The sequence below is a fragment of the Uloborus diversus genome, chromosome 9, assembly GCF_026930045.1.
Source record: "Uloborus diversus isolate 005 chromosome 9, Udiv.v.3.1, whole genome shotgun sequence".
In the NCBI taxonomy this organism is placed as follows: Eukaryota; Metazoa; Arthropoda; class Arachnida; order Araneae; family Uloboridae; genus Uloborus; species Uloborus diversus.
This window is the reverse complement of record NC_072739.1, coordinates 129,724,693-129,986,970: the sequence shown is the minus strand read 5'-3', so window position 1 is coordinate 129,986,970 and position 262,278 is coordinate 129,724,693. Positions and strand designations below refer to the sequence as shown.

Here is a 262,278-nt window from a genome sequence, read left to right as displayed (position 1 = left end):
GTGAATAAAATTGCATTTCTTTCTTTCTTTCTTTCTTTTTTTTTTTGAATTACATTCATCTTAAAATTTTTAAATCTTAATTTCTCTTAATATTTTCCTTTTTCTCAGTGCAGTACAGTGTATTCGTTTCGATCCTTTTTACTTTCTGCTTTATTCATCATTTTCTAACCATTGCAGTTCATTTGCAATTTTCTAATGTGTCTATTAGTAATGTTTTGTGTCGCTTGTTTGGGTTACTAACAAAATGTTTGGGCTTTACGATTTCTGTTCACTCACCTGCTAAAATCCTTCTCACGCTTTCTGTCCCAAAAATTACTTCTAAAAATTCCTAGCGATCCTTTTCTCTTCTATAATATCCCTCCTATCAGCTATCATCTATATTGATTTGGCTTTATTTTTAACTTGGCGACTTCCAAGTCGCTTATTTTACATTCAATACTCAGAGATTTTTGATAAGGATTATACAAGGTGCGGGAAAAAAGAAATAAAAATAAAAATATTAATTTGAATTTTTGGCATCCTGAATTCAAATTATGTTTTTCGCAATCACGAGCGTGTGTGTGTATGTATGTGCGTGTGTGTTTGTGTAGGCGCATGTGTGTGGGTGCGTGCGTGTGTGTGTATGCATGTGTGTGCATGTTGTGTATGCAGTGGTGTGTGTGTAGGCGTTCGTGTGTATGTGTGTAGGTGTGTGTGTGTAGGATATGGATGCAACCTGTAGACGGTTTTCGCTATAGGAGCAGCATCGTGAGGAACCGGTCGACGGTGGTGCTGGCAGAGGATGCTGGTGGGAAAATAAAACGATAGCACGTCAAAACAGCCAAATGAGAACAATAAGCAATCGTGATTACTCAAAAAACCTTCAAAATGCTTCTGACATTTCGTCGAATGAGTCTTATGTAAAATGATCCCCTGTATCCGAATATAACCTCCGTTTTCCCCATATACATACCAAATTTTTTTAATGCCCCCCAAGTTTTTTTTTCAATCAATTTTCCTTAGTTTCAGAGCATTTTTTTTTTGGAGGTGAAAGGAGCTTTATATTAACTGCTAACATAGTTTTGGCGGGAAGAGAGGTTCAAAGTTCAAGATTATGGACACCGATAGCAAAAGGAAACACTTGGGGAGGTGGCATACCCCCCCCCCCCCGAAATGTTAGAAAAGTCACGAAAAACGATCTTTTTATTCTGTTTTTTTAAAAAAAGATGTTTGTAAAAAATTTCGGTGCCGAATGAGAGTAAACGATTCGCTTTTATGTCCCATGTCCAAAAAAATCTTCGCGATGTAAAAAAATTTAAAATAATAATAATAAAAAAACTATCAAATGAATGTCGCACGTTGCATACGAGTTGAATCGCAGGTCTTCATTCAAAAAGACATTCTTCTGGCTGATTCTTATGTAAAATGGCCCCTTGTTTCCAAATACGACCACTTTTCTCCCTATCACGCCCTTTTTTTACTTCTCCCCCCTCCTCTTATTCAGAATCATTTGTTTTTGAATTTAGAGGGGAAAAAGAGCATTGTAATAACAGTAAACATTATTCTGGAATGATTAGAGATGTGCAAAGCTCAAAATCTTATGCATATGTAGCAAAAAGGAAAACATGGGGGGGGGCACCCCCCCCCCAACACACTGTGCAGCAAAAAAACTCTCAAATGCTTCTGAAGCTATTCCGGCTGATTCTGCTGCAAATTGACCCCCTGAATCCGAATATGATCTCCGTTTTCTATTATAAGATCTAGATCCATTATAATAGATCTAAAATTAAAGAAAATTTAAAAAAAGGGGGGGGGGGGGACTTTTTTACAAAAATCAGTACGTGTTGTAAGGGAAAACGGAGATCATATTGCTATAAGCTGGAAAAAAATATTTAAATATTTTAAGAAACGCATCTGTTTTTTTTTTTTTTTTTTTTATATGTCATGATTGACAGATGTTTGTTTTGGGGTCGAAAAAAGGTCAGTTTTCACAATTTACGCCAGTTTTTATTAAAAGAGCAGACGTTTTATGATAATGATATTTTTGTTAAGTTTATGTGTATTTAATGGACGTAGATTTAATAAACATTTCTTTATTCTCGTGTTTTATATTATAGCCTGTTTCATATTCTTTTTTTTCTTTCTTTCTTTTTGTAGTTCTTATTTATTTCGTGATTTACATTTTCAAAATTGTAATCTAAAGTACACATTGAAATTATTTTTGGTTCATTTTCACCTGTGGCCACACTACACTTGGAGATTGATATGATATTTCTATCTTGAATTAGTGCACTATTTCCCCCAAATTCAATTTTGCAAATTTTCTGACGTCACAAACAGTTTATTTATTTTTTGTATAGTAAAATTTAATAACTTAATTTTGCGACATTCTGAAATGAAACTTGTAATTTTTGGAGTGGAACACGTATATTACCATTCGGCAACTGAGAAATATCTTACAAAAGGAACTATAATTACTTTTTCATATAAACCTGAATTAAGTTTTGTGGATTCATTTTTCATAGGCACATTTTCTCACTTTTAGATCATTTTAGTTCTTTTTCCTTCAAAGAATATTACTGATCTAATGAAACATTACATCAGTATGTCGTGCATAGAGAACACTTTCAACTTTTTAAAATGAACTAAGTCGTTCAAATGAACGAATCAAAAGAATAAACGATCTTCCGATGAAAGGATCATTAAAAAGAACGACATTACCCACCACTAGTCAAAGCTGAATTTAGGGGGAAAAAAAGAAAAAATTGGCGCAAAGTTATCCGAACTGGTTCAAAGATATCTTAAATGACTGCAGTAGCGTAACTATGGTGTCTAGCGGCTCTGGCGAACTAAAGAAATCCCCCCCCCATGGGAAGTTAAATTTTTTTTTTTTGGAACATTTTGATTAGTTGATTCGACAAATAGGAGGCAGCATTGTATTTTTTTAAACTTTATTTTTTAGAATTGTTTGCAATGATGCCCAATGTTCCTTCTCAGTAGATGTTATGTATGTGTCTCTAGCTCTTTTTCTTGCGAGTTTTTTTCTTTTTCATTCTTTTAAAGCATTTCTCAAATTCTATGATAAAAAAACCCTCTTAAATTGCTTTTTTTTAATCGGTTGAAATACCGCCCCCCCCCCCCCCCCCGGCTGCTGCGCCCCTGGCGAGAGCTGCTCCTGCCAATCCCTAGTTACGCTACTGAATAGCTGTACACGAAACTTAAGCAACAACCAATCACCATATAAAGCAATTATTTCAATGTATGAACCTTTTCCATTATCACCAAAATACACATTAAATCACTTTTAGTTTGTTTTCTCAAGAGCAGACATGTATTTTTTTCTTATGTTTATAATAAATATATGTTTTTGAAGTTTTGCTTCGTTAAGAAAAGAAGCTTTTCAGTTTTCTGCACATCAAAATTATTGATTTTTTTCTGTGTTCTAAGTCTAACATTTTATACACAAGTTTCCTTAGTGATAAAGGTTTATGATGACACGTGCAAAAGGTCACTGTACGTAATTGGAAAATGGGCTAGTAAAATATGATTAGCGATTCGTTTTCCTGATTTCGCCGACATGGTAACTATTTTGTTATTATTATTATTATTTTTTTTTTTTTTTGAAAGAACAATGCAACTTAAAAATACATGAAATGCAATTGATATGGAAATATGCACTGAGCATCAGCTAATTAAGCATGCTAACGACGAAAACTAAAAAATATTTAAATTGCATTGACTTTCATGAACACAAAGCAGAAATATGTGAAATTCTGTAGTGTCCCCTGTTTTCGGCCGACACAAAATTTTCTCTTTCCCCTTGTTTTTTCGTTTAATCTTACCTTTTGAGATATTTAGGGATTTCATGTCAGCGAAACGAAGCAAGGGAAAAATGGAGAAATGAAATGTTGCGGCCAAAGCATTTTCTCTTATTTTAAGTCATGTGTCTTTCACTTTATAATTTTTTTCTTTTTTTTAACAGTTAAAAATATCATATTTCCAGACAGACAAGTAACCATTACGAAAGATTTAACTACTATATGTATTTTTAGTTGCGTTTTTTAGTATTACGGGAGCGTTAATAACTAATCGGTTGCAGGGTTTCCAGATTTTAAAACAGAAAAATGCCAAACTTCATCTAAAAAAAGTCTATAATATACTACATTGCCCAGGGCCAAGGCTCACAATGCTTTGGATGCCCCTCTTTGTTCTATCAGTTTTTAAGTCAACTTTGCTTAAAGATACTTTAAGTGAACACAAAATAATATTCAGTGTGGATGCTAGCCTGGGCCCTTGTATATGCTAGTCCGAGTCCATGTATATAGCGCCCGGGGCCCTATGCAATTGAAATTTACTCATTCCTAGCACCTCCACTGCTGTTTTATACTTTTTTTAAAAATTTTGTAACGCTCTCATAGCTCAACTAAATAGCGAAGAGCATTTTTCCTCCTCCCACATACAAATGTTCAAAAGAAAAAAGTAGGACATTTGCCAAACAATTCTTTTTCTAGAGTCTTTTTAACTTCATTTGTCAGTTTATTATCAAAAGAAAAATAATACTAACTATGCTTAACTTAGCATGACATTCTCAAGGAATTAAACTTTTTACTCGCATAAAACCAACTAAATAAGTGAGAATACTATAAAAGTATCAAAAGAGGTTTTTTGTTTTCAATTAATAAATCATTAATTACTTCCTTTTGCTTAGTAAAGGATGCCTTGTATTTTCGAATGTGAATGACTAAGAACGCATAGACGCCCGAAATATCCATAAACATCCACCAGCGTAGGTCCAATCTTAGGCCTAATTGACCTGTGTGGGAATCAGGGCCTTGTCATAGCTGTTACAAATACTAATTGCAGTGACGTCATTTATGTCTTAATATTTTCTTAAAAACTAGGAATCGCCCGTCAAGGTACGACGGGTGAAAATTGCTTTTACATTAATTTGAACGAAGCCATTGCCTGTTTGGTGGCATTTTCATAGTTGAAATGATAACCCTAACTCCAGTGGATGAACCCTAATCTCCAGTTGGTAGCGTTCATTGTTGGCTATTCTTTCGTTTCTTCATTCCCCTGAAATGACAGTCTTACCAGTAAAAAAGTTAAGTTACCGGATCGAGTCCAACCTTGTCGCAATAATGCCATTCCCTGCATGTTAAGCATTACCCAGAAATATCTAATTAGCGTGCTGTGGCGCGAGTTTCAGTGTCGAAACACGAGCTTTACTCGATCATCGGCTATTATATATATATGAGGATATGTTTAACACAGCGGTTTCCAACCCATGGGCCGCGGCCCACAAGTGGGCCGCGAACAGCGTGTTACTGGGTCGTGGACACTGGTCGGGAATCTGAATCAAGAGAAAACTTGTAGTCTTAATTTCCGTTTTTCGCGAAAATTCACTTATTAGATATACTATCACTCAAAAACTCTCCTGGCTCATCGCCAATAAGGAACTTTAGGATTAAGATTTCTTAGGAACTTTCCCCTATAATTGAAGAGATGAAACCTAATAAATCAGAAACTTCTTTAATGAAAATTGCCAAAGAAGCTAGTATTAGATTCAAGCTTCAAGTTAAAAATGATACTCTTTTGCTGAACTCTGGCAAAAATGAATTGAGGCACTTGAGGGGCTTTTCGACAACCTACCTATTTGAATGAGACTTTTCATTGCAGTTTTTTTAAAAAAAATAATATAGAAATGCATTGAATGTTGCGAATTATTTGAGACTAAAATCATCCAGTTTCAATCCAGATATCAACTCCATCGTAGAGGAAAGACAATGCCAAAAATCCCATGGAGCTTTAACTTTGAGGACTTGTTTTTGAGTTTCCTTACAGCTATACCAGCTAAGTGAATGCAATAAAGTTATTTTCTTCCTTGAAAAATATTTTGAAAATTGTTTTTGTACATGTAATGCAATATAAAGGGAAAAAGGGATTAACATCTCCAGAACTCTTGTTTTTAACGCACTTTCAGTCCTAATACGGTATATTATTCACACTTAAATACAGTTATGAACAGGCACCCTCCAGATAGTAAATTTTGGCTATGCAAGTAATGTATAGTAGTTTGTGGGCCTTAATCGTGTTTTCTACAAAACTGGTGGGCCGCACAATCAAAAAGGTTGGGAACCGCTGCTTTAACATTTAAAGTTTAGAAGTTTTTTTTTTTGTTGTTGAAAGAATCCATCCCCCCTCTCCTTTTTGTTTCCCTCGGGGGTGTTTAGCTGCAAGTATGGAATCCTGGATCTGCGTATTCCTCCTTCCCCTCACTCGTTCCAATCTCATAAGATATTCATCGTTGTCATCGAGATGACTGGAGTGTTCGAGTACTATTTTGAAGCAGGAAAAGTTGAAAACTTTTCACTGTCAGCTGATCAGAGGAAGAGAGAGCTCTGATCCACGTCCTTGGGCGCTTGGCAGACGTGATGTCTGGAAGAAGAGAGGTGTGTGAGCGGAATGCGGGCCACCGGGAGAGACGCCAAGTATCCATGGGCGACCGGGATACTACACTGCCCCAATCGATGGACAGCCCTTGCAGTTACTCCCGATTGCCACCTTTTTTTTGTTTCATTTATTTAGTCTCTCCGTTTGATATTTTAATCCTCAGTATCAAGCAATCGAACCAGTTCGGAATATAGGTTAAGACTAGACGAAATCGGAGCTGGTGGGATACCTGGTCAGTAAAGGTCATTCGGTTTTGACAGTGGCGTAGGCAAGGGGGTTGATCCCCGGGAGTGGACACCTCCCTTGACTCTGAAAATGTATTTCCTACTAGTGGTATCCGTACGGCTTTGCCCGTAATAGAAAAATTAAAAGGTCTTTTGGTTCGTCTGTATATTTACAAATAATGTATGGTGAATTTTCTCGCCAATCGGCTTGTACCCATTTTACGGTTCCACGTTATGATAATTTCTTATCTCGCCAATTGGCTTGTGCCCATGTTATGGTTCCATGTTATGATAATTTCGTAATTTACTCGTCCATGTTATGAAAATTTTGTTCTTAAAATTGGAATAGAAAAAGAACCACATCGAATTTTCGAAAAATCGCTTCGAGGTGCACACTCCCATGCTACAAACTAACTTTGTGCCAAATTTCATGAAAATCGGTCGAGCGGTCTAGGCGCTATGCGCGTCACAGAGATCTGGACAGAGATCCCTGACAGACAGAGAGACTTTCAGCTTTATTATTAGTAAAGATAAAGATAAAGAAGATGATGAAAATTAAAGTTATTCTCTTTAATTTGAATATTGTTTACATTGTCTAATTAAGTTCCTGTATGAACGAGTTGATTCCCGCCAGTTTATCGAGAAACTTGTGTGTGTCTGCTGGCAATAGACTGTCATAAACCAGCTGACCATTACTGCTTTTTGGTTGTTGTATAATACACACGTATGCTCTATAACTTAACCTCATTCAGTTGCTTATTAAACAAAGGAACTATCGTTTTATAGTTATTTTTCAGTTATTTTTCCGCTTCTTTGGAAATTTCTTTTGTATCGACTAATGTTTTTTTGTTTGTTCATACTTTAACTCTTAACTTTAAAAGAACGGTTATCATGTGCGATTACTCTTTGTCTTAAGAACTTTCTAAACTAAATATACTTAAGTAAATTCATAGACAATGATTTTCATTTTGTTTTGAGTATGAATATAAAACCTTAAAGGATACATCGTATTGTATGGAAAATTACAACTTTTAGAAACACGGCCTCACATTCATATAAAGCTTTGGTGTTTCTTAAGCTGACGTCACTTTCTTTTCTCCTTCTCTTGTTTCCAACACTCAGCATACCACTCGAAGAGAACTTTCTACCAGACATTTTTATTCAATCGGATTTGGTTTTTACATAAATAAGAACAAATCAGTACGAAAGATAAACTGGTAGCGCAGATAACTTATTAGTTTTAAAAATTAGTATAAAGACATATATGCATAATTTATAGCCTATGTCACTCAGTAGAAATGCACCTTTCATATAGTGAAGGAATTTTTCAAATAAGTGCAGTGGTTCCGGAGATTACTCAGAAGATATAAACGTACAGAATCCGCTCTCTCTCTCTCTTTATAATATTAGTTAAGATGTTTACGTAAAATTAAAATCAAACTCTGATAGTTTCTATTTACATTACCAAGTATTAGATTTGGCCAGTTTTAAATTGGACCAAGCCCGTCATTTGGGGAATTGGAGGTGTGGGTTTTAAAGGTCTAATGTGCAAAATTATACATTTTTGTATGCGTTTTGTTGCTCCCCCCCTATAATATGTAATGAGTGTGTATCCTTCTCCCCCACCAGGGAAAATTACGAAATTACGGGTTTGGGCTGGGCCTTCCCTTGAGAAATTCCTTGATACGTCACTGGCTTTGATGTCATATTTTCGCTTTGTCTAACAAAACTAATATTGAGTGGGAGTGAAGCATTAGTAAAAGATGATTTTATAATTTGTAAGTTTACCAAGACTCTAAAGACTTTGACCTAAATTTACTGAGACTTGGAACAACAATTTCATACTGGAACATTTTCCTATTCTTAAAACATTTGACTAATGATCGGATCCCAACAAATTAAGTTGATTATGTACTGAGATTTAAGGGTAACTGCTGATAATGTCTATACGTCACCGCATTCGTCTTATCAGTTTCCGAATTTTTTGCCGTTTAAAACTTTTGAATTTTTGCTGTCTATATTGTTTGAATAATAAAATTCTAACCAATATGGTTTTCTCGGATAGAATTTTTTTTCTGGTTAGGTTTAGTGTCTTATCCAAAACGTTTCTGTGAAATTATTGGATGGATTGTACGAAAGCTGTGCCACGAAGAGATGGCGGATCACTTGGAAGCGGAAACGGAACACTTCATTTTATTATAGGTAGGATATCAGCGAAAACGCGCAAGCAGTAAACTGCTTCTCGCAGGATATCACTAATTATACCTACTAGAAAATGAAGTATTTCCTTTCCACTTCCAGTTCATTCGCTATTTCTCCGTTGTCAAGCTTTATAAGACGTTGTTTTCTTGTGAGGACCTCAACGGGGGTCTAGTTCTAGACGTTTTCGCGTGTCGCTAAGCATGCAGGAGAAAAGTTTCGAATTTGTGCCGGTGACCAGGAGTGCTATCGGTCTTGATAGCATCTAATTTTTTCTTTTGAGCCACATGGTGAGCTGAAACGCACATATGGCTTATTACATTTCCAAATTTGCTGTTTTTAAGTTTTTCATTATTGTTTTGTAGCTAAAAACCTATGAAGTGAAGCTCGTAACTAGTTTCTACACCGTAAAAAACCGCTTTGTCGCGAAATTTAAACTGAATTCAGCGAAATTCTTTTGTTTAAACTGCCTTTGTATCAGCTGTAACTACGAGTATAACTATGGAGAGCGTAGTAATTCAATTAAAGCTGATTTCCTAAATAGGCCGAGTAGACAACTGCCTGGGTGGAAAATATTTCAAATTTGGAAAATTTTACTTCGATTTCGATTCCGAGTCACAACTGACTACAACTGTATTTATGTCGAGGACTGCATACTAAGTGCCTTGCCTCCCTTATTTTTTATACCGATAGATGGCAGCACCATCAGCGGATCGAACAGTTAATGAGAATTTAGAACTAGACCAGGAGCTAATAGCTACCTGGTGCTAGCACCCCAGAGGTATCGTTTCACTTGGAGGACATTGAGACCACGAGCATATTTAACGTCGCCCAGTCCCCTTTAATGACGACGGTGGATCTTCGACCATCGAGGTTCGAACTCAGGACCCTCCGGCCCCGAATCCGACACTCTACCGATCGGGCTACCACTGCCCAAAATTTTACTTCTTATGTACTTTTTAATCGGCTGGTTGGCGTGGTGGCAAGGCGTTGGCAATCTGCGGGTTCTGACCCGCGGTGGCCAGACAGTGGATTTTCGAGATGCAGAAAATCGTCAGCGCCCATGTCGTATGATTATGCGACCTGCAAAAGGTCCCTTGGGTATTCGTTTGGCTTTGAATTCCCTCGGCAAAATGAAATTTCTATTGCTCTTTCGCATCAAAGAGAGACATGGAGCCCTTATCTGGTGGAAACTGGGCGTCAAAATTATCTGTGCCATCGACATCCCCTCCTAAATGGTGGCACATGAAAGACTGAATGCCATATCGGGGCTTCGCATTAGATCTACATGGCGCCTTACGCAGCCTCATTAAAAGGGGAAAAAATACTTTTTAGTGTTCTTAAAAGCAAAATGTTAATAAATTTGTATTTTCCATTATAATTTTTTTTTTTTTTTGAAAAATAAATAATATGTAGATTTATCCATCTTATGATAATGTAATATTTTGCAGCATAATAATAAATGAGTTGAAGTTCAGGGGTGAAGGGGAGTGCCAGATTTTAGGTGTGCCTATAGGAGGATACAGAGCTAAATTTAGACCTGTATCCGACTTTAATATAAAAACTGACAGAAAATATGCTACCAAATTTGAAATGTTCTTTTCTGTTTAATACATCGACTGATATATTATGACACAAGTATCAGAATAAATTCAAATTCTCTGAAGACATTGTTTTTTCACGTTCTTTGGATTTCAATTTTATTCTTATTCTTTTTCTTTTTATTGGCCTGTGAGTTGACATTTAATTTACACAAAACAAGCAGTTTGGGTTTTATTTAAAAGTTGTTTAATCTGCAAATGTCGTTTTACGTACGTTTTTAGACAAAAATATCTCTATAACGCTTCTAAATTATCAAAATCAACTCCTGTACTAAAATGCAATCAGTCGCAAGCTCACATCGATTTGAATTACTTGGACGCAAGGGCTGGGAGTTGGCATTTAATTCACACAAAACAATCAGCTTGGGTTTCACTTAACTGTTGCCTGTTCCACCAAAAGTCGTCATTTATACAATTTCAGGTAAAATGAGTTGCCATATAGCTTCTAAATTCTCAAAATTGACTCCTCTACTAAAATGCATTCATTCGTAAACTCACATCGGTTTGAATCACTTTGACGCAAGGAACAATTTCCATTTCCTCACGACAAATGGACTTTGGGTCCGCCAGAGCATTTTTAGATAAAAACGAAATGTGATGGGGCTCGTCCCGGCCATTGGCGGGAACCTTTCCATCACCCCGGAGTGTTCCGCAGCGTCCGGATCGATCGCTGCAGACGATAATATCGGTAGCCAGTAAGGCGAACTTTTCCTGCTCCTTGAGTGGCCATTCGGAAAAGGCGGGGGAAAAAGAAGCGAGAAATAAATCCCCTATTTATAGCCAATTCTGCATAACTTGTAGCACTTCCTGGAGAAATTTGGATTGCTTTTGGTCGCAGTTTATTAGCGACTTATCTCCGAAAAGCCGCAAACATATGAATTTATTCCGCGAGTGCTTAGGAAATGATCTAGTTTTATTAAGGGAAAAATTATTTACGTGAGCAGGTTCTGAAAATTTGGGTATTTAGTTGCTGTTATACTCCTGTGCTTCTTGCTGTTTTCATGGCATTTTTCTCATCTTATCTAAGAGTAACATATTTTTTTCGTGATCAACTCTTTATATCTTCTGAATGGGAAAGGTTTTTGATACAATCTTTAAAAAAAAAATTAATAGCACGCCTACACACACACACACGCCTTTACCTTTCTGGACCATAATCTTAAAAAATAGGGGAATTTTTTATATATATATATATATAAAACTAACGCTATAGTTGGAGAGGAGCGCCATCTCGCAAAATATTTTTTTTTTCATTGCGCTGTAAAAAAATTCCTAAACGTTACTGAGTATTTCCGTGTATCATTTTGGTATTTCAATGTTTTTCATCCACTTCCTGGAAAAATCAAGTATCAGTATCAAATGTTTCCCGAATTGCTACAAGTTTAGCTCCCAGTTCAAAGATTAAATGAACTAATTTATTAAGTGTATCGGCTTCAGTTCGATAAGGCCCGTCCAGATTGATTAAGCACCCAAAGAGAGTGAATAAGTCTATGGACTACGTAGCTTTGCAAGAATTGCAGGCGCGTAAAATTCTTGATACTTGCCATTCTATCTTAGCTTTGGCCATGTTTACAATACTGTTTTTGAAACTTTCTTGATAAATCAGGAAGGCGTCAAGCTATTATATTATACCTACTTAAGTTTATTCGGAGTATCCAGAGACATGACTGGCTTTGAACGGGAAGATTTCAGGAGGGAAGATTTCTGAATGTTTCAGGAGGCTTCCAGGATAATTTCAGGAAGGTTGCTGAATTTTAGCGGAAAACATTCCTCGTCGTCCTGGTTCTGCAAGATATGTTACTGGCAGAAATTGGGCACATTAGATGCCCATTATTTTTCAGGAATATTCCTGAATCGTTCTTACAGTGCGCATTTCTGCACATTTTCTTTGTGCGAGTCCCTGTAAACACCAATTAGAGTACCCCCTAATATTTTTTTACAGCAACAGTACTGCATAAAACTATTAAATGGGCAGCAAATACCATGCACGTCAAGTTTTGTGAAAACAAGTACGTTTTCAGTAGACTTGGTGTAAATACATGGGACATATGTGTTATTTAGGATGCAAAGTTACAACTATTTTTCAAAAATTTGATTAGTTTAGTTTTTAAATCACAAATATTTGGATATTTTTTTTTACAACTTTTCTCTTTTTAGCTGAAATGAAGGTTCTGATGTCTTAAACTCGGGGGAAGAATGTAGTTTATAAATTACTTGTATTCAAGAACTTGAAGATGAATTTTAAACGTAGGGGACACATAATGTCAAAATGGTCCTTAAAGAGTGAAGAAAAGCTTAATGATGTTAAAATATGACCGTTGGTTTTGTTGCAGTTATCCTTTAATACTAGTTCCATTTTGGGGAAGAAGTGGTAACAATATGAGAAATCTTCTGTAATCATCGGAAGTAAAACACATGTATCACAGCCGTCTTAAATGATTTTAACCCTTCAGAACTCGCGCCGTAAGAAAAATACTCACTCCAAGAAGAAAAGAATATTTTTTGTTTTTTGTTTCATCACATAATTTACTTATTTCATCAAATACTTTTTTTTTTGTGTAATACTTGATGTTTAGAATAAATAGTTAATGAGAGATTTTGAACATTTTCATAAAGGATATAGGTGGAGTAGAAGAATTCCAAGGGAGACGTGAATATTTAAAAAAGTAAAAAGAAAAAGTGCAATTTATTATAAGTGCTAAATTTTGTGGTCACGTGTAAATATTTTTGATATTTCGCCTTTGTTGAGGCTTACAATGCAGTATTCGCTCAGATGTCATTGTATCCTAGATTACCTCAAATTTGTTCTTTATTTAGTTCTTTGGTTTCATGCATTTTAAAAATACTATATTTAAAATAAAGTTAAATGTATGTATAGTAATATTAAATTTTATGTTCGAACTTATCAATGTTTCAGCTGTTATACTAGCCAGCTTCATTTTCAATTGTGATTGATCTACTTGTATTGACTACATATGATAGTAATAAAGGGGTCTTGGCCTCGAATTAGTATTTAAAAGGGGAATGTGAAACCTAAAAGGTTGATAACCCCCTCTAAAGTGTGTGATCTTTTATGAAATGGTCACTGACATATTCTGCTTTTGTCTCTAACAAAAGAATAAAAAAAACTTTAAATTTTCGCTCTCTATATCAAAATTAGTTTGATTCTCGAGTTCGCTTAAAATTGGATTTTGCCGAAATACTCAGTCAGGATAAATTAAAAATTAGCTAATGATATCTGTCATTTTAGGTAATGTGCTACTCTCGAATGGGGTGAATTAGTAACAGCAGTGGTGAGATTGTGCTACATTCCATGTACCAATAACATGACAGATACAACTAGATTACATCAGTTCTTAATTTATTTGATTAAAGGATTCTTTTTAACGTCTACTTTCTTTCGTGGTATCCCTGGTTTTCTTTCAATAGTGCAGTTTTTATGCTATAGAAACAAAGCAATGAAAACAAAAATTATTTCGAAATATATTTTTTGCCTTCAAAAAGTAATTTTGAAAGTTGACGCGAAATATCTCTGAAAATATTTTAAAGTTCATTTCAAGCTAAGATTTAAGGTTTAAATTTTAATGAGGTACAGTCTGCCTACGGTTTACATGGAATTGGCAAGCTTCCAGTTAAGACGAGTCTAACTGAATGAGGGGAGAAAGTATAAATTTGATGCGCTTGTTCCGCTCATTTGAATGTGACTCTGCTTAATTTAGAGGCTAACATACGTCTGTAAAAGCTGGCATCCCTGAAAACTAATAGATGCGTCCATTTTCGCCTGTAAACCGGATGTTTTCCTTTCCATCTAATCGCTGATCAGACTGTAAGTGGTACTTATTTTACTAGTTTACAAAATACTAGCATTCCCGTACCCGGCATTGCTCGGGTAATGAAATTAGCAGGGGTTAACAGTGCTTGGTGCACCTAGTTTCGAAAATCCCCTATAATAATTACTTATTACCTATAACTTTTTCTAATTTGGGGAGGATCCCGTGGCCCCTGAACTCCTTACATATATGCCTTTGTCCTTAACCGATCTTTAACTGTTATTAACGATCCTTTTAAAGTATTGATTATCTTTGCAAACACAGGCCATCCACATTTTATTGATATACCTATGTTTAAGCAAGAACTTCTTTGTATACAACATTTTTAGGTTTTTTGTTCTGGTGCTAAAATTATTAAGCTGCTTAATGAACTGACATTGGAGAAAGCTACATAACATTGGCCATGTGAAAAAAAGTCTTCTCTTAAATTGGTCCCTGCTACTTTTAATGTCTGTCCTTGTGATTTATTAATGGTTATTGCAAAGCAAACTTTAACAGGAAACTGTACTCTTCTAAATTCAAAAGGATAGTTCGCCTGTGATGATGTTCTTAAAAACTTCGTTTCTAGTTTTGAAGAAATGAAAGCAATAGACAGAAACATTATGATTTGACTTGAGAAAAGCCTCGAAGAACCACGTGAGAAACAAAAACAATATCAAATTTATAGTTCGCTATCGACCAAAAGTTGAGATGAAGTACTGAATAATGATTTGAATGGAGGAAAGCCTTCGAAAATAAGGGATTTGAATTCAATGACAGGTTTTAATTTCTCAGAAATTAAGAGGTTTTAATTAATTTCTCCCGAACTAATTGAGATTTCGAAAAATCCTTTCTTAGTGGTTACTTTCGTAATCATGCGGACATGCCTGCCAAATTTCAAGTCTGAAGCTTCAGCGGTTTCGGCTGTGCGTTGATATATATATATATATATATGTATATATATGTGTATATATATTATCTCAGGACATTGATTTTTATATATTAAGATTCGCAGGTAAACTCAATATTGGGATTTATGGATGAAAATTGAATTCTCATGTCACATTTAGCAAGTCTGTTGCTTTATTTAATGATATTTTCTCCGTTCTTCATTTAAGAAATACCTACTGATTGAAAGCTGCAGTCAAACCTTATTTTTATAATTTTTTTTTCGGGACCAATTTAAATGAGAACAAAGAGTACAAGTTTCTTGTAACCTTTGAGGAAACTAAATGAAACCTTAGAGTTCCGTGGAACACAATTTAAAAAACGCTGGGTTAGATTAAGCCTCGCGAATAAAAAGCCGAGTTCACCATATTTTAAACTTTCAATCTGTTATAAAAACAATAGTCTGTCTCTTTTACATAGTTATGCCAGAACCTATTTGTCACAATCTAACTCCTGCTGAAACAAAATCACTTCATTAAACGGCATTGCAAAAAGAGAGATAAAAAAAAGAAAAGAAAAGAAAAAGAAAGAAAATCAAAGAAAAAGAGAAAAAAACAAGAAATAAAGGCAAAAAAGGAAGGAAAGAAAAAAACAAAAAACTACAAAACATGTAAAACACACACACACACACGTAATTAAAAAAAAATCTTTTTGAAATTACTCTAACTTCCAATGTTCAACTATGCTACTATGTATAGTAATATCAACATTACTCAAAGCTTTTATGTCATTGGCAGAAGCAAACAGAAATGCATCATGAGACATTTATTTTCCTCCGTCCCTAAGTACTATAAAAAATTTTTGAAAAGAAAATAGAACCGACTTCAAAATTGCTCTAAAAAGTGAAAAATAATTTTATTCTTTAAACACCATCGATGATACTTTTAAACATAATTTTTGAAGTTGGCACAAAAACAAAAAGTAAAATCCAGAGTAACGATGCTTCGTTCATATTTTTTTCAGAAAATCATCTAAAGTTAGGAACAAAACATTTATATCGTTACTCAAATATGCTGTTATCAATGCATAATGTATGTATTAGTGAAGAAACTAGGCCTGGTTAAATTTATAGTTGTACTTGAGTTATGGCTGTGAATGATCTTATCTATTGTTTTTGCGCCAACTTCAAAAATTATGTTTAAAAGTATAATCGATGGTGTTTAAAGAATAAAATTATTTTTCACTTTTTAGAGCAATTTTGAAGTCGGTTCTATTTTCTTTTCAAAAATTTTTTATTTCATTCTTTTTAGTGTAAATGTAGATATTTCAGTAAAAGTAAGAAGTTCGGCTCTATATCACTGTATTGCTTTAGAAAAGCCTTTATTTAAAATTATCATTTCAATTACTATTAATGTTATTGTTATATGGCACCAAACTTTTATAACAATGAGTTTCATATTGTCGCGTAGATGAAGATAGCGAAGACAATGTGAAAGCCAAATGAAGCAAATACCCGTTAGTCTCAACTCGAGATCTTTATTCAGAACCACGAATGAACGTTACATCTCCTTATATACAATTTGAGGAAGTGCTGGAACTTTCCAGACTTGGAAAGATACAGAAATTAATAGAATATTCGAGAAAATACGGGAAACAGTAGAAACGAAATTTTAGTAAAATTGTCCTAGTCGGGATTTGAACCCGGGTCGCTCGTGCGGGAGGCGAGAATTCTACCACTGAGCCACCGTTATCCACGGCTGAGACGTGCGAACTTCGCTACATTATCATTTTAATCATTTAATAGGGAAATTGCATAAAATTTACTGTTTTTTGCCCATAATTTTTTTTCTAAAGAACAAATATGGTCAAACAAAGTAATGGGACCTAAGTTGAGCCATCCCCTATCCATTAAAAAAAGAATCATCAAAATCGGTTCACTTGGTGAGACGCTATGAGTGGACAAACAAAAAAAAAAAAACATACATACGGTATGAACTGATAACCGCCTCCTTTTTGAAGTCGGTTAAAAATGTCTCAATTCCCCTCCCTGTCAGTTTTTGTGATTTCCCTGATGGGAATCAATAGCTTTAGTTTAAATAGAAGGGATGTCCGTACGGCACATTGGTTATTAAAGAAAGCGGTATCGCCCTCTGGGGAAGAGTGATAGAGTCAGTGGGAGAATCTAATGGCTCAAGGTCAATAAGAGACCAATATTGGAAGAAAGGGATATGATTAATGGCAGCGAGAGATAAAGATGAGAGAATTTAATCGTTTAGAAACGTTTAAGATGTATTGTAGATAAATGCGTTTAAGATATTTTGATGCTGTTCATATTTTATAGCTTGGGAGGAATTTACTTGTTAGAAAGTACCCACCATTTGATGAAAGGAGGAGTTTAAAAATATTTTTGGCTTTTTCAAAATAACTTAATTTCTCAAATGCTGCGTTTTACAGCTAGGAGGAGGTAAAATTACAGGAAAACGTTAAAGCTCAGGAAATATTTAAAAATGGAGATTGTGTGTTTTGTTTTTAACTTTGAAATTAATTGAAATTTAATATACTCTTTCTTTTTTCTTAATAAAGGGCGGGTAAATCCTTACCTTAAGAACGTCTTTGCTCAGTTATGAAAATGTTACTTTTAATGCAAAATTTTATTTGATTTAGTTTGAGTGATCCGGAGTAATTGCTGATAATTACACTTTCCCTGAAAAATGTATCCATTAGGCTTTTATTAATGGAAAATTCCCCACCTCCGTAAATCTCACCTCCGTGACAGACCTTATCAATGACATTTCTGCGATGAAAATAAATGATGGAGGGGAAATACATCAATTTTACGTATTCTACCAAAATAATAAATTGCCAGCATGTTCTCAAATTTACTAAGTACTATTTTTAACACACATTTGAACTAAAAGGATAACTAAAAATCAAGCCGTAGTTCAATTAAGAGAGCTGAATATTAGATTCCCACTAATCATTAGAATAGCTCATTTTTTGCACAATTAACAAAATTACTACTTTGATATTAAATTGACCTCGATTTTTAAATATTAAAAGTTTTTTTAATTTTTTTTTTATTTTCGTGAACAATGCATTTTTTTATTCATTTAGTTTAATTATTTTTATTTATGATTAAAATAATTGGAACTTAGCTAGGCTGGAACTTAGATGTTTATGGTTACTTCTAATAGGTAAAGCTTTCATGTAAGAGTAAAAAAAAAGTTTCGAAATTGAAGTATTACTTTTAAAAGTTACATTTTCTACGCATCAATTTTGCCCCTTAAATGGGGGTGGGGGGTAGTTATTGATTTCCGGGATAATTGTTTGTGTTGTTTATTTCTCTTTGCAAAAAGGATCAGAAAAAGATATTGAATGCAGAGCTTTAGTTATTTTAGAGGACTGTTATTATTTATAAACTAATAAAATTTGAAAACACTAAAAATGAAAGGAAATGTGGAAAAGAACAAAAGGCTAATGAGCAGAATTTAAAGATAGTTGGAAAATTTAAGGTTAAGTTTTTTTCTTTTTTTCAAAAAGTAAAAAAATGTCTATCTGCTGCTTGACTAAGACTTGTGATTTATTTCATCTGATGTGTAATTAGTAAATTACTTTTGTATAACCATTTAAGAAAATGAATTATCTCAGAAAAATCCCCTAGATAATAATTAATTACACGAGGAATAATCTAGAGATGATCCAAACTAGAGGTAAATCCTGATCACTGAGAATTTGAAGTATTTTTCCTTCCTTTTACAAAAAAGGAAGTATTGTATTCGCGAAAAAACTTTTCACTCAAAAATCGACCTTAATCTCCATTTTATTCACCCCGATTGAATATTGAGTTTTTTTTTTTTTTTTTTTTTTTTTTTAACTCGACCACACGTGGATAAGTGCCTAAGAACGTATAGACACGAGAAATATCCATAATGACTGTTCCCGAGTTAATTACAACGAATTTTCTCGTGACGTCTGTATGTACGTATGTATGTGCGGATGTGCGTATGTATGTTGGCGATATATCGCCAGTCTTTTAGTTGCCAAGTGGTTTCGCCAACTAGGCGATAAATTTGGCGATTTTCATTTCTTTTTTTTTTTTTTTTTTTCAATTTGTCCATTGTTGGTGATATTTAAAGAGCTAAAAATTGAATCACGATAAAATTGCCGGTAATGGGGAAATGACATTAAATTGGAGTAAAAGGAAGTCATGTGATGCACACATCAGCTCGTTAATTCTATTTAAATCTTCAATTGAAAAGAAAGTTGCATAGGACTTGCCTCATACATGATAAATCTTAAATAAAAAAAATTTAAATTACTAAGTGGGTGCTTTGTATTTTTGATCAAAAACTACCCCGGTCACTTCATTTGTAAAATAACAAAAAAAAAAAAAAAAAAAGGAAATGGGAAAAAAAATAGTTTATTTTTTTTTAACTTGAATAAATGTTTTATCAAGTTTAAATTTATCGAATTAAGTGATAACGATTAGATAGCTTTTTTTTAACGAAGCATGGAAATTTTCATATTTTCTGGCACAAAATAATGCATTCAGAAATTTACAATATTTATATATCAATGCTTTTTGCAGTATCCCACATGAAAACACTAACTTTGGTAATGCAAGCGGTACGATAATTTACTTTCCCTGTACTTGAACATCTAAGTTGCTTTTCTCACTAAAACTGTGTTGTATACATAGGACATAATTAATATATCAATATCATTAATTAGTGTTTTTAAAGAATTTTTTAAATATGTTTTGGTTTAATGGCTGTTCATTTTTGTACTCATACACACACATATAAATATAAATGCATGTAACTCTAAAGTAAAAAAGAGCAATTTCTGTCAAAAAAATTCATTGAACTATTTACAAAAATGACATCTTATTCAAAATTAATGGTTGAATGATGATTAGTATAATTTAGATGATTTTTGTTGTTTTGAACGAAGAAAGCTATTGGCTATTTTTTCCAATAGGTTTAAAAGTTTTATGTATATTTCTGTTTAAAAGAAAATAATATGGATTGCTTATATATTTTTTAACTTTTTATTTTCTAAGAATATAATATAACTAGTAAACTGCATTTGAACTTGTACAAACTCAGTTTTTCTATTTTATCCAATTTTTCCAAAAAAAAAAAAAAAAAAAAAAAAACTTTTTTCCACCGTCTCAAAATTTCTGGAAATTTTGCATCTATAGTAAAAACCACCATTATGTGCGATCCACACCAGACCAAAGTCAGCCTTGACAATGTGTAACCAAATCACTTTGATTTTTCTAAATAGGCTATAATAATACGGTCTCGATTCATCAGCCTCCAGCTGGAATCCCCTGAGCATTAGTAGAATTATAATGATTATTCCAGTTGGACTTGCAAAAAGATTTTCAGTAACGATAGGGGCAAAGCAATGTCATTTTCTGTAATTTCCAGACATGATAGGTCATAAATCTGTATCGAGGCGTGTTATTATACGTGTGTATTATTGAGAATCATGTGTCCCGAGTTGAAATTGAAAACATTTTTTTCTGTGGTCCATTTCAAACCTACATGATTTTAAACCAAAACTTAGTTAAGTTTTGGTTTAACAGCAACCTTAAACGAGTTTAACTTTGGTGAACCTCTAACAAGTTTAAGGTTAAAGCAGCTTTTAAGAAAGATTAAAAGTGACGATGAATTTCATGTTCGTGCAACTTCTTTTACAACACTAATAATCTTATCGTCAAACACTTCGGCAGGGCTCGGAGTTGTCCTGGAATTCCTGGAATTCCTGATTTTTTTTTTCATGTCCTGGAATGTCCTTGAATGTTTAAAAATGTCCTGGAATTCCTGGAATTTCAAGCCTTTCTTTTTGTTTGAATGAATAAAAAATAAAGTTTTCCCCGTTGAAAAAAAAAAAGCGTGAAAACTGCAATCCCATCGCCGGGCTGTATTCATTTGCCGTCAACCGTCTCCTCAGCTGATCACGTGGGCCATCTAGGTTCAGCGCATGCGCTGTGTGCGAAACGATCGTGCGCCTCTCGAGGATTGGAGGGTTCACGTTCACACCTTCGCCGCTGTAAAAATACTGGTAGAAATTTTTTTAGTTTTAAGTAAAACATGTATTTTTTTTAAACTGTTGCATGTACACTTATTTAACAATCAATAATTTATTTTCTAAGATTAAAAAAGCTGCCCACTTTTTCCGAAAATACGAAAACTTGAAAATTTTAATTTTTTATAAACCCTAAGGCTTTTTGGTTTTAGCATTTATTTCAAAAATGTTTTTTGCTTAATGATCACAATAATTATGTCGAAATATCTCTGCATTCATTTGCTTATATATTGGTTTGAACATTTTCTGTGATCTATTATGTAAACAATCTTAATTTCTTATCTTATGTTTTATAAAGGTTCAACATGCTCTAAAAATTTTAGTAATTTATAAAATGCTTATTCAATGCACAGTTTTGTTAAACATATTATCCTGAGTGCAAAAAAATATTATTTAAAAATTACTTTCTTAATAGAAAAAAATCCTTAGTGATTTTGCTAACATGGAAGCACAAAAAAGGACCATTCAGAAAAAACACTTCAAAGTTTTGCTTTTCCATTAAAACACATAGCGGGAATGAACTAAAATCATGCATAACCTTTTAAATAATTGAGCTAGATTGATATTTTTTCCGTGTGTTCAAAGCAATTTTAAAATCCATTAAAAATTTTTTGGGTCAAAAGGTCATTTTTGAGGTTATGTGACTCCTTAAAGCCCATTGCAATTATAGTTTTTTAGTTGGCAAATATCACTAGGTTCCTATTTTTTTTTCTAAAATTTTGGTCATAATTTTTTTTTAAATGTTAATTCAATTTCAAAAATTTATTTTGTTGGAAATTTCAATTTGAATTGTTTTTAAAAATATTTTTTTTAATATTGTTTTAGTACAATTGGGGATTTCCCTGAAATTTTCATTTACTAATATTGTTCCGGCAAAGGCAAGCTTAAATTTTCCTTCCTTTGTAATTCATGTTTATTCCTCATCTTTGGGTTACAAAAAGCCTGTTAATAACATTTGAATAATTTATGGAAATTTATTAATCTTTGGAGAACATATAAATACATAACATTTGGAATATTCTGCTTGTGTATCCTACTTTTTCAATTCACAGTAAAGCTCAGTGATGTTTTTAAGAGATAAGTTGCTAGATTGTTCATTTTGTTGGTCCTTATTTCATCAAGATCTTTGTAAAGTTGTTAATGAATTTAAAAAATCAAGAGAATTGCTTCTCATTAAAAATGTATTAATATATAATATGTTCATGAGTGTATAATGTATATATGTAACAATGTTTCAACAAACATCTAAACTAAAATGTGTTGCTATCATAATTATTTAGAAAATAGTTTGACATCTCATGAACAGAGTATTTTTTGAAATTTACATGCAAGTTGATATTACTTTAGCTGATAACTTTTTTCTTCTTTTTTTGAGAACTGTTAAAAATACTGAATTTTCATGGGTCTAGCAGCTGCAGTTGCTAGTTTTATTTCATTGTTTATGTCAAGGGTTCCCAATCTTTGCTGCGGCACCCTGGGATTCCCTAGGAGAAGACGAAGTGTCCATGGTATCACTAAATCTGCATGTAACACATAGAGTAGGGTACTAGGAGGAAATTCTAATTCCTCATAGTACCCTCTAATTCCTCATATAGGGGTACCAGAAATCGGAAGAATTTGCGAACCCCTGGTTTATTTTCCTTCTAAATTCATCTTATGGCCTTATCTGCTAGCTGGAGATCATAGTTTTCATTTTATAGTGATGAAAATTAGTAGATATACTTATTGCTGGGACTAAGCAGTACTGCCAGTGTTTCCTGGATAAATAATTAAGTAAATAAACAGATTGAATTAACCATTTATTCTTCTGTGCCATAATAGTTATATATTGTAGGTTCCACTTGCTCCGAAAGGTAATCTGTAAAGTCATGAATGATGTCCTGGAATTGTCCTGGAATTTTATTAAAATTATGTCCTGGAATTTTTAAATTTGAACTCCTACCCCTGCTTCGGTCACATATTAACATACAGTACTCTCGGAGAAAGGAATACGCTAGCTAACCACTTTACATCACAAATGACGAATTGCTTAAGTCTTCATCAATCAATGTCTTTTCACTTCAGTGAAATTAAACTGGTTGCATGATGCAACATTGTATATGTATTTACTTACGTAAGTCAAGAAAGACTATATTGATGTTATTTTAGACTTGTCTACATCCTTCTTGAATACGGAATGTCAAATTGATTAGGGGCTTGCCCTTAAATGATGTCACACTTTTTAAGCTTATTTGAGCCCTCAAGTGTCACATTTCACCTTACCCTCTCCCTTTGTCATATGTCACGCTATATTACATAAACATAACATAAAAAATGTTTTTTTTTTCAACCAAAATGTGTGATGTCACACTCTTGTTACCGTTTTCCTCCGCTTTGTGGTTTATGTAACATTTTAGCGTCTTGAAAAATGAAAAAAAAAGAAAGGCAATTGTAATTTAAACACTGTTATGAATTTTGAATGAATGAATTACCAACGTATAATGCACAAAAATTGCAAAAAGCTGCAGACACATGTTTCAAGGTTACAATCCGAGGAAATGTTCAACTCTTTCCTTGGATAACTTTTAATCCAAAAGCTCACACTTCTTCGCATCGAGAAAATGGTTCATTGTGACCCGGAAACACACTTATCTGCAGTAACTAGCAATTTTTTGTGCATTAAAACGTTGGTAATTCATTCATTTAATTTTCAAGTAAAAGGTATTACGAATGTTTTTATTATTTTTTAAAATAGAAAATGCCTAACACTCAAGTGTTTAAATACAAAATAAATAGTTATCGTGGCTTCATCCTTGCCATCTTCCATTCATCCTTAGAACTATGGAATTGATAAGTAACATGATCTTCACAGTTTTTGTATGTACTCCTCCATAATTAATACCACGTCTCTAAAACTATGAAGGAGTATTTTGTACCTTGAGGAAAATCCTAGCAATACCTCTGATGATAGGCATTGGGATTATGTAATTAATTTCTTCTTTTCCCTCTAATAAGAAATGAACGCTTTCAAGGTCACTCTTGTTGTTACCAGAGCCATACAATAACAGAAAAAATAAGAAAAATGTGTTGAGGTGTGCTAAAACTTCCGTGTTCTTTTTCAGGTGAATTCCGAGTACAAGCGAAACTTCACCTGGCACGATGGGTATCAAGCAACGAAAGTGGACGTTATTCGGAACGCTCCCTCCATGCGTAAGTGGTACAGTACTTTTATTCTTCTCCTTCCTCTTCTTCGAACGAGGTTATTGCTCAGGTTTTATTTGATGAAGACTACAATCTCAGTGTTTTGTCTCCCTTACATACGTTATGCGCACCTTCGAGAAAGATTTTTACCCTTCTAAGCATTAATAATAAAAATACGCAAAATGAATGAAACGCAGTTTACTGCAAAGGAATGAAAAAACTCTGGAAGTTCTTCTAGAATTAATTGACTGATGGTGGTTAGGTGTATACCATCTGACCACCGATGAAATGGAAAGGTAAGCACCCGGTTCATAGGTGGAAATGGATGCCTCTATTAATTTACAGGGGGTAGTAGTTTGTTCGTTACATATGTGTGCTTTTGCCTCTTAAGTATTTAAACGTAGTTTTGAAGAAATGAAAATTTGTTACCTTCAATAACTTTTTTAATCTAAACTGTATTCGATCCATATTCTCACTGTAAAAACCAACTGATTTATTTTCTTGCAACATAATTTTGAGCTTACCATTTTGCTCTTTCATTTACGGACAAAATAAAAATATTTTATTTTCTTTTTTGTTTTCATAGAAACTCTTTTTGTTTGTCCCGTTTTCTACATAGAGAATGCAGTAGATTAATAAGACCTAGTGACATTATAAAACGTGTGCTATTTTCCCTTCTTCCCTGCTATATTCATTCAGATGGAATCGCCCTAACTCGGCTTGCCAGATTCCTCGCTTTGTGTGGGCAGATTGTACTTGGGGCAAAGCTAACTTGACCCTCTAATCAGGGGCGGCATTTCACCATTTTATTTGGGGGGGTCGAGTTTCTTAAATATGTATAACCCCAAAGCGAAACCAAACACACATTAGCTAACAAGAAGTTGTCATAAAATCGGTTTAGTATGAATAAAATTAGTGTTTAGAAACAATTAAAATTTTGATTCATTGACTAAAAAGTTATCATACAAAACATCTCGCTACTAAAGTTTTTACACCTTTTGGAAAAGTTATAATGCATGATTTTTGGAATTCGGAAGAGCATGGAATCGTGTTACTAATCTATCAGTGCCCAATGTCATGCTGTTTTGCCAATTCAGCTAATTAGAAAAGGTATTTTTTTCCCCCTTTGTGCTTCGAAAATATTTCTCTAACCTCCTGAGACAAAAAAAATCTTTTCTCTACTAGCTGAGCTGATTGTAATAGTTAAAAAATAATTGTATGAAAACACTTTTTTCATCTTGCTCTTCAAAATCACCCAGGCTACTTCAAAAACTGTGAGGGGCTTAAACTTTTCATCAGTTGAATAATCTAGGTGCTTTCAGCTTCAATGAGATGGCATCTGCTTCCAGCTCTGTTATTCACTATTCTAGACTTATGAGGTCCATAACAAAGACGAAACTGCAGTCTCTGGATGTGAAAACCATTCTGTCGGTATATTGCTTGTAATTTTTCTTGCCTCATGCTAAAAATTTTACTCACAGTTGAAACATTTTATATTTCGTTTTCGAAATCCAATCCAAAAAACCATAATCCCAGCCATCCATACAGAAAAATGATTATCATCAAATCTTGTGTTAATTTCATTCGAAACTGAATCTATTACTTCATACAAAATATTCAAAAATCAATGTTTGACTTCACATCATCATGTGATTTTTTTTTTCTTTGCGCCGTTTTAAAATTGGCTCGGATGAAGAATTTGTTTGAAAAATTTCACGATTGATTGAAATATACATCTATAAAAAAATATATTTTCAGTTTCAATTTTAAATTGAACTGTGGTTTGAATAGTCGAGTAGCGGATTGAGGATATAGATTTTGATAGAGTAAAGCATTTTTCAAAAATCTTTTCCCGATGCAAACAAATTGGATAAAAATTCAAACGAAGTCATACATGCTAAAAGGCATGAGCTTTTTCACCATTGAAAGAATCGTTTTGCAATTATTCTTCCAGTCGTCAAATCACTACTTTGAAGTTATAGGGAAATGTTTTTTATCATTTAACTCTTAAAGATTATCTTGTGTCACTTCGCGATTGCATAATTATAGAGTTGGTAGATATGTCTTTTTTTATTCAATAATCACATGCATTTTTAAGAAGTTTCTATAAAAGCATTAATAATGTATTGAGCAGCTGAAACGTGTTTCTAGCAGAAGAAAGAGATGAACACTCATTAAATAAATATTCACTTAAAAAATTAGCGTAAAAGTGAATGTAAAATATCAAGGAATTTTCTTGTGAAAACCATGCAGCCACACCACTTTTCTCGAGACTCTCATATTGGACGTAATATCGTTACACTGGGCACACAAGTGTGAAATATTTAGCCTATATGAGGCAATGTCTTCTTTAGTTAAAATTAACCATGGTTCTCTATCAGTTTTCTATGTTCTGAAAAAGCCGAAAATACTTTATGAATTTCTAAGTCATCATCCAAATAACGAAAACCCCTTTTTCTAGTCTGAGAATGTGTCGAGTTTCATCAAATAGTTGCTGAGAACCAGCGAGATTTCCTTTAATGAACAATGAACATTGATTTCCGACTTACATAAATTGAATTCACCCATTTTCTATCATTCTGCTCAAAAAATTTGGGGGTGCGACCGCCCCCTCTTGACCCCCCTATTTGCCGCCCCTGCCTCTAATCACATCATTGTATCGCCGTCAGTTTATGTTTGTTTCTACTATAGTAGCTTGCTAGTTGATACGAGAAAAGAAAATGACGGATGTACAGGAGAAAACACAGCGTGGTATTGTGGTTATTCACAAAATAATTACCGTGCAAGAGAATGTTCGACCATAAAAATCCACCACTTGTAGAACTTTTGGGGAAAGAAATGGCACAGTAACTGGAAACGTAATCATTGAAGTTTGTTACACATTTGCACTCCACGTAAATTAATTCTGATTAGTGTTTTGCCCTAATAATTCCAGTAGAATGCCGCAGTTGATTGTTTTTCTCATTTAAAGTGACTGCTACATCTATCGAAATAATTTAAGGATTCCACCAAAATAGGTAAACTTATGTAAGCCGTTGGGGACTGGTGCTGATAAAGTTTTGGCACAATTTCTTCAGGAGTGGTGGCGGAATCGATTATTTTTCTCGTTTATCATGACTGCTATATCGTAAGTAGTTAAAAAGATTTGTCTAAAAAGTATTATACAAATGTTCGATGATGGAATTTTTGTGCCAATTGTTCAAAAGAGCATAGGACACCCAACTGTTATTCTCTTTTCTCCTGATTGCTATATATCACAAAGTAAGGCAGTAATTCAAGGATGAACCTTAGATAAGAACTAATGCTGATTTGGTTTTTGGGCACCAATCACTAAAGTACCTTCTTTTAATAATTTTAAAAAGATGCAGAAAAGATCAGATACATAATATATATATATATAAAAGGTATCTAACAGAGTTTCATGATAACCACATCATACTATCACTGTATTATTTATTACAAAAACGGAAGTAATAAAAGTTTCTTTGTATTTTAAAATATTGTTTATTAAAGTACACAAGCTTATATTTTGGTGGCGGTTCCATTTTTACATTAATCCCCCCCTGCCATTTTTCAAGCTCATAAAATAAAGATAATACTAATTTTTATGCCATTTCACAAAATCAAATAGAGAAATTTCTACTTCATCAAGATGCTTTTTGAATTAATGTAAAATATTCCATCGCGCAATACATTTAATCAATTTTTTAAATATTAAGAAAGGTCACTTACTAGTTTAAACCATTTTGAAGAGTCATTTATTCTTATTTTAATTCTAACTAGGGGAATGTAGGGCAAAGTGAAATGGCGAAATATTTACTCTGCTTTTAGCGCCACCTATCAGGTAATAATTTAACAATGTAATAATACATGTAGTCTTTTGGAGTCAAGAAAAAATTGCCCCTGAAAATCAAAGAATATAATGATACAAGCCATTTTAAAAAATTGATAGGTATAGTGTAATATTTTGTTGTAAATCAAAAATTACTTTTTTTTTTTTAAATATTAAATGTTCTTGTTATTAGCATTTTAATTATATATTCAGACCTACTAGTACTCGGTGCAGTATTATCTTGTTAGTTAAGCTTATTTGTTTTTTAAATATTTTTTGCAATTAGTCAAGTGCATGCAGGGCAAAGTGCATTTCGTTTACTCATTCAATCAGTTACAGCATTACTTACGTATTCATTTATTAATTAACTTATTTACATTCCTTCATTTAAAAATTCACTTATTTATTCATTCATTCACTTATTTTCTTATTCATTACCTATTTTATTCACTCATTGGTTTTTCCTCACATATTTATTTATTAAATAGTTTGTTTATTAGTTTATTGTTTCATTAAATTTTCATTTGTTCATTCATTCCTTTATGTACTCATTTATTTGATAAAAAATACTTTTTGCTATCGAATAGAAAAGATCTGATTAGAAAAATATTTCATTTTTCACTTTGCCCCATAAAAAATTGAAAGCACAAATTTACTGCCAAAAATTTAAAATAACGTTTCAATCTTTCAATGCAAGTTTTTTTTATAAAATAGACTTCTTTCTTTGTGTTCTGTAATTTTCAAAACAAAATTCCAATTTTTTCATTTTGAAAAAGCTAAGCAATCTTAACTACATATTTCACTTAGCCCCATATTCCCCTACTAGAACTTTTTTTTTTTTTTTTGTATTAAAAAGCAATAAAAAGGACCTTTAAACTGGCACTAATCAAAAACACTTCAAGTTGTCCATCAAAATGACGGCTAATAGAAGTGATTGTTATATCAAGGTGATTTTTTTTTCGAATGTGTTTCTCTTTAACAAAATTAATCTACTATTTCAATTTGTCATGTGAAACGATTCTTTAAATCGAGGTTTCTCACGGAGTTACTATTGTTACAGTGAAACCAGCATTAAGTTAGCTACGTGGATCATTCCATTTCAATGCAATAAGGCACTCAATCTGAGTGTCTCATATTTTCGTAATATTTTCAAAAATCTTGCTCTTTGACATCTTTAATTTATAAATATATTTTGAACTAGTGGTCGTACGGCTTTGCCTGTAACATAAAAATTAAAAGATCTTTTGGTTCGCCTGTATATTTACAAATAATGTTTGGTGAATTTTCTCGCCAATTGGCTTGTACCCATTTTACGGTTCCACGTTATGATAATCTCGTAGCTCGACAATTGGCTTGTGCCCATGTTACGGTTCCACGTTATGATAATTTCGTAATTTACTCGTCCATCTTATGATTTTTTTGTTCTTAAAATTGGAATAGAAAAAGAACCACATCGAATTTTCGAAAAATCGCTTCGAGGTGCACACCCCCCATGCTACAAACTAACTTTGTGCCAAATTTCACGAAAATCGGCCGAACGGTCTAGGTGCTGTACGCGTCACAGAGATCCAGACATCTTCCGGACAGAGAGACTTTCAGCTTTATTATTAGTAAAGAAAACCACCGTTTACAGTTGATGAGTAATGAGTATTCGAAATTAGTGAAAAATATTTTTTTTTTTTTGCTTGCGGGCAATTTTTTAAAATGTTATACCTCAAATGCCAGAAGAGCTACAGGGTTGCGCAAAAGCTTATTTTAAAGGAAATTGCCTGAAGTTTAGTTTGATTGCGGGCAATTTTTTAAAATGTTATACCTCAAATGCCAGAAGAGCTACAGGGTTGCGCAAAAGTTTATTTTAAAGGGAATTGCCTGAAGTTTAATTTGATGTAACTTAGATGCTTTTTATGTACAAATTCCTTTTTTATATAGCTTTAAAAGTGAAAAATTGAAAAAAAAAGAAAAAAAACTGACAGTCTTTTTTTTTTGTTGAAAATGTTGAAGAAAGAAAAAAGAGGTATGATTTTTTATGTATTTCAATGAAAGCATCAAAAACTTTCAGAGTAAAATTCAGTCATTTATCAGCAATACAACAAATTAATGGAATTACAAAGGCTCCACGGAAATTTTAATGTTTCAAAAAGTAAGTTGTAACATTTATTTGGAGGATTACTTTACATTTAATGCAACTTTAAATCGCATGACCTACTTTTTTTTTTAAATTTTGTTGGTGGATTATTTTGCATCTTAATTATTATTTATTGTCTTAACTTTATTCGCTTTGTGGGTTTTTCTTCTTTTCAAAGGAACTTTTAATCTTGTTTAATTGCTTGTTTTACTTTAGACTCCATTAAAACGACAAAATAAGAAATCAACAAGTTAGTAGTTTTCTTGCAGCTAGACCTCACATGGCGGCAAATACCAGATCCTCCATGCAGTTATAGAATGTCGTCTACTAATAAATCCATAGCTTCCAATTCTGTTACTCCACGTATCTCCTATTTTGTGTTCTAAATGGGTATCTCTCAATGAGGAATATTCGTCGCTCTTTTAAAAGGCTACTGTTGGCTTTCTTCTTTCTTTCTGAGCAATCACGAATTGCTTTTTTATCCTCACTTGACCAAAGTTGATCTTTTTCTAATTTTTCAGATTGCCATAATGACGAGAATAAACTAATTCGTTGTTTTAATATTTATTAAGGGGACAAACTTTCGTTGCTATGGTTACGAATGCTAACGTTCATTCAAGGCTTAACTTAAGCAGATTTTGCTTTTAAGAAGAGAGGAAGATAGGGGGGGGGGGGTAATTTTTTCGGGAAAAACATAACACATAGGAATAAAAAAAAGCAAAACTTCAGCTGAATACAAAATTTCCAGATTACAAATTTCCATAAATTAAGATTGATAAGAAATAAAAGCGCATAACGTAATATCCTGTAAATAGTCTTTATGATGGATATACTGGTGGGTCATAAAATCTTTATCTTTATTACCGGATCCAAATCACCATTTCCTTTTTTTATGGATATTCCTCGTATTACCGGTTCTAGAAAATCACCAGTCATAATATGACAGGTGAATATTTCTTAGACATTTCCATTCCATTCGCAGAAACAAGAAACCGAACGAGTGAAGTCTTATCGCAATTCAACAATTGCAAAAAACATAATTTGAGTTCAAAACGTCACAATTCAAATGAATGCCATTTTTTATTATATTTTTGTGACTTAATGACTTTTCCGCGTAGACGTCAAAATTAAAATTGATGCTTGATGTTTTTTTTTAATTATCTCTTTAGGGATCCTCTACAAATGATGTCACTCTTTGAGGATGGTGTTGGGAAATTGTGAACGTTTGTGACAAGGAGTTGGGAGGGGGACACAAGAGGTGTGACATCACACATTTTGATACAGTGTGCTTGTGTAATGTAGCATGACCAGGGGTATGCACGGAAATTTTAGAGCTCGTCACAAAGGACTTTTCCTTATCTCTTCTCTATTTCACACCTAATTTTAAAAATATTGGGACACCTTGAGGTTCGTTCCCGTGCCAACAGGTTTCCCTTCTCCCCCCCCCCTGTGCACACCCCTGAGCAACAATGGGGAAATGACATTAAATTGGATTAAAAGGAAGTCATGTGTTGCACACCTCAACTCGTTTATTTTTTATTTCATTAGAAAACTATTGTTGCCTTTCTTTTCTTTCGACATTCTATTTATGGAGAAACTCTTTTTTTAAAAAGAAAAAAAAAAGTTCGGAGGTTAATATGCAGGGTGACGCCTCGCACCGACCAGGTCCGTTATTCAGGGAAGCCAAGGCTGTCAATAGCCTCCCCCTGGGTTTGGAAATATAATGTTTTTGCTCATAAGTGGGTGTAGTTTTTGTTGTTTTCAAAAAAAAAAAAAAAGAATCATTGAATCCCTTTGCCTTTTGGAAAAATCCTAAATGACGGGCACGGCACCTGCAACCACGTGTATAAAATTTATTACAAATTAGCAGTTGCAAAAGTCGCTTAATGAAACATTTGATTTGATTAGTAAAATTCCCACTTTTATGTAATTTTTTATTTTTACTGAGTCCTGTCCTGAACTGTTTCCCCCATTTTCCTTGGCACGCAGATGTTAAAAGTTCGGAAACTGGTTCATGAAACCTGTCTGTGTAAATCGAGGCTTCTTTACAGTAGTACTACCTTGTGCAGCAAAGCTAGCTGAAAGTTTAACATGAATCGCGACTAAAACTGCGAATGCTAAGTTGGCAGCCATTTTTTAAATCTCAAGAAAAAATCGATGGCAAACAATAAATAGAAAATAATATTTATTGTATGCTCTTAGGAGCTGTCCACAAATGATGTCACGCTTTGAGTAAAGAGGGGGTGGGGGGGTCGGAATAATGATATTTTGTGAAAAAGGGGGGGGGGGGATTTCAAGCAGTGTGACATCACGAATTTTTATAAAAAAGATATTTGTGAAAAACAGCGTGACATTTGACAGGGGGGGGGGGGTAGGGTGAAGTGTGACGCTTTGTGAAAAAGGGGTGGACAAAATGTTGAAAAAAAGTGTGACACCATTTATATATATAGGCAGCCCCAAGTAAATTCCTGCAGATTATATTTTTCTATGTTGTACAACAAAGTATTTTTCTTTAAATTCTAGTGCAAAGTTTTTGAGAATCACTGGCTAGGTTAATTTTTCTTAGTCTTTTCTTTAGAATACTGTAAACGATATATTTTCCAACTGATGTCCCCGTGGCTCAGGTTGTGCTCTCTCACGACATTTTTGTTGAGGTATCGAGCAATTTTTGCCCTAATGAAGAGACCTCCATTGTAGCCTTGAAATAGCTATATGTTGTATTTTCTTGATAATTTGTGCTTTATTTGCGTTTTATCTTTCGTTTGCAATCATATCTTAGCACAAAGCTTATTTTATCATTTTGCTTATTTGATCATTTTTCATTAAGCAAATCTTTTCTGGAAAAAAAAAATGTTTAGCATATTGACAAAAAATAAATCTTATCACACATTAAAGACCATTTGTCATTGAGTATAGTTTTAAAAGTTATTTAAAGTGTGTCGTTGTTCAGATAATTTATGAACATATCGTATTTGTTGATAGTTTTAGTTCAGGCGGAATGATTTTAAAAATTTAGAAGAATTTAAAGTCACATGTTTCGGGGGGAAAAAAACGAATAATAAAGCATAAATATTTAGATTCGAAAATATTTTTCAACAATTGGTAAAACTTCAATTCTACATTTGGTGCAATTTCATCTCCGAAATGTACTCTTATGGATTGGTGAAAAGAGTGATAAGCGAAGCTTTTTCTCGTAAGATGCAAAGAATATCATTTATCGTGAACATTCTCTTTGATGATCAGACTTTTCTCTCTAATGTGATAGAGTCAGGAGCTGTAGGGGGGGGGGGGGGGTGGAGCATTTCCCCCTAACATATACTTTTTTTTTTTGTAAGAATCATTCAAATGCAATGTAAATTGGTTTCAAACACCTTTCTTTTGGTGTGCCCCCACCTCCCAACCCCAAATCCAAAGTTACGTTTTCCAAGCATGTTTTACAACTACAGCTCTATAAGGTAGAGTGAAAATATCGTTCGAGAAGGGAGGGGGAGTATTGAAAGTAGTCGGAGCAATATTACCCGTTGAAGTATCGTTTTGTATAATTTCAGGGTAAGTCCGAACCCATACTCCAGCCCCTCTGACTAAACCTAAGGTGCATCATAAATGGTGGGGCGATGTGGAGAAAATACCCTCCGAGTCCTTGTAGAGATATTCACGGTGAATTTTCTTCTTTTTTTTTTCTTTGCGTGCTCAAAATATTGCCGACTGCCTTGTCGAATGGCTAAAGAAGTCTGATAGCGGATGGAGAGGTTCCAGGTTCGAATCCCGGCTCGGGCATGGGATGTACTTTTAGTGTCCTGTTCTTTTCCTTTCTTTGTGTGAATGTGTTGTTATGCCTGTGAATGGTTTGATTACCCAATAACGGGTTCCGTGGGTATGTGTGTACTGTGGAAGTCGGACTTCACACCAAATTACGGTACTGTTGGAGAAGTGAAGCAGCGCGCACCAAATCGCCAGCCTATCTGGTACAAGACAACAAAAACTCAAAATATTTTTTTTTTCAAAATTACTTTTTAATTTTAATTTGCGCCCTTTTCATGCGAAGTACCCCTGGGCGTTTTCCACTCAGAAAAACGACCCTCCCACAGGTGGGAAAAAATCAGAAGGTGACGTACCAAAATGTTTGAAAAACGATTGAAACACTGCTGAAAGCCATTCAATTTTCTGTTATCGAATTGCTCGGACCAATTTCCCTGATCGTTTCTTTTTGTTTTTCCCTCGCCGGGGCGCCGTCACGACCGGGACGGCTGACGATCTTTCCGCAGACGATCCAAGAGCTTCTAGACGGGCGACCTAGAACGTGCTCGGAATCGGTCCTTGACCCTGTACGAATATCGATCGGCCCGCGAAAGTGGCGGGCCACCCCCTCGGCGTGTGGGAGAGCGCCGCGCGCGCGCGCAGAGAACGAGAAATCGGAAGCTAAGGCGCTGTTGACCGGCTTATGCGCTTGCACTTCTATGGCATTTCAGACGTAAACATTATAGAAAAAAAAATATCAATTAATAACTAATCTATTTCGCTTTACCCCGAAATTGGCAGGTAAAATGTAGAAACCGTTTACACGTGGGCAAATGAGAGTAATTAAAGCCCTGTGAAAAGTATTCCGTAATTTGTTCCAAACGGAATTAAAGTCTTTTTGAATCCATAATTTTATCTTTGGAGGTTCGCAACATTGAAATGTGCTCACACTTGTCGCATTAAAAAAAAAAGACTGGATCCTGTAATGGGGTTGTTTTCTTCAGTCAAAAGTACTACTTTTAGTCACTGAAATTGATAGAATAAGCAAAAAAAAAAAAAAAAAAAAACATGAACCCAGAAAATTCTTTTATTTTCCCAACAGTTATTTTTTAATTAATTTTTTTAAATGTTCGATTTTTCAAACAAGGCGTGGTCTCAATGACGTCACAAATGATGCTCTTTGGCGCATTTTTGTACCGCGTTTCCTCGTTATGATAATCAAGAAGCGAATTAAAATTGCGCTCTACGCTTGCTATCAACCATATCGTTGCCAATACACGTGAGTAAGGGTGCGAATTAAATATTTTTCTCTGTGAATGGCAACAGAGAATGGCATTTCATCATTTGTGATGTCATCGGCAAGAAATGTAAACAATAAAAGCGCAAGGATTTAAGTAATTTTTTAAAAATATTAAACTTAAACAAAGTATTTAAAAACATGGTTAGATCCTATGTTTCTAAGCATGTTCTTTCAGAAAAAGTACTTTTAAAAACTTTGGAAACGACCCCATTGTTTTTATAGTATTCGTGAACGCCGACCCCCAAGGTTTATTTACAAAGAGATAATACGAAAAATAATTACTTTCCTTTACAATTACATACTGCTGTAAAGAAATAACACGGAAAATGTTACTTTCTTAACTTTTTTCGTAGTTTTTTGAGCATCTAGGAGAAATGTTTTCACTAATTTTACCAGTCCTTTGGGATCAAAAATGGTTGAGAAACGCTTGCTCTAGAATTAAGCCATACTTACCATTACACGTAATTTAATAACCGGTTGAATGGGGCTCTAAAGCCAAGTCACATCTGATCCCCCATAAACGTAGTCATCACAAACTCAGATGATCTTCGACCGGTAGGAATCGAACCTGCGACTCTCCAGTTACGAGTTCAACTGTTTACAGATTCGAACGCAACGACATGTGAGGCAGTGAGAAGGAAAGGGGTGAAAGCGCGAAAATTAAAAAAATGGAGATAATCAGTTCAAATGGTAGGAGAACCTCTCCTCTGTTTTAGAGCAAGAGATGATACTAGTAGCTCTTATAGGTGCGGCTATACACAGCATGATTTAGAAAAAGATGTCAATGAAAGCCTAGGATCTGAATTTTAAACGAGTTTTACTCGAAACTTTAAAAACCCCTTTGCTTCTCACTGCTTCATGTACCACGATTTGGAATACATTGTTTCTGCGTGTTTTCAAAGATCTAACAAGACAAGTGAGTAAGCCTAACGAATACGTGTTCGTAAAGTTTTGTAGAAGTAATTATGTACGTAGAGATTCTGCAACGAAAAATCTTTCGCCGTTGCATTCGTTGTGAACTCATACAGGTTTTTTAAGTAGTTTATTTTTCCAATATTTATGATTTCATGCAATAGATAACATGTGTTTCACTTGTAGTTTTCCTTTCTTTCTGTGTTTTTCTTTTTCATTTTCATTGATGGGAGTTGCTACCCTAAAACCTTAAAGAAAAACAATTACTCAGTTTTTGTATATTCAAAATATTCAGTTTTCAACACCTGATTCATTCCGCTATGCAGATTAAAAATATCTCAATTAAAATATGAATGGGCCAGTAATGTATTAAAATGTACGTACAATTTTACTTTCAACGCGATTTTCTCAAAACGTCAATTTTGAAAGCTCACGTCCCTTTTTATAGAAAATTACTTCACATATTACTTTGAAATGTTCGCCATATTTTATTTATCTGTTTATAATCATACTGAAGTTAGATTTTTGCTTTAAGACTCAAGCTTTTTCCTTAACAGCTGTTTTATGGTCAGAAATGGCTCTTTGTTTTTCATATAAAAAAGGGACTAAAGGTAATCTTACATAATTAAAAATCTGAGCGTACAGTTCAACCACGGATTGTATGGAATTGGCAAACGTCCAGTTAAGACGAGTTTATCTGAATGAGGGCAAAAAGTAAAAATTTTGTTCCGGTTATTCGAATGAAACTCTGCTTTAATTTACATGCTAATATACATCTGCAAAAACTGACATCTCTAAAACCTAATAGATGCGTCCATTTCCGCCTGTAAACCGAATGTTTAACTATCCATACAATCCTTGGTCAGACAGTATGTATCTGTGTCTGAGTTACTTTTCCCGAACGCCAGTGACCTGACCATCGAACCAGGTATCGATAGATTCGTAATTTTTCAGTCTTCATGTTTGGCTATTAAACATAATCCTCCGATAATAATTAGCGGAGATATCAATTGAAAATTATATATATTAATTATAATTACTTAAATTTCGATACAAAATCCCTTATGAGTAAATGCTTAAGAGTATGCGAACTTTAGCTACTAATTTTGTCACTGATCAAAGAAGGGAAGGAAGGAATGCTTGGAGGCAAAGTAAAATATTGGTTATTAATACCATAGCACCCTGAAATCTGTAAAAAGTTCTCAAATTAAACCAGCAATATCAATAATCAGTATAAAAGATATTCAAACGTAGCAATAATTTCAGACGGAGGGAGGAAAAAAGTACTTCTAAATTAGCTCATTACTAACGAGGCCCAAGCTGCTCGATTAATTAGCAATTTAATCGTTTTCTGCTCTGCTTTTAAATTAATCGCAACTTCCTGAGAAACATTACGCGGGAATGGATTTACTGTCATTCCTAACCATTTTGCTTGATGTCGGCAGCCACTTCGACCGCACTTTCCAATAGAAGAATCGAATTTTCATTGAAGTCATACACATACTCGCACGATTTTTTCTGCACCTCTGCCGACACGGACGTAATTGGAAAGAAGCCCAGGATACGAAGGCCATTAAACGGATAATTACTTTGATATTTTCAGCAGAATATTTTTTTTTAGTTCCTTTCTTTTGGTCAATTTTCTTTGAAAAAGCCGTATCCTATAGTTTACCTTTCCTTAAACACAATGTGAGGTTATGAACACGAGCTGTACTTTTTAAAAATTTTCATTCGTCTCAACAAGAGTTCTTTTTAAATCACTATTTTTAGAAAAATAATGAAAGTCTTTAAGTTGATATCTCAAGCTATAATTTATAATACATAACTTTTTCAGTCTTTTTACCCATAGATCATTAATATTGTTGCCAAAAAAATTTTTTTAAAACTTTCGCAAAACCAATCTCAAAGAGCTCATAAATAAACTATCGTCTTAGCTGGCAACCAATGTCAATTCATAGCTGATTGAATTGCACCGAACTTTTATTACGTGCATTTCGAATTGAACAACTATATTTTATATCCAGTGGCCCCTAACTTTTCTGAGCAATCGCGAATTGCTTATTATCCTCACTTGTCCAAAGTTGATGTTGCTCTGATTTCTCAGATTGCCATGACGACGAGATTAAGCAAGCTCGTTGTTTTAATGTTTATTAAGAGGACAAATTTTCGTCGCCATGGTTTTCAAATCGCTTGCCCTCATTTAAATCTTAACTTAAGCAGCTTTTACTTAAAAAAAAGGGAGGGAAGTGTAAAATAGCGTTTTTTCAGGAAAAATATCAACATAGATGAACTTAGTGTGTACAAGCATTTATACATTAGGGTGGTTCAAAAAAATTTTTTTTCAGCTAGAGTACAGGATACCTCCTATTTTTTTTTTTTTAAACTTGCTAATAGTATTATGCTGAAAAAGTTTTAGCATCTTACTCAAAATTTAAGAGGGTACTCAGTGGCCCCTTAATTTAACATTAGCCGTAGTATAGAAAATGCCACAAGTTTAGAAACATTTAATTTCCCCGGCTGTTTTTTGTGAATAATTACTTTATTGCAATGTATATGCATATTACTATTGTATGTTATAATATGTAGCATTGTTTTTTCAGTTCAATGTATTTTTAACCCCCTCCCCATACTGATAAAGTTTGGGGGAGGGGGTTGAGGACCCTCTTTCAGTTGAAATAGGAAGCTTAAATTCTTCCAGTATAAAAACGATCCACAAGTCTAAAAATATTGAGGCGGTGTCCTGTTATCTAGAAGAAACTTTTTTTTTACATTTATTTTTGAACCGCCCTAGAATGCCTCTTTTTCATTAGGTGCCTACTCGGAAAATACGTATGAAGTTGGAGGGAGGGGGTTTTGTACCCTCTTTTTGTTGAAATAGGAAGCTAAAATTCTTTCAGTATATTACTGTCTACAAGATATTGAGGGGTGTCTCGTTATCTAGGAAAAACTTTTTTTATATGTATTTTTGAACCACCCTAGTGTACATATGTATTAGTTTAGATAGTATAGAAAAGTTCAATTAAATCGTCCAAAAAACTGATATTATTTTAAAGTAGATTCAACCTGATGATACTCTTATTTCGTTTTAAACTAATTACATATATACATTGTATTTGCATTTAGCACTTTGATTCTTAATATTTTACTCTGTACAAACCATGTCATGTTTTGTAGTACACATTCTAGTATTAGCAGGTTTTGCAAGGAGAAAAGGAAGTTGTAATACATGTGATGGTAAATTTAGCTAATTAAGCGACGTCATTGTTAATCAGTCTGATTATTTAGTTCAAAGGGTTTTTTTTTTTCGTTCTCAATCCATATAAATAGCTCAAATTTTAATTTCACCCATCCAGTTTCTTTATTGAGATTTCCTCAGACCTTGATAGCCCCTTTTTTTTCTCTCGAGCTTTTTCCTGCATTTCAACTATACATAGTTCTCCAGCTTTTTTGCTACCCGTTGGAATCTCCCCTGATGAGGCTTTGGGTTTTTTTTGGGGGGGGGGGGGGGAAGAATTGATATATCGTCGCCACAGAGCAACAGTAAGGTATCTACTCCCAGAAATAACACTAAGAAATCTTACTGTTGCTCTGAGGCGACCATATTCACTGGCTGCGTTGCTCGACGTCGCTCGGTCTGCATCGAAGGTAAAAGTTGGCCAAAGTGACACATATTCAACCATGGCCCCACTTAATTCTTATAGGCCGTGACAATCGCTGAAACTCATGGCAACAAATAGGGCGCTACAGGGAGCACCTGTTTCCATGACGTTGCCATTGATTGGTGGATATAGGGGTTGCGTGCAGCGCCTCTTGCTTCGAAAATGGGCGAATGAGCTACATCGGTTTTAACACCGAAAAGTCATTCAATTGTCAAGGCCCGTGAAGCGTCAGTGCCATCTAGTGGAGCAATGATTCAACAATCAAGCTAGAAAAAAAAATAATGTAAAATTTCTTGTTAACGTGTAGAAAAGAGAAACTTTATGACACAAAATTTAAATCTAAACCTCTTCGATTTTATTTAAAATTCCAAAAATACAGTCATTGTTTTGACGAAAGCATTCTGTTTCACGGCTTTTCTGGTAAAAAACCCCTATAAGAATTCCTGAGCATCCAAAAACCAGAGCCAATTCGATTTAAACTGTATTAGTATAAGGAATATACACAGACTCACACCGTCTCACACACAAAAAACATTTACTTTTATTTTTACTTTTATGTTTTGAGATTGGATTCTCTTGTGTATACAGTGATCGCAATGTCTATACGCGATCGAAATATTTTTTAATTGTATCGTATTCGAGACACATTTTTGAAATAACTTTTGTTTTTCTTTCGTAGTTGTTGATTCATTACTTCTACAGTTAATGGGAAACAATTTCATTTATTCATCGATTTTTGTTTTGAAGAAATGGGTTTAAAATAAAGTACATTAATTGACAACTAGCGAATTTATTTTAAACCTGTCGTATCAAAACAAAAATTGATAAATAATTCAAATTGTTTTCCTTGACGAAGAAAATCGACGGAGAGTTCAAGGTCAAATTCTAGAAAATTTGTGACTTGAATCAATGTTTACAATAACGCTGGAAAATTCTACATGCTTATTAGCTAGGTGGTTCAATAACTTATACTGAGTTAACATATTTTTCAAATAATTTCCTTCACGTCCAAATTGGCAGAATACAAATCCCAAATAAAGTCGGTGTCTACGTATATAAAGTTGCCCCAATTTAAGCTAACCAGTTAATCAAGCTAAGGTAAATAGTGAAGTTTGTAAACACCGAAATAACAACGTAAACACGCTAAACGATAATAGTTCTACTCATTACGGAAACGCGATAAAAGGAAAAAAAAAACATTTACCTGGATTATTAACCTTGTAGTAGTCAGGGGTGCGAGGAACTTAATTTTTTCTTTTTTTTGGGGGGGGGGGGGAGGAAATTCTCAATTTTTCGAATGGAACTCGAAATTTTGCTGAGCGATGAAATACCAATATGCACATCTAATGAAAAGGAACTTTCGGGCATTTAAAAATTACTTATGTCTTCTATTTTGCCGAATATAAAAAAATTTCCGAATAAAGAGATTTTTTGGGAAGTCACAGCGGCCTTTCGTGACCTCCTATCGGGGTGCCCCTGGTAGTACTTTCGCTCACCTCCTCGAGGAAAATTCCTTAGTAGCTTCACTTCCTGTACTACATTTTATCGATATTTCGCTTATATCTTTGCTATGCGAATGCTGACATTCACCGGTGATTGTTGATATTTACCAGCTCTTGATCTTTTAAAGTAACACTGTATAAATTCGTAACAGTAAAAATTTTGATCACATAACATGAAAGGTTGCAAATAACAGCATCCCAGCTGTAATTACTGTTCCCTGCATAATGAGAAGAATGACACCAATTTTGAAACTGACCTTCCAGCTGGCACCTCCTCAACAAGCCCATTTTATTAGCGGGCAGTAGATAATTTCCGTAAAAATATCTGTTATTCATAACTTTCAAATTCAAAGCCCTTCTTCCAAAAATCCCTCGTACTTGGCATATATATTGTAAAAACGATTCAGAAACGTTCCTGGAAAATAATGGGCAGCTGATATGCCCGATTTCTGCCAGCAACATATCTTTCAAAAACCAGGAACTTTTTCCGCTGAAATTCAGTAACCTTCTTGAAATTATAGTGGAAGCCTCCTGAAAAAATCAGAAATCATCCCGTTTAAAGCCAGACGTGACTCTGGCAAATTAGAGTATATTTAGGAAGGTATGTACTATAATAGCTTGGCACCTTTTTAAATTATCAAATAAGTTCCAAAATCAGTATTGCAAACATGGCCGAAGCTAAAACAGAATCGCAAGTAGGTACTATCAAGAATTTTACTCGCCTGCAATTTTTGCAAAACTATGTAGTCTATGGACGTATTCGCTCCCCTTAGAAATTTAATCAGTATGGACGAGCCGTAATAGATATGAAGCTGATACACTTTATAAATACGGTTGGTTAATCTTTAAACTGGGAGTTAAAATTATTTTTCACAACAGTGAAATGTCTGTATTCGTGCAACTTGTAATAATTCAGGAAACTTATTGACGGTGATAATTGATTTTTTCAGGAAGTGGGTAAGAACCATTGAAATTCAGAAACGTAATCCGGAAAATACTCAATAATGTTTCGGATTTTTTTTACAGTGTACATCTTGGCGGCATTGAACGCCAAATCTGAGAACCTCCGATTCGGAGTTCGACGCCTTAGCCACAAGACTGCTGGCGGACCATACTTCTATTCGGCTCTACTCTGGATTTTGACGTTAAATTTCACGAGAAATTGCAAAGAATTAACTTAACTTAAAAGAAAATAATAACACTAATAAAAGTCGGTTCACAAAACGACCAGATTTTCGAAAGTTCAGAAATTTGGATTTCTAGTATTTGACTACTAAGGGAAGTACTAGTTTCTGTTTCATCATAATTAACTACTTAAACTTTTATTCGCAGATTGCAGCTTGTAAAAACTGCTCTTTACAGTCACGTCATATATTATTCAATATTCCAGCTATTCAAAGGTTCTTTATTTAGCTGCTTTATGAACTGGAACCTCATTTTATCTTATTGCTCTTAGCATGTGTGTGGAATAAAGCTTCAACATTCAATGTATTTTAGCATTTGGATTACTTCGAAGTTTATTGCTTTTTTGAATTAAATTATAGCTTCGATGTACGAGGGTAAGATGAAAAGTTCTCGGCATGCATGACAATGAAAGATTGCAATTTTCAGTTTGTAAATGGTTTCATATTTCTACATAATCTCCCTTGACTTCAACAATTTTGTTCATCAGCGTTACTCCAGCATTAGTATTCCTTCCTCCGGAAGTAAGAGTCTGGAAGGCTGAGAAAATATTAATCACCAGCCCTCTCAAGCCCATCCCAGAAAAAAATTTCTTCACATTTGGGGACAGGTGGAAGTCTGAGGATGCCAAAAGAATGGGGGGATGACCAAGAAAATCGCACCTCAAACTCCGCACTGTATCTATCGCCAGTGTATCCTTGTGAACTGGTACATTATCCTGGTGAAAGATAGTTTTTTTTCTTCCTCAAGCGAGGACTCTTCTCGAGAATTCCGGCATCCAGCTGGTGAAGAAAGTTAAAGTGATATTTGTCTGTAATTGTGCTTTGCCCTTTGAAAAGGCAATCAATTAACAGGATCCCTTTCGCACCCCAAAACTCGCTGCCCAAAACCTTTTAATCGACTTCTCTCTTTTGGCGGTGAACACCGACTTCCGTTTCGACTGTTATTTCGCTCTGGTGAAAAGTCGTGAACTCATATCTCTGCACAAAAATGCTCCAGTTTCTACTGAAACGGTCAAAACCTTACTGCTGAAATCGTATTGATATTAAATTTCACAAAAGTAAATAGGAATATTTATGTGCTAAGATTAATATGCTATAAGAAAACATATACCTATTTTTACTCTTACTTTTTATTTGCTTGTGTTTTTAAGTATCTTTTGAAATTTTTTTATTATTAATTCATGACGTATTACCTTTTGTTCCAGAAAAATACATTTACATATTTGCTTATGAACTCATTAGGTCTAGTTTCTAGTTCTGGGCATGCTTAAAGTAATTTTAATTGAAAAAAATTTGGCTGATTAATCGATGGAAATCGGATGATTATTAACTATCGGCAAAGTGGCAGATTGCTGATTACTATCGATTAATCGGTGCCTCCCAATTCTAGATTCCTTTTTTTTTCTTTTTTTGTTCTCATTTAGTTTTGTGATTCGATTCAAAATCGTCTCATATCTTAAATCAGGGGTGCCCTGAATCTAAATTTTTGAGGGGGGAAAAATCTCAATTTCCCGCCTAAAACTTCAAATTTTGCTAAATGCTTAATAAAAAAATTGCAATATCCTTACAAATATCTGAACCTAAATTTTTGAGAGCGAAAAAATTCTTAATTTTCGAATAAAACTTCAAATTTTGCCGTACAATGCATAACCTCACATTAGGCACTATTTAAAAAATATATATTTAAAATATATATTATATATATTTAAAATTTGCAATATTTTGCAATATTGCAAGAATGTATAGCAAATTTTGGGAGGTCACGATTACCTCCCCTGACCTCCCATCCCCCCCCCTCCTTGACAGAAATTTGAATTCTAGGGTTAAAATTCTTTATGAATTCCCAAAACACACAAAATTTTTGAAAGAGAGAAATTTAGAAAATTACTACTGATTAAAAAATGAAAATGTTATATTTGAAAAGAAAAAAATGCTTTTGCATCTGTAGCTCTCATACTTTGTTTCACAATCGCGTATCGCTCCCAGTTCAAGAAATAGAAAGTAACCGGATTAATCTTAGCGGGGGTGTAAAATCTTCTTTCCGTCAGGTCATTTTTATTTAGTGGCGCCATCTATTCCTGTAGCGAAAAACTAACGGAGGACCTGCGTGTTCCGCCCATCTAGTGATGAGAAAATTACCTTTCATATTAATATTGATCCATTAATAAGATTATTCTGCGATTAAAAGCCAAGGTGCTCACCTTCCCGAGGGGAAGAGGGTGGGTTTTTTTCCCTTAAATCTTATGCAGCACCCCCAGGACGAGAGTCCCTTCATAATGAGATCAAAAATCCTCTAAAATGCCCCCCGCTCTAAAAGTTTTAAGGGCGCAGTCTGCGCCATGGACCCCCTCGTGGATACCCCTGCATGAATAAAATACAGTTATGAATCCCTTTCGGTCTCTCTGGGCGTTGAGGGAGGGGGGGGGGGGGGGGGTACCTCGCTATTGCGACGTTGACAACATGGTAAATTCCCTAGCCGTCACTGGATTTCTGGCCTGTTATTTCAAATTTCAACCCTCAGAAGAGAAGCAAAAGATAGGTAATCAGCTTTTTAATGTCCTTATTAAAAAGCTTTCTGATTAAAAATTCATAAATGAAACAACATTAGTAATAATTTCTGGATCCAGAATTTGTAAATTTGTTTGAAGATTGACAACAATGGAGTGTATTTTCAGGGACTGGAGTGTACGTTTTCAACTTTTATTTTGCTTGACAATAACTTCATGGAGGACACCTAAACAATAATGAACTTTAATTTGTTTTTCCGGCGTTCCTCGCCAGGACAGAGCACCCCTAAAGAAATTTTAATGGGAAAAATTTCAGATCTTACTCAAGGCCCAGGACTATAGCAAAGTGAAAAGGCGATTGACGAACCCTCATTTTATGTTTTAACCGTGATTACGGAAGAGATAACAAGAGTTGATTCAGCTTTTGGTTTGGAAAGGACTATTAGTAGAATATGAGTATACGAATCAGTACAATTGCGTCACATTTATGGAGAAAGAAAATGTAAAGCAATATTTGTTCAGACACGGGGACTAGTAGGTTTGGGACCTTTCAATGGATACCGTCACATGTTGATGTATTTGGAAATGAGATTGCTGATGGGCTGGCTCGTCAGGGGAGCCGAGAGATCTCTCCCCATAACGGATGCCTTTCTTTTTCAGAAATTGCCACCCGTGTTAAGCAAAGCATCAGTTCCTCTTGGAGACAGCCCCCTATTCATGAATGGTACAAAGCATCCCGCCCTGGCGCTGCTTTACTTCGGGCAAGTAGTAGGGAACAACAAACCGTCCTAGCCCGACTGAGAAGTGGACACACTCGAGCACAGCGACATGTGGCTGGTATTAAGGTTTTCCCCTTGTGCCCAAAATGCAATTTGACTCAGGCTGCTCCCGCCCATATTTTCTCTTGCATCGGCTGTGACCTGAATCAGCTGTATTCCGACCCTTCTGCTGTTTTGGAGGGACTTTGTTTGCACGGCTTCATGGACTTGGTATGATGTTTCTGTCTGCCAAGTGGGACAAGCAACAACAACAGGTTTGGGACCTCTCAGTCGATGTAAACAAGTCAAGGTCGGGCTTGAATCTCGTCAGGGCCTCCGAGAGCCAAGGCAGGCCCCGAGTCAGTTTGGTCGCCGGGCCACTCATAAAACTTGTAACGTGGCCTCTCGTCGGGTCTGAACTGCGTTAGGAAAGGCCAGAGGGAGAGGGGAAGCGAGGGCGCTCTCTAGAAAAATGTTCAAAATTAAGGTTTAAAAGCACAAATTTAGACTATGTTTAGAGACTTTAGGAGATAGAAGGTGATTTCCACAGAGTAAAGAAATTTACATTGAGGCCCCGTCTATGGCAAAAAGGAAATGAAATTGAAGCCGGAATTATGGGATACAGCGGTGCAATGATGGGCGGGGTTATGAGAACATGATCGCTTCGCGAGAATAGTTTTCACCAATCTCGCAAAGGGATCGAATAAGGTAGCTAGCGGATTGGTTTGCATTTTAAGTCATGTTTTAATGCAATTTAGAAATGTGCTTCATAAACTTGCAACAATATCGAAGTTTAAATTGACAACCATTTGAGATTACGTTTTGGAATGTTTTGAATCAAAATGTATCTCAAGATATTTAGCAACAAGCTAAGGACCTTGGACCACAGCGGTGCAACTTGCGGCTTCGATTTCTTAGTATAGCGGGGCCTCTCTATGTAATTTCTTTACTCTATGGGGATATACCTCGGAAATTTTCGTGTTGAAATCCTAATGATGAAGGTTTTGGCTACCTTCTGTAGTAATTTGAAGGTAAGGGGTAAAAGTACATCAACCATACCCCATTCTTTTTTTTTTCACGAAATTTCTATAAACGTATTTTAGGCTATCTTTGTTGACGTTAGAAGGCAGGACTTCGGTGGCTGTTCCCAGATTTTTTTTTCCATGTTGAAGTTATAAAAACGCAATGTTAAACCACATGTTGAACGTTAGGTGAGAATCTGGGTGCCCTCCTTTAAAAATGTTTTCGAAATTGGAAGGCCTAAATGTACATTTTTGGGCTTTGGTTGGTGATTTAGGGAAAGGGAGATGTTCGGAAGCACTCCTGTTGAAATTGAGGATCTAAAAACGCAATTTTCTATCTTTGGTGATATTACAGGAAGGGAGTACACAAACAGACAAGCCACCTTCTTTGTTGCATGTGGGTTAAAAATAGAGAAGATGGAGATGAGGATCTTTTTCTGGAAATTTTCGAAAATTAACAGCCAAAACCGGTCATTTTAGTTTTTTTTTTGGTGTAGTTTCAAGAAATGGGAGCATGGGCATGACTCTCTTGGATCCAGGGTTGGTAAAAAAAACGTTTTTTTTTCAAAAAAAAAAAAAACAAAAAAAAAAAAACCGGTTTTTTTGGTTTAAAACCGGGTTTTTTTTTGGTTTAAATACTATTTGCGAGAAAAACAATTTTCGGAAGGTAATTAAGGTTCCATGTAATTAACAGTTATTCAATAGTCACATTATACCTAATTTCTTGATTAATTAAAGACATTAGAACAAAATCTTGTAACTAAATTAAATAATTAAAATAGCTTTATGCGGGGAAATATTGATTGAAACGTTTGACTTGATTAACATATTAGTATGCATAGACATTCTTTTTAAAACAATATGAGTAAGTAACTTTTGTAAACTGTACAGGTTAGCTAAGGCAAAGCAAATACCAAAATCCCAATTCCAATGAATAAAAGGGGGGGGGACTAAGAATTATCTGCTCCCAATAGTCATAAAGCAGCATAGGTGTATAGCCAATCAAAATCTTTTGAGCACACAGAATCCAAAAAAAAAAAACCACCAATGGAGAGTGTAGTTTATACAGGGTTCGTACGGGTCATGGAAATCCTGGAAAGTCATGGAAAAAAAATAAGCAAATTTCAGACCTGGAAAAGTCATGGAAAATTGAAATTTTCATTCAAAGTCATGGAAATTTATTTAAGGTCATGGAAAAATGTCCTGGGCAAAGAGAAAGTAATAGTAGTTAAAAGAGCATTAAAAACCTTTACTGATTTAACAGTATTGCACATGAAAGCTATTAAAACTGGAAAATTGAACGATCCCAAAAACAAATTTGAATTTTTAAATCTCATTGCAACCTCTTCTGTCAAACATTACGTTCTGAAATTTTTAAACCTATTAATTTGCATACATTTGAATATGTGCAAATAAGTAAATAACTACATTTAAATCAAAAGATTTATTCACTACTGAATTTTTTTTAAAATAAATATCTGGCTTAGAAACATCAATTTACTACAGAATGTGGCTTTACTTTAAAGAACTAAAATACTGTCAAGTTATGTGGATGATTAAATGCATTGTTGACACTAAAAGGCAACTTTTGAAGCAAATTTATTGAAAGTTATTAATGAGTCATTCAGCCTTTGTCCCATTCATTATCATTCTGCCTGTTTACAAAAAGAAAAAAAGATAGATATTGAACATCATTATACTTTATTCACTGTATTTTTACTTAAATTTATATGATGAAGACAAATAAGAATAGCTTAGTTTTTTTTTTTTTTTTTGAACACTGATATTTTTTCAATCACAAGTAAGTGCTTTAATGAGGTAGTGGCATTCACGTAAAAGTTTTGATAGTGCTCATTTCAGAAAAAGAAAATTGGCATGCTTGATATTGAATTGTACTATTCTCTTCATGTAACAAGGTCATGAAAATTTTTATGAAGTCATGAAAAAGTCTTGGAAAAGTCATGGAATTTTTTCATACAAATAGAGTATGAACCCTGTTTATATGTGAAGATTTATATATTTCTCAATCAATTTTTACACATACATTTGGATTTTGTTCTGGGAATTTAAAAATTTGTCTTTTAATCTTCCTACATTATAATATAAGGAACTATTATGTATCATAATATGAAGTATAAACATTTTTGTTAAAATTTGATTCAAAAAATATTATTTGTGTTCACCTGCAGAACAAATCTTAATTTTTAGGTGCAAACAATTAAGTTAGACTGTTGATTACCTTACAAGTAAAAGTTAAAATTCCAGGAAAGTGCATATACGTAAATGGGCAAAAATGTCACACCCCTGCAACAGGAGTGAGCAATATAATGGATTGCATCTACAATAAAAGATTCAATCCTTAGTAAATCTTAACTAATCATGCAAATTAAGCATAATGATGGAAGTTGACTGAAATCTGCTTTATGGCACATATATGAAATAAAAAATATATTAATATTTTTTTTCGATTAAAGCTTGTAATACATTTTGAAGAAGCAACTTTGCAATTTTAGTATTTATCTCTGCAACTTAGCTAGGAACTTAGCATAAATGGAATTTTACATTTTTCAATATGTGTGGGAAAATCAATGTAAACCTGTAAAATGGATTTTTTTTGGCTTTTTTTTAAAAAACCGCATGGTTTTTAAAAAAAAACCAATTGGTTTAAACCATGGTTAAAACCATGGTTTAAACCAACGTGGTTTAAACCAAACAACCCTGCTTGGATCAGTGTTTGAATTTACCGCCTGTGGTACATGTCTCGGCTTGACTCTCGCTTGATCCATTGCTGCATCGGGCAGCACTCCATACATATTTTTTCATTTTGACATCATGAAATTTTCCGCTCCTGAAATTTGCCGCGCTAGGCAGTGGCACAGCCTGTTTGTCCAAAAACTGCGAAGGCATAGATTACAGTAAGCTTCTTCCTCGAAATTGCAGCTCTTATTAAAATGCAATTTTAGGCGACTTTTGGTTGCTCTTACGGAAGAGGTATTGGAATTTTTCGATACCGAAGTTTCAAGAGCGCTGTTTCAGATCATATTTCGTAGGCATTTTTGAAGAAGAAGAGGTACGGAGGCTTTCTCCTGGAAATTTTTCGAATTTCAAGTTCTAAAAATATTGTGACAGAGCATCTTTAATGACGTTAGGGGAAGAAATGGGGTTCGGAATTTCCCCCCGGCGCGAAGGAAAGAAAAGTGCTTCACTATGCAGTTTTTTTATACATGTAATTTAAATGTGTGGCATCCGTCACTGAAAAGTTCGGCCCCCTGATGCCCCAGGCTCGGCTTTGCTCCTCACCCCCATTTTAGCAAATGGAATCACTATTCCCCTGTCCATCAGAGTTGAACCTATCAGGGCCAGGTTATGAATAATTTCGTTTGTAACATTTCTTACTTAGTAAGGTATTAAAAAAGTTCTGGTTGAATTTTCAACTGTAGAGATTTAGGCGTTCAGCCAAGCACAAAATATAAGAAAAAGTAAATGAAAATGAAAGAAAAAATGATAAGGAAATGATGGTGAAGATTTTCGCTACTATAAAGTCGTGAAGTTATTGTGTGGAACGCTTATGGCTTTTGTTCGTTCCATGGCTGACTTGGTTTTTCGGGATGATGGTGTTGCCACCTGTCATTTACGAATCGTATGGTGGTTTTCTGCGAAGCGTTTCGACATTTTGGCTGTTCATCAGCTTTGAACATTTCCGACACCAATTTGTGAGTCAAGGAATGACTGTATAATAACGCAAAAATATTTTTCATTTGTCAAGTTCTGCATTTTCGATTTTTTTTTTGTGTGTGTGTGTGTTAGAGTTATGTTAAAAAACTTCCAGGGAAGCACAATTTTTCTGTCCTTGTTCCAGGGTCTGACAATATATTGATTCATACAACAGTAAGATCGATGAATACACATTGAAAATGTTTGTTTTCAATCCACATTATTTTAGTCTTTTATTTGATTCGTGAAAAAAAAAAGTATTTTTTTCATTGCCTTTCTCTTCTTTCTCAATCATTCTTAACGTTTATTTTTTCGAATATTAAAGGTTGATTACAGTGAGAGGACAAATTCATGATACTCATTTTCATAGATACTCATCTATATTAATAATATTAAAGCTGAAGAGTTTGTTTATTTGTTTGTTTGAACGTACTAATCTCAGGAGCTACTATTTCGAACTGAAAAATTCTTTTTGTGTTGAATAGTCCATTTATTGAGGAAGGCTTATAGACTAGTTTTTTAAAAATCAGAGAGACCGAAATATTTGTAATTGTAAATTAAATGTTTAATCAGTTGTTTAATTCTATGAATTTTAAATAGATGGCGGGATAAGTTTAGTTCTCTGAATTCCTAATGATGACGGGGTAAGTTAACTAATCGAGAGGGCGCTGGCCAACAGTTTTGATAGCTGCGAAGAACCGTGCCGTGCGGCTCAGACGCATGGTCAGCTGTGCTATTGTGGGTCTGTTGTGATCAGCGAACTGATTTTTGAACGAGTTTTTTTTTCGGTATTCAGGTACATAATTTGATTTTGTAGGATTTTTCTATTTAGTTTTGTTTTCCTTATTTCTTCAACGTTTGTTTTTGTTATTATAATTGAAGATAGTTACTTATCTAAGTAAATAATTTGATATGTCGTATTATTCAATTGTGATTGTTCTTTATAACGTTTTTACTATAGTATTGTTTATTTGGCGAAACATTTTATATTGCAGAAAAAACCCACTTCACTTGCTAAAGGGCATGGTTACGGTAGTTACTATAAGCATGGTTAATATATAGCATGGTTAAAGCTACTGTTAATCTTTCTATGTGTTTTGGCAAATAGTTTTAAATTCCAAAGAGACTTTAATAGGTTTTTGAAAAGGCGCGTACGCATTTTAGTTGAAGAAAAATGATCATTTCACATCAGAAGTAGGGGGTGGGATTTGTTTTATTCAACGGACTTCTTTTAAATTCTTAGCACGGGCATCGCCATGCGGGTATTGCAAGTTTTCATATGTGCTGCTACAAAACGTGTGTGTGAAGGAATCAAACAGTTCGGGCGGCATTCATGTTCCAACATACAGTTTGCATTTTTTTTTTTTTTTACAATAAATGATTTCAGAGTACATTCTTTTTTCTTTTTTTACTTCTTCATTTTCGTTTCTTCTCTTTTTTCTTTGAAATAATTTCTTTCAATAAACATGTGTATGAAGATACGTGCTTGTAAGGAATCAAATAGTTTGTGTTATATGGGCGTGCACTAACGTTCTAATTTAATTTGTAATTCTGTGTCTTTTTAGCATGATTTTGTCAAAGAACACTTCTCATTTTATTTTCTTTCTTTTAAATTTTTCTTTTTTTTTCCTTTTCTTCCCTTTTCTTTTTTCTTTCTTCCTTTCTTCCTCCTTTTTGAAAAAAATTTATTCATTTTCAGAACAGTATACTCGTATAATCTAAAGCTCTTAAAATAAATAAATGACACGAATGAATAAACCAACCAATAGCATAAAAAAAGAAGAAAAAAAAAAGTGCCCTACACTAAAAGTGTTCCAACAATTCGAAGCGCTGAACAATAGAAGAAGGAAATGGGACATAAAACTTGTCAAGCAATTCGATATCGAGCCATAAACTCAGAAGTCGGCATATTTACCCTGACGTCATCTACGCAGCTGATACACAATCGTTAGGTCGACGTACTATCAATGCATAATAGCAGTAAAAAAAATGCCATAAGGTTAGGAGAAAAAAACATTAGGGCACTAGATACTAGACAACGTAGAAAAGAAAATAAACTTTTACGTTTTGTGCTGTTCATTTAAAGTAGTAATTATTTTTGAAACATATTGCATTTAATACGAAATATGAATTGACTTCTCTGTTAATTTTGGTCACTTGTTTTTAACAACGACTAGAATCAAACAATGAAGTATTATTTTTTATGTATGTTTTGGTGACAGACTGCAATTTATGACTGCTTGCTGCATGAAATTTATTCTAGCAGCACTTATTATAAAAAACATCGTGCAAGTTTTTTTTTTTTGTGACAAAAGGCTACTTAATCAAAAACTTAACAAACCACTATTTTTGGAAAGCGTAATGTGATCCTTGATTAATTGACTACCTTGAGTAGGTAAATGAAGGAAAGATAAAAATTGAATTTCTCCAAAGGATATTTCTTATATATTTACTATTCAAAAGAGGAAAACTGATTGCAGATTTGAACGATTACTGTGAGATTCCTAAAGCAACTATTGTGCTTGAAATTTTATTATTGAAGAATTGTATTTAAAAAATTAAATGTCATTTTAAAAACATAGGTGCCTACAAAACTGCTTTGCTTTTTTGGCCGGAGGTTGAGGGAGGTGGGAATGAACTTTGAAAATAAATTTAGATTTGATTTATAATCTTCATATTTTTAATACATACGTATATTAGAATTTATAAGAAACTATGAAAGATACAATGTTGAATTCTTCTGGCAAGGTTATTATGGTTTTCTACTCTCTATTTTAAAAAATAGGGTGGCAGCATGAACATAGATAATCATATATATCCAACAATTCTGAAATTACTGTTAGGAAACTATTTTTGAAGTTCTCTTTCTAGATTGTAATATGCTCTGCAGCAATATAAAATAATATACATAAAATAATATGCAATATAAATTATAGAAATATTGTGATGTTATGAAAGAAAACTGAGTAATTTTAAAACATTTAAAAATTCATTCATTAAAATAATTTATTTTACATCGTACCTCATTTGGTTCGAAACAATGGGGTAAATAATTCGTGTAAAAATTATTTTTGTAATTGTTAATTTTTTTGCACAACTTTATTTTATTTTATTAAGGATGAAGAGGATATTCTAAGGATACTTTTAGATTTTTTTTTTTAATTTTAGTTTTATGCTGATAGATGTAATCTTTTTTCTTTTTGAAGATGGAAGGTTATTTGTGTGTGTATGTTCCGAATACAAAACCAGAGTAGTCGTCGGATTTTTGCTAAATTTGGCTCAGAATTTTTTTATGCTCAGGAACTCACATAGGTTTTTTCTCTCATCAACGCAAGTGAGACCCCCTCAGGGATTTTTCTTACACCTATTAATAACAATGACAGAATTTTTGGAAGTTACAAAAAATCCAAAGAGTTTAAAATTTAAATTTTGAGTCATGAAATTGCTTTTTTTTTTAAACGTTGAAGCGGAATTTTTACACTATTTGTTTTTCTAATTTAATCTGATGGTTGAACATCTTTTAACAAAATTTTTATTTTTGCGGTAGACAATTCAACGCCGGGGAACGCAGGTAGTTACGCTATGAAACAATGAAACTAATGAGTGGGGCAGCTGAAAATGGAGAAGTTTAAAATTACCCAAAATGATTGTCATCAAATTAAAGAGTAATTTTTGAGAAAATACATTAATCTTTCTAAAAAGTTTTTAAAAAAAATCTTGAGCTGCTCTGGAAAATTGTCTTGGGGTTGTCCACACGCCACACTCAGGGACGGATGCAAGGGACTCTCCACCGGTAATTTTCCGAAAATGAACTTCAAAAAACGCAAATTTAGATGAATTTCATTGATGTTGGGAGAAGGGAGGTTTGGGTTTAGGACCCTATCCGGAACAGTTTCGAAATTGAAGTCCAAAACAATTGTGATCAATATTTGTAAATCGGTACGCACAGTAAAAAGTAAGTAATAAAAATCAATCGTCCCTCCTTTGAAAAATTTCTGGATCCGTCCTTGTCCACACCTTACATGTCTTTTCCAGTTTGTAACTTCCAGGCATTTATCTTTTCCGTATCTATGTCTTCTGCGGTGAAGAACTAAATGTCAACTCGTTCCCATCTTGTCGGAACAAGGAGCATCGAAAATTCTTCATCTATAATCCTTCAAAGAGAGACGGTCTCTGCGATATCTTAGACCGTGACAGCTCATGGGGATGACGTCATGCTTCATGCAGATGCGTGCGCGTCTATTATTCTTTTTTATTTATTTATTTTTTTACTCCATGCGTGAGAGAACGTGGGCGTACTCGCGCAACCATGCGTAGAAAACAGGCGGCGGGCAGGTGGTCGCGGGAAAATTCGCCGCAAATATCTCTGTAGCGCTGACTGCTTCGACGCTGAAGAAATTCATAGTTTGACATCACTATTAATATCGTAATGGATATTAATTAGGTTTTTTCATGCATCTCACTGAAGATAAGTGTTGGTCTTTAGGAATTTTTGGCATAAATTAATGGTCATCTACATTTGTGTGAGATCTATAGTTTAATTGGAAAGCTGAAATTTGAAAAATGATTTTAAATGGAAAATCTATTGACGGTGCTGCAAATAATTTTGACGCCGTGGTTTATAATTCCACAAGTCATTAGTGGTGCATTGTCGATGGATTTGTAAAGTTCTCAGTTTTTCGATGCTTTGTTTTTGATTCAAGTGCTTCAGAAATTCAAAGCGTGGATTTATACCTTTCAATTTATTTTGTGTACTATTTCTACATTTTGTGTTCGATCTGGATTTATCTTGGGTCGAGGGAATAGAGAGGTGGAATTCCGAAGACGGACCAACTATGAAGTTGGATCCTTGTGCAGTATGCAGATTGACGATTGGAACTGAGCTAGGAGGTAAGACATCTTCAATTTGAAATATACTCACTACTAAAAGCTAAGCACGCAAAGAAAAATGTTAATTTCCGGAAACTAATTTCCATTGGCAACATACGCAGGGGCATTCTAATGGGAGGCCACTGTGACCTTCCAAATGTTTACTTATTTGAAAAATTTTGTCTGACGATTCGGTAAATATGGATATAGCATTGCAAAATTGGAATTTTCAAAAGAAATTTACAAAGATGCTATGCTCTTATTTGATCATTCGGTTAAATTCGAAGTTCCATTTAGCTGATTGAAAATCCCCCTCCCCTCCCAAAAAATTTTGTTCGGGACACCTCTGAACATAGGAGCTCTGGAAAAGACCTGTTTCTCAAACTCTTATTTTAAGACGGATAGACAAAGGTCCCCTATAGCCTCCACATTTTTTTCCCAGATTATGCTGTGGACCCACTGTAAATTTTGTGAATTTAACATCCACAAATAACTTTTATGTCTTTTTTCTCGTACCGGGTCCCCCATAGGGTCCCTAATTGTTGTTTAACCCCCAGCTTCCCTCATGTGGGACAATAAAAATCCTCCATTGATGAAGAAGATGCAATTTGCTGCGGAAGTAAAGGGAGCGATGTATTTACCGTGCTTTACTTTTGTAAGTAAGATTATTATGAGATTAACTAAACATTCGACTTGCAACAGGGCATCCTCAGGTGGAATCTTTTTTAAGGACGCAATAATAGTTGTTATTCCTTGAAACTTTTAAATATTAGGTTTTTTAAAGTAAATTTTTTTTCAAACCTTTTGTTGTTCATTATCTATCGTATTTCAATTTTTTGAAACAACTTCTTGTATTTTCAGAAGGAAAAAAATGAAAATTTTCTGTATTGATCAATATTTTTTTCATTTCTTTGATGGTTTTTTACACTCAGCTGCGACCAAATCAAAGAGTAATCACAATTAAATTTAATTCAAACATGAAATCAATTAAAAATCAAGGTGAACTGATGTAAAGGTCAGAATGAAACACAAATTAGTTCATTAACGCATTGTTATCAGAATTCTAGAATAAAGAGTGATAGTAAATTGGAAAAGGGTCGGGAAGTCAAACATATCGCTTTTTATTGATTTAATTATTTTGTAATGCCCCTGTATTGTTCTATTGTCCATAGTTCAATTAGAAACCAAACAGCAAAATTATTAGAACTTCACGCTGGTGGATATCTATTTCTGGTTGTTACACCAAGTATTACCGAGAATTTAACCAAAAAGCTGAACGAAGTCCACTCAGCCAACCCCCGATCCAAAATATTCTTTCTTTGTCTGTCCTTTTTCCCGGCCTATTGGGCCCAACTAAGACAGGACAGCAGGACAGCGAGGTATCTGCTTCGGATACCCTCCTTCTCAGTAGCCCTGTTTACACTAACCGAAAAAATCCTATAAACCAAATGTCTTTTTTCTGGGCTCCGTGGAACCCTAGGATTCCGTGGAACTTTGACAGGTGTTCCATTAGTAATCGCTATTCACTCAATCAAACCACCAAAATCTTTGTAAGATCGAATTTTTAAAAGCTGTTTGCCTGCAAAAATAAATTTCAACAAATATTTTATGAACAAAATTACCAATTTTAAATTTTGTAAAAGTTGCGTACTTCAAAATGCATATTTATTAACATGACGCATATATGTACTTGACAATACAAAGGCTTATGATATTGAACCGTTTTAGAACTATCAATTATTGTAAGTATCCCTTCATTATATCGCGCCTCATTACATCGCTTATTCGGATGTCATGTATTGGGCTTTTCCTCTGTGCTGTAAAAAATTAAAAATTTTAAACTTCGTTCTAAATTTGAGATCAACGAAATCCTTGTAGTCATTCATTTAATTTTCAAGCACAAAGGCATTTACTCGTTAATCACGAATTGCTTATTATCCTCACTTGACTATAGTTGGTGTTGGGGCATTTCACAGTATTTGGCTGTTACGAACTCTACACTTCATAAGGATTTTTTAGCCTCCTACTCATGGTTAATGCAAATAGTAAAGTTAAACTTTTTGTAAATGATTAGTCCTATGCGTACTTATGTCATAGCATTGAAAAACGTTTAGATTTGTGTTGAATTTCTAAAGATAAGGAAGATATAGCATGTTACGGACTCTACACTCAAAAGACATGGAAGTTTTTGCTTAAACTATCTTCAAATTTTCTGTGAACGTAATAACTATTCTTTCCTAATGAAGGTTTTCTACTATGTCTTAGTTTATCTATAATGCATTAGGGCACCAAAATAATTTTTAAAAAGGTAAAAAATATTTTTTACGGGATTATTTACTAAAGAACTGCACAACATGTTACGGACTCAACATATTTGTCACGTTTGAGTATTGTTTGAATTATTGTTTAATAGTCTAAACAACAACAATACTACCTTATTGTTCAATAGCTACAATGATAGTATCAACTGTTATGGCTATTTCTTCATCATATATGTGAGGAGTGCCCACCTGGGGGGGGGGGGGCGCATGCCTCAGACTGTGCTATTGAAGTTTTTTTAGGGTTTGTTTTGAGGGGTATTTTTCTTCTTTTCGGGGAGAGGTTTTTAATATTATGGGGGAGGGGGGTCTGTGGGATATATAGGGGAGGTGCACCCAAGCTCTAGGGGGTGAAGGGGGGTACCAGACTGAAGGTGGCCTCCTGTTGGAACAGACCAAGTGATATGTTGATTTCTTCCGTCTTGAATTTGTTATTAGAAATGATAGGTTTTAATGCAAATTTTACTAACAATTTAACTTTTACAGTAGAACCTTGGTTATCTGAAGTGATCAATACCGGACCATCTTCGGTTAATCAAAATTTCTGGATAAATTTTAAGGGGGGAGGGACATGTTAGGAAAAAGATGTTTTTAAGCCAAAACTTTTAAATTGCATTTTTAAAGGTAAGTTAAATTTCCTGTTAATTCAATTAAAAAAGGCAACATTTTTTGCTTCAGGAATCACATATATTTTTAAGCAACAAAATTTTGTTCATTTCCTTTTTAAATAATTGCATTTAATTAATTAAATGTGTGGTCGGTCATGTATGGCACGAAAGATCTTATATTTTTGGTTAATGACCCTAATATTAGGGTACTAAATGACATCTGACATGCTTTACTTTGTTCCTTTATTTTAACATGAAAGCAATTTCTTTCTTTCTTCTTTTTTTTTTTGTACAATATGTACTGGTATTTTATACTGGAAATTTTTCAAATGTCACACTGAAAATATACTGAAATTCGGGACCACCAGATCAGTCAACATCCCATAAGATAATAGGGGAAATTGGGACCTCGTTAGACCGACCTTGATAATTTTAATACCTTTTCTATTTTTTTTTAAATTTATGACCAACAAAAAGTAGCACCTATAGTTCTGCAATTCCTAAAATGAAATCATATGGTTCAGTTATTTTGAACAAATTTCAGGAACTGTTATTTTTGCAGTGCTATTTTTGATTGATTAACTTTCATAACTAAGCAACTTTATTTTTTTAAATGGTTTTCATGAAGAACTAGCTGCGTTGTCCGGCTTTGCCCGGTCTACCTTGAAAAAAAAAAAAAAAAAAAAAAAAAAAAAAAAAACAATGCGTCAAGTGAAGTATCTGCAATAACCAGGATTAAATGAAAGAAAAAAAAACCATCATGCAAAATTTTCTCGCCAAACAATGACGACAGATACTAAAATAATTTTAAGAAATTAAAATAAAATGAGAAAGATGGATTTGAAAGACGTAACTATGGAAACACAAAATAAAGTAAGTTTAAGAAATGAAAATGAGAAAGATGGAAATAAACAATAGATTCAAAAAGCGTTACCGTGGAAACGCAAAATAAAATGGTTAAAAACTTGAATAGAGAACAGATTTTTGAACTTTATTTAATTCGCTTGTAACTTTTTTTCTAATGGAGATAGAGGGTTAAACTTTTGACCTTTGGTCGAGTCAGATCTGGAGTAAAAAAAGCAGCTCTTTCCAATGCTGGCAATCAGAAAACTGTGGGACAATTCCTTCACTTTTTATTGATGGATTTAATGAAGAAAGTGGTGCCTAAATTTCAACTAAGCCTAAAAAAATTCGAGCTAAAAACGTAAAAAACTCCGCCGCAATTAAGTTAGAGCATTGGAACAAATTGCGTAGAACGCGGAAAATTCTTCCCTTTCCAACGATATATAATACTACTATTTGCGAGTAATTTTCCACCCCCATATTCGGGATTTTATGTGAAAATTGGGCCAAAATTGGATTAAAAAAGGAACTTTTCATCGAATTGTTTTTGAACTGGTCTGAAAACCTTCTCAGGACTTAAAGGAACAAACTGTGAAAATTTCAGCAAAATCGGCCAGGTAGTTCTCGAGTTTTGCGAGTTCAAACACACACACTTTTTGGAGACTTCATTTTATACTATGTAGAGATGAAGCAATAAATTGAATTTCTCTCCTGAAATAAGTTCTTTTAGTTCTTAAGTATTAGCAGTTTATTTTTTGTTGTAAAGAAAAAAATCAGGACAATTTTTTTAGACCAAGAACCTGGGGTATGTTGGTTCACTTTTAGAAAACCTACAAAAACTTTTGGAACAATTAAAAACGGAATACTCCAATATTAGCAATAGTGAAGTTGCTAAAAACACAAATTGTGCTGATTCTTGAAAAAGTGCAACAGTAGATGTTGGTCCATTTTAATTATATTGATCTTTAAACTTTGTTTTTTGATTCTAATCACAAAAGATTTGTTTGGTACAAATGTTGATAATATTTAACATTAAAATTGTAATAGAAGTTGTTTTTGTAATGTGGAGACCCCGGGACTGTGGCAGGTTGGTTCACTTCACAAAGTTCTCTTAAAATATTATTGGAAGAAAGGTAATGAATTGAAAATTGTCTGGGATGATGAGAAATGCTTAATGTAACTGATGGTAGAAAATAAAACTACTAATTGAATTTTATGATGAGATTAAAAAAAAAAGAAGAAGAAAAGTAGAGAGCCAAACCAATATGTTCTGACTCCCCCTATCCACTTGTGCAGTCAAAATTCTTCTGAAAGTCAAAGTTCTTTCTAAGTATAAGTTGTAATTCCCTTTAAAGGGCTACTGTCATTCTTTTTTTTTTTCTGTGCAGGCTGTTCAAGCATTTCGGTAACGAAAGAGCTGTGTTGAAACAGTTGCCAAATGTAGAGTCCGTAACCAAATTTAGAAAATTAATAAAAAGTACCGAATTTAAATTTTCATGAAACTTATTTTAGAATATTGTAACACCATAGGTGAAATTAGAACCTATTCAATTTGGTGATATAAAATGCATAAATAAAAATTTTAGCAAAACATTTCCTCTAATTATTGTTACGAACTCTACAATCACCATTTTCACAACTTATAATTTTTTAACGATTGTACTTTTTGCTTAAAATTATTATATGTTTTAGAGATAATCCTTTACTTTATTTGTCCCAAGCACCAGTTTTGGCTTAAAATTCAGTTCAAGTCACTATTGAAGAAAAATTCAATGTAGAGTCCGTAACGATAAAAGTAGTATTTTTGATGTTTTGATTGCGATTACATGGATAATATGAAGTAAATAAAGAAAAAAAAACTGACATGCATGTCCTTTGGAATGTTCTTTTTTCAATATACATAAAAATTTTAACCTTTTAACAAGTTTTGTTACGGACACCCCTATGTCACAAATACCGTGAAATGCCCCTGTTGCTCTGATTTTTCAGATTGCCATGACAACGATTGTTTTTAATATTTATTTAGCGAAATTTGTTCCGTCATGTTGACAAATCTTCAGCAGTTTAAAGATTTTTTTTTTTTTTTTTGCAAAATTACGTTTTTTCAGGGAAAAACACCTATACAGATGAACTTAAACAACAAAACTTCATTAATACAAAATTTTCAGATTACTAATTCCCATCATTCAAGATTGGTAAGAAATAAAAGTATCATAACGGTGTCAGCTGTAAATATTATCTTCTTGATAAATGAACTGGTGAATATCGGCCATAAAATCTTTATCTTTTTTACCGTATCCTAATCCTCATTTTTTTTTTAATAATATGCCTCGTATTACCTAATCTAGAAAATGTCCAGTCATAATATGACGGGTGCAAATTTCTTGTCCATTCCATTTGTAGAAACCCGAAACTCGACGAGTAGGCTCTTATTGCAATTCGTGATTGCGAAAAATATAATTTGAATTCAAGATGTCAAAATTCAAATGAATGATGGATGCTCTATTATTATTATTGTTTATAACAAACTCAGTCATATCGCCATTTCGGATATACCACGCCTTTTAATTGTCTTCCGACACTCACAGTATAACCAGGTGTATAACTGTAGTTAATATTTCTCATCCAAATTATTCGTAGTCACTGTAAATGTAAAAACATTTCGAAAAACAAGCATTCTGGTCAAAAAGAAAAAAAAAAGACAAATAACAAAAGTGTTAAATATAACAGTGACGAATTCAGTGGGTAGGCTACAGTGAAACCTGTGTATAACGATGCTGCCTATAACGATAACCTGTTGATAACAATATTTTTTTTTGGCCCCAGCAAAATGTCAGCATGAATAATCAAACTGACTATAACGATAACCTGTCTATTACAATATTTTTTTTTAGATCCCAACAGTTGTAGATAGGTTTTACTGTATGAGGCTGCAGCCGCCCCCAGACCAGAACTAAGTTCTTCTTTTTAAGCCTTTTTCTAATGTCTATAAATCTAAACTAGAGACGTACCGAGTACTCGGTAACTATTCGGTACTCGGCCTACTCGGCCAATTTGCCGAGTACTCGGTACTCGGCCAAATTTTGATCAGATACTCGGCTAATACCGAGTAGTTGCAAAAAATTGAATATTGTTCAAGACAGATATTACAATTAATAATAAATGCAGGTGTATAATATACTGCAATCACTAACAGTTCAAATTTACAAGCCAAGGTTAAATTTTGAGAATAATGAAGTTTATATTGCTTCAATGGAATAAATGTTTATTTTAATGTCCCCAAAGTTAATAAAATTTATTTATAAAAAATTGGGCAAAAAAGGTAAGTGTAGAAAATATGGAATTTGCATATCATTAAATGGATTTTTACTACGAACAAAATTTATTTATAAGGAATATAAAAATAACTTTGCTTAAAAAATAAAACCAAACAAAACAACGTTAAAAGCACAAATGTGCAGGAACACTGCAGATACGTGTTTTGGCGTTACAATGAACGCCTTTTTCAATGCATAAAATGTGAGCTCATGGATTTAAAGACATCTGACAAAAGTCGAATTTTGTTGTCGAAAGTCTTTACATTCATTATCTCATTTTTTATGCCCTGAAAAAGACGTTCCTTGAAACGCAGAAGCACGTGTCTGCAGTGTTCCTGTATTTGCTTTTAAAAATTATTTATGTTTGGCTGACTAGAACTATAATAGATTGGTATAATTTGTTTTAATTCTAACTTGATTAATCATACCTTTTGTTTATTTTTAATTTTAAAAATAACATTTTTCTAAAATTTTTGACACAAACAAAATCTTTTAAATAATGCATAATTAAATTTCAGCTGAAATATTGTTTTAAAAACTATTATATGGACATGAAGGTTCCAATAAGTTCAAAATGCACCACGTATGTGTCGGTGGTTCTTCTCAAAACATAATTGATACTCGGTACTCGGCCGAGTAGTGAAAGGCCGAGTACTCGGTACTCGGCTACTCGGCCAAAGTGCTACTCTGTACGTCTCTAATCTAAACGTAAAATTTAAACAAAGATATAATTCCCTACATCCAATCTATCTTTATCATTTCATTTGTTTTCGCTCTTTTTAAGGTTGATACACGAAATTGCGATCGTAACAGGAATGTTAGTTTTCCGAAAGTTAGTTGTTCGCTGTTTTTAACTATTTGCTTTAAGATTTTTCAGCTTTTCTTTCTTCTACTTCTTTTACACTACCTACAATTGCTATGCGCAATTTTTTTGCATCCTTAACAAGAATTGAAAGTTTTGCTTTCAAGTTGTTTAGCAATGGTGTCTGAAATGCATGGCTTTTTTTTGAGCAATCACGATTGCTTATTGTTCTCATTTGACTGTTTTGATGTTGCTATGATTTTATTTTCCCACCGCCTCCCTCTTCAGCACCACCGTCGACCGGCCCCTCCCGATGCTGCTCCTCTAGCGAAAATCATCTCCAGGTTGCATCCATATGCTACACACACGCGCATACATACACATCTACACATACACTCATGCCTGCACACACACTCATGCCTGCACACAGACCCAAACACACACACATACACACTCATGCCTGCACACAGACACAAACACCCATGCATACATACACACACTTACATACACACTCATGCCTGCATACAGACACAAACACACACACATACATACACATACCTATACACACACACATACCCACACACTCATGCCTCGACACAAACACACACGCCTACATGCACACACACACACTCGTGATTGCGAAAAACATAATTTGAATTCAAAATGTCATAATTCAAATTAATTTATCTTTTTTTTTTTTGATGTACACTGACATTTAAATTCTAAAATTTTACCACTGAATACCAAATTTTTGATAATTTCAAGTGTGACACAGAAAATTTCATTCTCCATCTGGCCCCTAGATAGCAGATAATGATAGCTAGTTTTTAAAAAACGTCTTTGTTTACATAAATGAACTTTGGTGATGTCAAGGAAACATAAAACCTCAGCCTCGCCCAGAACAAAATCCTGGATTCGCGAATGAATATAACATGGAGTCTGGTGGATTGTCAGCAGCTGATAGATAGAAGATGAGGGAAGAAAGCGGATCTTCTGTTTCCCAGATGAAAAAAATTAATTCATACTTCCTTCTTATCCATATGAGGCTGGAATTTTTTTGCGACTGCGTGGTGCCATTTTTTGTTTTCCCTCGCAGTCACGCGAAGACGGAAACGTGAGGCAAAGAGAACAACAAAGGTGATTTGTTTCATTTGCTTCTTTATGTGTTTTATTCCTCGTGCAAAAACATGCCATGCGACGTGGCTGAGTTGGCCTCCAAATATAGCTATGTGTTCGATTTGGTCGGTGTGGGGGAGATAAGGAGGGTAGAAGGGAGGGGGTATAGGATGTGCAGATATGTCTCACGTTTCGTGGACGGAGTTAATCAAAAACAGAGCGCTGATTTAACTGAATCGTGAAACGAGATGTGAAAACTGCATTCAAATCCATTTAAGGTAGTGAGAAGAAAAAATACTTCGTGATTAAAACAAAAACTGATTTCGAGGTAAATAGTTAGTGTTTTCCTGTAACAATGGACATTTCGGATTTCTCCAAATTTCAGGCATACAGTCGACTCCCGCTACAACGCGGTTCGACTTACGCGAAATGGCTATAACGCGGTTTCCCCCCCCCCCCCCCCAAGTTACAAATTTTAAAGCTAACGCAATTTTTTCGTCCACAGCACGAATTTTTTAGGAGGAAGTATCGGTTTCGTTATTGGCTACTAAATATTGATTTCTTGACTGTTATTACATCCCTTCAAGCATCACTGAGAGCGAAAGTTCACACACCAAACTAGTCTACGCATCGAGCATCAAATAACCGCTCAGCATCTTTCATTTATTTATTTTTTTTTCATTATAAATATTAAAGTAGATGAAATATATTGATTTCTTAGTGGCACCTTTATCTAAACTTTGTGAAGATGGGAAGAAAAAGGAAGTTTCTGATTTAAAAAAAAAAGAAGATTCTTGAGGTGCTTTAACAACTACAAAACGCCAATGGTGGTGCAACAATAAATATGCGTGGATCTTCCATCCGTACAATTAAAAGTCAAAACAAAACGATGTCCGTAAAAGTTCACAACTTAGTTTTAATATTTAAGCTTGCAGATCAGTCTAGCAAAGTAAATAAAATGAAAATGGAAGCTGCTCTTGTATTATGGATTAAAGAGATCAGGAAGAGGGGCTGTTGCCACAAATTGAGCCACAAATGATCATAGAGCATAAATTATCATTACCTTCCTTTTTAAACTCATAAATATTTTACTGTATCTACTGTACAGTGTACAGTACTATTATAGTGCATCATTTTATTATTACTACATACTGTGCGTACCGTGCTGCTTTATTTTATGTCTTTCCCTCCATTTGATCATTCATTTTGTGCATCTTAATGTATTGCATGTTGAATAAAACCCTTTTTATTTTTTAAATACAGTAAAAGTTCTGTTCTTTATTTAAGAAACTGTAATGTATAGTTGAGGAATGCTTTAAAGCAGTTTGAGGGGTGTTTTTAAGTGTCTACAGGAATTCACAATGCGGTTCTAAAAAAATTATGTACATATATTTTTCCACAACGCGAAATTTCGACTTACGCGAGGAATCTTGGAACGCATCCCTCGCGTAAGTCGGGACTGGACTGTAATTATTTTGCATGCTAGAAAACTGATCTGCACGTATGAAAATAACTGATATTTTAATAAGAACATTTAAAAAAGCGAGCTGATGTGTGCATTACATGACTTCCTTTTACTCCAATTTTAATGTCATTTTCCCATTATTGGCAATTTTAATGGGATTCAATAGTTTACTCTCTAAATATCACCACCAGTGGCCAAATTGAAACCAGATTTATAAAGTTTAAAAAAAAAAATCGCCAAATTTGTCGCCAACTTTGAGACCAAAATATCGCCAAGTGTCCGCCAAATTATAACACCACTTGAGTATACATCGAAATTAACAATGATCCCCCCCCCCAAAAAAAAGTGGCAAAAGACCCCTTTAGATACACCGGAATGCAACCAAAAGGGAAGGTGCACAACTAGACCCCACTAGGAGTCTACGTACCAAATTTCAACTTTCCAGGACATACCGTTCTTGAATTATGCGACATACATACGAACATACGTACATACGGACGTCACGAGAAAAGTCGTTTTAATTAATTAGGGGAATATCAAAATGGATACTTCGGGTTTTTATACGTTCTTAGGCACTTATCCGCGTGCGGTCAAATTGGGGGGAAAAAAAACCCCTCAACATTAATTCGGGGGTGAGCAAAACGGAAATTAAGGCCGAATTTTGAGTGAAAATTTTTTCGCGAATACAATACTTCCTTTTTTGTAAAAGGAAGTAAAAAGAAAAGGTAAAACTTACGATCTTTTAGGGTGTTTTTACACATCGTTTGAGGTTCAGGATACTACTTTTATTCCCATTTTATCTATTTTTAACTTCCTCACCCATATTTTATCAGTGTTACTCAGGGTTACCAACTGCTCCGCATTTTGCGGAGTTGCTCCTCATAAATTGGGAAACTCCGCGGCTCCGCAAAAAAGTTATTTTGCTCCGCATTTCCCTCCCGAGCGTTTTCAAGCTTATATTTTGCTGTTTTATCATAACAAACATGTAAATATGAGAAAATAAAGATGCTTATACTCAAAGATTGAAATATTGTTTAAGGCTGTTTTATTAATTTAAAAATAATTGTTTCTTACTAGTGCTTAAAACGATTATTAACGCTCAAAAACAATTTTAAATAAGAGGTTTTAATTATTTTCATTGATTTTTATACAAAACACTGAAATGCCCTGAAAATTTTTAAATTGCTGCTCAAAATCACCACAGATGCTCCTCAAAATGTTCCTCCAAGGTTGGCAACCCTGGTATTACTGCCATCTATTGCGACACATAAATAAAGAAAGACATCTGAAGCAATGTGTAGCCAAGAAATAATGCATATTTCTTAGAGGGTTGTTTGGTGTAAACCACGTTGGTTTAAACCAAGTGGTTAAAAAAAAAAAACCTTGTGGTTTTGTTAAAAAATGTTTTTTTTTTTTTTGAAAAATTTCATCGTCTCCCCCCCCCAAATGTTTTCGTACATTTTTCGTATTATTGCTAAGAGTAAAATCTAATTAATGCAAAGTAACTAGCAAAGCTTTATAGATACATTTATAGATTTAATAAAATTAAAAACTTATAATTTTTATGGTAAAGCTTGTTTGCTAAATAGTTTTTTATTTATATTTATTTATTTATTTATTTTTAAATCTATGCAGCTTTTCTATTAGGTACAAGGCAGATATACAAGCAATATATACAAGGCAGACCAACTAAGTTTTTCTAAAATTACATGGAAAAAAAAAATCCAAGTAGCTCTTTTTTAATTTTTCAATTGTCATTATTTTTCAGTCTTTTGCATTTCAAAATAGTCCAAAAAGCATATTTCAACAAAAACTTCATTTACTACCTAATTTGCTTGATTACTTAAGATTTATTGAGATGGATTATCTACTATTAAAGCGATGCATAATGTATAAATCTTAACACTAGAAGGAGGAACACACACAAGAGGAAGCAAAAAACTAAAGAAGTTCAAGAGGTAAGTAGGCACAAAAGTAGGCACAAAATTGCGCTTATACCTGCACACTTTTGGTACCACAGACGATGCAGTCAGAGTAAGAAAAAATATATATAAGATAATGAAAACAGAAAGTATCCATGTAACTCTGCTCTTATAAAGAAAAAAAAAATGCCAAATTTTCACCCTTTCAAAGAACTTTTTGATCCCAATATAATGAAAGAAGTCTCATGCATGAATGGTGGAAGTATCAATAAACATTGATTTTTATGACAGTCTTCACTATGAAAATATGTTAAAAGAGTATTTTCATTTAAGTTTGTACTGAGGCTTATAACTGAAATGAGTATTTTTTCTTTGATAAAAAAATTCTATTCCTAAATGCGGAGAAATAATGTACACAATGGAAAACATAATGATTTTCTTAAAACCTACTTGTCTTGTTTCTATAAGTGTTGTCACTGATACATTTGGGAAATAAATTACATGATTTCTAACTTTTTTAAAAAATATTTAAACAAAATATGCATTGATCTTTTGACTTTTAAAGTTGTGTAATGTGTACATCAGACTTAGCATTCATTTGTAGACACTGCAAAATACTTTCCATGTTTTGGAATGCGTGGTTTTAATTTTACTTTTACTTTTTTTTTAAATGTATTGTAGATAGCTATGATTATCAAGAAATTAATTTGCAAGAATTTATTTTTGGTTATTTGTAATTAATAATGTCTGATCTATCACAGTAAATTATTTCTTTGATTATTTATACCAAGACCCATTTATGTATTGTATTTTTTATAGTAGTTAAAGATTTTCAAACAATATTCACCTATAGAAATCTTTGGGTATGAAAAAATTAAATTCAATGATTTTACTGTTAATTATTTAATCAATTACGAAGAAATTAGGTACAAATATGAATATTAAACATTTCTAACAATTAATTCATAGAATGTTCATGATTTTTCTGAAATAAAATTGTTTATCTTACAAATAGTGTTTAAACTAAATAAACCTAGTTTAAATATAAATAAAACGTTTTTTTTTCCTTTTTTTTTTCCAAAAAAAAAAATCGGTTAACCGGTTTATATACCAACCCTTTTCTTAACGGTAGGAAATACTAATACTTACAAAACCCATTTAAAATGAGTTATTGAACTGGTTAAAAGTTATCCTGCTATTTCGCAGGGGTGCCCACCTCCTATGAGCAAGGGTGCGGCCCCTCAAATATTGCGAAGACCTCAAGACCCCCCAAAAAGAAGGAAAAGTACCACTCAAAACCCCCCCCCCTAAAAATTTCAATGGCACAGTCTGCGCCATGAACTCCCTCCCCCCTCCATCCAGGTGGGCACCCCTTCATTTCGGGTCACTTTGAATCATGTGAAAAATTTAATGTAAGATAAACTACTAAAGTAAATAAAATTGAATATTGAACTAGAAAAATTCAAATTTTAAACTGCATCCATTTTTATTTCATATCTAGACAAGATTTCGATATTCAATTATCAGGGGTTAAAACAAACAAAGCATAATTACCAAAAAAAATTTATTTGAAATGATACTGTTGCACTTCAGCTTTTTTTTTGCAACGTGAGAACCAGCGGAATTGTAACAGTTGTCATACTGTGGGATAACAAATACGCTTGTGTGAAAAATTGTATGTAATCTTTCCAGAACAGTACACCATTCGACGTTCTACGTTCTCTTCAGGGTTGGCAAGTTTCTGCCGAGGCGGTTAAAACCACTGGTATAAACCGGTTAAAACCGGCATGGCAAAAACCACTTTCTGCCACTTTGCGGCAGAAACTGGCAAAAACTCACAAAATGAAAAATTAATTCTTGATATACAACAGAAAATGCATGGAAAAAAATAATTAATTGTTAACCAAAGCATTGTAATTTTATTATAGAATTATCACAATTTAAAATCAAATGTTACATTGTTTGGACCCTGCAATTTCCTCTTAGAAAAGGTGGTTTCAAAAATCTAAACATGTTCTCAATTTATTACGCACAAATGAGAAATTTTAGAATATTCTTGAAACAGAAGAGCTAGCAGACAATGCATCAAGGAGCAAGCAATGTTCGTGAAACTTTCATCTATTGTATAACTGGTACACCATGTAGTAACTGGGATTGTGGAAAAAATTTGACTGGAAAAATAAGTTTTGAGAAATGGGGTCAGTTTGTTTTGCAAAGCTGTGATATTAAGTACAAAGTTTAGGCAAGTAAAATTCTGGCACTTTCTTCTTGAAGCACATGACATGATAATTTCAGTCACAAACAATTTAGAGGAAGCATATAAATGAGCAAATTACAATCAGTAATGCCTGTTTAATTCTGTATGTCACTCCTCTTTCCTAAGCACCCCCGTATGATTTTTCATCCTTTGTTAAATTAATCCAAATACTACATTCCTCTGCAATTGGAAAGTTCCCTTTCTGAACTAAATCAAGGGCACTAGCATGGGATTTTATTCTTTAAAATGATGAAATGATGTTTAATTTTTTTAGTTTACCTAAACAAATATCACTTACTAATTACTTGAGTTATTAAAGACATTTTTAAGTTTTTGCCAGTTTCTGCCGGTTTTTACCGGTTATAACCAGTTTCTGCCACTGGCACGGCAAAAACTAGTTTCTGCCGGCAGAAAGCCAACCCTAGTTCTCTTTTAAATCAGTACTAAAAGATGTTAACACAGTGGCGTTGCTACGGGGCGGTTGCCTCTGTTGTCACCTGTCTGGGGTGTGAAATCCAAAGTGGAATTGTAAATTAAAAAAATATTAAATATTTAAATTCAAACTTCCCTCTTTTTAGAATCATATTTACTCGATCAAACGCAGTTCCATCACCACGGGAGGGGAGGGGGGCGCTTATGTTGGAAGACACCCTCTTGAGGGAGCTGACAAAATGGGATTCCAGAATTTCATGTTTAAATTTTAGTTCCTACACAACAAATTACCGCCCGGGTGTCATGTCACCCATGCTAGGTACGCCACGGGTTAAAAATTAACCCACATGATCAGGGTCTGACCAATATAGCCGGTTGCCTAGGTGACGGAAATAAAACCTTGTTGGCTAATTATTTCAGAACATGATTCTTTAAGAAGCCTTGTTGCATTTAATTTCTCTATAAACTCTGAGAAACTATTTGTCTGGCGCCTAAAAAATTTTCCAGGCTATAAGATTTTTCAATTTTTATTGACCTGCACATGATTCAGTTTTCACAAATGACTGCATCTCTGTGCGTTAGCAAGAATAAATTGAAGATTCAATGATGAAAAATGACGAAGTTGAAAAATGCAATTTTATCGGATGTTATCACATATTTCTATGCTCTCAGTACAACTGCAAAAAATTTTTTTTGAAGTCCGGCTGATAAAAGAAGGGGGGGGGGGAGGAGTTATTTCGTTGTTTAAAACGTTAACTTAAATTAGTTTAGTTCCTAAGAGGAGGAAATAATAAAATTTCGTTCTTAAAGAAGGAAAATGGCAAACTAATGCAAGAAAAGCTAACGAAAATGAAATTTATTTCTTAAAAGGGAGGAGAAGAAAATTAGAATTCGAAAATTAAATAAGGCAAGGCGCAGAATGAAACGATAATAAATTTATTTAATTAATGGAAAACGGAAGGAGGAATTTGTTGCCTTTACTTAGTTATTCTCAGAAAATAAATTTAGTCCATGGAGATGGTACGTAGAGAGTGCTGATTTAATGATTTAATGAAAGAGCTTCAGTCAACAGTATGAGGATAGAATTTTTCACGCGTCCTCTGATGAAAGTGGGAGGACGTGTTTTTGAACTTTTAGAGACATAAGGGAAGCCCACATAACAAAAACTAAAAGCTTTGTTAATAACTTTTATGAAGCGTCAATTAAAGTCAGTTCTAGGAAAGAAAATATTTGTACATCAATATAAACATTAATGTAATTTGAATGTATTGGTTACTTGAAGTTGCTCTAATGTAGGTCAATAATATTATTTTGCAGTGAGACGTTGTTTTATTCATTAGATTCAGTGGCGTAACGAAAATGGTTTTTGAAGGAGAACATGGTTAGTTTAGTCGTTTTCTATGTTCAAAAAAGGAAAGTGCCTGTATTGGGAGGAGGGGCGGGGGTGATAAATCTCCAATTCCCTTTTGAATACTCCACTAATTAGATTAAAGCACTCATAATTTTTCTGGCCTATTTTTTTCCCTTAGTAATTTTTGACAGCAAGTATTTATTTACCCTCCATGCTTTCAAATCGTATGAATTTAATGTGGGCTTTGAGAGCAAATTCTTTTACTTATAACTTAAAACTAAATAATAGCTAAAGAAGGGGAGAGGGTGCTGAAGCACTTCCTAAAAGTCAAAAACATTTTTATTTATGTATTGTGCGTCTTTTATTCTCATAGTTACTAAATTTACATTTAATTTGGAACGGATGCTGCTTGTGGGATGCCCTGTCATAAAGACACAATTTGTGACATTTGAAAAATTTCACCGAGTAAAGTGGTCTGTAGAAAAGATTGCGGGAAAAAATCCCCGCAAAAAAATAAATAATAATAATAATAAAAGATGAATTCAAGATGTCAAAGTTTTTTTTTTTTTTTCCTTACGTTTTGGCTTTGCTTACTACTTACAATTATGAAAGAGACTTTTTAGGCCAAAATATTTAGTTAATAATATATTTGTTAAAATTGCGTTAAGTTTAATATTTTATCACAACAATCACATAACTTTCTTTCGGGATGCCGTTAATTGTGTTCGTTTGAGAGTGAATTGCTCATTGTAATAGAGATTGTTTTGTATGAAATTTCATTTAGTTCATCAGATAGAGCCCGTAACAATTTCCTTTTTTTACTTCCTTTAACCAAAAAGGAAGTATTGTATTCGCGAAAAAATTTTCACTCAAAAATCGGCCTTAATTTCCATTTTTCTCACCCCCGAATGAATGTTGAGTTTTTTTCTCGACCCGACCACACGTGGATATATGCCTAGGAACGTACAGACACCCGAAATATCCATTTTGACGACCCCCGAGTTAATTACAACGAATTTTCTCGTGACGTCCGTATGTACGTATATATGTGCGAATGTGTGTATGTGTGTATGTATCTCGCATAACTCAAAAACGGTATGTCCTAGAAAGTTTAAATTTAGTACGTAGACTCCTAGTGGGGCCTAGTTGTGCACCTTCCCATTTGGTTGCATTCGGATGTTCCTAAGGGGGTCTTTTGCCCCTTTTTGGGGGAAATCATTGTTAATTTCGATGTAAACTCAAGTGGTGTTATAATTTTTCCGACACTTGGTGATATATCGCCAGTCTTTTTGTCGCCAAGTTTTGTCGCAAACTCATATTTCTATGCTCTCAATACAACTGCAAAAAAAAATTTTTTTGGAGTCCGGCTGATAAAAGAAGGGGTTTTTTCCCCTTCTTTTATCAGCCGGACTCCAAAAAAAGTTATTTCGTTGTTTAAATGGTTAACTTAAATTAGTTTAGTTCCTAAGAGGAGGAAATAATAAAATTTCGTTCTTAAAGAAGGAAAATGGCAAACTAATGGAGGAAAAGCTAAGGAAAATGAAATTTATTTCTTAAAAGAGAGGAGAAGAAAATTAGAATTCCAAAATTAAATAAAAGCAAGAGAGGCGCAGAATGAAACGATAATAAATTTATTTAATTAATGGAAAACGGAAGGGGGAATTTGTTGCCTTTACTTAGTTATTCTCAGCAAATAAATTTAGTCCATGGAGATGGTACGCAGAGAGTGCTGATTGAATGATTTAATGAAAGAGCTTCAGTCAACACTATGAGGATGGAATTTTTCACGCGTTCTCTGATGAAAATGGGAGGACTTTTAGGGACATAAGGGAAGCCCACATAACAAAAACTAAAAGATTTGTTAATAACTTTTATGAAGCGTCAATTACAGTCAGTTCTAGGAAAGAAAATATTCGTAGATCAATATAAACATTAATGTAATTGAACGTGTTGATTACTTGAAGTTGCTCTAATGTACTTCAATAATATTATTTTGCAGTGAGACGTTGTTTTATTGATTAGATTGACAGACAAATTTGGCGTTTTTTTAATTTTTTTATTTGGTTTTAATTTGGCCACTGATGGTGATATTTAGAGAGTAAACAATAAATCACATTAAAATTGCCAATAATGGGGAAATGACATTAAATTGGAGAAAAAGGAAGTCATGTGATGCACACATCAGCTCGTTTTAAGTACTTTCCATCAACAGCTATATGGATGTTATGAGGCAGTGAGAAACAAAGGGGTGGAACTGGACATTTTTAAGCTTTAAGTTTTGAGTGAAACTTGTGCAAAGTTAAAAACCTGGGTAGGCTCTTTTCAAATTTTTTTTCTAAATCGTGCTATACAGCAGCACCCAGCAGAGTTGCTGTTAGCGATGACCCACGAGCTTTAAAACAGATAACGGTTTCTCCTATAATTTGTTGCAGTAAAACCTCGTTTATCCGGATTAACTAGGACCAAAGGCAAACTGTATAAAAGAAAATCTGCATAATCTGGGAAATAAGCAAAACAGAATCTTAAAAAAGCAGACTTATCTTTTATTACAGCAAAAAACAATGATTTGTAACAGAACTACATTTTGCCGTTTCTCTCAAATATTTTATCATTTACTAGTGGTACCCGCACGGCTTTGCCCGTAATAGAAAAATTCAAAGGTCTTTTGGTTCGCCTGTATATTTACAAATAATGTATGATGAATTTTCTCGCCAATTGGCTTCTGCCCATGTTACGGTTCCACGTTATGATAATTTCGTAATTTACTCGTCCATCTTATGATATTTTTGTTCTTAAAATTGGAATAGAAATAGAACCACATCGAATTTTTGAAATATCGCTTCAAGGTGCACACCCGCATGCTACAAACTAATTCTGTGCCAAATTTCATGAAAATCGGCCGAACGCTCTAGGCGCTATGCGCGTCACTGCGATCCTGACAGAGAGAGATCCTGACAGACAGGGATCCGGACAGAGAGACTTTCAGCTTTATTATTAGTAAAGATAGTTTAGCTGCCGTGGCGTCAGACTGACGCTTAAAGTACGCCATATTGTTTATTGAATTAGTATTAAACTTTATTCTACGTTTAATCCTAAAAAAAACTGAAAGTATGGCTTATTTATAGTTCTTTTCTTGCAATCATAATTCGAAACTATTAATTAAGTAAATATGATTTTTTTCTCTGGAAATTTAATCCGGATAAACGAAATAGTACTGTGTCTCTAAACTTTTAGATTTACCACTTAAACCTCTTTGCTTCACATGAAAGGGGTTTTACCTTTTTATAATTAATATTGGTCATTTATTTGCCTTTTTTTCGCCTAGAGACACTGACAAGACGTTACTTCTGAACAAATAAGGATAATCATAATGCACTCTGCTAATTATTTTCGGTGGTTAGGCGCAATATTTAGAGGTATTTTGTTTAGAAATACCAAAGTATTTGTTAATTATATTTCTTATATTTCCCCTCTTCAGAATACAAAGTTATTTTTTATGTTCAGGAATCAGAGAGGAATTTAATGATTAAAAAGTGACAGAGTTAATTTTATTTTCGCAACAAAACCTTTCTTAACTCTTTCTGACGTTTTGCATATTAGTTTTATCCAAACTAAACCTAGCAAATGCATTTCTTGTTAATTCGATTGTAGTATGATTAATCTAGAAAGAAAGAGCAATTGTTTCAAGTTAACCAGTAGAATTTTACCATTTTTTTTACTTTATTAAAAAAAGAACACCAATTCTTCTTGAAGTGGTTTGACAAAAAAGCCACCAACGCTAGCTTCGAAGACCATTTCTGTAAAACCCTTAAGAGTAATGCCTGCTCTCTGTAAGTAGTTTTGTTCCATCGATCGTTTTAAGAAGTCCACCGAAAAAACCAATAACTTGTGTCTTGGAGTCGTTAAAAGGATGTTTTGGAAGTTTAACTCAAGTGCATTAACTGTAATGAAATTTGCAGAGGGAATGGATAAATTGGAATGATGACGCAACGAGTTACTATCCAGAAATGCTTAGAACGACAAAAACAAAAGTAGGGGAGAGCAAGGCAATAAAATACCTAGTGCTGTTAGAGATAAAAGATATTTTTTTTTCTGAATTTTTATACAAAGCTCGAGTTTTCTTTATATCTTCTTGATGAGAAAAAAAAGAAAAGGCAATTTCAAAACGTTCTAGTTATTGGTTTAAAAAAAATTCCATTGTTTATTATTTTCATTAGGGTATCGGAGATCTAGCTCCCCCCCCCCTCCCCCCGCTCGCTATCACTCATCAACCCTCAAGAAATACGGGTAGTTCTCGGGGGATTTAAGGGAAATCTTGATTATGTTGTCAGTTTTACACAAAAGTCAATGATATTTTTTTTAACGAAGTACAGTTCCATAAAAAACAGTTAACTAGTATTCATAAAAGTTTTAGGAAATTTGTTTTCGTTTAATTGACTACATCATTGTTGAGAGTAACAGTGGTGGCCAATGGGAGGGGGGAGATAGGGGTCCTAACCCCCCCTCTCGTGATGGAACAACAATTTATATTTGAACAGACATGCAAGGGCCTAAAATTGCGCTTTTCGGCCTTTAATTTTGAAAAATTTCATATGAGATACCCTCCACCATGAAAAACCTCTCGCTGCGCCACTGGAGAGTAGGGGAGAGTGTTGTACCTTGGGACACTTTTAATGTTTTAATTTTAAGGTCAATTATTTGAATCAAATTTAAAATCTAAAAGTCACATTAAGATACCCCAATATACTTCTATGCAATATATTTCCTAAAATTTAGACAGTTTGAAATTAAAATATTGCCAACCATTTAAAGTGAAAGTTCCAAGCTGTACCAAGGAACAACATCCTATTGTACCTTGGGACACAACCTGTTGTACTGTGGTAAAGTCTTTATGATTCATTCTTGAACCAATTTTGCACCAGAAAACAAAAAACGTATTTTGTTCATGGTAGTGAATTAAATCATGAATAATTAATTATGAATAATGAATTATGAATTATTATCTAACATTAAATGTGTGTTTAAAAGACTACATAAGATTAGAACATTGTTCCACGTTCCTAAACATATCCTCATTATTAAGAACCATGCATATGTTGTACTTCGGAACTTGTCCTAAGATACAAAACGTTTGACTGTCCCAAGGTACAATCACCACGTGGTTTAAGAAAAACCAAAATAATGGTCAATCTAGTTGCACTATCATTACTTTCTCATAAGCAAAATATTTAAAGTACCTCTCTTTTATAGCAAAATAAAATTCAGTTGATTAAATTTACAAATACAAAGACAGAAAATGAAAAAAATATTTACTTTGGAGTCATGAAATTTTCTTTCTCTCACAAAATAGTCAATTTCACTCCTTTGATGCTGATTTTTACTATGGCATAATTTAGTGGTGAAGGTTACAATTAGAGATAACAAAAACATGGCTGCTAAAAATAGAGTCTTAGAAATTAGCAGTGTCCCAAGGTACAAACGTCCCATGGTACAACCAGGGCTGTGGAGTTCGAGTCGGAGTCGGACTGATTTTGGAGTAACGGAGTTGGAGTCGGAGTCGTTAGAAAAAATGCCGACTCCGACCTTCTTTTTTTTCTTTCCTTTTCACTGACTCTCCTTACATTTTTTAAAAACTGACTACCAATTGGTTCGATTACATGTATAAAAAGACACTAATGAGAAAATAACTGCCATTATGGCAATCAGATAGCTTGAGAGCTTATGGAACTTTCTGTAGCCGTCCCCTAGTTTGCTTGCTTTTTAAATTAACTAATAGCAACTGTCAGCTAACGGTTCTCTTGCCTAACATTTTTAAGTAATCACTTTCAAATAAAAATAGAAATATAGTGTTTTGTTCGATCTCAGTTATAAAGTAGTAAAAGAAACGTAACAAATTAGTAAGTCGAGGCCCGTACCAAATTTGAAACGTTTAAGAGTGATCGGCAAATTTAAAGAAGTTCTGGCGCGAAAGCAGGAATCCAAAAGATTCGATGAAATACTCTAATGTTTTTTTCTTTATTAAGACTATTTCTATAAGTTTGGTTCTCACTAAAAAGTATTGAACAAAATAAGTGTAAATGATTTCTTGATTACAGCACTCAATAATGGCAGTTAATCATTAAATCTTCATATTAAGGTTAATTCTAAAGCAGCCAATAAAATTTAAATTAAAAATGTAGCGAAGAAGAAATATAGGTATAGTAAAAGCTATTCGTACAAATTTGTATACTGCCGCATTTTGTATGAAATTAGCTCCTGACGTATTATGTGCCCTATTTTCGTTGAAATTTTATTGATGAAATGTAATTTAAAATATATTCGCGAAAATTTTCAGAATTGAAGTATTTATATTTTTTATAAACTCTGAAGTTAACTGTGGGCGTCATTTACCAGATGGGTGTCACCCGGGGCAAACCACCCCCTCTCAAGAATTTGGATTTAGAAAAAAAGCTTTTTTTCTCTCAAGTTACAGCTTTCAAAAATTGAAAGCACACGATTTGATCAATATCTATTTGTTAAACATTAAAGGGGACAAATTACTGATAATCCTTTTCAAATATTTTAAAATGGATTTTAAAGTCATCTCACTATTTAACTCGTTACTATTGGAAAATTTGATTTTTAAATTGAATTTCTAACGTTGTATGTGTCTTGGGTTTACAATAAAAAACAAAATGCGAAATTTTCATAAAAAGGAATTAATACTTATGTCTCTGTTTAGAGGTTTTCCCCCTTCCCCTGAAGGGAGAGAGGGAGATGAAAAAATACAATTTAAATTTTTTTAAAAAAATCCGGAGTCGGAGTCATGGAGAGATTCTATGGGGTCTGGATCCTCCACGAAATAAGTAAGGAAATTCAGAAACGAAAATGTCTGTTCACATATAATTTTTCCTTTCATATCCTCACATAAAAATAGCCAATGAACGAGTAGCGCTCCTGACGCCATCAACAATGAAACTCGCGCCACGGCATGATAATTTGATAATGTGATTTGGCAATGTTTAAAATGCAGGGAAAGGATTTATTTGGAAAAGGCTGAACTGAATCCGGTAACCTAAATGTTTTACTGGTAAGACTGTGTCATTTCAGGGGAATGAAGAAACGAAAAAATGGTCAACTATGAACGCTACCTACTGGAGTTTAGGGTTAATCCACTGGAGTTAGGGTTACCATTTCAACTATCAAAATATCACCAAACAGGCAAAGGCTTCGTTCAAATGTAGAAGCGATTTTCATCCGTCATACCTTGACGGGCGATTTTCTAGTATATAAGAAAACTCTACCGTAATTACATACAAATTTCATTGGACTCACTCCAGAAAGAAATCTTGGCTACGCTACTGACCTTTTGTGGTTGCAAAATCATGTTTCGTTACCTATTCTGAATTTTCCACGAAAATAGCAAATTTCTGTCTCCTAATCCTGTCATTAAGAGAAACCTAGCTGACTGGTTATCAACATCATCCCATGGTGGGGCCTCATCAATCTCTTCCTTTAAGCCGGTGTTACATACTCACCAGCTCACTTGAGTGAAGGGACGCCCCGAATTAAAATTATCAGGAGGGGGTAGATTTTTAGTTTGACGAATTAAACTCCGAATTTTACCGAATCATATTTGAATATATAGCATCATTATTATTTGTGTTCAAAAAACTACAATTTGTCAAAAGTAGAAGGCTATATACCAGCTGAGTGTACATTTACTTTAAAGATTATAACTTCAATTCATGTTACTAAATGGTAAGCAGTGCTTAGGAAAGAAACAAATGTGGCTATTGTCAGATCAGCCCTTTTTATTGCAAAAGCGTTTTCTCTGGCTTAAAGGAAGCATGCACGATTTGTATGTAATCTAAAAGTGAAAAATAAAGTGATTTTCCAGTTCTATTAATATGTGCCAATCACTGGATCACAAGGTGTCATACACTGGGGTATCAGGTGCCAATTACTGGTGATTTTGGTAATTTTTTATACATATATTTTTATAAAATTATCTGTTCAAATATTTTTGCTTTTAATTAAACTAAATAGATGCACAGATGTGCGTTATTTAATACAAAGATATTTGCAAGTGATTTTTTTCTAAGTAATGAAAACAAAGGTAAGTTTAAGGACGAACTCTTAAAGTGCCAATTACTGGGGTCGTTACCCTAGTTGGTGTGAAAAGCACTACAAAAATAAATGTAAGCACGAACGTGCACCTAAATGCATTTTTTATAGACGCAGTGATTAAATTATCATCTTTACTAATAATAAAGCTGAAAGTCTCTCTGTCTGTCATGATTTCTGTCTGTAAGGATGTCTGTGACGTGCATAACGCCTAGACCGTTCAGCCGATTTTCATAAAATTTGGCACAGAATTAGTTTGTAGCATGGCAGTGTGCACCTCGAAGCGATTTTTCAAAAATTCGATTTTGTTCTTTCCTATTCCAATTTTAAGAACATTTTCCCGAGCAAAATTATCATAAGATGGACAAGTAAATTACCAAGTTATCATAACGTAGAATCGCAACATAGGCAAGCCAATTGGCGAGAAATTCATCATACATTATTTGTAAATATACAGGCGAACCACAAGACCTTTTAATTTTCTACTACGGGAAAAGCCGTGCGGGTGCCACTAGTTTGAAAATAAGAATGTACTCTTACCTTCAAGTAAGATGTTGAAGAATTTCATAATGATCATTTGCAAACTGATAATGTGAGGTCACAAAAACAGTTTCCTTCCGACAGTGAGTATAACCTTTTTGGACACTTACAGTGGTTATTGCTGCATGAGGGTTCTGGATGGCAGGTTTTCGATGTGCAGTACAACCTCGTTTATCCGCGCTAACTGTCACCAAAGGCTATACGAATAAACAAAAACCCGGGTAATCCAAGTAAGAAGCAAACCAAATTCTTAAACAAGCAGACTTGTCTTTTATTTCAGCAAAAAACAATGCTTTGTAGCAAAACTACATAGTATCGTTTCTCGCAAATACTTTATCATTTATAGTTGAACTGCAGCGGGGAATGGGGTCGTTTCCAAAATTTTAAAAATATTTTTTTCTGAATGTGCATGCGTAAAAACATAGATTCTGACCATTTTTTAAATAATTTATTTAAGTTTAATATTTAAAAAAAATTACTTAAATCGGTTTTGCTTTCATTGTTTACACTTCTGTCGTGTGACATCACAAATGATGAAATGCCATTCAATGTTGCCATTCACATAACAAAATATTTAATTCGCATCTTTACTCACGTGCATTGGCAACGATAAGGTTGATAGCAAGCGTAGAGCGTAATTTTAATTCGCTGCTTGATTATCATAACGTGGAAATGCGGTAGAAAGATGCGCCATAGTGCATCATTTGTGACGTCATAAAGACCACGCCTTGTTTGAAGAATCAGACATTTTAAAAAATTAATTAAAAAAAACTGTTGGGAAAATAAAAGTATTTTCTGGGTCCATGTTATATTTTTTTGCTCATTCTATCTATTTCAATGACTAAAAGTAGTACTTTTGACAGAAAGAAATCACTCCATTGCTACTAGTTTTTTTTTTTTTATTCGGGAAATTTTAAAAGTAGTGTTTTGTTTTAATATTAATGTCGAAGATGAACGAATTAGATCACAAATATTTTCTACATATGAGACAGTAAAAGCAAAGGGATGTAAGTGTCAAAATTAAAAATTTGGAGATAACCAGTACAAATAGTAGTGGATCCTCTCCTCTCTCTTAGGACAAGAGACAGTACTAACAAAGACCATATACGGTACTAGTAGCCCCGGTAGGTGCTGCTTTACAGCTTGGTTTAGAAAAAAGAATCAATGGACGTTATCTGTAAACGCGTTTTACTCAAAACTTGAAAATGCCCACTTGCATCCCTTTGCTTCTCGCTGCCTCATATAGCTGGTGTTCTGCATTTTTTCTAAAAACCTAAGTCGACGACGTAGAACTTAGATGTGTTTGTAAGATTTACAAATCTGGTTAATTAGTAATTCAAAAACCTAAAAAAAATTGAGTTTTATTTACTTTAAAATGAATTATGCTCCAGAATCCTTTCCGTCTTTATTTTTCTTTAAGTCACGTATTTTTACCTTTTTTCCGTTAAAAAGCTAGCCTTTCTGCTGCGAATCGAAAATGAAAGGGCGTTAAAACCACGTTACTTAATCTAACGATCAAAAAGACCCAACCCTAGTTTCTTTCACTGGGTTCATTTATAATGAAAACATATTACATATGAGGTAAAAAAATAGTTTTGGACGTATTCCAGAATTTGGCTTCACTAACTAAAATCACCTGAATGTCAAATACCCGTAATCCATTTTACCTAAAGAAATGTTTTAAAGGAAAAAGTTTGAGGACATATATGTTACAAATAAGACTATCCTCTTTGATGAACTTTTGAAAAGATTGGGATTGTTTCCATCAGTCAAAATTACTACTTTTATACACTGAAGTCGATAAAATAAGTAAAAAAATAACATAGAGCGAAAGAAAAACTTTTACTTTCAAAACGGTTAATTTTTAATTAATGTTTTAAAATGTCCGATTTTTTAAATAAGGCGTGGTCTTTATAACGTCACAAGTGATGAACTTTGGCGGGCTAAATGTTGACACTTGCAGTCTACCTTGTTTCCACGATATGATAATCAAGAACCGAATTAAATACTGCGCTCTCGCATGTTATCAACCATATCGTTGCCAGTACATGTGAGTAGAGAAACGAATTAAATATTGCGCTCTGCGCTAATGGCATCAGTGAATGGCATTTCATCACTTGTGATGTCATGTGCAGAAGCATAAAAAATAAAATTCAATCTGCGCACCGATTAAAATAATTGTTGAAAAATATTAAACTTTGTCAAATTATTTTAAAAATGGTCAAATCGTTTGTTTTTAAGCATCTTCTTTCAGAAAAAAAAAATGCTTTTAAAATTTCGGAAACGACTCCATTCGAAATATGTTGAAAAATATATTTTAAAGCAGGGAAGCTTTTTATGAACAGATAAGGGACTGTCTATAAATGATTTCACTTTTTCCTTTCAACTTTTTTGACCCTCCCTCTCCGATTTGTCACAAAGTGCCACACTTCACCATACCCTCCTCCCCCCTCTTTGTCACATGTCACGCTATTTGTTATTAACCTATTCTTATAAAAATTGCGTTATGTCCCATTCTTGCCACAAACAAGACCCCATCCTTGTTACAAACTGTCATAATTTTAAAAACAAGCCTCACCCCCTCAAACCGTGACATCATTTGTGGATAGCCCCTAACAGCAATTCTGAATTATTAAATGATGCAGCGAGACTTGAGCACAATATTGTGGGATCCGATAGGTTCTGATCTTGACACAAAAAGGCTCTGTCTTTGTCACTCAACGAATGATTCCAATTAACACTCATAAGGAAATTTTAATTGATGTCAGAACTTATATACAAAAAATATTTTCAATTACGAAATTATAGATCAACTTCTACATTATAAGCCACGGCATTTTATAGCGAAACTATTCGGGCGGCTTTCCTGCGCGTCCCTTCTCATTATCGTTCACTCTCTTCTTCTTCGCTCGTCGCGCCGAGTCAAGGGATATGTTGATTCCCGTGTGGCGCTGGCTGCTGCAGCTCTCTCAAGGCAATCCGTTATGGAGCCCCCTGTCTGGGGCTCCTACAATATTGTTAATTTTCCTTTTATAAAAGAGAGTGTAGAACTTAATAGACTTATTTTGTAATCTTGCCGTGAGAGTGCAGCGCTAAGCCTTTAAGCTTTTTTTATTTTAAAAATCAAATAGACTGAAAAATTTAAGTGGCTTAACGATAACCGGAATGAGCGAAAACTATGCTGAAAGGGCCGTGGTGACCTGATCGGTAAGGCATTGATTGGTCTTGGGGCCGGAGGGTCTCGGGTTCGATCCTCGCTAGTCGAAGATCCACCGTCGTCATTAATGGTGACTTGCCGACGTTAAATATGGTCGTGGTCACAATGTGCTCCAAGTGAAACGATACCTCTGAGGGTGCCAGACCAGAAAGTTATTCGGCTCCTGGCCTGGTTCTAAATTCTCGAACTGTCTATAGATGGCACCACCATCTATTGTATTGTCTTCTGAAGGCAAGGCGCCTGGCACGCAGTCCTTCATAGTTTGAGGGCAAGAGGTCCCTTTGATAGTTGATAGTTGAACTATGCTGAATGAATGTATCGGTCCTTAATCAAGCTTGTTTATGGATAATACTCTTAATAATAACATTAATTAACATTCTATAATAATTTTTCTCTAAAGCATGCATAAGGAGCAAATAAAACTTTGTTGCAAACGTTGAACTGCTAAGTTCATTAAATTTCTACAGGAGTTCACAAGTTTCCACCCTTGAATTCCTGTAGATTAGAGGTTGTAGCGCTGCCTAATCAGAGCGTATAACTACAGTACTTTTATTTACAAAGAATTAGTCTTTAGTTTCCGCTACCGAAATGTGTTATTGTAAATTTCCGATTCTACACGTATGAGTGACCAATGACCGACAAAAATTGCAAAATCTGAGGACCCTGGAAGCAAATCTCGGTGCCCGACAAATTATTTCTCAGAGTTTACTGAAAAAAATGTGTAACATGTTCTGATACATTCTTGCTTTGAAAGAATTAGTAGCCAAGGTTTTTCATTTTATTTATCCGGGCGACTCGGTGCCGTTTATTTGTTACACACTTGTAATAATAATTCTAAAAGAAAAAGTTTATTTCTGGTTTTAAATGTATTACTCTCAATCCAATAACCTATTTATGCTTAGAATAAATTTATCCGCTGCTTGCTTTTTAAATACTATAAAAGCACTTATTTTCGCGAAAATGGAGATGTCATTAATTTCACGATCTGAAAATAAAACGTTTATTAATCAGTCGCCAAATAATTGGAAAAACAACTTCAGGAATACTTCTAAATGTATGAAAATAGTTGAAATACAGTTTTTTACTGCAGAATATTTATATGTCAAATCATATTTTGAAGCAATTAGGTAGATTTAAAAAATACTGAATGCACGCAATGTTCCTTTACACGTTATCCGGGTATGGATTAGGATCGGACAATCAGGGTTCTGTTGGCTTGACCTTGATCTCCATCGGATAACTAGACCATAGACCGAACCGGTTCCCATGTCTATGAACTAGACAGTTCAGTTTATTAGATTTCGGATAATCGTAGCTGTACTATATTGTTGCTAACATGTAGTTAAAGATGGGAGGTCACTGTGACCTTCTTAAAATATGCTTATTCGGCAAATTTTGTCTGACGATTCAGAAAAATCATTATTATTCGGCAAATTGAGAATTTCCACCCTCCCAAAAGTTAAAGCCCCTGCACTTAAATATATTTGTACTAGATATATTAGATTTTTTGCTTTGAGTAACAAATTTACATCCCAGCTTATTTTGGTTTTTGTGAAGGTTGTTTAGTTTGTGTGGAAAAAAGAATGATAACGTCACTTGGTATGATCTATTACATTTCCAACACGGGACTTGACAGCAACTTTTCCGAAATTAATTTAAGAAAATTCCTCTCCTTTAATACTAATTTAAGAAAAACTCAATAATAATTTTTTTGAGAGCAATTGGAAAGTAATTTGTTTCTAATTTACTACATTGTCCTTTCTTTTAGCGAAAAAGAAGAAAGAAAAAAAAACATTTTAATTCTCTTCCACGCTTGATTAATCTTTTTTTCCCTTTCTTTTATTTATGAAAAAGCTTTTTTTTTGGATCTCAGCCATATGAGAAATTGATGGTATTGATTTGAAGCATATTTCACGGCATTCCTTTGTTCACCTCCAAAGAAAATTAGAAATAAATTGTTGGAATTTTCTTCAGTTACTTGCAGTGGTTCTTCGATTCATTTTTTAAATACAACAACTATTTAATGCAATTCTCGTTTGTAATTTTCTTTGTACACTTTATGTTCCAATAAAGCGTAATTGTAGCAATATTCTTTTGAATTTTACGTTTATTTTTTAAAGGATGTAAGTAAATATACAGAGAAAACTGCAGAGAAGAAAATTTAGAATTATTTCTCTTGAAGAGCAAGTACTTTCAGAATAAAGTACAGTTAAATCCCGTTACAACGATTTTCAAGGGACAGAAAATTTTGTTCGTTATAACGGGAATTCCGTTTTTAAGCAATGTAATGGCTGTTTAATCGGGACCATAAATGTAGTTCATTAAAACGGATATTTCGTTGAACTGGTACTCGTTGTAACGGAATTTCACTGTATTTTAATAGGGATGACAATTTAGCATTTATTAAAAGTTCTAGATTGTTCTGTCCCAAATCTGTACTTCCGCAGAGTCATCATACACACTAGAGCGCGTGTTCCTGTATCTGCAATTTAAAAACCGGCTGTTAATGAGAGGAAAATAATGATGAAGTACGAGAGGGGGGGGGGTCTATATTTGGCTTCTTACTTGCCACGTCACGTTGAAATTAAATGGCTTTTCAAACTAAGATTGCGTACTTGGTTGAAAAATATACCGATGGTTTTGCTAAATGGCAGTAGTCAAATCCGCTTTATGTGGGTAGCCAAAAATAAATAAATAAACAAATCTTTCGTGCTCTTTAGAGTTACTTCATGGAAATTTTCATCATTGGCAGGGTAAAGTTTACTAAAAAATTATTTGGTTAATTTTTCTGTTGACAATGACAAGATTTTATTACAGTGGATTTTTAATTAAAAGTACTATTTTTTTTTTTTTTTTTTTTTTTTTTTGTCTTGCTCTTATGCTCTGATTATGATCTTGGGAATGATTCTTTTTCTTTTGAAAATACTTCTAAGTTCACGGTTAAAAAGTAATGTATAAAAAAATACCGCATCTTTGAAACGTTCAAGTGAACTTCATATTTATATTTTTTCAATAATAAAAGCTGAATTAAATGTAGTGTGAAAGCATGCAATCATTTCTTAAAAGACTGCGCATATGTATCCGTCGCATTTTTGTTTCAAGCGGCTATGACCTCACAAATTGCGGTCCAATGAGCACTGCTTCATTCTTGACCGAGACACGTCAACTTTGCTGTGAGAACTCACGTTACAATCAACCATCGAAATAAGAAGAAAAGATAAGTGTAATAAGCATGCGGTTGAAAGGTCATTACGGCATCTGATCCGAGAGCATTTTAAAGGCAACAAAAACAAGGTCAAAGTAAAAAAAAAAAAAGACGTAAAAATTCTTTGTTCCGACTATTTATTTACTTCCCTATGTAAACAAGAGACTATTTACTTTACATTTCGAATTATTTTCATTCCAATGACTTTGTTTTGAAGATACTCGTATGTGTCTTTTATTCATAAGAGTGAGTCCGGATATTGTTCAGATTGTACACTGCTGTATCATTCTACTGATCATCGCAAAAAATTTAGATAAAAAATACAGTTCTCTAACCAATCTAGTTATATGACCGCATTAGAGAACTAGCCCTTTCAGACGGAATTTTGAAATACTTAACCAAAAGTGTTTTTATTTGGTAGACAGTGTACTATGGTAAAGAGTATCTGATAGAAAAAATTTAAAGTTTATAGGTGAGAAATTAAAAGAGTTATGACACGTCCAAAAATCCGGACGTATGTTATTGAAATACATATTTCAGATAATAAAACGATGAAACATCAAACAAACTTCTTTGTAAAATATTCTCTAAACAATAATAAAGCATAATATAAGCATTTGAAATGATTAATATAGATTATATATTTTTAAAAAAAAATCAGAAAAAAACTCGCTTTTGCGACGAGAATCCGTGGTTGGGAAAATGAGCCAATCCCATTCTCTCTCCCAACCCCTATTTCTTTATGTTGTCAGTCCCAAAATGAAAAATTCTTGTACAGATAATAATAAGCAGACTGTAATTAGTAGTAGAGTCAAATATAAAAAAATCGAGTAATTTATTCAATTAATAAAGGATTGGCAGCTGTTTCAAGTTCATGTCCGGTATACCGGACGCCACGTCTGAAAGGGCTAGACTCTAGTGTTCAATTCTAGAACATTAGAGTCTAGTTTTTTAACTTTCCTAAGAACTAGAAACAGTTAAATGGGTTGAAAATTGTACAACCCGCTAACCAATCTAGTTATATGACCGTACTCATTTCAGCATGATATTTTCTTTCTGCAGCTTCTCCGGAGCCCTCCCTGCCTCGCAAGAAGAAATGTCACCTGCTCCTCGACAAAGACGATGGGGCGGATTCTTCAGATCATTCCCTGGAGCACTTGCCTCAGCAAGACTCCATTTCGGAACACTCCAGAAGCAGGGTAAGAATAATATCTTTTCAAAATATAGTTGATTTTTATGTGGCTTTCTCAATGTTCCACTGTACTGGATGTCTTGTCCCGAGGCATGTGTTATTAACATACAAAACAACAGGGAGAGGGGAAGTCACACCCAAGGCACCGGTGGGAATCGAACCCACGAACTCCGGTATACAAGGCAAAGCTTCTACCCCAGAGCCACGGAGGCCCAAATTGTCAGAAAAAAAAGTACGGTCAAAGTTAAAAGTTTCCAAAATTGTATCCTGTATTTAAACTTTCTTTTAAACTAAACTTTAAGAAAGTAAATGAGCACAGTCTCCCCCCCCCCCCCATCGTGTGATCTTACATTGAAATGAAAGTACTGCAATGCTTTGTTAATAAACTTCTCTCCAAGTGTTTAAAGATATCACTAAGATCTTTGCTGTGAAGTGCCTTCTGGGGTCGACAACTTAATTTCGCGAAAAACGTTTTCGAGTTAAATCAACCTGAAGCACTGGAGCTAGAAACAAGCTTAATGTTGAAAGATGATTTGACCAAGCTGTAGGCAAACTGTGATGAACTTTGTAAAAACAAAATCCCACAATTTTCACTAATCGATTTCAACGACTTATTTTAATTTTACGCCTGATTAGTGAAAACTTTGTAATTAAAGCAATAACGTTAATTCTCTTGTGTTTTAGTTGAACGTGTTCCATCGCAAGATACGTGTGAACGACGCCTTCGGCATCTCAAACGTGGTGAATTTGTCAGAAAGACGATGCTCTGTGTTTGGTGGGATCAGAGGGGCGTGATCTATTATGAGCTGATAAATTCTGAGGAAACGGTTAATACTAAGCGTTACCAACAGCAGTAGACCGGTTTGAGCCGTTGAATCAAAATACGGGACGTTACATTATCAACGTCCCGTATTTTGAAAAAACACTGAGGTGTTTTGTGGAAAGGAATACAATAACCGAGATCGTTAGCGGCGTATGTGCCATTTGCAATAGTAGTCGCAATGACGTGGTGTGGTGAGCATCTTCGTGTGTTTTGAAGTTCGTAATAATCGTTCTTTACTTCTCAGCAACCATTTTGCTTCGGTTCCAACTTGGCCAACATGATCCTATTATGCTAGAAAAACTAGTTACTTTGCAAAGATCATCATGCAGGGTTCTTTGCACTCAATTCAAGAAAACTAAATCTGGATCATATCGATTGCTTCGAAGGTTATGATGAACGTGTTCCATCGCAAGATACGTGTGAACGACGTCTTCGGCATTTCAAACGTGGTGAATTTGTCAGAAAGACGATGCTTTGTGTTTGGTGGGATCAGAGGGGTGTGATCTATTATGAGCTGTTAAAACCTGAGGAAATGGTTAATACTAAGCGTTACCTACAGCAATAGACCGGTTTGAGCCGTTGGTTGCTTAAAAATACCGAAATAAGAGGCTGCACAAAGTCATCTTTCTTCATGCTCAATGCTGCATCCCATACAGCAAAACGGATTAGCGATAGGTTGGAAGCACTCAGTTAGAAAGTTCTACCCATTAAGAAGAGATAAAATTGAGGGAGTGAAGACTTTCATTCGTGGAACAAAGATCCCAAGTCACATGATAGATTTTAAAGGAAAGCATTAATAGAAATCAGGTTTCTTTCGCTAGTGTCAAGCAAAACGTGTGAACGATTCGTCGTTCTTGAGTCACGTGACTTGGGATGGGTCTTTGCTTTTGCTAAGCAAATAATTGATTGGACTTGCTCCCTCCATTTTCTAATTCCTGCTCTAAGGTTCTACACCATGTGGCTTACTCACCGGACTTGGCTCTTTCTGATTACAACTTATTTGCGCCAATCACTTGCTGAGCAGCAAAGCTATGGTTTGTAAAATTTGTGAAAATTTTGGCTCGGCGAACGGTTCGTTGCAAAAGAGGAAGATATTTACTAGCGTGTTATTCACAAATTTCTCGAGAGATGTAGGAAATGTATAACAGGCCGTGGAGTATGTATTTTTATAAAGCACTTTTTATCATTCATCCAACTTGAACACACTTTTTTAGAAAAAAAAAACCTCGTACTTCATTTCATATTCATACTTCATTTCTGAACTTTATACTCGTACTTGTAACCTGTTAGACTTTTTGAGAATGATAAAGTAAGCCTTTTATTCCGTCTCAAAGGTTAATTAATTATTGCTGATTGTAGTAATAGCTGTTATTTAAAAGCAATTAAAGGTAGAAAATAATTTGAATAATTCTTAACTAATTTCTTTTACTTCGTTTTTTAGGTTCCAGACGAAGGAGATTCTTCGCTGAAGTCGACCGATGCCGACTCTAGGAAAACTGATGAGAGGCAACCCGTAAGTGAGATATTTTGTATTATGAGACTACGAACCATTGAACTTTTGAAAACTTCGTGTGCCGTTATTTAATTTCAAAATACAGTACACGTTTGCTTCTTGATTTTTTTTTTTGTATCATAAAATGCTTAGGAGCGGGGGGGGGGGGGGGAGAGTCTAAACAGTGGCGCTGATTTAAGGGCGTTCACTGGGGGGGGGGAGAAGGGATACCTGTTGACCCGGCCCGAGCCTGAAGGGGGAGATTTTTAAAATGAGGGATGAAATATATGAAGGGACGTAGACGTAAACAATATGGAAGGGGGCCGTAAAAGTCATTTGTGATGGGCCCCAAAATTTCTGCGCACGACCCTGCGATGATTTACTATGTCGCAATAGGCCAGTTTGAATAAATATTATAGCTTTAAGACACATTTATTACCACGCTCAGTTTATACTTTCACTAAAATGTTAGATTATTTTTAGATTACCCTGTGCATTTGCAGTCTTCGGTGGGTGTTTTGTGCGACAGTTGATAAGCATAGAAAAATTCATTTGCACGCTTGTAAATTTAATAAATTGTTCTTGTGAAAAAATATGTATTTACTATAAAACAATTCATAGTTCCAACGAAAACGAAGGGATCAATATTTTTCGTAACATTTTAACTCCTCTAAAGTATGATACTGAAAAGAAAAAAAAAAACACCACTCATGCGTAACTTATTGATTGAATTTTTAAGGGGAGTCAGTACCCCCTATACCGTCAGTGTTAATTTGCACAGGTTCACGTACCTTTTTCTGAAAATCTATTAAAGATGCAATTATGAAATTTATTCTGTACCTTAAATAGACTCTTTTCTCATTACTGAAGTAAAATTTTACAAAAAGAAAGCTTAGTTTTTTTTTTTTTTTTAATTCTAATGTGTAAGTCATTGTATTTTTTTTTCTTCAAAAAATGCCATTTTGCAACACGAAATCTGCTCTATAAAAAAATATTTTTCGATTATGAGAAAAAAAATCACTTTAGTATATGCAATTAGATGTGTGGAATAGGTGGTAAAAAATTTCAAAGCCTAATGCAATTTAGTTTCTAAGAAAAAAGAACATTTGGTTTTAAAAATACCATTTCAAGATATTGCAATTTAAAGGGAAAATCATGCCTTTTCAAAATAGCCTTACATTTTTTTAAAGCTTATTTTAACTTACTTCTAACATGAGCACGATCAAAAAGTTTGTATCATTAAAAAGGCATTGAAATGGAGTTTCAAAACATATAAAAATCAAAAAATCGAATTTTTGAAAGTATTTAGGGTACTGACTCCCCTTAATCCTTAAAGTGTTAATCGTAACCCGCCTCTCCATCCCTAAATTTGATTTTTATTCAATCTACTATGATGCATATCGCCCTTTTCTGCTGCTCAGTGATTAGCATTGAATGAGAAAGGCAGAGAGCACTTTAATGCATCCTCTTTTCGTAGTACATGTACACTAAAATTCAGATGCCGATTGTTTCGCGCGAAGCCGAAGCTTTAACACTCTCTCGAGTGATATAAAAGGTGAGGTTTAAATCTTCTCTTTGCGCTTTCTAAAAGAAATAAAATCTTATTCTGTCTTTATTATTTTTATGTTAATTGCAATAATTTAATAGCATTTTATGTACTTTAAGTAGTAATACGTTTGACTAATCTACTAGAGCAATTAAAATTGATGTTAGTTTAGTACACCTTGGTAAAGTAATGAAATTTTAGTCTTCTTTTTTCACGCTTTTAGGTGCGTAGATTCTGAGCTTTTCTGTGCTTCTTTCTGGATTGTATCATTTTTTGCTCAGTTTCTTTCTATATTATATCCTTTTCTGCTCAGTTTCTTTCTTTATAATGAATGTTTTGGCCTATTGCTTAATATGTTATATACTTTTTTTTTTTTTTTTAACCAGTTTCTTTCTATAGTAAATACGTTTTTGCTCAGTTTCTTTCTGTATTGAGCAATCACGGACTGCTAATAGTTTTCACTTGACCGTCGAATGATGTTCGCGTCCCATGATGTTATTTTTCTACGCTAATAACGCAGGCGTCCATGTGCCTCGGAATCGAATTATTTATAAACGACCTTTTCGACTTTACACAATCCTTTCTAAGCGAAAACAGTATCCATCACGCAACATCTAGCATCCAGCACAAAACATCCAGCCTTCAGCACCTGGCGTTCATTTGAATTTTGATGTATTGAATTCAAATGATGGTTGAGATAAATGCCATTAGTAGAAACAAGAAACCCAATGAGTAGGGTCCTATCGCAGTTCGTGATTGCGAAAAATTTGAATTCAAGATCTCAAAATTCAAGCAAGTTTATATTATCATGTCCTTTTCTGCTCAGTTTCTTTCGTTATTATGTAATTTTCTGCTTTTTTGTATGTTTAAATCTTTTTTGCTCAGCTTTATCCTGTATTATGTCCGTTTCTTCTCAGTTTCTTTCTTTATTATGAATGTTTTCGCTTATTGATTTCCATATTTTATCCTTTTATTGCTCAGCTTCGTTCTATAGTGAAGAGTTTTTTTGCTGTGTTTCTTTCTGCATTATACCCTTTTCTGCTCAGTTTCCTTCTTTAAAACGTAATTTTCTGTCTGCTTTTTTGGTATACTAAATCCTTTTTTTTTTTTTTTGCTCAGCTTCATTCTGTATTATGTCCGTTTTTGTTCAACGTCTTTCCATACTGTGTAGTTTTTTGTTTAGCATTTTACTACTTGAGGAATGAAACAAATAACCTGTATAAGATCAGTAGAAAACATCCGAACCTCCTATTAACACACAAATGAAACATTTTCTGAAATTAAATAAATTAATGACTAATTTGCCGTGAAAATTGCTCATTTTTCTACAAAAAAAAAAAAAAAAAAAAAAAAAGAAAAGAAAAGAAAAGAAAAAAAAAAACGGTTCCAGTGGTCCCAGAAAATACTTTCATTTTCCCAACAGTTTTATTTTGATTAATTTTTTTAAGTGTCCGATTTTTCAAAGAAGGCTTGGTCTTGATGAAATGTTGCGCTCTACGCTTGCTATCAACCATATCGTTGCCAATACACGTGAGTAAAGATGCGAATTAAATATTTTGCACTGTGAATGGCAACACAGAATGGCATTTCATCATTTGTGATGTCATCGGCAGATGCCGTAAACAATAAAAGCGCTCCGATTTAAGTATTGTTTTAAAAATATTAAACTTTAACAAATTATTTAAAAAATGGTCAGATTCTATGTTTTTAAGCATGCTCTTTCAGAAAAAAATACTTTTAAAATTTTGGAAACGACCCCATTAAAAATGAACTTAAAGAATAAAATTGGCGCGTTGTCTCTGCCGGCAAAAGAGCAAACGAGACAAAGAGTAAACAGGAGTGTGCACAGAAATTTCGGGGTCAGTCACGATTGACTTTTACGGGCACCCTCCATATTGTTTACTCCTACTTCCCTACTTGTACTTCACCCCTCATTTAAAAAATCTCGGGCCCTCTTCAGGCTCGGACCCGGGCCAACAGGTACCTCCCCCCCCCGTGCTCGCCCCTGCGAGTAAATAATTGACTCGCTTTTCAAACACCGATCTTTGCTGTTTGCCGCAATCGGGGCTCAACTTTTGAATCAAAGAGTTTAAATGTATACAAATACTAACTTATGTGGTTGTATACTCACCACATTTTCAAATGCATGAAAAATATAAGTCCGCCACAAGGTCATTACAGTCCTTACATGTATATATATTAACATACTAGGATTAGTAATATGGCTTAAAGTCGAGTATGTATTCTGCGAGTTGACGCCCCCCCCCCCCCTTTTCGCCATCGCTGCTCTTCTAGTTCCATAGTATCATTTGCATAGCAACCCTGAAAAAGAAAAAAAGTGAGATTCATCCCACTTTTATCTTCTTTTGTTATCAGACTTGCAATGTTTGGTCTGCTTCATTTTTACTTCCTTTTACAAAAAAGGAAGTATTGTATTCGCGAAAAAATTTTCACTCAAAAATCGCCCTTAATTTCCATTTTGCTCACCCCCAAATGAATGTTGAGTTTTTTTTTTCGATTCGACCACATGCGGAAAAGTGCCTAAGAATGTATAGACACGCGAAATATCCATTTTGACCATCACCGAGGTAATTACAACGACTTTTCTCGTGACGTCTGTATGTATGTGCGTATGTGTGTATGTGCGTATGTGCGTATGTGCGTATGTGCGTATGTATCTCGCATAACTCAAAAATGGTATGTCCTAGAAAGTTGAAATTTGGTACATAGACTCGTAGTGGGGTCTAGTTGTGCACCTCCCCTTTTGGTTGCTTTCGGATGTTCCTAAGGGGGTCTTTTGCACCTTTTTGGGGTGAAATCATTGTTAATTTCGATGTAAACTCAAGTGGCGTTATAATTTGTCGGACACTTGGCGATATATCGCCAGTCTTTTGGTCGCCAAGTTTTGTCGCCAACTTGGCGACAAATTTGGCGGAGTTTTTTTTTTTTTGGTTTCAATTTGGCCATTGTTGGTGATATTTAGAGAATAAATATTGAATCACATTAAAATAGCGAATAATGGGGAAATGACATTAAATTGGAGTAAAAGGAAGTCATGTGATGCACACATCAGCTCGTTTTATAACGTGCTCATAAGGAATAGCTTCCTGAGTACGTGTACTAAACATACAATCATTTCTTAGTTTTCTTAAGCTTTCACATTGATAGCTTGTTGATTTCAGAAAACGTTTTTCGTTTCTCAAGTTTTCAGTTTGAAAATTTGTTGATCTCACAAATCATTGCTGGTTATTTGAAAAGAATTCAATGCCTATCAACACAAATATGATTCTCGTAAATATCGTCAAGGCCAAGAGTATTTAAAATTATATGGGGAAGAAGCTCAGTAGTTGAATTTTTTTTCTAACACTTTTATTGTGTTTTTTACTACAACGTTCTTTTAAATAAATTTCGAAAGTTCTTCTTGAATGTTGTAATCTTCTCAGTTTTTTTAAGAGGCGTGCAATCAGAAGAGGCTTGTGATCCAGTAGTGCTCACGGAAATTTTTCAAAGGGGTCCCAGGATCGAAGGTCCAGCCTACTCATTTTATACTCCAACATCCATCCAAACATATTATTTTGATTTCATCGATTATCGGGGGAAAAAAATATAAAAAATTGGATAATTATTTTGCATTAGTTAATAAAATAAACTTATTAATAACAAATAATTAAAATACCAGAAAGCACAAGAATAAAGGCATTTATTTTTCTCATAATTAAAAATAAAAACATCAATGCAAAAATCATCATTCTAGAACAATTTATGTTCACATACAGTTCGATTTTGCAGAGAAAGAAAGAGAAAAAATATTTTTTTTTTACATTTATTAAATCAGAAACTATTGTTACCATTGCTTGGAATTATTTTACGTACTACATACGTAGGATTATAGTCAATCAAAAAAAAAAAAAAAAAACTCGAGGACGATGGGAATGGTTCAGACCCCCTGGACAGACCCCCTTGTGTACACCACTTCTGTAATCACTTGGTAACCAACTATGATGGCAGTTCTAGTGTGTTTGTACGCTATTTACATTAAATATTGTTATGATTCAAACACTCTAATCTAGAAAAGAGAAATCTCCAGCTAGTATTCCACATACTCATATAAATAATAGCCGGTGATCGAGTAACCCAAGTGTTTCAACAATGAAAATCGCGCCACGGCATGATAATTTGATAATCTGTTTTGGTAATGTTTAATGTGCAGGGAAAGGCTTTATCGTGACAAGGCTGAACTCGATCTGGTAACTTAACCGTTTTACTGGTAAGACTGTGTCATTTCAGTGGAATGAAGAAACGAAAAAAATGGTCAACAATGAACGCTACCTACTGCAGTTTAGGATTAATCCACTGGAGTCAGGGTTACAATTCCACCTGTCAAAATATCACCAAACAGGCAATGACTTCGTTCAAATGTAGAAGCAGTTTTCACCCGTCATACCTTGACGGGCGACTTTCTAGTAACTAATAATTAGCATAGCTTTGATTGAAGTTTTGATGAAAAAGTATTTTAAAACAAATTAGAAACTAGTTTAGAAGAAAATATACCTTTTTTTTTCGTGCGCCCAAAGCTATAAGGAGAGTTTACAGAGAATTGTATATAAACTCAATAGTGGGATAAAATGGGATAAACTAGTTGCGTCTAAGTTCTCTCCAGCGGCATTATTCACCTACGGTGCTTTACCCAACGTTTTTTTTTTTTGATGTTCAATATTATGAAAAAGACCAGAAAATCCCATAATTTAAAAACATTTCACTACTCCTAAAGGTAATGAACTGACACACACACACACACACACATACACATACACAAAAAGATAAAATCAAGTGTTACAGCACAAAATTGAAGTAACCTTTTAAACACGAGTTTCAGGACTACAGGGGACATCTGCTGCTTTTTTCCTTCCGTTTTTTTATTCAGAAAATGCTTTGAGCTGCTGGACTGTTAGATGTAGTTCATAAATGGCTCTTTTTCTGACTGATGCGCTTAGCGCAGTAGCTCAAAAAATTTTTTTCGCTAAGTAGTTCTTAGTATCTTGAAACATATATGCAATAATTTTCAAACTTGTGACTCATTAAGGTTGGTTTAACTCTTATAAAGAGTCGGCCATGACATAACAAGATCTAGCTCTGCTTTTGAGAAAATTAAATGTATTTGCACACCATTTGCATATTTTTTACCCAATGATACAGCAGCTACGCCCGCTTTCGCGCATGCAGTCCAGGTGAGAAAGTTTGGACATTATTTAAAAAAAAAAAAAAAGAAAAGAAAACATGTCGCTGTTAAACTGCCTAGCGAAAATTACTTAAAATCAATAAAATAGAAAGAGGATTAAAACGAGTTTCAATGTGTGACTTTAAAACATGAAAGTTTGCCCCCAATCTTTGACAACTGGGCTCCAGCAGAGAGAGGTGAATGAACGAGGGAGCATGCGCAGTGGGAGGAGTGGAAAGATTATCATCCGGGATCCATCGACCGGACTGCGTCTGGACGGCAGGGAATTCCTCAGGACACGTGAAAGAGAATATGGTAGAGACTTGTGAATGTCAATCTTTTGCGTGTTGGAAATTTTTAACCACTTGACATCACTCTGCTTTCCTAGGTAATTTTTGAGCCTTTTTTCCCTCTTTATTTTTTGGTGGAAATGTCATACATTCAATGTTAGGTTTAAAATATGTTGTTTATTGGGCAATATCTCAGTTACTCCTTCCTTGTACAAGTATATATATATATATATATATATATATATATATAATATATATACCATACCATATGTATATATATGATTGTGCATACGGAAGATTAACTTGTACCCAATTACCCAATGGTCGCTCTATCTTCGACACACTTTTTAGCTGTTCAAGCATATCGAGAATCTTTATTTTTTCTTTCACTATCTGAAATTTCCTCCTTTTCATTCCATCTTCACAAATTTGAGATGAAACTGCTCGCTTGGTGTCTTTATGTTTCATCAACTTTCATCGTTTAGAATGAAAAAAAAAAACAAATAAATAAAAATTTAAAGTGGTGATTTGTATTCGCTAACAATGCGATATTTAGTAGCCAATAGCTAAGTCGATACCTACGCAACGCGATTCAATTCCGGAAATTTTCGTGTTGTGGGCGAGGAATTCGCGTTAGCTCTAAAATTCGTTACTCGTGTTATAGCCATGTCGCGTAAGCCGAATCGTTTTGTAGCGCGGGTTCACTAATACCAAGTGTGTATCATGACTGATACTTTAGGCACAAAGCCTCTTCAAAAAATCAGTAATCCAACGTCAGAAAGCACAAATATTTGAAGATATTGCAGACACGTGTTTCGGTGTTACAAGGAACACCTTTTTCAATGCAAAGAAATGTGAGCTTCTGGATGAAAAGTCATCCGAGAAAAGAAGTCATCCAGAAGTCATCCAGAAGCTCACATTTCTTTGCATTGAAAAAGGTGTTCCTTGTAACACCGAAACACGTGTCTGCAATATCTTCAAATATTTGTGCTTTCTGACGTTGGATTACTGATTTTTTGAATTTTCAGCACAAAGGTATTTATTCGTTACAAAGCCTCTTGCATGTCTTAATTTTAAAAAAATGTATAAAAAATGAAAAGCTTTCCATTTACATGTTGCTTGAAATGACAATCGTGAAAATAGTTTGGCAGAGCAATAAATATCGTTAATTAAATCGAGTAATATGTGACTTCACCGTAACAATTCTATAATAGACGAAATGCGATGGCCTTGAAAGAAAGTCATTGTTTTAGTTTTTGTTTCTTGCGGTGATTGTTTCCTTCTGCCGGACTGCGCACTTTTTCTGTAAAAATCTACGACTGATGTGATGTCGCTCCAGTTTTTTGTTTTGCTCAGTGTTTATCTCTAATTTTAATATTATTATTTTTGTCTTTCAACATTCATATTCTCCCAGGTTTTATTCGAAACTCCAGAGCTCGAACACGCTACCTTGCGGTGATTAACAATACTAAATAAAAATGTAAAACATTCCATTCCACGTGTTTTCTTTGGGGTAAATTACAAGCTTCATACTGTTTGTGGTGTAATGTAATTTCAGAAGAATAGAAAAGAAAGTTTCCCATAAACACGGTGAAAAATTACTGTCATTCACTAAGCGTCAAAGCAAGTTATAAGTTACGGCATTTCTTTGTTTTACCTTTTTCGTCCGCCATTAAACAGTGACTGCAACGTCCCCTATAGTTTATTCGAGTTGCCAATTGTTTTTGTTCCAAGAATTTGCTCTCAAAGTCCTATCTTAGTTTGATTCTGTGTTTTACCGGATTTTCTTCCGTCGCTCATTTTTCTAGAACTCTGTGTTTTTTTTTTTACTTCCTTTTACAAAAAAGGAAGTAATGTATTCGTGAAAAAATTTTCACTCAAAAATCGACCTTAATTTCCATTTTACTCACCCCCGAATGAATATTGAGTTTTTTTTTTTTTTTTTTTTCGACTCGACAACACGTGGATAAGTGCCTAAGAACGTATAGACACGCGAAATATCCATAATGATGATTCCCGAGTTAATTCCAGCGAATTTTCTCGTGACGTCCGTATGTAGGTATGTATGTGCGTATGTGTGTATGTATCTCGCATAACTCAAAAACGGTATGTCCTAGAAAGTTGAAATTCGGTACGTAGACTCCTAGTGCGGTCTAGTTGTGCACCTTCTCTTTTGGTTGCATTCGGATGTTCCTAAGGGGGTCTTTTGTCCCTTTTTGGGGGGAAATCGTTGTCAATTTCGATGTAAACTCAAGTGGTGATATAATTTGTCGGACACTTGGCAATATATCGCCAGTCTTTTGGTCGCCAATTTGGCGACAAATTTGGCTATCGTTTTTTTTTTAAATCTGATTTTAATTTGGCCACTGTTGGTGATATTTAGAGAGTAAACTATTGAATCACATTAAAATTGCCAGTAATGGGGAAATGACATTAAATTGGAGTAAAAGTCATGTGATGCACACATCAGCTCGTTTTACTTTTTTCCTAACAATCTTTCGTTATAGAATCCTTTAGTCCAGTTGGAATCTTTAAAAACCTAACATTTCTCACCTTCAACGTTGAGCTTTCTAATTATTATTAGCATTTCTTCATTTATTTCAGTTCTGTCTTTTACTGTTCAGTATTCCAGGTCTTATCCTTCAGCTCTTTTAAAAACTTATTTTTGTTAACTGTGCTAAACTTTACGAGACTAAACAGTTTTTTTTAAATCATCATTTACAGAAATTGTATTTCCCTTACATTTTCTATTTGTAAATCACTGACACTTGTCTTCAATATTTAGCATCTTAATGTTTGTTTCATCGCTTCATAGTTTTCATGACTTTCTTGCCTTTTAAAATTAAGTTATCTTCTTTATTTTATTTAATTTTTCTTTATTTGTGTTAATTTCCCTTTTCTATCCATAGCAACATTTTTTTTTTGTTTTTTTTTTTTTTTTGTTTAACGTTTTTATACTCGGATTTCCTTTCTAACACTTTAAAGAATTTTTCTTTTATTTATTTATTTATTTCAATATCTGACACTTGTCTTCAATGTTCAGTATCTTTTTCACGTTTTCCATGCTTTCCTTTCTATTTTCAGCTTGCTATTTTTTATCTTTCATTTTAAAAATACATGTTTTCATTACTATTACTCATCGTTCCGAAACTAGTCGTCAATTTTTTGGTCATCACTTTTTCTTTTACATTTTTCAGCATTCATCTTTAATATATTTCTATTGCAAACCCATTTCATTTTTGAATTCATGACACTGGTGGTGCAGCGATGGAAAGAGGGAGGGGGAGCCAGAGTCCTTGGCTATATTTATTAATGCAAATAAAAGCTGTTATACCTCCCCCCCTCCCACACACAGAAGATAAATTCTGGCTGCGCTACTTGTCTTCAATACCCAGCATCTTAGTGTTTTGTTTTATCACTTTTTTTTCATTGATTTTCTTTAATTGTTCTGCAACCAGAATCATACTCAAAATTCGAGGGGTCATTTTACATTAGAATCATCAAGAAAAGTGTCATAAGCATTTTGAAGGTTTTCTTTCTTTCTTTCTTTCTTTTTTTTTTTTTTTCAGTAATCACGAATTGTTCTAACTGTTCTCACTTGATTGAAGTTGGCGTTCCGAGTCTTTTTTAAGCGTTACCGCGCGCGATTTCTCCTCCTGGGTGGGAGTGTCCATGTCCCCGAAATCAATTTTATTTATACCCGACCGTCTCGAATTTACGCAATCCTCTTTTAAACGAAAACAAGATCCATCACAAAACATCCAGCATCCAGCCCTTCGCCATTCAATTTGACTTTTGACGTCTTGAATTCAAATAATGTTTTTCGCAATCATGATTGCGATAGGAGCCATTTGTAGAAATAAGAAACCCAACGAGAAGGGCACGATCGCAATTAGTGATTTTGAAAAACATAATTTGAATCCAAGACCTAAAAATTCAAATGAATTTCAAGGGCTGGATGCTGGATTTTTTTTCCCTTCCTTTTTGCTACACAGTGCAATTATTTCCAAAAGACCTGCATTGATTTCTCTCTCATCTGGTCTTTCAGCTAATGAGCCAGAGCTATCCTCCAGCGATGGGCTCTGCTTCAGACGGCCCCGTTGCCCCCCTGCCCAAAACCACCGAGTACCGGTCCCAGTTCGTAGCCTGGCCTCGGCCCCAGGAGGGGTCCTCCGCCACGGCCCGAAAGTCCGCCTCTATGGGCATCATCTCTTCACAGCCCAAGAAGGACCAGATCGGTGAGTAGCCAACAAAACTCGATATTTTGCATGATCTTTACTAATAATAAAGTTGAAAGTCTCTCTATCTGAATATCTATATCTCTCTGTCTGGATCTCTGTGACGCGCATAGCGTCTAGACTGCTCTGCAATTTTCATGAAATTTGGCACAAAATTAGTTTGTAGCATGGGAGTGTGCACCTCGACGCGATTTTTCGAAAATTCGATTTTATTCTTTTTCTGTTCCAATTTTTCCAAACAAATTATCACAGCATGGGCGAGTAAATTATTAAATTGTCATAACGTGGAATCGTAACGTGGGAGAACAAATGAACATAGTAAATTGGCGAGAAATTCGTAATCCATTATTTGTAAATATACAGGCGAACCAAATGACCTTTTAATTTTCTACTACGGGCAAAGCCGTGCTCGTACCGCTAGTTCCCTAAATAAAATTACTGACTTTAAAAGGCATCACTGGGCAGTTCCATAGAAACAGATCAGCACCATTTCTGCACTATCACCGTGCAAAGGTTCCAAATATGTTAGATTCTTGTTTCGTTGCAGGAACTTTATTAATAGGAACACGGACTCTACTTCTATGTAATTTTGAAGTTTTCCATGAACAATAATTAAATAATTTCTTATGTTCATTAAATAATGTTTCTGGGAAATTTCAAAACTTAATTGCATTACATAGAAGTTGAGTCAGGGGCGCGTCGATGGAGGTCACAGGAAGTCACTGGGACTTCCCAAAAATTTCTCATTCGGCAAATTTTGCTGACGATTCGACGAATTTGGAGACAATATTGCAACTTTGATATATTTGTTTAATTCTTAAAGTTGTTTTTATCATTCGGTAAAGCTGGAACTTCGTTCGCAAATTGAGAATTTCTCCACTCCCAAAAATTTTAGTTCGATGCGCCATTTACTCTACTTTGGTAATCGGAAAAAAGGAATAAATAATATTTGTTTGAAATGCATATAGCTGATTTCTGAAATACAGACACTTCATTTCTGATGTAATTTTTGTGCTACCCCATAATAGGAGGAATCCCGGGTAAACAAACCATTTAATAATTTTTTTCACGTGTAAAAACCATAGCTAAAATTTTTGTTTTAAGCTTTCAAACTGATATGATTCTAATCCAGAACCCTGAATTTTACTTAATCGTATAGATTGTAGGTGAAAAAAAACCAATGGTACCTCATATTCAGTGCTTTTACTCTTAATTTTTCTTTCCAAGTGCACTTATTGTGGTTACTGAAAACTAACTGGAGGTATTTTTTAGACGCTTCCGCACAGCCTTCTGACGCTCCAAGTGGCGAGCTTTGGAATGGTGTGAGTAATGATGATGAAGAATCTGCGTTGGACGCCGTTAAGAGGTAAGAGAAGGAACCAACGGTTTTGTAGAAAAATTGCTTTTCGTAGTAATTCATGTTCCTTTAAGTCAAAATCACGAGGTTTCGAATTGCTGCACGCGTATTATTTTTCAGCGACGCGGAGAAAAAAAACGAAAATAATTCCAAAAATTTCCGAGTTTCTTTACTTCCTCTTTAAGGACCAAATTATTTTTGGTCACCTGCCGAAAATTAGCTATTTTTTAATTTGTTGTAGGAAAAAAAAAAGTTTCTGGAGCAGACGATTTCAAGTGTAGAAATTAAAACAAATTTTCCCTTAATAAAAATGCTTATAACTTTTTTCCTGGTTAACTTTTTCCATTATAAATTCAAAATAGATTTTTTTGTGGACGTTTGTAGGCTTCATAAACAAACAAATAGACGTTTAATAGCAATATATATATATATATATATATATATATATATATATATATATATATATATATATATATATATATATATATATATATATATATATATATATCAGAGAAGCCTAGAAACAGTTGAAGAGTTTTATTTGTCCACATTTGAGGAAAAATGGCAACGGTTCAAATGTCGGACAAAAAAAAAAAAAAAAGATTTTATCATAGACTAATAATAAGAGTAGACCGAGCTACGGCAACCCTTTTGCTGTTCATAAACCAAACCATGTGACTGGTGGACATCCTAGCAACAGCGGGCGTTGATCGTAGCAGTCGATCAACGCCCGCGAGAAATAAAATAAATAGAATTGATGGAATAAGGAAGAATGATCTTTTATGGAGTCCGATTTGTAAATTTGCTATTCTGAGTTGTAAATATTTTGTGAATATAGTGAGTTTTTCGGCTAGATCGTATTGTACATTTTCTTTAATCAATTTCAATAACTCTATAAGCAATTAAAGATGCAAGCGCTTAAAAAAGAATCAGCAAACGGTAAGATTTTTACCTAAAATTTCAATTTAAGATACCGATTAGTACATTTTTGCGTTAACGCAAAACGTTTACGCCATTACGTTCATGCCAACGCTGACGTAGCAGTTCCAAATGTAATAAAAGTTACTGAAAACTGTGATCAAAAACTAATGCCAAAGTAATGCATAACTAAAAGAAAAACAGTTTAATCTCTGCACCTGGAAAAAAAATTATATTGAAAATACATTACGTCTTAAAATACATGTCGAGTGCCAAACTATAGATAATGTTGCCATCTAGCAACCATTCCGCCAAAGTTTTCGCCAAGCCTTCCACCAGTCACATGTTGTATCCATGAACCAATTTTTTCAGCAGCAAGTCTAGGAAAGCTCGGTCTACTCTTATTATTGGTCTATGGATTTTACCTCACTTAAGGATTTCTGTTCCTTTGGACTGTAAATAGAAAGTTCTTTTAAGTATTTTTTTTTCCCGCTCTTTCGAATGAAACTAAAATAGAGACGATTCGATGATTATTTCCAAAGAGCTCTTTTTCGGTCCAAAACTTAAATTTCGAATTGAAAAAAACTATTCATTGATTTTTTTTTAAATTTATTTATTTATTTTATTTATTTATTTATTTATTTATTTATTTATTTTGAAACGGTCTATAAACCTTTCCAGCAGTAACCACACCAACTAAAAATTTCAACAGAATCACTCCAGTAGTTTACGATTTTACCACGGGCATAAATACTTCGAGTTTGTGTTTTATTTATATAAAGGTTTATATGTTGTTCAGATGAACCTTTCAAAAGCGATTTGTCAGTTATCTATATTTTCAGTTTAATGTTTCTCAATTTTGTAAATCAAAATTTAATTACATTGTACGAAAAATAATTGTTTTTATATTTTTGAATACATTTTTTGTGCATTTCCTGAAAGTAATTGAATTCAGTTAGCACGATCATTACTAGTTTTTTGCATACTTTTAACTAAGCAAATGTGACCATAAGTGGTCAAACTTGTGCATTTCAATTTATGTCCCAAAATATATACAGAAACAATGGTTGAAAATTAAAGATAATTTCACATCTATAAAAGTATATTTTTTAAATTCTAACACCGTAATAATTAGTTTTTCCCATGAGCTAGAAGTGCAACATTAGAGAGTATGTTCGCATAGAGCAACCGATTGCATCGCTCGGTTTGGTTGATGACGTCAGTGGTTGGTGCGGTGGGTGTCTCCCGTAGGATATTTTCATTTATTTATTTATACAGAAGCTGATGTTTTACATGCATAGAGGGGAAAAATTTACAACAAAAGGGAAGGAAATAACCTGCACGGCACCGGCGGGAATCGAGCCTACGGCCTCCGGCTTAGAAGACGAAGCTTCTACCGCAGAGCCATAAGGCCCCATATTTTCAATAGTTATTATCAACTGGTAACTTAATTAAAATGCACCTGCTCCGTCACTAGTTAACCGGTACGCAGATGTTTTATTTTCCTTTTGCTTGTGGATTTCGCTCGTTATAGCGTGTGATCTTTTCCTATTAGGGGACACATCAAGAAGACGGAATATAAGGCTAAATTTAGACCTTTCTCGGCGTATACGTATGTGGATGGAAGTTGGAAGAAAGCGACTCGTCTTATAAAGGTAAGGCTCAATCGTTAAAATAATTAAGTTTAAAAAAAAAAAACAATTGAACGTGTTGTAATATTTAGAATCATATTTGAGAAATGACATTTTCTTCAAAACTTTAAGCTAAAATTTGTGAGAACCTTGTTACGAAGGTATCTTGGTTACAACACTACATTTTAGGTATATATATTTTAGGTAACCTAAAATGTAACACACGTTTCATTTTAGGTATTATCCATATTTTTTTCTATTTTTAACTGCTCCACTCATATTTCAATAGTGTTATTGGATTGTTTTGCCTGGAAAAAGAAAATCTTCTAAAATATTATATAGTTATCTAAAATCAAGAAACAATACAGTATAACTCCAATTATCCGAAACCCTGCTATCAAAATAGCTAATTATCCGAATTGCTTTCAGAATTTCAGAAAAAAAATATATATATTAATGTAGAAACTGCTGTGATTCGCAAAGTAATGATTCTCTCTACGCGCTATTTCCTCTGTGAAGCTAATCAAACAATTTATACTAGTAGAGATATTCAGCACGTAATGACTTTCAGTTAAAGTACGGTACGTATTCTGTACTATAATGTACTACAGCACTTGCAACTACGCTTAACATGTTAAACTGTTGCCTTTTTATTCGATTAATTAAAAGCTCTTTTTCTTTAAAATAGTTTTTTCTCCTACTTTTAGTATACATAAATTAATTATAATAGACCTTTTCGCATTAAAAAAAAAAGGATTTAACTATCAGAATTTTAGATTATCTAAGTCTGGTCCGAGCTGGTTCGGATTGTTGGGGCTTTTCTGTAATTTAGCCATTTAAAATGAATTATATTAACCTGGTTTACTGTTATTCTGCCCCTTAAGGTAACTTTGGATCATAGAAATAAAATTTCTAGATGTTTAATACAGGGGTACCTACCCCTAAGAGCAAGGGCGCACCCCCTAAATATCGCAAAGACCCCCCCTTCAAAAAAAGCTAGGACCCCCCAAAAAGAGAAATTTTCCCTTAAAACACCCCTCTAAAAATTTCAATGGCGCAGTCTGCGCCTTGACCCTTCCCCCTAGGTGGGCACCCCTGTTTAATAGCTTTTCATTTTTAACCCCTGACACACAAAGGAAGGGGGTTATAAGTTTGACGTATCTGTATATCTGTGTGTCTCTGTTTGTGGGCTCTAGCGCTTAAACGGATCGACTGATTTTGAAAAAAAAAGTTTTATTCGAAAGGAGAGTTGATCGATAGTGCTCTTAGCTAGGTTGCGTCTTTGGATGATATCAATTAACGAAGATATTCATTAAAAACTTCTAAAAGGTTTTTCGGAATTTTTGCAGTGAAAGCATATTTAAAATTTTTAAAATTTAGTACTAAAATAAAGAGTATTTTTTTCTGCGTCCGATAGAATGTGTTTGGAACTTCCATGTTAGATAGAATTCGAATTATAACGCTTTTTTGAAGCAGATTTTAAATACGGCTAAGCCTTTATTCAAGCGATTGGTAACCAAATTCATTGTTGGCCGACAAGGAAATTAAAAGCAGCGATTTAAAATTTTTATCTGTTGCTAGTTTCTATTTGTTAACAAATAAAATACTTGTAATTGGTTTTCAAGGCTTTTAAAAGGATTTTCAATTTTCCCTCCTGATTCTACATTTTGCAACTCAGTCACGGGTTTTTTAAATTTTTAATCTAAGACGATTAAGTAACTTGTGATTACTTAACTGAACTCTTAAACAATCGGTAACGTATGCGTTTTCAATTTCGATATTCGCTCTAGCATTTTATCACATAACATCACGTATTTCTTATAAGGTTAATGCTCAAGTCACCCATTGTTGCATTCGCTCAGTCCTTTCATCTTTCAACAACGTCATACCTCAAAAAACGTGATTTTTCAGGAGAGCGATTTTAAAAATTAAAAGTAAGATTTCACGTAGGAAAACTATATTTCAAGTCACTGATTGAACTTTTTCATTACGCATAAGGTCATTTCCAATAAAATCTGGTGTTTCTTCTCGGTTTCGTGAAGAAGTGTAAGTTTTAAAAAGTTGCGTTTTATTTATGACGCTTTTGCACTAAATTTCAAAGTTACTATATGAAGAATTGCAAAATATGTCATTATTGTTATTGTTTTTCTTACAATACCAACATAAACGCGAGTAGTGCGTTCTTGATTAAAAAATAAGAGTGATTTCTGATCAATCACGATTGCTAATTGTTTTCATTTGACCGTCCTTGATGTCCGGTTCCTTTTTCAACCCCACCGCCCTCTGCAGGCGCGGCTCCTCCAGTCCTGAGCACCGTTCCCCAGTAGCCGCTGCTCCTGGTCGGTGGCGTCCAGTCCTAGACACACGCACGCTCATACACATACACACTCACACACATACACACACACGCCTTTACACATATAGACACACGCTAACTTGCATACACACTCACACAAATACACACGCTAACGTGCATACACACAGCTCTACGCACATTCAGAAGCCTACACATACACATAAACAACTATACACACGTAACCGCCTAAGAGAAGGGGCAGACTATTGGGGGGGGGGGCAGGAGCCGTTTCTAGAAACAATAACTCCAATGAGTAGCGTCCTGTCGCAGTTCGTGATTGCGAAAAACATATGAATTTAAAATTTCAGAATTCAAATTATTATTATTTTTTTTATGCAATAGTGTTGTGTGCAATAGTGTTTTCGGAATAAAATATACCATCTTTCACTAAGCGGAAGATATGCTTCATGCCTAATGGATCAAGCACGTCTCAAGATGTGACATCTTGAAAAGAACATTCCGAAAATACTTTAAAATGCAAAAACGATACTTTTGCTCTCTAACGGCGAAGTATTAAGTTATAGAAATGCAGTTCTTGAGGAAATATACTACTCATTCAGGGCAGTTCAAAAAATGCATGAATCAAAATCGTTAATTTTTCAGGCATGACGTTTTTAAAAGGAGTGAGCGATATGCTAAACAAACTATATAGCTTAGGGTCCCCGCTTTGTTGGAGGACACTAACTCCCGAGAGGTTTCGCAATTCGTAATCTAAAAAAGAATAAAAAAGAAAAGTAGATTTGAAAGAAAAAAAATGTTTTTGAAAGCTCTCGGAAACTTTGAAAATTTGCGAAAATATTGTTATGAACAAAGAATTTCAAAATTTGTAACAAATAGGGCGAGCGGGGCAAAATGTGCCAAATTTAAGCTTCTTTTATCAAAGTAAAAAATTATAGTTCTCACGTAAAGCTCTAGTTTCGCCGTCACCGTTCGCCAACAGTGTAAACATTCGACTTTTATTAAAAATGGCGACCAAAGAACCAAGTCCTAGTTGCCAAAAAGGGGTGATCATGTATTTCTTATCCTTTTTTTTTTTTAATAATAATATCGCGCTACAACAACATATTTCCAGTTCTATTTGAGCCTTATCTTCTGGCTTTAGTAAGCGTTATGCTATTTTGATTTTGTACCTTTTTTTTAATCTATTCCAGATTGAATATTTCCAATTAAAGCAAAAATTTCTAACGTTTTGCATCTCCTCGTATTTAAAAATGGTTCGTTTTAACAATCGTGATTTTTTTTTTCTTGGTAAAGAGTTCGTTTTTGTGTTTACGACCGTTTACAATTCCAAGTTCCCTGAAAAATAATCGTGTCAAGTGACAGAAAATTTCTGACTAATAAATAAACTAAAACCTGCTTGAGTTCTCACATACTTTCATTTAGGTATAAATTGCGTACCTTGTACTACATTTATAAATCTGTGAAATACTTCATTTTGCTATATGCTTATATCTTTACATTAAAAAAAATAATCCAGTGAAATTTTATTTGTTGTTTTTGAAGGGTATATTATCTTTTGATTTGTTGTTTATATTACTATTAGAGTATAGGTTATTTACTTTCTGCTCAGCTTGCTTGGTTTTGTTATTATTATTATTATTTTCCATATTGCTTCAAAAAGTGCAAAAGTGGCCACCATTTTTTTGTGATTTAGGTGACTGTTCAGAAATCCCACTCTTGAGCTTTAGCGTATTATTTGAGATTGATTCTCGTGTTTCATATCTTGTTATTTATTTATCCTGAATTCAGTGTTTTGGAAGTTCTTTTGTTATTTATTGCTTTTATCTTACTTCTACTGCATACTGTCAATATGCTTAGCACGAGAAAAAAAGTATTATCCTACTTCTATTCTTTTTCGCTTCCTGCACTCCTTGTAATTTTAAAACAATGTTGTAATGTGAAATAAATTCTGTAAACACATCAACAATTCTGCAAATTTCTACAATCAAGCATTAAAATGTCTTATTGGAAAGTGTAGATGAAGTGCTGTAGATAATTTTAGTTGCTGTAGTGCCTTTGAAAATAATTAAGTCTTTGAAACTCCTTAGTTTTATTTCGCTGAATGACCAGAATGTTACTCTCTCGTTACCTATTTTCTAAGTCTCTACACCATTTCTACGAAACAACGTAACTGGTGGTTCAGAATCCTTCAGCGAGTTTAGGTTATGCTGTGAAACCCCGGTTTTATGTCCCCCGAATCTACGTTTTTCCTGCATTTAACGTTTTTTCATTGGGTCCCATCATCAGTTTTGCTGCTATGTATTTCCGGTAGTGTATCCCCCCCCCCCCAATCACTTGAGAAACGTAAAATCGAGGTTTTACTGTATATTACTGAAAATTTGGGTCAGAGTTCACCTAGGGAATTAAGTCATTCATATACAACATTTCTTGCTCGTGGTTGATCGTACTCACGAGTCACGACCTTCGCGTTACTCTCACGGCGCTCTAACCAACTGAGCTAAGTCTTTTTTTTTTTTATGCTATGTATTAGATTAAAGCAATGCGTATAAAAAAATCAGAGTAAACCGATTTTTTCAAAAAAAAAAAAAAAAAAAAGCCACAATATTAATTTTCTGTTTATTTTTCGTTTATTTGTATGATGATTATATCTATTTTAATGTAATGGCGTCAATGTGGTGGGGGGGGGGGGGGGGACGGTCTGCCCTTGGTGTCACCCGTTTGAGAGGAGACTCCCAAGGTGGAATTGCAAATTTTTGAAAAATATGTAGCTAAAATTCATTTTTAAGACAACAAATTAAAAAAAATTCCGGGAGAGAACTCCCGGACCCCCCCCCCCTCTATTTTCCACCCCTAATCATGAAGTGAATACTATACTCAGGACTAGGTTCATATTGTCAAAACTTAGACCAAGTAGTGACCTCTAATACCAAAAAACTGAAACCCATTATCTTTTTCTATGTTTGAAATAATCTCGGGGCCATCAATTTCATACACTCCTTTACTGTTTTGGCCTACCGACGCACACATGCATCTAGGGCAAGTTAAATAAAAAGCATTAATAGCTTTTATTTAACTTGCTTACAATTTTGCAGTTACACAAATGTAGTTTTTTTTTCTATTAATTGTACGAATTTCAAGTTTACGTAGGATATTAAAACTTTTTTTTTCCTTGCGTTTAAAGAGGGGGGGGGGGGGAGTTACACCAAACATTTCCACCCCGGATGTCACCGATGCTATGTACGCCACTGACTAATAATATAAAGCTGGAGAGTTTGTTTGTTTGACCGCGCTAATATCAGGAAATCTGGTTCGAATTGAAAAATTCTTTTGTGTTGAAAAGTCCATTTATTAAGGAAGGCTATAGGCTATAATTTACATAGATTTTTTTAGCTAGAAAAAAAGCTTTTCAATTGTTTTTGTGATTTTTAGTAGTTTTTAGTACTTTTTACCTAACAGACCCCGAACCAATTGCTCCAGAAAAATATTTTTGTGCTAAAATGTACGATATTCCATTTTAAGTATGATGAAAAAAAGCCGATAGAGCGATATTTGTATGTTTTATGATTTAAAAAAACCCCTATATTTTGCGTTTTTTCTTGGGTTTAATTTATCTAAACTCATCCCGCAAAAAGTATAAAGGCCCCTTTTCTAAAATTTAACTATGTAATATTAAAAACATTTCACCTTCTTCAGAAAAAATAGTTTTCAAAAATACGCAATAGTTTTTTTTTATTCTTTTTTTTAATTTTTTTTTAATGCGGAGCTCGGCACGACTTCCAAGTATAGCCGAAGTTCTAGCAAACTTCAATTTACGATGGTCATTACGTCATGGCTATGTGATCCAACTGCAGCGCTTGCTTTTGCTTCTCCCCCCCCCCCCATTTAGGAATTTTATTCATTTTTCTCCCTCCCCTGCTGTTATTTAATGTTACATATTTGTTTTGATTCAATGAAAGCAGTGAATTTTTTAAATATTTTGCACGCTATGGGGAACATGGAGCTTTTTTTTTCTTTTTTTGGTGTTATTTTAAATATATAAATAAGCGCGCGGTTTTTTGCATGATCTTTGCTTCATATGCATAGAAAAAAAATGTTAATTACCATCAGAGGTAGATATGCATAGATCGTTAGGTAGATTGATAAAAAATATAGAGGTTATGTGGGTAGATGCTCAGTAAGAGACAGATAGGCCCGTATTTAAAGAACAACGTGTGATCAATGCCCCTGTTCCCCCGACTTTGAAAATATAAAGCATTCATATAAAAGTGGACGTGCTTTTTGTTATTTTCCGACAAAATGGGCATTGAGAGACCCCCCCCCCTCCCTCCTTTGGGGCTGCTCGCATAGAAAGGCGAATCAGATGGTCGCCGCAGGCAGCTATCTTTTTATGTGTTTTGGCGAATAGTTTCAAATTCCAAAGAGATTTTAATAGATTTTTTTGAAAAGGCGTGTACGCATTTCAGTTGAAGAAAAATGATCATTTCACATCAGAAGGGGGGGGGGGGGGATTTTTTTTAAATTCAACATACTATCTTTAAATTCTTAGCACGGGCATCGCCGTGCGGGTACTGCTAGTACTATATAAAAAAATTGACTTTTCTGCATATGAAAGAAATTTGATTGATATTCTTTAAGAAATCTAAACAGTAGTCATTACAGAGAAAGTAGAGGAAAAACTAATATAGCAACGTATAAATTTTGATGCACTGATACGAGTTTTGCATTTCCATTTCAGCGTATATTGAACTTTGTGACGTAAGACTTTAAAACGTAACATAGTAAACATGTATTCTTCCGAGAAAAGCTGCTGAAAATAATAAAAAAATTTATACCAACTTATCATAGCCCTCCTGCACGAAAACAGATTTTTTTCCCTTTACTTTTAGGCGAGAAGATGGAACGACTACTAAAAATATCACCAAAATCGTGTATGTCTGACGAATTGCGAATTTCCAAAACAGCTGGCTATAAAATTCTTCGCGTTAACAATTTTATGACCATCTGTTTATAGGAACTGTTTCAACTGAAGAAGCTGATATCGAATATGATAGCCAAATATATTGAAAATTTAAAATTAACTTGAGTGTAGAAGTCTCGCGAGATGCGAGCGAAAGAAAATACCCTGGAGAGGAAAAGTGGAATTTCGATTGATCTAGTGAAGAAAAGAACGTGAGTTGAATAAATGTAAACCATTCTATTGTGTTTATACGTTTTACTTGTAAAAACTCAAGAGTGACAAATTGGTACTAAAATGCAGTTTTTACCAGAAAAGAGAAAAGAAGTCATAGAAAAATTACAGACAGAAAACTGTTGAAAGTATTTCACGAAATTCGAAAATATTATTATGGAACTAACAGAAGATACTAAACTCAGCTCAATCAAAAGGACAATTTTAAGATCATATCGCACCCCTTCAAGGCACGTTACACAACTCAAAATTTTGGAAAAACCTGTACTAGTTATTGATTTAAAATATAAATTTAATACTCGTTCATGCCACAAAACTCGCACAAAGATAGCTTACACAACTGATGTGTGTTGGCGTATAAGCAATATAACCAATAGTGATACCTCAATAAATTTTTATAACTGATGTAAAGTTGTGTAAGCTATCTTTCACACAAAGATAGCTTACATAACTGATGTGTGTTGGCGTATAAGCAATATAACCAATAGTGACACATCAATAAATTTTCATAATTTAGATTTAGAAGAAAAATTTTTGAACTTGTGAAGAATAGGGCATGATGAATTCAGACAACAAATACTAACCGGAAAACATCACAATATATGTAAATATATATATTTTTTTCTTGCGCTCATTGTAATTAAGACTAAACCGATCGAAACTGCTATTGCGTCACTTTTTTTGCCTGGGTGTGCGATACAATTATGTACAATCATCGAGAGATTTCATCGTCATCATAAAAATTTAAATTTACTTCACCGTTTTGCATTTTCAAAAACTTTGAAAAAGCTTTTGATTCAAACGACTCAACAAATCGGAGATCAGTGACAAGCTGTTACATATAAAGAGTGGAAATTAATGGCGAACTTTCTGTTGCAAAACCTCAGCAGCTAAACTTTTGACTAAGTGAGAGCTGAAATCCAGTTGAAGATGAGTTTAAGGACCTCCGCGGGGCTTTGGTAGAAGTTTCGCTATTTATGCCATAGGTCACTGGCTCGATTCTATTTCTTTTCGCAGTTCTCTATGTATGTGAAGCTGGTCAGCTTCTAGTTTTAATAAACTAAACTTTGTGGCGCAACAGCCCATGGAGTCCAAGTCCTACTGTGTCTATCTCTGTTTTCATGACCGAGGGGTCTGGGATGCAAGGCGGATGTTCCGGATGTGAAACCCCCAGTGTATAGTTCCCAAGCACGCTTGGTACTCATTTTATCGACCCATTGAAGGGATGAAAATCTGTGTCGATCGTATCCAAAGCGGGAACCGAACCCGAGTGTACGGCGTGGAAGCGTTAAGCGCTACGACTGAGCCACTGGGATTCCCTCTAGTTTCTAGTATGAATGAATAAACAAATACAAGGGTAAGTCATAAAGTAAGTCACAAATATATATGGCATGTTTAAAGTAAACAGATATCTACAGGGTGTTCCTGTTTAACCTGTAAAACCTCTATTTTCGCAAACGTTAGTCCTAGATGCATACTTTCAATAGCAAAAATGGTCAAAATAAGATGCAAAGTTAAGATATTGAAAGTTTGAAGAGAAAGAAAAAATGAGTCAAAAAATACAAAATTTAACTTTTTATACGAGCCTTATGTACCCTAACTTATATTTAGAGAAATAATCTCCACTGAAAAAAAAAAAAAAACTTGACTTTTGTGTGACCAAAACTGAAGGAGATTTTCGAGTTCTAAGTTTAGAGGCACCGTGTTAAAAATGAGATTGGAACTATTCGCTCTTTCGGAAGAATGACAGGTTGTCGAAGTAAACAAAACAAAGTATTTCTAATTTTCACTGCTATTTAAAAATGAACTCAAATACCATGCCATGATCGCAGAAACACACTGCGAACGCTGTACAATTTGAAAAAAGAAACTTATACACACATAGAATTTTAAACCCTTGTTAGCCGCCACAAAAGGTGTTATGGAGGTCGAGTGTTAAGTGGTGTAAATCACAAAACCGCTGCGTTTCATATTTCAGTGAAGATTTTAAAAGTTAAATTTTGCATTTTTTGACTCACTTTTTCTTTTGCTTGAAGCTTTCAATATCGTAACTCTTCATCTGATTTTGAACATTTTTGCAATTGGAAATATACACTGGTGTGCAAAAATTAAGGACGAAGTCGAAAAATTAGCATATCAGCTGAACGAAGGGGCAGAGCGGACAGAAAGACCAATCAGGAGATTAAGTAAGGTGATGTACGGTAGCACATGCGCAGATATGCAGGCAGGACGTAATGGGGGAGTGTCCGAGTAGTATAAAGCACGTTGTCGGTGTAAGATCAGTATTTCTGGCAAAGAGATTGCACGCCGTATAGCAGTTAAAATCACACCGAGTTGCTGCCTCAGCGAGAAATGGCGAATAATCAATCTGTTAGACGACATCTGGATGCTTTTACCCGAGGTCGAATCATTGCGAAGTTGGAGGAAAGCCACAGTGTGACAAGTGTGGCTGCAGAGTTCGGAATTGCTCACAGCATCGTTTCACGACTTTGGAGACAATTTCAAACTACAGGAACATCTATCCGAGGGTTCAGTAGTGGTTATCCACGAGGAACCACACCCGCAGATGACCGGTATATTGTCTTACAGGCCAGAAGAAACAGACGGCAGACAGTGGGAGAAATCGCTAGATACACGACACAGGCGGCTGGACGACCGATATCGCATTTTACCGTGGCCAGAAGACTGCACGGTGGTGGTCTGTTTGCACGACGCCCTATACGGTGTGTACCTCTAACGCCTGCCCATCGGAGAAGGCGTTCTCTGTGGTGCCGGGAACACCGGAATTGGAGAGACAATGAATGGAGACGAGTACTCTTTACAGATGAGAGCAGATTCAGTCTGAGTAGCGATTCTCATCGCATACTCATCTGGAGAGAGCGGGGAAGCCGCAATCATCCCTCGAACATCATTGAAAGGGACAGGTATGGAGGTTGCGGTGTTCTCGTTTGCGGAGGCATCATGCTTGGTAGTCGTACAGACCTTCACATCTTCGACGCAGGTTCAGTCAACGGGACCCGTTATTGTAACGAGATTCTTCTTCCATATCTGCGTCTTTTTAGAGGCGCTATGGGTCCGCAGTTCCTTTTCATGGACGACAATGCACCATGTCATCGCACAGTAGCTGCCGAACAGCTCTTAGAGAGTGAGAATATTGAACGTATGGATTGGCCGGCACGATCTCCGGATCTCAATCCCATCGAGCATGTATGGGATTTTCTAGGCAGACGCCTGGCAGCTCGTACCTTACCACCAGTAACGATTCGGGAGCTTCGATTGGCGCTGCAAGACGAGATGGGCAGCAATGCCTCAACAACTCATTGACACCCTCATTCTCAGCATGGGCAGACGCTGTGAAACCTGCCTAGCAGTCGGGGGAGATCACATCCCCTACTAAAGACCGGATGTTTCTTGCTGGACACTCATCACAGGGATGTTTCGGCCTTCAGTCGCATTGCGCTCCATGCTACTTTTTCAATAAAGCTTCTTTTTATCCCTCTGATTTCTCTTTTAGTAAGTGTTGCTTACATTACACATGTCCTTACGTATTGGGGATCTTACGGTATTAAATGTGTTGATTTGGAAAGCTTTTGTACAAAGTTATATTGGAAAAACCGTCTCGTCCTTAATTTTTGCACACCAGTGTATGCTTCTGGGACTATTGTAAAACCAGAGGTCTTGCAGGTTAAACGGGAACACCCTGTATAAAAAATGGTGATAGATTTCTGCACCATACTGCTTTATAGTTTTAAAAATGGAGGCTGTGTCATCACGACAACGCACGTCCTCATTCAGCTCAATAAACGAATAAACTCGGGATGTTAATCAATAATTTCGTTGTTATGTGTCACAGTATTCACCTTACAGCCCAGACTTGGTCCCAAGCGATTTCAATCTGTTTAGTTCACTGAAACAGCATCTTGCAGGCAAACAATTTGCAGATGACAACGACATGCAACATCAAGTCCTGTTGTGGGTGAGGTAGTCTAGTAACCCAAAAAAGTTTATATAGCTGGAATTGGGCTCTGGTAAAACGATGAGATAGGTGCATCAACGTTGCTGGTGATTATGTGGAAACATGAAAATTGTTTCCATGTGATTGTAGTAATTATTTTTTTATTGTCTTTTGTGACTAATGACTTTCATTCTTAGATGACAGTTTAGAAAGCCGACACAATCAGCCTGATTCTCATTTGCGTTATATTTTTGTAAGTTTACTTCAAAATCAATCTTTCATCCATTTTTGATTCAAAATCCAAATGATTACACAATGAAAGGGGGAGGGGAAAGAAAATTATTATCAAGAAATAAGAGAAATAGATAGTAGAGATAAGAAATAAATAAAACATAAAACCACAAAGTGAAAGTAAGAAAAACAACGCTAAGAGTAAAATGTGTGATTTTAACGTTGCGTTTCTATTCCTATTTTTAAGAAAATAAAGCCTTGTCTTCAGTTACGGCTTTTATTACAGTTTTGGGGGACTGTCGAAATTAATTTTTGGTGCCACTTTGTCAATCACAGAACAATGACAACACGAATCGTGTCTTTTCGAATCTCCTTTGGTAGTACAGTAAAAATAGGGGTCGGACCCAAACATCCAAAAAAAAAAAAAGCTAAACCTGGTGCAAATTGTTTATTACCCTCCCAATAAGAACAGGTAAAAAGTCCCACCCCATTGTGCGTCGGGTTTTGGAATGGGGGGCATCTAAAAATTGCTGTTTTGAGTATTTTTCCAGAATTTTTAGAATAAATTTAAAGTGAGAATATTATGTTATACTAAATTTAAAAGCATGAAATTAAAGGTGTTTGACCCCCAAGAGGGATGACATAACCCACAAATGCTACAGAGCCCCCCTATCCCCGTAAAGCGAAGCAGTACCCCCCGAACCCCCCCCCCCCCCATACATTTCATATGGAAACATTATTTTATGCTAAGAAAATTGTTAGAAATCAAGTGTGTCCATTTTCCAAGAGCGATGGTGCACCTCCTCTCAAAGCTACAACACCCCCCCCCCTCTGCCAAATAAAATAAATCCTCATCCCCCCCCCCGCCCACCACCATTTAATTCAAGTAGAAGTATAATTTCATGCAAATCTAAAATGCATAAATCAGGACTGTCCACCCCCATAAGAACAGTAGCTCACGTCCCAAAACGAAATTATATACTAAAATATTTTCCTTCCCCCCCACCCGCTCTGATGGTGCACATTTGATTAAATGGCCAGAAAAATAACGCTGAACTGTTTTTTGCTTTCAAATGATTTCTCCTAAGCTTGTAACAAAAAGTCTTTGTTATCAAGATGTTTTTTGGAATCTAGATCCTCAGCAAAATCGTTATTGTTGCAGCTATGTCTAACACAGTTTGTGCATATAATTGAGCACTTCAGTTCACTTTCAGACTTTTCAAACATTCACTATATCCAATGAACCCCTCAGAGCAAGCACAAGATTTGAGACGCAGAAAGTCTTCTAGAGCAGAAGGCTTGGCTGTTGTAATAGGACTTCATTTATATTTCTGTGGTGCTTTCTTTACACCCATCAAAAATGACACTAGCTTTCCCATACTTACAAGTGACCTACACACTGCATTGCTGGCATATTTCCTTGAAGCTTACATATCATTACCAAAAATATGTTGAAGCAGGTATCTTCCTTCTATTACATATGAGGCAGTGAGAAGCAAAGGGAAAAATTAAAAATTTGGAGATAACCAGTACAAATGGTTGGTGAACCTCTCCTATATCTTTCGCAAGAAATGGTCCTAGTAGACCTGGTAGTTGCTTCTATACAGCATGATTTAGAAAAGAAAATCAATGAAAGTCTACCTAGGATCTTATCTTTAAACACCTTTTATTCAAAACTTGAAAATGTCCACTTACATCCCTTTGCTTCTCACTGCCTCATATATGACACCAGCTCTTCATTCTGCGATTTTGGATGAACCTTTTGCTTCAGATAATAGTACTTTAACGATACAGGATTTCTTTCCTTCTGAAACCAGATTCATCGAATACTGATGGAGGATCAGCGCATAACTCGTACCAGAAGTTTTTAGCAATTTGTTATTCCATCTTTACTGTTCATACCATTCGGTGTAAAAGATGGTTTGGGCTTACACATCTTTACAGATAGTAACTACTCTCGTAACAGAAGCTAAAGACATAACTGCTTACATCCTTTACAAAGAAATGCCACAAAATTGTTTGCCTTCAATATGATTTGATGTTACTACCCGAACGTTAAAGGTCTTATCGCAACTCACCTTATCATCAGCGAGCAATACCCATACCAACTTGAGAGGGAAGAAACTTCTGGGGCTTTAGAAACGGATTGAGATTTCCAAACTGGGAGACAAAAAGGTGTAAATATTTAGCATTCTATAGATGTATTGCTCATTGCTCTCATCAAGACTTGTTCTATCGTTGAATCACTACAGGTTCTAGACCACCTGAATTTGTCACTGCGTTAGATCGATGGATTGCTAATGTTTGATGTGATCAAATTTTTTTTATCGCATAATGTACTCAAAAGTTGCAGATAGAGTTGCAAGTATATGTCCGCATATTTAGCATAATTCACATAACCAGCTGCGTAAAAGAGAGGTAGCTTGGTGTTTGCAAATGAGAACCCCCACCGACTTAGAGGGTGCAGAATTGCAGCATTGCCCGTCTCATTATTGGCAATTCCGGTTTGTCCCACCCTTACGGTGATGACAAAAGATTGTAGAAAAGTTGAAGTAAGTTAATCAAGAAGAAGTAGGGAAACTTTGGTCAATTTGGACTTTTTTTTATGCTGCACAGGAATTTGTTTTCCAGCGCTCTAAACAGTTTAATAACTCCAGTCACAACTAATTTGGTTACTGAGCTCGCTTAGATCTTTTAGAATTATCATTCTGACATTACTATATCATTGTGAGGCATTTTGTACTTCGGAAAAGTTTAAGTCAGGGAAATTTTTTCGTGAACTTCACTGCAAATGTGCACTCACTGTGATTTTGGAATGTAAATTCAGGGTCCCCCCCCCCCCCTCAAAGCGATGGCGCACCCCTTAAGTGTGACGGAGTACCCATCCAGAATAAAAGTCCTCAATAAATAAAGAAATACCCCTTGAAAAAACAGCCTTAAAAATTCCAATGACGCAAAGCTGCTCCATGGACACCCCCCCCCCATTCCCCCCCCCGCCTGTACACCCCTGTTAATTAGAATTTTTTATGTGAGAGTTTATTGTTTTACTATTATAGAGTGGTTTCTGCGAGGTTTCAGAATTTTTTTTAAGTAATAGAAATTATTTTTATTTAAATAGAGGATTATTTCGTCTCCCCCCCTTCCCCCCAAAACCCGACGCGCAAAGTGCTGGGACTTTTTACCCCTTCTTGCTGGAAGGGTAATAAGTAATTTGCAACAGGTTTCACTTTTTTTTTTTTGGATGTTTCGGTTTGGCCATTTTTTGGCCTAATTTTACTGTACTATGGGTAGAGTTATCATAATTTATATTGGCCAAATCCGGACACTTTTCCCAAAACGAGACTGGTGGAGGAGGGAAAATTTTGATCACATTTGGCAGGAAAGCATTTGGTTATTTTACATTGACATAGTGCTTTATATAATTCTTAAGCAGTTCATTTGTGTTTGGAGCAAAAAATCAAATATAATTTTTAATTGATTATGAAAACGAAATTTATCATCACCTCGTTGCGCTAAAGTCCTTAGTTAAATTGTTTATTTTTCCGAAACAAATTGTACGAACAACATGTTTTTTCTCTATGAAAATGGATTTTTTATAAGCTTGAAACAATGCGATTCATAAATGTTCTTTCTCCTAATTTATGGCTATTCATTTTCTAATGTGATTTATACTAACCCTCATTATCAATTGAGGTTATTGTAAATCATAAATGTAATTAATTTTAGATTATATTTTTAACTAAAACTGCTGTTAAAACTAAAAACCAAAACAATAATAGATAGTAATCAGTGTCATAAATTTATGTTTTGCAAAATACAATCTTCAATTCCAGACATCCTCCCAGTCCGGACATGGGTATGAAATCTGAACTGTCCGGACGAAAGCTGTACCTTCTATTTCCTTATACAGTAGAACCTCGTTTATCCGTTCCCCGTTTATCAGAATCTCCGATATATCCGGACCAAATTTGTAGAGTTTTAAAAAATTTTATATGCTGCTTGTCTTATGTACCAGAAATAGGGACAGGCACTGCCGCAAGAACATTTAAGTAACTATCCAAGTAATTCGGTTCATTTTGCTGTTCAAAATGAAAATCAAACACATATTGCATCCCAGATTAACGTATAAACTATTGAAAATCGGAGAAAGAAAAACTTTTGTCCTAATAACTAATGTTTTCAAACTAATGTGTCTTTTTCTAAACCAGGGGTTCCCAAACTTTTCCGACTCGCAGCACCCTTTATAGAATTACAATTTTTTCACGGCACCCTAGTCTATCTCTATTATGCATTCATACTGAAAGTATGGTCACTTCGTGGCACCCCTCAGCCCTCTCCCCTCCTTGTGGCACCCTAGGGTTCCGCGGCAACCATTTTGGGAAACCTTGTTTTAAATGGAGATTTATTTTTTGCTTCGCTTTTCTTTATCTGAAGAGAATGTATGTAATTATCTCTGTACATTTTATTGCATGTGCGTGCGCTAATGCAGCTAGATATTTTTTTGTGATAGTAATTTAATGCAAAAAATTATAAACTAATAAAATTTATTTAATATTTTTGTGAAAGCTCTGATTATATATGTATATATATATATATATTTATGTTTCGCTAATACCAAGAAAGAAAATGAAAGAACTTATAATTTATCTTTCTTATGTCTCGATATCTATGGGCGTCCACGAAGGAAGACAGCGTCGGATGGGGAAGTTGGAAGGTCACAGTATCCTCCCCACGGGAGGTCACTCTGACCTTCCAAAAAATTTCCTCACTCGGCAAATTTTGTCTGATGATCTGGCAAAACTATCATCATTTGGCAATATTTGGAGTTCCATTCGGAACATTGAGAGTTTCCGCCCTCTCAAAAATTTAACTTCGGGGCACTCCTGAATACCTGATCTTAGGACGGAGGAGCAAGCCGGGCCCTTGCTCCAGGCAGCAACTTCTGGGGGCGGTAAATTCACCCTATTTCTGTGTTTATTTCGTTGAAACTCTATACAAAATGTAAAAGGAAAAGAGTAAGGGCGACATTTTCAAGATTTTGAAACGTTAGTAATTGCTACCAAACTTTTTAGCTTTCGAACGGAAATAAACTGAAAATAACTTAAACTACAAATAAGAACATTGTTTAAAAAATTATGTCCTTTTGGGATAGTTCTTATCATTTTGCAATCGATACATTTCTAAAAAAATATTAAAACAAGAATTTAATTTTAAGTTCAACAAAACTTTAGTTCACCTACTTTTCCATCCATTCTTTACATTTTCCTCCATGGCTTGTCTTGAAGATTCTCAGATTCGATCTAGTATATACTGCAGATTCTTCCACATTTAGCAAAGACTGATGGAAGATTCTATGTCCTTGAGATTGTCTGGCCGGCGCGAGAGTCCTCTACCTCTGTCTTCCTAGCCTGCCTCACCTTTCTTTTGTTTTCTGTTGTTTTCAGGAAAGGGCGTACGACGATCTGGACATCCGTAGCTCGTACTCCTACCCTTTGATCAGTGGCGATCTCACCGTAAGTAAATGATTGCGCCTACTCTAAGCATCCCCACTAACCCTTCTCTCTTCCTAATCACTGCGAGGACTTCCTTTCCAACTCCCATGAATGATGTCCCCAAAAAGCGAGATTGATTTCATTTGCTTTAACTCAAATTGCTACCACTGACATTAGACTCTGCACGCATTCTTTTAGACACAGTTGTGTTTCTTAAGATAAGAGTCTTCGAGAAATGTCATCTATTTTTTTTTTTCTTTTTTTATGAAGAATAGGAATCAATGACTTATGATTGTTTCTATTCTGAAGGTATTTCCTGTTAGGTAATCTCTAAATTTATCTCACCCCCAAACAACAACTTTCCAAGCAATTTTCTATGTTAACACCATAGTCGAAATTCTCAGACCTTTGTACACCATAAAGACTCAACTGAAGACACTGTTTTTCAGTATTAGTCTTAATATTCATTCTTCCTACTTATTACAATACTTCCTCTGTTGATACTAGTGTCTATAGTTTTCAAACCTGCTATAGCCTAGAAATGAGTTCTGAGAATACGTGAAGGATAGTACGACTCCGATATGAGGAAGTCTGTCCTTAAGAGTATTTGTCTTCTTGGAGACTGAAAGGGATTAGTGTTATAGACCCTGAGTTGAATTACCTTTTCTTCGCAGTTGTATTGCAAAGATATTTCTACTCAAATCCAAGCACCTAACACATTGATCCTTTTTAATGAACTACCTAAGAGGAAAGAAACACTATCAAGGTCAGACCTCATTTTGTTGTAACCAAACAATAGTGATGTTAACTTTCCTTGCTCCAGCATCGAATACAGAGTTGCATATTAGATACATTTGTTTCATACCATTACTTACCTGAAGGTAATTGAAATTTTAATCTGTTCATCAGATTTCAGTTTACCTAATTTTCTAAGGCATATTTATTGGGAAGTCCTCATTAACACATAATTAATCGAAACTAATATATTTATATTTTCCATTTCTCTATTATCAGGATAAGAAGAGAATTTTTTTTAATCTCGTAATTTCCTTGCTGCTAGTTTTCTTATTCAAGAAAACTAGCTTTCAGTTAAGTTTTATCAATTCTAACCAAGTCCAGACAGGAATTCGAAATACTTTTTCAATTTTTATATCAAAAGGAAGTCCTTTGCCGGTGGATGTTTGTCTTCTTTCCCTTGCCTGCTTGTTCCCTCTCCCCTCCCCTTTTTCTTCTTTCATTGCTAGTAGTTCCTTCATAGAGCTTTTGCGCCGGCCTCCAATTATCGTCTTTTAGAATGTTTGTTGTAGAGTAGTAGCTTTCAGTTTGTGCTCAATAGAATAAATCGGTGTTTATTCATTATACAATAAATCAGACTGCGTAGTGCTTCTGGAAGTTATGATTTTAGTTAAAGTCTTCTGAAAAATGAATATGTTACGGTAAAATTCCCTAAAGCAACAAATGTTTTAAAAAACTGCTTGAACTTTTTTTAAACAGAATCGATACTTTCACACATATGTGAATACTAAATTCGTGGCGAATTCATAAGGCGCTCGAAATGTTTTGAAAAAATACTTTATTTTTTAGACTTTCAAAACTTTTTTTAATCACAAAAAAGACTTTTTGGCTTAAACAAATAGAACAAAAACTCGTGAAAAATTATTTAACCCTCTCCAGAAAATTTCGTTTTTCGCTTCGGTAAAACTTTTTTGACCCTATAAATACGTAAACGTTTTTCGTAGATTTTTCTAGTAAAACGATGAACCTTTTCGACCCTACATTTTTTCCCCTCTTTTGGGCTAGTAAAACTTTAAACTGTTCTTCCCCTGCAACAAAAAAGTTTTTTGTACAAGTAAAATGTTTAACTTTTTTGACCTTATAATAATAGCTTTTTTTTTTTTTTTTTTTGTATTTAGCTTTTTTTGACGCAGCAATAATGAAAATGTTTACTGCTTAGATTTAAAAATAAAAATCAGTGTCTGTGTTCACTAAAACTCCATCATTATGCTACTTTCTGCGTAAAACTAATGTATATTGCTGTTGCAGCTGTCCATACATATTCAATTATTTCATGTACAATCTATTTTCTCAAATAAACAAGTTTTAAGTTTGAGGTTTATTCAAAGCAAAAAGGTTTGACGCTTTTATAGTGTGGCTCTGGTAACTTGATGCTTGACCTTGAACGAGCTTGTTAATTTTTGCGTTGAAAGAGGGGGATTTCGTAGATTGGCACAATGGGGGCAATGCAAACTGGCTTATCACCCTTGCTGTAAGAAATGGAATCGTTTAAGGCAAAACAAAACGGAAATCGACTTATCAGGGCCAGACTATACTATCTGCATTATTATTATTTATACTTATAGCAAAATGGTATTATGGAAGTCGTCTAAGAGAGTAAGTGCCATATTTTCGATAATTCTGTCAACTTTTTATTGTGCCACAAATGAGGTGTTTCAATAGATTAAATATATATAGACATCAATCGAATTGTATACCTAATTAAATTCACTATCACTTACAAATTTTAAGCTTTGAATGTTACTTGAGCTGCATTAGTACGCGCGCATGATCATGCTAAAGCATTTCTTCTTACTTATTTAGATTGCTGTTTCATTTTTTTTCTCTTAATATTTTCGTATCATTACTACATCCATTTATTTGTTATTTCTATGTTTTAAACAATGTGTAATGTAAGAACATGGTTACTTTTGTACAATCTGTGAAAGAATGAAATGTACATTCAGCTGTTGATAAAGAATGCACAGAAAAAACCCCTCTTAATTCTGTTCATTATCCTCTTCAGTGGCATATCGATATCTGTGACAGAAAAAATTTGTAATAAAACTTTTCCGGGCGTGGTAGCCTGATCGGTAAGGCATTGGGACTCGGGGGCCGGAGGGCCTCGGGTTCGATCCTTGCTGGACGAAGACCCACCGTCGTCATTAAAGGGGACTGGGCGACGTTAAATATGCTCGTGGTCTCAATGTCCTCCAAGTGAAACGATACCTCTGGGGGTGCTAGTACCAGGTAGCTATTAGCTCTTGGACTAGTTCTAAATTCTCATTAACTGCTCGATCCGGTGATGGTGCTGCCATCTATCGGTATATAAAAAACAATGGAGGCAAGGCACTTAGTATGCAGTCCTCGACATAAATGCAGTTGAAGTCAGTTGTGACTCTTGAATAGAATAGAATAGAACTTTTTCCGTTCGAGACATGTAATGGATTAGTTGCTTATTTGGTCGTCTTGGCTATTTTTTATTACCTCTGACTTAAGTTACACTTTTTATTTTACTTAAAGTTTTAATCATTTGTTTTCTAGTTAAAAATAGTGTTGTGTCAAGAAAAAATAGCGATGCTGTTAAAAAAAAAGCATAGATTGCCTGATAAGCAGTTAAATTGCGGTGGGAAGGCAAAGGGCAGCATCTGCAGAAATGATTTTTTGAGATTTAAAAAAAAAAAAAAAAAAAAACTACAATATGAGTCCATTACCTTCACATTTTTGCGCATCACATAGCATAAAATATTTTTTCACGCCAGTTATCACATCCAGAGAATGCAGTTTCGTTCTTATTCGAACTCATCAGTCTCGATTAGTGAATAACCGAGCTGGAGACAGATGTCATCTCATTGAAGCTGAGAGTGCCAACAAACTGGTTGATAAAGTAAATTTTTCTCAACAGCATGGTGCGGTTCGACTCGTGACTTGAAGACAAAGCTTGAGGATTTATCAGTAAGTTACCGCCCCTAAGCCAGGGCTAAGGCAAGACTATATGTTATATACCAAACAGCCCGGTTATCGCATCCTGAGACTGCAGGTTTCCCTCTTATTAGAACTCATCATTCTGGATAAGTGAATATCCGAGCTGGAGGCAGATGTCATATCATTGAAACTGAGAGTGCCAACAAACTGGTAGATGAAGTAAATTTATCTTACTAAACTGCGGACACTCGCAGGTGATTGGTATATTGCCTGTAGTTCTGCCTTAGCCCTGGCCTAGAACTTACTGCTAAATAAATATGAGTTTGCCCACGTTGTAATTGTTTGAAATATTTCCCCAAGATCGATTGAGGAAGCCAAAATTGTTCATAGCTAGGGGAAAGTGAGGGCACATATGAAAACATGGTATGTTTTACTAAGATAACTTGAAGCAAAAAAAAAAAAAAAAAAAAATCTTGCAAAATCTCGAGTGATGACATTACCAGTCCCTACCTCTTCGCCAAACTTTTAGAGGAATGAGCCATTTTGTCTTGCTGTATTGTAACAACTACTTTGTTTTAGCAGGTGTTGGTATATAATTTCTCATTAGGCTAACTGTGCTGTTCACGTGAAAAACACATTTTAAACTAACTAATAAGCTTAACTTAAGTATACAAACCGTTGTGTGAACATTCGGGTAAATTTCGGACAGTGTTTAATTTTTTATTAAATTAAGAATTCTTTATTTTTGCTAGTTAGTTCTAGTGTAGATGAAATGGCATCCATAGATAGACCGGTCCCATGGGCAACGATCCCTTCCAGTATAGGCGGGCAAATGTCCGAAAAGCGCATGCAAGCAAACAACTTTTGCCGTAGCCTGATGGGATGCACACAGGGTTGCTACTTGTAGGCTACTCTTTTGCCTGTCTATTTCAAGTTTCGCGCGTTCAATGGCGGCTAGCGGTTGTCTCTACGGAGTTGTGCTTCTGTTATACTTCTTCTATGGGGACATTGTGAAGTCAACATCTGGGGCACCTGTAAACAGTTCCCATATACTCTCCATAACATTAATATTACTGTAGGACATTATAACTACAATAGAAACTCGTTTATCCGGACTAAATGGGACCAAAAACAATACGAATGATTGAAAATCCGGATAATCCAGGTGGTAATTTTGGCATACCTGTTTTGTAAGTACTTGTGAGTGTAATAGACCGCAGATTTTTTAAATAAATAAAATATTTTTTGATTTGTAGCCTTTTTACTAAAAAAAAGGTGACTAATTTTAGAAAAATTTCTGGATAAATTTACGTAATTTGTCATAAATCTCAAAATACTTGAAATATTCCTTAACCTTCGGTCTGTTATATTTGTAACATTTATACATATTAAATAATTCCAAGTAAATTGTATGTAACTATTTTTTTTTTAATTGTGTTTCTCCTAAGTGGTAATTTTCAGCATTTTCACTGAAAAAATCACCCATTTTTTAAAATATGAATGATGTTATGATTTATTTTTAAATGAAATTCATGTTTTAAGATCCTTCTCTTAAAAAAAAAACTTTAATATTATTGCATTATGAGGTTTTATGTATATATATATGTATATAAACTGCTCCGAACCTAGTCGGATACTTTAATCAATTTCTGTTTAAACCAAAGTAACGTCAAAGACTGTCCCACGTCCATAATACTTCACTTTGTGACTATCTCCTTCTTATCTGCCTGCAGCAGCAATGTTTCACTTTTATTCTTCTGAAGTTTACTTTGTTTTGTATAGAAAAAAACATAGATTATTTATATTAAAATGTGCAAGATATCCAACTGTTTCCCAACATGTACGAGTCCAGCATGAAAAATCGACAAGAGTAAATGGATCATGTTTTTTACCGTGTCTTTTCAGGATGGCGAGGAATGCCATAACTCTGCGTGGTACACAGAAGTACTGGAGAGACTGCGCAAAGCCGACCAGTACCGAGCTCGCAGCCATACTGGGCAGACGATGTATGGAACGCAGCATCCCGATTTCCCGTTCACACCTCGCGATAGAGTAGCGTTGTCGCCTGTTTCTGTTGGGCCCTCGGCGAGGTAAACACTCCTTTTCTCCCCCCCCCCACCCTCTTTTCAATTAGTTTAAAACTTGGAGAAAGTTCTCACATTGCTACAGTTTGACCGCGGATTGTATGTAATTTGGGCAATTTGCCAAGTAAAGACTTCCATCTGAATGAATCTAGCAGGGGAGAAGGGAAAATAACGATGAGATTTTGATGCACGCGTTTTATAATGTCACTAGTGCCTTATTCATTTATTGCATTCTCTAAAATAAAATAAGGGAAGACAAAAATAGTTACCATGGAAACAACAAAAGGAAAATAAAATATTTTCATTTCGTTCAGGAACGTAAAAGCAAAATGGTAAGCTCAAAACTTGTGAATAAATAAATCAATTAATTTTTGCCGTGAGAATATAGATCGAATTTACTTTAAAATAAAAAAAGTTGCTGAGAGCAAATTTTCATTTTTACAAAATTAAGGCTAAATAATAGAGAGGCAAAAGTGCACATCTGTAACAAACCAACTAACACCCCTATAACTAATAGACACATCCATTTCCATCTATGAACCGGATTCCTTTCCATTTTTCCGGATGGCCTTTCCATTTAATCGATGGTCAGACAGTAGAGGTCGATATTCTTTAAGGAAGAATGGTACTTTTCCGCTATAAGTGCGTCACTTGGAGCATTTTTTAACTTTTGCGATTATATTTCATTTTTACTGTCACCATGTTTGGAAAATTGTTACATGGAAACTACTTTTTAGCACCTAGCTTTTTTTTTTTTTTTTGTCTATTTAATGGATTTTTAAACAAAGCACAAAGCAATCCTTTGAACAAGACTAAAATTTCCTTTTAAATGAAAATTAATCCACTAAACAATTAAGATTAAAATAACCCGTCAAATGAAAAATCTATCTATTAAATCACATAAAAAAATCTCGTGTTTAAAACCGCTGAATAAACAAAACAATGCTCTATTAAAGTAAAATAATCAGACAAATTATTATATTATCGAGTGATATTTGAACGTTTAAAGTTTTGTTTACTATAAAATTATATAAAAAAAGAACAAATATGACTCTTATTCAACAACTATGCTCTCCGCTTAGTACAAGATCAAACTTTGATCTATCTTCGTCGAGTTTTTTAAATAAGTTATAATGCAAAAAATGTAGATTAAAATGTTGCAAATACGATGGCATAGGATTGTCTGAGTAAAAATGGTCAAATCAAAGGGTTGTCCCAATTTAAAATTTCATTAATTAAGTAGTTCTGCAGATTTTCTGCTGGTATCTTCAAATTAAAATCTTTTTCCTGCGGAAAATGTTGAATTTGGAGCAGAAAAAAAATATTTGTGGGAAATTTAGATCGTACTTCTGGTTTCAAAATTCTGCAGAAAATTTGCAGATTCCTGAAACTTTGAAGATACTTTCAGAATTACTCAATTATTGAATAGGTCAAGCTAAGCCTGATTCAGATCACCAAGTTGACAACCAGTTTCTGGATTGCGGATAAAGAAGCGTACTCCAGTTGCATATTAGCTCTGTGGTCAAGGCCAAGGAAAGCCCAATAGGAGGTTACTGTAACCTTCCCCAAAAATATCTTATTCGGCAAATGATTCTGACCATTTGGCAAGTTCAGAGACAATAGGGAAGTTACAACCTATTAAATGTTCATATTTTGACTATTAGATATTGTTGATTGACACTCAAAACTAAAAAATTCACCATCGCCGAATTTTAAAACACCGCGATTGATTTTTAATGAATTTTTTAAAATCCACGCGCAAAAGTGCGCTCTTCTGAAACGTCACGAGCTTACGTCACAGGGCACTAATGGGCAGCCTTCCGCCGAAAATCCCTTGTTTTCGCTACGGACATTTTGAGCGCGATGATATTTTTTATTTTTCAGAAATTCAATAATCTTTTTGAACACACTATGGAGGCCGGATTCGTTAGAGCACAATCTAATAATCTTCCTCAAGTAACATCAATGATGGTATTCGAATATTTCCGAGAGGATGAGATGTTTAATGTTCCAGAAACGCGAGGAGTTAAATGCGAGGAGGTAAGCCTTACGTTTCGTCTTCGAAGCCAACTGCACGTCCATCGGCTTCTCCCGCTGCGGAAGAGCGCATGACGTCACTTTCTGTGCCATTTGATGTCACAAGCGCTTGAACTTTAAAAATTAATTTAAAAAAAACTACTTATTGTATCACAAATTTTTTTTTCACCTATGATGTTCATACATGTTACTCTATCATATAAAAATAAAATTCAAAAATCGAAAACTTCCCTATTATTTATTAAGTTTTCAATTTTTTTAATACATTATTTATTTTCAAACGAAATCTAATGTCTCTTCTCTTTAGTTATGATGAGTGTGTGTGCAATGTACATTCTCGTATTTCATCATTTGGTAGATTGAGAATTTTCCCCACCCAAAAATGCAAGTTTGGAGCTTACATTGTCAGGGTGCAGCCAAAGGAATAATTATTCTTAAAATTCCAGCATTAAATTATAGAAGGATTTTTGAAAAAAAAAAATATGCAAACGTCGATTTTTTAAAAAATAATAACAATGCTTACTTTCATATATCCGCACTTTTATTACCTGCAATATTTCCCTTTGAAACAAAAACTTCCTTTTGATATAATTTCATAAAAAAATAAATAAAAGTAAGAAAAGTATCTTTCTTTTTGTAAAGAAATTTCTCAAAATAGTTCTCCAGGAAGATTGGCTTTGCTTATTTGGCACTTATTAGAGCAGTGACATAAATACTTCTTTATAAACAAGCATGTGAATGTAGATCCGATACTATTTCAACAACAATTTCACAGCTTTCGCGTCAAAAAACACTCAAAGAACGTAGTTTAAATGAAATAAAAATGGGCCCTATTGTCCATCGAACCTTAACGGTCACAGTTAGCCGGGTGAGAGAACAATGGCGGAACATCAATCCAGAACTAATATAGCTTCTTTGGCAATTGAACTGAAATCATTCATGCAGAGAATGAGAGAATTCCATTTTTTCCCATTCAACCTCGGTAATAAATAACTTTAAGAAATGAAGAAAACTTTTAAATGCTTTAAATAAATACTAAATAAAATACTAACTTATCGTTATGTGTGTCACCATTTTGAATGTTTTACCGTTGATGATTAAAATTTGTAGGGCGGATCTGTTTCGAATCTTGGAAATATTTGCAGGCACAGAGTGGACTCACAGAAGGGTGTAAATGAACTTTTCTTATTGGGTGTCCAACGCATACTTCTTCATTCTAAAAAATAAAAACCTATAGTCTAGCATACGTCCAGACACCCCATAAGACATTGCAAATTTATTTTTAATATTGATATTCTAAATATTCATGTAATGTTGCCTTGTAATTTTTCTTTCTCGGTTGGTTCTTGTGAAATTTTTGATTTTTAAACACTTTTACATCAAAAACAGAAAAATAAGATTTTTTTTGTTAAATATAGTGATTTTTGATCTCCAGATTTACTGGCAGATCGTAATTTCAAAAACCATTATACATCATCTGTTTAAAACCGTGATGCATCGTCTTTTCAAATATCATATCCATAGTCCATTTGAAAATTCATGATGTACTGTTATTTCAAAAATCGTGATTTATTGTCCTTTCAAAATCATGATGCATAATCCTTTTTAAAGTCATGATTTTTTGTCTTTTCAAAAATCGTAATATATCGGTCCTCTCAAAAATCATGATGCATCGTTTCTTTTTCTTTTTTTTTTTTTATAAATTTTTAAAATGCATCATTCATTTCCAAAATCATGATACATCATCTTTCCTAAAATCTTAATACATCATCCTTCCTAAAATCTTAATACTTCATCTTTCCTAAAATCATAATTCATTGTTCTTTCAAAAATCATGATGCATCGTCCTTTCTAAAATCGCGATATCAGACGTTCTCGAGAAGTTCTGCAAAGATCGTCACCATGTCGAAATTGAGGAGATCTCAGCAACTCGCTTGCTGTGACATTTATTCCCGATAAAGTAATTAAAACTGGTAAGTGCAGGGACCGCAGGTGTGCACTGGATTGTGATTTATACTGGCACGCCAGTCGTTTTTTTACGAATTCAAGTCAAATAAAATGTACTGACATAACAGCTCAATTACTTGTATATTTTTTTCTATAAAAAATACTGTTTTAGTATGTAAAATTCCCTGTCACCTCTTGATTTAAGATAGATTATTCGTTAATGAAGCGAGTTCTTAATGTATACCACACAAAATATCAACTACTACAGTCTGGATCTGACAAGATTACTAACGATGGACGAATGATGAAACGATTTTTTTGAAATAGGGGTGAGGAAAACTGATTTGCTCCACCAATAGCGGGTATTGGCGTTGTTCCGATAAAAAGGATTTCCCTTCCATTAAGACAAGCGTAAATGAAACCATCCGAGGTTAAGCGTCTTGTTATCACAAAGAGCGGGGTGTTGAGGGATGTTTATGTTTTGACCTTTGACTCTTCAATGACGGTTTATGACTCCACAGGGCGTGGAAGGAGGCCAAGGATCGGTCTCGACCTGCACCCATTCACCACCGAAAAGACAAGAGGGACGCTGCGTAAGTATCCTTCTCTTCACCCCCCGCACGTCCCTGCATGCAGACGATGGGCGTAGAATAGAAATTTCCTTACTTCGTAGTCATCATCAAAGCCCATGATCCCCCGTAGAAGCTTAATCATAATTGTGTTCGAAAAAAAAAATCTAATTTTGGCCAAAAATTCCATTTTATTCTCCTCCGAATGAAGGTTAATTTCTTTTCTCGGCTCGTTTTGCAGTTCATTATTACGAGTTTCTTTTTCGCGACGTCTGTATGTACGCACTCATGTATGTACGTATGTATTTTCACATTTCTCAAAAACGGTAATGACGTAGTAGGTTGAAAATTAGTGTGTGGGGTCTAAGTAGAAACCTCCCGTTTTGGTTGTATTCCAATATGAGAAAGAGGGTTTTAGCATGTCTTTTTGTGGCAAACAGATGTAATGTCATGCAGTGACAACCACTTGGGGATGGTATCTTCGAAACAGCAGCTCTACGGGAAGCTCCACAGAAAAGGTGGGGAATGGGACACTCTTTTTTGGCTATTAGCATGCACAGTATCAACCAGGGATCCCGCAGTAGGAGAAAGAGGGGGGGGGGATCCAGTACAGGACAACTGTTTACCGTTTTTGAGAAGATCTAATAAAAGAGTCCGTCACTGATCCCTTGACTCAGAAAACAGGAGCATTAAAGTTAGGACCTCTGCTTGGGATCAAAGGTGTGCCTATGCAAAATTTGAGGGGGGGGGGGGGGGTCTCAGATATTTCCTCCCATCGAAAACCGATTTCAGTACAGATTAGAGTTATTAAAATTTGACATTTCTAATAACTTATTCATTAATTGCTGGAGAAGAAATGTTTTTACATTTTTGCAAAGAAAAAGAGTACTAAAAGCAAGGAAGTTCTAATTTTTAAAGGGGGGGGGGGGGGGGCTTGAGCCCCCTCTTGCCGCCCATATGGGCGCCCTTGCGGGACTGATGAATTAAATTGCTAATTGAGTTGACAAAAGTAAGCTTTCAAGGTATACGTCGTGACTGCCTTTTATTTCCCTTGAGCTAATGTTGATTGTTCTTTTTCTTGTGAACCTGTTCAATTTTGCTTTGGCACTCTCGAAATAGTAAGTTAGAGTAAAATTTTCATCTTCACCCACTTCTGCTCTACAGCCATTCTTCGTACAAACCAACATTTCTCTCGAACGGATGAGTTTTGATTTTCGTCTATTTAGAATGAAGGTCGAGTTTTTTCAATAAATAGTTTTAAATGGGAGGTGGTGGAGCCAAAATTATCAAAACCAACTACATTTGTGTTAGAATAACTTAAAGTGGGTGGTTAATGTACAGAAAAAAAAAAAAAAAAACTATGAGCGCTTTTCATGTAACTTACCCTAGACGCTCTGAACCGTTGCGAGGTCTAAGAAGTAAGGAGGTGTTTGAAATTAATGGCTTCTTAATTATTTCAAACATATCTCAAAAACAGGGGAAAATAATGTTTTTCAGTTTTTTGGTTAAGGAGGAAGTCACTACGAGGTCTAAATTTTGAAAATATGAACCTAGTCCTGAGTATAATATTCTCACCATGATGTGGGGTGGGGAAGAGGAGAGTTCGGAAATTCGTGGTCTTAAAAATGCATCCTTGCTTTCTATTTTTCAAAAAATTGCAATTCCATTTTAAGTGTCACCCCTCTGACGGTTGACACTTGGGACGACCTGCGACCCCCCCCCCCCAAAAAAAAAAAACGACGCCACTGCTGTTTGAATGCTGCTTGTGAAACATTAGCTAGCATTTTTTTAATACGCGCAAAAATGATTTGAGCATGAAACGATCAAGTGTTCTATTAGTTTTTTTTTTTTTTGCCACGGAGTTTATGAAATCTGCTTATTTTTGAATTAAAAAAAAAGCGTGGGAGGCCCACAGTCTTTATACTTTAATTTTATCTGTTAATAGCCCAAATCGTTTAATATGTGAAAATTTGCGTACAATTGGAACAAAGTATAAGAGAGGATCATATTGTTAGCATTTTTTGATTTTGGTTTGGTGTTCACTTAACACTACTCAAAACGTTACACTCCCCCCCCCCCTCAAAGGGAATATCTTCTACCAATGTCTTTTTGTCATGTCCCAATCTCATAGTTTATTTTAAAAAAGCTTTAGAACAATAGTACATGGAACATGAGGGCATTCATACTTTGGATACAGAACAACCTTGTTTATCCGACCTAACTGAAACCAAAGGCAATCGGATAACCGAAAATCCGGATCATTCGAGGAAAATCAAAACAAATTCTTAAATAAGCTGACTTATTTTGTATTACAGCAAAAAACGATATTTTTTAACAAAACTACATAGCTCCATTTCTAACAAATATTTCATCATTAATAGTTCAGTGGCGTCAGACTGACGCTCCAAATGCGCCATATTGTTTGGTAAACTATTACTATTATACTTTACTGTACGTTCTATGCAGGACTTGTACGTTTAATCAAAAAATAAAAATAAAAAAACGAATATTTGGCGTATTTGCAGTTTTGTTCTTGCAATCATAATTTAAAATTATTATTTAAGTATTGAGTATAATTATTTTTTAATTAATGAATTTGGTTCGGATAAACGGAGATCCGAATAAGTGAGGGTCGGATAAACGAGGTTCTACTGTGCTTAATTGTCCTATTTTTAAACTTACATTCAACGAGCCATTCATAAGCATATTTTTTACTAATAAAAAGCAGTTTGTTTTTAAAATTCTAATAGATTTTTTAAAATTTATTATGTAAATCACATTTTTTGACTTATTGATCAATAGACTTCTCAAAATATTCTTTTAATTAGTACGTTAAATGTCAAATGTTCTATAAACTAAACTAATGTGCAAACCAATTCAATGTTCACCTCAGAGAAAAGATTTTTGATAAGGAAAACTGAAATCACGTAACTATAACATTAACAAACCGTTACGATATTTAAACCTTTTATCTTTTTCTTATTTAACCAAGCCCATGCCATAAATAGCATCGCTCCTTGAAAACTCCGATGCGTTTTGTTTAGTTTTAAATTCTTACAGGTCCTTATTAACAGACAATTCTTGTTTCCATTATGTTCCCTCGCTACGATGTTTAAAAAATTTTGCAACATCAATGGAGATGGGCCATTAGCTCGGAAATTATGACTTGAAGTTATTGCAGAGAATTAGTGTAGAACTGCTTATGTTATTACTTTCTAGCTTTTGTTATTAGCTATGTTAATGCTTTAAATGTTATGCTTGGTATTTTAGCTGCGTTCCTTTGGCTTTTCATTTAATTGCTGTCATTTATACCTCACATTCATTTTATTGTTGAAATATTGGGGAGGATTGTTTCTTACATTAAAGAGGTTTTAAAAGATACCTAATCACACGCTATATATATATATTTTTTCTCTTAGTAATTTGTTGAAAGGTTTTTAATCCATTGCAAAGATCTCAGAATGTTAAAAATTATCAGTTCATTGTTACTTAAAAGAAATTCGAAATTCAAAACGTTTATTAGAAGTGTTTTCAAATGAACTTTCATTTAAGAAATAGAAATTTAAAATCATTCCTAGCAAAGCTTTAAATTTAATTTAGTATTTTACAAATGCAGTATGCCAAGAAAAAGTTTTCCATGTAAAATAGTCAGTTATCGAAAGCTCAAAAAGATTAAAAAAAACAAAACTTTTCCTTAAAAATTGGTTATGAATTCAATAAACTGTCCAATTCAATTGACTGCAGCGCGTAAATGATCGTAGTATTGTAGATGTTTATCAGCATACAGCTGCTCACATTTAACATAGTCAGGTATCAAAAACTCAGAAAGATAGAAAAAGTTTTAATTAAAAAAATTATCCGAATTCAATACTGCCCAACTCAATTAATTGATCGTAGCGTGTAGATGATCGTAGTCATTGTAGTTATTTATCAGCGCAAAGCTGCTCACAGTTAACCTAGTCAGACATCGAGAACTCAGAAAGTTAGAATAACTTTTCATTAAAAAATATGAATGTGAATTCAATCAAGTGTCCAGATTCTTTTCAAACTCAATAGAGCGTAATAGCGTATGATCGTAGTCACTAGTTATTCATCAGCATTAAGCTATTTACTGTTGCGATTTTTGAGAGTAGTACTAAGTAGAAATATTACTTAATTAGAAATATAAGGCTCCTGTTTGATTCGAACTTTGTGCTCTTTTTTCTCAAACTCATACATTTGTCACTTACTCTTTCCGCTTAACGAATCATAGTAATTAACTTTTCTCTTTTACTATTATCAATTAAATACAAAGTTTTATTTAACTTTATTTGTTTGACTATTTGGTTCTTGTTAAAAAATGTTGGCAATCGCTACGAAATATATATTGCACTTGATTAGTAAGAGAAAATTATTCAAAAAAAAAAAAAAAAAAAAAGAGAGAAATATAATAATTTTTGCACCAGTATTCAATTTTTGTTCGCTTCTATGTGTTATTGGATAAAGCACAATTCGCACGCTTTAAAAACGAGAGTTCACAACGAAACTTTTTTTTTTCCGGCGATTGCTGTTGACATTTTGGAATTAGAATGATTCTTTTAAAGATTTTTGTTGAAAATTCGGAACTATTATTTATCTATCGGTTTTTTTTTTTCAAGGATTTAGGGGCTGTTATTCATCTATTGGTTTTATGTGAATAATTTTTTAGATTGCTATTGATGAAGTTTCAAACTATAAAGTTTATTACTCCTTCATCAAACAAAACACTGCATTGTTGTTGATCTTTTCAAAGATTAGTTTTGGGATTTAGGGCTGTTATTCGTCTATTGGTTTTACTGGAATAATTTTTAAGATTACTGTTCAGGCTTCAAACTACAGTGATCTCTCGATCATACGCGACCTCTGTTATACGCGTTTTTCACTTATGCGCGTTTTTTCGCACCGGCACGGCCAGCGATATAGGGAACCAATGTTAACTCTTGTTCATTTATACGCGAAACCTAAAATGCACCTTTCACTTATGCGCGATTTTTTTTCTCAAGTTTTAATTAAATCGCGTATTCACGCTTTCCTTATCGAAAGATTTGTACCCGTCTTATTCTGTCTCTTGGAATGCATTCACACGCCTTTATTCCAATGTTCGGATTACTTTAAGAACGCGTTCTGTTTTGCACATGTGTGCAATTGGGGTATTAGTCTTGTGATTGACATCGCGAGGGGAGAACGGGTTACATACGAAAAGGTAGACGCATTGAGTCTATATCTCCATGGGTGGACGTCATCATAAGTCGTGGTCAAGCGGTAAGCATTGACTATAGCCAATCGAGGACTTTTTGCATCCTCGTACACTATAGCTCTGATCATGCGACATTTTTCAGGTTTTGGGAAATTCGCTTACGTACTGTACAGTGTATAAAAAATGACAAAATGTACAATTTCAAATTTTACTTTTTTATTAAATTACAATGCATAAACGGAAATTATGAGCGTATATATTCATTAGTATTAGTAATGTACTATTAGTATCACTATAACTGATGTTAACTATTGCATTTAAGCTTATTTTTAGGTTTTTCACTTATGCGCGAAAATTTTGTTGTCCTCTTTTGGCCGCGTATAAGTGAGAGTTCACTGTATAAAGTTTATTGCTCCTTCATCAAGCAAAGCACTGCGCTGTTATTGATCTTTTCAAAGATTAGTTTTGGGACTTAGGGGATATTATTCATCTACTGGTTTTATCAGAATAATTTTTTAGGTTGCTGTTTCTATTACCCCTCCATCAAACAAAATACTGCGTTGTTCACAAAACTTATTATCAAAATAAATGAATGTTTTTATTTTTCACTTACTACTTTCTCAATAGTTCTCGAAAGCAAGAGAACTTTTATGCTTTAGCATAGTATGTGTTCAAGTAGATAATGAGAAGAGTGGACGAAAAAATCGATTCCATAGTGAAAAATCTTGGCAATACTAACTAAAATATCCACCATAATGCTTCAGTTATTCTCTTTCTTGCTTCCCTGGAATTCATTGAACTGTATTTCCCACCCATATTTTCTACTTCAGAATCTGTCAGGATGCCAAATACTTTCTCTGGCAAGCTGTGGTAGATTTATTAGCATAAACAAAGCATAATTAAATAAGCAAACTGAAGTAGATGTTTAACTGATTCTTGTGCATATGGAAAAGGACAGTGTTTCCAAGAGCGTCATCTAATGCAGAGGTTATGTTTTCTCTTCAGGGATGGCATGGAACATCCGAAATCAAGGGAAGGATCTACGAGGAAAAAACATCAACTGGAAAAAACTACAGGTATTTGGTTTTCATAGTCAGTATTATATTCATTTATTCGTGAGATTTTTTTATTAGAAGATCTTTAAAAAATAACCCTTTATTTCCATTTCAAATTCAAATCTTCGGTTGATTGTGGCTCAACGTTGATGGCGCTCGGTGAAAAAGTCAACACCGAATTTGTAGGAAATGGGGGTGGGCAGTAAAGAAGATAAGTGAATCAAAACTTTCACAGTCTGAACCTTATCTCTTTAATTTTCAATTTAAATTATTTCTCATGTCAGAGGGAGGGGGGAGGGGGCAGGGAATGGCAACTGCCCCTTCCTAGAAGAGAACCTCCGACTCCCACGCTCTTTCCAAATGTCCCCTAAGATAATTTAAATTCGTAATTTAGCTGTTCAATTTCGAAAACTTTTCCGAGGGAAAGCCATATACTCTTTTTTTGCCCTAGCATAAAATATTTTTTTTTTAGGAGGAAGAGGAGGACTATAATTTCGAGCAATTTCCGAGGTCCATACTTTCCTCCACATCACCCCACCTCTTTACGATGCGCTTAAGGTTTCCGAAGGGGGGGAGTAACTAAAAATCACTATCTGGTTGTGACTATGCTTACCCCCTCCCTAATGGGAGCCCCTGGCTACGCCCGTGCCTAATGCAAATTCTCTGAAAAGCCTCAAAGTAGAGCAGGGCGGAGAGTTTCATTGAGCACTCCCTAATTAATGAACACTTTATATATATTTTTAAAGTTTCAAAGGTTCTTCTTTTGATGAATTGGCAAAATCAACTTCCTTCTATACTACTCCAAAAGAGAAATAAGGGGCTGTCCATAAATGATGTCACCCTTTTTTTTTTTTTCAAGATTTTTGACCCCTCTCCCTCCTTTGACACGAAAGCCACACTTCACCTAACACATATTACGCTGTTTTTCATAAACATATTACTGTAAAAAATGTTTGATGTCACACCTCTTGTAACCTCCCTCCCCCTTGACACGAACTGTCACAATTATGTCATCATTTGTGCCTTGAGGGTTGCCACAAATGATGTCAACCCTGAAGACATGACATTTGTAGACAACAGCCCCTAATCAAAAAAACGTTTCTCTTTTTTTGCGTGGGGGGGGGGGGGGGGGGTTCTCTGATTAGATGTGCTTATTGAATGGGCTCAAAGAGAAGTTCTCAAAGAACATGAAGCAGAACCAGATGTGTTCTTCCAGTTATTTATTTCTTAAGAAAATCTAATTTCATGTATCGATAAACATGTTTTATTGTTATGACCAAATGCTACAGTTTTTAACGATATTATGAATGCCTGAAAATGAATCTGTGACTAGATGTTGCTGATCAGTCTAGAAGTTCATAAATAAAAATTGAGTTAAAATATTCAGCTCATGTTTTGCCCCCCCCCCCCCAAGAGTTGAGCAAGCTTGAACAATTTACTAAAAGGAAATGAATCTGAAATCTGCAATCCAAACTTCTTCAGGTGAGGAATTCAACAAGATCAGCTTTCTCCTAGGAAATACCACACTTGCTCTTTTTCGGCTACATAACATGGTAAGCAAATTTCCACCTATTAGACAAGGGAAGGATAATAGTCACGATCTTTCAATAACGACTAAGAAAATGTTAATTAGCAATGATCGCATTTCAGCTCTTTTTCTTGCCAAAAGATGAGGTGACCTGTCAATTAAGCTTCCGTCCTGGCTGCAAAAATTTTTCCAGACATTTGAACGTCACAAGTGATTGGTTCATTTCGCTACTAAAAATCAAACAGGCGATAAGCAGGACAATCATGGGTGCAAGTTTGGGGATGTGTTCAAGACAGAAAATATTTTGAGTCCCCCCCCCCATACACACATGCGTACTTAAGGAAAAATTTACGATGTTGTAGATTTTGAGTATGGCAGTTTTGGAATCTGTGTTTACTTTGAATTTTTCACTTTTGACTTTTCTAACAATATGGACCTAGTAGTTTTAATTGTAATATTTAAGAGTTTTGATATCGTAGTTCCAAAAAACACCAATAATTGGGGGGTCTGGAGGCTCTCCCCGAATTCAAAAACTTCAATTTTTTTAAATTGAAGTCTAAAAAGCGCAATGATAGGCCATTTTGGTAAAGTTCAGGGAAAGGGGAGGTTCAGGGTACCAAAATCACAATATTGGGTGATCTTCAAAAATATTATAGAAAGAGGGAGGGGGCGCTGGCTCTCCCCGAAATTGAAGCTTTAAAAATGAAATTGTACTCCCTCTTTCATAACATTTACACGCTTTTTGAATGTATTATCGAAGGGACGGAGTTCAAGAACTCTCCTTCGGCAATATTTTGAAATTGAAGATCCAAAAACGCAATTTTAGACAATGTTGGATGATGTTAGGAGTAAAAGCAATCGGGGCTCCAAGCCATTAGTTTTTCTGCCAATCTTAAATCTTTTTATTGCAGCAATAAAATCGCATTTGACGTAAGATTTTCACTTTTGCAACATAAACCAGTTTTGATCGGAAAGTCTCCCCAAGATAGCGCGAACAAACCAGAAAAGAATGAAAGGTGGGGGAAGGGTATGGGCGATTAATGAACTGGCAAATGAGAAAAAAAAAACGAAAGGACACACACCTCCAAAAGCACATTGTAAACAAAACAAGCTCATGGCGGAAAATCAAGAGAATGTCCATGTAAATTCGTGGTTATGCAAAGATCCTGCAATTAAAGCATATTTTTCGAACACTCAATTTTTCTTTTTTTAGTAAAAACTGAAGGAAAGTAATAGAATTTCTTTCCGTCCCGACCTCCGTCTCGGAAATTTTGTCCAAGACGGAAATCCGTCCTGAGACGGAAGGTCTTGCACCCATGAGGACAATAAATGGTACATGGCTGCCTGAAAACTTCGGAGTGAACTCTACTTAACGAAAAAAATATCCATTTACAGCAATTTGGGATCATTCAAAAACTTCGACTTGAACGGAAAATAGAGCTAAGTCGAGATATCGAAAGTCGACTGCTTAGTTTTTCTTTTTGTCAATTTTATGAGCCCTGGATTTAGCGAATATTTTTCGCGATCCCGAAAAATTCAAAAACCCAAGCACCAACTTGATTACTATGTCTTCAACTTGGTAAGCATCTTTCACAAAACAATCAATGTTGATTTTACATTGAAATTCTCAGTTAAAATGAACTCTGTAAAACTTGTTTTATTGCCAGCGCAGTGTTAATGCAAAGAAAACAACATTTCCTCTCCATGCTAGCTTATTTGGAAAGCGAAAGGAGCGATGTAACTTTCCGGTTGTTTTCCGTCACATGCTATTTCCACGATCACTTTTGATCATTTAACTTCTTTCAATTTGTTGAATTTGCATCTCAAGTTAATATTAAAGGTGCAACATTTCTCCCCTTGGTACCAATTTCGAACTTTGTTACAAACTAAATGCAAAAGGTTCAAAGCTTTGCCATTAGTCAGTATTTTCTGCTGTAAATAAACATAAATTAGTATTGAAAAACCATAAAATTATGTGGATTTCATTAATTTTATGCTGCTAGAACATTTTTTTAAAAAATATTCTTAAGACTTTTGCAGTTACGTTGCTTACTGCTTTGTCAGCAAAAATGACTTGTTGAGTTAATACATCTATTTCATATTAGGGGGGGGGGGGATTCTGCGGCTGCACGGTATACTGTATAATCCATTAAAAAATAACCATAATATTTTGAAACAAACGTTGCATGTAAAAGTGAGAGTTGTAAACGAGACCTCAATCCAAAATCAGGAATCAATTCGACTAGAGTTGGTAAAATGTAACTTGTTAAACAATTCCTCTAAAACCACATGAAAACTCACAAGCTGAAGTTTGGGAATAAAAGCTATGAGCTAGAATTGTCCTGATAGTACACACAAATACATTCAGTATAATCTGTTATACTGAATAGAATCTGATCATCTAATAGAAAACTTTGCCCTATCAGAAAGTTTTTTTCATGTTATCATGTTTAATATTTATAGATTACGATATTTATAGAGACAACACTTTTCTTTCTTTGTCCTATTTTTCAAAATCTATGTGTATGAATAAATGTAGATGCATTTCGTTTAATCTTCAGTATTTCTTTTTGCAGTGCGCCCAAAAAGTGCGGAACCTGTACTGCCAGCGGTGACGAGCAAAGAGCAGCACCGCAGTCCCAAAAGGACCCGCCCTAAGGCTCCTCGAGATTTACCCATACATGGTCACGGCGATCTCTCAGGAAGGAAGAAGGGGAAAGGTATGGTATTACCCAATGCAAAGCTCCGCTACAGTGATCTGCAAACAATCAGGCCGGTTCTTGTACAGCTCGAACTTCTTCCCCTGCTGTTTTCGACCAGTGACGGGAGCGAAATCGCATCCGATTCACCAATCTGATTTCGAATCCGTCACGAGATCGAAGAAAACAATAGCGAAGTTATTCCGAGGCGTACGAGGATCGGGCTGAATTTTTGCGGAATTCCTAGGAGTACCGTAAGTTTAAGTATAAATTCGAAAAAAAAATGAAAGTATTCAGTAATTGACTAGTGTTTTTTAAGCTCAAAAATGTAAAGAGTAAATATGAAACGCAAACTACAGATGGTCAATGAGGCTAGATTTCGGCAGTTTGAGTGAAAAAATCCAACTATCCACCAAATGTAATGCATAGGTGGGTGATATACTATTCTTTCTTACATTATTTTAGTCTTAAAATTTTGATTGTAAATTTTTGTGGGTGTTGAATGGGATTCCCCAGAAGAACCTTATAGTTCTAAGAATTTCAAGAGCAGTCTTAAGTTTTAAGATCACTGCTCCTCAGTTACGCTGAATAAAATGTAGAACAATCACAAAAAAAAAAGGATAGACTGGCATCATCTAGGAGAGGCCTTGATCCTGTTACAGCATTAAACCATCTCTACGTAGTATAAAATGAAGTCTTTAAAAGCGTCTGTTTGTTTAAACGTGCAAAACTAGAGAACTATTCATCCGATTTTGCTGAAATTTTCAGTGTTTTTCTTTCAGCCCTGGAAAGGTTTGTAGACCGGTTCGAAAAAAAATTTGACGAGTAGTTTTTTTTATTCCAATTTAGGCCCAATTTTCGCATAAATTCCCGAATATGGGGGTGAAAAGTTACTTGCATATATTAATATTACATATCGTTGGAAAGAACAGAATTTTCCGCGTTCTAGGCATTTTGTTCCAAGGCTTTAACTTTATTACAGCAGGAGTTATTTGCGTTTCTAACTCGAATTTTTTTAGGCTTAGCTGAAATTTAGGCACTACTTTCTTCATTAAATCTATAAATTAAAAGTGAGGGAATTGTCCCACAGTTTTCTCTTTGACACCATTGGAAAAAGCGACAAATTTTTCTCCAGATCTATCTCGACCCATGGTCGAAGAACTATGCTTCTATCTTGAAAGGAAAAAAAGTTACAAGCCTTTTTAAGTCAAGTTCAAAAAATCTCATGTCCATTCAAATTGTTAAATATTTTCTTTTGAATTTTAATTCCTTAAACTTATTTTATTTTGTGTTTCCATGGTTACACTTTTTAAATCCATCTTTCTGGATTAATTTATTAAAAGTATTTTAATATCTGTCGTCATTGTTTGGGAGGGAAATTTTGCATGACCTTTTTTTATTTATTTATTCAAGTCTAATTGTTGCATATACATCACTTGACACAATTTGTATTTACAAGATGGACCGGGCAAAGTCGGGCAACGCAGCTAGCCTCTAAATAAAACATTGTTCTGAAGCATAAAAATTAGTAAATAAGCAATTTTTCCTTCCAACTCGCAAGATATCTAGTATAATTCTAAGATTGTGACGGAGGATTTTCCGTTGTAGGTTTGGACAAAGGTTCTCCAGTCGGTATCCGGCCTCGGGCAGTGGCGCGTCAGGAGGAAGGAGGCCGCATCTGGTTGAAGCCGGACAAAGGAGGAGATCAGCCTCTGGTCAACGGTTTTGCCCCCTCCGAAGAAGAATCATCCGTCCAAACCCAGCAGGACTCCGAACAAGGTCAGGGCATATTTTAGTCTTTATAAAGAAAAGTAAGTTAAACAACTCTGGTTCTAGGGTTGCTATTTTACTTCACTTCAAATTCAAGAAGGCCCATAGTATTAACAAGATGTTCTGGTTCGGGTGATGTACTGTCTGACCACCGATGAGATGGGAAGGTTCACATCCGGTTTACAGATGGAAATGGAGGCATCTTAGTTTTCAGGGATGCCAGCTTTTGCAAATATGTATGTCAGCCTCTAAATTAAGCAAATTCACATTAAAATAAGCGGAACATGCATATCAAATTTTTACTTTATCCCCTCATTCAGATAGACTCTTCCCAACTGGAGGTTTGTCAATTTCATAGCAACCATGGGCAGACAGTACTTGTGTCCGAAATTAAGGTCACAAATATGTTTTTCATTTTCACAGAAGATAATATTTGTTGTGTGAATGTCTCCCGACCTTAGGTCTTAGGTCTAAGTACCTTAGATCAGACATCAAAAATAGTCAATGCAACCCAGTCGCCAACATGGAACAGGCTTTTGTTTGATTGTCTTGTGACGTTCCATCGTGTTGCAGAATTTCAATGGAGTTAAAATGTTATATATCTCTTTTTTTCGGCGGGAAATGTTTTCGATTGCTCAAGTTGACTGTATTAAAGCAATTACAGCCAGTTATCGCCAATGAATTATTCTCCATTTTCCACAAGAAGGCACCTGACTCAGCCTTCGTCACGTGGTATCCGATAATTCTATTTCCTTGTTTTCGGCAGATATATTCGGATCATAGCATTTTGTCGTAAAAGCAAGTTTTTAAAATGTCAGATTAACAGAAGTAGCAACAGTGAAGCAAGTGATGTAAAGGACACTGACTTTTTTTGCACATTAAAATGCATGGCAAAGTTAAGGATGTCTTATTTACAAGCATGAGGATATGTTTACCGATCACCCTCGCGTAAAATTGAACTCTGCGTTCGAGAAGGCAGGGCGAAGTTCCTCCTCTTAGAAAATGGACAACACTGTGCCACATGGGCACCCATATGCAAAATTTTAAGAGGAGGCTCAGATATTTTCCCAATGGAAATCGATTTCAGTACAGATTAGAGTTATTAAAATTTGACATTTTCAATGACTTATTCATTAATGGCTGAAGAAAATATATTTTTACATTTTTGCAAAGAAAAAAACTACTAAAAGCAAGGAAGTTATTATTTCTAAGGAGGGCTTGATTCCCCACTTGCCCCCATGCTGCGCCAAGAAGAATGTGAATATCTGTTGCGTGATACAGTGAAGAAAGTAACAAGTTTTCGCAGAGCTTTTCGGGTGATTTGAAAAGTGAATATTGAACAGTTTCTCTAAACTATCGACATTCAGATGTTAAAAGCTGCACGTTTAGAATAAATATTTCTCAAAACCATCATTAGCAGTATGATGGCTCATTTTGCCAATGCTCTCGCTTCATGTTATTACTCCAACCTTTCCTGTATTATATTTTGGACTTGACTTGTATAATAATAACCAACATTCACCTTTTTTCAATATTGTTACGTTGCTATATGCTTTCTCTTCTACTTACATCTTCCTGTGCAAAATTTTGTTTCAATATAAACTAAATACTTCTCTACTTATAACAAACATATTTTGTGCGATTATGACCTTAACTTTCAACTAGTATGTAAAGCTATAGATTAGCGGTCGCCACCGGGTGACCATTTCATTGAAAAGGGCTTCCAAAAACTCAAGTCTTGGTCACCAAAAGTGGCGAACATGTGTTTATTTATAAAAATTCGTATAGTATATCGGGCTACGATAACACGCTTCCAAACCTGAGACGCTCTGTGCATAATTGACTCCAACTTGGAACATAATATTGAGCAAATTCCTTACGGTTGTTTATTTTGTATTTTTAAAAAATGCTACCATTTTTTGTGACTCTGGTAGCCAGTGGCTACTATTCAGAATTCCTAGTCTAGAGCTTTATCATTGAGTTTTATAAATTAATAAACATAAATACATCCAATGATTCTCTTTTAATTGTAGTGTACGGTTAACTCAGTTCTTTCGTCTGTCAGTGTGAAATTAATGATGCTATTTCCATTTTGCTGAATACTTTCTTCTTAGGTGTCGCACCGTCTGCCATTCGACAACCCCCCTTGAAAGTCCCACTGACGACGGTCAAAAGTCCCGAGGAAGTAACGGGCGTTCGAAGCCCGGACCCAGAATCCTGGACTGTTCCTTTAGAAATCGGCAAAGGACTTCACTGGATGGACGGAAGGACTCCTGGTATGTGCACAGGAAAAACCTAGAACAATAAGCCCTCATGACATCGCTCATTCGGATATATCACGCTTTTCTTTTGTCTCCTGAAAAATTACATTGACAAAAAAATGTTGCTTTTCATTTGACATCGCAGAGAAAGTAATGTTGTATTTCTCTGAATAAGTTTCTCTTTTTTTTTTAACATCAATTAACAAAACTGCCATGTTTAATTCGTTGCAATTTAAGTTGCAATGTTCTATTTGTATTCCACCATAAAACAATAAATACAAATGAAGATAAGACCATCTTGGTAAAAGAATTTTCAGAAATTTCGTCAAAAATCAAACCCTTATGAACTTCAGTTTTTTTTTTCTTTTGTGTGTGTGTGTGTTTAGACAAAAACAATTTAGATATGTTCCCAATTGTGTTAGGAAAAATTTCTTTGTAGTCATACTGAAAACCAAAACTTTACTGCAGTTGTACCAAACCAGAGGTGCAAGTGGATTCAAGTAAAATTTCTAAAGACTGTAAAATTTTGGGAAGCTCCCTCCCCGCCATAAATACTCTTCAAATATGCATACAAAAATCATTGGAGGAATAAACATTTTAAAAGTTTCTTTTTTTTAAAATCTTTTGAACATGATTTTTCAGTTTTAGAATGTTGCCAGACCAAAATTTTCGGAAAGGGCAACCCAAAATTTTCGGATTACAAACATCCCTGTACCAAACTGGATACTCAAATGAGATAAAAGTTGTTTATGTAATAGGCGTCTGAGTCGAAGAAACTTATTTATTAATTCATAGGTGACGATTTAATAGACTCTTAATATAACACCCTCACTAAAATTGTTTTCGGCAGATATTTTGAATATTTGGTGCATGAATAACGAGGTAAAATGTCATTCCCCTGTCTGGGACTGATCGTAAAGTTCCTCCTATATTTATCTCGACTCAAAATGTACCTGGGTGGGTTCGGATATGTAGCTAATTCACCCCCCCCCCTTCTGCTGCACCCAAGGAGAGAAAATATTCCTAAACATTTTTAGAGAAGTGACATATACGAGAAAGGTGAAGAGTATAATTATTATTCTCTTTATTATTAAATATTGAGCAATTCCAGCAGAAACTAACTTTTTAAGGAGGAAATAGAACATTAGTATAATTGATACTTGATGTTAAAAAAATAGCAAAATATTCAAATGTAATATTTTAAAATGTCCAGATTTTTTTTTTTTTTTTTTTTCATGTTCTACAATATTAAACATAGATGTGTTAAAAATAAGATGTTTGTCTCTGTTCAAATTCAATTTGAAATTCAAGTGTTTTATCAAAGCTTCACTGAAATGAAATTTGTCCCCCCCCCCATATTCTATCTTTTAATAGTATCTTTTTTCCTTTCCTTTAATTTTCAGATGGCATGCGAGAGGTTAAGGGACCTCCTGTTCTAATGTCTAAACGGCTGAAGGAGTCTTCTCTGGCCAGCCAGAAAGATATAGTAGTCTGTGATCCAGGTAAGTCAAACATTTTTACAGGTAGAAAAAGTTATTTTTATAAATATAGGGTGGTCTGAAAGGGGGCAGAATCCCCTTTCATTTTCAGCAATATGTCAGTTATCACTGAATGGTTGTTACCTTAAAGCCTTTAGAGTCAAACATCGATTGAACACCATCCATTTGGTAACACAGCTGAATTCTGTAACAAGTTCTTGCAGATATTTTGCAAGATTTGGAGTTGTTTTGGAGCAAAACATCTGCGAGAACCAGTTATAATCTAGTTTTTGAAGCCATTAAATCGCAGTCGTAATATCTTATTTTCCCCTTTTCCTAATTGATTATTCTTGCTTTGCTCTTCCCAAGCTAGTAGATATCTATTTATTTTGCAAAGCACGGATAGATCTGGTTCTACTGTAAAACTTTTTTTTTTGCAGCAGTTGTAAACCTGATTGAGAGAGATTCGTTTCAAGTTGCTTTGTGGCTTGATAGCATAGGCGAAAAAACAAATAATGAAAAAAAAAACTTTTGAAAATTCATGGATTGAGCTGCTTTTTATATTAAATGTTTAATTTGTATGACAAATAAAAAATTTCCTTAGATTTACGCTAGTAGAAGAAATTTCGTAAACCAGATGTTGAATAAGACTTTGGTTCAAAACAGGAAGCTTGGCATGTTTGGATAAGAGCCTAAATTGTAATCAAAAGTTAAACAAGTCTTTTATGTTGCGATTTGTTTAGGATTTAATCTTTACAATCATGCTTTAACCTACCGTTTCTCAACCTTTTTTGATTTGCGGACCAGCAAGTGTTCTTTAAAAAAATTTTCAGAACGGTGATTCCCCCCCCCCTTCTTTTCTTTCTTTATTTGTGCAAAGGGGGAAAAAAAAACTTTCAATTTTGGACCTTAATGGTCCATGATTCCCATGATTTTAATAATCATGGAAATTTCTTTTAGGAACTGGTGTGGTTTTTTTCCCGTTTTTCTTTCTTTTTCTTTGCAAATAAACAAATAAATACAAACTTTAGGCTCACTGTCTGTCAAACATTTTGCCAACACAACTGAGAATTTTACTTTTTTTACAAAATAGTAATTATTAACAATGAATAAATAAATGCATAAATAAAACTTTACCTAGTGTTAAATAACCATTAGAAAAATCAAAATTTGTTATTATTATAATAATTATACACAAAAGTAAAGAATATTTCTAAAATATCATTAAAGTACCAAAATTTTCTCACAAAATTGGAGTAAAAATTGTCGTTGCTGCCATAACCCATGGCTGAAACTGAGCTTTTTCTTTTTCTGCAGGGCAGGAAGGTACCGGTGAGAGTGTGGACCTGTAATTGCTTTAGCCAAAAAGATCACTCCAGCGCCTTTATCACCTCCTCCAGCAGAGGAGGACAAGAAGAACAGAAATCCCAACTCTTCCGTATACACCTCGCCCCCTCTCTACCACCCTCTGAACGCTTACTGAAGAGCACGTTCTATTTTTGCTTGGATGGAGCAAAACCATAAACATCCTGTGAATGAGATCTTTCTCCCCCCAAAATAGATCTTGCTGAATGGGGAATTTTTAAACTGTTCTTAAGTTTTTTTAAAATTGCAATTATGAACTAGTGTTACCAAACTTGAAAACAAATGTCAAATAATTTATTGCTTAAAATTTTTGCCTTTCTCAGAAAGGCATTGTTAGGTTACAATTGTTATAAAAATATACGGTAGTTTTCTCCTCACATACATTTGACAGCAGTAAATTCATTCCTAAGTTTTGGTCAAGAAACAAATACACATGTTCTAGGAATAAAAATCTTAGTGAGCCTTACATAAAAATCTTCATTTTTTTTTTAAAATTAATATTTTGGAGAGAGGTTACATTACAAAAATTCAGAGTATCATAGTAAGTTAACCTCACTTTGGTTTTGTAATTTGCTTTCACCTAAAATGTTTTCCAGAGCACAATTGATTAAAGATAATAAATTCAATTTAGGTCATGAAATAAAATAATTTTCGTGTTAGATACTTTCCCCAGTCTTGGTATCACCTAATCCAGAAGTGGTGAAATAGTTAACTATGAATGCTAGAAGATTCACACATAACTTTGATGGGAAATATTCTTTCTTCAATTTAGGAAAGGGTTTACCTTAAGCAGAAACACATGAATGAAATGATTATGAAAACCATAGAGAAAAATTGGGATAAAATATGCCCCCCAAAAAAGCATCCTTACTCTGCAAGCTAAAAGTTTGGTGCTATGAACAGAATCCTCAGACAATAATAATCTAAAATAAAACCAGTGCCCTTCATGTGGTTCTTAAAAGACGAAATTATGAAAAGGATGTTTTATAATCTCAACAGACACATTTTCGCAAAAGGCAAAAGTAAATTTCTCGATCAAGAAGTATTTAATTATTAGCAAAATAAAACATTTTCTCGGTATTTTAAGTACATTTTAAATTTTCATTTAAATGATCAAGGCTCACTAAGAAGACGGGTCTGGATAAACCAAGGACAAAAGCAAAGCTATTGTTGTCATATTCAATGAAATTCTTTTATACATAACTACTGTTTCTGATATAGTCCCACAAATAGCTCAGTGTTAACGTGTTCCTGTAAATGTTTTTTGTATTCTTGTTACATTTGAAAAAAAAAAAAAAAGGTTATCAGTTAAGAACCAATGATGTCATCTTTATTTTCCGCTGAAAAAGAAGAATGTTGGCCGTTTTTTAAACAGGAAAACTTGCTTTTCCTTGGGATAACTATTTACTTATTCTTTCATAAAATATTGACAAAAAGGAGGACACTATGTAGTCCTTACTTGTAAGGTCCGACTTATAATTAAGCTATTTATCACACCTCATCATATTCGAGTTCAAATCTAAGATCAGGGAGCTTTTATTTAACTTATGATTGTGCCGAATTATTAAAAAAATTCATTTTAACCCAAATCAAAATCGAATTATTATCACTAAGCAATTAGTTACACAATCGCTTGTTAGAAATTATATAATAGAAATTAAGAGCAGTTAGTGAGTTATTAAAATCTTTTAATCCTCAAAGACTATAAATTTGCACATGTAAGCATCAGGATAAAACTTGCCATGACTGCTTGCTTGAAAATTTTACTTAGCCTTGTTGTAGATCGGACCTACATTGGAAAGAAATGGCAAATTGTTCGGTGGGAATCCTACCTGATGGTTAGTGTTCCTGTATACATATTGTACATACGTCTAGAAATGTTCCTTTAGCTGGACTAGGCAAGTCATCATATCTAACGAGATTATAAGGCAAAAAGAAAAGATATGATTTCCCTTCCTTCCCGTGTTGTTCCTACTCACCACTGAAGATGTGACACTGTTATCTCTCGTGTGCTTTTGCTGAAGAATGAGAAGAAAAAGAGTTCTGCTGTATAATTTTTTAATTGTGTTGCTTCCAAATATGTGAAAAGCAAATGTCTCATTGAATGAATGGAATACATATGTGTTTAGAGTAATTGATGCATCAGTAACTTTTATTAAACTCAAGTTAAGAAAATTGAAAGAAAAAAAAAAGAGTTAAAAGTCCTTGTAACTTTAAACTAAGATTTAAATTGAATGCTTTAATAAACAATTCAAACAAGAAACTTACTATATTTTTGAAAGAGTATTTCATCCAAAGCAATAACGATTTTTTTTTTTGCATTAGTAAATCTTCCGGAATCTGATTTTAATTAGAAATAGATAACTAATTAAAAGTAAGTCATGTAAAAGGTTATTTATTTTAATGTGAGCTTCTAGTATACCACCACGAAAAATTTACTATCAGCCCTCATAATAAAGAAGTAAATTAATAAATAGGAAAATTCTTTCCAGTTTGTGAATATAAAGATAAATTTTTCAGTAAATAATCAGCTCTTGCCAAAGCCTGTGAACGTGAATTAAAAGAGCACTATAAGTTTTGGAAATGTAACTATAGTTCAGGTTGACTCCCTTATGCAGACATCCTGCTAGGAACAAACACATTTTAAGCTCAATTTATCAAAAAAAAAAAAGTCACATTGAGATTAATAAGCAAATAATCTTAAACCCTGTGCATATTATGTCTCAAGACTGCATGTAGCTCATAGGTGCAGTTTAAACAAGTATTGAGACTAGTACAAGAATATCTGCAGTTGAACATCAGTTTTTAGACACTAATCTATTTGTACATACATTTATAATATAATTTTCTCTTAAGAGTGATTGATTTTCAACTTAAATTTTAAACTAAGCTTAATTAGAAAGCAAATTTACGTAAACAATTACAGGGAAAAGCCTGTAAAGTTGCAGGTATCTATAACCAACATGACATAACTGATATTTAACCATCACTCCTCATACATTTCTGTAATTTTTTTTAAAAAAAGTCAGGATAAAGTTGCATCAATAATTTGCATAACGCTACTGATATTTAACCCTTACTTTTCATGTGTTTCTGGGATTAAAAAAAGTCTGGTTTTAAAGCATCTGTCTGAAAATCGCCCTCAAGATAATGTCACCGATCGTCCATTATGACAGCCTTCCAATTTTACTGTCGTCCGTTGTGCTGCTGCTGCATTAAGCCAAGTTTGAAATAAGCTTCGCCAGTAGGATTTTTTTTCTAATAAGAGTACGCTCAATTTTAGAGAAGGTGAAAGTCTGAAAATGTATATTTTGTGATGAATTTTGGTTGCTTTTGGATTAAATTTCTTTTAAGACATTTTAATGGTGTTGTCGGATTAATTTATCAGATCATGTCCAACAATTAAGACCGACTTTTATCCTTTTCCCTTTTTATTGTGTACATATTATAGAATATGTCATGGGATTTAGTTTAAAAAAAAAAAGCAGAAGAGAGAGAGAAAAAATAGACATAGTAAACTTACTTCCCGAACTATCTATATATGAATCGTGGACATAATTTGAGAATACTGATAGTTTTATTTCACAAGTGTGCTCAAATTTCTCTGCCCAAAATATTTTTCACATATGCATGAACTTGTTTCAAGCAATAAAAAGCTTAGTTCTAAAGAGTAAATTCATAAAAAAGTACAATAGAATGCTATCATATCTCACAGCTTTTATTCAGTTTCAATAATTTTGATGGTGCATCAGAAATGAAAAGTTAGGTGGTGTCTCATAAAAGCAGTTTCCTGATTTTTGAACTGTCTGTAAGCGAAGTGCGCTGTGAGTGTGAATTCTGTTACTCTTTCCTATATAAAACTGTCGGCTAATACCTGTGGCCAGAATGTAGTGACAACTGAGCTTTCTATAATATGTTTAATAAAAGTATATCAATCAATGGGGCCTGATTTTTTTTGTCTGATGAACTTGGTCTTTTTCAAACAAAATATTGTAACTGCCAAACTTAATGTTGCTGCCGTCAACAGAGGTATTTTTGACTCAACAAAATAAAAAGTCAATCAGTACTACCAGTAATGGTTAAGTCAAGCCAATGCTGCCACCTATTAAGCCCTTGAAACGAATAAGTGATAATCGCTCTTCTATACCTAATACAGTGTAGACAATCTCTTTTTGTTTGTCGGGCCAATGTTATCAGCAAAAGCCAAAGTTGATGCTTTTGTCATTTTGAAGACAGTTCCTCTATCTTCCCTTTTACAAATAGAGTTAGCACGTTTAATCAGACAGCCACTATTGCTAATAAAATTTAATATCCATCTGTGGAAGAAAATCTTCTGACAGTCAGGGTGTATGATCCCTACCACAATGTTTACCGGAAAAATACTGAACATAATTTTTTCAGAAATGCAGATAGCTAACTATGGCTTGGCTGTTCCCCAAAACTAATTGAAAATCGCCTAATTTATGTAACTGAAATCACCACTTCAGTTTACATTGTAGCGAAGTATATCAAATTACATGAACATATCTAGACACATTCTATGAAAAAATTTATGTGATTTTAACTCATAACTTGGAATTTTTCCACTCGTAATCCAATAGAAACTTTGAACAAATAGAAATTTGATGAAGGGGAATCTAAAAGAGGAGATTATTATTATTCTGGAAGTGTGCAATGAACCAAAATAGAATTCTTTACAATGCAGCTCAAAATACTATCAAGAAAATTTAAATACAGTGAAACCTGTGTATAACAATACTGTCTTAAACAATAAACCTGTTTGTAACAATATTTCCCTTTGATCCGGACGAAATTCTCATTTACTTAATGTATTTTCAACCTGTCTATAGCGATAATCATATTTCAGGCACTCCTGTCTATAACAACAATATATACCTTTTTATTTCAAAACACAACTAATTTATTTAATTTATAGTAGAATCTCGAAAATCTGAGTCTCGAAAGTTCAAGGTTCCGCTTAATCTGAGGGGCTCCATTTACATTTTAAGTGAAATTTTTTAGTAGCTAAAAAAAGGATTTTCATTGAAATAAAAAAATAGAAATATTTTGCTACTGTAAAACTAACTACTGAAATTAAATCATTAGAACTTATTGAGAGGTTGGTTTCAACAACACTTGTTAACACAAACATACACAGAGTACAAGATATGGATTACGAAATATTTTGAAGGTAATAACCTGATGTGTAAAATTGACCTTCATTTGCCATAAAGAACATGTTAACATCTTTGTTGGAATACCTGACTGTAATAAAAAAAAGGAAGTGCAGAACTTGAGTTGCATAGTCAAAATTTAAAACTTCCCACAACTAACCGTTTTTGTGTAATTCAAGATGTATGCACACTCAGGCATGCACATTGATACATAAGTCATGGCAAAATTTGTCGAATACGGATATTTAGAAAAACAAAAGTCAAAACTAGTTCAGACGCAATTAAAATTAAAACTTATGCTGAATTTGGGATGATGAATTGCGTGAAGACAATTGTTCCTATTCTTTATACAAGGAAGTAAAAGATGCTCTTTCGTTGCTCGAACAAATTCTGTAAATTTTTTATCTGGAAAAATTTTTTGGATAATCCGAGTTTTCAATAATCCGAGGTGAGGTGAGCCCCAATAACCTCAGATTTTTGAGACTCTACTGTATCACTGCTTTTTATACATTAAAAAGTATGTCCCGAACATGAGAGAAGAAATGATGAAAGCACACTGATAAATGATTTCAAGACAGTAGGGAAAAAAGCTGAACTGTACTGGCATCCAATTTATAAAAGGTCAAAACAAATAAATACAGATAAAAAAAAGGAATCTCTGTTAACCATAGACACTCTTTTGGAAAAGAAAAAAAAAACAAAATAGACACCACAACAAAGCGACTGAACGGTGCCACCAGTGGCGATGTTGCCCTAATTTTTGTCACATAAAGATGTTCCCAATGCTAATAGTAATGAAAACAGCTCTGAGTAGTACGTCAATACATTTTCAAATTTTATTCATATTAATTAGGAAAGCTAAAATTACTAAAAGATTACACTACCTATTATTAAATTATTGAGTTTAAGTGACGCCTAGACCACTCAGCCATTTTTAATGAAATTTGGCACAAAATTAGTTTGTAGCATTGGCGAGAAATTTATCATCCGTTATTTGTAAATATACAGGCAAACCAAATGAGACCTTTTAATTTTCTACTACGGGCAAAGCCATGTGGGTACTGCTAGTATTTGAATAAAACTCGATATTATATGCACATGGCATGTAGGGGTGAAAATATCCAAACTGTCAATTACAATATTTTTTTAAGGTCCCAACAGTATCATAGTAGACAGGTTTTACTGTATTTTCAGAATGCATACATTGCAGATTGAAGCAGACCAAAAAAATTAATAAACTAAAAAATCTTTAAATTTCTTTAATAAATTCTGTGGTTGACAATCTCAAACTTATTCCACAACAATAGTTATAAAATAATTATTATACAATAATGTAACCTTTGTACACAATTGGTAACAGTTTGCTCATATAAAGCAGAGAGCTATTAAAATTTTATTACAAGCTCAACTTAAAATAAAAAATGATAAAGTTTTACATTAAAATACAAATTAATTAAAATCTTGTTAAAATTATTTTTCAGGCCAAAACAGTTTCAAATTACTATAACAAGGGAGAAAAGGTTAAATAATCAGAACTAATTAGCTCTATATGTGATAGAAAAGACTTTGATTGTTATCCAACAAGTAAAAATTATTTCATAACATAAAGCTTTCATCAAGACTATGATTATGAACCAAATACTTAAAAAATTAACCACACATTCATTTGAATCAGAGATTTAAAATAAATAGCAAAGATCTTAAAAAATATGTTTGATTCCACTGAATAACAGTGTAGAAACATTAAGTTTGTTCTGACATATTTATTGAATGTTTATAGCGTTGTTAGCTAAGTAAAATCTAAAACCAGACATGTAAAAACTTAATCCCTTTTCAAATTTGCCAAAAAAAAAAAAAAAAGTTTTGCATTTAATAACAAATTTAGACAATCCATTAAATTAATTATACATCACAATTGAAGAGTTGACATTGAAAAATAATTAAGAAGCAAAACCAATTTTTTACGCTAATGAAAAAAAATATATTTGGAGTCATTAAACTACCAAAACAATACTAATGAATCTTTTTATTAATAAAAAATAGTTTTGTTTTGAAAATAGAACCATTCACCAGTATAGTTTTGAAAGTTTTTCTTTGAAAGAACAAATTATATTTCTGTTCTCCTGTAAACTTTACTTTATGCAGTGTTAGCTCCTAAATGTGTATATGAAGTTGTCGATGTATTTAAAAAAGAATTAAAATATTCTACTAAACAAATTGGTGGATGGAGGAGCACCCAGTTAAAAAAAAAAAGTAAATAAAGAGGTAGAAGCTACTATGAAACTATACAGTATTAACAGAAACGTAAATGTTTTGATTTGTGCATACATTAAAAAGGCTTTGTTGTGACATATTTATACCCTCCTATTCTGTAGGTGGTTCTTTAAGTAAGAAGTAAAACCTTTATTTATTTTTTGAAGACTGCTTGACTTTAGTTCTTAAGTATTCACAAACGTGATGCATTTTAACTTAAAATAATAATAAATAAATTACCGAAAAATATTGATCTAAAAAATGATTGAATAGATATTTAACACACTTGACAGCAGGTGTAATGTTTCAACTTAAATTTACTTTTATAATATAATAATCTTTTTAATCTCAAATAATATGTCTGACTAAAACTATAGTGTGATTACTTTTTCTACATACAATACACAGTTAATTCTTGTGAGTTTTTTTACTGCTACCCTTACAGAAAACATATATAAACGCACAGTAAACAATGAGTATTGCAGTAAAAAGTTTGAATAAAAAATAAAATAAAAACCAAGTGTTCATTAGAATTTTATAATCAACAAAATTATTATTAAATAAATTATGATTACAAATGAGTAGATCATGACCCATTAACGATTGCATAAACATACATAAGTCCCTGTAGTAAACTTGTCCATATAAATCTTATTTAAATAAAATCTCAGCTAATGGGATAGTAAACAGACAGCTTTGTTTTGCTTTCAAAGAAATTTTAAACTATGTTGTATTCCACTCCACAATATTGGGAAAACATTTAAATAAAATGATTTATGAAATGAATTGAAAATTAGTTACAAACCGAATTCTGCAATTTTAAAAGAGACAATGCAGCAACTATAATGCAATTGGAAAGAATTTGAAGCTGAATAACTCTTAACATATCTTTGATGTGCAGAAAAACTTCAAAAAAAATTTTCAAGTCAAAGAAGCATATGACAATCTTTTTTCGGCCATGAGTATTTCTTGAAAACAATAACACACATAAAAGAAAGACAATAAGACAGTTCAAAGCAAATTAATCAACTATTTTTGTACTGTACAAAAAAAAAAGTATTTTTTTAAAAAAGAGAGCAAGTATGCATGATGTTTTAAGATTTTTGCCACAAACTCATTTTTTAAGAGATTTCGGTTTTACGAAGCAAATAAAGGTCGCTATATGCTCCCCCCCCCTCCCTTGATGTTAGAGTTAAAACAAAAGATTTACAATTTATTTTAACAATTCATAATGTGTTATGATTGAAAAACATTTGATATATAACTTGATAATGATAACTATAGACAACTGCAGCACAAAAGAGGGGTAAATTATGATCGATGTAATCAATGAGATTGAAAATGTAACTTGATTGATGAAGCATACATAATGATTAAACATTTGAATCAAAAGAGGCATCAAGAAAAGAAACAAAATTTGAAACTTACTTCTGAACATCAAATGATCAGAATGTTTACTAGTTAATAAAGACCACACAACGTTTGTTATGCTTTTGGGAATACACTGATGATGCAAGTTGAAACAAACTAAAAAAATGGTAGATGTGAATTTTTTTTTTCAAATTCATAGCATCATACAAAACAAAATGAAATTAAAAAAGCAAAAATGATATGTGTCTCGCTAATTAGAAGGGAAACTAATAAACTCAGGCTAATAAAAAATGAGCAAAAATGAACTTGAGCTTTTGTTAATTACACTGTTGAATGTATAATTATTAATATTTCAGATTCAATTTTAGTGAAACTAGGGGAAAAAGTTAAGTTTTAAATGTAAATTTCTGTTACATACAACCATTTCAATTAGAAAAATATACAAGCAATATTTGATTATTGCATATAATTTTTATCTGCTTAAAATTGAAAACCCTATATTCTTTCGAGTATGTATCTTGTGAGTATGGGTAAAACTCTCTAACTATAACAAGATAAAAAGAGCAATACATAAAAATAATTGTGAAGGAAGAAATGTTAATTTGGTTTCTAGAGTTATGAAATTCATTGCGATAAGCTGCATTATGTCATAAATTAACATTTGCTAGTATGATTTTATGAAATGCGATTTGTGAGAGAATAATTTTCTAATACGAAAATTTTAAATAATAATCTCATAAATTCGAATTAATATGAACCATATAATTTGTTCATACTTGCAAAGCATTATGCAAATCAAAGCTTATATGAAGCAAAGCATTATGCTTAAATTTTGATACACATCTGATGCTAAATAAAGTATTTTCATTTAACAAATAGTTTTTTACATGACTCTGAGTAAAGAATATTTAAATTTCTTAAAATTATTTTTAAAAGATGGTTTCTTTCACTTAAAAATGCTTATATATAAATGAATATATTCGTCAAATAAATTTTTCTGCAACAAACATAATTATAGTTTAAGAGGACAGTTATTCAATTAATCATTTGTATCTCACTTTTTCTAGCATTGTTTTTTAAATGAATTTAAAGTCTTGTTCTTGAAGCCAAAAATAAAATTGAATCAACTTTGATACCGCTCCACATGTAGACGTTCTGTCACTGGTTTTAACTGGAAGAGCTGTTCTTGGATTTTGTCAGTAATGACTTTTCTTCTTTTCACCTGAAATAAAAAGAAAAGTAATAAAAACAAAATAAAAAGAAACAATGCATCTGAAAATTACATTTCCATACTGTTCATAACAAAATTCACATTAAAGAGTAACTTCATCCTACAATAATCTCATTCAAGTGAAAAAAACCAAAAATAGAATCTGCTAGTTCGAAAATGGTGATTTTTCAGGATATTATTGCATTATACATAGAACCCCATTCCGCAATAAGGGATAATGCAATTCTTTAAAAAAAAAAAAAAAAAAAAAAAAAAAAATCATAATTGTTTACCAGTGTTATCAGAGAGGGAAACTCAATATTTTTATGCACCAGAATCATTTTTACACTTTCCTGCGAAACAGTGATAATGTGACTTACTTTAGTCTGGCTTTGAGGCACAGTATTAGAAGATACCCAATACCTTCAGGAATTTTTAAACAAGATTTTTTTTTTTTGGATGTGTTAAGAAAACTTTATTGAAACAAGAACTAATGAAAAAATTAAGATTGTAGGATGAGCGGAAGAATCTTAGCAGTAAACCTCTCGTTATAAGCAGAAACATTTAGTAAACATAAAAGCAGCTGGAAAAAAGGACATGGATAAAGCTTGACCACGGAGAAATTTCACTTAAACTCGAGGCGGAAATGGACCACATCATTTTGTAATAGGTTGAATAAGCAAGAACGTGAGACTTTACAGCTTGTGCATTCTCACTGATTCTACCTATTACAAAATGGAGCGGCCCATTTTTATTTCTAGTTCACCTGCCATCTCTCCGTGGTCAAAATTTACCAATAATTCTTTGCACAGGGGTTGTCTACAAACGATGTCACACTTTGAGGGGGAGGGGCTTTGGAATTGTGACATGTGGGAGCAAAGGGGTAAAAGGAGTGACATCACTTTTTTTTCACAACAATGTGCAAATGAAAAACAGCCTGACATGTGACAAAAGGAGGGGGATTAAATATGTTGAAAAAAAAAGAAACATCATTTATGGAGGGTCTCAAAAAGAAATCTAAATATTAACTTCTAATTAAGGTCTTAGGAAAATTATTAATTGAGCAAGAGTTTTGCTTTTGCTGATTGGAGTGTTTAAAGGAAAAAAAAAAACAGTTCAATCCATTCTTAAAGTTTCTTCAGGACAGACAACACTTGACCTACTTTACTTTTTTCAAAAGATTTTATTTTAAATTTAAAAACATTTGGTTTGGCTTTGTTTTTGCTTTCTTTTTTAAATTAGCTGCACTGTCTAACTATTTACAGATAAAAACAATATGGACTGAACTGGTTTTTAAATAAATCAGCCAAATCAAAATATTTTATTTTTCCACTTAAATTCCAACTGAATTAACCATGCAGTACATTACCGCCCCATTTTGCATTAATTAACATGGTTTCTCACTTTTGTGACATGTACTAGCCTGTGCAATCAAAAGCGTCAGTTGATTTTGCATTTTAATATAATAATGTTGATGTTATCCATCGTTTTTACAGAGGCATGGGTTGCAGCAAAATTTCAAGTAAAATAGGTTTTGGTAGTGGATTTCAACTTGATTGAGAACAATACGTGACAAAGCAGTTCATGGTTCGATAGTATTATCAAAGTATCGATTTATGAAAGAAACACTTTTGAAAAATAATGGTTTAAACTCTTTTTTATAAAAATCATAAAATTTTGAACAAATATAAGAAAATGCAGTATCAGAACCAATTTTCAAATAATTAATAAATCTAACGCATGAGCAATTTTGCTACTATAAACAGAATAAATCCAAAAACTAGGATTAAATGTTGAACATAAGAAATTAATGCAGTATCTTTTTCTTTTATTCTTTATTACTGAATAATAACTTTAACCACTATATTACTCTACTTTGAATATTTTAAGCATACACCTAGCTATGTTTGCAAGATATTCATTACTAAGCTAACATTTCTACCCATTATAAAAATTGAAATGAGCACACATATATTCAGAAAGAATTCACGACTACGCCTAAAAGTCTACACCTAATATCAAAAATACACAAAAAATTAATTAAATAAAATGTACAATGGAAAACAAAATCACTAAAATGGTGCTGCATGCACTAACATCATTGGGAATATGTTTGGCAAATACTACTAGATATGATTTTTAAGTAAAACATCAAATGTGCAGGAAAGAGAATGTAGAAGGAAAACATGCCTTGTAATACTCCTTAAGCAATATTCCATCACCATATCCAACAGCTGGCTTTAAAAAAAATAAGAAAACAGAACAACTGAAACATTCAGAGGAAAGATAAAATATAAACCAAGATAAAAAGTAGTAGCACAACCTAAACACGCATTTGACAAAATGAGGAATCTAGATGTAAGATTTGTGTTTTTTAAAGTTTAACAATGTAAGCAACATACAACTACAAAAGGCATACAAATCACAGGAATCCAAGGCAATATTCAGCTAATATCCAATTAATAACCCGATAAACAATCCTATTTTTTCCGCATACCTAACCCCCCTCCCTTTTTTTTAAAAAAAAGCACAACAAAAAATCCAACTTTTTTTTCTTAGAAAAAATATTTTAAAAACTTTCTCTTTTTTTTACAAAAAATTCATTTAAAAAAAATTCGAGCTTAAAATTCGAGCAAAAAAAAAAAAAAAACCTCAAAAGGTAGACAAAAAATTGCAAAATAGAATAAATATGTTTCTTGGAAAACATTAAACCAATGATTCTAATAACTTTGAAATTTTATTGTGAATCATTTTAAAGAGCAAATATTTTGAAACAATATAAATCCTACAAGATTGAATTGAAAAGGACTTCCATTTGAACAAACATGAAACAAAATCCAATTCACAGTTTAATCATCAAATTAAATATACGAGGTCCGACTAATAATTTCCAGGATTGACATGACTATAAGAGACTGAAAACTTGAAGATGGCACTAATGATTGCATATTGAAGAGTATTTTCTTGCACCTGTGCAGCGCAATCAAGGCCATTCTAAAGTAAGTGGTTCTTGCGGAAAGGCACATTAAAATGTAGCTCTCAAATTCCTGTCATCAAAGTGAAAATGGAGCAAAAAATTAACATTAAATTTTGCTTCAAATTGGGCAAGACAGCTGCAGAAACATACAAAATGCTGAAACAAGTTACTTGAGAACTTTTGAAAGGTTTAACCACTTTCGGGAGGAGCACGAAAGCGTTGATGATGACCACACACAGGTCGGCAGCAGTCTGGCGCACGCTGGAAGCAATTGAAAAAGTCTGCATTCTGGTGACAACAGGTATTGAAGAGCTACGTTTTAATGCACCTTTCTACGAGAACCACTTACTTTAGAATGGCGCCAATTGCACTGCACATGCGCAAGAAAACGCCCTTCAATATGCAATCATTAGCTCCATCTTCCAGCTTTTCGTTCTTTAACAATTACGTCAGTCCTGGAAATCAATAGCCGGACCTTGTATAATGTATTTTCAGTTTTTTAAAAAAAAGGTATAAGTATTATGGGTATAACAGATAATCATATACAGAGACTGAAAAAAAAAATAATTTTTTAGGAGCTAGACAAAATATTTATCAAACTTTATAGGAAAATTCAGTGAAACATTTCTGAAACATTCTTGTTTGGAAAAAAATCTAGTATCCAAGGTTTTTTTTTTTTTTTAGTTAATCAAGCAACCTCTGTTGAACCCTGATCCTACAACATGGCACTGTTAATAAACAAATTTATGAAAAAAAAAAAGGAAATCATAATTAAACTACAGTAATTGAATGCTCCAAATATTGATCAAGTTTTGAAACTATTATGCCATGCCATTTCTCTCTTCTTCATGTACATTCACTTTAAATTGCAGATAATTTTCACCAGAGGCTTTCTACAACTTTTGGTATTTACTTTTTGCTGCGAAAATGCATGTTCCTGATTGTTGATTAACTCCTTGTATAATCTGCCCCAAGGATAATCGGAAGTCTACGGAATTGTAGTGTTGCTGCACTTACTTTTTTTTTTTTTTTTCTTTGAAAGAGAGCAGAAACAAAAAAAAAAAAAAAAAAAAAAAAAAAAAATTCAAATGGCGAGGCCATGCACACAAAGGATTACGTATCCTGAAATTTCTGGTTCCCAAATAGCAAAAATATGAAATTTCTCAGGTGCACTAATAGCCCTGTATTTGTTCCTGATATGGATCAGCAAAACTTTTTTTTTCCTTTCTTTCAAAATAATTAAGGAAAACAAAAAGTTTGGAGAAAAATAGATACTAATTATTTAGGTTAATAACATTTGCTTCTGAAAAAAATAATCAAATTCAGTTATTATATATAGTTTACACAAGTTTTCCAGTTCGGAAATATTACGCTATAATTGCCTTTCGGGTTCGAAAATTTAGGATCTACAGATTCATACAAATTATACAAGCTTGACCCAACTCATACACGCTTACAATGGTACAAAATAGTGGTCATTTACAATTACTATAAGCAAAATATGGCTTGATAATAAAACTAAATTTTCTGAAATTATAATTCAAAGACACTTACGGCACTTTTATATTCGCTGGAAAACTTGTCTCTGATAATGGTGAAGTCAATGGGATTTCCAATATAAATTGTTACTTTCTAAAAAGACAAAATCAATAGAAAAAATTAAGCATTTCTAAAATAAACAAAATTGAACAATTTTAAAATAAACAAAACTGAATAACTTTAACAAAGCAAACATCTTTCATCACCCAACCCAAACATAAGTAAACTAAAGTTAAACAGTTCTAATTTGTTAAACAGAAAACAAGGTACATAAAAATGCAACAAAGAGTGACACTATATTACTAAATTTTATGAAGAAATAGTTTATAATTGATAAATTTTTTTCAAAAAATAATAGGTTCAAAAAATCACCAACAGATTGTAATATTTTAAAATTGTACCATAATATATGAAGCAAACGTCAAAAAACAAATAAAATATGTAGCAGGAAATGTATGTCAAAGTAGTATTAAATAAAAGATACTGTTAAAAAGAACTAAAATTACATAAAAGTTAAAAAAAACTCTGTCAAAAACATTTAGTTTAAAGCATTACATCCGTTTGATATAATAAATTCTCAAGAAAAATATGATATAAAGAATAATTATTCATACTGAAGCATTTAAAGTTATGTTATAAAATAATAAAGTATGATTGTACGAGGGCAAATTACCAATGTATGAGCAAGTGAGCACATGCAGCAGCTGTTCTTTAATGATTCAAGTGAGAAATTACAAAAACGTGAAAAGTACAGTGGCATATATAACCACACTCAAGGCCCATGCTAAGTATTTGCCACTGCACAAAATGGGATAAAATTGCAAAATTCGGTGAAACAAACCGATTTGGCGAAAATATTGGTAAAAAAAGAAAAAAAAAGATCCTAAAAAATTCACATTGCAAAAAAAAAGTCATGATCCTCAAAATTATGTCAAGAGATTAAACATTCGCTATAAAAAAAAATAAGCCTACCTAAAACTGTCTTATTTACTTGTTTGGGCTGTTTTTTGCTTACTTCATTTTTTACACAGAAGTACAAGTAAAATAAGAAATAAAACCTCAAAAAGCAGAAACGGCAGATTACTGCACAAGTGTTTTGCCATTACAAGGAATGCCTTTTTCCAATGCAAAAGAAATGAGCTTATGGCTGAAAAGGCATCCAACAAAAGCTTTGTTGGATGTCTTTTCATCCAGGATTTTGACATTATTTCTTATTTTACTTTTCAGCACAAAGGGATCTATTTAACTTAGAAGCATGTTATATACTTTCTAAAATTTTCTTTGTTCAACTTAAGAAAAATTATCTTTCTAAAATTATAATTTGTCTTTGGCTATGGCTTTTAAAATTTGGCTAATCTATTTCTTAATTTGGATAATTTACTGGCTAACAATTTGAAATCCCTAGCTCAGGCCCTGATACTAAGATTTAATAGATACAGACCACATAAAATGTAATGCCATCAAAGTAATATGTCTAATTTCCATGATCAAAAACATTGTCATGGTCATTACAGCAGTGGCCAGTGTATGAGGAAATATTTTACCTTTCTCATTGTAGTGATAGTTTATGCAAGACATTGCTACTAATGATTCACAGCTAATTAGTTATTAAAAAGGGAAAATGAATACCTGGCCAATTTTCGGCCTGTATGGCTCTACGTTAGGTAAAACACTGTCCATACCTGTAAGAATATAACAGAATAAGCAAAGAGAGAAAAATTAAAAACAGACAAATTCTAATTTAAATAATAAAACACAAGACAAGTATAAAAGTATTAGTTCTAGCATTTCAGACTCAGTTATGCAATTAACTGCAAAAAAACAATCTAAGTATATAATGATACAGTCGGGCCCGGTTTAACGAACCTCAATTTAACAAATTTCGCGTTTTAGTGAATTTTTCTTTTCCCCCAACTAAAATGGAGGCAAAAACCCCTATTTACCGAATAATAAACCCTGAATTAACAAATTACAGTTGGCTCTCTGTTTAACGACTTTCAAGGGACCACAAAAAATCGTCCTTAAGTAGAAAGCGTCCTTAAAGAGAATGCTTTTAACACTGTAGTGGACCATCTGGGACCATGAAAAGGTGTCGTTAAATAGAGAAAGTCGTTAAATAGAGAGCCAACTGTATTTTGATAGCTAAGAAATTTTTTTTTTTTTGTTGAATACAGTAGACCCTCGCTTTACGCGGGGGTTACGTTCCACAGAAATGCCGCGTAAAACGAAACCACATAAATTGAGACTTAATAATAGTGTTAAGATAGGGGTTAGGTTAAGTAGATGAAAAAAAAATCCATTCTAGTGATGGATTAATATAAATACAGTGAAACCTCAATAAGTAGTCGACCGGTTAAGTGGTCATTCCGTTTAAGTGGTCGTTTTTCTTTGGTCACGACAAGGTCTCATTCACAGTATTGTAAAATGATCCTCCTTTACTGGTCACCAAGTTTAATTTTACCCGCTTAACTAATTACCCAAAAGTTGTTTTTTAAAATTTCTTTTCCTTATCGGATCTTAGAAAATAGTGTCGGACTTAGTTGAAAGGCTGTTTGATATTCATTTTTCCTTGAAATCTCGATTCTCGGTTCTGGTCTTTCAAAGCATAATTCTTGCTGTGACTCTGCCAAGTGCTGGGAATATGAATCTAACTCCTTAAAGCAAGACAGACAAAATCTAACACCTGGAGAAAGTTAGTCAGTATTTAACATCCGTTCACAAGGAACAACAAACATAAAATTTAAAGCTTGATGTATGTTAGAAGAGATAGTTCTTTTCCGTAAGCAACAACTTCATCAGTCAACATTGAAGGATTGTATTAATGTATCGTAACTACATTAAAATAAGTTGTTGTTATTAAGTAATGTATAAGAGAAAACGAAACAAAGTAACTATCATTAGTATTTTTCCCTCTTTTTAAAATATCCTCTAATTTATAGATATTTATTACAAAAGTTATTGTTTTCTCACAGAATTCTACTGCTATTCATGAATATTTGTAAGGCTTTTTTTCTTCTTTCTTAATTTCCCACTCCACATAAGTCATCCTCCGCATAAGTGGTCAAAAATTTTTGGTCCCTTGAGTGACGACTTAACGAGGTTTTACTGTAATAAGTTTAAGATGTACTTATTCCAATACATAAGCACGATGTGCATAGAGAAAACAAACTAACTTAGAGTGCTCATTAAAAAGAGCTGTTTATGTTATTCTTTAGGCATACAATAAAAAAAAATCTCTGTATTTTGGGGTGCATTAACGCTTTGATGACCACTCGCTAAATTTCCATGATGTCTTCCTTCACTAATAAATCAGATCATTTGCCATTGTGCAGGAATGGCTCAAAATTTTCAGTATGAAAGCTTTTGGTTTTGCTATTGTGTGTCATTGATGTCCTCATTGGTTTTGTTCTCCCATTGTCACTTCTCAAAGTTCTTCCTGTGAACTCTAAATTGTGCGAGTTTAATAACTTTACTTTTGAAAAATGCTCTGGAACCAATCGCAAAAAATGTCTCCACTTACCCAAGCTCACTTGTTAGCACATCAAAATGCAGTTTATTACTTGTTATCTACAATCTCAGGAGTTCGGATCTTGAAAGAAGGAAAATTTTATCTGTTTGCAATGCCGCATCCGCGTAAAATAAAATAAAAGTCTCAAATCTTAAACCGTATATAATCGAAACCACGTAAAATAAACCTGCGTAAAACGAGGCTCTACTGTATTATTTATTTGCCAAAGTTAGAACTTTATTCCCCAGATGGGAAGTGGCAACTGATTATTTTCAGGTATAAACTTGTACTTAAGTGTCACCATTATTTTTGAAAGTCTTGCATTAGAAATTATAAGTACAAATTCTAGTGTATTCATTGCAAAAAAACAAATGTTGCTGCAAAACATGAAGATCAATAGTCAATAACAGTCAACCAAATAACCTTGATTCATTAAATTAGCAATGCAAGTTTCCTGAAAGCAATTACAATAGTTTTTAAAACATTCTTAAATTTTTGTAAAAAAAAAACTCCTCTGTCAGAAATCTGTAGCAATTACAGAAATAAAGAGCAACACACTAGAAGTATATCATTACATACACTCAAAATCAAGCACATTGTAATTTTGTGCTTATTAAAGGTACAATGAAATATTTTGTGTCATTTCAAACTACAACATACAAGTGCAGCTAGTTGTTGCCAATTTGCAGGGGTGGAAAATCAAAAATTTATTTCTGTATCAGCTTTGTATCAGCAAAAATGCCAATTTTGTATCAGAACCAACAGTTTTGTATCAGTAAAAACACAGTTTTATATCCGATTGATCAGTTTTGAATCAGGTGAATTCACGGTTTCGTAACAAAATTTTTAGTCTTGAACAGTCACTATAGTTTGAAGCAAATACAAAACAATTGGAGGGGGGAAAAAACATAAATAACTTTTAAAACCCAATTTGGTAGCAACATTGTAATCTGGAAAAGTGCAAAAACTACTTGTAGTAAAAGTACAATTAATCATAATACATACCTAACTAGAATCTTAATTTAGTTCTGTGGTTATTTGTTAAAGTTGATAGGTCAACTTTGACCATGTTCTATTTTAAAGATCATGATACGTGTTTAGAGTGGTATTTTTCTATGCCAGAATTTGTTAAGCAGAAAAAATATGAACTACCAAACATGATATAATAAAAACGTTCAGATAATTCTGCACCAAAATGTGATAATTCTACATATCATGTTTTGTTTTTACTCTCTTGAAAAGATAACAAATTTGACATATTAACTTTTGGCAAACAGCCACAGAGTTGTTTTTTAGCAGTTGTTGCAATGCAAACATTTGTCATATATTTATACAGTAAAACCTGTAAAGTTGACCACCTTTGTAAGTTGACCACCTGTCTATGTTGACCGCTTTTGTCAGGAACGGAATTAGTCCTATCTTATATAATGAAGGAAAACCTCTGTAACTTGACCACCTCTCTATCTTGACCACCTGTCTATCTTGACCACTAATGAACACCAAGTTTGGATTGGAGTATTGTAAAAAACCCTTTGTAAGTTGACCACTTGGTTTATTTTTTAAAATTTTATTTAGCAAATTATTTTTTTATTATTATTATTATTTTTTTTAAAGCTTTCCAAGAATATTTCTGATGCCAGACCAGCATTTTACCAACTAAATGAAACAGCAGCATAACTAAACCTCCTTTTGAGTTTAACCACATGGGAAAACTACTAAGAACCCTTTTATTCTCCAAACTTGTTTTTCTTCTGTTGTTAAGTGAAAAATTTGTAATTTTTGATTAGCTATAAATTTTTAGGAACTATTAATATAAAATGAGTAACTTTTCATAAATAATAAGCCTTTTTTTTTGATCAATTTACTGAAATTTTAAATTTGCACGACACATTATACGTCATTCTGGGAAAATAATCTCTAAAAATATTTGAATAACATCTTAAGTTATTGTTTCAAAGTAATGCTAAACAATGAAAGTGAGTTAAACAGAAAGAGTAGGTGTCAATTGCAAGAATTACAAAAGGTGTCATGGTGCAAGAATTCCAAAAAAAAAAAAAAAAATCATTACCCCCTTTATAAGTTGACCACCTGTCTAAGTTGACCACCAAAATACTGCACCGCAAGTGGTCAACTTACACAGGTTTCACTGTACTAGCTTTTACCCGCGGCTTCGCTCACGTTGATGTAGTTTTTTTCAATCGATTCAAGTTAACGGTCAAGAGAGGCAGAGGTCAAATAGTTACCAAAAAATGGTTTGCCTATAGTTTTGCTGACATTTCACATTGCCTGCCCTTTTAAATATATCAAAAGTTGTGATTAAAACTGAAAATCGGGGGGAAGGGGGGTAAATGAAATGTCTGCGAAACTGGGAAGAGACCCAAAAAAATCACGAAAACGTTCAGGAGTTCTAAAGAAGTTTGGGTAATCCTCAGAAAAATCAATTCGAGTAAGGTCAACTATTCTTAAATAAACTGAAACAGTTTCCTTATAATCCCAATCTCTGTCAAATAATATCCAGCGCTACACCGGTTATCATAATTATTGTACAATGTATAGCTTCTTACCAGAGATATCGTCCCAAAATAGGGTCAATAATCACTACAAATCCTGATTTTATCCTGAACATAATTTGAATTCAAGATGTCGAAATTCAAATTATATGTTTTTTTTTTCGAACATAGTCTAAAACCTTCTCTATATTGCTATTGAAGTACAAACTTTTTAAAAACGTAGCCGCCCGTAATCCCTTACTGCGATTTAAAAAGTTTTTAAATTTGCATTCATCGCATTGGGATACCTTAAATGAATCTCCTCCTCCTTACTTTGTAAAACTGTGTGTAACTAATTTTCATTGAAGAGATAACGTCACCAAATACTGAGATACTTCTGATGATTATAAAATGTTGCTACCTGAAATGTTTCCAATAAACAGTAAAAATTTGGCAATTGTTTGAAATTGTGCGCAAAGACAAATTAATGGAAGTTTTTGTGCTGTTTATGGATTTGCTTGATTTAGTTGGCGAATAATTTTACGTGTTAACAAAATTAAAGAAAGAAATATTAAAGAAATGGCGATATTTGGTTACATGATGAAAAGCGAGAAACAGTATTGCGTACTGTTTAGCTTCACAAACAGCAACAGTTGAAAAAATTGCCAAATGCCTTAGCTATTGAAATGATTTCACAAAAAAAGTTTGGCTAGATTCCTGCTGATCGATTAAATACCCAGTCAACACAAATAAATTTAAAAAAAAAAGCATTAATTGCCTCAAAGTTGCGTAAAACTGGAAAATAATCAGCCAAATCCATGTATTATTTGCCTATCTTGTGCAAAAAATCTTACTTTAAGCCTTGAACTGTCAGAAGAAAAGCAAAGATAGTCAGCAATACAAAAATTGTCGCTATCGACAGGGAGTTGAGATGATACACTAAATACTGTAATGAGTTGAGGGAAGCCTTCGAACATGGATCTAAAAAGCTCATAACTCGTTGTTTATACTACTTAGAAATTTTGAACAGGTGTCATCTTTAGCAGAAAAATCAGAGCTTTCAATGAATATATAATGTAAATATGTGCAAGTATTTTTTCATCCCCATATCAGAGAATTTATATGAAAATTGTGTTTTATTATCAACCTAAGGAGGTTTTGCCCCCCATAACGGGATGAAAACTACCCTATGTGTTATTCTGATGCATAAGCTATAGTATTGTAAAGTTTCATCAAAATCCGTTCAGTAGTTTTTTCGTGAAAGAGTAACAAACATTCATACAGACAAACTTTCGCATATATAATAGTAGTAAGATATAGCATTACATGACACAGACAATGACTAAAGCATTTCATTTTAAAAATGCCTTTTGTATATTTATTACATACAAAGCTAAAGAGAGAGAAATTTTTTTTCAAAAAACATATAAATAAGCAGCTTCTAATTATTACAGAAAACAGAAGGGGGAGGGAGAGGAAATGCTAGTATAAAGATGTGAGATTCTCTTTTAGTTTGGTTAAAAAGAAAAATCTTTTTCTTGTAATTGATTAGTTGATTTGAAAAATAAAGTTTTTTGGTGCAAAAAACATTTTTTCAAGAGAAAGATTTGAAAATAAAAGTTAAAAAAAAGTCGTATGAATTAGAGATTTACCTAAAAGAAATAAAAGTTTTTATACCTCAACATGCCCATGCATATAATTTAGAAACCATTACATCAATGAGTTATTCTCACGTACACAACCAAATTTATAGACCCTGTTTAAATTTTCTAGTCTTGCATCAATGTCTGAAATTTTACTTTTAATACTTGCACTGACAAATAAAATTTTGGAAAAAAAAATGAATAAATAAATTCATAAAAATTCCTCAAGCTTTAAAGACTTTTTCAGTACTTAGAACTCTGATGATTTAAAAAACCCTAAAAAAAAACTTTAAGTTTTAAAATTTTCACAAACAGCTACTGAAGAAATTACTTTTCAACATTTATATATAAAGAGAGCTCACTGATTCTTTTCAGGCAATAGATTAACATTACTTTTAACTTTACCAAGCATCTCATTTTCAGAAGTAACATTCATTGGCTGAACAAAAAAATTAAAAAAGAAAAGAAAAAGAAAACGATGTGGACACTATATTACTGTTTAGTATGTCGACTTACACATTACCTGCTGTGACCAAATTTTTTTGCATTATATTTAACTGCACTAAATGTCGATGTATCATTTTTGATAAGTTCAAATTTCACCAGGTACCAGAGAAAACTTTTTTACTTAACATCGGTAGTACCAGATAGATAATGTATTAACTAAACTATATTTTGTTTTATAATTTAAATGTTATAGATGCAGGTATGCATGGCAGCAAGTAGATAACATACTAAAAAAACTAGTTTTTCAAAATTATTTTAAAAGAAATGGATGCTTTTACGTGTGGTAAATTATACTGCATGAATGCAGTAAAAAAAAAAAAAAAGTAATAATATTTTTATTAATTCTTAAGACACTTTTTCTACATATAATGTTTAGTAATGAGTAGGGAAATGTGGGGCAAAGTGAAATAGTTAAGAGAATTAACTTTTTTCAAAATGAACAACAAATTGGGAATATATGCTGAAAATTACGGTACATGAAGAACAATGTATTTGAAAATAGAACCTGCATTGAAACATTTTTTATTGTTAGCAGTAAATTTGTACCTTCGAAAAAAGGTGGAAAATTAACTTTTTTTTTCATTGGACAAAGTGAAAAACAAAATTTTCTAATGAAATATTTTCTATTTGATTATTAAAGATATTATTACTCAAACAAATGAGTAAAATTAAAGAAAAGAATTAATGAAAAGGAAATGAAACAATTAATGAATAAATAATTTAATATGCAAGAAAAAGTAAATGAAGGAATAAAATTGTGAATTTAAAAAAAAAGTGAATGAATTAATAAGGGAATTATTAAATGAAGGATAGTAAAGGACATAATTAATGAATGAATATGTAAATGATTTGATAAAGGATTGTATAAATAAATGAAGCAAACTATTTTACTTTGCCCATAGGCTTGGCCTGCATACACTTGTCTAACTGTACAAAGCATTTAAAAAATAAATAAGCATAATATTAAGCAAATAAATACTGCACCAAATATTAGTGGGTGTAAATTAATATTTAAAATGTAAAAAACAAGAACTTTAAGATCTTGTAATAACAAAACTAATTTTTGACTTACAACAAAATATTGCAATATGAGTATCAATTTTTGAAAAGGACTTGTATTATCATACTCTTTGATTTTCAGAGGCATTTTTTTCTTAACCAGAGTCTACATACATTGCTACATAGTTAAAATATTACTAGATAGGTGGCACTAAAAGCAGAGTAAATATTTGACCTAGGGTGGTTCAAAAAAACGTTTTTTCAACTAGAGTACGGGACACCCCCGAATTTTTTTTAGACTTGCTAATAGCATTATGCTGTAAAAGTTTTAGCTCCTTACTCAAATTTTAAGAGGGTGCTCAATGACCCCTTAATATAAAATTAGCCGTAGCATAAAAAATGCTACAAATTTAAAAACATTTAATTTCCCCAGCTGTTTTTTGTAAATAATTCTTTTATTGCAATGTATATGCATAATACTTCTGTATATTATAATAAATTGCGCTGTTAATTAAGCATTGTTTTTTTATTTCAATGTATTTTTTCAACCCCCTTCCCCATACTGATAAAGTTTGAGGGAGGGGGTTGAGCACCGTCCTTCAGTTGAAATAGGGAAGCTAAAATTCCTCCAGTATATTGCTATCCACAAGTCTAAATATATTGAGTGGTGTCATGGTATCTATGAGAAACTTTTTTTTTATTACATGTATTTTTGAACCACCCTAATTTCCCCATTCCACTTTGACCTGCTATTTCACTTTTCCCCACATTCCCCTACACCTTAAATTTTTTTATTGGGTGAGTGCAAAAGTTCGTGCGGAGTCTGTGAAAGAAAGTCATACAGTGATTAGGCAAGCAAAACTCTTTATTCAATCAATGATATATTCTCCATCGTTGTCTATAATCTTCTTCCAACGTTCTGGCAGCATACGGATGCCCCGATCATAAAAACTGCGTGGTTTAGATTCGAAGAACGAAGACACGACGTTTTGTAAGGCATTCAAATAGTCAAGTTTTTTTTTTATTAAAATGATGTTGCAATGACCAGAATAAGTGATAATTCGATGGTGTGATATCAGGAGAATACGGTGGATGAGTTAGGACATCCCATTTCAGGCTGTTCAGTTTGCGTAGCGTCTGTCTTGAAACGTGTGGTCTAGCGTTATCTTCATGAAAGACTATGCGTTTGCAATTTGACAAACTCGGACGTTTCTGTTTTATTTCTCGGTTCAGATTAGTTGATTGACGACAGTACTTGTTTGAATCAATCGTTTGGCCGGCGGGGAGAAACTCAAAATAAATTATACCCTTGCAATCCCACCAAACACAGAGCACCACCTTCATCGGGAGCAAACCCGCCTTTGCCATTGCGTCACCATGTTCACCTGCCTGTTTCCATGTGCGTTTGCGCTGAACGTTGTTGTACAGGACCCATTTTTCATCGCCCGTCACTAATCGATCCAAAAACGGCTCATTTTTGAGCCGCCCGAGTAAAGATACGGCAGCAGAAATTCGCTGGATTTTGTTGCTCTCGGTCAACAAATGGGGCACCCATATATCGAGCTTTAAATCGAGTCCGATTTTTTTTAAACGCCGAAAAGCGGTTGATCGGTCAACGTTAAGTGCTGTAGCAACTTCCTCTGTTGAAATTCGCGGAGAAGAACGTAAAACGTCGTCATCAATGCCGGAGGGTCGACCTGAGTGTGGCTCGTCTTCCAGCTTTAAGTCTCCGCAGCGAAATTTTGCAAACCATTTTTCCACAGTTCGTTTAGCTGGTGCTTGATCTTGATAAATGTCTTGAATGTTTTTTACGGCTGCTGCAACGTTTATTCCCTTCCGAAACTCGTAAAGCATAACATGCAGTAAACTTTATCAACACTCATTTTAAAAGTAATCTTTCTCGAAGCAGTTTGTATCTGCACAAATTATTTTGATTGGAATGAAAGCTGCACACGTCACCTTTCCAACGATCTGACTTACGTTGATAGTGGTATTAATAACAACACGTTACGCCCGTTCTAACACAATCTATTGCAACTCCGCACGAACTTTTGCACTCACCCAATATATTTATGATTAAAATTATTAGAATTTAGCTGGGCTATTGATTATGGTTACTTTTACTGGGTAACGCTTTCATGTAAGAATATTAAGAAAAAAAAAAGAGAAGTTTTGAAATGAAAAATATTTTTGTTCATAAGTTACTTTCTGGAGAAGGACCCACATTCAAAAACAAGAAACATTGCACCTTTGTGTTTATAAAGATGCAATGAAACATTTTGTGCCATTTCATTTAAAATTATAACATACAAGTGCAGCTAGTAATGAATGTTTTTAAATTCCATTACCTAAATGCCAAAATGGAATCACAATGGGACAAATCTTGCATTCAGCAATTAATCGTCCTATTCCTAAAGAAAAACAAATCAAACGTTTACAAAATGACAAAATAAAAATATTCAGAAACAAATAAGTCTGCAAAAGGCAGTGAAAAACAGCCCACTACTATTTCATCAACTCTGATTAGTTAATGGGGCATTCCAAGGTATTTTTGACATTTATGTAGAGTCCGTAACGTGACCTTTTTTGCCATAACTTTTTAGTTTACCGTTTGATTAGCATATTATTTTATTTTGATCTTTTCCTACCAACACACCAGCTCAAATTAAAATAATTTGCAAATCAAACGGTAAATTAAAAAGTTATGGCAAAAAAAAGTCACGTTACGGACTCTACATAATTTTAAAAATACCGTGGAATGCCCCTAATACCTTTTTAAAGTGTGGGAATTATACTTCAGTGAGCATTTTTTTAAAATATAGCAATAAAAGGAAAAAAAATGCTTTATAAAGGACTAAATACATATTACATACAATATACAAACAGTTTTGAAATAAGAATCCTAAAACACTCTGACTGAATCTTTGCTCAGTTCTAATAAACATTTAAATTGTAGTTATTATTCAGAGGTATTAAAAATAAATAAATAACTCAAATGTGAAGTGTAAATTAAATGGTCAAAATTAAGTGGGAAATGCCACAGCTTTGAGAGGTTTTATTCAAAATACTTATCGGAATTTGAATTATCAATAATGTATTATTAACAACACAGTAATGATTACTTAAGTAATGTCTTACTAAATTTACATTGCATTTTACAACTTGTGTAATTAACACTACTGGAGTGTGGTGTAGTGCAGTAGGGCAGGGGATGCTGTCCCTCAAAATATTTACTTTTGCACTGTAAAAATAATGCAAGTACAATGAAAATTGGTTAAAAATCATTTCTAATTTGGGAAGGGCCACACCTTACCACACAACCACCTTCTTAAATGAGAATCTCACAGATCAGAAAAAATATAAATTTTAATTACATAATTTAATTTTTTTAGATGACATGGGAAAACAAGTGAACTGAAAGACAATTATAACATCATTACTACATGATTATTTCATTGACTAGAAAATCGCCCGTCAAGATATGACGGGTGAAAATTGCTTCTGGATTTGAATGAAGCAATTGCCTGTTTGGTGATATTTTGATAGTTGCAATTTTAAGCAGTGGATTAACCCTAAACACCAGAAGATAGAATTCATTGTTGACCAGCCTTTAGTTCCTTCACTCCCCTGAAATGAGTCTTACCAGTAAAACAGTTAACCGATCTAGTTCAGCGTTGTCACAATAAAGCCTTTCCCTGCATTCTAACATTACTAAAACATATTATTCAATTACCATGCTGTGGGGCGAGTTTCATTGTTAAGGACGTCAGAAAAGTTACTCAACCATTGGCTATTATATATATCAGGATGTGAAATTGTATCTGCATTTTAGAAATCAATTTGTGACTACTTGGCTTTAAATTTGCCACAATTATTCTTAACATCAAAAGAAGATGATCAGTAGTTGTGGAAGTTTTCAGAATGTATTTTTTGTTTTGTAACACTGAACACAAAGACGGGCCACATAGGTCAGCTTTGGGGGCCATATTTTGCAATAGTGCCATAATGATAACATACGCCATAGGTTGAACACCACTGGCTTAAAACATCACATGTAACAATAATTTTGTAAATGTAAACATGCTTAAAGGAAGAGTTACAATTTCTACCGTCTCCTACAGCCATCTTTGATACTGCTTTTATTCGGAATTTTTAATTCACTGTGGGAGGTCCTGTCCTGAACACTTTGGCTAGTTGAAGTTCTACTGCACTTCTTTGTTTGCAAGAACATTAAAGAGTAGCAATAAATTTAGTCATTTCCTCACAAAAACCAAAGCATTTATGAAATGTTTACTCTGATATACTCTTGGAACCAAGCAATGAAAAATGTTTACCCCATTTTAGGCGAATGAATTCGTTTTTAGCCATATTGACCTTTCCTTCAGGAAAGAAATGCACCCAAGCTCCGGCATTCAGACGATCCAAGCAAAAATCCATTCCTCGCTGGTAGACGCCCGCACCTCGAATCACCGGAATAGTTTTGCCGAGTGCAAAAAATTGTGCATGCCAATCGTTAGTGAAACAAATATCATGAGCAGCTGCAGTCCATCTCATAATGCGACTGTTTAAAACGTGTCGCCAATCCAGTATACCTGAAAATGAAAACTGAATCATAATCAAAGTACACATTAAAATTGAGAGAAAAACTTACTAAGTATTTAGCAAGCAAATACTTATTTAAGCTAGTTTAACAACAAAAAAGGGAAAAAATTACACAAAGGCAGAACATACTATTTCCAGCCATAATGAGAGATGTTTAATTTAATTTTTAACTTTCATCGACTTTTTACCCATAAATGAAATAGAACACAAAACCTATATTATCAGTTGCAATCCTGATCCCACAGGAACATAGTCAGGCAGGATCGTGCACTGATTTCTGTGGGGCTAGTCCTGCAGGATTAGGACCTCCATCCAGGACAAAATACAGGAATTCCAATACAGGAACAAAAATAATTTCTGTTTGTTAAAAAGCTACAGGTCTTATACCTACTGATGCCTGAATCATATAGTTTTTCCTTTGCCTCCCCCCTGCCCCCACACACATTACTCTTCCCTTCGATCCTTTACTTTTATGACAAATCAACATATGCAACCTGCCTGAAAAATTAGGCAAAACTAGTCCTTGGTGCTACCACACTTGCAGCCTATTCTACAATAATTTTGTTACACTATAAACCCATCATTACGTAGTAATTGTAAATTAGGTAGACTATAAAAACAAAAATAATGAGACACATTATTATAATATATTAAGGGGAAATGTGCTCCAAGCATTGATCAGAGCATACAACAAAATGCACTTCTTGGGTCTCATGTGTTTCAGAATTGTTGGTGGCATAGTTAAGCGACTTCTTAAATTAAAAGATTGCATACAAAAAGTCTTCATAGGTATCAAGTCAACCTAAGATGGTAAATGCAACAACAGAGTAACAAGAAATTCAGTCAAGTTTCTATGAATATTTTTCATTGTAATGTAAAGCAAAATTGGCAGACAAAAGACAGACTAAAGTGAATAATTAAAATTTGCACTTGAAACTAACATTCAACAGAGAAGAATGGATACGAGCAGTGTTTTGCAGTATTTGCATAATAGGCTCTATTATCCTGATCGGTAAGGCATCAGATCCGTAATCGAAGGGGCCTGGGCTCGATCCCAGCCAATCAAAGATTATCCGTGTTCATTAAGAGTCAGAGGCACATTAACTATGCTGTGGTCAAATTCCTCCAAGTTTATAAATACCTACCAGAGTCCTGGACCAGGGACCAGGGATTGCTCAGCTTCCGGTCTGGATCAAAAATCAGAACTGTCTTCAGGGTCCATCCAACCAGTGAAACCACAAATAGTGATAGATACTGGGGACCCTGGAGCATGAAGTGTGAAGTATCTGCATAAGGGACAGCCTAAGGACAGAACCAGAAAATGTTCAAAGAGGGGGCGATTAATTTTTACTCTTCATTCTTTGGAACTTCAACTTCTAAAAACTTTCAAAGGAGTGTACTGAACCCCATGGCTTACCTTTATGTAATCAAAGGTGTCCTACCGTTGTGTTTCTGTTGAAAATTAACCAGGGTGAGCAATTGAACCTAGCCCTAATACCATCTGAGATCGTCTACAATTAAGATTTTGGAATTTCAATTTCGAAAAAATCCTGTAGGAAGCTCTGGTCCCTATCCCCAGAGTAGTAAGAGAGAGCTGGAATTGCGTTTTCAACACTTCAATTCCGGAAGAATTCCGGGTAAGAGCTCCCTTTCTTCTAACACCTTCGAATATTATGTAAAATTGCGTTGAAACTTTAATATCGAAAATATACGCGAAGAAACTTCCTGTCTCTCGGCTCAAGGAGGGGGCGATCGCCCCTCCCTTGTATCCGTCCTTCGGACTGACTAATGATCAGAGAGTGAACCTAGTAGTACTTTTCTCTCTAAAGCACAACAAAGTGAAGGAGAATATTACTTAACTCTTTTTGCAACTAGGGGAAGAAAAATAAGATTCTAACATATGAGGCAGTGAGAAGCAAAGGGATGTAAGTGCCAAAATTAAAAATTTGGAGATATCAGTACAAATGGTAGGAAAACTTCTCTGTTTTGAGGCAAGAGGTGATACTAATAGCCCTGGTAGGTGTAGGTGCACAGCATAATTTAAGAAAATTTTCAATGAAAGTCTATCTAGGATCTGAACTTCAAACACATTTAACCTGTTGAAACTTTAAAAAATGAACTTACTTCCCTTTGCTTCTCAGTGCCTCATATTATTAATTACAGGATGAGGATGGAAATAAGATCAAAGACACTGAAAAAGAAGAGATTGAAGAAGATAGACCCAAAATATCATTAAAAGTTGCACTGAAGTTAGTCATACAACACTCCATGATTCTTTCAATATTCTGTTTACAAAAAAAATGATCAAAAAGAAATCGACTCTATAAATCAATCAAGAAATGAGCTTCTTAAAAGTAGTTGATCATTTGATGGCGTACTCAAAGCAGAATAAGGATATTTACTATCTATAAGACTAAAAACAGTGGAGTCTGAAAAAATCTTTCCATCAACTACTTTATTTGCCAATAAAATTCAATCCAAACGAGCTGATGTGTGCATCACATGACTTCCTTTTACTCCAATTTAATGTCATTTCCCCATTATTCGCTATTTTAATGTGATTCAATATTTATTCTCTAAATATCACCAACAATGGCCAAATTGAAACCAAAAAAAAAAAAAAAAACTCCGCCAAATTTGTCGCCAAGTTGGCGACAAAACTTGGCGACCAAAAGACTGGCGATATATCGCCAAGTGTCCGACAAATTATAACGCCACTTGAGTTTACATCGAAATTAACAATGATTTCCCCCCAAAAAGGTGCAAAAGACCCCCTTAGGAACATCCGAAAGCAACCAAAAGGGGAGGTGCACAACTAGACCCCACTACGAGTCTATGTACCAAATTTCAACTTTCTAGGACATACCATTTTTGAGTTATGCGAGATACATACGCACATACGCACATACACACATACGCACATACATACAGACGTCACGAGAAAAGTCGTTGTAATTACCTCGGTGATGGTCAAAATGGATATTTCGCGTGTCTATACATTCTTAGGCACTTTTCCGCATGTGGTCGAATCGAAAAAAAAAACTCAACATTCATTTGGGGGGTGAGCAAAATGGAAATTAAGGGCGATTTTTGAGTGAAAATTTTTTCGCGAATACAATACTTCCTTTTTTGTAAAAGGAAGTAAAAAGAAGAAAATTCTTTGAATTTGTAATGTTTTTCACATTTTAATTTTTTTAGCATCAAAGAAAAAACTAAAAACTATTTTAAGACCATAGTTTCATTCCATGTCAAATCTACCAATCACTCAAAATGACCATCTCAGATTTTCATGAAACTTTCAGGGATTATACTGTTTGACATTCTAAATTCAGATCTACTTTTTAAAAAAATCTATCTTTTTTGGTTAATGAGTTATTAATTTTTTAAAAGTGTAAAAACTCATGTTTTTTTACTCATTTATTGCGTTTAAAAATGCTACAATTTTAGTTGTAAGGGGTCAATACAGTTGGTTAATAGCTCATTTTAAAGAGAATTGCATGAGCTTTAATTTGACATGCAACTTGCATATTTCTCTTGAATTTTCAATATATTTTTTAAATTTTTTAAATTTTAAATTTAATTTTTTTTAAGTTAGCGTCTTTTAAAAATTTTGAAAAAAAAAATATTTTTTAATATGTTTTAGTTGATTTATCCTAAAAATTTCAGAGTGGGGACATGATGGGATCAGCAGTTATAGCAAATAATGCAATGGTGCTACTTAGCATTTTTGTTTAAAAATAAAAAAAACAATAAATAAATAAAAAAATGTTTATAATAATATTATAAACATTTTGTAGTAAAACTATGCATAGTTCAATTAATTAAAAAACCTTTAAATTTCAAAAAAATCTTAAATTTTGGTTATCTTTTATTCCTTTGAAGTTCAGTAAACAGAACTAGCACAGAAACTTTGAGGATGTAATTTTGAAATGTATAAACACAAAGTAGAATTCGATACATAAAAATACCTTGTGGCAGATAAGTCTTTCATCTCCTCAGTTTGGAAAGTAGCTTTTTACTCGCCTTTGAACTTTCAGATTCTGAGAGATTATAAACCCTTCCAGTTTGTGTTGTAGGGTCAACTTTGGTTAGTATTTCCGTTTTATTTACAACCAATACATCAGGAATATGAGGGTACTTAAAGGATGAAGAAGGTCCATGAGGTTGTAAAAAACTTACTTTAACCTCCTCATTTTCAATTCCTAAAACACAACCTAGCCACCATTCATTATTATATACACATGTTACAAAACCAACTATATCATTCAAGTCCAAATCATCAGCATCATCATGTTTGCTTACTTTCTCTTCTTTTGTGTGGTGTGAAAAGGAGTAATATTTAACGAAAACTGTGCTTTTGTTTTTTGGTCTGTAATTGTGGAACTGTTGAGTTCCTTTCACAGTTATGGCTTCTTCAAACCTTGTTTTCAGAAATGCTAATTCTTTTTCATAATCTTTTTCTGTTGAATATATGAAATCGATATTTTTAATATTGTCTTTAGACCATTCATATAATTGACGGGGGGTCATAATCTGTTCATTATAGACCATACGAAGACTTGCTTGTGCAGCTAATCACTTAACTGTGCCGCCTATACCATCACAAGCATTTTTCCCATGGTATGATGCAAAAAAATTCCATTCTGCTTCAATAGAAAAATCTGCAGTATGGTGACCGAGGTTCACAAAATTCAATTTATTTTTGTACTGGGATGTAGCTCCATCTGAGAAATAATGAATTTTGTCTACTCTTTGCAGCATTTTTTGCTTTAAGTATGCTATCATAAGCCTCCGGAACAAAGGCACAGCAACTGTATCATGGCACATGCAATCAGAGATAATAACTAAATTCAGGTGCTGTAACATGGCATTTTCCATGTAGTATACAACAAAAGTTCCAGTGGATGCATTGTTCCAGTGGAATCCTTGTGCAGCATCTTGTAGAATGAAATAGTTCTCAGCAAAATCACATAATACAATACATTGATTTTCAACCAGATTTTTTTTCATATATCTAAGATAAGCAGATTATTTGCTAGCAATAAAAGAATGTTTCAGCAGTTTGGGTAAGCTATCAAACAAACAATTTAAGAAATCATCAGTTTGTTTTGTTATTGCTTCAAGTGCAGTCCTATTATAAATTTGCATCCACTGCTTGTATGTTACTATATCAATGCTGTTTTGCTCAAACGAATCTTCAAAAAGATATTTCAAATTATTAGTATCTGGACAGTTGTTACATTGACGGAAATAACACTTGTCTGCAGGAATTTCGCAAATCATTAAACTAAGTAAGTCTTTATGAGTTTTGATTGGTTTGTCCCTGTTGATCAATTTTGGTAACTTACGCTGAGCCATCATCAATTTTGCATTCTGGTGAATAGCGCATACACAAACTGAATGTGTTCCAGCTGATCCAGCAAGAACACAATTTTTCGGACGAAGTTCACAAAATTTGGAGAAGCCTATTTTTTATCAGGATAATGTTCTTTGAATAGCACATAAGATTCTCTTAAGGTATTTAAAATTAAAAACTTTTGGAGATGAATTGCTCTTTCATCCACTTTAATAGAAACAAAGTCTTTCTTACCAGGCATCTGACGACTGATTTCATCACATTCATAAAATTGTTTCACTAGATTCGCTGTCTCTGGGCTTAATGCCCTTTCCGGGTTTTAGATCAGGAGCAGACATTACTCCTTGGTCCTTCATGAGTTTTTTAGTTTTTCTAGCAATGAAATTTGTCACTTTAAATTCGCTTTCTATTTGCTTTAAGGTCCAACTTTCTGGAAGTGTTGTTAAAATGTGCAGTTTTAAGCTTTTATCAGTTGTACTGGAGAATTACTGGAATACTAAAAGAAAATAATCTAAAAAAAATGTCTAATTATATATATATATATATATATTTATATATATATATATATATATATATATATATATATATATATATATATAAATTAAGCAAACAGAATTACAAATATTAAACAAATTATAAATAACAAAAGATGATAAAAAGGAAAAATGCAAACAGCTATTAAGTAGGAAAAGATAAAGAGTGAATCCAGAGCTCATCAGCCGTGGAGGATTCATTAATAATGGTCAAAAGACCAAAATTTTAACTATAAACTAGAAGAGAATGTTTAAGCTCCAGTACATGTAATATAGAGTAACAATGGGCAAACGCACCACTTGCTAAACTAAAAACAATAAACTAGAGCTCAAATCTAAAACTAAAAGCAGGGGGTTTCGCCTCAACTAATTAGGAAAACAAGTTCCAATAATTAGCCTTCCACGGGACAGTACCTGCCAATAACAAAATTGTCTTACCTTGAAATCCGTGTAAACAAATCATGTCCATTGTTCAGCCTGATAAAAAAGCCAATCCATTCGTCAACAAAACATTAAAAATATAAAATCATATCCGGAAATCGGTCCATAGACATACCAGTCGCCTATTTCGCACGTGTAAAAATTTATCCACCACGGCGATTCATAAAAAATGGTTTGTCACGGTTGTATCATACATTTACACAGTTAAACAGTTTCAAAGGAAGCGAAATGTTCATCGAAGGCTATACTCAAGCAAATGTTTTCAACTAGATTTTTAGGGAAGTAATTATTAAAAAGTAAGTTTTTGAGTACTGAAATTTCTTGCTTAAATGCAGAAATGGTATTGCAAATTCTTTTAATTCTGATAGCTTGCGAAACAATAATGCCAATAAAAACCTTTTTACTTAGGCAGGAAGAAAAATCTTGTAAACTGTTAACTGTGAAATTGAATTCACGTCTTTTATCATAGATTGTAGTGGAACAATTTGAGTCAATTTGTATGTTGATATCCAAGAAATTAAAGCTATTATGATTCGAACTGGTCTTTTTGAGCGTTAATGAACTATGATAAATAGTTTTGCTGAGTTCAGAAAAATTAGGAAAATTTATACACAAAAGGTCATCAATGTATCTGCAACAAAGAGGTGTAGAGGAAGGATTGTCAATTAAATATTTTCGTTCATAATATAAAAGAAAAAGGTTGGCTAATGTGGAACTAAAATTAGCTCAGATTGCTATGCCATTAATTTGTAGAAAACATGAATTACCATTTTTGAAAAAATTATTGAAAATACAAAATTTAAAAAGACCAAGAAAAAACATTTCAGTAAAATCAAGGGAATCCTTGACTGAATTAAAAAGTTCTGAAACAGAGGAAAAAAGTTCAATGAGTGGGATATTGGTGAAGAGGTTTTCAAAATCAAAAGTTTCTAAGTAATTTATATCAAGCATATTAAGTAAATTGATGACTTCAACACTGTTATTAACAATACAGAACCAATTCATTTGTTGAAGTTTAAGTTGTTCAAGAATTTTTTTGAGAAACTCTTCAAGCTTTACACTCAGATTTTTTCCAATGGTGTTGGTGGCAGAGCAAATAAAGCGAAATCCAACAGGTGTTTTATGAAATTTTGGAATTGCATATAAGTAAGGTAAGTTAACAGAATCAGGATGTGGCAATTTAAAAAGTTTGTAAGCAGCAGCAAATTTTTTGATGATGGAGGATTCATTAAGTTTGGAGGAAACATAAGTGGTGGTTTTTTCTAGTTCATTTTTCAAAATATTAGCATGTAATTTTTTACAGCAGATAAGAGTTTTTAGAACTGGCTTTATCAACAACTGTAAAGACAAAAGCTTTTTTAAAATCATTGATGGCATTATTTTCATCAGCAGAAAGATGGAAGTATGAAGAATCTGTGTTAACAATATCACGTAAACGTGATTTCAGTTCAATTAAAAAGTGGTGTCTATATTCAAGAAATGCATTAAGTGGAACATTAAAACAATAGGAGATTTTTCTTGAAAAATATTCAAGTTCAAATGTAAGCTTATTAAAAGCTTTTAGGAAATTAATACGAAAATTAGGCCGATATTTAGTACCCAAACTAAAAAGTTTAATGAGTTTTTTGTTTTGTAAAAAATTCAAATCACCAGTCAGAATATGACCAAAATCAGAGTTGAAAAAGATGGAATTAGAGAAATTAGCACAATTACAATCAAAATTCAAATATTTATCAAAATTTTTTGCAACTTCTTGATAGTTTAGAATTTTTTTCGAGAAAGGAGGATTGAATTTGTAGCTGAAGACAATTTGTAGATCCTTGATGGGAAAAAAAATCCAAAAGTTTACTATGTAGTTTAGAAAAGTTTAAAAAGTCAAAGGATTTTTGCAAAAAACTAAAAATCTAGTTGAAAACATCTGCTTAAGTATAGCCTGAATCGATGAAACATTTCGCTTCCTTTGAAACTGTTTAACTGTGTAAATGTATGATACAACCGTGACAAACCATTTTTTATGAATCACCGTGGTGGATAAATTTTTACACGTGCGAAACAGGCGACTGGTATGTCTATGGACCGATTTCCGGATATGATTTTATATTTTTAATGTTTTGTTGACGAATGGATTGGCTTTTTTATCAGGCTGAACAATGGACATGATTTGTTTACACGGATTTCAAGGTAAGACAATTTTGTTATTGGCAGGTACTGTCCCGTGGAAGGCTAATTATCGGAACTTGTTTTCCTAATTAGTCGAGGCGAAACCCCCTGCTTTTAGTTTTAGGCTTGCGCTCTAGTTTATTGTTTTTAGCTTAGCAAGTGGTGCGTTTGCCCATTGTTACTCTATATTACATGTACTGGAGCTTAAACATTCTCTTCTAGTTTATAGTTAAAATTTTGGTCTTTTGACCATTATTAATGAATCCTCCATGGCTGATGAGCTCTGGATTCACTCTTTATCTTTTCCTACTTAATAGCTGTTTGCATTTTTCCTTTTTATCATCTTTTGTTATTTATAATTTGTTTAATATTTGTAATTCTGTTTGCTTAATTTTATATTTACTTGGCTTTTTAGTTTTGCTGCGTTGCGCATCTATGGGCTCTTGTTGTGGTCTTTTCAATATTTTTCACTTTTATTATTATTTTATATATATATATATATATATATATATATATATATATATATATTTTTTACAAAAAAAGTGTCATTGCATTATTTGCTATAACTGCTGATCCCATCATGTCCCCACTCTGAAATTTTTAGGATATATTTATTAAAACATATTAAAAAACATATATTTTTTTCAAAATTTTTAAAGGACACTAACTTTAAAAAAAATTAAATTTTAAATTTTAAAATTAAAAAAATATTAAAAATTCAAGAGAAATATGCAAGTTGCATGTCAAACTAAAGCTCATGCAATTCTCTTTAAAATGAGCTGTTAACCAACTGTATTGACCCTATAGAACTAAAATTGTAGCATTTTTAAGCACAAAAGATGAGTAAAAAAACATGAGTTTTTACACATTAAAAAAATTAATAACTCATTAACCAAAAGAGATTTTTTTTTAAAGTCGATCTGAATTTAGAATGTCAAACAGTATAATCCCTGAAAGTTTCATGAAAATCTGAGATGGTCATTTTGAGTGATTGGTAGATTTGACATGGAATGACCCCCCTATCTATCGATCCCTGCATCAATAAAAGCTTGTATATTGCGAAATTTCCCTAAAATTTGCAGTAAAATAGGCAATAAATTCGATAAATTAAAGAAATTGACACTAATAAAATCTGCATACTTTTTGATTTTCCTAACGCCATTAGTTTAATGAACTATTAATTTCTAGAAAGTCATTTTTCAATAAATTACCTACCCACTCTATTGATCCATGAATCCATCAAAGCTTGTGCATTGCGAGACTTCTCAAAAATTTGCACTAACATCCGTGATAAATTTGGTCGATTGTAGAAATAGAAATTGCTACTAATTAAAAAGCTTCACATATTTTGATTTTTCAATCCTCATTATTTTTAAAAGTATCCATTAATAGAATATGGATTTAATGAACTGTTAATGTATTGAAAATCATTTTTTAAATGAATTAAACTTATGTATTGCTTTAAATTATTTCTCATGTCAATGTTTTTTACTCTAAAATGTTTTGATTTATTTTGACAATTAGACTACATTTTGGCATTTTAAAAAAATATTTCAAACACTTAAAAAGGTGTTTCATAGTTTTAGCACATTAAAAGAAAAAACCTTTACTGTTGGAAACATCCCAAACATTGTGCATGTTTGTATTAAAACGAAAATTGAACACAATCCTTTTGCATCCTGTAAACATTTTAATTGGGGCCTCCGCGGCTCTATGGTAGAAGCTTCGTTTCATATGCCTCAGGTTGTGGGTTCAATTCCCGCTGGTGCCGTGGGTGTTATTTCCTCTCTATGTGCTGTAAGCCTTTCTTGTGTTGTTTTATCTGTTAATAAAGAAGTCCGACCTTTTGAGGCAATGGCACCAATCCTTCTGTAGTAGTTTATTACGAACATGCCAACAACAACAACAAACACTTTAATTATTTTGAAAGTTGAAAATCAATTCAACACATGCTGGTTTAAATGTTGCTTTTATTATTCATTTTAAAAATGCATTTTTTTTCCCACTTAATTGCAATTGTCATAGTTTTTTTTTAAATATTTTTCAAAAAACATAATACTTTAAACTTATAAGTATCACTCAAAGTTGATTTCCTGATATTCCTGGATTTAGTAGCATAACATTAAATATCAGATTTTGTTTAATGTTATCAAAATGTTCGCAGATGAACTCCTTTATTTTACTACTAGGAAAGAAACTTTTCTACGGACTTGGATCCTTCTTGACTATCCCTCTAATTTCTTTAATAAAAGTGTCATTAAATTACGAATCTGTATCAGTTCAGTAATTTCTTTAATTATGTACAATATTTTAACATGCATGTATCTTTTATGCAGTTCAAAATTAATCATCAAATAAATCTGTTTATATACAAACTTCTTATATACGATAAACTCCTGATTATCCGCGGAATAGGGTGACACGCTAAGCACGGATAAGCAAAAACCGCAGGTAATCCAAATGATAGGTAAAAAACGATACTTAATGCATGCAATAGGAAAAAAAATATTAATGACACTCACACATTCATTTAAATTATAACTAAAAACATTGCTACATTGCATCTACTATCATTGAATGTAAAAAATACATGTAAAGTCTAAAAGCGAACATCACAATCAGAAGTTTAAAAAAATAAAACAATGAATGGACCCGCGGATAATCCGACCGCCGATTATCGGGAGTTAACTGTACTATTAGCATTCCTGTACCCGGCATTGCTCGGGTAATGAAATTAGTAGGGGATAACAGTGCTTGGAGCACCTAGTTACGAAAATTCCCTATAATAATTACTTATTACCTATATTTTTTCTAATTTTGGGAGGATCCCGGGCCCCAGGACTGTCCTTGTCCTTAACCATCCTTTTAAAAGCATTGATTTTCTTTACCCGAGCAATGCAGGGTACGGGAATGCTAGTATATTATATGTTATCTCAGGACATTGACTTTTATCATTTACTTTTACGATGTGAAATAAAACTGAAATGCTTTATGTATTTTATCTGTGATGATGTTCTTAAAAACTTTGTTTCCAGTTTTGAAAAAGTGAAAGCGAAAGCATAAGCATAGAGTAAAGAAATATACATAAAGAGGCCCTGCTATACTAAGAAATTGAAGCCGGAAGTTGCACCACTGTATCCGAAGACATTTGAAATATATACAAATGTTTATAAATATATAAACATTTGAATATATCCTTGCCCCCCCCCCCAACCCCTATCAACAGTTATACACATACTCATGATTATAATTATTTTTAGTAAGATTAACCAGTACCCCATAACATAGGATCATCTAAACAGGAATGATGATTGCAAACAGTGATGAGAGGAGTTCCTTTGGGTCGATTATCCAAAGCATCAATCAGGATCTCTCGATTATGGACAGTGACAGTATTTAGCCAATCTAGAAAGAGAAAAAAATGAAGAAAAAATAGTGAGCTTTGATTTGGGAGAAATAAGAAATTTAGCCCTTTTGAATCATCTATAAATAAAGGAGATGATGTCTGTTTGTTCAATATGAGATGTCAGAAGATACTAAAACATCATAGAGTAAGGAAATCATTTTCTTACTCTATGTATAACACCTGGAATCTTGAAATTCGGTCAAATTTAAACTGTACTTGACTTCAAATCAATTTATTATCCAAGCTACTGACCATAATGTTATTGGTCTGCGTTTGGAGACCACAGACTTGAAAATGCCTTTCTAGTCTGAACTTAAGGCTGTTTGGCTACCATTGAAAGGATTTATATTACTACCAAGAACAGATTTAGTAGGTAGGGACTGTTATCTTTTCTATGGAAATTTTTGTAATGGGAAAGCCTAGTTCATTTTGCTCTATTGCAATGCATATTTTTTTTTAAATAAAATTCTTGTTTCTACGGGGAACAAATTTTTATTTTGTTCCAACTGAAATGGATCTTTTTATTTAATTCTCATGTTTTGTGGGGAAGGAATAGGGGATTTGAGAGACAGCAGTCATTATTCCAATAGGGAATTTTAATGCTTGTATTTTAGGTTAAAAGGCGTGTGCATTTTAATCAAACGAAAGGATTTTTTTCTCTTTTTTTTGACTTAGGGAGGAGATTTTTCTCAACTCAAGAGACTTCCTTTAAGTTCTTTGCCAAGCATTGCTGCGTGGCTTACAGATAGTACTAGATAAAAAGTTCTTTCTTTTTATTTACAAAAACAGGGTCGGAATGGTGATTTCAAAAATTTCAGGACACAATTTTCATAAAATTTTAGGACATTTTTAAGACAACAAAAATCAAGTTTTTTTAAACTGAAATGTAATTTATAAGCTTGATTTCCATAGTAGATGATAATAGGTTTCCAATTCAGATAAATCATTTAAAGATGCAAATTAATATATATATATATATATTTTTACAGCAGCTAAAACTAAGAAAACCTCCGCTTTCGAAATTTTATTTTGGAGTGAATTTGAGACAAAAGCTTTGGATTGCTTCATCATATTAAATTTGTTTTCAGTAGAAGACAAAGAACAAGGAATTAAAAATACAGCTTGATTTTTCAAGCTACTTGTCATCTCACTGCATCAGCATTAGACAATACCTGAAAAAATCCTTGATTATCAAAAGTACAAACAGAACAAAATGTTTTAAATTCATCCTTTCCTGCACGGCATCATGTGCTGACCTTGCATTCATTTCTGTCTGCTTTTTCCAACCACAAGAAAGAGAATATGTTCTGTGACATTTAATGAAACAAGTTACTATTCACATTCTTAAAGCAAAAAGTTACTAACTTCAAAAATTATACGTGCAAGAAATAATCCAACTTCACTTCTAACAGAAACACGAAGCAAACCGCCCCTTTGTAATGTAGAAACTAACTAATGCTCAAGCCACACACAAGATAAGCACTATAAAAATGAATATTACTTTTACCTGGGAACAAATCACTTAAATTTTTCTCTAAATAAATTTTTTGAACCAAGTGTTTACGTTTGGGTCCTTACTCTACACCTTATATTTATTTTATTTCAATTAGCTATGACACCTTCCTCCCCCCCCCCCACCAGCCACAGAACTGCAATTTGAGAGGAGGGAATTCTCCTCAACCCCCTCACCCTAGTTCACATATTTTTCATTTCTTTTCAAAGGGGAAAAAAATAAAAAACATCAGATCATATTCCTTTTCCCTAACTCATTTTCTGTAAATTTTGCTGCACATCTGTTTTTATTTTCTTTATTACTTTATTTTTATATATTTTTTGCAGAAGAGGAATGATTGCAAGGGTTACAAAGTATTTATAAAACAAACAGCTTTACGTTGACTGCTTTATAGACCCCCCTCCCTAGGGTGGCTTAAAAAAACTTTTTTTCAGCTAGAGTCTTGGACACCCCCCATTTTTTTAGACAAACAAATAGAATTATGCTGTAAAAGTTTTAGCTTCTTACCCAAAATTTAAGAGGGAGCTCAAAAATCCCTCAATTTAACATTAGCCGTAGCATAGAAAATGTCACAAATTTAGAAACATTTCATTTCCCCAGCTGTTTCTCTGTAAATAATTCTTTTATCGCAATGTATATGCATAATACTCGTGTACATTATAATATGTAGCGTTGTTTTTTCATTTTAATGTATTTTTTCAACCCCCTGCCCATAGTGATGAAGTTTGAGGGAGGGGGTTGAGCACCCTCTTTCAGTTTAAATAGGAAGCTAAAATTCCTCCAGTATATTGCTATCTACAAGTCTAAAAATATTGAGTGGTATCCTGGTATCTAGGAGAATTTTTTTTTTATTACATGTATTTTTGAACCACCCTAATTTCCCCGTTCCACTTTGACCCACTATTTCACTTTTCCCCACATTCCCCTACACCTTAATTTTATTCCAAAACAAGGAATAATTATAAAATAAGAAATAAAATAAGCCAATTTGAAGTGACATAGGAGAAAAAAACTTTCGCTTTTCAAAATCATTGCAACAAATTCATTTGCAACATTGCATTTCAAATTTACAGGATACAAAAGGATTGAAACTTAAAGCACAGCATGCCATTTTCGGCAAATATAAGCAATTCTTTACTCATTTACTTATTTGCTTCTTTTTAGCTTTGAATGACAAAAAATTAATGCAAAAGCTATTTCTTTCTTGTAGTAAATGTTTTTGGAAAATAAAATTGCATTTTTGCCACAGTTTGGCGCAAAAATCGGGAATTTGGACGAATTGTTTTTTAAATAACTAGGGGGTTCTGCCCCCTGCTCGCTAACGCTCACCATCCCTTGAAGATTGCTTCACAATCTTATTTGATTCGAAAAGATTTAAAATGTCAATTAGAAAGAAACAGATTAAAAATGCATCATGTTGGAACAAAAAACATCCCTTCCCAGGGTTTCAAAATAATTTTTACCTACTTACAGAGTGATAAGGGCTAAGAGGTTCCTGAGCATTGCAAAACTGCAGTTGTGTAAGTTTGAAAAGTCACTTTCATATTCGTGGTCTCGAGAAATATATTTTGCTCTTTAGCTCAGGACTTGAATTGAATTGAGCCTAAGATTTCCCGTTAAAATTAAAACCCTTAAAATTTGTGAGTAAGATAGAAGAAACAAGCAAATCTAAAAGACGTAACTATGGCAACGCCAAATAAAACATCAATAATTTGAATGGAAATGAGATTTTTCGAACTTTATTAAAACTGCTTATAACTTTATTCCTTTGGAAATAGAAGCTAAGTTTTTGGATCATAGCTCAAGTTAGATATGAAGTTAAAAATGCCGCTCTTTCGAGTGTTGTCAAAAAGAAAACTGTGGGACAATTCCTTCACTTTTTACTGATAGATTTAGTTAAGAAAGTAGTGCCTAAATTTTAGCTAAGCCTAAAAAAGTTCGAGATAAAACGCAAATAATTCCCGCTGGATTTAAGTTAGAGCATTGAAACAAATTGCTTAGAATGCGGGAAATTCTACCCTTTTCAATAATATAAAATATTAATATGTGCAAGTAATTTTTCACCCTTTTAATAAGCAATAATAGGCAATTTACGACAAATTTGAGCTTAAAAAAATTAATTACAAAAAAACTAATTCGAATTTTAAGAAATAAAATCCCCGGTGCACACCCCCAGGCCTCGAAGTAATTTTGTACAAAATTTCAAGGCTGTAGGTGCTATGGGGGATGCAAGCCCGCCAGACTTCCTTTCAGAATTTTCTTTGACCTTACTTTTTTTTTGATATAAAGAGATCTTTTTACTGCAATGTATAGGTATATTACTCGTGTATATTATAATATGTAGCATTGTTTTTTCAGTTTAATGTATTTTTAAACCCCCCTCCCCATACTTATGAAGTTTGGGGGAGGGGGTTGAGCACAATCTTTCAGTTGAAATAAGAAGCTAAAATTTTTCCAGTATATTACTATCTGCAAGTCTAAAAAAAAATTTTTTTCTTGTATTTTTGATCCATCCTACCCCTCCCCTTCTCCAGAAAAAAAAAGCAGCAGCATAGTTTTTTTTTATTTTTAAAAGTTAAAGGTCAATGAACTTTATTTTATCTTAAAATATAGGCATATCATCATGAAAAGTTTCATTTTTAGGTTGAATTTCATTTTTCTGTGTAAGTAGGGAATAAATAACGAAAATTTTAAGACTGTTTGGTTCAATCTATCGTGGTTCAGTGGATTTGTTCTTTGGGTGAGAAGATACATACATTGTTCTAAATCAAAACTTGTGGAAGGGTAAGCAATTCTACTCGAAATAATATGAAAAAAAAAAGCTTTTGTTTACAGCGCGAAAAACTTAGCTACTACATTCTATTGTATTTGTTTCTAATCTACAGTTGCCATTAAGTTTTTAAAAGTCTAATTTTAAAAAGTCTGCCCATGCACCAGGGGCAGATCCAGACAATGAATTTGGGAGGGGAACTTTTTTAGCAGTTTATGTTTATGGGGGAAGGGAGGGGGGGGGATTTTTGAAAGTATAGTCCTAAGAACTCAGTTTTAGACGGCCTCTGATGATGTTAAGGGAGAAAAGTTTCGAGGGGCTTTCTATGGAAATTTTTAGAAACTGAAGTTTTAAAAACGCGATTATAGGCGATATTTGTTGACGGTCAGGTAAGAGCGGGCTAGGAAGATTGGGCGCTGGGAATATTGGGAACCGAGAATTTTGGGCACCAGGAACATTGGGCACCGAGCACTTTAAGGCTCTTCTATACCGTCCATCTTGGTTTTCGACGCTAATGCTTTCTCTACGGGAAAATCTGCTACCTATACAAAGCATAACACGAGAAATTACTGGAATATTTTCATGCGGTTTGTTTTAAACGATGGCTATGACTTAGAACTAGAGATGCTCTTTTTTATTTTTTCTGTAGTTATTTTGAAATTTTTTTAATAACATTTAAAAACTTTAAACGACTATTTTCACACGTTTGAAAAATGATATGGAAAAACGGAAAAATGAGCGCAAGAGATTGAACATTTCTCTTTAAAAACATATTTTGAGTTTGTTTCTGAGACAATTTGTTCTATTGATATTCTCCACGGAGTAAAGCCTTATTTTCGAAAAATTGAGAAAAACTGCGAAAAACACGCCTTCCACCAGACCACACCCATTTCCCCCCCACACCCCACTTTGAGGGACCATTTTCTCTTCTCCCCCAGGGTCTTTGGCTGCTTCTCCGCTTTTCCCCTCTGCCTCGCCACAGGCCTCGCCAGGCAATAAACTGGATCCCTACTAATGACCATTCATTCTTTGTCGTTTTTTGTGTTGGTCTTGTATCTATGTGACTCGACGGTGACATCCGTTCTAAAAAGAAAACGCATTTTTTTTTTCTTTTTTCGAGTTCCTCGATAAGTTTTTGAAATTATTTAGGTGATATATTTTTCAATGCTGTTTTAATATAAGTACACCGTTTGAGTGTAGCAAGTTATTTTGTTTAAAGAATCTGTGTAAATTACTGCATCTTCTAATGGGAAAAAATGTGAGTCTTCTCGTTTGAAGATTCATATACATATTTCAAGAATTGTCATTGCTTGAACTTTTGTCTTAATCATTTGCGCATAACCAAGATCAAAGAGCTCTACTCAGGTCCGCGCCAAGCCTGATCAACGCCGTTGTGCAAATGTCTTTTGAGCGCCTTTATGCAGTGGCGTTCGGCGAAAATATAGTTAACAGCTGGATTGACGTTTTGTAGACCAATATGACGTAGAAAAAAATACGTTTGTCATTTAATTGATTTTGAAAAAAATGTGTATTTAATTTTGGATTACAGTGCACGTGTGTGATTACAGTTTCACTTCATATCTCGAACTTATTTCGAGTTCAGTAGCTCCTCTGATATGCTAATGCGTTTAGGAAAAAGAAAATATTTTAAATATTAACAATTCTAAAATACGGAAGGCATTGAATATGATATCTAAAACAAATACATTGTCCAAAGCTCTTTTTCTGACACACAAATAGTTAAAAAAAAAGGAGGGGGAGAGGAATCGAGTAATTATGGTCAAGTCGTTACTTTTTGGAACTAAAAAGTTAGCCAAAATTGTAGTCTACAATATACAAATATTACGCACAAGTAAAATATATGCAAATACACTTACCATAATTTTTATGTATGATAAAATGAAATAGTCGAATTTCCGCGAGCAATAATTTAAAATCACAAAGAGACATATTGCACAAATTATAGTACAACATATTCTCCTCAAGATCCAAAATGAAGAATAGAAAATTTCTCGCGCCTCATATGTTCAGCTTCGTGTACTATTAACCCTAAACAGCATTCACGCCTCCACACGAAGAAGAAAAATGCTGATGTATGCATTAACTAGCATCACGTGATTTCAGTGTAAAAGATTGCACTCTTGAAAAGCATGTTTAGACACACAACATGGCAATAATTTTTCATTTTAGATAGGCAGCGAGAGGATTGCTTGTTTCAGTGAGCAGTGTAATTTCTCCGCCACCATAGGATATATAATCAGGGCCTGATGAACTCACGGTCTGGTAGGTCCATGGACCTGGGCACCACAATTTTAGGAGCACCAAAATGGGGGTAAATTTCTTTATTTCTTCCCGTTTTTGAAAACTTCCACACAAAAAATTGCAGATATTCCTGTGAGAGGGGGCACCAAATTTTGCCAGGGCCTGGGCATCACTTTGGGCTGAGCGGGCCCTGTTGGATACTGGATATAATGAAAAGTTCTTTTTTTTCCTTCTTTGGTTGGAGAGATTCCCCCCATTTGGAACATTTTTGATTGGTAGTGAAAGGCGCCGTTTTGACTCTGGCGCCGTAGTGCTCCTCACGACCTCGCACATAAGGACGGCGCGACCATGGATCTACTCTCTCAATTCACAATGGTTTTTTCGAACTCTTTAATGTTTCATTTTAGATAAAGGTTTTTCTTTTTATTATTTTTTTTATTTACAATATCAATTTATCAGTCATTATAATTGTGTGAAAAAAAGGAAAGAAGGAGACTGCGAACAAGAAAGTTCACTATGGTAATACTCTCATCAGCCAGTATCTATCTTTTTCCCAGATAATTGTTTTTTTAAATTTTCATATTATTTTGTGTTTCTCCTATACTCAAAATGGAAAGGGATCACATTTGATTAATCCAATATATATATATATACATACACAATTTCATGCATTTTTTCCTCCCCTGTGACTTTAGAGCCACAGGTGAAAGTATTTTTTCGAAGAATCAGCAAAGTCAGCACCTCGTATCAAAATGCTTCTCCTTTAAAGATTGTACATATTTCAATAATTATCATTACTTTTATTTTCGTCTTGATCATTTGCGCAGGCTCACAATCAAAGAACTCTATTCACAATTTACAATGCATTTTCCGAACTCTTTTGATGTTACATAAAGTCGATTTTTGCAAAGCGAATTTGTCTATCTTCGCAACTGCGTGAAAAAGAAATAAGACTGCGAACAAGGAAAGTTGAGTGTGGTGATACAGCCATCAGCAAGTAATTTAGTACCTCACAACCTTTTTTCTACGATCAATGTTTTTGAAATTTTCATATTATTTTGTTTTCCTCCAATACTCAAGGTGGAACAGGATCATATTTGATTCAATCAATTTCATGTATAAAATGATGCTTTTCGGCCAGATAGCTATTTAAAACCTCAAGTGGAAGTATTTTTTCAAAGAATCAACAAAGCAATGACGCCTGCAGCACTTCATATCAAAATAATTCTCGCTAGTACAAGAAATATCATCAGTTGAACTTTCGTCTTGATCATTTGCACGTGCTCACAATCAAAGAACTCTATTCACAATTTACAATGCATTTTCCAAACTCTTTTCAGGTTACATAAAGTTTATTTTTGCAATGCGAATTTGTCAATCATCGTGACTGCATGAAAAAGAAATGAGACTGCGAACATGAAAGCTCAGTACGGTGATACTGTCATCAGCAAGTATGATTTAGTACATCAACAGGGGCGGATCCAGAAATTTTTGTAAGGGGGGTCAAGTTTCAATGGATATCGTTATTATTCCTACGTAAAAAAGTAGCAGTTAATCAGGGTTGCCCATCATTCCATGCAGGAGAGCGTACCGCCTCATATGCTACGAAGCACTCCCCTCCCCCCCCCCAAGTCAAAACCCATTCAAATTACCTCCCCTCCCCCTAAATTTTCAATGCCACAGCCTGAGCCATGGATCATATTCCCTCAAACTTTCATCAAAAGTCACATTTCTTTCGGCAGATATGCTGGTCATGTCACCGTAAGCTTTGGTTATATGAGATAACATCTATAAATAGTAATAAAAAGCACCCATAACACGCACAACATGTGGTTTGAGGGGGAGGAGAACTGGGGAAAAAGTTAAGCTCATTAGAGAAATTTGCGCTTTTGAAAATGAACAAAGAAATCAAAATAGCAATGCCTCAGTAAACAAATCCAGTCAATTCTTTGAATTATGACGCGCTAAAAAGAACTACCTTACAGAACCGAGCAAAAAAAAATAAAAAAATGTTGACATTGATTCCATGTACTATTTTTTCGGATGTAAAGAATTGAAGTTTAATAATAATCATAATGACATTCTTCTCACAGGGGGTCGGCTGACCCTTTGACCCTCCCCTGAATCCGCCCTTGTACCTCACAACCTTTTTTCTCCGATCATTTTTTTTTTTTTTAATTTTCATATTATTTTGTTTGCCTCCAACACTCAACATGGAACAGGATCATATTCGGTTCCTTCAATTTTATGAATAAATTGGTGCTTTTTTTCCGCCCAAATGGCTCTTTAAAATCCCAGTTGAAAGTATATTTTTTCTAAGAATCAAGAAAGCAATACGAATTTTGCAGGGCGAATTTGTCAATCATCGTGACTGCATGAAAAAGAAATGAAACTACGAACAAGAAGTGTGGTGATACTATCACAGTAATTTAGGGCTACAGTACTCTTTCCTCGCTCTTTTTTTTTTTTTTTTAATTTTCATATTATTTTGTTTGCCTCCAATACTCAAGATGGAACAAGATCATATTTGCTTCATTCAATTTCATGTATAAAGTGATGCTTTTTTCCGCCCAAATGGCTCTTTAAAACAATAATTGAAAGTATTTTTTTCAAAGAATCCAGAAAGCAATGACGCCAGCAGCACTTCATATCAAAAACATTCTCCATATTTCAAGAAGTATCATTAGTTGAACTTTCGTCTTGATCATTTGCGCATGCTCACAATCAAAGAACTCTATTCACAATTTACAATGCATTTTCCGAAATCTTTTCATGTTACATAAAGTTTATTTTTGCAATCCGAATTTGTCAATCATCGTGACTGCATGAAAAGAAATGAGGCTGCGAACAAGGAAGTTTAGTATGGTGATACTGTCACAGTAATTTAGGGCCACAGTACTATTGCTCATTTTTTTTTTTTGAATTTTCATATTATTTTGTTTGCCTCCAATACTGAAGATGGAACGATATCAATTCATTTGATTTCATGTATAATTTTTTCTCACCTTTTGCACTTTGTTTCCCCACTTTGGATAAACAAGTCTTCTCTTTTGCGTACAGCGAATGAGACTGGGAACAAGAAAGTTCCTCATAGTGATAATTAATTCGGCACATAAATTGACTCCCTCACTGTCTCTCCTTTCGAATAATGCTTATTTAATTTTGTGTCTTTTGCAATCTATTTTTTCCTATAATTCTCGATATTGAACATGATCATACATTTGATTCATTGAATCGATGCATTTTTTTTTCTTTTTGTCATATGACAGTTTTCAACTGTAAACGAAAATATTTTTCGAAAATATTAACAAAACCATGTTCCTTCCTTTTTTTAGGATTTTTTTTTCTCGTTTCATGATTGATGGCAATCTTTTTACAACAGCGTAGTTGTTGGTACACGTAAATATTTTTCGAGACGCTTTCATGATAGATAACGTTTTTCATTTGTATACTGTGCTACTCATATTGTTTAACGCCACTCTATTTTCATAAGGAATTTTATTTATTTCCTACTATGTGAACAAAATGTTTAAATAACAGAGAGTGTCAAACTGAAAGAAAAAAACATTCTTTGCCTCAAGATCAAGAAATCAAATTTTTATGATACGAAAATTCCTAAATACCACTTGCTGACTATTTTGAACCACTGTACGCTTTCTTACACTTCATTCATTCTTTCGAAGTATATTTAAACCATTAGAGTTCAATTACTTACGTTTTATTATATGCATTGGTAAAATTTGTGAACATATAATTTTTATTCTTTTAACAATACGCTCAATGAATTGAAATTATCTTAAAATGTTGATGAATAGGCACATTGACGAAAGTTTGAATTGAAGTAGGCTTTTATCCAAGAAAAACAACAGTAAAATTCCCAATTTGCATTCAGAGCGTGATAAAGGGCTTTTGTACGCAGTAACATGGCTTTTCTCAGATTTAAATCAAGCGTTGATTTTGCATGCAACTGTCAAAAATACTAAGCTCTGCAATAATTTGCTTTTAGCATTACTGAGAGGTGTCATTTCATTCTAATTATTTAGTACACGTGAATAAATAATGAAAACCTTAGTGGGTATTTATCAGTGGCGCACACTAGGGTCCAGGGGGTCAGGACCCCCACCCATAGGTCTTGCTTTTTTCCCCGATCGATTACGATTCTATATTTTGTGCGTGAAATAATTTCAAACAAAGGTTACAATAACTTCTGTTTTAATAAGTGAAAAAATAAAACCCGCATGTTAAGAGATTTTTCAAAATATTGTGCACTTAGCCTATGAGAAGAAGAATGGGGATTATAAATGAATACACAGTAATAAGTATGTTTTTAGTTTTGTGATTACAAATTGAAATGAGATCCTTTGAACTTGAATTCATTTTTTTATTATGAGAAAAATAAAAGCGTAAATTATTTAATTTCTGGTTATTTCTTTACTTAATGCTAATTATTTATTCATTACCTTATTTATTACTGTTTTTTGTTCTCGGGAATCGATAAAATCAAGTCAATATGTTTGACGGCGTAATAATGGAATGAGACTTTCGACCTTGGACCCTCCCTTTAAAAAATTCATGTGCGCCACTGGTAATATGGTATCCTTCTGATCCCTAACAAGACAACAGCATTTTTTTTCTTTTCCTGTTTTCTATCGTGCCAACATGCAGATTCGTCAGTTTCTTTATTTCCTCTTTTGATGCGCAGAAAATTCATAGACAAAACAAAAGCATAATTTTCTAATTAAAAACTGCACAGAAAATCCTTGTACAGGGCGCGATTGTTTTCGAAAGATTTACTATTTATGCCTTTTTATTAATTGTAACATTCATCAAACTAGCTATCAGCAAACCTAACTACCAAATGTTTTTATTTTATGCTCACACCGACATCCGCAGAAATTCTTCGACATTTTTCTATGATTAATTTGCTTTTCTTTTCAAGAATAGTTTCAGAAATTTCTGTAAAAAGCAAAGCAATCTTTTATCGATAAAGTTATAAAGATCATCAGTGTTCCGCTCGCCCTCTCCCCCTCAATTATATATTGAAAAATACATAAATGAATGAACTGAACGAATAAATATAAAACAAATAAAAAAAACGAAGATTATGCCGCCCATGAATTGCAAAACAAATACAGAATTCGATTCGAAGAGTAAATGTGTAGAATTGTCCCGCGGTTCCAAAGTTTTCAAGTAAAAGTGAGAAGGGTGGTAGAATAGAATAGGAGAATTGGATTCTTTTTTCTTCACCCTTCTACCCGATCTGTTGTCGTGGTGGGAAACAGGCCCTGAGGGGTGTTTTGGAACAGAATCCTTCTTAGCTCGCTCTCTGCCCTCGTCCGACCGTAAAGGAGTACCGATGGGGACAGCTTAGATTTACAACTGTCCTTTCAACAACTCAATGATTGACGTTGTCCATCATGAAATCTGACCAATTAGCAGTGCAAAAAAATCGAGTTAGACCCTCCCAGATACACCCCCTGTGTTGCCACAGATTTCGTGTTTTCGTCGAATCTGATTTTACGGAGAGGTTTAGAAGAGCCTTAAGCACCAAGCACCATTGGTCCCAATGTTCCCAATTGACGGAGTCAAATCTTCCCAACTCGAGGTAAGAGACGGGACTTTTGGGGGCTGCCCCAGATTTTTTTTTCTTTTTGTAGAATAGATCTTAATCGATGACCATTCTACTCCATCTTTCAAAATTGAATTTCCTAAAACGCAGGTACAGACTAACTTTGATGATGTTAAGAGCAGTGGGGTTCTGGGGCTGTTACCAAAAAAATGTTTCGAAATTGAAGTCAGAGGAAACGAAGTTTGTAAGTGATATTCAGTGACGAAGGATTTAAATGCTCATTCCTTTAAATTTTTCGAAATTGTAATTTTTTCATTTTTAGATTTCCTACGAGAGCCCTTGTCCGGAAATTTTTCGTAATGGACGTCTTAAAAACGTGACTGTAGATTATATTTGGTAACGTTAGGGTTTTGGCAATTTTTCAAATTTGAAGCTCCAAAAAAGCAATATTGAACGATTCTTGATATTTTTAGAGTGCGATGTATTAGATAGTTCTTCCCCTGGAATTTTTTCGAAATTCAAGCAATAAAAGAGATTTGAGACACTCTTTAAAGGTTTCGCCGGGTAAAAGGCCCCCAATTATGAAGACTTTCAGGGATCTGTCCAGGATTTTTCACAAGGTCCGTTTTTTGTGAAAAATTAAAATAATTTTGTGAAAAATGAATTAATTTTGTGAAAAATCAAATTATTTCGCAAGAAAAAAAAATTGCTAAAACGAAATTTTAGAATTTAGAGATGGCACAAACTGCATCAATTAAACTTAAAGTTAAGTGTTTTCCTCTTCTATGTCGAGAATATCATTCTGGAGTGTTTTTTATATCGTTCTGGACATTAAGTGAGGGGGGGGGCATCGCTCTCTTAAGTATCAACATTTATCTACCATTCTACATTATGTTAAATTATACTAGAAACATTTCTGTACAGTATTTAAAATATTTGTAACAAAAAAAAAATAAATAAATAAAATTCAGACAAGGGTCAGCATTTTTAACTTTTTGACCCAAGACACTCTTAAAAAGCACATAATTTCGTTTAAAACCTATAAATTTCGTGATTTTTACAAAAATAAAAAGATATTTTAATTGTTTACCTCTTGACAAAGCGTAATAAACATCAAAAATTCGAAAAATTGGAATCCCATTGCAGATGCAAAGAGATCGCAATTCTTAAAGTGAAGGCATCAAAAGTATAAAAACGGCTTGTAAAAGAAACATTTTTGATAAAATTATTTTAAAATTGCAGTTTAGAGTCCTATCATAAACATTTCATTAATATCTGTGGACACAGTTGAAGCAAAAAATAAAAAATAAACCATCTAATTATATCTATCCTCATAAAAGATATTGGAATTTTGCTTTAAAAACTTGAAATGAGAGTTCCAACAAAAATAAAGACTTTTCATTTATTTGCATCCTAATAAAGCGAAGTTAGTTTGAAAAAAGAACAAAATATAATTCTCATATCGGATGTTAAAAGATTGCGTTTTTCAAAAGGTAGACATCTAAAAAAAAAAAAAAAAAAAGGGTAATTAAAAGAGTTTATTTAAAGTTGTTAATCATCCTTGTTAGCATCGAAAAATCAAAACTCATATAATTTTCTCCCAAAATAACAGTTAAACATAGCACCGCACCTTAAAAACACAAATATTTTTTTCTAATCAATTCATTATAAAGGTTCACCGCCAGACTCTAAGTGATGATAATTTTGAAGTTGGTAACCCTATCTGAAGCGATCCATATTTTCCCCCCACCCTTACTATCACTTTGCAGTTTTAAGTTCATTTCGCAGGCACGTATTATTGTTTATTAAATCATGAGCTGGGAGAAAAGTGCTTACCAACGCCTTTTCAGAAAAGCTTACAACAACACCGCTGCTAATTAACTGTGATAAAATAAACAACAAGCATTATATTTATTTGGCAGTAGCAATTATTTATCGTTTGCAGGAGCATCACAGGAGTGCCATTTTTTTTTTCTTTTGCAAAATTAGGCGATTTTGTATAAGCTGATCCCTCTAATTTGACTTCAGAAAAGGTTCCAAAAATTATCGGTTTATACACAGAAATATGCGTTATTTTGCTTTCACATTTGCTCTTTCAATAAACAATTTGTGAAAGATCCGATCTTGTTTATCAGAATTTTGTGAAGGGTCCGTTTTGGTTGATCGAGATTTTGTGAAAGGTCCGTTTTGGTTGATTGGAATTTGTGAAGGGTCCGTTAACGGACCCAAATATCCTCTGGCCAGACCCCTGACTTTCTTATTTTTAGACCGACTAGGAAATAGAAAAAAAAAAATGGAGGGGATGTAATTAACTGATCAATAAACCGCCACGATTGAAAATTTTTATTTCAAGGTCCTTAAAAGAAATTTAGATTTTTTTCACTACATTCTTTTTTTTTCAACTTATTGAAACAACTTTGTTTTTCCAAGGTCTGTTCTGTTATTCTCTTTAATTGTTAGAAATGTTTTTAAGAAACATTCTAATCAGCATTCTGGGTTGATCCCCCACCCCCTCTGGTTGCGCCACTGAATTGTAGAAGCTTTTAAGTTTTTGATCAACTCTACACCAAATGAACACAAAAGACAGTTTAAACTGTTTTGTGTCCAAAAAGACTTATTTTGAAAGATTACTGGAAAATACATGCAAAAAGCAAGTACGCGAAAATTTAGGAGACTGGAAATGGCCCTAAAGAGGATAAATTGAACTACTTCTGGGAAGCTGTACTGTGCCATATCGATGAGCCTTTTACTACCATGAAAAATATTTACTCAGTCCCCGAACTCGAATTTTTATATAAACTTCTCATATATACTTATAACCTATGACGGAAGTATTTAATTTTTATATTTTTCTATAACTGTCTTTTCATTCCTGCATGGCCGGATCTTCAATTTTTCTGAACAGGAGCAAAACCTAAATCCCGCCGCCTTTTACCCACGTTTGTTAAAATTTTATATAAGTTCAACGAAAAGTTTCTTGTTGCTGCCTAGATCCGGCAGTGCCATTCCTATATTCACACAAGTAGGCACGAATTCATTTATTAAGCAACTCCAGTTCCAGTTTTTCTGTATCAAAGCATGTATTAACTACTGAAAACAAAGTGTGTCAACAATTAGATGTTCTCATTTTAGTTTAGTGTCAACTCCTACCCAATGTCTTTTTTTTATTAAAAAAATGTGAATTCTTTTTATTAATCTAATTTTGTTGCATTATAATAGGGGAATAGTTGGCACAGTTCTCACTCATTAAAAGTTTGTCCTACGATGAATTCCCTCCAAAGCTATGTTATCAAACAGAAAAAAATAATCTTTAAAGTGTCAACTACTGGTGGTTTTACCTTACCCTGTTTTCTGAACAGTTTTTGGTTTACTTGGGAATTTGTTTTGGAAAAGGACATTTCCCAGTTTCCCTCTTTGGATCCGCTTTTGTAATCCTCTCTTCGCTTTTTCTTGCGCCTTTCTTCAAGTTATAAAACAGAATTTTCCTGCTCTCTGCTCTAAAACTTTTTAGAAAGGTACACATGAGATTTGGGGGGAGGGAGGGGGGGTGAAAACATTCCTCCAGTTCCCCTCTGTGAATCAGCATCCGCTATTGTCTAATCCTTTTTCCTGGAGCCTTTCGTCAAGCTCAAAAAACAGAAAAAAAAATCCTGTACTTTGTTTTCTGAACAGTTTTAGGATTACTTGTTTTTTTTTTTTTTCCCCTGGAGCCTATTTTCAATTTCAAGTAATATAAAACAATATCTTCCTGCTCTATGCTCTAAAACCTTTTAGGGACACAGGATATGTTGGGGGGGAGGGGAACATTCCTCCAGTTCCCGTCCGTGGATCCACTTTTGCTATTTTCTAATCGCTTTTCCTGGAGCTTTTCTTCAAGTTTAAGTAAGAGTCACGTTAAAGTATAAAGTAGAAGAATTTTCCCTGCACTCTGTTGTAAATTTTTTTAGGTATATATGAGATGGGGAGGGGGGGCATTCCTTCAGTTCCCCTCCGTGGATCTGCTTCTGTTGTTGTCTAATTGCTTCTCCTGATGCCTTAATCCATGTTCTAAAAAACGGAAAAAAAATTCTGTACTCCTGTTTTCTGTACTGTTTTAGGTACACTTGGGATTTTTTTGAGACGGAGTGGGGGGAGGGGGCATTTCCACAGTTCTCCTATTTGAATCTGCTTTTGCAATTCTCTCCTCGCTTTTCTTGAAGTTCAAGTTTTAAAAATTGGAAGAATTGTGCTGTATTCTGTTCCCCTGGCGTGGATCCCCTCCCGTGGATCCGCGCCTGACATGCACACATTGGAGACTGAGGCTTCGCTGGCATCAATCACAATCAGAAACAAGGACAAAACTCAAAATTTTAGTAAAACTCCTACCCCTGCAAAAAGATAAAACAAATTACAGTAAAACCTCGTTAAGTCGTCACTCAAGGGACCAAAAATTTTTGACCACTTATGCGGAGTGACTACTTATGTGGAGTGGGAAATTAAGGAAGAAAAAAAAAGCCTTGCAAATATTCATGAATAGCAGTAGAGTTCTGTGAGAAAAACAATAGCTTATGTAATCAATGTCTAAAAATTAGTGGAAATTTTAAAAAGGGGAAAAAATACTAATGATAGTTACTTTGTTTTGTTTTCTCTTACTTATACATTACTTAATAACAACAACTTATTTTAATGTAGTTACGGTACATTAATACAATCCTTTAATGTTGACTGATTAAGTAGTTGCTTACGGAAGAGAACTATCTCTTCTAGCATACATCAAGCTTTAAATTTTGTGTTTGTTGTTCCTTGTGAACGATAAACACAAAATTTGTCACGTTTGTGTTAAATACTGACCAACTTTCTCCAGGTATTGAATTTTGTCTGTCTTGCTGGAAGGAGTTCGATTTATATTCTCGGCACTTGGCAGAGTCACAGCAAGAAGTATGCTTTGAACGACCAGAACCGAGGATCGAGATCTCAAGGAAAAATGAATATCAAACAGCCTTTCAACTAAGTCCGACACTATTTTCTAAGATCCAATAAGGAAAAGGAATTTTAGAAAACAATTTTTGAGTGACTAGTTAAGCGGGTAAAATTAAATTTGGTGACCAGTAAAGGAGGATCATTTTACATTACTGTGAATAAGACCTTGTCGGGACCAAAGAAAAACGGCCACTTAAACGGAGTGACCACTTAACCGGTTGACTACTTATTGAGGTTTCACTATAGATTGAAAATACTACTCGAGTTATATTTGCGAGAGAAAAAAGAAGTTTTTCTAGACTATAATTTTTGAAATAATTCCTCTTACAGACATTTTGTTAACAATCAATACAGTAAACTGCCTTTAAAAGGAAACTCCTCAAACATGGACAATTTTTAGTTTCCGATTCTAAGGCATATAACATTATTAAACCCGTCCGGCCGACACCCCTCAATTGTGGACAAAAAAAATTGTCCCATTAGTGTCTGCATTGGAGGGGTTTTTACTGTACTTAACTCAATATCAAATTTTAATCATTAGTTAAAGTTTGAATAAACATTCACTAAAGCACAGAGTAAGTTTTAAGCTATGTTCCAAAAGGATACACAGCTGTATGTTTGCCAAGTTTTTTACCTTAATTGGCTTGCATATCTAACCAAAAAACTACTATGGGGTCATCTTAATATTATCATTATTTATGTTTTTAATTTGGAATTAATTTTTATAGTGAGAAAATGATAATGACGAGTATTCAGATAATTCTAGAATTCGCCCAAAATTTGAGGAAAAAATTCTTTCTATGGTGGCTCCAAAGTGTTTGTACACTTACGATTTTCAATGAAATACGCTCCTATACATTGGTTAAAATTAATATTTTGGAATAGGTATTTAATAATAATATCTATGGTCTATTTTCAACAAAACTACATGAAAATTTTTAATAACGTAATAAAACTCAATTTTTAAGATATCAATAACCAAAAAGTGCCAGAAACTTTATCTCACAAGTCTTCGTACACTTTTAAAAAAGGCAGTGGTTGCAGACCCGACCGCCGGAAATGTAATGAAGCACCGATCACCTTCTGCGCATGCGCAGAGTAGAAATTACTGCCTTGGGGTCGGGACTGTTTTATGAACCAGACCAAGGGGGTGTTACGATGGGCGGGATCTAATTTCAACAGCCGACCGATGATATTCTATGCGGTCGGACGAATTATGTATGGCCGACCACACAGATTAAGATACTTTTCCAATGACATTCTAAGCGGTCGGAAGAATTATGTATGGCCAACCACACAAATTAAGATACTTCCCCAATGACATTCTAACGAAGCCCCGATTCTAAGCGGTTGGACGAGTAATATATGGCCGACTACGCAAATTAAGATATATACACCGAGCGAAATGATAGTTCTGGAAATAATATAGATATTAAAACGGCATACACAATCTGTAATTATGCTTTAATCATAATTCAATTATTCGCTGCAATATATCGACCATCTCTGACCCATGCCCTCGGGTGCCGCTGCTTTAAGTCAGACCTGATTTAAATAGACCTTATGAAATTCTATGGAGGTTGAATGTAAAATATGAGACTTAATATGAATTTCCAGTGAAATACTATGTTTAGCGATAATTTAATAAGAATTTAGGTAGATTTACGGCAACTAACCGACCTCACCGCCGCCATATAATACGGCAAGAATTCTTTTCCGAACTCGGACTCATGCCCTCGAGAGCGAAATTCTATTGAGGTCGGAAGTGGTATTTTAGGTCGGGACAAGCATTAGCAACACGATTTGGATAGCGCTTTCTAGCTGCTTCCAAACTTATGCAATCAGCAATGAAAAAATCCGAATAACTTTTCATTATTTGAAACTCGCACCGCCTTCCATGGCTGTCGTCCGTTTTCCCACGGTTACGCCCACTTTAGGCTAGGGGGTGGGGCTAAGAGTAAACAACAGCTCTTTTAAATGTCAAGGAATAGATTTCATTGTTTTTTCTTTCTTTTTTGTACAATTTCTGAATTTGGGTTCAACTGCACTTCGAGTCTTATTGTTACTAATTCGCTTTTCATTTTAATAATGTATTTTCGTAATCCAGCCTCCAGATTTCTCTAAATATGTTAGGGGCCATTCATTAATTACGTAAGGGTCCCGAGGGGGAACGGGGTTTAGAAAAATCTCTACATAAGGGGGGGGGAGCGGGTTTCAAACCCGCCAATTATTTTCCTAGTTTATATTTTACATTTGAAATCGCGTGGTCAAATGGTTTGACAGGGAATATATTTCATTTGCGTCTGGAAGGTAAAAAATGTATTAGGATGAGCAGTTTTTTATTTGTTTTACAAAGAATGAACAGTGTCAAATATAATAAAAGATTCGCACTACGTATGCACGTTTTATTTTTAATTAGTATTGCATCATATACAAAAAAATGTCAAAAAAAAATTCAGTGTAAATTCCAACTTTTTAGTAAATATTTCTTAACACAAAAAGGAATTTATTAATAGTGAATTTAATTTTCGTTCCAGTGATGTAAGATTCGTTATTTTATAATTTTGAAAAACGAAATGGAATCTTAAGTTAGAATAGGGGGAGGGAATTGAAAAATCTTACGTACCCTTACATGGGGGAGGGAGGGGGGGGCAAAATTTGCCAAAATCATCCATTACGTAATTAATGAATGGCCACTTATATTAAGTTCAAATCTGGCGATAGAGCAGCTTAAGGACAATTTTTGAGGCACCAGGCGCAAACCTTAAAAAACCGTCTGCTTCTTATTGTTATGCCTATAAAAAACAAAGTTGTTTCTGATAACCAAATTTTGGGCTAATAGCTTAAACTTGTTTCTTAAAATATTTAAATGAACAGAACGATTTGTTATTTTATCAAAAAATATCAAACTTCTAAGTTCTGATACTGATATGCACCTTCACACAGAACGTCCTTATTCGCAACTCCAACGAACTATAGGGGGCACTGAAGTCACTGTCTAATGGCGGAATTGAAAACTAAAACAAACGCACATGGTAACGAAGAAAATGCTAAAAGTGTTGTGATTTTTGTTCGTACGTATGATTGTTTCGCTTTATTCTTTTTAAATTAATTTTCAAAGTCTAGTTGATATTCTGACCCACGTAGAAAGAAATGAGAATTCAAGAAGCATTACTAAACGTCAAACATTAATGCAAAGTACGTAGTTCGTAGTTCTAAGCAGCCATTTTCACGATGTTGAATTCGATATTTATCAATTCTTGATAAAACTAAATAATTGTGGCCTGACAAGAATAACAATTAATGCTAGAAAATTTAATATGACATTACAAATTATTACCAAAAGAAGATGATACTTCTTTGCTTTGCTTTGCTTTGGCTAGCGCTTGTTTTCCATTTGTAGCTGAGTTATTTCTCTCGAATTCCCGAATCGGTTAATTTAAAAATTTTCTGTTTCGATTTTTCTAATTTCTGAGTTACGATTTAATTGTGTCATGTTATGCAAATCATCAACAAAATTCTCACGGATATATGGTGGTAGTTTTCTTTTCAGTTGATTGACAATTATTTCTTTTTACTTATCGAATTCTGTAATCTTACTACCATTTTATTCCACTCATGATAAAAATTGAAAATGGTTTAACTAAAAACGCGAAATCTCGCCAAGGCTACTTTGCTCGCACAATGCCAAAATTATAACCCTAAACAAATTTGGCGATACCTTTCAGCTGAGAATAAAAGGAATAAAGTAAATTCTTTCTCGGTTATTCATTTTGTTCTACGATAATATATTCAAGAAAATATTTTGCATACTGTCCATTCCAACTAAATGCTGCTGTAAAATATGGTAAGTTTAATTAATTTAAGATTAAAAAAACTCCCATATTCTTACAAATTCATACAAAACAATAAAATTTTTTACCTTGTAGAACGTTATCCAAGTTTGTTAATCCAGAATTTTCGCTTTCACCTATTATTAAGGAAATAATGAAAACTAACATTATTTTGAGGAGCTCGAGAATACTACTAAGGGACGAATTAATTTCTGTAGCTGAAAGCAAACTAAGACACATCGATTGCGTTAATAAATACTCAGAACAAACTGCCTGTGTTTACGTCAACAGACACACATGGAACGCAATGTGGCAAAGTTTTAGTTGCATTCGCAGTTTTATAAATCACCGCAAGGTAGCGTATTCGAGCGCTGGAGTTCCGAATTAACTGATCCAACTAAGTTCTTCAGATTAAATTCCTCATTTTTCTTCTATTTACAGCTATACAAAAATTTAACCAAAAATGTTGAATTTATTTTTATCTGTAAGTAAGATGTTATTCCAAAATGTCTTGAGCTTCTTGTCATTGGTTTTGGGACAGAAAGCATAAGCTATAGGTTTTTCGCACAAACAGAAAACTTTCTGCCGGAAGAGCTTCCACTTAATTCAGCTAATCAGAGAACTTGGCGATCAATTTCAGGTGAAAATCAAACTTAAAAATTTTCATTAAATTCTGCAGAAACTTTTACAGCACTCAAATGTGTATTTCTCATAAAATTTTTAACTGTAAATCTCCGATCATGCTTTGTTGACTTTGCCGGTTGACCTTTTCTTACCTTGTTTTCGATCCGATTCTTTCCTTTACAAATACAATACAATACAATACAAAAGTGACGACCAGCAACAGGCTCTGGGCCCAGCTAGACTGGTCCTAGTCAATTTACAATCCCCAGTGAAGATCAATGGGCCTCTTAAAACTATCTACTCCCTTGCTCATTACCACCTCTTCCGGTAAACTGTTCCAAGGTTCCACTACCCTGCTAAAATAATAATTTTTCTTAATGTCCAGGTTAGCCTGAGATTTAAATAGCTTAAAACAATGACCCCTTGTCCTGTTTTCAGTGCTAAACTTCAGCCCCGTAACATCTTTCATTTTAATAAATTTAAACAACCGAATCATGTTCCCTCGGTCTCTTCTTTGCTCAAGACTACATTTTTAGCCTTCTAAGCCTGGAATCATAGTCTAAATGAGAAAGTCCATTTATTAGCCTTGTAGCCTTTGAACCCTTTCCAATACATTAATGTCTTTCTTAAAATAAAGAGACCAAAACTGAACAGCATACTCCAAATGAGGTCTTACCAAACTTCTATATAAGGGCAGAAGAACTTCTTTAGATTTGTTTGAAATAGCTCTATTGATAAATCCAAGCATCTTATTGGCCTTGTTACTAGCAATGCTGCACTGTTGGCTAAACTTTAAATCCTGACTTATTAAGACCCCCAGATCAGTAACTTTGTCTGCCTGACTAATGACTGAACCTCGCAAATAATAACTTGTACACTTATTTCCATGCCCTAATGTAGCACTTGACATTTCCCAACATTAACAGCCATACCCCATTTATCAGCCCACTCTGTAATATGATCTAGATCCTCTTGCAGCTGTTTTGCCTGTTCTTCATTTTCTACAGTCCCCATAACTTTGACATCATCAGCAAAACAATTCATGTTCCCAGAAATATTTTTATGAATATTGTTCATAAAAACAATGAACAAAACAGGCCCTAACACTGATCCATGAGGAACCCCGCTTAAAACCTCACTCCAATTAGAATAATTTCCCCTTACAACTACCCTTTGTTTCCTTCCGGTCAGCCAGTTTTTTACCCAAGTGAAAGTTTTCCCTTCTATGTAAGTTCTTTAAAGTAGTTTACCAAGCATTTCCCTATAGAATGGTATAAATTAACTAATTTCGAGACATTTCAAACCAACTTACCACTACTGTGAGGTAAAAAAATCAAATTTCAAATTGTGTTTGTTGTTTTTCACGAATACCAGCCATTTAAAAATATTAAGCAGAATATTAGGGACTGAATAAACAAAAAATGAAAGCCAAATCACTTTACAATGAAAATGCAATGCAAAAATAATAAAAAAAACGGCATGTAATGATTTTAATGATGCATTTGTTCGAAAATATTTCAGTGTACGATGACTTTTGTGGCATATTATTCCTCTGTCTCTTCGTTTTTTGACAAATTTCAAAAATAAAATAAGGCAATATTTTGAGAAAACTACTGGGTTTTATTTAGAATGGCATTGGAATGGTGCGAAAAAAAATTTGACTTCATATTCGAATTCAGTTTCGCGTTATTTCGGTTTTACTTCAAAATTTCAAGGTGTACGAACACTTTTAGGAGCCACTGTAGTTACACATAACTAATTATAAAACAACCTTTGGATAAAAACTAGGTAAACTGGTTTGATTACTGAAGTTGAAATTTTGGTCACCTTCAGGTAATGGGATCCTGAAGAAAGAGCTATAGCTTTAAATACAGAAAGCGTCATGAGGATAATGAAGTAATTAATTTCCATACCTGCCATCAATTTGCTCAGGATTCCCACAGCAGGAATCACTAAGGAGCTTCCAAGCTGCCATAATGAGAAATTTTGAATTTTATTCGAGGGAGGAAGGGGCCATCTTGTGATTTGTTCACCCCCAGGCATGCTTATTGCTTTCAGTTACATTACTAGATATGCTAAATATTACAAAACTTCTTCATTACGCAAATACGTAAACAAAAAAGAAACCAACTGAACTCTCTCGTCTCGAGTTGAAGGAACAGAAATCTGGTCCAATTGAAGAAAAAAATCCAAAGTAGTCTTCTTTAAATCTTATTGAACAAAATCTAAAGAATATAAAATATTAACGAGTTTCAACTGTTTAATCGTCCAGTTTACATTTTAAAAACCCTATTTCAATGAATAAAAGTTAGGGGGGAAAAAACAGAAAATAGTTGTGCATGTATTTATACTAAAATGGCAACAACACTGGAACAAGCTCCCTCTCCCCCTCCCCCCATTAATGCTTTTTTTTATAGAAAAATTCAAAATATATATTACTTATTAAACTTTAAAGTTTCTTAAGCAAAAAATTAAATGCCTGTTTTAAAGGTGAAAGAGCATACAGCCTCACATTTGAAATATTTTTTTTGCTTAAATTAAATTAAGCTCAGCCAAAACAATAAATGAGACGGATAGTAGCAGACGATAATTTTAATGAGCAAAATAAATAGCCGCATTCTCTGACGCAAGAAAACTTCTTAAAAAAGAATCTCGGTATGTATTGGCATAAATCGTTATCATTCGTGTTAAAAATCAATGCTTCATGCTGTTAATTATCTTTTGTCATAAAACTGAAAACATGTATCAAAAACGTGGATCTGTTTGCTGTATGCTATCATTTTATTTTAAACTTTTCATTACCATGCACCTAAGAAATATCTGCAATTTTGCTCGCTATTTTGTTCATAAATTAACTTTATTGCAATTGCATCAAAAGTGTTTTTTGAAATTTAAGAAGTTAATTTTATGAAATCAAATTAATTTAATCACTAAAGAACACCGAAAGTGTTCCCCTGTGTACTGGTTCATTTCGAATTTTTCCAAATGAGTCCTAGTGGAGAATTCCATCTGAGTTGCACAAAAAAAAAGGGCCAAAACTACTCTTATTTACATGTAAATAAATACCTTAGTTTCCCAAAACCCGGGGGGGGGGGGGGATCAATTCCTGATCTTTAATTTTTTGTGCTGAAGCAAAAACTTGAATCTCCCGCCCTTGCGCATCTTCCTTCAAATTTTAAAATCAAAGTACAATGAAAAAGACTCGGAAATAGGGTGAATTTGCTCCCTCCCAATAAGCTCCCCCCCCCCTCGGGCGGCTAGTGCTCTACCTTGCTCCCTCTAGATCCGGCATTTGGGGCAATTGCACTAGCGCCAACTCCATGGGACTTGGGCTCCCCCAATAATTTGTGTCTGTGTGTTTTAGAGGAAGTGGCCAATGCTTTACTTCTTTTTAATTGAGGAGTGTCAGTGGCAATTGTGAAGCTCTAACAAATTTCTATGCCTTTATGAAATTTCTGATGTGGCAAAGGCCCTATTTAATTTTTCTAAAAGAGGTTCTTTACACTTGGACTTAAGTATATAAGAGGACTGCTATGACAGTACGTTGCATCAAATATGAGTTGGGTGAAATACAAAAGTTTTAGATTTATAACCACACGCAGTAGGTAAATGTCCACTGCATGGCTCGCCACAAAATACAGCTGTAAAAAGGTCCTTTAAGACAAGTGACATTTTGTAATTGAACCAGAAAATTTGCATTCAAATTTTAGATCCTTATACCTTGAAACTGCCATGTCACATATGGCTGGTTCATGCAAATTGCACACATCAGAAAATAGGATATAAAATAATGTTTTCAAGGTATCAAAATCCGAAAAATTTTCGGGGGAAGCTGTTTTTTGTAGGGTGTTCCGTACGCCCTTGACCCCTCCTCGATAACTTCCGGCCCCCTCGATAATTTTTGCGAGTCGGCGCCCCTGGGCAATTGACTCACACTGACCACCTAAATGACTGACCCAGGGCCGGATTTGGAAGTGTGGAGGCCCCGGGGCAACGAAGGAGTGGAGGCCCCTAATCAGGGTTCGAAAAGATCATCATATTTTCGAAAATATCCGATATTTTGATATACATGTATATATCTGATATTTCCGACCCGTGAAAGTTAGGATATTTTGTAAAAATTTTATTGTGGGGGCCCCTTTGGGGCAGTAGCCCCACCTGCTCTCCCCTAAATCCGGTCCTAGACTGACCTGCCAATGTGTAATTTATTTAAGCCAAAAGAAGATATTCATATTAAGTGAAGATTAAAAGCATATTTAGTAAGCCATTTGTGTCAAGTTATTTGATTTGTTTCTATAATTTAATTTTTCTTACTTTAACTTATATTTGTCAGGATACCATTCCCTGATTGATTTTTCTAATGAGCAAAAATTTTAAAATTACTTAAAAGAATGAAATAAAGTAACTTTGTGTCTGTACAAAAGTCAAATAGATATTTTAAACTTATGTTGCTTCTCTGAGTTGGGCTGATGCTCTGTGAAACTGTGCATTTGTTGTAGTTCATAAGAGACATTTACAGTTTTTGTTCAAGACACATTTATTTTGTTTTTGATATTGGTGACATTCTGGCTTAAGTAACGATGCTTAGGTTAAAATGAAGAACTATTTGGGTATTTGTGTGTAAATTTATGTACCTAACTTACAAAGCTTTTAATATTCAATTGTTAACTCGACTGAAATGTTTCATAATGAGAAAAAAAAATGAAATTCAAAAGGAGACAAAAATGCAATATCACCAGGGGTCTGGCCAGAGGATATTTGGGTCCATTAACGGACCCTTCACAAAAATCCGATCAACCGAAACGGACCTTTCACAAAATCCCGATCAAACAAAACGGACCTTTCACAAAATCCCGATCAAACAAAACGGACCTTTAACAAAATCCCGATCAAACAGAACGGACCCTTCACAAAATTCTGATAAACAAGATCGGATCTTTCACAAATTGTTTATTGAAAGAGCAAATCTGAAAGCAAAATAACGCATATTTCTGTGTATAAACCAATAATTGTTGGAACCTTTTTTTAAGTCAAATTAGAGGGATCAACTTATACAAAATCGGCTAATTTTGAAAAGAAAAAAAAATCGACACTCTTGCGATGCTCCTGCAAGCAATAAATAATTGCTACTGCCAAATAAATATAATGGTTGTTTGTTTTATCACAGCTAATTAGCAGCGGTGTTGTTGTAAACTTTTCTGAAAAGGCATTGGTAAGCACTTTTCTCCACTCATGATTTAATAAACATTAATAATATATATCTGCAAAATGAACTCAAAACTGCAAAGGGATATTAAGGGTGAGGAAAAAATTTGATCGCTTCAGATAGGGTTACCAACTTCAAAATTATCACCACTTAGCATCTGGCGTTGAACCTTTATAAGGACTTGATTAGAAAATATTCTCATCATTTTGCCAGCTTGTCAATATTTGCGTTTTTACGGTGCAGTGCGATGTTTAATTGTTATTTTGGGAGAAAATTATATGGGTTTTGATTTTTCGATGTTAACAAGGATGATTAACTTTAAATAAACTCTTTTAATTACCGTTTTTTTTTTCTTTAGATGTCTACATTTTGAAAAATGCAATATTTTAACATCCGATATGAGAATCATATTTTGTTCTTTTTTCAAGCTAACTTCGCTTTATAGTCCGTGGAGTTTGTGACAAAAATACCCAAAACATTTCACTTCCGGATACCAGTCTGAAATTTTGCACAGTGCTTATGTACATATCTAAGAACAAAAATCCGTCGGGAGGCATTTGATCAGAGATCATGAACCCCCTGTGATGACGTCATCAAAATGGCAGCCTTATTCAGAAAAGTACGTTCTTTTAACTGCTTAGAACTCTATTATGGATCTTAATATTGCAATATTAAAGTATGTCATTTAAAAGCGCTTTAAAAGAGCTATTCAATAGTGATTAACTTTTTTTCCTATCACAAATAGTTTAAGAGTTATTACAATTAACGTCATCAAAATGGCCGCCTGGAAAGGTAAGTACGTACGTTTAACTGCTTAGAATTACATTACAGATCTTTATATTGTGATATGAATGTGCATCATCTGAAAGAGCTTTAAAAGAGCTATTTAACAGAGATTGATTTTTCCTCCTAAGAAAAGTGGTTTTAGAGTTATTAAAATTTCCGTCATCAAAATGGCCGTCGTAAAAATGTGAAAAGTTTCGTTTAACTGCTCATAACACCACTAGAAATCATTCTTCAGTAAAAAATAGGTACACTAAATAAAAGCTCTTAAATAAACTAAAAAATTAGCAATTTGTTCTCCCCCCTCCCCTTAATAAACAGTTTTAAAAATTTCACTGCAATAACGTAACTACATGAGCGGGAGGGGAGGCGGGGGGGAGAACCATTCTCATTGAACTGTTTCAACTGCTCTGCCGCATCTCACCCGCACTAAAACTTTTCATTAAAAATTCCTTACCGGATTAAATACACATATGTATTGTCACATAATAATTCACTTCTCCTGCAAGTGCGAACGTCTGCAGTCTAGCAGCAAGAATCAGAACGACTACTCGATTTTTTTTTCCCACCAACAAGCTGTTACTTTGGATTGCAGTCCACCTAGCTCGTTTCTTTCCAGTTCTGCTGTTCTGAGCAATAATTAATTCCATAGTGATATGTTTATTATTCAGATATAAGTTTCATCTGCAATAGGTACATGGTTTGAAGGAAGTGAATGAACTGAACTCCTAGTAGAAGCTCATGTAACAACATCGGGAAGAGCAGAAAGAACACTAAAAGTTCGCATGGGAAGAGAAGTCGGTATGCTCCCGATTTTGCAGTAACCACTCTCCAAGTTCTGTTAGAGAAAGTGTATCAAAATCGAAAAGATATAGACAAAACATTTACAGACTGGGTTAAGCGAAGATCAGAAGAATCGCCCCAGTTTAAGTACTGGAAGATCACCATGGAGCTAGAATGTATACTTTTAAATCTGGTGTGCACTATTCGTCAAGGAAATTTCTCATATTTAATTGTCACTCTTGAAAACATATGTCCATGAATGTTTGCTCTTGATCATACAAATTATGCCCAATGGCCTTCAGTATTTCTGTACAATTTGAAGCAGTTACCAGACATGCATCCAGCTATTTTTCAGGAGTTTATAGGGAAAATATATCAGGCTCCAAAACTGAGAGGAAATTTTCCAGGATGGCACACGACCATTTGCATGAGCAAAACAACAAATTAATTTGAAAATCATTAACTAATCTACCACGTTTAAGTCATGAGGCGTCATTAATACAATGGATGGTTGCTGGACCGGAAGTTGTGCGCATGATTGGGGAGTTCGAAGAAAATCAGAGCCTGAAGTCTGACGTCACTACTGAAAAGCTAGATACTAGATTACATGAAGATACTAGAAGCTTTTGTATTCGGTATGAAACTTATGTTTCCAGCCTAGTTGAAACATTTGAAGAACACGAGAATCCGGGAATCCTTTCGAAAATGACGAATTAACTATAGTAAACAGCAACAAAATTATTCTCTCGGAAAAAAGTGCCATTTTTGTGATGTCAGTGCAAGCAAATTCAATACATTTGTAGAAGATCGCTTAGTGTTAAGAAAATTATCCATACATGATGTTATTAAAAGAAACAATCTCCTCTTGATTGGCAGAAAAATATTTCTGTTCAGTCCAAAGACAAGCAAAACATTTTTGATTTGAGGAGGGGCAGCTCTCTTTTTGCTAAGATATATATTGCCTGCCAAGCAATTCAAATGGATGTAAAAGAATTTTTTCTCGTGAAAACATCTCTTGTCCACCTTCTATATCCAACCTTGGCAAATATAGGAAATCAAGAAAAAAGTCCGACGTAGTTTCTTGTATCGTCCAATCAACTGCACTGGTTTTGACGGCTATTCCGGAACCAAATTGTTCATTGATGGGGCTGCACCGATTCACATGCTTGTTCCTCAGTCTACTCGAACTGTCCAACAATACTGCGATCAGATTGTGAAGCCATACATATTAATGAGACTATAAAGCGTTCATAGGGTAGATTTAGTTTTTGACCGGTATTCAAAAGGAAGTTTGAAAAGCGACACGAGACAATTGAGAGGATCTGGATCAAAAATAAGTATTAAATCCAATGTCTTGATATCAAAGTCATTTGCTAAATTTCTTGCAAAAGATAAAAATAAAGTGGAGCTTTTCGAATTTTTGGCAGAAAATCTCGTGAAGATGGATCTACCAGATGGGAAGCAGGTTGTATGCTCCTACAAAGACACTGTAATTGCTTCAGTCAAGAACAATCTTGAAACCATGTCTCCCATATCCCACGAAGAAGCCGATGCGAGGCTATTCCGTTATGTGCAGCATGCAATAGAATACTCGGGTCATGCAAAGATTACCGTGAAAACTGTTGACAGTGATGATGTAGTGATTGCTATGTTCTGAGTTCCAAAACTGCAAGAGCTATGGGTGGAGTATGGAAGTGAAAAATATCTGCGGTATCTTCCCATCCACGTTTTGCACCGTAAAATTCCACAATAAGGTGTTCCAGATCTTCTGCCTTTTTCCCATGCCTTTACATGAGCACACAGTGTCTAGTTTTTCCAGCATTGGTAAAACTAGGTACTGCATAGAAAATGTGGATGGCAATTAGAGGTGTTGACAAAGTTTTTTTGTACTATAATAAAATACCGAGAGCATCAATGAAAATGATGAGCATTTGCTACTCATCGCTTCAATTTTTATTCAGCGCTTCGTAGTCCTGACATATCATTCATCAAGTTCACCGTATAATGAGGCTAGGAGTATTTTCTTCACCCAGCAAAACAGACCAGTTGATTGTATTCCACCATCTAGCAACGCTTTTTCGCATCACCTTAAGAGAGCAATATTGCACTGTTACTATGGACAAAAGTTTCAGCTCTTGGCTCCATATCAGCGGGGATGGAAAAAAATCGGTGAAGAGTTTGAACCTCTTTGGTATGCCCACCCCGAAATAACAATGGAGAAATTACAGGAACTTATATCATGCAAGTGCAAAGAGATGTCTACACGCTGTCGATGCGTCAGAACAGATCTGAATTGTACACTTCTTTGTTGTTGTGAGGGTCAGTGTAGTACGTAAAACGTTCTTTAAAAGCATGTAATTTTCGTCTACTTCTCTTATATGTTTTAAATGTAAGCATTTTAACAAAATTGCTTTATTATATGATAGCATTAATGATTAAGTTCTCGATCCATTTGGGGCGGTGACTTTGATTATCACTTTTTTTTGCCTTTCTTTCATTCAATATAAAAGTAAAATACTAACAAAAAGTGTTAAAACATGAAGTACAAATTTAAATTTAATGAAACTGGAAAGGTTCTTTTTTAATGCAGGTATAACAGTAAAAATTTTACTCCACTATCGCAGAATACAGGAAATTCATTGTTTTCCTATCAATTTTCACATTGATATTGTAATAATTATGAAACTAGTTGTCTTCTTAACTAAAAATAAAGCTCAACGTTTGTCGGGATATCTGTCCAGATGTCTCTCTGTGACGAGCATAGCACCTAAACTGTTCGGCCTATTTTCACGAAATTTGGCACAGAATTAATTTGTAGCATGGAGGTGTGCACCTCGAAGCGATTTTTCGAAACTTCGATTTTGTTCTTTTTCTATTTCAATGTTAAGAACATTTTACCGAGCAAATTATCATAACGTGGATGAGTAAATTACAAAATTATCATAACGTGGAACCATAACCTAAAAAAAATGTTGAGAAGGGCAGGACCCACCCAGGGCTGTCGTGCAACTGAGGAAGAAAGAAACCGTAAAATGGCCGAGCAAATTAACGTAGCAAATTGCAGAAAAATTCATCATCCATTGTTTGTAAATAAACAGGCGAATCAAATAACCTTTAAAAATTTTCTACTACGAGCAAAGCCATGCGGGTACCGCTAGTAGAAAATAAAACCAAGCACTGTTGGAAAGCTTTTTTAAACGGCTTTCAGGTAATGTACTTGAATTTCACAAAATTATGACCTATTATGTAGTTCTAAGCAGTTAAACCAACGTATTAACCGATACATGGTGGCCATTTTGATGACGTCACCACAGGGGGGTCTTGACCTCCGATCAATTGCCTCCCGGCGTTTTTTTGCTCTCTTATATGAACATAAGTGCTATACAAAATTCCATACTGGTATCCGGAAGTGAAATGTTTTTGCACAAACTCCACCGACTATTATTAGGATGCAAATAAATGAAAAGTCTCTTTATTTCTGTTAGAACTCTCATTTCAAGTTTTTAAAGCAAAATTCCATTTTCTGTTATGAGTCAAAAATTAAAATGCTGAATAGATGGTTTATTTTATTTATTTATTTATTTATTATTATTATTATTTATTTATTTTTTTTTTTTTTTGCGTCAACAGTGTCCACAGATCAGGGTTGGCCGGATTGGACCCAATTGGGTTGGACCCAATGGGTTTTTTTGAAAAAACCCATTTAAAAAAACCCATTATTTAGCCCACTTTTGGGTTTTTTTAAATTTTTTGAGAAGTTTTTTAAAAAAGTAATTAATTTAAATACTTTTACAATTTAAACTTCTATTTTATTTGTTCTTCACCACAGACAATGGACATAAAAAATGAATTTTGAACTTTAATAGTATTTCTTAACTCTTAACGGCATTAAAAATACTTCAAAGATTTAAAAAATATATATTTAACTTTTATCTTTAACTGGTCAATAAATAACTCAAATTATCTTGACTAAGTCCTGTCACGTCTGGTTTTCTCAATATTTGTAGATTGTACAGAGGAAACTACTCTAGCTAAAAGGCTTTCATGTGAATTATTTTCTTCAACCCAACATGTCACAAATTTCGAATTAACAAGTTATATTTTTTTCAGAAATTAACAGGTTTTACAAATGGTCGGACAGAAAACAGAATAGGATGTACAGTATTTTCATTATCTTACAAAAAAGTTTAATATTTCGTAATCTGTACACAGAAATAGAAAAACAAGCAACATAAAATTCAAAGAAATGTCTTGATTAAGCTGGAATTCAGTAAATAGGGATTTAAACTACTTGAGGTTCTACAGTAGTTTTGCATAAAAAAATTAAATACAATAAAGTAAAGTGCAAAAAAAAAAAAAAAAAAATAGTAGTAATTAAAAACGAACAATAGATTTTATCACTCAAGAAGTAATTTTGCCTTAACTGTTGGTAATCATGGAAACTAAAAAATCTGAAACTTCACCATTCTTGGGTTTCGTCGTCTTTCATACTCTTCTTCAGAAAACGCTGATTTTTAACTAGTTTTCCAGCTTTTTTTACCCCAAGACAATTCTTGTGCTTTGTTCATATACTTACGCTACAATATGCTACAAGTACCCTACATTTTCCCTAAAAAAAGACAAAAAAAAACCACATTTCTTTTAAAAAACCCAGCTTTAATAGGGTTTTTTTGGGTTTTATTTAAAAAACCCAAAAAACCCTGGGTCCATGGGCTTTTTTTAAAAAACCCGGGTTTTTGCCAACCCTGCCACAGATATTAATGAAATGTTTATCATAGGACTCTAAAATGCAATTTTAAAATAATTTTATCAAAAATATTTCTTTTACAAGCCGTTTTTATACTTTTGATACCTTCACTTTGAGAATTGGGATCTCTTTGCATCCGCTATGGGAATCCGATTTTTCGAATTTTTGATGATTATTACGCTTTGTTAAGAGGTAAACAATTAAAATATCTTTTTATTTTTGTTAAAATCACGGAATTTATAAGTTTTAAACGAAATTCTGTGCTTTTTAAGAGTGTCTTGGGGGTCAAAAAGTTAAATGCTGAACCCTATTCAGAATTTTATTTTATTTATTTATTTTTTTGTCACAATTATTTTAAATACTGTACAGAAGTATTTCTAGTGGGCAGTTCTCAAAAGGTGGGAGCAAACACAGACCTCAACTTTGAAGCTTCAACACCAAATAACTTTCATTTTAATTAACTCAAAAATTTTTGAGTTAAATTATAATACTGTATAGAGACAAGAATTGACATAAATTATGGAAAAAATGCTCTTTAAATGCCCTTAAAAAAATATTTTCTTTGCTAAAAGGCGCAATTTTGGACATACCAAAACGTTAACTGAGCAAATGTACCATTAAAGAAAAATTTTTTTAAATTATTTCCATTCGTTTCAAAAAAAAATTTAAAGGTATGAATCTTACACTGAATAATTTTTTGTTAATATTTTTTACAAATAACAAAAGTAAAGACAGATTATTCACTTTGTAAACGATTTTAGAAAATAGTAAGTTCGAAATTTGATGCATGTCCAAAATTTACGATCTTTACAATGCTATTTTTTGAGAACTAAGTATATGATGTTTTCATTTTAAAGGTGTTTATCGAGCCTCGGAATCAATTTTTAATTGTTTAAAAGTGTTTTCATAAGCTTTTATGCAGTATCTTAGAAGAAAAATAATTTTTTTTAAACGTACATGTGAGATGTCCAAATGGCGTTACGATCTTGACGGCGATAATTCTGTCCATTTATTCATAATTTTTGATGATCTACTGTCTTCTAACCTCAATGAAAAACGTTATTATAATGTTATCTTCTTTAATCCATTGGTATTCTGCATAATTAATATGTTACACATTGAACAATACATAAATTACAGTAGAAACATGGCTGCTTATGATCGAACCGAAAGCCATTTTGCGCTAAAATCGCCAAGCAAACCTCCGTTGGCGACAACACAGTATACGATAAGAAAGGTTACCAGAGGGGAATTCCAATTTGACAAATGTAGTTTATCGTCAGCTGTACCAGTTTTGGCGACTTTATCACCTGCGTTAGCATTTTTTTTTTTTTTCCGCTTTTATTATTTTAGAATTCTTTTTCTCTTCTTTCTTTTGGAAACATAATTTAACGATCTCCAAATAGAAATACGAATTTCTTTCTTCAATAATTTTTTTAGACATCATTTTAATTCTTATGACATTAGAAAAAATATTCATTATTAAAACTGATGTCACTTTTTACAATTGTATTATTTTTAATTTGAAGCTTTTTTTTAACCTTGCATCAATTTCTTCAAAATCATTCCAAAACTTTATTAAATGTAAGGATCAGCATGTATAGCCATTCAAGTATTTCATTATTAATATCCTCTTTATTATTAAATTGCAAAATTTAAAAAGTAGTAAATAAAATTTTCATTGGAAAAGTTAAAAATCAGATTAACAATTGTCAAAAATGGTGAAACTTACGTTATGATGATGTCCAAAATCCGTTACCTACAGGAAAACAATGTCCAAAATCTGTTACCTACAGATTGCTGATTTAATTTGCTAATTAACAATTTTTACAAATACCTGCTGTCTTTTCATGTTCATATATTGTGTTCTAGGTATGCATACTATAGAATAAAATCAAAATTGATGTCAAATTCGAAAATTTTTGAAATTGCTCAAAGTTAACTTTTTTGTTCCCACCTTTTGAGAACTGCCCTAGTATAATTTAGCATAATGTAAAATGGTAGATAAATATTGATACATGAGAGAGCGATGCCCCCCCCCCCCCACTCCAAATATCAGAAAAACACTCCAGAATGACTTTCTCGACATAAAAGAGGAAAACACTCAACTTTAAGTTTAATTGATGCAGTTTGTGCCATCTCTAAATTCTAAAATTTCATTTTAACAAATTTTTTTTGAGAAATTATTTGATTTTTCACAAAATTAATTCATTTTTCACAAAATTATTTGATTTTTCACAAAAAACGGACCCTGTGAAAAATCCTGGACAGACCCCTGATCACTATCAAAACTTCAATAAACCTTAATGAATAATTTATGATAATTGTCAGTATAGATGTTTTAAATTAAAATAAGTGACTGGACTTTATTTGTTACAGAATATGTATCCTTATCTCGCAAAATCTCAAGACTTATATTCCACCAATCCTATGTAAGTTATTTCATATTAATTTAAGTATACCTACAATTTAAAATCTCTCTGTGGATTGTAATCTGTTATCAATAGCTTTAGAAAACTCAAAATTATTTAAGACTGCTATTGCAACAGAAATCAGATGAAATGTAATGCATTTTTTTAAATCAAAAATATAATTAATTACAGCACTATGGTATGGTAAAGGATCAAATTAGCGTATACTTTTTTAAAAAAAAAAAAAGACACTATTGTAGTCAATGGAAGTTGCCCAGGATAGAGTCCCTCCACTTTTTTCTTTTGTGTCTTCCCATCCTTCCTTTTTTAAAAGTTCCATGTCTTTTAAATTTCAATAATATAGCATATGATCCTATCATCTCGTAATATAACAGGACTTGTTGTTTCTTCTAGCAGTTAAGGTGCTTTAACATTCAATAAATATGTTACGTAAGTGTTATGTAAGTACCAGTTAATTAATAACAAAAGATTATTTCTAATTTCCTGTGAAGAAAAGCATAATACAGTCAAACCCTGATATCTCGAACCTCCTTATCTCAAAACCTTTGATATCTAAATAAAAAAAAAAAAAATCCCCTGCATTTTTCATGAAAACGTCGATGCAATTTCCTCCGTTATCTCGAAATTTATTTTTCCAAATTTTCACTCAGAAGCAAGTTTTAACTGAAGTTTTCCCTTGGCAATTTTTGTAGTAGAACCAGTTCCGAAGACTTTTACTTGTAGTTTTTCACCCTTTTCTTGGAAATTTTAAGAATAGGGGATTCAGGCGAGATAAGAGAGAAGTGTGGGTATGAGGGTCCTTGTTATATCTTTGTTTTCTCCCGAGTTTAGAGTCATTCTGCTTTTCTTAGGAACACGTTGCCCCCTTTGAGAACAGAAGGTGGATTTTTCGTCAGTTTTCAAGCGAAAAGCTTTTGAATGTGCTATTGGTTGAAGATGAAATTAGAATGAATTTGTAGGTTAAAAAAGAGTTGACATTGCTGTTTCTTTCAAGCACCTTTCCATTAATTTTCACAATAATAAAAAACCGTCAAGTTATTGGGAAAGACTATCATGAAAGAAATTATTGAAAAGTGAAAAATAGGAAATCCGCTTATTCCGAAGCAGCTAACAATCCAGTTTGATAATTTCTAGTTTCCAGTCAAAAAATTGAATACTAGATCTTGTTACATCGAAACAGGGATGTAAATAAATTTCAAATCTAATTAAATGTTGAAGAATGTCTTGTTAATTGTTACACAAAGTGGTCGCATAGTACATAGATAAATATATACATAATAATGTACATGTAAATAATTGAAAACTACTGAAGTAATTTTTTCAAAACCTTGATAACTCTATCTCAATTTTTTTTCCTTTCTCAGAGATCCAAGGTATCAAGATTGTACTGTAAGTATTCTATTAGGAAAGTACTATCTGTTTCATGCCTGCACCATAACATTTTTTTTAAAAAAATCAATGACATTACATAATTTCATTTATTCTTCAAAATGATATTAGGATTTAAGTAGAAATTAGTTTTTTTGTGCGCTAAGATGGTTTAGGATTTTCTACTAAAAAGATATGTGATCACTAGAAAACTAAAACATATTTCTGGACCTTATCAGTTTTGCAGTTAAGAGAGTACTGTTCCTCCTTTTTTTAGAATTTAGAATTTTTTTAGAATGAGAGAAATTATTCTAATTTTGATAGAAAACTGCATGGATATATTATTCAAATTGTTTTTTATGGTGTTTTCCCAATTCCTTCTTTTTCAAATCCTTTCTAAAAATCATAATAATAAATCCTGCTGCATAAACCTGTGAAGCACATTTTGAAAAAGAATTCTTTTCAACAGGTTGGATTCACTATGAGCTTTGTTATTTTTTTAAGCGCTGGAAATGCTGGAACTTGTTTTTCTTTTCAAATATTTTAGCTACAAAGCTTGATTGTTAATTTATCTTTTAAACAGGGATCATTTTTTGGGACCAGAGAGCCAGAAACGTAATAATGCAGAATCTGGTTTCAGTTCTGGCTTCACTTACAATCAAAGTGGAAGCTCAAAAGATGTCTTTTCTTTTTCAAATTCTACTGATGTATTTAGCCAAAGGTCAAAGGATGAGCCAGATTCGCAAGTTCATGTAAGTATATTGCTATCCTTCTTATTTATTTCAAGCAGACTTCAATGTAGTTGTATAATGTCTGATATGCCTAGTTTCCGATTGTTAGGGAATGACTGAAGGTAACTTTTATGTAGTAAACTAGAGGGCTCTGCCCACCTGCTCGCTAACACTCACCAACCCCTGAAGATTGCTTCACAATCTTATTTGATTCGCAAAGATTTAAATCAACAATTAAAAAGAAACAGATTAAAAACACATTATAGCTCCCTTTAGATCAAAAAGCACCCCTTCCCTGTGTTTCAAAATTACTTGTACCAACTTGCAAACCCGTAAGGGCTAAAGGGCTCCTAAGCATAATGCTAAACATAAAGCTCCTAAGCATAAAGGACTAAACGTACAAAACTTCAGTTTTGTACGTTTGAAAAGTCGCTTTCAAATTCGTGGTCTCTAGTAATATATTTTGCTCTTTAGCTCGGGGCTTGAATTGAGTTGAGCCTAAGAGTTTCCGTTAAAATCGAAACCCTTAAAGTTTGTGAATAAGAAGGAAGAAACATGCGAATCAAAAAGACGTAACTGTAGCGAGTGCAGGGCTTAGCTTGCCCTTTATCCACTTTGGTTCGTTGAAAATTTAGTGAACTCGTCTGATTAATTTTGAGATCTTTTATTTATACATTTATTCTCTAATCTATTGTACAATATATACACAAAAATCAGCATAAAGCATAACGCACAACATGAAACAGATCAACCACCGGTCAGAGCCAGCGCACAGCACCGCTGCTCTCTACCAGACCTTTGCTCCTCTGCACCTGAGCACCAGGCTGAAGTAATCGTGCGACCAGGAGAGATGGGTCGAGAAATGTCTCTGTTGGGGTGCCGGACACTACAGTAACTATGGCAAAGCCAAATAAAACATCGATAATTTTAATGGAGATGAGATGATTCTAAATTGATTTTTAACGTCTTGTAACTTTTTTTCCTTTGGAGATAGAAGTTTAGTTTTTCGACCATAAGTCGAGTTCGATCCGGAGTAAAAAAAAGCCGCTCTTTTTAGTGGTGTTAAGAAGAAAACTGTAGGACAATTCCTTCGCTTTTTACTGATAGATTTAATGAAGAAAGTTGTGTTAGCTAAGCCTTAAAAAGTTCGAGCTAAAAACGCAAATAACTCCCGCCATATTTAAGTTACAGCACTGAAACAAATTGCGTAGAACGCGGAAAATTCTAAACTTTCCAACGATACATAGTATTAATGTGTGCAAGTAATTTTTCACCCCTTTAATAGGCAATAGTAAGCAATTTACGCAAAATTTGTGCTTAAAAAATTAATAACAAAAAAACTAATTTGAATTTGAAAGAATAAAATTCCAGGTGCACACCCCCGGGGCTCAAAAAATTTTGTACAAACTTTCAAGGCTGTAGGTGCTATGGGGCCTTTTGGACGCACGTCCGCTACAGACTTCCTTCCAGGATTTCTTTGAAACCTTACTTTTATTTACTATAAAGAGAAAATGTATGATACTCTCAACCTTAGAAATATGGATTTCCCAAAACAGGTAACCTCTAAAAGCCAACAGTTTTGTTTTGTTGCAAAAAGTAATTATACATTAATTAACATTTTTTCTCTTAATCTTTAAACAATAGGTCAAATGTGGAAACACTATTGTCTCTAGACAAAACCTTTATCTTAAGTTTAAAAAAACTCATCAGAAATTGCTTCTCGCTGGGCGAACCAGTGGAGAATATCTGCGATTTTGTGACTCCTTTTCGAAGTAAAACATTATATTTCACATGTAACACAATAAAGAAAGCTTTTAGAGTGTTATAAGGTTGTTGTGGTTCTGAACACTTGAAAATATCTTTATACCCAAAAGTCTCTTGAGCAAAACCGTAGCCTGGGTGTGACATTAGATGACACTGCCTTACCATTTGCTGATAGATAACCCTACCTTGAAATTACATGTAAAATAAGGACAACTTTAGGAATGTCCTCGAACAACCCTCTCACAAACATCGTCAATAATTGTCTGCATAGACATTACTTAGCCTTGTAAAACGGGGGCAAAGTTTCTTTTTTTTTAAGATAACAAAAATTTATTTATTGCTTTCTAAAATTAAATGCTATTTTAGGCTATCTTCAATGCTGCATGCAATATACCGACTGCCCAGTTATCCCATCCAGACACTGCCATTTCGTCCTTGTAATTAACTCATTAGTCTGGAGGCAGAGGTCATATACTATGATGAAACTGCCAGTATGTAGTTCTGCTTTTGCCCTGGCTTAGGGGCAATAACTTACTGCTTATAATACCCAAACTTTGCCTTCAATTTACGAGTTGAAATACACCATGCCTGCAGACTCATTGGTGAGATGAATTTACTCTTTCTACCAGTTTGTTGGTACTCTCAGCTTCAATGAGATGACATCTGCCTCCAGCTTGGTTATTCCCTATTCCAAACTGATGAGTCCACAACAAGGACAAAACTGCAACCTCTGGTAGGATAACTGAGCTATTGATATATTTAATGTAATTTTGCCTTAGCCCTAACTTAGGGGCGGTAACTTACTACTTAATATCTTTGATGCTGTCAAGGGCTCAGGGGGCTCCTTTGGAAATGTGCTGAAGTTGAAATTTAAAAAAAAAAAACAAATTTTTGGCAATCTTTGTAGAAGTTGAGGAAGCGGGAAAGATTCAAGGGCTATCTCTGAAAACTTTTTGAGACTCTGACTTTGAGAGGTGCAATTATGGGTTATCTTTGCTAATGTTAAGAAAGAGAAGGAAACTCTATGTCTAGCAGCTCTCTGGCAAAAAACTTTCAACATTGAAGTCTCACCCTATTTAAAAACACAGTTTACATGCTTAACAATAGAGAGAAAGGTTTACATCCGAAATTATCTTCAAGACTGAAGTAGTTTGGGGTTACCTTTGAAAATCAAGGATTTGGAAGCTTTCCTGCAGACATTTCTAAAAATCAAACTTCTATGCTATATGGTAGTGTAAAAGGAATGGGAAAGGCAGGGAACTCACTTCAGAAATGGTTCTGCGTTTAAGTCTGAAAAATACTATTTTAAACTCTCATTGGAGTCATTCCGTGTCAAATGATGTAGTTGTCCCCAATCGACCATCTGTGATATGGATGAAATTTTATAGAGGTATAGAGATGGCCTTTGAAACTAGTTACTGGAAATATTTTACCTTCCAAGATCCAAATCCTGAGGATCTAGTATCTCCCAAAAAAGTGCTTAAAAATGGCAAATCTGCTTTGTGAGACAAATTTCCATGTTTAGGCTAAGGTTGCACAAACGTTATCGTACTGTTAGCCTGAAATTTTGGGAGCTGAAAGTATGTTTGGCTGAAAATATGTTCTGGTATTTTTATGAATGTGAACTAATTAAAATTTGTATAGCATGCATTTAAACTTGTGAAAAAGTGCAGTGGGGAAAAAATTTCTGTCTGTTGTAACAAATTGGCAGGTTTTGGCTAAATAAAGTTGCAGAAAGTTTTATCAGACTGGAAGTCTGAAATTTTGGGAGCTTAAAGTGCTTTTAATTGTCAATATAGTCCAGTATTTTTAGTTTAAGCGCATTAATTTTTGTATAATACACATTCCAGTTCATGACAAAACACAGTGGGGTAGTTTTTCCTGTATTTTTTGACGTTTAAATTTTGAACAAAATAATTCAAAAGCTGGTTCTTTGTAATTGTATTGCCAAAATACTTGTTTTTAATGTGTTACAGCTGCAGAGCATAAGTAATATTGATTTTGTGAAAAATATTTATGTGAAAGATTATTTGTGAAAGATATTTATGAATTTAGAAAAATAAAATGTCTATTTGACATTTTATTTTTCTAAATTCATAAATTTCAAATTTGCAATTGAATGTAAAACACTAATTAGGAAACCTAAAACTAATCCAGACTAAAATTATTTTAAATTAGTCCCTGCATATCCAAAACAAATCAGTGTTTTGCCTATGAGATTCTGTAGCAACCCTATTTAAAAAGGATTTTTAAAAATATTTATTTCTTTTTTATTGTCTCAGCAGCTTAAATTAATTGCTGACTGTAGGCTGTCATTAAAAAATATATCTTTTATAATAGCTTTTTAATTTTTTTTTCTAGGGTAAAGGAACGAAATTTCAAAATTATATTTCTCAAAATTTGATCCTTGGCTCTCTTAATACTCCTCGAAGTGTATTATCAAACAGAAGTAAATGTGATTATAGTGATCCCTTCTCTGCAAGAGCAAAAAAAGTTCCAGAAGCTTCTCCAGTTGACTCTAATGGTGAAATAATCAAAGAGATAAGGTTTATTTTAATCTGTATTATATTAATTCTTCTTGTTATTTCAGGAAAAAAAAAAAAAAACATGATTGAGCCATTCCATTTCGGATCAAGTAGGGCCCACATGACCATTACCATTCCCCCCCCCCCCAAATTACTGTAATTACAACTAAGGGGCATATGAAATATCCCAAAAAGGATTTTGCAGGAAGGAATTTTTATTCTCCAGTTCTAGCCGATTAAAATTCTGCACAAAATCTGTCATTTTTAAAATTATCAGCAAAACTCTAGATTTGAAAAGGACACTATTTCAAAAGTATTTAAACTATTTGAGTAATTCTTTATCATATAAATAAATAAGGACCTTTGTATCATTTAGACTTCATGTTTGAAAATTTAGTTGGATTTTTTTGATAAAGAAAAAAAAATGTTTTCTGTGGTGAAAAACTTAAAAAAAAAAAAAAAAATCTGTATGATTTTTTTTCCCTTATGAAAACAAGGGGTTTTTACTAAACAGAGATGGTAGTCTAAAGCCCTTGTATGGTACTTTCATAGCATATTTTATTGCAATCCTTTGTTGCATAGAGCCTAGGAAATTAAAATTGAAATTTTCGAAATTTCAAAAATCGACGATTTTTGAGATGAGATTACACAAAAAGCCCATCTTTTAACAATTAAAAATTTGGTTCATTTGAATCTTTTTTAATGTTTAACAAGTGGATATATATCAAATTTTGTGTTTTTACTCGGAAGATATTTTATGATTTTTTTAAAGTAATCTTATTGCCCATGATATGTACATAAAATGAAAATTTTTTTTACTAATAATTTCCTCAATTGAAATTGTGATATACTCATGCCTAATAACTACTATACAATATTATACTTTTTCAGTAACTTTTAAAATCTGAATGACTTAATGACGACCGTCAGACGTTTTGTCCTTTTTGTTAACATGGCACATGAACTTGCATTTTTTGGAGGGGATAACTTTCAATTTATCAAATAAAACTCTGAATTTTACTGACTAATAAAACACAAGCGTGCACGTTCAGTTTTGATCACCTTATCTGAAGAAAGATGTTTCTTTGTTGGAAAGGGTTCAAAGAAGGGCTACTAGGCTAGTAAGGGGCTTTCAGAATTAGATTATGATATCGGCTTAATACAGACCCCGAAGAGTTCCTATTTTTCCTACTTTTTAAAGCTCTCTCCTTATTTTCCTACTTTCTCCTTTTTTTCCTACTTTTTCTTTCTTTAGTGTAGCACTTCTAATTATGCATTGATTCTTATTTTTACAATGCCGCACCGATAATTTTCTTAGTTTCAATTTTCAAAAGAAAAGTAAAAGAAACAAGTGGATCCTGAGCTTTTCATTGACTTGACTACAATAATTTCTGGAAGGAACGCTGTGGCATCTGCGTGTTTAAAAGTTAAATTTTCGTAAGTGACTTTTTTGCCGTTGTAGAGTTTGTGATCGATTTTCTTTTTATCGCCCCGACTTCAATCCTACAGCTTTAACAAATTAATAAAGGAAGAGAATCTGGCACATTCTGATGTAATTATATATTATTTACTTGTCAATTAGAAGCTTTAATTGAAGTAAACGGCCGACTGTTCAAAACGTGCTAGAAAAGCCGAATTTCCTATTCGCCAATTTTTTGTATAGATGATTACAAATGAAATGGAGCTCTATTTAAACAGAAATGCAATGTAAAACTTTAAAAGGAACGTAAGGAAGTAAAAAATGAAAAACCTGTACACTGTACATATTTTATTGATGTTAGTACAAAAAAGATATAAAGATAATAAAGGCAGATAATAGAAATTCCCCAAAACGAACCACTTCAAAAATAATCGCAGAAACTGACTTTTTCCATGCATAAATATGATTATTGTTCAATCTAAATCGTAAACATGATTATCAGGGTTCGCCGATATATATCACGATATATATCTGATATTTATTTTGAAAATATCATGATATTTTTGATATTTATTTTTTCAACTACAGTATTTTCAATATAAAAATTCTGTTAATCATAGTAATATTTTACATTTATTTTTGAAAATAACCAAAAAGTTATGTACTATATTTTTAAGATGTATTAATACATCATTAACATAACAAAGTAATATAGTATTCCTTTTTTATTTTATATTCATAAAATTATTAGTAATGTAACAATTTTAATTCAGATTAAAAGTGTAATTTAATATTAAACATTGGTCAGAAAAAAAGAAAATGTGCTATGGCTGTGCACCAACTAATACATATTTTTTATTCCTCATTCGTATTATAACTGTAAAACTAACTAATAGAAGAAAAGTGAGTAAAAAAGCTAATGCTAAATTAATTCCATTAAAACTAATTAAAATGTCAAATGAAATGATTGAAAATATCGGATATATATCAAAATATCCAATATATATCAAAATATCGGATATTTTCGATATTTTCGAAAATATCATGATATTTTCTTTTCGAACTCTGATGATTATAAAATTTCATTTCCTTTCCTTGCAAAGAGTGTATTTGCAAAAAAAAAAAAAAAAAAAAAAAAAAAAAACACAGCAAAACCTTATATGTGCAAAACGTTCCCGATTTTTGAAGAAAAATCGGAAATCAATTTAAATGCAAGACTTTGTTTTTATTTCTTCCCATTTTTAAAAGTTGTTGGATAGAGCCACAAGCAAATATGTACTGTATTTTTTTTCTTTTTAATGGGTATTTTCTACTCTGATCATGAATATCGAAGAGTTCTTCATCTTTTTTATGTGCTGCGTTAATGGCAGTGCGGCATTTCTGAACATTTAAAATTTTTTGACCGACTCTTTCTCCTTTCGGGGTGCGGCAATTATACCGATGCGGCGTGTCTACTGTAAGTTATTGTACTCAGGGCGCCTGATCAAAGGGAAGTGGAGAAAGAGGTATATGCAGGCATTTGATGCCAGGTACTCCCCCCCCCCCCCCACTCTCAATATCTTGAACAATTTCCGAAAGAATATTTTTGTTGTATGGTGAAGATTGAGAGAAACTACATACCTTCCCTTTAAAATGCACAGAGAAACATGAGTAACTGATCTTTGTCTTTGATAAAAATGTAACGTTTACCATGCATGGATTTTTCCTTTTTTTTCCGTGACAAAATTATGGAACAAGAAAGAGGTAAAAAATCATTAAATTAATAAAACAATATTCGTTTTTATTTCTTGATTAAAATTAAAACTGGTCCTTCATTTTGATTTTTCTCCCGGAGGTAGCTAGCAAAGGATGTATACTGAATGCAACAAAAACCGCACAAACTTGTAAAGTATAGTTAAGCATTAATTTTCCAAAGCCAGGAAGGGGAGAAATTGACCCCACTGGCCCCCATAAATGATGTGCCTGAAACAAAAATTTATGTTGAATGCTAAAAATACACAACATAATACAAACCCTTTAGTTTACTTATTTCGTTATTTATTTAATTTAGTTATTTTATTATAAATTTTATGTCCCATATTTAAGAACAAATTTATTTTATACATGAAATACACCGCCAGCGCAGTCATTTTCAACTGAGGACTGCAGTTTCGTGCTTATTAGCACTCATCAGCCCGCATAGGAATGTGACAGCATTTTCAGTCTTTTTCATTTTTTTTCAAATTCGAGCAGCTGCCCCTGTTTATGCAAGAAAGCATGTCAGCTGCTGATTATTTTTAACTAAAACTAATTTAATGTTTGCTTTGCTTTTTACTTCCTTTTACAAAAAAGGAAGTATGGTATTCGCGAAAAAATTTTCACTCAAAAATTGACCTTAATTTCCATTTTACTCACCCCTGAATGAATATTGAGTTTTTTTTTTCGACTCGACCACACGTGGATAAGTGCCTAAGAACGTATAGACATGTGAAATATCCATAATGATGATTCCCGAGTTAATTACAAGGAATTTTCTCGTGGCGTCTGTATGTACGTAGGTATGTAGGTGCGGATATGCGTATGTGCGTATGTATTTCGCATAACTCAAGAACGGTAAGTCCTAGAAAGTTGAAATTTGGTACGTAGGCTAGTAGCGGGGTCTAGTTGTGCACCTCCCCTTTTGGTTGCATTCGGGTGTTTCTAAAGGGGTCTTTTGCCCTTTTTTTGGGGGGGAAATCATTGTTAATTTTGATATAAACTCAAGTGGTGTTATAATTTGGCGGACACTTGGCGATATATCGCCAGTATTTTGGTCGCCAAGTTTTGTCGCCAATCTGGCGACAAATTTGGCGATTTCTTTTTAAAATCTGGTTTTAATTTGGCCACTGTTGGTGTTATTTAGAGAGTAAACTATTGCATCACATTAAAAATGCCAATAATGGGGAAATTACATTAAATTGGAGTAAAAGGAAGTTATGTGATGCACACATCAGCTCGTTGTATCATAGTTTATGACAAGAGGAGCTTAAAGTGTTAGTATTTTCAAATGATAAATGAATGTTCTGGAAGGAATGTTTTCGTTTTTGACAAAAAAAAAAAAAAAAAAATCTTTAACAAAAATGCTTTTATTGAACCAAAATATGAGTTTTATTATTACTATTATTGTGTTTTTTTTAAATATTATATTGCATTTTATTCTTTCGCAATTAAAATTTTTATTAGTGTATTTTTGAAAAGTTTTTCTTTGTTTGGATTTTGTGTTCATATTTTTGTAATTAATATCTTTGTTTCCACCAGTTTATTTTTCATACTGATGATTGTCAGCTTGTTTCTTTCGTTTTGTTTTTGCGATTCGTTCTTTCATTAAACCCCTTTAATACTTCAAAAATACTGTTAATTTATTTTGGGGATAGTTTTAAATCAAAAATACTGTTAGTTTATTTTACATTAGAAATAAAATTTATGCTAAATCTATTTCCCCTTGACGTGTGTGTAGTCCTATCTCTTCCTATTTTTTTTAACTTTTTTAAGTGAATTTTTTCCTACTTTTCCTACTTTTTTAATTTTTGATTCCTTATTTCCTACTTTTCTCCCTCAAAAAACCACTTGGGGGCCTGCTTAATATGTATAGCCTGGAGCAGAGGAGAGTCAGAGAGACCATGATTCAGTTCTTTAAATTCATCAAAATGAAAGATGTCAATGAGTTCAATTCTTGCACAAGAAGCATGACGAGGGGTCATTGTTTTAAGCTATTCAAATCTCAGGCTAATCTGTAAATTAGGAAAAATTATTTCTTTAGTAGGGTTTTTGAATGTCTTATTAGAGGCTGTAATGAGCAAGGGGGTGAATAGCTTCATGCAGGCCATTGATCTTCATTCGGAACTAATAAACTGACTATGACCAGTCCAGCTGGGGTTAGGACCTGTTGCTGGTCATCACATTTGTATTTACATTACACACATATCTAGGTCAAATGAAAAGAGACATTAGTAGGCATCATTAAAAAAACTAATATTGTAATAATGTCTCCAGATTTTCTGAATTGCAGGTAAAGTTGTTGAATGAGCAAATGTCTTGGGAGGTTTTCTGTGACCTACAATGGGAAGGTCAACTGCAAAGATTCGCCTTTTAGTAAAAATGATTTGGAAAACTGCTTGAAAAAAAGTTGTCTAACTGGCATATTTGGAATGGCATGCAAAACTGCTTTAGCATTTAATATCTTAATTGAAAAACTAATTGCATTTTTGAAACAAAACGATTAAGAACGTTTGATATAAAGGGCTATGCAAGAAGTTATGTTAAAATTGGGTGTTTTAGGGACATTTTTTGGGGGGGGGGGGGGTCCTCGTTCTTGGTATTCTAATGTTTTGCCTGCGAACTTTTTTCTTAAAAAAAATTTTTTTTAATGTTTTATTGACCTTAAGAAGTGGAATGGTCTTTATTAGGAGAGAAGTGTAGGGTTTCCCTTTAAGTGAGATATAAACTACATTTTTACTACAAATTTAAAACTACAATCCGAGGGTTTCTCCTCCGGAAGAAATTTTAAAAAAAGATGTAAAATTCTGCATTTTGAAGCCTTTTAAGGAGAAATTGGAACTACAAAAATATCAGAAAAAAATAGACAAAAAAAGCTTTTCAAAGTTATATAATTGTTACAAAATTAAGATAATACACAGTAAAAATTGTTTTGGGGTCTACAAATCAATGACTGCAGTCGACAAGCGAGGGAGGAGAAAAAAATATTGCTTTTGTTTCTTGCTTACATCGACTTTCAGTGTGAGTAGTCTTTACTCACCTCTCCAACAATGGTGCAACCAGAACTTTTTTTTTTAGGGGCAGCACATTTAAAAAAAATAATAGTCTAAAAAACTAAAAAAAACACGCTTTCGTAGCAAAATGAACTAAAAAGTGAAAAATAATCTTTGGATGATAATAGTTGACCAATCACTTAATTTTAATGTAATACAAAAAAGCATGGGGTGCTGTCTATTTACATTTTTGCTTGGACAACAAATGGAAGAAATTCAAGACAACTGATAAGAAGTCCCCCACGCTTTTTCGTATTACATTAAAATGAATTGATTGGTCAACTACTATCATCCAAAGATTATTTTTCACTTTTTAGTTCATTTTGCTACGAAAGCGTGTTTTTTTTAGTTTTTTAAACTATTATTTTAGTTTTCTGTTTTTTAGTTTTATGTTGGAGAATTATCAGGCGACGAAATTATTTATAAAACGAGTACGAGGTAATATCTTAAAGTTAAGACAAGTGCACCCTGATGGAAAGCTACTGTGAGTCATCGATGTATGTTTGTGGAAATCATATTTATATTACTTTGAAAATTTGAGATGCATTTGAATAAAAGTTTTGTTCAACAATGGTCTGATCAGCAAAGAATTTCCAATTGAAGGCTCGCCTAAATTTTGGCATGAAATTGGTTTAAAACAATTATATATCATGTTCTAATTACCTTGGAACAGTGGAACAAATTTTGTCTGATGCAGAAAAATTAAAGGTTTTTGTATATATTTAAAATAATTTTTGCGAGCATTTTTTAATGTATTTTTAAAAATTTTTCCTTTTTCTCATTGTTGGATTTATGCCAAAATATTGATTAAAATTGGAGGAAACTAACAATTTAAAGAGTTAATTAATTAATTTTATTATAGAGTATTGCATTGTCATCGGATCTGAGGTCGCATGCCAAATTTCAAAAGAATCCGATCGCTGGAAGTGGGCGAAATTTGAGCTGCAAGATTCTGTTACAAGATACATACATACATACATACATACAGGTGACGCTAATAAAAGCGTGTTAATAAAAAAATTTAGATCATATAGGGAAGGAAAGAAAGGGGGTTTGGCGGTTCTCCCCCGTAAAATTTTGAAACTTGTAGTTTTAAAACCGCAATTTAAGACTTTCTTTGCTGATGCAAGGGGGAAAAAAGTACAGGGGTCTCAGTGGAAATTCTAGAAATAGAAGTCTTAAAAACGCGATTATAGGCCATAATTGTTGACTTTTGGGTAAGGGATGGAGCTTCAAGGACTGTCCCGATCGATTTTTAAATAACAGAATTTTTTTTAAAAAAATACTAAGCACTTTTCATAATGCACTCAAAAGAACAAAATAACTTTTCTGGGTCAGAAAGGATAATATTTAAATATTCCTGTAGTTTTCAATCATTCCAAGAAAATGACCCCACAAACGAGGAAAAGTGCGGCTCAGGTCAGGTAGAGAAGTTATTAGTATTATCTAACAATTTTGTCACAAATTTGAGCATTGGAAACACGCATATTTTTGGGGGAAAGTTTGGTTTGAAATGACTTGAGCCACACTTTTCCTCGTTTATGGAGTCATTTTCTTAGAATAATTGAAAACTACAGAAATACTTAAAAAGTGTTCTTTCTGACCCAGAAAAGTTATTTTGTCCTTTTGAGGGCATTATGAAAGTGCTTAGTATTTTTTAAAAAAATATTCTGTACTTTATTCTTTTTAGTGTAAATGCATTTCAGAGATAGAATAACGTTACTATCATGAAATTTCACCTCTTTTTTTCATATAAATGCTTCATACCAAAAGGGAAAAAAACTATATACATGTCTAAAACTTTAAGCATTTGGCACTAAAAAATAATCCTTGTTCTCCTGTAGGATTTGTTTGTTCGGTCATTTAATTAGAACCATTTAAACATTAAAGGTTTGCGAAACTAATTCATATTTCACAACAGACAAAACACTCCTGATAAAGATCCGTATTTCTTTACTTAGCCCCGTTTTCGATTATTGACATATATATATGTCAATAATCGAAAACGAGATAAAAATCCAAAGAAAGCAATGATAGTGGATGAATACCATGCTTACTCCAGAGAAACCTTGATTCAAAATTTATTTTTCATGATTACTATTAATATTGCTGTTGTAAGGAAACAAAACTTGTAACAATGGGTTTTGTATTTAAACATTTAATGGGGGAAATTACAAGAAATTTGCTATTTTCCATCCTAACCAAAATAATAGTTTTATTTCAAAATTTAATTTTACAGCGTTAAGTTGTACCTTAAAATTAAGCAAATCATTTAGTGAAATCCAGTAGTCTCTAAGTGATCTAGTTGCTGAAATATAAGCAATAGCAGGCTTCAGATTACTCCGTGACAATCAGGCCAAGTATAATAAAAGTGTTTAAAAAAATAAATCGAAATCAATTGTTCCTCCCCCCCCCCCCTTAATTTTTAAAATTGAAGTTTTTCAAAAACGCAGTTGTCGACGAACTTTGAAGATTTTATGGAAAGGAGGTTCTAGAGCTCTTCCCTAGTAAAATTTTCAAAAGCATGGTCCTTAAAACTTAAGCAATATTTTATATTCAGGGACTATTCAACTTAAATTTTTTGTAAGTGTATTTAAAAAAGCCTTTTTTTTTAAATTTTATATATTACAGGAAGGCGGTTTGGAAACCCTTTCCCGTATATTTTCTTAAATTCAAGTCTTAAAAACACGATTGTAAGACCATATCTTGTCATACTAGGGCCAGAAATTTTTCGAAATTAAAGCTCAAAAAACGCAATTGTTAGCGATTTTTGAATTTGACCAATAAACTGCAACCATTAAATATTTTTAATTAAAAAATTTCTTTAAAAGAAATTAAGATTTTCCCCCGGACAGTATTATTTTTTAAAATTAAAATCACTTTGTTTTCCCATTATACGTGTTCTTTTTTTCTCTTCAATAATAAAGAATAGTTTTGAAAAACATTTAGCTCAGCATATTTAGCTCAGCATTCTGTGTGTGCGTGGGGGGGAGGGCTGTGGGTATCTCTTCTGGTTGCGCCACTGCCCTCCAACCAAAAATCTTTTAAAAATGCATATACATTTTGCAAAAGGAGCCTGTAAAGCTTTTATGACATTTTTACTTCAACTGATTACATTTCATTGATTTTCCTGCTCCTTTTGAGCGAATTAAACCAATATTACCAATACACCACTGACAATATTAAATATTTCATTATAATAAAAGGAAAATATGATTTTTTGGCTGTATAAATATAATTAAAAATTGTGTTTACCGTACCACAGTTTACAAGAAATTGTTCTTTCAGTCAAAATTATGACCACACACACATCCAAAGTTAAAGTAACATGGCTAAACATAAGAACGTAATATAACGCTATCTGCAAGTGACGGAAAATCTATAAATAATTGTGAACAAATTTTACAAAATAAGTAAATGAGCTGAAATCAATAATGAAGATTGTGGAATCAGAAAAGATAAGATATGAATTAATAATATATGTACATAATGATACTTCTTAAAATGGAAAAACGGACATTTCCCTCAAAAATGTAAGAGATTATAAATATAAAGTTTGAAGGAATAATTTAATAAGTTATCACACAATGATAAAAGTTGCCTCATTTCTTGACTTCACATAGTTCGTCAATAAAAATTTCATTGTAAATTGCAAGAAGTTTCTGTTGTCTCAAAATTCAAGATGGCAAAAATGGATCTTTATAGAAAGGTCCTTTTCTTCTGGGGCAGATCCAGATCTACATACCCGCAGACGCTGCAGTAGGGGGGGGGGCACACCACAGAAAACCCACGGTTCAAGTGACCGAAGAATATTTTTAAAAAATAAATAAAAAATGTGTACTCAAATTTAAAAACTTGAAAATATTTTCAACATTATTATAAAAATCAGGATTAAAAGTTCCTCATAACTGCTCAAAACCTTAAACTAATAATAATTACAAATAAATTTAAACAATTTAAACAAATGAACTCATAATTAAGGTAGAAATATTGAAGCAGTTAAAAACAAACAACAATCACTCGTTTAACAGAATAGTCATTTGGGGGGGGGGGGGGCGCAATCCAGTGGCCTGTTGGGGGCCCTGAAGATTTTTTTCAGGGGGGAGGGGCAGAAGTTTTAGATCCGGACCAGAGGTGGAGAGTTTTTTTTTTAAAGAAAAAAGGACTTTTGTCGCAATAACGTGAATGTCGCGTAAGGAGCGAAAATATTTATTGTTACAAGAGTTATAACAAGGCTGTAGGGCGTTTTAAAAAAACTGAAGGGCGCAACTAAAAACGCAACAGGGTGCTTTGCTTAAAAATTAACGATTACTGGTACGGAGGCACGGAATGTTTGTCGTTAAGTGAAGATTTAAAAAAAAAAACCTCTCTTCTCCGAAAACAATTTTTTTAATGTCTTAAAATGTCATTTTAAGTCTTTTCAAAATTCAAGATAGCAAAAACGGACCCTTCAAGAATCTTGTAGCATACGACAGTGTATGAAAAATGTCATTAAAGACCTGAAAAGCGAGGTGGGGGAGAGAGAGTTTTTCAAGGAAAAAAGCAAGGCTGTGGCGTCGAAAAAAAAAAAGACTACGGCTCTGATTCCGACTCCGGAAATTTTAGAACCTTCAACTCCTACTCCTTTACCACAAAAAGAGTTCGACTCCGACTTTGACTCCTCAAGCACTGGCAGAGTTGCGGACTTTGGGGGGGGGGGAGATGAGCGACTCTTTTTCCGACTCCAACTCTTGAAATTTTAAACCTTCGACTCCCGAATCCGACTCCTTCACCCCAAAATCAGTTAGACTCCGGCTCTTCGACGCTGACTCGCAACCCTGGAAAAAAGACATTTTTGTCAAGTTGTCGCGATAACGTGAATTGAAAAGACTGAGGCCGCATCTAAAAACACAACAGGGCACTTAGAGACTAACTAACGATTGCAGGTATGGGATGTTTGTCTTGATTCTAGATTTAAAGAGCTCTCTTCTCTCAAAATGTTTTTTTTTTTTTCTAAATCTCAAAGTGCATTTTTAAGTAATTTTAAAATTCATGATAGCAAAAACGGGCCCTTCAAAAACTTCTTTTATAGACCTGAAAAATGAACGGAGTGGGGGGGAGTCACAGTATGGCTTGCTGGGCGCTTTAATATGACGACAGAAGGGCGCATCTGGGCGTTAAAACAACAACTATTACAGTTGTACAGTATGGGGTGTTTGTCTGTGTAAGAAAAAAATCTGCAGGGCTCTTTAGAAGGCAAAAGGGCGCAACAGGATGTTGCTTTCTGTCAAATAAAGATGAGTCACCTCTAGATGCTCGTTAACTGTGTTCATGCAATCAGAGGTACGATAGCAAGAAAATTGATGATCAAAATTACAGAAGAAAATATTGCGGTCCTAATACACTGTTACAGAAACAAAACAAGTTATACAATTTTTATTTCGGAAAAAAAATGGAGGCAAAATATAAATTATTATTAAAAATGGTAGCGTAATGTACAATTGCTTTTTCTTTTCTGGAAGCACCCAAGAAACAAACTGAATAATCTTCTTTCATGTCTACCTGCTCTCCTCACTCCAAATCGCCGCTTTTAAATTTCCGCCAGAATTTCGCAGGTGATTCTGGGTATTGAGTAAGCTATCAGCGAATCCTAGAATTTATAATTTACTCGTCAAGACACCTGTTCAAAGCAGTGGGGGACCAAGGATTTTTACCCCCAAATAACCTTCAAAGTCGCACCAGTGAGTAGTGACAGTGATTGAGAAGAAAGGAACAAGTTTTGAAAATAAAGGCAAAATAATTCCAGGTTCCTCAGTGATTAGCTAAAAGTCTTATTACCGTAAAACATTTGTACTTAACAATTTTGAGGTGTCAGGAAAAGAGAGAAGAAAAATCGTCAGTTAAAGGGAAAAAAAATATTTTTTTAGTTACAAAAAGAAGTGGGTGGGGGATAATTTTTTGTAAAGAATATTTTTGAACAAAACAAAAAAAAAAAAATACTGGCGTAGGGGCGCATCAGCCATGTGGCCGGTTGCCCAGCAGGCCAGTCCGGGCCTGAATATAACTAATCGCATCAAAGAACCACGTGATAAAAGTTTTTAAACATGATTTTTTTTTTCTAGAAATGTTGGTGAAAATTTACAGAAAAATTCACAAAAAAGTGAATCATGTATGCTATCAATGCAAAACATTATGGAGGAAGTGAAAATCATTAGTAAGGATTTAAAAATAGTGAAGGAAACACAAGGTAAGAAATTGCAGTTTTATTCATGTGTGAATTATGTTTGTAACATTGAATTGTGATTGAATTCTTTTATTCTTATTGATTTCAGTTTGAAATAAGCATTCAAATTTAAAAATTTGCACATCAGGAGCATGAGTATGATATTCCCCTTACCAGCAGCTATTTTCATCAATCCAAATCACGAGTCGACTAAACAATTTGAGTACAGTCAAACCTCGTTAACACAAACTCGACGGGGACTCCGAAATATTTCGCGTTAACCAATTTTGCAGTTTACTGGATTTTGTGTAAGCAGAAATGTTTTTTTTTGTCTTTATGTCTCAGAAAAAAGAACCTAAGTACCTTTGTCCGAAAATGTACAACCAAGCTTTAAAATTTATAGTTTGAGTAAGAAACACAAGGTATTTGAATCAGACAATGGCTATTCGAACCATTTCTCTACAACAGTGTATTTTCAAACATCTGATTTTTCCTTGATTGCAAGATCGGATCTTCCGCTGCAGTGTTGTTGAGTAAAAAAAAAAAAACATTTTATCGCTTTAAGACCTTAAATGTTTCCAGAATTAGAAGGAAAAAAAATTTTCACAATGAAATTTTAAGTTTAGGTTTGTAAGCCCCTTGTTGAAGATTTCATTGTTCATCCAAGCTTTTTTAGTATAAGTATCGTCTACAGCTAAAATAAGTAAACTTAAAGCTTTCATCCATGTGGATTATGTTAAAGTGCAGATCTTTTTATTTTCGAAATTATTCATGTAAAAGTGTAGATATTTTCTCCCCCCCCCCTGCCCCTTTTTGTCTTCAAGACCTTAAAATTTTCTTTGTCTTATGCGGAATTTCGTCTGAATCATCTTCGTCTTAACCGATTAATTTAACACTAATTTGTAGCTGTATCTGACAGGGGATGGCATTTATTTTGCGCTAAGGGAAATTTCGCGTTATGTGAGTTTGTGTTAACAAGGATTGACTGTATTATTAATAAACAATAAAATATTAGACTTAGTACTCTTTTTTTTTTCAGGATAATTTTTTGTTAAAGCTTATTTTGCTGCTATGTATACCGAATGCATTAAATTTATCTTAAAGTCTGTAACATGTGTTTTTAATACCATGACGAGGTTAGAAATGAATAAATATTTATAGAATTCCAGCTTATATATACACTGCTCGCCACTGAAAATGCGAAACTAAGAAGGAGTGTTCAGAAATTTATGCAAATTTTAGAGTAGACGTACATCACTGAGTTATGTAAATAATGTGAAATGCGCAGCTCTCCGACACACATGAAGTAAGATATAAGGGAAGGAACTTGCAGAATGAGCAATATTCATGTCGTTATTTCTGAGTGGAGAATTAGTCAAGAAATTTTGTTTTTGTGTTGGAGAATACGTGTAACACGAGGGAATGCCAGGCCGTCATCAACAAAGGCACTTCCAGCAGATAGACGATTTTAAGAGGGGTATGGTGATCGGACTGAGAAAGGGAGGTTGGTCCGTATGTCAAATCGCAGCTGATACCCACATGGGTGCGAGCACGGTGCATCGGCTGTGCCAAAGATGGTTGGAACAATGAAATGTGGCAAGATTGAGGGGTGCAGGCAAAGTCAGAGTGACGTCAAAACGTGTGGATCGACACATCCACCGACAAGCTGTAGCAGACTCACAAGTCACTTGTTCCTCGATTCTACAGCACGTGCAAGATACCCTGAATGTTCCCGTGTCAACCAGAACCAATTCCCGTCGTTTGGTCGCGCATGGTCTGCAATGACGGTGTCGGCTTAGAAGACTGCCATTGACCCCACAACATAGACAGCAACGTTTAGTATGGTGCCAAACTAGAGTGACAATGGATGACAGAATGGCAAAATGTGGTGTTCTCAAATGAATCCCGCTTCTGTTTAACCAGTGATAGTCGCCACATACGTGTGTGGCGTCGACGTGGAGACAGATCTTTTCCAACTACTTTATAATTTAAGCAACGTCTATCGAAGACTAAGCAACCTCTTAGTCACGGTAGACTAAAAATTTTAGTGAAAATAGGATTTAAACTATTTATTAAAAAATAAATCAGCTTTATGTATTTAAATTTCGGGACGATAGGCAAACTTTTTTGAGCGAGCGCTAGCGGCCCGATAAACGGTACGTATAGAGGTACGAGGTCGACATTCCGTGGCGTCTATCATGCCTTTGCAACATAACACAACTGGTAGACTTTTGTTTTTATATTTTATACATTATAAACAATTATTTAAAAAAAAATTAGGCTTATATATTTAAGTCAAAATTGACTGATTTTTTCGCACCTTGCGTGGGTGGTAGACATGGCACGGCAACGCTTCGGACGCGGTAGACATATATTTTTCGTTATGTTTATACGTAATCCATAATATTACCGAGTTTCAGCCTTATATATATGAGACAATTTCACAAGTTTTTGCAACATATTGCAAAATTTTTTATTAATTATTGCAACAATAACTTTTTGGTAGACTCGCGTTTTCTTCTTTTAAATAAACTAATCTAAGATTTAAAAAAATTCTGGCTTTATTTAAATAATGTATTAAAAACTGTCGCTATCTCCCCTACTATAACGTTTTGGGGCGCAATTGCGTACAATTCCGTATCACCTCTAGTTCGTATTCAGGGCACTATGACAGCCCAACGATACTTGGATAATGTGCTGCGGCCGGTGGCAATCCCTTGCCTTCAAGGGCTACCTAATGCAATTTTTCAGCAGAATAACGCCCGACCACACAGTGCTCGCATCTGCCAAGATGCTCGCCAAGGCACACAGATGCTTCTCTGGCCACCATACTCTCCTGACCTGTCACCAATCGAACATGTGTCGGATGTGATTGGATGCCGTTTGCAGACTCTGTCCCTGCCTCATTCAGATGTCGAACTGTGGCAAATGGTTGAAAGGGAATGGAGAGCACATCATCCGCACCTTATTGACTCTATGGCTAGACGTGTTTCTTCGTGTATCGCTGTCCGCGGTAGTCCTACATCCTACTGAGCCGACGCCATTCTCACTCTGTATTCTGCCTATCATTTTGAAGTTAAGATCATTTATTATTCCTTGCTGTCTGTCTTTTTTTTTTTTTCAAATTTCATCACTTTCTGACCACTCCTTCTTGGTGTTGCATTTTCAATGTCAAGCAGTGTATATATGTACACACACACACACATATATATATAACTTGATATAGGCAGCTCATACAAAAGCAAGATGGGCTTTTTCACTTACCAAAATAAAGGGGCATTGCCTTTCCACTTTTAAAAGCTTAAAATTATCGATAGGTCGAAAATTGATTGAGTCATGTGGTTAAAGAAAAAAGAATTAACTTAAGTATGTGTTTTATATTTTTCTTGTGTTATTTCATGAAATTTAAAATGAACCTCTTCAAAATTGGAAGGAGTGTGTATTGAGGACATGTGTTCTGAAATTTAAGTCAGTGTCACAAATTTATTTGGCAAGGTCATTTAACCAATGCTGACCTTAAACGGGAATAATATTGCCTAACTTCCCACAAAAAATCCACTTTAGTGGAGTTACTAACCTAACTCGTCCCTCCTGCATCTCTTTGGACCCTTCCCCTTGCTTTTTTGGTGTACCAGCTTCCCATACATCTAATTCTTCTTATCTGATCTAACTTTCTGTTACATTAGCCTGGATAATTGGGAGTTTACTGAAAGTGTAATTTGTTTGAGCCTTGTGTTAACAGATGAATTGAGGGAAAAAAAATCTAATGAAAAAGAAGTTGCTAATAAGTAATGAAGATTTTCCTAAATTTCACAAAATGTCATAAATATTGCATCTCGTAAACAAGGAGGTGCGCAAATTTTGGGGCCCATCACAAATGATGTTTAGCCCCCCCCCCCCTCCCATTTTATTGTTTACCCTTATATTTAACCTCTCATTTTAGAAATTTCGAGCCCCCTTCAGGCTCAAGCCCAGGCCAACAGGTGTCCCTTCTCTCCCCTCCCCCCTGTGCACGCCCCTGTTCTTAAATGTTAAAATGACTACAACTTTCTGACAGTTAGGGATACAAAGGTGTATATTTGAGCACTCAATCCTAGTGAACCTGCATTCCGATCCAGATAAAGCAGACTGTGATGGTGGTCAATTTAGTAATTTATTTTATGCTTTTGTTTATTTTGATTACATAGATACCTACAACAATTTCATTGTATGGATTTTAAAATGCATTTTATATTTAGTTTCAACTTTACGCTAATGAATTAATAAATTACGCTTTATGAAACAAAAGAATCTTTTTTTTAGCCAAATTATTCAGAAAGATTGAAGAAAATCATGAGGATTATGAGAAGAATATTGAAATCTTGAGCAGTAAAATATCAGAAGTAATATTGTTTCAATGTTTAAATTTTAATGAAGCGTAATTTTAGCAGAAATTATTTGAAATAACTTTTAAAACGTAATTGATTCCCCTGCTACTTTACTCAACTTAGATTCCCTTTTGGACTTGATGTAAAAGTTTTACTAGTATTTGCAATAATACAATTAAATTCAAAAAAATTTCTAGGTACTCTTCTTAAAAGTTCAATTGTTAGGTTAAGTTATTTGATATGAAGTGAAATATTGCAGAAGTGTTGGGGGAGGTTTTCTGGGGTCGATTCAGGCATAAATTGGGTGTGCTTTGCTGCCCCCTTCACAAAATTCCATATAATAAAAGCAACCACTTCACGAAAGTACACCTTTCACAAAATTTAATTGCAAAAACAGTTCTTTCATTACTTGTAAGCTTAATCAATTCGTCCAAAATCAAAACATCATGGGAAAAAACTCTCCTGCTTCCAGGTTATTTCCCAGTGAATTCCTTTCGGCCAAAGGGATTTCAGATTAGATTTATGATAGCTAACAATGCTGTATACAAAATGACAGAGTTTTTTTCATCCCCCCCCCCCCCAAAAAAAAAGCTCACAAAAATTTATTCTTTTCACAAAATGTAGGCCTAAAAAAAAACCTGGTTCAACCCCTGGTTTGTGGTCTTATCTGTAATTCAAAAATACACTAAAAAGGAAAATGAACAATGCATTCAAAATGATTCTTTTTAAATACAATCAAGCCTGCTAAGAGGAATAATCAATTTGCCATGAGAAGCTATTCCAATAAGAGGGATATTCTATTACTCTGAACCTGCAAAATACCGTTACAAACGACGGTTTAGTTTCTTGAAAAACTGTTGCATTAAGAGGGATATTATTTTAGAAGAGTAGAGGGGGTGGGGAGAAAAAAAAGGTTGAGCTTAATTCATTAAAAAAATGATTCAGCTGTTTCAAATGTTATCTACACTAAACAATGTTGATAGTCCAAATTTTTGCAAAGATGACAGAAAAATGATGTAAAATCATTTCAAATTTTTAAGTATTAGAGTGAAAATTGGAAAACTAACATTTTTCAGTAGGTTTGTTGATATTTTCAACAGTTTTCTGGAAGCTGTGGTTGCTTCCAGCTAAAGTGCATCATTCCACTAGGGCACTTCATCATCATAGAGAATTACTAATTGAACAACAAGCGAAGAACATGTATGAAAAGCAAAACGCGTTTCTTCAAATATCTCAGAATCTCATTTCTGGAGATACTGCCTTACTGCATCAGTATTATATGTGTTATTTGGAGCAGGAACAGGACAGCTCCAATAGATAACAAATAATTACAAATAGGTAACATTATATTAATTTTGTTAAAATGTCGTTGAAATTGCATTCATAGAGGCAAATTACAATATAATATAAATATGTAGGCAAAATCTTTATTTTTTTAACTTTTTTGTGAATCCTGGCCAGTTTTCAAAATGGGAAGCTGTCCCCTTCTTGCCCCATGGTCTTCAATTGAAAAATGGCTGTTACCAAAATTAAATTAGCCGGAGGTAGTTTATGATTAATTGATTAAATAAAAACAGAACCACTTTTTTTGCTGTAATTTATCTGATTTCCAATTTTTTTATGCTTGTGAAATTACTTGCTAAATGTTAAAATTGTATAGGTTTTTTTTTTTTTTATGTTATCATTAACTTATGGGTTTAAGAGTTGAAAAATGAGTCTTTTTGTTATTTTTTTTTAATCTGTCAAAAATTCATTATAAATTTTTAAAAGAATGTGTTTATGAATGCTGACCTTTCAATAAAAGGGGTGTTGCTGTTAACTTTTCCAACAATGTCTTTCAACATTCTGCCATTTCTCAGGCTATTATTCCAAAAGGACTGTAATGACAAATATTCTTTGATGCATTAATATTTGCTCAAGATTAAATGATTTCTCCTTTTACAAATGAATTACAACTTCTAAATAATGAAGACAAATTTTTCTCGTCATAACCTGAAAAAAATGACTCAAATAATAGTATAAAAATACAAGGGGTTCATTACTTATTGTTTGTGTTTTATGTGGTTACTAATGGTACCCGCACAGCGTTGCCGGTAATAGGAAAATTAAAAGATCTTTTTGTTCGCCTGTATATTTACAAATAATGTATGGTGAATTTTCTCGCCGATTGGCTTGTACCCATATTACAGTTCCATGTTATGATAATTTCGTAATTTACTCGTACACCTTATGATAATTTTGTTCTTAAAATTGGAATGGAAAAAGAACCATATCAAATTTTCAAAAAATCGCTTCGAGGTGCACACTCCCATGCTACAAATTAACTTGTGCCAAATTTCATGAAAATCGGCAGAACAGTCTAAGAACTATGCGCGTCACAGAGATCCAGACATCCTCCGGACATCCAGACAGAGAGACTTTCAGCTTTATTATTAGTAAAGATGATCTTTATTTCACTAAAGTCCTCTAGAAATTACAGATATTGTTTCAATCATGTGAAAAATATGTACAAAGAATACAAATACAAATGTGATGACCAGCAACAGGCTCTGGGCCCAGCTAGTCTGGTCCTACTCAAGTTATTAGTCCCCAATGAAGATCAATGGCCCTCTTAAAGCTATCTACCCCCTTGCTCATTACCACCTCTTCAGAAAAGCTGTTCCAAGTGCCCGCAGCTCTACTAAAGTAGTAGTTTTTCCTAATTTCCTGAGATTTGCAGAGCTTAAAGCAATGACCCCTTGTCCTACTTTCCATGCAAAAATTTAATCCATTAACATCTTTCATTTTGATAAATTTGAATTATGTACTCTCTGACTCTCCTTTGCTCCAGGCTATATAGTCCAAGAGCCCAGGACGCCAGACCTTACTTATTTTCCAACTAACAAAATGTGTGTAAGACAGAATAGAGTTAACATGTACTTTGAACATAAGTGTGTGTCTATTAACTTGGACCCATTGCCAATTTACAGGTACTAGGTACTGAATGTATGCAAAAACAGTGATAACCTTAAGTATTTTCTAAGTTTCAATTTTTATATTATGATACTCAGGGAACTATTTCAAAACATTTTGTAAGCTACCAGACTAATTGTATGGGCCAAACATCCCGCAAGACACAATCAAAACATCGCTGTGAGTACGAGGGCGACGTTATTATTCTTCCGCTTAAGCACTAAAAAATATCGTCTGCTTTCAAAAAGCAACATTGTTAAAGCAGAAAACCTAGTAAAAAGAACATGAAACAGGATTTCAGTGAAACCCGGGTTTTATGTCCCCAAATCTATGTTTTCCCCACATTTCACATTTTTTTTCATCAGGTTCTCCAGTCTTGACTGCTAACTTAGACCGAGGACCAATTTGCAGTTACTGGTTACTGAATGTACGCAAAAACAACGATAACGTTACTTATTTTCTGAGTGCTGATTTTTACGTAAGTCCGAGTTACATCTGAGTTAAATTAGCATTATTTGCATATGAAAAAACTGGGATCTGATGAAAAAACATGAATTGTGGGGAAAACGTAGATTCGAGGGCGTATAACCGGAGTTTCACTAAAATCCTGTTTCATGTTCTTTTTACTAGGTTTTCTGCTTTAACAATATTGCTTTTTGAAAGCAGACAATATTTTTCAATGTTCAAGAGCAAGAATAATAACATCGCATTCGTACTCACAGCGACGCTTTGATTGTGTCTGGTGGGATGTTTGTCCCATACCATTAGTTTGGCAGCTTACAAAATGATTTGGAATAGTTTCCTGTGTATCATAATATAAAATTGGGACTTAGAAAATAAATAAGGTTATCACTGTTTTTGCATACATTCAGTACCCAGTACCTGCAAATTGGCCCTTGGTCCAAGTTAATAGACATGCTTATGTTCAAAGTACATGCTAACTCTATTCTGTCCTACACACATTTTGTTACTTAGAAAATAAGTAAGGTCTGGCGGCCCTGAGCTCTCTGACTAATAAATATTGAACCTACTAAGTCTGGTATCATAATCTGAATCTGAAAGTCCCCTGGCTAGTCTAGTTACCCTTCTTTGAACCCTTTCCAAATGCAGAAACATCGTTCTTTAGATAAGGTGGCCAAAACTGAACAGCATTCCATACTCGAAAAATGAGGTCTTACTAAACTCCTATATAAAGGCAGAAGAACCTTCTTAGATTTGTTTGAAATAGGTCTATTGATAAACCCAAGCATGTCAGTATTGGGAAGTTTTTAAGCATTTCATGTTTTTCATAAACCTTGTATTTATTTATAAATGTTAAAAATACAAATAACCTCAAAAAAAAAAAAAAAGTTAAAATGTTATTAGTTTCTGAAATTGTGATTTAAAGTATATTGATTAATGCAGCGGTGCCAAATCTATGGCCCTGAACCACATCTGGCCCGTGAAGCTGATCTGTATGGCCTGCTATTTTGTCCAATGTTACAAATCAAAAAGCAGGATTAGTGACAATGTTACAAATTTGGAGTTGAATGTTCAGAAATTAGTTTCTGAAAAGCATGCTTTAAATAAATTAGCATAAAGTAATGATAACAACAATTACTGGTTTGTAATTTTCTTCCCTTTTCCATATTTTCCCATGTCATTTAGAAAAGAATGACATATTTTCAAATTTTATGTGTGTTTTGGCCCGCAAAAATAATTTTGATATGAGGTCCGACCCTCGGGCAAAAAAAGGTTGGGCGACACTGAATTAATCCATGCCAATGTTAGTGAAAGCATAATCAATATCTTTGCCTTGATAACTATTGCAAATAATTTGCTGTTTGAAAACTGACATCAAATTTATCATGCTGATGTTTTCATTCTCTAAATATTTTTTAGAATGCTCAATATTTAAAACAACTGAAACTTCAAGCTGAAAAATATGATGAACAACAAAACTTTTGTAAGAAAGTTTTCAAAGACATAGAAGATGAGCAAAAACATTTTGAAAAGTAAACATTTGACTCTTTTATTTCCAAAATTCAAAATGTAGTGAAATTTGTAGAAGTCAAAATTAGAGGAAGGTGAGAAACATCCCCTAACCAACCCATTATGTAGTCCTGAAAAGAATAGGCAGAAATTTTCTTTTTGGTTTCTTATTTGAATTGTCCCCTAGCACCCCCCCCCTCTTGTGTATTTTTTATATAAATATTTAAACATATGATATGTACAAATAAATTTGTGGCAGCAAGACAATCAAACTTGCTTATGACGAGCATAAAAGGACCAGATATTTGCTCGTTATAACCAAGTGCTTGGAAAAAACAAATTTGAAAAAATAAAAATTCATACAAACATGATTTTTTTTCTATGAAATAGCAAAGAAGTTTGTTAGATAGCTTTGGACTATCTTATTATCTCTTTCTTGGGTTATTTTATTTAAGGAATACTCATGGCCTGAGAAATCTCTGCACTCACACCCGTTTTCGAAAAGTATTTAAATTTCTTCTGCATTCTAAAAGCCATTGAGTATGTTGAGGTTTGTTCACTGTTCAGCTGCATATTCTACACATTTGTCTTTGTTGTTGTCAATGTCATATTTCTTTTATCTGCGTCAGCTTGAATTTTAGCTTCAATACTCTCGGAAGTGATGAAATTAGCGTCAACAAAAACATAATTTTCAAAATTCCACAATTAAAAAGAAAAAAGGACCATCACTTGTTCTCAGACTTTGAATTATGACTAACTTTCAATTGACTTTGGAATATAAAAGGAATTTTTCCAAGCGGGTAAGTTAAGCTGGAAGTCAATAGAAATTTTATGAATCACAAATGCAGTATGAGACCCAAATCCCGAATGCTAGGGACAGCAACCTTTCCAGTCTTCAGAATTTTCTGGATTTCGGATTCCGACTCAAAAAATAATGAAAACTCTCCTGTCGTGCAGTATTTGTCATGTTTCTCTTGGTTTTGATAATGTTCACTCTAAATTTGTTTTACTTGTGATCAATCGGAATAAAAGCATACTTCATTGTGCTAAAACAAAAATCGGGGACAATTTGTAACAGTGTATAGTCCATGGATGTAGCTTTTTATTATTATGTGATGTGCTGATTAATACAATAAATGCTTTTTTTTTTTGCAAAAGATAATTTTGTACTTATGTTCAATAGGCTTTGTATTGCATACTTATGAGAAGGAAGAGAGAATTATCATTAACCGAAAGTGGATATTAAAAGATTGCGGCACATTGATAGCAAAATGCTTATTTATGTAGCGTCAAAAAAGGTTTTTTTTAAAAAAAAAAAAGCTGAACTCTAGGTACACTGTGTTTTCAACTAGTAATTGTCAAATGTTAACAATTTTAAACTTATAAAACTTTCAAGAAAAAAAATTATTATAATTTTTAAATATTTGAGGAAAACGTTTCGGGTCTCGGATTTCCAAAATGGGTCTCCTTCTGTATATTACTGCTTTAAGCAGAATTTGTTTGTTAAAAGCAAGTTATGCCCCCAACATGGACTTAACATTGTACCAACCAAATCTTTCTGATTTCCTGGCTAAATTTGGGTTCTCTCTAAAGCAGGGCTCATTATGAGTGAGTTTAACTGTACATCGTTGACGAAATTTTTATGTTGATCCTAAAACTTCAACCATACAAAATTACAAATTGAATGATATGTCTTTACTTTTAAAATAACTATTTTTAAAAAGAAAGTATTTGCTAGAATTTTTATTCACATTGGAAATATTTCAAAAGGGAAACATATTGCCTCTGCCAAAATCCATATTAAATCAGAACACAGGCTTTTTATTAAGTACGATCCCTGAGCCTGAATGATGCCAGCAAAACACAACTTCCACTTTCCACTCATTTATGCTTTTTACATACATCCTAAAATTGTTTTTGTATGTTTTTTCAAAGTACGCTATGATTTTGATTTAGAAAAGTTTTTGTAACATGTCTTTCAGGTATACAAAGAATATGGTTACAGATATAGGCCTTAAAATCCACAACTCAATGAGAGGTTTAAGGGATAATCTAGAAGAGAATCTGGATGGAAAGTTCAGTGCTTTAAGAAATTTTATTTCTATATCTAATGAGGAAAAACAGGTTTGTTTCAATGTGTTATATAGCTTTATAGCTTATATTTAATAATTTAAATTTAGTTTTCTGCAAGATGTGCAAAAGCTATAAAATTACTAAACTACAGTTATAAATACAGACCTGAGATTTTTTCTTGAATACGTGATTTTCCTTTTTTTTTTTGTCATTTTTGTGATTTCTTGTTATTTTTTCCTGCAATTTGTTTGCTTTCTATGGGATTGTATGTAAAATAGTTAATTCATACATAATATAGTTCGCTTTCTCACAGCAAAGCTGCTGTTGAAAGAGAGTTTGAAAAAAAAATTGAAACAAAGCATTAAAAAAGAGTAATGTGTTCTGGCAGTAGCATGGGGGGGAGAGGGCAGATGGATGATCCGCAAAATGTGTTTTTTATTTTATGAAAAATATAAAAATTTCTGAAATAAATCTTTCTGAACTTTTACACAATATTTCAAATAATAAGTAATTTATCAAAGCCAGTAGCATCACTGAAGGCTGAAGGGGTGAGGCATTTGGGCAGGGCATAATCAATAGGGGCAGGGTGACATCCAAATGGATTAAAGAGTTAATAAAATTTTTAGAATGTCCTTTCTGAATTTTCACCTTATTTTAAATTATTTAATCTATCAAACCCAGTAGCATCAATTAGGGTGGGGAGGGGGACTTTGGTGCAGTATGACATCCTTCCAATCGCAGGGCAGTATCTGACTTTTGTGTGAGCAATTGATTTCAGGAAAAGTGCATGAACTAGAGGTGAACATTTTACACCAAGTCGAGAGTTACAGGAAAAAAATAATTTTGGTTTACTGAGAGGATTTTGGTTTGCAAAAGAAAGTATTTAAAATGTGCTTAAAAATAGATTTTGGTTACCAGACTCTTGTATGATCAAAGATATGTTTTTTTATTTTTGAACTGAAACTAATATGGTATTAATATTTAGTTTTAGTCAAAAAAAAAAAAAAAAAAAAAACTTTTTTTTGATTGGACCTTCTTTCTTTCAGAGAAATGATGATTATTGGCGACATAAAAAGTTATTATCTAGGCAGAATATTGCAATTGCTGATTCCCCATGCTTTGTATCCACAAATTATGCTTCTTCCATATCAAAACCCAATTTTGAAGATGGCTGTAGAGACAATTATGGATTAAATTCAGAAAAATATTTGATGAATTCCTCAAATCATCTTGGAGAACGTGCCAGAAATTTTTCACATTATGGAATCGTGCCTGAAGATTCACCCATGTTCTCTAAAATGTTAGAAAATAAATTACAGAAATCTAGTACTTGCAACCCATTCAATTATGGTGCAAAATTCATTCTAAAGAAAAACTTAAATACCAGTAGAGGACAAAATGCATCTAATTTGAACATTAGCAAAGAATCATTGGCCAAAACACAGGTAAAAAGTGGGGAAAAGGAAGTGTTTGCTATATCGCCAGATGTCTTAAGCTGCGATGAAATGGGGTACGTAGGTAAATTGCGATCGTCCAAACGGAAAACCTTAAATGCAAAAAGAACTGCTGTACCTTTGCCAAAGAAAAAAAGAAAAAATTGCTCAAAAAATCAAAAGCAGAAAAAAATTAAGAAAACAACTCCTCAAAACCAAAATGATAAAAGTAACTCAATTAAAACTGTAAAAGCACCAGTTATGCGAAAATTAAAGTCTAGCAGCAAAACAATAACAGCAACAAGTAATGCAGGTGTAACAAGTTGCACTCTGTTCTCTGCTTCATTTTGTTCTTCTCCAGGTTTAAATCTTTATGAAGCTATGAATTTTAAAAAAGAACAACAATATTTTGCATAAGCAACAATATGTTTTGTTATATATCATTTGCTGCACAAATATTGTAAAATGTGATGTGATATATTTATATGATTAAATATGATGTGATAAAAATTCCTAAAACAGAAAACTACAATAAATTCAAATAAAGCTACTTAATTTATTGGGTGAGCATACAGTTTTATAAACTGACAAGAAATGTTCTGAAAAAAAAAATAATAATAATAATAAATGCATTTTTTCTTTGTTTTAACAAAATGTTTCACACTGCAACCTCTTTTTTGAACTGTTTTTTCTTATTTAAAGTAATTAAGTATTTCTGAACTGTAAATGTTTTGAGGATATATAAAACGTTTTCTTATAAATTTTTTGTTGAGTTTAATATGATTCAACACAGAAAATATTTCAAAATAGGTTTTTAACCTACTGTGTATAACCTTGCATAAGAAGCAATAAATTCTAAAAAAATACCTACATAATGGTCATTCCATACAGATTCAACGGATGAATGCGATCGGATAAATGCGCTGAACCATTTTTAATTTTTTTGAAACTCATATCCCAAAAAAGATGCATATGAATGATGTTTAAAACCACTTTTATTTTTCCTCTAACCTTAACCCTTGATTTTTTAGAGGTCATCAAAAGTCATTTTGGTAATCAAAAATAGGACTTTTAGACCTTTGCATTTTGGCCCAAATCTAATTGAATAACAATCATGGCAGAACATTTTACATTTTGATGTTAAAGTACATAAAATAGTAATCTCACACACTGAGTTCCTATTCAGAATCACAACTGACTACAACTGTATTTATGTCGAGGACTGCATACTAAGTGCCTTGCCTCCATTATTTTATATACCGATAGATGGCAGCACCATCACCGGATCGAACAGTTTATGAGAATTTAGAACTAGTCGAGGAGCTAATAGCTACCTGATGCTAGCACCCCCGAAGGTATCGTTTCACTTGGAGGACATTGAGACCACGAGCATATTTAACGTCGCCCAGTCCCCTTTAATGACGACGGTGGGTCTTCGACCATCGAGGTTCGAACTCAGGACCCTCCGGCCCCAAATCCGACACTCTAAAGATCGGGCTACCACGGCCCCACACACTGAGTTATGTAGTTGTAACTTAATAATTAAAATAATGGCAGCAGGCCAAAGTTCAAGGTCAAAAGTAAAATTTTTACTCATTTCAAAAGGTTATAACTCACTTAGGGGATAAAAACACAAAGTGAAATATGGCAAAAAGTAATCACTGGAGTCACACTAATGAGAAAATATAGCTGTAATTGTGTGTTTGCTTACCCTTTACAAATTACAGCCAGTCAAAGATCAGAAAATTGAGAAAAATGACATTTTTAGACCCCTGTAAACCAAAAGGGGATGAAATTAAAAATACAATTTTTCAGCCAATTGAATATTCCATTCTAGTACTATGCACGTTATATGTATTGTTTTGTGTATTTGGTTTGTTAAAAAGATACAGTTGTTCGAAATTGTGTTATTTATCCAGTTAACTCATTTTGAAAGGGAGCACTAAATCATTGAATTAGTTAATTGCGGCGTGTTTTTTATCCATAAATGGGGACTCTAAAGTATTGCAAGACTACTTTAATTATATTTTAATGAAGAAGAACAAAAACATTTTTTGCTTTAAAAAAAATAATCAAATCATTTTCTGAGTTAAAATATTTGATTAAAATGAAAATTACTGATCATTTTTTAGCTTTATTTATACAAAAACAGTGAAACATTTTTTATGTCACAGTATCAAACAATTGGAAATTCTTTCTAAAATTTTAAACTGTTCAAAATTGTGTTATTTGTCCAAATAACTCATCCCTAAAACATGAAGAAAAATTATGAAAACAGCATTACACCATCCTGAAATTATGTATATTATACTCTATATAATACAAAAACTAAAAATCATATTTCAAATATAGAAAATTAGATCAATCATCATGACTGATTGGATCAACCGATTGCATTTAGGGATGAAAAATGGGTTCATTTCAGGCCTGCCATAATCCGAGTTAACAAAAAGAAGTCTGCCGGGGAGACGTCAGGAGGGCTATGGGGGCTGGGACAGTGTTTTCACCGGCTGTTTAGCCAGGAACTCGCGGATTTGCAGCTCGTTATGGCAAGGTGCTTCAGCACGAACTTGCCTCACACTTTTCTCATCACTAAATCTTGAGTAATGCGGAGCACAGCAGTAGATGACATGTTCAGTTCATTTGCAATCATCTTGATAGTCAATTGAGGGTCAAAGTCCAACAATAGAGGAACACGAGCCACATTGTTGTCAGTTTTGCTGGTTGACGGCCACTCAGAGCGTTGTTCAACTTGAACCTCTTCCCGGCCCTCTTTAGAGGTCTTTAACCACCTCAAAACTTGTTAATAGGACAGAGAAAAGCCCTTGTAAGCCTCACAAATCATTTTGTTAGTCTCCTCAAGAGATTTTGTTGCTTAAGCAACAAAACTTAATCGTGTACCATTTTTCCCGTGACACGGTCGATGCGCAGAGGGTAACATTAACTTATGTCTGGCCACTTCCACAGCTCGGGGAACCATGAGGCTGGTTTTCCAGAAAAACTTAGGGTCCCCTCGCCTAAACCAAGTAGTTTGATTATACTCCGACCAATAAAAGCGGCCTGGAAAAAACCATTGCATTACTTTCGGAATACACCTTCTGTAACCAACCATATACAAAACAATAAATTTTTGCCGAAAAATTGTATTTTGATCACATATTTAAAGAATTATTGTGTGAAACAACTTAGCAATCTAATATGATATTCACATTAAATGTGTTAGATATGCTTAATCAATGTTGATGGCCAAATTTCAGACATAAAAAGCCATTCTACAAAAGTAAGAAGCTTAACTGATTACAAAAAAAAAAAAACAAACATTTTCTCCAATTGTGACATTGAAAACAAAGATTCTTTGGTTCACGATATGTTTCTTTCATAATTTCATCAAGTCTTTCAATAAAAAATATTATAAACTGTGTAATACATATGCGTATCAGTTTTGCCACCTATTTCATATTTAGATTTTTAAAAAAAATCCCATTCACTTTTTGCAGTTTCTTGTAAAGTAGTTGGGTAAATATCCGAGTAAATACCCAAAAAATATTTACCCACCCGCTGAGTATTTACCCGATCCACTTCACTAATTTGCTGAGTCAAATCTTTCTTGGAGTATTTTTTCAGTTAAATCAGCTTTCTTAGTGCTTACGTAGATAAATTTAATGCCTGTAATAGCTGAAGTAAAAAGTTATACATTTCCAAAGGAGTTAAAATATGACTTCCAGTAGGTCTTTGCAAGCTGGCTTTTGTAACAACTCTTTTCACTGTTCCTCCGATCCCGTCACATGGTCCTTTACCGTGTGAGGTTGCATAGAAATGCCATTCAGCTTTCAAATTGAAATCTTCTTCTTGATGACATAAATTTACAAAGTTCTTTCTATTTTTGTAGTGTGCGCTAGCTCCATCTGTAAAATAATAAACTTTCTCCAAGTTAGGAATGTCAGATTTTACAATTTGTAGTACTTCTTTTTGAAAAGCATAAACTGCAACTGTAGTGCGGCACAAATAGTCACTTATTACGCAAAAGCTGTTGGTTTGTAATTCATTTTTTCTATCTTTGTAATAAATTACCAAAGGGTGTAAGGCAGCTTGTGAATTTACCCAATGATAACTCTGTATTTCATCTTGCACGACAAAAGTGAAATTTTCAGAAAAATCTCCAAGTATTAAACATTTATTGGGTTGAAGAGTTTGTTTCTTCTTTTTTAAAAAAGATGCTCGTGAAACAGTGATAAAATGGTGTTCTTTTAAAACTAACAATTTTTCTACTAAATTATCAATAAACTCGTGATAAGTTTGCTCAACAGTAATTAAAGTGCATTTGTTATCAGAAATCATCCACTGCTTACATCTAATTTCCGATTCCAGATTATCCTTATTTTCTTCTAAAA

At 33.7% G+C, this 262,278-nt stretch overlaps 3 protein-coding genes across 12 annotated transcripts; 2 read left to right on the top strand and 1 right to left on the bottom strand.

The window, feature by feature from the left end:
• The first annotated feature begins 24,364 nt into the window (after positions 1-24,364).
• On the top strand, positions 24,365-155,566 carry LOC129229302 (nuclear protein MDM1-like). Of its 4 annotated transcripts, none has more exons than XM_054863581.1 (15): positions 24,365-24,438; positions 88,113-88,249; positions 90,507-90,578; positions 101,660-101,849; positions 103,122-103,215; positions 105,680-105,779; positions 122,891-122,959; positions 128,543-128,727; positions 133,227-133,298; positions 139,495-139,565; positions 143,649-143,792; positions 145,380-145,550; positions 147,656-147,817; positions 149,206-149,304; positions 150,598-155,566. In XM_054863581.1, the coding sequence occupies exons 1-15, from the start codon at positions 24,435-24,437 to the stop codon at positions 150,630-150,632; spliced, it is 1,605 nt and encodes a 534-aa protein (XP_054719556.1). In that variant the 5' UTR covers positions 24,365-24,434; the 3' UTR covers positions 150,633-155,566. The 4 variants fall into 4 exon arrangements, with proteins under 4 accessions (XP_054719556.1, XP_054719555.1, XP_054719557.1 ...); XM_054863580.1 differs by lacking the exon at positions 24,365-24,438 and adding an exon at positions 55,438-55,572; XM_054863582.1 differs by lacking the exons at positions 24,365-24,438; positions 122,891-122,959 and adding an exon at positions 55,438-55,572.
• A 1,497-nt stretch (positions 155,567-157,063) lies between these two features.
• Positions 157,064-214,458, bottom strand: LOC129229404 (tafazzin-like). 2 transcript variants are annotated; one of them, XM_054863703.1, is made up of 7 exons: positions 214,257-214,458; positions 190,684-190,812; positions 178,650-178,907; positions 176,664-176,726; positions 166,799-166,851; positions 165,185-165,262; positions 157,064-160,665 (listed from the first exon to the last, which is right to left on the bottom strand). In XM_054863703.1, exons 1-7 carry the CDS (start codon positions 214,384-214,386, stop codon positions 160,567-160,569), a joined length of 810 nt encoding a protein of 269 aa, XP_054719678.1. In that variant the 5' UTR covers positions 214,387-214,458; the 3' UTR covers positions 157,064-160,566. The 2 variants fall into 2 exon arrangements, with proteins under 2 accessions (XP_054719678.1, XP_054719679.1); XM_054863704.1 differs by lacking the exon at positions 190,684-190,812.
• A 292-nt stretch (positions 214,459-214,750) lies between these two features.
• On the top strand, positions 214,751-258,618 carry LOC129229421 (uncharacterized). 6 transcript variants are annotated; one of them, XM_054863722.1, is made up of 9 exons: positions 214,751-214,998; positions 226,242-226,294; positions 228,246-228,414; positions 232,519-232,703; positions 244,991-245,115; positions 249,394-249,473; positions 254,292-254,404; positions 256,364-256,505; positions 257,501-258,618. In XM_054863722.1, the coding sequence occupies exons 2-9, from the start codon at positions 226,245-226,247 to the stop codon at positions 258,302-258,304; spliced, it is 1,668 nt and encodes a 555-aa protein (XP_054719697.1). In that variant the 5' UTR covers positions 214,751-214,998; positions 226,242-226,244; the 3' UTR covers positions 258,305-258,618. The 6 variants fall into 6 exon arrangements, 5 of the variants coding, with proteins under 5 accessions (XP_054719697.1, XP_054719700.1, XP_054719698.1 ...); XM_054863723.1 differs by lacking the exon at positions 214,751-214,998 and adding an exon at positions 216,154-216,602; XM_054863724.1 differs by lacking the exon at positions 214,751-214,998 and adding an exon at positions 217,172-217,555.
• The last annotated feature ends 3,660 nt before the right edge of the window (positions 258,619-262,278 follow it).

Coding starts and splice junctions, on each gene's coding strand:
- LOC129229302 (XM_054863580.1), top strand. CDS start 55,518: ATGAAGTTGGATCCTTGTGCAGTATGCAGATTGACGATTGGAACTGAG. Junction 88,250..90,506: donor CGGAACACTCCAGAAGCAGG/GTAAGAATAATA, acceptor TTCGTTTTTTAG/GTTCCAGACGAAGGAGATTC. Junction 103,216..105,679: donor GCGTTGGACGCCGTTAAGAG/GTAAGAGAAGGA, acceptor TTTTCCTATTAG/GGGACACATCAAGAAGACGG.
- LOC129229421 (XM_054863722.1), top strand. CDS start 226,245: ATGTATCCTTATCTCGCAAAATCTCAAGACTTATATTCCACCAATCCT. Junction 245,116..249,393: donor AATAGTGAAGGAAACACAAG/GTAAGAAATTGC, acceptor TCTTTTTTTTAG/CCAAATTATTCAGAAAGATT. Junction 254,405..256,363: donor GAGCAAAAACATTTTGAAAA/GTAAACATTTGA, acceptor CATGTCTTTCAG/GTATACAAAGAATATGGTTA.
- LOC129229404 (XM_054863703.1), bottom strand. CDS start 214,386: ATGCCTGGGGGTGAACAAATCACAAGATGGCCCCTTCCTCCCTCGAAT. Junction 190,813..214,256: donor CCTGAGCAAATTGATGGCAG/GTATGGAAATTA, acceptor TTCTCTTTCTAG/ATTGGCTAAATACTGTCACT. Junction 165,263..166,798: donor ACAGGCCGAAAATTGGCCAG/GTATTCATTTTC, acceptor TTGTCTTTTTAG/AAAGTAACAATTTATATTGG.